Below are 288,358 nucleotides of genomic sequence, written 5' to 3'. Positions count from 1 at the left end.
AATGGCTTAACAGCACTCGAGGTTTGTTCAATATATCCTATTAGTTGCATGACACTGTGATTTTTGCAATAAAATATGTGTCTTATGATCCTGCTCCACAGCTACCTGATGAAGGAGCAGCGCTCCGAAAGTTAGTGCTTCCAAAGAAACCAGTTGGACTATAACCTGGTGTTGTGTGATTTATAACTTTATCCCCCCCAGTCCAATGCTGGCATCTCCACATCATATCTCGCGAACACAGCCCACACCTTGGTGCTGCCAGTAAACTTTACAATGACGATGAAACGAAGCACTCTACACTCCTGAAAGATTTACAATTTCTAACGATACTCATTCACTGCTCCATCTGATACACGACATTGGAAACTTAGTGCAGGAGGCTGAAAGAAATGAGCAACTTTAAAACAAAAACCTGTTGGAGCTCAAAGCTTTCAAAGTCTGAGCCCAGCAGTAAGTTCAGGTTACCTTTATTGTGACACAACTTTGTTACAGCTCCAGATTCCCCCAGGTGTTGAAAAAGTAGCTACTTTTTAAACAGCTCAAGATCAAAGCACACCCCCCCCCCTAACCACTTTCTTTACTATTGGTCACCACTGACTTGTCCCTTTGTAATTGGATCCTTGGCACAGCCTTAACCCGGAGGAAGTATTGACACACTCAGCGATTTCAACCCATACCCTGTCTCCAAGTAAGTTTCTCCCCGCCCAACTGCCGGGAGGGAAAGAAGTCGGGGGAAGCAGGTGGAGTCAACCACACTGCTGTCGGTCTGCAGCCACGTGTAGGCCAGACCAGGTAAAGGATGCAGCCGGGACGACGGAGTGAATCCTTTGCCACAACAGCAGTTTCCTTCCCTAAAAAGGACGTGACTGAATCAGAATGGGGCTTTCCCCCCCACCCCGCCCGATGGTTTCATTGTTAGATTCTGACCGAATTCCAAATCCACTATCTGCTGCGGTGGGATTCAAACCTGGGAGTTCCAGAACTGGGTTGATAGCCCAGTCCATAATGGCACTCAGTCGCTCCTTCAATCCCCCTGCGATGGCACGTGATCTCCTTGGTGCCTCCGCGGGGTGGCTGCCCGGGTAAAGCCCTTCCCACATTCGGGACAGCTGAAGGGCCTCTCCCCCGTGTGGACCCGCCGATGCTTCACCAGAGCGGAGGAATCGCTGAAGGCCTTCCCACACTCGGGGCAGGGGAATGGCCTCTCCCCCGTGTGGACCCGCTGGTGCTTCAGCAGGTCAGAGGAATTGCTAAAGGCCTTCCCGCACTCGGGGCAGGGGAATGGCCTCTTCCCCGTGTGGACTCGCTGGTGTTTCAGCAGGGTGGAGGAATCGCTGAAGGCATTCCCGCACTTGGGACAGATGAAGGGCTTCTCCCCCGTGTGGACCCGCTGGTGCGTGCGCAAGTTGCCCATCTGAGTGAATCCCTTCCCACACTCAGGGCAGCAGAAAGGCTTCTCACCTGTGTGGATCCGCTGGTGGATCAGCAGGACCGACGCCTGGGTAAAGCCCTTCCCACACTCGAGGTAGCTGAAGGGCCTCTCTCCTGTGTGGACCCGCTGGTGCTTCAGCAGGGAGGAGGAATTGCTGAAGATCTTGCCGCACTCTGTGCAGGGGAAAGGCCTCTCCTGTGTGTGGACCCACTTGTGGGTCTGAAGGGCAGAGGAATCGTTGAAGGCCTTCCCACACTCGGGGCAGCTGAAAGGCTTCTCCCCAGTGTGGACCCGCTGGTGCGTCCGCAACTTGCCCTCCTGAGTGAATCCCTTCCTGCACTCGGAACAAGGGAATGGCCTCTCCCCAGTGTGGACCCGCCAATGGGTCAGTAGGATGGAGGAGGTGCTGAAGGCCTTCCCACACACAGTGCAGGAGAACGGCCTCTCCCCCGTGTGGACCCGTCGGTGGGTCTGCAGGTCAGAAGAATAGCTGAAGTCCTTTCCGGAATCGGGGCAGCTGAAGGGCCTCTCCCCGGTGTGGACCCATCGGTGCCTCAGTAGGGCGGAGGAATTGCTGAAGGCCTTCCCACACCTGGGGCAGATGAATGGCCTTTCTCCGGTGTGACTGCGCCAATGAATCTCCAGGGCAGATGGAGCACGGAAGCCTTTCCCGCAGTCGCCACACTTCCACGATTCCTCCACGGGGTGGGATTCCTCAGGTTTCTCCATGGCCGAAGCTTCAGCTGTACACAATTGCGTGTAGAGCCCCTCCTCACCGTGAATTCCTCTTTCCAGGCTGTACAACTGTTTCTGGCTCCACACTCAGTGCGCTGCCAACAGTAGGGACACTCACCCAGACCCACCGATGCTGAAAATGTACTCAAACAAGAACCAAAAAGCTTTGCTCCTTCTCACAGAATCACAGTCAAACATTGTTGCAGTCAGACATTGACAACAAAGTGAGGACTGTAGTTACTGGACAGTCAGTGCTGGAAAAGCACAGCTGGTCAGACAGCATCTGAGGAGCAGGAGCGTCGACGTTTCAGGCATAAGCCCTTCATCTGTTAATTTTGAAACTTCCGTCCTCAGATCGCCAAATACTCTGTAAAAAGAGATTACAAAAGTCATCAGTGTCAGTCCAGGGTAGAAATTCAGAATAAGCATTTCTACTTTCTTTTCTTTAGTTATTCCACAAAATTGAAAGCACCATCTCACTCTCTCTCTCTCGGTTCTCACATTAACGTCTCTGGGAAGTGGGGGGAAAGGAGACATCAAAGCATTAACACCGACACCAGAGAGAAACTGTACATATATTAGTAGAAAGCCAGAGTCATAGAGATACACAGCACAGAAACAGACCCTTCGGTCAATCTCTTCCGTGCCAACCTGATACCCAAAATCAATCTAGTCCCATTTGTCAGTACTTGGCCCATATCCCTCTGAACCCTTCCTATTCAAACACCCATCCAGATGCCAGCATCCACCATTTCCTCTGGCAGCTCATTCCTTACACACATGACATTCTGCATGAAAACGTTGCCCCTTAGGTCCCTTTTAAATCTTCCCCCCACCTTAAACCTATTATCTTCTGGTTCTGGACTCCCCCATCCCAAGGTAAAGACCTTGTATATTTACACTATCTATGCCCCTCATGCGTTTATAAAAAGTCTATAAGGTCACCCCTAAGTCTCTGGCGCGGGAGGGAAAACAGCCCCATCCCATCCCTCCTCACCCGGGTAATTAAGACACATTCCTGAGTTTGCAGAGTCTGCCCCCTCCCTGGAATCACTCCAGTTGCTCGAACTGAACAGATTTTACCCCCACTCCCTCCCAGGAAGAAGAGTTGCCCAGAGGGAGGGAGTTTCACTCTGAAACGGACAGGGCCACTTCCGCGTTATGACGTCATAGATGATGCGAGGAAGCGGGGAAAGGCCGACAACAGGCGACTGACTGTGTGGAGTTTGCACATTCTCCCCGTGTCTGCGTGGGTTTCCTCCGGGTGCTCCGGTTTCCTCCCACAGTCCAAAGATGTGCAGGTCAGGTGAATTGGCCACGCTAAATTGCCCGTAGTGTTAGGTAAGGGGTAAATGTAGGGGTATGGGTGGGTTGCGCTTCGGCGGGTCGGTGTGGACTTGTTGGGCCGAAGGGCCTGTTTCCACACTGTAATGTAATCTAATCTAATCTAAAAACAGCTCCGCCCACTGCGCCTGCGCTGCCCTGCAGTTTGCAATTGGGTAATCCCTTCCTTTCAGAGAATTCCCAGAGTGTGGAAGTAGGCCACTCGGCCCAAGGAGTCCATACCGACCCTCCGAAGGGTAACCCACCTACACCCATTCCCCTAGTGCTCTGACTAATGCACATCCCTGAGCACTATGAGTAATTTAGCTTGGCCAATCCAACCTAACCTGGACAAAGTTAAAAATCAAACACCCGACAGGTTGATTTGGAAGGACTGGTGTTAACAGCGCTGCTCCTTCATCAGGTGGTTGTGGAGAATAAGATCATAAGGCACAGAATTCATGGAAAAACATTACAGTGTCCTGCCACTGAAATGATATATTGAACAGACCTGGATTAAGTCTTTCAGCGTTTAGAATGGGTTGCAGGTATCAATAATATGTAAATCCTAGAACTTCCTGTCAGTTATGTGTGTGCATGCATGAGGGAGAGAAAAAGTCTCTTTCCGTGCTGTATATCTCTATGTCTGTACGATAACAAATGCTTTATTTACGTTGGTGTAAATATTGTTGTAAATCATAGCTGGGTACTAATAGTTAGATGTAAGGGAGAGAGTATTCCTCAAGTAGGGCAGTATAAGAATCCTGGGAAATCTCTATTTCTGGTTTAGTTCCTAATGAACAAACATTTGGGGGTAGCATGGTGGCTCAGTGGTTAGGACTGCTACCTCACAGCACTAGGGACCTGGGTTTGATTCTGTGTGGAGTTTGCACATTCTCCCCGGGTCTGAGTGGGTTTCCACCAAGTGCTCCTGTTTCCTCCCACAGTCCAAAGTTGCGCAGGTCAGGTGAATTCGTCATGCTAAATTGCCCATAATGTTAGGTGCATTAGATAAGGGTAAATATAGGGGAATGGGTCTGGGTGGGTTACTCTTCGGAGGGTCAGTGTGGACTTTTTGGGTGGAAGGGCTTGTTTCCATACTATAGGAATCTAATCTAATTAAGCACGAGCACCTATATATTTAACTTTGTTTCATTTTTCTTGTTTGATTCCATGCTATGACTACACTCTTGTGTCTGATTGGTTTGAGAGACTGGGAGATTGTGGGTTGGGTCTCAATTCACTGAATGTTTTATTGTTCCAGAAGGTGTAAAGGGGTGGGGGTGGGGTCAAAGCTTCAGCAGAAATCCAGCAGAGCTGAAAGCAGACCCACATTTTACTCTGTTGGAACAGGAAAATCAACAGAGGACAGAGAAACCAGGACCTGAAATCCGAGCTGACACCAGATTACCCTGTGATCAGAGCTTTCATTAGCACCTCTCCCATTGTCTTGCTTTCCATTTGACGACCCCCCTCAATTTTCAGGATCCAATCCTTGTCATTCTGAAGCCATGTCTCCATTAGGAGTCACAGATCATAATTATTCTCTTCAATGTGTGCAGTCAATTCATTCGCTTTTGTTACAATGCAGCACACATTCAGACACACCGTTTTTAGTTTCCATTTTTGTGATCTTTAGAATCCAGTTTTGATTGCTGGTATATTTACTCTCCTTGTCCCTTTCTCGCATTCTCTGATGTTCATTTCCACATCACGACATTGCTCACCAGCCTTGATTTGGATTGGCCAGGCTAAATTGCCCAAAGTGTCCAGGGATGTGCAGGTTCGGTGGGTTAGCCATGAGAAATGCAGGGTTATAGTTCCATAGTAATAGAAGCAGGAGTAGGCCATTGGCTCATCGAGCCTCCTCAGCCATTCATTAAGCTCATGACTGACCTATCCATCGTCTCAGCTACTCCTACCTCCATTGTCCCAACTACCCTTAATTCCCCTACCATTACAAAAACCCATCCAACTGTGTCTTGAATATACTTAATGAAGCTGCCTCTCCTGATTCCTTGGCAGAAAATTCCATAGATTCACTACTCTCCAGGTAAAGCAGTTCCTCCTCATCACTGTCCTAAATCTATTCCCCCTATTGAGTCTGAGTCTCATCTACCAGCAGAAATGACTGGATAGGGTAGGGCTTCATCCCCACAGTTCAATGAATTCTCACTTTCCAAGATGTATTCACTCATTCAGTTGCTGTCTCACAAATAAAAGATTTAATTGCAACTTCTTCTGTTCCCAGACACGGCAAAACATCTTTGAAAGCTGCTCTGAAAGTCCAGTCTTCACAACCACACGTCTGCTTTCACCGAAGATGATTAGAGTCATAAGCACAGAAACAGACCCTTCAACCCAACTCATCTGTGCCAACAAGAAATCCTAAATTAATCTAAATCATTTGCCAGCATTTGGCCCATATCCCCCTAAACTCTTCCACTTCATATTCCCATCCAGATGCCTTTGAAATTTTGTAGTAATTGTATCAGACTCCATCACCCTCTTTGAAAACGTTGCTCCTCTGGTCCCTTTTAAATCATTCCCTCTCACCTCAAACATATGCCGTCTAGTTTTGGACTCCCCTACCCTGGGTACTCATCCTATCCTGCCCCTTATAAACATCTATAAGGTCACCCCTCAACCTCCAGTGCTCCACGGAAAATTTTCACCGGCCTATTTAACCTCTTTCTGTGTCTTAAACTCTCCAACTCTGGCAACAGCCTTGAAAACCTTTCTGAACCTTTCAAGGTTTCACAACATCTTTCCTGTAGCAGGAAGCCCAGAACTGAATACAGTATTCTAAAAGTGGCCTAACCAATGTCCTGTACAGCCACTCCATGACCTCCTAAGACTCACTTTCAAGGAACCATGAACCTCCACTCCAAGATCTCTTTTTTGTGACACTCCCCTTCACTGTGCCAGTCCTGCCTGGATTGCTTGACCAAAATGCAACACCTCATATTTCTCTAAATTAAACTCCATCTGCCACTCCTCGGTCCATTGGCCCATCCGATCAATTCTAATTTACAGCAAACTCTTTTTCCTCTCTTATTCCCTGGAAGCTGAAAATCTCCATCTCACACACTCTCCCTCCAATCTCACTTTGCTGACCCTAATCCCTGCTGTACCTCATCCTGAAGGGTCTGGTTCATGCTGATTAACAGGTGTCACAAAGCTAGTTCCTTTTTTGACTAAAAGCTTTTCCCTGGCTCAAGGAGATTCTGTCCATGACTTTTTCAGAGAGGTAATAAACCGGCCGAGTTCTGATCAGTCTGGTTTGAATGTGGATGAAACGGATTTTGAAAGGCCTTTTGTTTTTATGTAAACAGGTGTGACTTCAGGCCAAATTGGTCATGTTTTAGAAGTGACCTGTATAAAGAAAGGGGAGTGAGCTGAGCAGTTTTAGTTCAGTGTTGAACTGGTTGGCAGTTCAACAGGGAGCTATGTGGAAACTCTCTCTCTTTTCCGCCTCTCAACTTCAACCTATAAGCATGTGTTCCATTTATACTGGTTTTCAAAGGGAGTTGGCTTATTGGGACTGTTGTGCATATTCAGAACAGCATAACTGAGTCTAGTTGGATAGGCTGAGTTCTGTAGGGGTTATTTATTCTGATCTTTGTGTTTCATTGTGTAATTTTGTGAATAAATTTTTGTCTGTTTTAAAATCTAGTAGTCAACCGAGCCAACTTACTCCAGGTAATTTTCACTGTGCACTTACCAAATCAAATTGCAAAGTTAAGGTCTGGGGCTGCCTGCTTAAGAATGTTTTGAGTGGTCTGGCTTAGTCTATAACACAGGCCCACACTCTCACTCAGGGGAGATATAATTGAAACATACAGAACATTGAAAGGCCTAAACAAAGTGGGCATTGGGAAGATGTTTCCATTGGTGGGAGAGACCAGAGACTAGAAAAGGGAAGACCTTTTAGAAGGGAGATAAAGGATAAACTTTTCAGCCAGAGAGTGGTGAATCTGTGGAATTTATTGCAACATGAGGCTGTGGAGGCTAGGTCACTGAGGGTATTTTAAACTGAGATAGATAGGTTCTTGAGTATCAAGGGGATCAAGGGTTACGGGGAGGAAGTGGGAGAATGAGGTTGAGAAACCTATCAACCACGGTTGTGTGGTATGAGCAGACTTGATGGGCTGAATGGCCTAATTTCTGCTCCTATGTTTTATGGTCTCTTGCTGTCTTGGACACAGTGTGAGAGAATTGGGAGCAGGAGTAGGCCATTTGGTCTTTTGAGCATGCACCAGCACTGAACAGATCATAACTGGAAATGAATATACCTACATCTAAGTATAGGCTGGGACTTTTTTCACAGGAGCACAGGAAGTTGAGAAGTTTATAAAACCAAGAGGGTTGTCAATGAGGTGAGTGGCTGGTGCTGTTTCCTTCAGATCGGGGTTTCAAGATTAGGGAGCAAACTTTTAAGGAGAGAGGAGAAAGATTTTAAAAAGACATGAGGAACACCTTTTTTTGAAAGAGAGTAGTTTGTGTGTGAAATCAATGTCCTAAGGAAGTGGTGGATATAGGTACAGTAACAACATTTAAAATACATTTGGATAAGTACATGAGTAGGAAAGGTTCAGAGGGATATGGGCCAAACTACATGAGACTAGTTTAGTTTGTGAATATATTCAGCATGGACTAGTTGGACTGAAGTGTCTGTTTCTGTGCTGTATGACTCTGTAACTGTTCTGTACTGGTCTTAAAACCATTATTTTTGCCTTCCCCCATCACCATCCACTTTTTTCTTGTTCAGAAATCAGATGAACGCAGGCTTGAATATATTCAATGGCTGCCTGATCACAGAAAGCAATCCCAACTTCTGAACTCTTGCTAATAAACCACTTGCCTTGCTGATTGCCAGTCTGACAACTGGCAGTGACTGGTGTGGAAGGATGTTGACGCCCCTTTGTACATCCACACATCATTCCTGACGAAGGGCTCGTGTCCAAATCACCAACAATCCTGGTCCTCAGATACTGCTTGACCTGCTGTGCTTTTCCAGCACCACACTTTTCGACTCTAATCTCCAGCATGTGCAGTCCTCACTTTGTCCACATCCCACTATATCACCATTTAAACAATGCACCTTTTTTCTGCATTTTCTTCCACAGCAAAGGCAAAAATCATCACATTGTGGTAATGCGTTTGCCAATGAGGACACAGACCTGAACCAACACTTGCAGAGTCTGTTCCCCCAACCCCCGATTCACCCCATTTCCTTTCAGTTGCTGCAAGTCAATAACTGAAGCTCAGAATTTAGAAAAGAGAGTGCCGTACTCACAGATGTTGGACAGAGGAAGGAGGTTGCAATCGAGGGTGAAGTTCAATCTTTATTCAGAGAGAGAGGAGCAACAACAGCAACTTCCTAAACTCATGCTCCAACTTCCGCATTCAGACAATAGGGGCGCTCTGATTGGCAGGAGGACCAGTCTCTTTCCGTTCCTCCAGTGCTTCCTATTGGTCCATCAAAAGAAGGGCGCGAGCCCCGTGCGCGGATACCGAGCAGCTGGCGCAGTTTTCTTGCTGACTCCGAGGAGCATGCGCAGTGCTTGCTGCCACAGAGACACTGGAGACCCTGGGAGGTGGTATTAGTGACAGATTTGAAGTGTCCAATTGCCAATAGGAGAAAAAAGGCTGGAGCCACTTTCTTTTCCCCATCTGTGGCTCGACTTCTTAGTCCTTTTGCATTTGTTTGGCTGCTCAACTTTTGTATATCTTTTCCCCGGGGTCGGGGTCCTAAACGAGAGGGCATAGGTTTAGGGTAAGTGGGGAAAGATTTGAGAGAAAAAGAGTGTGAAAGTTAATTGGCCTTAAGAATTGCCCTCTCTTACACCCCAACAAAAATACATTGTTCACAGCCTATTGGATCACTCAGTGGGAAGAATGTTGTGAAACTTGAAAGGGTTGAGAAACGACTTGTAAGGATGTTGTTAGGTTTGGAGCTACAGGGAGAGGCTGAAAAGGCTGGGACTGTTTTCCCTGGAGGCTGAGGGGGTAACCTTATAGAGGTTTATAAAATCATGAGGGGCATAGATAATGTAAATACACAAGGTATTTCCCCTGGGGTGGGGAGGTCCAGAAGTAGAAGTAGTTTAGGGTGAGGGGGAGAAAACTTAAAAGTGTCCTATGGGGCAACTTGTTTCACGCAGAGAGTGGTGCGTAAATTGAATGAGCTGCCAGAGGAAGTGATACAATTACAACATTTATAAGGTATCTGGATAGGGACATGAATAGGAAGGTTTACAGGGATATGGGCAAAGTGCTGGCAAAAGAGACTAGGTTAATTTAGGATATCTGGTCGGTCGGAACCGAAGGCTTTGTTTCTGTGCTCTACAATTCTATGATTCTTTTTTGACATAGTCTGAGCCAATTTCACAAGACTAGGAATAGGCCATTCACCCATTATAGCCTGTCCTCACCTGTGGCCTAACTGCTCATATTTCAATGTGAGTTTCAAAAGATGTCTGCAGCTTTTTTTATGAAATTGAACATGCTTTAATAATGTTTCTGAATATATCATTTTAGCTATTCTTAATTTTAAAAATAAGCCATTTCCCAGGTAGAGTCACCACCATCCATTCTCTCTCCCTCTTCTTATCGGTTCCTGAATCCTGGCACCAGGCAGACACCAATGTAATCTGGCCTCCAGCTGACAACTGCAGAGAACGGAGACAATCCCTGACCCAATCAGAAGGCTGTCCTGAGGGGAATGACTGTCTCCCAGAATAAAGTGTCCGGTTAAGATCCCCCCCACCCACCACCACCACGTCTGCAGCTTGGCTTCCAGCTGAATCGATCTGAGCCGAAGGTCCTCCAGCGTGTGTTTACCCTGGATGATAGCATCCAGAGCCTCCCACCTTCTGTGAGACAAGTGCCACTCTATCCTCTCCAATGTGTGTTATGTCACTGCTTAACTGTTTCCAGTGGCTGAGCAGAGGTTGATGGCCAAGTTCATAACCCATGAGGATAACCTTGGGTGACCCCACTCCACCCTACACTCTCTCACCCTCACACAGACCCTCTCTCATACACATGGTCTCTCTCAGACACACACAAATCCACCAATGCACACACCCTCTCACAGGCTCATACTCCATCATACAAAAACACACACACACTCACACTACTCTCATGCACGCAGATACATACATGTCCATGGGATGAATTTGCGTTTGCAGTATTATATTTGCAGATAGATTCAACGTGTGCTTTTTGTGGAAAAATCGGCAGGCAGTTAATGAAAGCAATCAATCCATGTAATATTTTATCAACTCATACTTTGGAAATAGAACCAGTCTGATTCAAGTTTGGGATACAGACAGACTGAACCTCTCACCTTTCATGCATTGTCTGAGCTGAGGTGTTACCTATTTTTATAAAACCTTAAGTCATCTTGAGAACATGAATTAAAAGTGGTTCTGGGATTTACATATTAATGAACAGAAACCTGCAAACCATTCTAAAAGATGGAAGACTTAACAGCAATCAAGGTTTGTTCAATATATCCTATCAGTTGCATGACACTGTGATCTTTTGCTATAAAATCTGTGTCTTCTGATCCTGCTCCACAGCTACCTGATGAAAGAGCAATGCTCTGAAAGCTAGTGCTTCCAAATAAACCTGTTGGACTATAACCAGGTGTTGTGAGATTTTAACTTTGTGCACACCAGTCCAACACTGACACCTCCACAACATTTCTGGTGAACACAGCCCACACTTCCGCCAGGAAACTTTACACTGCTGATAAAACATTGCAGTGCCTGCATTCCTAAAAAATTTACAATTTCTAATGATACTAGCTACTCATTCACTGCTCCATCTGATACATGACATTGGAAATTTAGCGCAGGAAGCTGAAAGAAATGAGCAGCTTTTAAACAAAAACCTCTTGGAGCTCAAAGCTTTCAATGAGAGTCTGAGCCCGGCAGTAAGTTCAGGTAACCTTTATTGCGTCCCAACCTTGTTACAGCTTCGGATCCCCCCAGCAAAAAGGTGTAGAAAAAGTATCTTTTTTTTAAAAACAGCTCAAGGTCAAAGCGCACACACTTCTCCCCCTGCCCCCTCACCCCCACTTTCTTTACTATTTGTCAGCACAGAGTTGCCCTTTTGTAATTGAAGAAGGGCATGTGCCCGAAACGTTGAATCTTCTGTTCCCTAGATGCTGCCTGACCTGCTGTGCTGTTCCAGCAATAAAGTTTCAGCTTTGATCTCCAGCGTCTGCAGACCTCACTTTCTCCTTTTGTAATTGGATCCTTGGTATAGCCATAAACTAGAAGAAGTATTACCTCATACACCAATTTAAACCCATACCTTGTCTCCAAGTAGATTTCTCCCCCCTCATCGGCTGGAGTTGGGGGGGGGGGGGGGAAAAGGAGTGCAGAATAGTCAACCAGACTGCTGTGGGTCTGAAGTCACGTGTAAGCCAGTCCAGGTAAAGGATGCACTGGGACGAGTGAGTGAATCCGTTCCCACATCAGCAGTTTCCTTCCCTTAAAAGGTTGTGAGTGAATCAGATGGGGGTTCCCCCTCCCCTCCCTGACAATTGTTTCGTTGTTAGATTCTGAACTCGATTTCTAACCAAATTCCAATTCCGCCATCTGCCTTGGCAGCTCCCGGAACTGGGTTGATAGTCCAGTCAATAAAGGCACTCAGCCGTCGCTGTTTTAAACCCCCTGCGATGGCATGTGAACTCTCTGGTGTCTCTGCAGGTGGGAGGAGCGGCTAAAGCTCTTCCCGCACTGATAGCAGGTGAACGGCCTCTCCCCTGTGTGGACCCGCTGGTGCCTCAGCAGGTCAGAGGCCTGGGTAAAGCCCTTCTCGCACTCTGGGCAGCTGAAGGGCCTCTCCCCCGTGTGGACCCGCTGGTGCTTCAGCCTGTCGGAGGAACTGTTGAAGGCCTTTCTGCACTCTGTGCAAGGGGAATGGCCTCTCCCCAGTGTGGACCCGCTGGTGGGTCAGCAGGGCGAAGGAATTGCTGAAGCCCTTCCCGCACTCGGTGCAGAGGAACAGCCTCTCCCCAGTGTGGACCTGACGGTGGGCCAACAGGGTGGAGGTCTGGGTAAAGCCCTTCCCGCATGTGGAGCACCTGCAGGGCCGCTCCCCTATGTGGACCCGCCGGTGCCTCAACAGGTCAGAGCAATTGCTGAAGGCCTTCCCACACTTGGAGCAGCTGAAGAGCCTCTCCCTGGTGTGGACCCGCCGGTGCCTCACCAGGTCGGAGGAATTGCTGAAGGCCTTCCCGTGACTGAGACGATGAATCGCCAGAGTAGATGGGAAATGGAAGCCTTTCCCACAGTCGCCACACTTCCACGGTTTCTCCATGGGGCAGGATTCCTCAGGTTTCTCCATGGCCAAAGTTTCAGCTGCACACAACACATGTCGAGCTCCTCCCCTCCGTGAATTCCTCTTCCCAGGCCTTATAACTGTTTCAGGCTCCACACTCAGTGCACTCCAACAGTAGGGTCTCTCATCCAGTCCCACTAATGCTGAGAACGGACTGAAACAGGAACCAAAACGTTTTGCTCCTTCTCACAGAATCAGTCAAAAATGGTTGTGGTCCCGATGGATTGAGTGACTGTCAGACATTGACGTCAAAGTGAGGACTGCAGATACTGGAGAGTCAGTATCGAAAAGTGCGGCACTGGAAAAGCACAGCAAGTCAGGCAGCACCTGAGGAGCAGGAGCATCGACATTTTGGGCATAAGTCCTTCATCTGTTGAATTTGAAACTTCCGTCTTCAGATCTTCAAATACTCTGTCAAAAGAGATTACAAAATTCATTACTGTCAGTCCAGAATAAAAATTCAGAACAAGCATTTTGTTTGTGTTGTTATTCCACAAAATTGAAAGCATTATCCCACTCTCTCACCCCCCCCCCCCCCCCCCCACCCTCCGCTCTAACTCATTCTCCTGAAGGTGTTGATTCAGGATCTTATAGGGGCAGAAAAGCAAAAACGTCAAGACTGACATCTCTGAGTTTTGGATAACTCCACCTGAAATTTAATATCTTTCACAACACTGGGATATTGCTGAGAGTGTGCAGGTCGGATTTTGGGAAGCAAAAAAATGTCAATTCAGGGTGAACCTGCAATGCAGGTTCTTGAAGAACAACCAGACAAAATGGTTAACATTCCCAGGAATTGGGGAGGAAAGCAAAATGAGACATCAAGGCATTGACACCGCCACCAGAGAGAAACTGAACATACAGACATGACAAACATTTGTGGAAAGCCACAGTCATCGAGATGTACAACACAGAAACAGACACTTCGGTCAAATTCTTCTGTGCCCAACCAGATATCCAAAATTAATCTCGTCTCATTTGCCTGCGCTTTGTCCATATCTCTTTGAACCCTTCCTTTTCATACACTCATGCTGATGACTTTTAAATATTGTCATTGTACCAGCCTTCACCACTTCCTTTGGCAGCTCATTCCATACATGCACCATCCTCTGCGTGAAAATGTTGCCCCTTAGGTCTCTTTGCAGTCTCCCTCCCCCTGCCCTCACCTTAAATCTATTACCCTCAAGTTCTGGACTCCCCATCCCAAGGAAAAGACCTTGTCTATTTACCCATGCCCCTCATGATTTTAAAAAAGTCTTATCAGGTTACCCCTCACACTCTGACGCACTAGAGAAAACAGCAACACCCTATCCTTCCAACCCTCCTTACCCGGGTAATTAAGACACATATCTGAGTTTGCAGAGTCTGCTCCCTCCCTGGGTTCACTCCAGTTGCTACAAGTGAACAAATTTCCTACCCCGCACTCCACCCACCGCTTCCCAACTCCCCCCCGCCCCGAACAGTTAACAAAAATCCCTTCTCTTCACAGAACCCTCACTGTTCCAACAAGTCCACACCAACCTCCAAATGGCAACCTCACCACACTCATTCCCCTACTACTATTGCTCTACATTTACCCCTTGACTAATACATCTAACCTGCACATCCCTGGGCACTATGGGTAATTTGGCCTGGCCAATCAAACCTTACCTGGACAAAGTTAAAAATCGCACAACACCAGGTTATCGTCCAATGGGTTTATTTGGAAGCACTAGCTTTTTGAGCGCTGCTCCTTCATCAGGTGGTTGTGGAGTGTAAGATCATAAGACACAGAATTTCTGGAAAAGCATTACAGTGTCCTGGCATTGAAATGATATATTGAACAAATCTGGATCGTTAAGTCTTTCATCTTTTACAATGGATTGCAGATATCATTAATATGTAAATCCCAGAACTTCCTGTAAGGCACCTTCCCAGGATAACTTTAAGGCTTTGTAACAAAAGGAGACACTTCAGCTCAAACAATGCATTAAAGATGTGAGGTCAGAATTTGTCTGTATCCCAGTCTAGTGTCAGACTGGTTCTATTTCCAATGTGAAATTTACAAAATATTACATATATTAACTGCCTGCAGATTGTGCATTTTTTGAGGAAAATAGAATGCATATGCAAATATCATTCTGCAAACACAAATTCACCCCCATGGACTTGTGCATGTGAGAGAGAAAAAGTCTGTTTCCATGCTGTATATCTCTATATCAATTTGACAACAGATACTTTTTTTTCTATTGGTATAAATATTGTTGTAAATCATAGTGGGTACTAATAGCTCGATGTAAGGGTGAGAGAATTCCTCAAATAAGGCACTGTAGGAATCCAGGGAGAATAGTATTTCTGGTTTACTTCCTATTGAACAATATAAAGCACAAGCACCGACTTATTTCTAATTTTGGTTCACATTTCTTGTTTTATTCCCTGCTAATGATTACACTCGATGTCTGGATGGTTAACAGGCTGGGAGATTGTGGGTCTGGATTGACTTATTGTTCCGGAAGGTGTTAAAAAAAGGGGGGTGAAATCATCAGCAGAAATCCAGGAGAGGTGAGAAATCAGGACCTGAAATCTGAGCTGACACCAGGTTACCCTGTGATCAGTCCTTTGATTACCTGTGCACCCTCTACCTTTATCTTGCTTTCCATTTGATCACCTCCTCAATATTGAGGATCCAATCCTTGTCATCCTGGAGCCATATCTCTGTAAGGAGTCCCATATTTTAATTGAAGGAGTTCCCTTCAACGTGTGCAGTCAATTCATTTGCTTTTGCTGCAATGCAGCACACATTCAGACATACCATTTTTAGTTTCAGTTTTTGTGATCTTTAGAATCCAGTTTTGATTGCTGGGACATTTACTCTCCATGTCTTTCTGTCGTTCTCGGATGTTCATTTTTCACATCACTGTATTGCTCACTGGCCTGGATTTGGATTGGCCATGCTAAATTGTCCATAGTGCCCAGAGATGTGCAGGTTAGGTGGGTTAGCCATGGGAAATGCAGGGTTAGAGTTTCATAGTAATAGAAGCAGGAGTAGGTCATTTGGCCCATCGAGCCTGCTTCACCATTCATTTAGATCATGATTGATCTCTCCATTGTCTCAGCTTCTCCTCCCTGCATTGTCCCAACTACCTTTAATACCTTTACCATGCAAAAACCCATCTAACTGTGTCCTGAATATACTTAATTAAGCTGCCTCTACTGCTTCCCTGGGCAGAGAATTACATAGATTCACGATTCTCTGGGAAAAGCAGTTCCTCATCTCTGTCCTAAATCTACTCCAACTAATCTTGAGGTCTGGTCTCACCCACCAGCAGAAATGACTGGATAGGGTAGGGTTTCATCCCCACAGTGCAATGAAATCCCACTTTCCACCAAAATCTCAGATGTACTCACTCACTCAGGTGCAGTCTCATAAATGAAAGATTTTATTGTAACTTCTTCTACTCCCAGTAAGGACAAAACATCTTTGAAGGCTGCTCTGAAAGTCCAGTCTTCACAATGACTTTTCTGGTTTCACCAAAGACCCAGAGAGTCATACAGCACAGAAACAGACCCTTCAGTCCAACTCATATGTGCCGCCCAGATATCCTAACTTAATCTCGTCCCATTTACCAGCATTTGGCCCATATCCCTCTAAATGCTTCCTATTCTTGTACCCATCCAGATGCCTTTTAAATGCTGTAATTGTATCAGGCTCCACCCCTTCCTATGACAGCTCATTCAATACATGCACCACCTTCTGCGTGAAACAAGTTGCCCTTCATGTCCCTTTTAAATCATTCCCCTCTCCCCTCAAACATATGCTCTCTAGTTTTGCATTCACACTATCCATGCCCCTTATAAATATTTATAAGGTCACCCCTGAATGTCCAATGCTCCAGGAAAATATCCCTGACCGATTCAGCCTCTCTCTGTAGATCAAACCCTCAACTCTGGCAACAGCTTTTCAAGTCTTTTCTGACCCCTTTCCAAGTTTCACACCATCCTTCCTGTAGCAGGGAGACCAGAACTGAATGCAGTATTTTAAAACTGGCCTAACCAATGTCCTGTACAGCCACAACATGACCTCCCAACTCCGATACTCAGTGCTCTGACTAATAAAGGAAAGCATACAAAATGCCTTCTTCACTGCTCTGGCTACCCGAGACTGCACTTTCAAGGAACAATGAACTTGCACACCAAGGTCTCTTTGTTCTGAAACACTCCCTTAACTGTGCTGCCTGGATTGCCTTACCAAAATGCAAACATCACATTTCCCTAAATTAATCTCCATCTGCCACTCCCTGGCCCATTGCCCCATCCAATCAATTCTAATTTATAGCAAACTTTCTGTAATTCTTATTCCCTGGAAGTACAAAATCACTATCCCACACACTCCCTCCATTCTCACTTTATTGAACCTAATCCCTGCTATACCGCATCCTGAAGGGTCTGGTTCATGCTGATTAACAGGGTCACACTCAGGGGAATCTAACTGAAACAAACAGAATACTCAATGGCCTGGACGAGTTGATGTTGGGAAGATGTTTCCATTGGAAGGAGAGACTAGCAGCCGAGGGCACAGCCTTAGAGTAGGGGAAGACCTTTCAGAACTGGGATTAGGAGAAATTTCTTTAACCAGAGAGTGGTGAACTGATGGAATTCATTGCCACAGAAGGCTGTGGAGGCCAGGTAACTGAGGATAGTTAACACTGAGACAGAAACAGTTCTTGAGTATCAAGGGGATCGAGGGTTACAGGGAGAAAACAGGAGAATGGGGCTGAGACACTTATCAGCCGCGATTGAATGGTATGGGCAGACCCAGTGGGGTGAATGGCTTAATTTCTGCTCTTATGAATAGGAAAGGTTCAGAGATATATAGGCCAAACAAGGTAGGACTAGTTTAGTTTGTGAATATAGTCAGCATGAAAGCAAGTATCTGTTTCTGTGCTGTATGATTCTGTAACTGTTCTTAAAACCATTTTTTCTGTTCCCTCATAACCATCCACTTCATTGTTGTTCAAAAATCAGATGAACTCAGCCTTGAATATATTCAATGTCCCCCTAACTGCAGGAAGGCCCCACCCCACTTCTGAACTCAATTCCTGAAGAAGGTCTTATGCCCGAAACTTCGATTCTCCTGTTCCTTGGATGCTGCCTGACCTGCTGCGCTTTTCCAGCAACACATTTTCGCTCCTCTTGCTAATACACCACTTGCCCTGCTGACTGCTTAGTGCACCTGTCTGACAACGGGTATTGAGTGGTGTAGAAAGACACTGAAACCTCTTTGTACATCCACATAACATTCCTGATGAACGGTTCTCCTGGTCCTCGGATGCTGTCTGATCCGCTGTTCTTTTCCAGGGCAACACTTGTCAACTCTGATCTCCAGCATCTGCACTCCTCACTTTCTCCATATCCCAACATGTCACCATTAAAACAATGCACCTCCTTTCTGCTTTCCACAGCAAAAGCTATATTATCACATTGTGGTAATGCATTTGCCATATATTTGCCAATTGAGACACAGATCTGGACCAACATTTCTAGACAAAAAAGTGAGTACTGCAGATGCCGGAGATTAGAGTCGAGAGTTTGGTGCTGGAAAAGCACGCAGGTCAGGCAGCATCTGAGGAGCAGGAAAATTCCTGATGAAGGACTTTTGCCCGAAACGTCGATTTTCCTGCTCCTCGGATGCTGCCTGACCTGCTATGCTTTTCCAGCACCACACTGTCGATCAATATTTCTACACTCTGTCCCCTCCCTGAATTCACTCCCTTTCCTTTCAGTTGTTGCAAGTCAACAATTGAACGCCAGAATGAAAAAAAAGTGGAACAGATGTCGAGAAAAGAGAGTGCTGTACTCACAGTTGTTGGACAGAGGAAGAAAGTTGCAGTTTGGGGTAAAGCTCAATCTTCATTCAGAGAGACAGGAGCAGCAGCAGGGTCTTCAGAAGCTCATTATCCAACTTCCGCATTCAGACAATAGCGGTGTTCTGATTGGCAGGAGGACAAGACAACTTCCGGTCCTCCCGAGTTCTCTATTGGTACATCAAAAGTAGGTCATGAGTCGTTTGTGTGTACAACCAGAAGCATGCACAGTCTTTTGCTGACACCAGCGGACATGCGCAGTGCTTGCTGACACCGAGGGGCATGCGCATTATGCTCTTCACAGATTTGAAGTGTCCAAATGCCAATCAGAGGAAAAAAAAGTTGAACCACAATTTTTTCCCCCCTGTGGCTCGACATTTGTATATCTTTTGTATATATTTTGTATATCTTTTCCCTCGGTCAGGGGAGTCACAAACTGGAGGGCATAGGTTTAGGGACCAAAGGATGAGAAAAAAACGTGAGACATTTAATTTGCCTCAAGAAATGCCAGAACTAGAGGACATTAGTTTTGGGTGATCGGGGAAAGGTTTAAAAGGGACCTAAGGGGTAACTTGTTTCACACAGAGGATGGTAAATGTATTGAATGAGCTGCCAGAGTGGAGGCTGGTACAATTACAACTTTTAAAAGGCATCTGGATGGGTGTACGAATAGGAAAGTTTAAAGGGGTTTGAGCCAAGTGTTGGCAAATAGGAGTAGATTAATTTAGGATATCTGGTCGGCACAGACCAAACTGTTTCATTCCATGCTCCATGACTCTATTTCTTCATCGTCTGAACCAATTTGACAATATTAGAATGGGCAACTCACCCCTTACAGCCTGTCCTCAACTGTGGCCAGACTACACATTTTTCAACGCAAGTTTCAGAAAGATGCCTGCAGCTTTTTTAAAAATAGAATTGAATATGCCGTAATGTTGTTTCTGAGTAGCTATTCTCAATGTTAAAGATCAGCCATTTCTTGTGCACCCCCATCTCCCAGGTAGAGTTATCACCATCTGTCTCTCTCTCCTTAGAAGGGCTTGATACAGCGAACAAAGAGGGATGGAGGCATGAGAAATAATAGGTGGTGGGAAAGAGAATAGTTGGGGGGGGGGGGGAGGAGCTGAGGGTGGGTGTCAAGAGAGAGAAAATGGACAGGGGGACAGAAAGAGAATGGACAGAGGACAGTGACACTACAAATCCCACCTTTCCCAGGACCACAGTAATCATTTTTCAATATACAAATGGCTAAAGCAGTAGAATCACATAATCCCTGCAGGCCATTCAGCCCATTCACCTCACACTGACCTTCCAAACAGCATCCCACCAGACCAACCCACTTACCATACAACCCTGCAGTTCCCCATGGCTTACACACCCGAAAATGCATATCCCTGGACACTTCAGCACAGATGATCCACCCTAAACTGCAGATCTTTGGACTGTGGGAGGAAACTGGAGCACCTGGAGGAAACCCACGCAGACACAAGGGGGACAATGTGCTGAAGTCGCCTGAGGCTGGAATCAAACCCAGCACTGTGAGGCAGCAGTACTAACCACTGAGCCACCATGCCACCCAGAGCTTTGATGTTCTGCTTTGTTTTCAAAGCTTCTGACTTCTCATGCGCCCTCAGCAGAAGCTCTGCCCTCCTGAGATTTGTGGACCACACCCACTGCAGCCTCCCATTCCCACTTCTCCTGTCCTGAGCACGTCGGTTCCTGAACCAGGTGCCAGACAGACACTGATGCCATCTGGCCTCCTGCTGCTAACTGCAGAGAAAGACGACAATCACCTGTCAATATTCTGCCCCTTACCCCCAACGCCCCCTCCCCTCCCACCACTCAGCCAGGTAGCTCCTCCCCGCTGCCCAATCTCAGATCCCCTTTACCTCTGTGATTCACACTCTCACCCTTCTGACCCTGTCCAATGACCTAATCAGAAGGCTCTGTCCAGAGGAGAATGACCATCTCCTGGAATAAAGTGTCCGGTTAACTTTCCCCGTGACATGTCTGCAGCCTGGCTTCCAACTCCATCTCTCTGAGCCAAAGGTCTTCCAGCGTGTTTATACCCTGAATCACAGCATCCAGAACCTCCCACCTTCTGCAAAGTGAAAGACAAGTCTCACTCTGCCCTCTCCAATGTGTGAGTGTGTAGATTAGATTTGATTCCCTACAGTATGGAAACAGGCCGTTTGGCCCAAAATGTCCACACTGACCCTCCAAAGAGTAACCCACCCAGACCCATTCCCCTCCCTATATTTACCCCTGAGTAATGCACCTAACACTGTGGAATTTAGCATGGCCAATTCACCTGACCTGCATATATTTTGGATTGTGAGAGGAAACTGGAGCACCCGGAGGAAACCCATGCAGACATGGGGAGAATGTGCCAACTCCACATAGACAGTTGCCCAAGGTAGGAATCGAATCTGGATCCCTGATGCTGCGAGGCAGCACTGCTAACCACTGAGCCAGCATGCCACCCAGTAACTGATTAATTGTTTCTACTGGCCAAGCAGAGGCCGATAGGCAAGTTTGGAACCCATGAGGACGGTCTCAACCGGGATTTTCACGACACTTAACACTGTCTCTCACTCCCACACGCACACATACACACCCAGTCACGCAGACCCTCTCTCACACACATACACCTCCCACACAAATCCATGCACACACCTTCTCACAGACTTATACTCCATTGCATCGACACACTTTATCAAGCATGCACATGCAAACACACACACTGTCTCTCTCATGCGCACACACACACACAAACCTATGCAGTGAATTTGCATTTGCAGATACATTGTGCTATTTGAGCAAAACACAATCTGCAGGCAGTCAATCTATGTAATATTTTATAAATTCCTACTTGGGAAATAGAACATGTGTGACTCAGGACTGGGATACAGACAGACTTGAACCTCACACCTTTCTTGCATTGTTTGAGCTGAGATGTCACCTGATTTAAGTCATCGGGAGAATGTGACTTAAAAGTAGTTCTGGGATATACATGTTAATGAACCGAAACCTACAACCCATTCTAAAAGATGAAAGACTGAATTGCAACTGGACTGGTTCAGGAAATCTTATCAACTGCATGACACAGTAATGTTTTGCCAATAAATTCTATGTCTTATGATCCTGCTCAACAGCTACCCGATGAAGGAGCAGCGCTCCAAAAGCTAGCACTTCCAAATAAATCTGTTGGGTCTATAACCTGGAGTTGTGTAGATTTTAACTTTATCCACCTCAGTCCAACACCAGCAACTCCACATCATTTCTAATTAACAGCCCACACCTCCTTGTGCTGCCAGTAAACTTTACAATGCCGATAAAACGACACAGTACCTGCACTCCTGAAATATTTGCAATTTCCAACGATACTAGCTACTCATTCACTGCTCCATCTGATACACGACATTGGAAACTTAGTGCAGGAGGCTGAAAGAAATCAACAGGTTTAAAACAAAAACCATTTGAAGCTCAAAGCCTTCAATGAGAGTCTGAGCCTGGCGGTAAGTTCAGGTAACCCTTTATTGTGACCCAACTTTGTTACAGCTTCAGATTCCCCCCAGCAAAAAGGCGTGGAAAAAGTAGCTTTTTATTTAAAAACAGCTCAAAGTCAAAGCGCACACACTCCCTTTCTTAACCTGTAGGAAGTATTGCCTCATTCAGCAATTTCAACGTATACTCTGTATCCAAGTAGGTTTCTCCCTGTTCATTTGCTGGGGAGAGGGAGGGGCCCAATGGGGAAGAGAACGGAGTGGGGGTGGGGGGGGAGGCAGTGTAGAGTCAACCATAGGCCAGACAGGGTAAAGGGTGCAGCTGGGACGACTGAGTGAATTCTTTCCCACAACGGCAGTTTCCTTCCCGGAAAATGACGTGAGTGAATCAGATGGGGGTTTTCTTCCCCCTCCCCCCCAAAAGTGGCTTCACTATTAGACTTGGAACTCCAGATTACTGACTGAATTCCAATTTCACCATCGAACCCGGGAGGCCCCGGAACTGGGTTAATACTCCAGTCGATAATGGCACTCAGCCGTCACTCCTTCAATGCCCCTGCTACGGCACGTGAACTTGCTGGTGCCTCTGCAGGTGGGAGGAGCAGGTGAACACCTTACTGCACCTGGGGCAACTGAAGGGCCTCTCCCCTATGTGGACCTGCTGGTGTTTCTGAAGTGTGATGCCCTGGGTAAAGCACTTTCCGCACTCGGGACAACTAAAGGGCCTCTCCCCCGTGTGGATCCGCTGGTGTGGGACTGCTGGTGTCTCAGCCGGGCAGAGGCCTGGGTAAAGCACTTCCCGCATTCACAGCAACTGAAGGGCCTCTCCCCTGTGTGGACCCGCTGGTGGGTCTGCAGGGTGGAGGAATCGCTGAAGCCTTTACCGCACTCTGGGCAGCTGAAGGGCCGCTCCCCTGTGTGGAGCCGCTGGTGGATCAGCAGGGCAGAGGCCTGGGTAAAGGCCTTCCTGCACTCGGAGCAGCTGAAGGGCCTCTCCCCTGTGTGGACCCGCCGGTGGGTCAGCAGGTGGGAGGAATCACTGAAGGCCTTCCCGCACTCGGGGCAGGAGAGTGGCCTCTCCCCCTTGTGGATTCGCTGGTGCCTCAGCAGGGTGAAGGAATTGCTGAAGACCTTCCCACACTCGTGGCAGCTGAAAGGCCTCTCCCCCGTGTGGACTCGCCTGTGGGTCAGCAGGACAGATGCCTGGGTAAAGCCCTTCCTGCACTCGGGACAGCTGAAGGGCCTCTCACCGGTGTGACTGCGCCGATGAGTCTCCAGAGCAGACGGGGCACAGAAGCCTTTCCCACAGTCGCCACACTTCCACGGTTTCTTCACAAGGCGGGATTCCTCGGGTTTCTCCATGGCCAAAAAGCTTCAGCCGCACACAAATGTGGGTACAGCCCCACCCTGCCGTGAATTCCTCTTTCCAGGCCGTATAACTGTTTCAGGCTCCATACTAACTGCGCTGCAACGTAGGGTCTCTCATCCAGTCCCACTGATTCTGAAAATGTATTCAAGCCGGAAGCAAACGCTTTGCTCCTTCTCACAGAATCACAGTCAAAAATCGTTGCAGTCCCGATGTCCCAGTGTCACTGTCAGACATTGATGTGAAAGTGAGGACTGCAGATGCTGGAGAGTCAAGAGTTCAAAAGTACGACGCTGGAAAAGCACTGTAGGTCAGGCAGCATCCAAGGAGCAGAAGAGTCAATGCTTCGGGCATAAGGCGATTTTGAAATTTCCGTCCTCAGATCTTCAAATACTCTGTAAAAAGAGATTACAAAAGTCATTACAATTAGTGCAGTGTAACAATTCTGAACAAGCAATTCTACTTTCTGCAGATTATACTTTTCTTTTGTTATTCCACAAAATTGAACGCACCATCCCACTCTCTCTCCCCCTCTGTTCTCACTCCGCTCTAATTCTCAAGGTGCTGATTCAGGATCTTACAGATGCAACCAACATAGAGTCATAGAGATGTACAGCATGGAAACAGACCTGAACCCAGGGAAAAGACTGTCTATTTATCCTATACATGCCCCTCATAAATTTGTAAATCTCTATAAGGTTACCTCTCAGACTCCAAAACTCCAGGGAAAACAGCTTCAGTCTGTTCAGCCTCTCCCTATAGCTCAAATCCTCCAACCCTGGCGACATCCTTGTAAATCGTTTCTGAACCCTTTCAAGTTTCACAACATCTTTTCATTGGAAGGAAACCAGAATTGCACGCAATATTCTAACAGTGTCCTAACCAATGTTCTGTACAGCCACAACATGACCTCCCAAGAGTTCAAAATTTACATGAAAGAAGTCTTCGATAAGCATTTGGTACTTAAAGTTTGACAAGGCACTGATGAAATGCATCCAACAATCTTGAAGGAAGGGACTTGGAGGAGGTGCCAGAAGACTGGAGAATTGCAAACATTGCAGCCTGGTTTAAGAAAGGTTGTAAAGTTAATCTCAGCAATTATAGAGTCATAGAGATGTACAGCATGGAAACAGACCCTTCCGTCCAACCCGTCCATGCCGACCAGATATCCCAACCCAATCTAGTCCCACCTGCCAGTTTAAATTTGGTGGAGAAGCTTCCAGTAATACTTATTCTGGTCAAAATTAGTAGTCACATGGAGAAAGGTGGATTGAGTAGGAAGAGTCTGCATGGGATTTCTGACGGGGACACTGCATTTAACTAACTTGTTAGAGATTTGTGAAGACATTACAGGCTTGATAAGGATAACACTTCAGCTCTCCTGTATGTTATCCATCCTGGCTATCTTGGGGAGCCTGGTACCCCTATAGCCTTGACATTATTCTGAATGGCATGCGTTTGAGGCGATTAAAGCACCAAAGTGTGACTTCAGATTACTTGGCTACATTGGTGTCTCGGTTTTGCAATCCTATTTTTCCCATAAAGGCTGACAGAACAGGCTGTGTGCAGGAGTCTGCTGGGCACCACCTTCATTAATCAAAAGAGAAAGAGCTATTGATTCAGCACCTCAGTAAATCCTGAGGCAGTCTTGGCTCCTATGCACATGTTGGGAGGCATGTAAGGAGATGTTTATATTTTGCTTCTGTACTTAGAATTCACAAATTGAAGCCAGTGTACATTTTTAAAATATTCAAGATTAAAAGTACAGAGGAGATCAATATTATACAACAATCTAACAACCCCGTCCCAAGACAACAGGCGCCTGACCCTCACAAAGCTGGCGGCCGGTTGCCCGGGCAACCCGAGAGCTCCTTCGCCGGTGAAGTAAACACTGAGCCTGTGGGGCTTCTATTGGAGGCCTGAGGCCTCCCCCTAGGAGTTTATAAACTCCCCAGTCTCCCTCCTCCCGCGGGTCCCAATCCTACCCTGTCTCACTGTCTCCTCTCCCCGGGGGCAGGAGCCAGGTCATGGCGCTCGGGCCTGGCGACCTCCCCGGGATGTTCCTGAAACCTGGTCCTGTTCTGAAGGAGGATCCCCGGACCCGAAACACCTCCTCACCTTCCTCCCGACACGAGCTGCCGGACCTGCTCAGCTTTTCCAGCGGCTCCTGTTCTTGTTCCTTCAGCCGCCGGCGCCATTCCTCTCCCACACTCAGTAACACTGTCTTTGTCCCATTGCACATGCGCCAACTTACAGGGGGCGTGGTCCAGACGGCGTCGTCACCATCTGAGGGGGCGTGGCTGGGGGAGCCCTCCAACCAATAGGGGACAATGGGGGTTGGTTTTCCCCGCCCCCAGCCTGTTCAGGAATGTTACTCCAGACCTTTGGAAAGCTGAAACATCGGGAAACTTCCAGACACAAACAAAGGGATTTTCGAAGATGAATAGAAATAGGTCAGGTAAATTACGAAAGAAACATAGCATAAAATATCAAAAGCTTCTATCGGTCTGCCAAAGGGAACAGTGTCGCTAAAGTAAATGTTGGTTCCTTGGAAGGTGAAACAGGTGAGTTAATAAGGGGAACACTGAAATGACAGAGCTGCTAAATCAATACTTTTCCTCAGTTTTCACGTTGGAGGACAGCAGTACGATTCGTATTGAAACGAGCAATTCAAAGGCTATACAAAAGGTAGAACTTAAACAATCAACGTTAGGTACACTGTTAGGATTGAGGGCAAACAACTCCCCTGGGCCTGATGGCCTACATCCTAGGGTACTAAAGGAAGTGGCAGTGGAGATTGTGGATTCATCAGTTACAATATTCCAAAATTCCCTGGACATGAGAAAGATTCATTGAGTTTATTTAATACAGAGATAGGTAGGTTCTTGATTGTCAAGGTGATCAAAGAAAGCGGGAGAATGGATTTGAGAAACGTTTCAGCCATGATTGAATGGCTTAGTTTCTGCTCCTATATCTTAGGATCTTATGGTTCCAGTGGATTGGAAAAATGCTAATGTAATGCCTGTATTCAGAAAGGGAGGCAGGCAATATGTGGGAAATTGCAGACCAGTTAGTTTAACATCTGTTGTTGGGAAGGTGTTAGGGTCAATTATCAAGGAAGCAATATCAGGACGTTTGAAAAGTCAAAACTCTATCCATCAGAGTCAGCATGGTTTTATGATGGGCAAATCAGATTTGACTAAGTTCTTCATAGATGTAACAAGTGGATAATAGGGGTCCTGTAGATGTAATATATCTGGCTTTTCAGAAGGCATTTGCTAAAGTGCCAAGAAAGCGTTAACTCGCAAGGTTAGATCATATGCGATATGAGCTGATTTATCAGCTTGGATAGGTGGCTGGCTGATGGGCAGAAGACAGACAGTCCAAATTGATGGCTTTTTTTTCTGGATGGCAAGAAGTAACTAGTCAGGTGCCACAGGGTTGGGTCCTTGGACCCCAGCTATTTACAATCTACATTAGTGACTTGGATATATGTATAAAAGGCTCATTTGCCAAATTTGTGGATGACACATAAATAGGCGTGATGGTAGATTGCAATGAGGATATATGAACCTTACAAATGGATCTGGATAGGTTAGGAGAGTGGGCCAAAATGTGGCAGATGGAGTTTAAGGTGGATAAATGTGAGGTCATGCATTTTGATCAAAAACAAAACCAGCAAAGCAACCTATTATCTAAGAGAGGGTTTGGGGTGATCTGGTGCAGAGGGATCTGGGTATCCTCATTAATGAGTCACAGAAAACTAGCATGCAGGTACAGTAGATAAGTAAGAAAGTGAATGCAGCATTCGCTTTTATCGCTAAAGGAATAGAACATAAAGGGAAGGAAGTGTTGCTGCAACCAAACATAGCATTGCTGAAACTGCACCTGGAGGATTGTGCCCAGTTTTAAACTCATTTCCCCTTATATGGTTATGGTAGGGGATTTAACTTTCCAACCATAGACCAGGACTGCCATAGGTTTAAGGGTTTAAATGGAGAGGAATTTATTGAGCGTGTTCAAGAAAGATTTCTGACTTAGTATGTGGATATATCTATGGAGAAGGTGCAAAACTTGACCTACTCTTGGGAAATAAGGCAGGACAGCTGACTGAGGTGTCAGTGGGGGTGCACTTTGGGGCCAGCGACCATAATTCTCTTAATTTTAAAATAGTGATGGAAAAGGATAGACCAGATCTAAAAGTTGAAATTCTAAATTGGAGAATGTCTCATTTTGACAGTAATAGGCAAGAACTTTCAAAAGCTGTTTGGGGGCAGATGTTTGCAGGTAAAGAGACAGCTGGAAAATGGGAAGCCTTCAGAAATGAGATAACGTGAATCCAGAGACAGTATATTCCTGTTAGGGTGAAAGGAATGTCTGGTAGGTGTAGGGAATGTTGGATGACTGGAGAAATTGATTGTTTGGTTCAGAAAAAGAAGGAAGCATATGTCAGGTATAGACAGGATAGATTGAGTGAATCCTTAGAGTATAAAGGTAGTAGGAGTATACTTAAAAGGGAAACCAGGAGGGCAAAAACTGGACATGAGATAACTTTGGATTCTCCTTAACCCTATTTGCCAAAGTGTTTTTACAAATACATTAAGGACAAAAGGGTCACTGGGGAGAAAATAGGGCACATCAAAGATGAGCAAGGTAGCCAATGTGTGGAACTACAGGAGGTGGGGGAGATACTAAACAAGTATTTTGCATCAATGTTTACTCTGGAGAAGGACATGAAAAATATTGATTGTAGGGAAATAGATTATAACATCTTTAAAAATGTCCATATTACAGAGGTGGTGGTGCTGGATGTCTTGAAACACGAAGGTGGATAAATCTCCAGGACCTGGTCAGGTGTACCAGAGAACTCTGTGGGAGGCTTCGGGAAGTGATTGTTGGGCCCCTTGCTGAAATATTTGTATCATTGATAGTCACAGGAGAGGTGCCAGAAAACTGGAGGTTGGTTAACGTGGTACCACTAGTTAAGAAAGGTGATAAGGAAAAGCCAGAGAACCTGAAATCGGTGGTGGGCAGGTTGTCGGAGTGAAACCTGAGAGACAGGGTTTATACATAATTGGAAAAGCAAGGACTGATTAGGGATCGTCGGCATGGCTTTGTGCATGGGAAATCAGGTCTCACAAATTTGATTGAGTGCTTTGAAGAAGTAACAAAGAAGATTGATGAGGGCAGAGCAATGGACACGATCTATATGGACTTCAGTAAGGTGTTTGACAAGGTTCCCCAAGGGAGACTGGTTAGCAAGGTTAGATCTTTTGGAATACAGAGAGAACTAGCCCTTTGTATACAGAACTGGCTCAAAGGTAGAAGGTGGTGGTGGAGAGTTGCTTTTCAGACTGGAGGCTTGTGACCACTGAAGTGCCACAAGGATCGGTGCTAGGTCCACTCCTTTCTGTGTTTTTTATGCAAATGACTTGGATGTGAACATAGATGTATAGTTAGTAGGTTTACTGATGACACCAAAATTGGAGGTGTAGTGAACAATGAGGAATGTTACCTCAGATTACAATGGGATCTTGATCAGATGTGCCAATGGGCTGAAGAGTGGCAGATGGAGTTTAATTTAGATGAATGCGAGGTGCTGCATTTTGGAAAAACAAATCAGAGCAGCACATCTACACTTAATGGGAAGGTTCTAGGGAGTGTTGTTGAACAAAGAGACTTTGGAGTGCAAGTTCACAGTTCCTTGAAAGTGGAGTTGCAGGTAGATAGGATAGTGAAGGTGGTGTTTGGTATACTTTCCTTTATTGGTCAGAGTATTGAGTATAGGATTTGAGAGGTCATGTTGTGGCTGTACAGGAGAATGTTTAGGCCCCTTTTGGAATAAGTGTACAATTCCAGCATCCTTCCTCTTGGAAGGATGTTGTGAAACTTGAAAGGGTTCAGAAAAGATTGACAAGGATGTTGCCAGGGTTGGAGGATTTGAGCTATAGGGAGAAGTTGACTAGGCTGAGGCTGTTCTCCCTGGAGTGGAGGCGGCTGAGGGGTGACCTTAGAAGTTTTATAAAATCATGAAAATCATGGATAGGGCGAATAGCCAAGGTCTTTTCCCCCAAGATGGAGGAGTCCAAAACTAGAAGGTATAAGTTTAAGATGAGAGGGGGAAAGATTTAAAAAGGAACTAAGGGGCAATGTTTTCATGCAGAAGGTAGAGTGTTATGGAATGAGCAGCCAGAGGTAGTGGTGGGTACAATTACAACATTTAAAAAGGTGTCTAGATGAATAGTTCATATTTAGAGGAATATGGAGCAAATGCTGGAACTTGGAACTGGGCCAGATTGGAACATCTCGTCGGCATGGATGAGTTGAATGAAGTGTCTGTTTCTGTCCATGTGACTCTATAAGTCTTTAACTGCTATGACTGAAACTAGACCTTTTTTACTGATAATCTTCCTGCTGGATTTTTTTAGTGCACCCAGTTTCAGTCGATTTCTGGTGGGGAAAATTGGCATATGTCCTGTATCCTGGAAATTCTGAAAAATAAAAATAAATAATTCTCTCTGTGAATGGTACAATCCACACCCAATGATGTGAATGGTACAATCCTCTCCTCCACAACCCTCCACCTTTGAATGATGCAATCGTTCCCCTCTGAATGGTATAATCCTTTACTCCCCCACAGCCATTAAGGGTACAATCCTCCCAAATCTCAATGGTACGATCCTTTCCACACCACCCCGAATGAATGGTACCATCCTCCCCGAGCTGGGATTCCCCAATCCCTTTCTGTTTCACATTTCCGAAGCCTTTCCCATTTTGAGAACAGTCTCTGTTTCTGGTCTTCCCACCAAAGTGCATAACCTCAGACTTTACCACATTGTATTCCATCTGCCCCTTCTCTGACCATTCTCCTGGGCTGTCCAAGCATTCTCAGCATGGACCCCTTTGGAACTCCAAAGACCCCTTTATGCCAACTCCCTGCCTTCTGCCAGTCAGCCAATCCTCTATCCGTGCCAGTACCTTGCTCCTACACCAGGGACTCTTATCTTACTTAGCAGCCTCCTGCACGGCACCTTGTCAAAGGCCTTCTGGAAATCCAAATCGCTCACATCCACTGGCTCTCCCTTTGTCTAACTTACTCACTACCTGCACAAAGAATCCGAATAGATTTGTCAGACATGACCTCCTGTTGTCAAAGCCATGCAGACTCTGTCCTGTTTTAACATGCACCTCCACATACTTCCCACTCTCACCCTTCATAAAACCTGTTAAGTTTACCCATTTTTACCATAAATACGTTGTTCTGCTCTTTAAAATGAATTCAAGTTTAAAGATTTCATATTATGTATGTACACTACCTTTGCCCTTCATAATATTTAGCACAAGGTATGAAACTGACTGACTGCATCAAGTAAAGGAGTTAGTAATAGTGAGAAAGGAGTGGCTAAATATCTAAACGTACCCATGCAACGGTCAAGAAGGCACAACAACGCCTTTTCTTCCTCAGGATGCTCAAGAAATTCGGCATGTCCATAATGACACTCACCAACATTTACAGATGCACCACAGAAAGCATTGAATCTGGGTGCATCACGTCCTGCTACGGCAACTGTTCTGCCGAGGACCGGAAGAAACTACAGAAGGTGGTGTGCACAGCACAGTCCATCACGGAAGCCAACCTCCCACTCATGTCATCCATCTACACTTCTCGTTGTCGTGGAAAGGCTACCAACCTCAAAGACCCCTCCCACCCCGGGATTGATCTCCTGCACCATCTTCTGTCAGGCAGAAGATACAGAAGCTTGAACACATGTACCAACAGGTTCAAGAATAGCTTCTTCCCTGCCATTATTAGACTGCTGAATGGTGCTCTCCAATTTGAAATCTAATGTTGCTTCTGCGCACCTCTTGTGCAGCTGTAACCCTGTATGCCTCACTCTGTCTAAGCGCAGTATGACCTGCATGTCCTTGGTTTGCTCGGATCTGACTGTACTGCTGATAAAACAAAACTTTTAACTCTACTTAGGTACATAGCACAGTACAGGCCCTTCGGCACTCAATGCAGTACCGGCCCTTTATCCTACTCTAAGATCAGACTGACCTACATACCATTTATTGTACTAACTTTCATGTACCTATCCAAGAGTCGATTAAATGTCCCTAATGTATCTGACTCCACTACCACTGTTGACAGTGCATTTCACACAGCCACCACTATCTGAGTAGAGAAACTACTCTGACATCTCCCCGAAACCTTCCTCCAATTACCTTAAAATTATGCCGGGAGTGTGGTGCTGGAAAACCATAGCAGGTCAGGCAGCAGCCAAGGAGCAGGAGAATTGATGTTTTGGGCATAAGCCCTTCATCAGGAACGAGGCTTGTGGGCCGGGGGTGCTGAGAGATAAATGGGAAGAGGGTGGGGTTGGGGACAAGGTAGCTGAGAATGCCATAGGTAGATGAAGGTAGGTGTATGGATGTGTGTGTGTGTGTGTGTGTGTGTGTGTGTGTGTGAGAGAGAGAGAGGTGGGGGTTGGGGTGGCAAGATGATAGTTCGGAGGGGGTTATGGTGCAGATAGATAGGAAAAAATGATGGACAGGTCAGAAGGGGCAGCGCCAAGTTGGAGGCTTGGGACTGGGATAAAGTGGGGGAGGTGAGGAAACTGTTGAAATCCACATTTGTCCTGTGGGGTTGCAGGGTTGCAAGGCAGAGTATGAGGTGTTCCTCCTCCAGGCATCAGGTAGTAACGGTTTGGCGATGGATAGGTTGGAGAAGTGGGTGGAGCTGATAGATTGAAAAGTTGATGGACAGGTCAAGAGGGCGTGCTGAGTTGAAGGCACGGGACTGGCATAAAGTGGGGGGGGGGGGGGGGGAGGGTGGAAAATGATGTCTAGCATCTGCAGTCCTCATTTTCTCCTCCTTAAAATTATAGACATTTGTAAGGGGCATGGATAGGGTGAATACCCAAGGTCTTTCCCCAGGTAGGGGAGTCCAGTACTAAAGGGGCAGAGGTTGAAGGTGAGTGGGGAAAGGGATCGGAGGGGCAACATTTTCACGCAGAGGGTGGTGCGTGTATGGAATGAACTGCCAGAAGTGGTGGAGGCTGGTACAATTACAACATTTTGTGGGCGGCACGGTGGCACAGTGGTTAGCACTGCTGCCTCACAGCGCCAGAGACCCGAGTTCAATTCCCGCCTCAGGCGACCGACTGTGTGGAGTTTGCACATTCTCCCCGTGTCTGCGTGGGTTTCCTCCGGGTGCTCCGGTTTCCTCCCACACTCCAAAAATGTGCAGGTTAGGTGAATTGGCCACGCTAAATTGCCTGTAGTGTTAGGTGCAGGGGTAAATGTCGGGGAATGGGTCTGGGTGGGTGCGCTTCGGCGGGTCGGTGTGGACTTGTTGGGCCGAAGGGCCTGTTTCCACACTGTAAGTAATCTAATCTAATCTAAAAAAAAAATCTAATTTAAAAGGCATCTGGATGGGGATATGAATAGGAGGGGTACAGATGAACATAGACCAAATGCTGGCAAATGGGTCACTAGATTCATTTAAGATATGGACTGAAGGGTTTGTTTCAGGCTCTACAACTCTATAACTATGTCTACATAGTTGAAACCAATTTCACAAAATGAGGAATAGGTCATTCACCCCTTACAGCCTGTCCTGAGCTGTGGCCTAACTGCACATATTCCAGTGCAAGTTTCAGAAAGATTTCAGCAGCTCTTTTAAAAAATTGAAATGCGTTTAGACTTCAATGATGTTTCTGAATATATCATTTTAGCTATTCTCAATTTTAAAGATAAGAGTTTCGAGTGAACACAGCCCACACCTCCCAGTGCAGCCAGTAACCTTTACAATGCTGATGAAACGATGCAGTACCTGTACTCCTTAAACATTTACAATTTCTAACGATACTAGCTACTCATTCACTGCTCCACCTGATACACGACATTAGAAACTTGGTGCAGGAGGCTGGAAGAAATGAGCAGCTTTAAAACAAAAAACCATCTGGAGCTCAAAGCTTTCAATGAGAGTCTGAGCCCAGCACTAAGTTCAGGTAACCTTTATTGTGACCCAACTTTGTTACAGCTTCAGATCTCCCCCAGCAAAAAGATGTAGAGAAAGTAGCTGCTTTTTAAATAGCTCAAGGTCAAAGCGCACACACTCCCCCGCCCCCCCACCCCACCTCACTTTCTTTACTATCGGTCAGCACAGAGTTGTCCCTTTTTAATTGGATCCTTGGTACAGCCTTAACCCGTGGGGCCGGGAACGGGGGCAGTGTGGAGTGAAACAGACTGCTGTGGGTCTGGAGTCACGTGTAGGCCAAACCAGATAAAGGATGCAGCTGGGACGACTGAGTTAATCCTTTCCCACAACGGCAGTGCCCTTCCCTAAAAAGGGCGTGAATCAGATTGGGGTTTTCTCTCCCCTTCCCCCCCACCCACAGAAAATGGTTTCATCGTTAGATTCTGACCGTATTCCAATTCCGCCATCTGCTGCAGTGGTATTCAAACCCAACAGATCCCAGAACTGGGTTAATAGTCCAGTCGATAACGGCACTCGGCAGTCGCTTTGTCAGTCCCCCTGCGATGGCACGTGAAGTCGCTGGTGGCTCCGGAGGTGGGAGGAGCGGGTGAAAGCCTTCCCACACTCAGGGAAGCTGAAGGGCCTCTCCCCTGTGTGGACTCGCCGGTGGGTCAGCAGGGAGGAGGAATCGCTGAAGGCCTTCCCGCACTCGGGACAGCAGAAGGGCCTTTCCCCCGTATGGACTCGCCGGTGGGTCAGCAGGGAGGAGGAATAGCTGAAGGCCTTCCCACACTCGGAACATTTGAAGGGCTTCTCCCCCGTGTGGACCCGCTGGTGCCTCAGCAGGGAGTAGGAATAGCTGAAGACCTTCCCGCAATCAGGACAGCTGAAGGGCCTCTCCCCTGTGTGGACCTGCTGGTGGGTCAACAAATTGGAGGAACGGCTGAAGGCCTTCCCGCACTCGGGGCAGCTGAAGGGGGGTCTCCCCCGTGTGGACCCGCTGGTGCCTCAGCAGGGTGGAGGAATCGCTGAAGGCCTTCCCACACTCGGGACAGCTGAAGGGCCTCTCCCCCGTATGGACTCGCCGGTGGGTCAGTAGGGAGGATGAATCGCTGAAGGCCTTCCCACACTCGGGACAGCTGAAAGGCCTCTCCCCCGTGTGGATCCGCTGGTGCCGAAGCAGGGTAGAGACCTGGGTAAAGCCCTTCCCGCACTTGGGACAGGAAAACGGCCTCTCCCCGGTGTGGATGCGCCAATGAATCTCCAGGTCAGACGGAGTACGGAAGCCTTTCCCACAGTTACCACACTTCCACGGTTTCTCCATGTCCAAAGCTTCAGCCACAAGCAAACGCATGTCCTGCCCCTCACTGCTGTGAGTTCCTCTTTCCAGGGCGTATAACTGTTTCAGGCTCCACTCTAGTACGCAGCAACAGTAGGGTCTCTCATCCAGTCCCACTGATAATGAAAATGTACTGAAATAGGAACTAAAAAGCTTTGCTCCTTCTCACAGAATTGTAATCAAAAATCGTGGCTGTCCCAGTCGATTGAGTGACTGTCAGATATTGATGTGAAAGTGAGGACCGCAGATGGGGGAGAGTCAGTGTTGAACAGTGCGGCGCTGGAAAAGCACAGCAGGTCAGGCAGCATCCGAGGAGCAGAAGAGTCAACATTTCAGGCATAAGGCCTTCATCTGTTCATTTTGAAACTTTTGTCTTCAGATCTTCAAATACTCTGGAAAAAGAGATTACAAAAGTCATCACTGTCAGTGCAGGGTAGAAATTCAGAACAAGCTATTCTACTTTCTGTGGAGCATTCTTTTTTGTTATTCCACAAAATTGAAAGCAACATCCTTCTCTCCCTCTCCCCCTCTCTGTTCTCACTCCGCTCTAAGTAATTCTCCTGAAGGTGCTGATTCAGGATCAGAACAGCAAAAACGTCAAGATTTACATATTGGATAACTCCACCTGAAAGTTAATATCTTTCACAACATTGGGATACTGCCGAGAGTGAGCAGGTCTGATGTTGGGAAGCAAAACAAAATGTGTCAATTCAGGATGAATCGGGAATGCAGCTTGAGGAATAACCAGACACGTCAAGGTATTAACACAGACACCAGAGAGAAACTGAACAGAAGAGACGTGGCAAACGTTAGCAGAAAGCCAGAGTCATTAAGATATACCGCACAGTAACAGACCTTTTGGTCCAATTCGACGATGCTGACCAGATATTGTAAATCAATTTAGTCCCATTTGCCAGCACTTGGCCCATACCCCTTGGCCAATCCACCCTACGTTGCACATCCCTGGACACTATGTGTAAGTTAGCATGGCTAACCCACACAAACCTGCACCTCCTTGGGCATGATGGGTACTTTAACATGTGCAATCCACCCTCACCTGCACATCCCTGGGCACTATGCATAATTTAGCATGGTCAATCCACCCTAACCTGGGTAAAGGTTAAAAATCACACAAACCCGGGTTATAGTCCAACAGGTTTATTTGGAAGGACCCGTTCAGAGCACTGCTCCTTCATCAGGTGGTTGTGGAGAATAAGACCATAAGGCACAGAATTTATGGAAAGACATTTGTGGCCTGCCACTGAAATGATATATCGGTCAAATCTGGATTGTTAAGTCTTTCATCTTTTAGAATGGATTGCAGGTATCATTAATATGTAAATCCCAGAACTTCCTGTAAGGCACCCTCTCAAGATAACATAAGGCTTTACAACAAACGGTGGCAGCTCAGCTCAGACAATGCATTAAAGGTATGAGGTCAGAGTTTGCCTGTATCTCAGTCATGAGTCAGACTGGTTTTATTTTCAAAGCCGGAATTTATAAAATATTATCTGGATTGACTGCCTGCATGAACTGCCGAGTCTCATCCACCAGCTGAAATGACTGGATAGGGAGGGTTTGATCCCCACAGGGCAATGAATTCCCACTTTCCACCAAAATCCCAAATGTCCACACTCACTCAGTTGCTCTCTCACAAATCAAATATTTCATTGTAATTTCTTCTGCTCCCAGTAAGGGCAAAAAATCTTTGAAAGTTGCTCTGAAAGTCCAGTCTTCACAACCAGACTCCTGCTTTCACCGAAGCCAATTAGTCATACAGCACGGAAACAGACCCTTTGGTCAAACTCGTCTGTGCCAAACAGATATCCAAAATTAATCTGGTCCCATTTGCCAGCATGTGGCTCTTATGGTTCTATACCATTCCTATTCATGTACCCAGCCAGATGCATTTAAAAGATAATTGTACCAGCCTCACCACTTCCTCTGGCAGCTCGTTCCATACATCCACAACCCTCTGCGTGAAAAAGTTGCCCCTCAGGGCCCTTTTAAATCATTCCCCTCTCACCTCAAAACCCTCTAGTTTTGGACTCTCCTACCTTGGGGAAAAGACCTTGGATATTCACCCTATCCATGCTCGTTATAAACCTCTATAAGGCTGCCCCTCAGCCTCCGATGCTCCAGCGAAAATATCCTGGATCTACTCAGCCTTTCCGTGTGGTCCAAACCCTCCAAGTCTAGCAACATCCTCGCAAATCTTTTCCGACCCCTCTCAAAGTTTCACAAGTTCTTTCCGAAAGCAGGGAGACCAGAACTGGACGCACTATTCCAAAAGTCACCTTACCAATGTACAGCCACAACATGATCTCCCAATGCCTCTACTCAATATGCTGACCAATAAAGGAAAGCATACCAAACACATTCTTCACTATCCTGTCTACCTGCGACTCCACTTTCAAGGAGCTATGACCCTGCACTCCAAGGTCTCTTTGTTCAGCAACACTCCCCTTCACTGTGCCAGTCCTGCCTGGATTGCTTGACCAAAATGCAAAACCTCATTTCTCTAAATTAAACTCCATCTGCCACTCCTTGGCCCATTGGTCCATCCGATCAATTCTAATTTATAGTGAATTCTGCTTCCTCTCATTCTCGAGAAGCTGAAAATCTCCATCCCACACACTGTCCCTCCCTTCTCACTTTGTAGAACCTAATCCCTGCTGTATCTCATCCTGAAGGGTCTGGTTCATGCTGTTTAACAGGCCCACACTCAGGGGAGATCTAATTGAAACATTCAGAATACTGAACGGCCTGGACAGAGTGGACGTTGGAAAGATCTTTCCATTGGGAGGAGAGACTCGGGCTCGAGGCACAGTCTTAGAGTAAAGGGAAGACCCTTTACATTGGAGGTAAGGAGAAACGTCTTCAGCCAGAGAGTAATGAATCTATGGAATTAACTGCCACAGAAGGCTGTGGAGGCCAGGTCACTGAGGATATGTAAGACTGAGATAGATAGGTTCTTGAGTATCAAGGGGATCGAGGGTTACGGGGAAAAAGCAGGAGAACGCGGATAAGAAACTTAACAGCCACAATTGAATGGTATGAGCAAACCCAATGGGCTGAATGGCCTAATTGCTGTTCCTATATCTGATGGTCTCTTGCTGTCCTGGACACAAACTGTATGAATCCAAGTAAGATTCTGTTAATCCATTTTTTAAGATTAGAATCAGTCTAACCGTTGTGGTACAGACAGCCTCACACAGGGAAACTCACACCTTCAATACGTTATCTGGGACAACATGATACCAATTGGGAATGTAACTTTTAAAAAAGGTTTTGCTATTTACATATGAAAGAACTAAAACCAACATGGTTATTCTAAAAGAGGAGAGACTTAACAACAATCCAGGTCTTTTTCAATATATAATTTCAGTTACATCCCACTGTAAACTTTTGCTATAAATTCAGTGTCTTACAATGGTATTCTTCACAACCACCCGATGAAGGAGCAGCAATCTGAAAGCTAGTGCTTCCAAATAAACCTGTTGGACCATAATCCTGTGTTTTTGATTTTTAACTTTGGACACAGAGCGTGAGAATTGGGAGCAGGAGTTGGTCATTTGGTCTTTGGAGCCTGAACCAGCATTGAACAGACCATAACTGGATATGAATCTTCCTACATCTCGGTGGATAGGCTGGGACTTTCTTCACTGGAGCACAGGAGGTTGAGAAGTGACCTTATAGAGGTTTATAAAATCATGAGAAGTATACATGAGGTGAATGGCAGGTGTCATTTCCCTCAGGTGGGGGTTGAAAAGACTTGAGGCAGCTTTTTTTTTTTAAATACAGTAGTTCACGTGTGGAATGAATGTCCAGAGGAAGTGATGTTACTTTCAAAAGACATTTGGTTAATTACATGAATAGGAAAGGTTCGGAGGGATATGGGCCAAACACAGGTAGGTGGGACTAGATTAGTTTGTGAATATATTCAACGTGGTCTAGTTGGACTGAATGGTCTGTTTTTTTTGCTGTATGACTGTAACTGTTCTGTACTTGTCTTAAAAACATTTTCTTGCTTTCTCCCATAAACATCCACTTTATTGTTGCTCAAAACTCAGATGAACTCAGCCTTGAATATATTCAATGACCACTAACTGCAGGAAGGCATCCACAATTCTGAACACAATTCCTCTTGTTAATATACCACTTGCTTTGCTGATTGCTTGCTGCACCTGTCTGACAACTGGCAGTGACTGGTGTAGAAAGACACTGAGCCCCCTTTCTATATCCACATATCATTCCCTATTCCCTTGTGCCTGAAACATCGACTGTCCTGCCCCTCAGATGCTGTCTGACCTGCTGTGCTTTTCCAGCGCCACACTTACTGACTCTAATCACCAGTATCTGCAGATCTCACTTTCTCCACATCTCAGTATATCACCATTTAAATAATACACTTCCTTTCTGCTCTTTTTCACAACTTCACATTGTTGTACTCTTTTTCTCATGTTTTCCAATTGTGGTCTTCTCTACATTGGGGAGACTGAGCATAAACTTGGGAACGGTTTGCTGAGCATCGCAGGCAGGTCCACAGAGGTTGACTGGACCTCCCAGTCACTACCCACTTTAATTCCCCTTCCCCCTCCCTTTCTGAAAAGATTATCTTAGGCCTTCTCCATTACCACAATGAACCAAACAGCAAATTGGAGGAACAACACCTCATCTTCCGCCTGGGCAGCCTATAGCCTAGAGGACTCAACATTGAGTTCTCCAGTCTCAAATAACCTCACTTCCCATTCTCCCCCCCCCCCCAAACGACTCCCTTCTCAGCTCCTCCCCCTCATCACTCATGAACCAGATTTATTCCTCCCATTCACCAACCAGGTCAGACCTTTCACCTATCCCCAATTCACCACCCTGCCCCAAGGACACTCTTTATCTGCACCTATCCCCAATCCTGAAGAAGGGTTACACCTGAAACATCGACTTCTCCACCTCCTGATGCGACCTGGCTTGTTCTTCCAGCCTCCTGCATGTCTATTTTGCCAATTGCGACACAGACGTGGAGCAACGTTTCTAGAGTCTGTCCACTCCGATTCACTACCTTTCCTTTCAGTTGCTGCAAGTCAACAACTGAAGCCCTGAATGAAAAAAAAAGAAATGGAAAAGGTGGTGAGAGAAGAGAGTGCCGTACTCACAGATGTTGGACAGAGGAAGGAGATTGCAGTCTGGGGTGAAGCTCAATCTTCATTCAGAGAAACAGGAGCAGGAGAAGCAGCTTCAGAAACTCAGGGTCCAACTTCCGCATTCAGACAATGGGGTGGCTCTGATTGGCAGGAGGACTAGACTCCTTCTGGTCCTCCTGTACTCCCTATTGGTCAATCAAAAGAAGATCGCGCGCCTTTTTGTGCGGACTGCGATGATCATACCCAGTGTTTTTGCTGACACCCGGCGAGCATGCGCACGGCTTGCTGACACCGGCAAACACGCGCTGTATGCTCTATCGGATGCTGGTGTTCCTGACAGATTTTAAGTGTTCAAATGCCAATAGGAAAAAAAGGGGTCGAGCCACAATACGTTTTCCCCGTGGCTCGACATTTTATTGCTTTTGCATTTTGTCTCGCTGCTCAACCTTTGTACGTCTTTTACCCTTGTTGAGAGAGTCTCCCCGTGAGCTGACTGTGGGCAGCGCTTTAACCAGTTACACAGACTGAAGAAACATTACACTATTCGCAGGAGGGAGTGACTGTACACGTTTCCTGAGTGTGATCACACTTTCAATTGTTCATCGGAAACACAGAGCCAAAAAGTCACCAGAACTGCGGAGAAGTTGTGGAAATGTGGGGACTGAGGGAAGGGATTCCATTCCCTGTGGGCACTGGAGATTCATCAGCTCAGTTGCAGTACGGAGAGGCCGTTCTTCAAAAAATTATTACAACATTATTTCCCATTGACAAAAACACATTCACGCTGCCTGATTACCTTGAACTTATACAAGCGCCCTGTCATAATATCTTTTATAATAGCTTTGAACATTTTCCCCATTACATATGTTAAGTTAAATGGTCTGCAGTTTCCTGTTCTCGGTCTCCCTTTTTGAAGAAAGGATTTTTCCAATCTAAAGAAACCATCCCTGAAACTAATGAGGTTTGGAAAATTAAAACCAATACATTAACTATTACGGGGAGAATGCGGGTAAGTAGAGTTGAAATGCCCATCAGCCATGATTGAATGGCAGAGTGGACTCGATGGGCTGAATGGCCTTACTTCCACTCCTATGTCTTATGGTCTTATTTCACTCGCTAATTTCTCTTTAAGAGTCTAGGATGAATTCCTTCAAATACCCGGGACTTATCAGCTCGTAGTTCCAACAGTTTACTCAGTACTAATTCTTGGTGATTGTAATTTTCTTCAGTTCCTCCCTCCCTTTCAATTCCTGATTTACAGCTAGTTCCAGGGTGTTACTTGTATCCTCTCTAGTGAAGTCAGATTCAAACTCTTTTCAATTCATGTGCCATCTCTTTATCCTCCGTTACTGAATCCCCAGACTCATTTTTGTTAACTTTTTTTTTAAGAAAAGCTGACAAAACTTTCCACCTGTTTTTATAATTTTTTTAGCTAACTTTCTAACCTTAATTGCCGTGCTACTGCCTGCATTATTTCTGATATTTTGCCACAGCTCCCAACTCTAGCATCAACTTGTCTGCATATTTTATTGAACTGACCTTGATTACGTAATGCAAAACACACATGGGCAAATCTTTCCTCTCCAGAAAGTCTTAGTACTTAACATGATAAAATTCACTTTGAAATATTGTTCATCCAAATTTTACCAAGCACATACTACAGATTCAACATCCCACAATGACACCCAGTTTTGTTATGATCTTTAATTCTGAAGAGAAATTTGAATACCCAATGATTAACTGGGAGAACTCTTCATTAAGTTTTCACATTTTTAAACAAATAAAAATTACCAATTAATTGGAGTCTTGATAGTTTATTCACTTTCTGGGAATAGTCCAAGGGATGCAACATCTCTCTAGGATTCACTTGAATCCTTCTCAGGATTCCAAGTATTCCTGGTAATTGTATGTGGGAAAAGATCTGCCACCCTGGCAACCCACAATAGGCCCACAAAAGCAAAATTGGCCAAACTGTACCAAAACACCCAGAATGTCTTAGCAGGGACCAAGCAGGCTGACAAGTGAAACTAGACAGCACTTGCAGACAAGGGAATACCTGTACAGCTCAAGTACCCACTAACAATGACAGAGTACCACAGCTATCACAAGGCCCTGAGGGCAGTTTCACAACACAGCAATACCAAAGCCACACAAAGGACAGGTCAGACAGAGAGGCACCAGCAAGAGCATTGCTCCCAGGACAGGACAATGGAAGCACCTCACCGCTTCAGAGGAGACATTAGCACCTACCTGCGAAGACGAATGGAAGCTCCTGATCCATCGATACTGTCAGAATGTTGCTTTGTGTAGAGAATTAGGACATTCCTCTGATAACTGTTTTGCGATTCGCATCATTGTAACTAGATTACTCCATTTCCAGCAGCAACATTTCACTGCCACCCAGAGAATTGGCTATGAGGTTGCTTTACTATCCAAAGCCATCATGTCCCTACAATGTGCCCCTGCCCTAAACCCCACCACCCTGCTTCCACTCACTCTGACCACTATTACGGATGAACACAACTGTTTAGACCTTGTCCAGCAGGTCGTTGCCCCATGCCCTGACCTCTCTGAAACACCTCTAGACAACTCTGACCTCATATTCTACACATATGGCTCATCCTTCAGGCCCTCAGACCACTGCACACTGGCAGGATGTGCCCTCTGCACTCCTTTCACAGTTCTAGAGTCAGCTGCACTGCCAAATGGCACATCTGCACAAGCTGCAGAGCTGTTTGCACTCACTAGGGCTTGTGTCATTGCTAAAGGACACACAGCAAACATTTATCCTGACTCCAGATATGCCTTCGGAGTCATCCACGATTTTGGCACATTCTGGAAACAGAGAGGCTTCATCACGTCAGCAGGGAGGCCACTACAACACGCTACGCTGATTTCTAATCTCCTGGAAGCAGCCCTGTTACCCTCAGCCCCAGCAATTATCAAATCCCGTACCCATACCTCAGCCACTGACCCGGTCACCCTCGAGAATGCCTCAGCTGACACAGCAGCCCGGAAGTTGCACTGCACCCCACCATCTACATCCTGCAGGCTTCCATATTCCCTGACCCCATGGAGGCTGTGCAAGCTACCCAAGAAACTGCTCCACAGCAGGAAAAGGACAGTTGGGCCTGCACTGGGGCCACACAATCTCCTTCCCTCAACCTGCTAATACACCCTGATGGCCACATCATTTGCCCAAGTGCCCACCTACACACACTGGCCCTAGCAGCCCACAGCATTGGCCATACAGGCAAGAGGGGCATGATACACACTGTAACGCAGTCCTGGTATGGACCAGGATTCACTGCCGCTGCCCAAGTCCTGCTGTCACAGTGCCTCATCTGCCTGCAGAACAATGCAGGGAAGCCAGTTGTCAAGTACCTGCCAGTTCCTGAGGGGCCTTTCAGCCTCTTACAGATTGACTTCACACACAAATACAGGGTTACAAGTACATCCTGGTCATCAGAGACATGTTCTCCGAATGGATGGAAGCATTTCCCACAAGAAAGGATGATGCATGTATGGTAGTAAAATGCTCCTCAAGGATGTCATCCCCAGATTTGGAGTTCCCAGTAGCATAACGACGGAGAGGGGGACTCACTCACGGCTTAGCTCGTGACCGGCATTAGCGAGGCACAAGGGATACCACAGCGACACCCCATCCCCAACCAACCCGTTGTCAGGCATGGTTGAGCGGATGAATGGCATCCTGAAGACCACACTGACTGAAACCACCCAGAAAACAGGACTGACCTGGTCAGACACCTTGCCACTTGCCCTCTATGCTACACATACGCAGCCAAACTGAACAGCTGTGCTCACCGCTTTTCAAGTACTTATGGGGCAGCCTATGCCCACTGCCACCAGACCCCTGACACTCACCACAGACACAGCCCTGCTTCTGACACAAGAGGCCCCACTAGAGTATGTCCAGGCCCGAAGCAGGAGCATTAGTGCTCACACAACTAGGTCAGGGCTGCATTGCCCACACCCCAATCATTGCCCATTCATCTGTTCTGACCTGGGGACTATGTCATGATCAAATCACTAGAAAAAGATTCTCTCTCCCCTCTCGGTGGAAAGGTCTGTACCTGATCCTGATGACAATCCGGACTTCTGTGAAACCGGAAGGATGGCCCGAATGGACACATACCACCCGCTGCAAGAGGGCTCCACAACCTCTGAACAGGGACCACACAGAGGAAGGCACCACTCCGAACACAGAGGATGAATCCAGCTGCTCGCGGCAGCCATCACCATCTGATCTGTCTGACCATCACACTGTGGCTTGCTGGTAAACAGGCCCAAGGGGCAGCACATTTCATAATCCACTGTGATTTGCAGGCCAACACCTTCCTCAAAATGGCTCATGGGTATGCGATTTAATCAAACCCGCTGCTGGGTCTGCACTAGGTCCCTGTCCACTCTCACGGGGGGTATTTCCTTAGCCTCAATCCCCTTAAATATCTCTGACATGGTGGAATGGTGCCTGGAGCCAGACAGGTCCCCTGAAGTTACCACACTCAAAATACCACCATCAATGACCAAATATGGGGACAACAGCCCAGCCCGCTGGAGGTCTGCAGGTTACCACGTGGAAAAATATAAAGGGTGCTTTTACCCGGCCTACAACCTCTCCCATGAGCCCCCAGCCCTGACCATTGCTGACACTAACACACACGGGCCACCTGCAGGTTCCATCTGTTTGAAACACACACAGCCATCTGGATGGGAGGCTGACTAGAGCCGGTGCACTGACTCCCTGCTCCTAACTCCTGCAGCACGCCGATCCACTGCAGAAGGCAGCATTTTAAACCGACAGGTCCTCAACAAGATCACCCAGAATACCACCTTCCTCACCAGCTGGACAGGGACCCAGACACTCCATCTCCAGACCGACAATGGCACCTATTTTATCTGTGGCCACAAAGCCTACTGCTGTCCTGGACTGGGAGCTACAATGTTGGGTATGCGGTACCATTAATTTATCACTCCCAGTCCCCTCCCTTCCCAAAGCCCATGCCAGGCAGCAGACGACCCCTCGCTGCCATTGAAGCAGCTCTCTACCTGATGTCACCCCACTCTGCAACCTTACAGTTACAGGTAGAAGCCCACAAACTCGCTGTCACAGTACAGGAGGTGGCAAACTCCACAGCAGACGTATTCGCCCAGCTGAATGTGGAGGCTGTTGCCATCTGTACTGTGACTCTGCAGAACACGATAGCCCTGGACTACCTACTCGCTGTGAAAGAGGGCACGCGCAGAGCCTGACTGCAGGGACTGATAGCCCTCATCACTATCATTGCCAGGCTTAGAGTGCTAGCCATGGCTATCCGACTGTGCTGTTCATGCCTACGTACAATTCTGTTACCCTCTGTCCCCCTCACCACTCAGCTAGCACAGATCCACTGGGAGAACATCCCTGCCCCTAAAATAGCCTCTCCTGGACCAGACTCGGACACAGAGAGCTATCTGTCTGATACCGAGACCCCCACCCGACAATCCCCCTGGCTCCGGCTTCATTGCCCCTTCTCGTCCCTCCCCTGAGCAAAACAAAAAGAAAAGGGGGGGAAATTGTGGAAAAAGATCTGCCACTCTGCCAACCCACAATAGGCCCACAAAAGCAAAATTGGCCAAACTGTACCTAAAACACCCAGAATGCCCATACAGGCTCGCAAGCCAAACCTGACAGCACACACGGACAAAGGAATACACTTCAACCTCACTACAATGACAGAGCACCACAGGTATCTCAAAGCCCCAAGGACAGTTTCACAACCCAACAATACCAAAGCCACACAAAGAGCAGGTCAGACAGAGAGGCACCAGCAAGGACTTGCTTCCAGAACAAGAAATGGAAGCACCTCACCACTTCAGAGGAGAAGTTAACACCTACCTGTGAAGAGGAATGGAACCATCGATAGTCAGGATGTTACGCTGTGTGAAGGAACAGGACATTCATCCGATAACTGTTTCCAATTAGCATCCTTGTAACTAGATTACTCCATTTCCAGATACATTGTATATTCCCCATTTCTTAATCAGCCTTATCGTACAGCATTATTATAAAAACTGGTCTCATCCTCAGCTCTTAGAAGAGAAATTCTGATCTACCTGTACAGACTGTCAATTCTGTGTCAGTCTAGTCAGTTTCTCTTCCAGTGACATTGCTTGTAATAAAGTGTTTGTCAATTTCACTTTGTGATCTCTAACTTATTGGGCAAATTTCTCCGACATGCTATAACAGGGCAAAAAAAACTGTACTCAGTACTCTGAAAGTGGTCTTACCAACATGATGTCCCAACTCCTATACACAACGTTGTGAACAATGAAGGCAAGTGTAATGAACGCCTCTTAACCACCCTGTCTACCAATGATGCAACTTTCATAGAACAATGTACCTGAAACCCACCATGTCTCTGTTCTACAACGCAACCCAGGGCCCTATCATTAACTATACAAACCCTGCCCTTCCTTGTTTTAGCAAAATGAAACCCCTCGCTTTTATTCATACCTCTCTCATACACATGCTCTCTCTGAGACACTCACACCCTCTCACAGGCTTCTCCTCCATCACACTCACGCTTCAAGCATGCACACACGCAAACAGACACACGCACTCTCATGCACACACACTCTCTCATGCATGCACAGGTCTATGGGGTGAATTTGCATTTGCAGATATATTCAATTTTGATCAAAAAGCACACAACCTGCAGGCAGTTGATACATGTAATATTTGTAAATTCCTACTTTGGAAATAGAACCAGTCTGATTCAAGATTGGGATACAGACAGACTCAAACCTCACACATTTCATTATTGTCTGAACTGAGATGAAACCTATTTATATAAAACCTTAAGTCATCTCGAGAATCTGACTTCAAAGACTTTCTGGGATTTACACATTAATGAACTAAAACTTGCAATCTATTCTAAAAGACAAAAGACTTCACAACAATCTAGGTTTGTTCAATATATCCGATCAGTTGCACTATACTGTGATCTTTTGCTATAAATTCTGTCTTATGATCCTGCTCCACAGCTTCCTAATGAAGGAGCAACGCTCCGAAAGCTAGTGGTTCCAAATAAACCACTATAACCTGATGTGTGATTTTTTAACTTGATCCAACCCAGTCCATCTCTGGCTCCTCCACATCATTTCTCGTGAAGGCAGCCCACCCCTCCCGGTGCTGCCAGTAAACTTTACAATGCTGATGAAACGATGCAGTACCTGTACTCCTTAAAAATTTACAATTTCTAATGATACTAGCTACTCATTCACTGCTCCATCTGATACACGACATTAGAAACTTAGTGCAGGAGGCTGGAAGAAATGAGCAGCTTTAAAACAAAAAACCTCTTGGACCTCAAAGCTTTCAATGAGAGTCTGAGCCCAGCAGTAAGTTCAGGTAACCTTTATCAAGACCCAACTTTACTACAGCTTCAGATTCCCCCAGCAAAAAGGTGTAGAAAAAGTAGCTTTTTTTTAAAAAACAGTTCATGGTCAAAGAGTACACAGTCTCCCCACCCCCCACTTTCTTTACTATTAGTCAGCACCAAGTTGTCCCTTTGTAATTGGATCCTTGGTACAGCCTTAACCCGTAGGAAGTATTGCCTCACTCAGCAATTTCAACCCAGACCCTGTATCCAAGTGAGTTTCTCCCTGTTCATTTCTGCAGGTGGGGGAGTCAACCACACTGCTCTGGGTCTGGAGTCACATGTAGACCACCCGGGTAAAGGATGCAGCTGGGACAACTGAGTGAATCCTTTCCTGCAAAGGCAGTTTCCTTTCCTAAAAAGGACATGAGTGATTCAGATGGGGGATCTCACGCCCCCGCCCCCAAAAATGGTTTCATCGTTAGATTCCGAACTCCAGACTTCTGACCGAATTCCAATTCCGCCATCTGCCACGACGGGATCCAAACCCAGGGGTCCAGTCGATAATGGGACTCTGCCATTGCTCCTTCAATCCCCCTGCCATGGCACGTGAACTGGCTGGTGCCTCTGCAGGTGGGAAGAGCGGGTGAATCCCTTCCCACACTGAGAGCAGGTGAATGGCCACTCCCCAGTGTGGACCCGCTGGTGGGCCAGCAGGGTGGAGGCCTGTGTAAAGCCCTTCCCACACTCAGGGCAGCTGAAGGGTCTCTCCCCAGTGTGGACCCGCTGGTGCTTCAGTCTGTCAGATGAATTGCTGAAGGCTTTCCCGCACTCGGGGCAAGTGAAGGGCCTCTCCCCGGTGTGGACCCGCCGGTGGGTCAGCAAGGTGGAGGCATGGGTAAAGCCCTTCCCGCATTTGGGGCAGCTGAAGGGTCTCTCCCCTGTGTGGACCCGCTGGTGCTTCAGTCTGTCGGAGGAATTACTGAAGGCCTTCCCGCACTCGGGGCAGCTATAGGGCCTCTCCCCCGTGTGGACCCGCTGGTGCCTCAGCAGGGCGGAGGAATTGCTAAATACCTTCCCACACTCAGGGCAGCTGAAGGGCCTCTCCCCAGTGTGGCCCCGCTGATGCCTCAGCAGGGCTGAGGAATTGCTGAAGGCCTTCCTGCACTCGGTGCAAAGGAACGGCCTCTCCCCGGTGTGGACCTGCCGGTGGGTCAGCAGACTGGAGGCCTGGGTAAAGCCCTTCCTGCATTCGGGACAGCTGAAAGGTCTCTCCCCCGTGTGGACTCGTTGGTGCTTCAGCAGGTCAGAGGAATTGCTGAAGGCCTTCCCACACTCTGTGCAGGGGAACGGCCTCTCCCCGGTGTGAGTGCGCCAATGAGTCTCCAGGGCAGATGGGAAATGGAAACTTTTCCCACAGTCACCACACTTACATGGTTTCTCTACGGGGTGGGATCCCTCAGGTTTTTCCATGGCCAAAACTACGCACAAAAATGTGTAGAGCCCCTCCCTGCCATGAATCCCTCTTTCCAGGCTGTATAACTATTTCTGGCTCCACACTCAGTGCACTGCAACAGTACGGTCTCTCATCCAGTCCCACTGATTCTGAAAACATACAGAAACAGGAACCAAAAAGCTTTGCTCCTTCTCACAGAATCACAGTTGAAAATTGTTGCGTTCCCAATGGATTGAGTGACTGTCCGACATTGACATCAAAGTGAGGACTGCAGACACTGGACACTCAGTGTCGAAAAGTGCGGCGCTGGAAAAGCGCAGCAGGTCAGGCAGCATCCGAGGAGCAGGAGAGTCGATGTTTCAAGCATAAGCCCTTCATCTGTTGATTTTGAAACTTCCAAATTCAGATCTTCAAATAATCTGTAAAAAGAGATTACAAAAATCATCACTGTCAGTGCAGAGTAGAAATTCAGAACAAGCAACTCTACTTTCTGCAAAACGTTTTTTTCTTTTGTTACTCCACAAAATTGAAAGCATCATCCCACTCTCTCTCTCTCTCTCCCCCTCTGTTCTCACTCTGCGCTAATTCTCCTGAAGGTGCTGATTCAGGATCTTACAGGGGCAGAAAAGCAAAAATGTCAAGTCTGACATCTCTCTGAATTTTGGATAACTCCACCTGAAAGTTGATATCTTTCCCAATATTGGAATACTGCTGAGACTGAACAGGTCTGATTTTGGGAAACAAATACTGTGTCAATTCAGGGTGAACCTGCAATGCAGCTTCTTGACGAATAATGAGACATGAAATGGTTAACATCCCCAGGAAGGGGGAGAAAAGGAGACATCAAGGTATTGACACCGACACCAGAGAGAAAGTTAACATGCCGATCAGGTATCCAGAAACAATCTAGGCCCGTTTGCCAGCACTTGGCCCATTTTCCTTTAACCCCTTCCTATTCATATACCCATCCGGATACCTTTTCAATGTTGTGATTGCACCAGCCTCCACCATTTCCTCTGGCAGCTCATTCCTTACACACACCGCCTTCTGAATGAAAACGTTGCCCCTTACGTCCCTTTTAAACCTTCCCTTCCCCACCCCACCTGCCCACCATGAACCTATTACCCTTACATTCTGGAGTATCCCATCTCAAGGAAAAGACCTTGACTGTTTACCCCATCCATGCCCCTCATGATTTTATCAACTTCAGCCTCCAGCGCGCAAGGGGAAACAGCCCCAGTCTGTTTGGCCTCTCCCTATCACTCAAACCCTCCAACCCTGGCAACATCCTTGTAAATCTTTTCTGAACCCTTTCAAGTTTCACAACATCCTTCTGATAGGAGGGAGACCAGAACTGCACACAACCTTCCAAAAGTGGCTATGGTTCTGCTGAACAATGGCAATTTAATTCCAAAATATTAATTTCTTCATGAGAAGGGAATAATTGGCAATGTAGCTGTAAGAGGCCTCTTGCGGAAGAGTGAAGAACTGAGTGAGAGAACTTTCCATTAAAATGGAGAGGAACAGAGTGATTCTGAGACTGGGGACTTAAATCTAAAGCAAGGAAATTACAATGGCAGCGGCACAAACAGGCCACAACAAATGAAGGAACATTTTTGAAAGAAATGACAAACATTTAAAGAGCACCTGGAGGAACTGCAACAGTTGTCCATTCCTGTCTGAAAAAATAAAACACAGAAGGTGACACAGCCACGGCTAACAAGGGACATGATGGATAGGACTAGATCCAAAGGAGTGGCGTACAAATTGGCTCAAAATAAAGTAGCAGATCTGAAGACTGGGAGCAGTTCAGGTTTCAACAAAAGGATTGGTCAAAAGGGGAAAATGGGGTATGTGAAGAGGAAAATAAAATTAGAGAAAACAATAACAATGAGAACAGGCAAAGTTCTCATGTGGAACAAAGAGATGGCAGACCAATTAACCACATATGTTGCTTCTATCAAAACACAGGTAACATCCCATGTTGGGGAACACATGGTCCAATGAGAGCAGAACTGAAGGAAATGAGCAGTTGTGGGGAAGTGGTGTTGGGGAAACTGATGGGATTAAAAGTTTACAAATCCCTGTGCTGGTAACCCACACCCCAAACTATGGTCTGAGGTCATGCAATTGGAAAATCTTGGGCTGATCTTAGCAGAACTGTTTAATGGTAAGGTCCTATGGAGTGTTACTGAACAAAGTGACCTTGGAGTGCAGGTTCATCGCTCCTTGAAAGTAGAGTCATAGATAGATAGGATAGTGAAGAAGGTGTTTGGTATGCTTTCCTTCATCGGTCAGAGTATTGAGTACAGGAGTTGGGAGGTCATGTTGCAGCTGTACAGGACATTGGTTAGGTCACTTTTGGAATACTGTATGCAATTCTGGTCTCCTTCCTATCAGAAGGATGTATGAACCTTGAAAGGATTCAGAAAAGATTTACAAAGATGATGCCAGGGTTGAGAGATTTGAGCTATAGGGAGAAGTTAAACATGCTGGCGGTTTTCCGTGGAGAGTCGGACGCTGAGGGGTGACCTTATAAAGGTTTATAAAATGATGAGATGCACGGATAGAATAAATAGACAAAGTCTTCTTGCTGGATTGGGGTAGTTGATAACTCTAGAACATAGGTTTAGGGTGAGAGGGGAAAGATTTAAAGGAGATGTAAGCAGCAATTTTTCATGCAGAGAGTGGTAAGTGTATGGAAAGAGCTGCTGGAGGAAGTGGAGGAGGCTAGTGCAATTGCAACATTTAAAAGGCATCTGGATGGGTATGTGAACAGGAAGGGTTCAGAGGGATATGGGCTGGGTGCTGGCTCAAGTTATCCCTCCTCCTGCATTGAATTTCAAATCCATCTTCATCATGTCTTTCCTCCACTCCTGGCGTTCTCTTTTCTCCTGTCTACAAACTGAAAACAACATCAACACATCAATGCTCTCCTGGTCACTGCGATCTTGGAAGTACCCAGTTTCTGTTCCAGCTCCACAAATGATCAGATTCATTCACCTCAAATTCACAGTCCGCCTTCGTGTCATTCTAGATCTCTCTCTCTCTCCCTCCCACTCCCTTTTCCTGTTTTAAGGCCACACAAACCAAGCTCAGGGCCAGGTCTCTCAGAGTGAAATGAGGAAATTCTAGTTGAATGACACCAACTGTCACTTCTCTCCCGGAAATGACAGTTGATGGTGCCCTCACCAAGATGGCCGCCCGCGCTCCCCGCCCCAAGTCAACATGCGCCTTATCCTTACAATGATGGCGCCCTGTTACCCGGGCAACACGAGAGCTCCTTCGGTGGTGAAGTGGGCCTGGGGAGGTTTTATTCACGGCCTCAGGCCTCCCCCTAGGAGTTTATAAACTCCCCAGTCTCCCTCCTCCCGCGGTTCCCAATCCTACCCTGTCTCACTGTCTCCTCTCCCCGGGATGTTCCTGAAACCTGGTCCTGTTCTGAAGGAGGATCCCCGGACCTGAAACACCTCCTCACATTCCTCCCGACACGAGCTGCCGGACCTGCTCAGCTTTTCCAGCGGCTCCTGTTCTTGCTCCTTCAGCCGCCGGCGCCATTCCTCTCCCACACTCAGTAACTTTGCCTCACCGCACGCATGCGCACAGCGAGGGCCCTATAGAGAGGTTTCTCGATCGCATGGGATCGTGGGAACTGAAGGCGCCATTAATGTCATGAAATCCAGTATCCCATATGCCTTCTTAACTGTCCTATTCACGTGTTAATGAAGTTAATGAAGAAGGGCTCATACCCGAAACGTCGATTCTCCTGCTCCTTCGATGCTGCCTGACCTGCTGCGCTTTTCCAGCAACACATTTTCAGCTCTGATCTCCAGCATCTGCAGTCCTCATTTTCTCCTCCTTAATGAAGTACACGTCAGGGGTAAATCATTCATCGATTTTAGATTTATACATTGAGTGGAACACTACAGGTGTTTAACTCTAAACTCTAGTTCCAATTCAGTGTCAGTATAATCGCTTTTTATCTGCTCTAAAATAAGCATCGAATCAATGCTCTCCATCTGACCCTTCTTAACGTTGATTTTCTTTAGTTTGCAGATTCCAACACTGCTTCAATAATTTATTAAAATCTACTTCTGGTACATGGGCGTCATTGGTTGGCCAGCATTTGGTTCTCCTTGAGAATGTGGTGGTGAGCTGCCTTCTTGAACCGTTGCAGTCCAAACCCTGTACGGTGACCCACAGCATCTTGAGGGAAGGAATTCCAGGATTTGGACCAGTGACACTGAAGAAACATTTCCAAGTGAAGATGGTGAGTGGCTTGGAGGGGTACTTGCAAGAGGTTGTGTTCCCAGGTATCTGTTTTCCTGGTCCTTCCAGATGGAAGTGGTTGTTAGTTTGAAAGGCAATTTGTAAGGTGCTTTGGTAAATCTTTGCAGTGCATCTTGTAGGTACTACACACTACTGCTTCTGAACAGTGGATATGGTACCAATCAAGCAGGCAACATTGACCTGGATGGTATGAAGCGTTTCAAATACAGTTGAAGCTGCAACCCCATCCAAGCTAGTGGGGAGTATTCCATTACACTGCTGACTTGTGGCATGTAGAAGTTGGAACAGGTTTTGGAGAGTCAGGAGGTGAGTTACTCACTACAGTATTTCTGGCCTCTGACCTGCTTTTGTAGCCACTGTGTATATATGGTTCATCTAGTTGAGTTTCTGTTCAATGGTAAACCCCAAGGATGTTGATCGTGGGGTATTTAGTGACAGTAACATTGTTGATATCACAGGTCAGTGGTCAGATTATCTCTTTTGGGGATGAGTCATTCTGTGACATTTGCATGGCATTCATGTTACTTGCCACTCATCAGCCCATTGGATATGGTTAAGATCTTGAAGCATTTCAAACTGAACTGCTTCAGTTTGTGGGGAGTTGTTTATAGTGCTGAACAGCTGCAATTATTGCGACATCTCCACTTCTGAACTTATGATGGAGGAAGGTCATTGATGAAGATGGTTCGGCCTATGAACTCCTGCAGAGTTGTCCTGAAGTCGAGATGACTGACCTCCACAATTCATAGCCATCTTTCCATGTGCTAGGTATGACTTAACAATTAAGACTTATAAACTAATTGAAGGAATAGGTATGAGACAACCCTCTTCAGGGTGTCTCCAGTGCAGGTTTTTCTGTTCTCGAAACAATCTGATAAATGTTGACATTCATCAGCCTTTTGATCTTGGTAGTTTCCTTTCTCTCCAACATTTGTTTCACGTTAGCAAGTTGAATTCTTCTGCATTTTTCAGGAAAATGTTTTACAGAAGGTAACATTCTTAATATCTGTGTAATATTCCGTGGGAAAACTGTCTATAGTCCACCAGTTGGAGAAAATTTCTCTGAAAAGGTTTGTCAAATGCCCTGCTTCCACAAGACCCAGTGTTCCCAAAGTTGAAGTACTTTTAACAGCCCCTTTATATTTTCCAGAATTCCCATGATAGGAGACATGTGCCACTTGTACCCACCACAAATCTCCTGAAACTGGGTGCGCTACAAAAGTCAAGCAGGAAGATTATCAGTAAAAAGGTCTGGTTTCAATCACAGAGTTATAGACATCTGGAGACACACTGCACGGAAACTGATCCTTTGGTTCAACTCATCCATGCTGACCAGATGTCCCAAGCTGATCCAGTCCCAAGTTCCAGCCTTTGGCCCATATCCCTCCCAGATGCCTTTTAAATATTGTAATTGTACCCATCTCCACCACTTCCCTGGCAGCTTGTTCCACACACACACACACACACCACCCTCTGCATAAAAAAAATTGTCCTTGAGGTCACTTATTCCTTTCTTGCTACCCACAGCACCTCTTCTCTGTTCCCCACCACCCTCAGCATCCCCTGTCCATCCACAGCGCCTCCTGTCCATTCCCACCTTGCCACCCACAGTGCCCCATGTCCATTTCCCTCTCCCCACCCTCTGCCCACCCATCCATCCTCCCTCTCTCCCCCCACCCTCCACTCTCCATCTCTCTGTTCCCTGTCTATTCTCTCTCTCCACCAATTCTCTGCTGCCCATTCTTCCACTGCCCCCACCCTCTCCTTGCCACTCATTCTCTCTCTCCACCCACCCTCTGTCCCCGTCCATTCTCTGTCTCCCCTCACATTCTGCACCCCACACCATTCTCTCTTCTGCCCCCCCCCCCCAACACTCTACTCCCACATTCTCCCTCTCAGACCCTTCCCCCCCATTCTCTGGGTCCCCCACGCTCAGCCCCGCAGGCCTTTCTCTCCCCCCCAAGTCCTTCTCCTCTCCCTCACCCTCTGCTACCCTGTCCATTCTCTCTCTCTCTCTGTTCTCCACAGCTCCACCCAGCCCCCGTCCATTCTCTCTCTATTCTCCCCAGCCTCCGTCCATTCTCTTTCTGTTCTTCCAAGCCCCACCCTAGAGCCCCCATCAATGAGAGGAAGGTGGCAGGGAGGAGGAGGAGCTAGAAAGATTGGGAGCTTATTTGAAATTGAGTTCCCCAATGTTGAGTCCTCCCAACTCTACGCAGCCCGGGCGGAAGATGGGATGTTGTTCCTCCAATTTGCAGTTTGATTCATTGTGGAAAGGGAGGAGGCCAAAGATAGTTATGTCAAAAAGGGAGTGGGAAGGGGAATTAAAATGGTTGGTGACTGGGAGGTCCGGTCAGCCTCTGCGGGCCCAGGTACGATGCTCGGTGAACTGTTCCCCAAGTCTCCCCGATGTAGAGAAGTTCACAATTGGCAAATGCAGTACCACAATGTAAAATTATAGCTTCTGCTGTGAAAACAAAAGCAGAAAGGAGGTGTATTGTTTAAATGGTGATGTATTGGGATGTGGAGCAAGTGAGGACTGCAGATGCTGGAGATCAGAGTCGAAAAGTGTGGCACTGGAAAAGCACAGCAGGTCAGACAGCATCCAAGGAGTAGGAGAGTTGACGTTTTGGGCATGAGCCCTTCATCAGGAATGATGTGTGAATGTACAAAGGGGGCTCAGCATCATTCCACACCAGTCAGTACCAGTTGTCAGACAGGTGCAGCAAGCAATCAGCAAGGCAAGTGGTTTGTTAACAAGAGGAATTGAGTTCAGAAGTGGGGATTTCTTCCTGCAGTTAGGGTGTCATTGAATGTATTCAAGGCTGAGTTCGTCTGATTTTTGAACAACAAAGAAGTGGATGTTTATGGGGGAAGGCAAGGAAATGGTTTTAGAACAGTTTCAGTCCAACTAGTCCATGCTGACTATGTTCTCAAACTAAATTAGTCCCAGCTGCCTGTGTTTGGCCCATATCCCTCCAAACATTTCCTATTCATGTACTTGTCCAAATTTCTTTCAAACGTTGTTACGTTTCCTGCATCCTTCCTCTGGACATCTATTCCACACACAAACCACACTCTGTGTTTTTTTTAAAAAACTGGTGCCCCTCATGTCTTTTTAAAATCTTTCTCCACTCACCGTCAAATTTTGCTCCCAATCTTGAAACCACCCCAGAGAAAGAAGACCCGCCGTTCACTTCATCTATATCTTTCATGATTTTATAAACCTCTATATGGTCACCTCGCAACCTGCTGTGCTCCAGTGAAAAAGTCCCAGCCTATCCACTTAGATGTAGTTAGATTCATATCCAGTTATGATCTGTTCAATGCTGGTGCAGGCTCCAAAGACCAAATGGCTGACTTCTGTTCCCAGTTCTCTTACTGTGTCCAGGACAGCAAAAGACTATAAGACATAGGAGCAGAAAGTAGGCCATTCAGCCCATCAAGTCTGCTCATACCATTCAATTGTGACTCATAGGTTTCTCAATCCCATTGTCTTGCTTTCTCTCCATAACCCTCGATCCCCTTGGTACTCAAGAACATGTGTCTCAGTCTTAAATATACTCAGTGACCTAGGCTCTGCAACCTTCTGTGGCAATGAATTCCATAGATTCATCACTATCTGGCTGAAGAGGTTGATGTTTATCTATGTTCTAAAAGGCCTTCTCTTTACTCTGAGGCTGTGTCCTCGGGTCGGAGTCTCTCCTACCAACGGAAACATCTTCCCAACGTCCGCTGTGTCCAGGCCATTCAGTATTCTGTGTGTTTCAATTAGATCTCTCCTGAGTGTGGGCCTGTTAGTCAGCATGAAGCAGAACCTTCAGGATGAGGTACAACAGGGATTAGGTTTGGCAAATGGAAAGAGAGTATGTGGGATGGAGATTTTCAGCTTCTAGGGAATAAGAGAGGAAAGAGAGTTCATTATAAATTAGAATTGTTCAGGTGGGCCAATGGGCCAAGGAGTGGCAGATGGAGATAATTTAGAGAAATGAGAGGTGTTGCATTTTGCAACTGTATAAGACATTGTTTAGGCCACTTTTGGAATACTGTGTTCAGTTCTGGTCTCCCTGCTATAGCAAAGAGGTTGTGAAACTTTGGAAGTGGTTGGAGAAGATTTACAAGGCTGTTGCCATGCTTGTGACCTACAGTGAGAGGCTGAAGTGGCCAGGGATATTTTCCCTGGAGAATTGGAGGCTATGGCGTGATCTTATAGATGTTTATGAGGGGCATGGATAGGGTAAATACCCAAGCACTTTTTGCCAGGGTAGGGGAGTCCAAAACTAGAGGGCATATGTTTGAGGTGAGAGGGGAATGATTTAAAAGGGACGTGACCGGCAAGGTTTTCATGCAGAGGATGGTGCATGTGTGTAACAAACTACCAGATAATGACATTTAACATTTAAAAGGCATCTGGATAGGTACATGAATAGGAAGGATTTAGAGGGATATGGGCCAAATGCGACTAGGTTAATTTAGGATATTTGGTTGGCATGACAAGCTAGGCCGAAGGGTCTGTTTCCATGCTTTATAACTCTAATCAGCTTTGTTGAAAGCAGAAGAGTCAGAGCACTTTCAGAGCAGCTTTCAAAGATGTTTTGCCCTTACTGGGAGCAATAGGCAATAGGTGCAGGAGTAGGCCATTCTGCCCTTCGAGCCTGCACCACCATTCAATATGATCATGGCTGATCATCTTTAATCAGTATCCTGTTCCTGCCTTATCTCCATAACCCTTGATTCCACTATCCTTGAGAGCTCTATCCAACTCTTTCTTAAATGAATCCAGAGACTGGGCCTCCACTGCCCTCTGGGGCAGAGCATTCCACACAGCCACCACTCTCTGGGTGAAGAAGTTTCTCCTCATCTCTGTCCTAAATGGTCTACCCCGTATTTTTAAGCTGTGTCCTCTGGTTCGGCACTCACCCATCAGCGGAAACATGTTTCCTGCCTCCAGAGTGTCCAATCCTTTAATAATCTTATATGTCTCAATCAGGTCCCCTCTCAGTCTTCTAAACTCAAGGGTATACAAACCCAGTCGCTCCAGTCTTTCAGCGTAAGGTAGTCCCGCCATTCCAGGAATTGACCTCGTGAACCTACGCAGCACTCCCTCAATAGCCCGAATGTCTGTCCTCAAATTTGGAGACCAGAACTGCACACAATACTCCAGGTATGGTCTCACCAGGGCCCTGTACAGCTGCAGAAGAACCTCTTTGCTTCTATACTCAATCCCTCTTGTTATGAAGTCCTGCATGCTATTAGCCTTCTTCACTACCTGCTGTACCTGCATGCTTACCTTCATTGACTGGTGTACAAGAACACCCAGATCTCTTTATACTGTCCCTTTACCTAAATTGATTCCATTTAAGTAGTAATATGCCTTCCTGTTCTTGCCACCAAAGTGGATAACCATATATTTATCCACATTAAACTGCATCTGCCATGCATCTGACCACTCACCTCACCTGTTCAGGTCACCTGTAATCTCCTAACATCCTCCTCACATTTCACCCTGCCACCCAGCTTAGTATCATCAACAAATTTGCTAATGTTATTACTAATACCATCTTCTATATCATTAATATATATTGTAAAAAGCTGCGGTCCCAGCACTGATCCCTGCGGTACCCCACTGGTCACTGCCTGCCATTCCAAAATAGAGCCGTTTATCACTACTCTTTGTTTCCTATCAGCCAACCAACTTTCAATCCAAGTTAGTACTTTGCCCCCAATACCATGCGCCCTAATTTTGCTCATTAACCTCCTATGTAGGACTTTATCAAAAGCTTTTTGAAAGTCCAGGTACACTACATCTACTGGATCTCCCTCGTCCATCTTCAGAGTTACATCCTCAAAAAATTCCAGAAGATTAGTCAAGCATGATTTCCCCTTCATAAATCCATGCTGACTCTGACCTATCCTGTTACTACTATCCAGATGTGTCGTAATTTCATCCTTTATAATAGACACCGTGGGCGGCACGGTGGCACAGTGGTTAGCACTGCTGCCTCACAGCGCTAGAGACCCGGGTTCAATTCCCGCCTCAGGCGACTGACTGTGTGGAGTTTGCACGTTCTCCCCGTGTCTGCGTGGGTTTCCTTCGGGTGCTCCGGTTTCCTCCCACAGTCCAAAGATGTGCAGGTCAGGTGAATTGGCCATGCTGAATTGTCCGTAGTGTTAGGTCGGGGGTGAATGTGGGGGTGTGGGTGGGTTGCGCTTCGGCGGGTCGGTGTGGACTTGTGGGGCCGAGGGGCCTGTTTCCACACTGTAAGTAATCTAATCTAATCTAATCTAATCTTTTCCACCACTGAGGTCAGACTAACTGGTCTATAATTTACTGCTTTCTCTCTCCCACCTTTCTTAAAAAGTGGTACAACATTAGCCACCCTCCAATCTGCAGGAACTGATCCCGAATCTATCGAACTCTGGAAAATAATCACCAACGCATCCACGATTTCTCGAGCCACCTCCTTCAGTACCCTGGGATGTAGACCATCAGGCCCCGGGGACTTATCAATCTTCAGACCTAACAGTCTCTCCAACACCAAATTATGGCAAATATAAATTCCCTTAAGTTCAGGTCCTTCAGCCACTGTTACCTCAGGGAGACTGCTTGTGTCTTCCCCAGTGAACACAGATCTGAAGTACCAATTCAATTCTTCTGCCATTTTTTTGTTCCCCATAATATATTCCCCTGTTTCTGTCTTCAAGGGCCCAATTTTAATCTTAACCATATTTTTGCCTTTCACTTATCTAAAAAAGCTTTTAGATCCTCCTTTATGTTTTTGGCAAGTTTACCTTCGTACCTCATTTTTTCTCTGTGTATTTCCTTCTTAGTTATCCTCTGTTGTTCTTTAAAAGCTTCCCAGTCCTCCATTTTCCCACTTATCTTTGCTATGTTATACTTTTTCTCTTTTAACTTTATATGTTTTTTTTAGATTAGATTACATTAGATTAGATTACATTAGATTACATTACAGTGTGGAAACAGGCCCTTCGGCCCAACAAGTCCACACCGACCCGCCGAAGCGCAACCCACCCATACCCCTACATTTACCCCTTACCTAACACTACGGGCAATTTATCATGGCCAATTCACCTGACCTGCACATCTTTGGACTGTGGGAGGAAACCGGAGCACCCGGAGGAAACCCACGCAGACACGGGGAGAACGTGCAAACTCCACACAGTCAGTCGCTTGAGGCGGGAATTGAACCCGGGTCTCCAGCGCTGTGAGGCAGCAGTGCTAACCACTGTGCCACCGTGCCGCCCACAAGTTAAGTTTCTTAACTTCCCTCGTCAGCCATGACCACCTATGCCTCCTCCTCGGATCTGTCTTCCTTTTTGGAATGAACTGATCCTGCATCTTCTGCATTATACACAGAAATATCTGCCATTGTTCCTCCACTGTCATCCCTGCTAAGGTATTGCACCATTGAACTTTGGCCAGCTCCTCCCTTATAGCTCCATAGTTCCCTTTATTCAACAGAAATATTGTCACTTCCGATTGTACCCTCTCCTTCTCAAATTGCAGATTGAAGCTTATTGTATTATGGTCACTACTTCCCAATGGCTCCTTCACTTCGAGGTCCCTGATCAATTCTGGTTCATTGCACAGAACAAGTTACAGTGAAATCTGTAATTTGTGGGACAGCAACTGAGTGAATGAGTATATCCAGAATTTTAGTGGAAAGTGGGAATTCATTGCACTGTGGGGATGAAGTGCTTTAAGGTTTACCGCAGTAAGTACAGTGTGCTGAGTGGGGAGCTGAGTGAAGGGTTAGGTGGGTTCTTGTTTTAAACTGCTCATTTCTTTCAGCCTCCAGCATTGTATTTCCACTGCTGTCCATCAGAAGGAGTGAATCAGTCACTGTTATCATTAGAAACCTTACGGTTTCAATACCTCATTGTTTCCTGAGCATTTTAAAGTTTACTGACAGCAGCGGGGTTTAGGCCGTGTTCACTGTAAACGATTAAGCAGACAAATAACACACATACGAGAGGGCAGGGTGGAACTTGTCTTTTGATTTGGTGGAAGGTGGGAGGTTCTGCGCGCTGTGATCCGGAGCAAACACGACTGCAGTAAATCATTCAATCTCTACAGTGTGTAAGTAGGCCATTCAACCCCTCTGAAGAGCATGCCATCCCGACCCACGCCCACCAGCTCCCTGCCCTGTCCAGTAGTTCTTGCTGGGGGATGAGACTCGGCCATAAAATTAGGGGGAGTAGATTCAAGGTAGAGATGAGGAGGAGCTGTTTTTCCCGGAGAGTAGTTAATCTGTGAAGGGTGAGGGTGGATTGGCCATGCTACATTGCCCCACATGGTCCAGGGATGTGCAGATTAGGGTGGATTCGCCATGTTAAATTACCCATAGTGCCCAGGTATGTGCAGGTGAGGTCTATTCGGGGGGTAAATATCGGGCAGGAGGGGAAGGGGAATGGATGTGGGTGGGTTACCCTTCGGAGGGTCGGGGTGGTCTCATTGGGCCGGGTGACCTGCTTCTACATTGTGCGGATTCTCTGAAGGGAAAGGATTTTTGCAAACTGTGCAGGGCAGTGCGGGCCATCAATCCGGAGCAGGCGCACTGCGGAGCCGCCGTTCGCCCCGCCCCTTCGTCTCGTCACGCCCCGTCTCGCACGCCGTCACTCGACACTTGCTCCTCCCACTGTCCCGGCCGCACTCCGCCTCTGTACCCGCCTCTCGCTCCACCCAGTCGCTCCGCCCCTGACCCCGATCGTCGCCCCGCCCCTCTCCGCTGCTCGCTCCTCCCCTTCCTGTGTCTCCCTCCGCCGCCTCGACCCATCGATGACGTCACAACGCGGAAGTGGCTCTGCTCGGTTCAGAGTAAAACCCTTTCGCTGGGCAACTCTTCAATCTGAGAGGGAGAAAATCTGTTCACTGGCAGCAACTGGAGTGAATCCAGGGAGGGAGCAGACTCTGCAAACTCAGGTATGTGTCTTAATTGCCCGGGTGAGGAGGGACAGAAGGATAGGGTGGGGCTGTTTCCCCAGCCCGCGCCAGAATCTTAGGGGTAACCTTATAGACTTTTATAAAATCAAAAGGAGCATGGATATATTAAATAGACATGGTCTTTTCCTTGGGGTGGGGGAGTCCAGAACTAGAGGGTTTAGGGTGAGGGCGGCGGGGGAGGGGCCGTGGAGATTTAAAAGAGATCGAATGAGACAACTATTTCACGAGGTTTGGGCGGGTGTGAATGTGTGTACGGAATGACCTGCCAGAGAAAGTAGTGGAGGCTGGGACAATTACAGCATTTAAAAGGCATTTGGACGGGTGTATCAATACGGACGGTTCAGAGGGCCAGGGAACACGTGCTGGCCAATGTGACTAGATTAATTTAGGATATCTGGACAGCACAGAAGAGTTTGACTGAAGTGCCTGTGCCTGTTTCTGTGTGTATATGACTCTGGCTTTCCACTAACGTTTGCCACGTCTGTATGTTCAGTTTCTCTCTCTGGTGTCGGTGTTAATACCTTGGTGTCTCATTATGCTCCCCTTCCCGGGGACATTAACCATTTCTTGAGGTTGTTCCTCAAGAAGCTGCATTGCAGGTTCATCTTGAATTGGCACACTTTATTTTGCTTTCCAAATCAGACCTGCTCACTCTCAGCATTATGCCAATGACGTGAAAGATAGTAACTTTCAGGTGGAGTTTCAGAGAGATAAGATTAGATTAGATTAGATTGCTTACAGTGTGGAAACAGGCCCTTCGGCCCAACAAGTCCACACCGCCCCGCCGAAGCGCAACCTACCCATACCCCTACATTTACCCCTTACCTAACACTACGGGCAATTTAGCATAGCCAATTCACCTGACCCTGCACATCTTTGGACTGTGGGAGTAAACCGGAGCACCCGGAGGAAACCCACGCAGACACGGGGAGAACGTGCAAACTCCACACAGTCAGTCGCCTGAGGCGGGAATTGAACCCGGGTCTCTGGCGCTGTGAGGCAGCAGTGCTAACCACTGTGCCACCATGCCGCCCATAAGTCTTGACGTTTTTGCTTTTCTGCTCCTGTAAGATCCTGAATCGGCACCTTCAGGAGAATTAGTTAAAGTGGAGTGAGAACAGAGGGGGAGAGAGAGAATGGGATGGCGCTTTCAATTTTGTGGAATAATAAAAGAAAAGAATGTTCTCCAGAAAGTAGAATCGCTTGTTCTGAATTTCTACCCTGGACTGACAGTGATGGCTTTTATTTCTCTTTTTACAGCGTTTGAAGATCTGAAGTCAGAAGTTTCAAAATCAACTGTAACATCAACTCTCCTGCTCCTCGGATGCTACTTGATGTGCTGTGAATTTTCAAGTGCCGTGCTTTTTGACAGTGAGTCAGCAGTCCTCACTTTGCTGTCAATGTCTCACGGTCACTCAATCCATCAGGACCACAACGATGTTTGACTGCGATTCTGTGAGAAGGAACAAAGCTTTTTGGTTCCTGTTCGAGTACATTTCCAGTATCAGTGGGACTGGATGAGAGACCTACTGTTGCAGTGCACTGAGTGTGGAGCGTGTAACAGCTATACCGCCTGTTAAGAGGAAATCACGGTGCGAAGGGGCTCTACATGCGTTTGTGTGCGGCTGAAGCTTCGGCCATGGAAAAACCTGAGGAATCCTGCCCTGTGGAGAAACCATGGAAGTGTGGTGACTGTGGGAAAGGCTTCTATGTCCCATCTGCCCTGGAAACTCATCGGCGCAGTCACACCAGAGAGAGGCCCTTCAGCTGCCCTGAGTGTGGGAAGGGCTTTACCCAGGCCTCTGCCCTGCGGACTCACCAGCGGGTCCACACAGGGGAGAGGCCGTTCCCATGTCCCGAGTGCGGGAAAGCCTTCAGCAATTCCTTCAACCTCCAGACACACAGGCGACTCCACACTGGTGAGAGGCCGTTTTCTTGCTCCGAGTGCAAGAAGGCATTCAGACATTCCTCTGACCTGCTGACCCACTGGCGGGTCCACACGGGGGAAAAGCCCTACAGCTGCCCCGAGTGTGGGAAGGCCTTCAGCAATTCCTCCCACCTGCTGACTCACCAGCGGGTCCACACAGGGGAGAGGCCGTTCACCTGCCCCAACTGCGGGAAGAGATTTAATCAGGTGAGCAACTTGTGGAAGCACCAGCGTCTCCACACTGGGGAGAAGCCCTTCAGCTGCCCCGAGTGCAGGAAGGCCTTCAGCAGTTCCACCACTCTGCTGACCCACCGGCGGATCCATATGGGGGAGAGGCCATTCCCCTGCACAGAGTGCGGGAAGGCCTTCAGCAATTCCTCCATCCTGCTGAGACACCAGAGGGTTCACACAGGGGAGTGGCCCTTCAGCTGCCCTGAGTGCAGGAAGGGGTTCAGCGATTCCTCCAATCTCCAGACCCACCAGCGGATCCACACTGGGGAGAAGCCCTTCGGCTGCACAGAGTGTGGGAAGGCCTTCATCCGCTCCTCCCACCTGCGGAGGCACCAACGAGTTCACGTGCCAACGCAGGATGATTGAAGGAGCAACAACCGAGTGCCATTAGGGACTGGACTATCAACCCAGTTCCTGGGACTCCTGAGTTTGAATCCAGCCGCAGCAGATCACGGAATTGGAATTCGGTCAGAAATCTGGAGTTCAGAATCTGATGATGAAACCGTTTTTAGGGTGGGGTGAAATTGCTGAGTGAGGCAATACTTCCTCCAGGTTACGGCTGTACCAAGGATCCAATTACAAAGGACAACTTGGTGATGACCAACAGTAAAGAAAGTGAGGTAGGATAGCGGGTGTGAGAAGTATGCACGCTTTGACCTTGAGCTGTTTAAAAAGCAGCTACTTTTTCTACACCTTTTTGCTGGGGGGATCTGAAGCTTTAACAAAGTTGGGTCACAATAAAGATTACCTGAACTTACCGCGGGCTCAGACTCTCATTGAAAGCTTTGAGCTCCAAGAGGTTTTTGTTTTAAAGCTGCTTATTTCTTTCAGCCTCCTGCACTAAGTTTTCAATGTTGTGTATCGGGTGGAGCAGTGAATGGGTAGCTAGTATCATTAGATATTGTAAATTTTTCAGGAGTGCAGGTACTGTGTTGTTTCATTGGCATTGTAAAGTTTACTGGCAGCACTGGGAGGTATGGGCTGTGTTCACTGGAAACGATGGGGAGGTGCCAGTATTGGACTGGGGTGGATAAAGTTAAAAATTACACAAGACGAGGTTATAGTCCAACAGATTTATTCGGAAGCACAAGCTTTCGGAGTGCCGGTCCTTCCACAGGTAGCTGTGGAGCAGGATCGTAAGACACAAATCTTATAGCAAAATTCATAGTGTCATGCAACTGATGCCTTTTAGAATGGGTTGCAGGTTTCGGTTCATTAATATGTAAATCCAAGAACAACATCTAAGTCATGTTCTTGAGATGACTTATGGTTTTATATTTTTTTTAAAAAGTGACATCTCAGCTCACACAATACATTAAAGTTGTGAGGTTCGAGTCTATCAGTATCCCAATCTTGAATCAGACTAGTTCTGTTTTTAAAGTAGGAATATATAAAATATTACATGGATTGACTGCCTGTAGATTGTGTGCTTTGTGAGGAAAATTGAAAGTATCTGCAAATATAATTCTGCCAATACAAATTTACTCCATAGAGTTGTGTGTGTGTGCATGTGAGTTTGTGTGTGAGTGTGCATGTAAGAGTGTGTGCATGCTTGGTAAAGTGTGAGTGTGATGGAGTATAAGTCTGTGAGTGTGTGAGCATGTTAGAGCTGAAAATGTGCTGCTGGAAAAGTGCAGCAGGTCAGGCAGCATCCAGGGAACAGGAGAATCGACGTTTCGGGCATAAGCCCTTCTTCAGGAATGAGGAAAGTTTGTCCAGTAGGCTAAGATAAAAGGTAGGGAGGAGGGACTTGGGGGAGGGGCGTCGGAAATGCGATAGGTGGAAAGAGGTCAAGGTGAGGGTGATAGGTTAGACTGGGGTGGGGGTGGAGAGGTCAGGAAGAAGATTACCGGTTAGGAAGGCGGTGCTGAGTTTGATGGATTTGACTGAGACAAGGTGGGGGGAGGGGAAATGAGGAAACTGGTGAAATCCGAGTTCATCCCTTGTGGTTGGAGGGTTCCTAGGCGGAAGATGAGGCGCTCTTCCTCCAACCGTCGTGTTGTTGTGGTCTGGCAATGGAGGAGTCCAAAGACCTGCATATCCTTGGTGGAGTGGGAGAGGGAGTTGAAGTGTTGAGCCACAGGGTGGTTGGGTTGGTTGGTCCGGGTGTCCCAGAGGTGTTCTCTGAAACGCTCCGCAAGTAGGCTGCCTGTCTCCCCAATATAGAGGAGGCCACATCGGGTGCAGAGGATGCAATAGATGATGTGTGTGGAGGTGCAGGTGAATCTGTGGCGAATATGGAAGTTTCCTTTGGGGCCTTGGAGGGAGGTGAGGGCGCAAGTCTTGCACCTCCTGCGGTTGCAGGGGAAGGTGCCAGGAGTGGAGGTTGGGTTGGTGGGGGTGTGTGGATCTGACGAGGGAGTCACGGAGGGAGTGATCTTTACGGAATGCTGATAGGGGAGCGGAGGGAAATATATTCTTGGTGGTGGGGTCCGTTTGGAGGTGGCAGAAATGACGGCGGATGCGCTGTACATGGAGATTGGTGGGGTGGTAGGTGAGGACCAGTGAGGTTCTGTCCTGGTGGCGGTTGGAGGGGCGGGGCTCAAGGGCGGAGGAGCGGGAAGTGGAAGAGATGTGGTGGAGGGCATCGTCGACCACGTCGGGGAGGGGGGGGGGGGGGGAATTGCGGTTCTTGAAGAAGGAGGCCATCTGGGTTGTACGTTTCTGGAACTGGTCCTCCTGGGAGCAGATGCGGCGGAGACGAAGGAATTGGGAGAATGGGATGGTGTTTTACAGGGGGCAGGGTGGGAGGTGGTGTAGTCCAGGTAGCTGTGGGAGTCGGTCGGTTTGTAGTAGATGTCCGTGTTGATTCGGTCGCCTGAGATAGAAATAGAAAGGTCGAGGAAGGGGAGGGAGGAATCTGAGACTGTCCAGGTGAATTTGAGGTCGGGGTGGAAGGTGTTGGTGAAGTGGATGAACTGTTCAACCTCCTCGTGGGAGCATGAGGCGGCGCCGATACAGTCATCGATGTAGCGGAGGAAAAGGTGGGGGGTGGGGCCAGTGTAGTTGCGGAAGATGGATTGTTCCACATATCCTATGAAGAGGCAGGCATAGCTGGGGCCCATGCGGGTGCCCATGGCTACTCCTTTTGTTTGGAGGAAGTGGGAGGATTGGAAAGTGAAGTTGTTCAGGGTGAAGACCAGTTCAGTCAGTCGAAGGAGGGTGTCAGTGGAAGGGTACTGGTTGGTACAGCGGGAAAGGAAGAAGCGAGGGCTTTGAATCCTTCATGAAGGGAGATGGAGGTGTACAGGGACTGGATGTCCATGGTGAAGATAAGGCCTTGTGGACCGGGGAAGCGCAAATCATGGAGGAGGTGGAGGGCATGGGTGGTGTCCCGAACGTAGGTGGGGAGTTCTTGGACTAAGGGGGACAGGACCGTGTCAAGGTATGCGGAGATGAGTTCGGAGGGGCAGGAGCAGGCAGACACAATGGGTCGGTCGGGGCAGTCAGGTTTGTGGATTTTGGGCAGGAGGTAGAAGCGGGCGGTGCGGGGTTGTGGGACTATGAGGTTGGAGGCGGTGGATGGGAGATCCCCCGAGGTGATGAGGTTATGGATGGTCTGGGAGATGATGGTTTGGTGGTGGGGGGTGGGGTCATGGTCAAGGGGGCAGTAGGAGGAGGTGTCTGCGAGCTGGCATTGGGCCTCAGCGGTGTAAAGGTCGGTGCGCCAAACTACTACCGCGCCTCCCTTGTCTGCTGGTTTGATAGTGAGGTTGGGGTTGCAACGGAGGGAGTGGAGGGCTGCGCGTTCCGAGGGTGAGAGGGGTGGGGGAGTTCAGGTGGCGGTTAATATCGCGGCGGCAGTTGGCTATGAAGAGGTCGAGGGCAGGTAGGAGGCCAGCACGGGGTGTCCAGGTGGATGGGGTGTGTTGGAGGCGTGAGAAGGGGTCGTCAGAGGGTGGGCGAGAGTCTTGGTTGAAGAAGTAGGCGCGGAGGCGAAGGCGGCGGAAGAATTGTTCGATGTCACGCCGTGTGTTGAACTCATTAATCCGAGAGCGTCGGGGAATGAAGGTGAGGCCACTGCTGAGGACTGATCCTGTGAGCATGTTCGGGTGTGCGTATATGAGAGAGGTATGAATAAAAGCAAGGGATTGTATTTTACTAAAACGAGGAAGGACAGGACTTGTATAGTTAAAACAGAGACCTGGGAGGGTTCAGATACATAGTTATGCAACCTGCAAAGAACTGGTAGACTGGATGGTTAAGAAGGCATTTAGCACCATTGCTACCCAGACCCACCCCCTTACTTCATATTTCTCATAGCTAATCCACCCTACCTTGCATATCCTGAACAATAAGGGTAAATTAGCATGGCCAATCCAGCCTAACCGGCACTCTAATCTAAAAACAATACCTTCTCAAGAATGTAATTTAAATGCACAACATTTCTAAGAAAAATGTCCACCTGACTCAACACTGGGACCCAGACAGAATTCACACCTATTGTTAGAAAAGCTGTGCATTTGAATGATTTTCTTGAGAAGGTAATTAAAAACAAGTTCTGGAATTAACATGCCAAAGAGCAGAAACCTATTCTAAAAGATGAAAGATTTAATCTAAAATTGTTTAATATATCACATCTCCATGACACTGGACTCCTTTGGCTATAAATGCCATGATCATGATCTCATTCTCCACAACCAACCTGATAAAAGAGCGGTGCTCCAAACGTTAAAGTTTCAATAAATCTGTTGGTTTATAACCTGGTGTTGTGAGATTTTTAACTTTGATAAGGAAACACATGTTGTGGGATTGGTAACAGTTGTTATTTTGTGATCTGTTCCTCCTGAAATTTCTCCTCTGCGCAGGCACGGGTGAACAGTCTGTTTTTGTGCTTTGTGCGAGATCAGGCTGGCAGCTTTTAAATCCTTATGTTTAGCAGCAAAAGAAAACTGTAGGTCAGCAATCGTATTTCGAGAATGGTACTTCCAGCTCTGGTAGTCCTGTTGGGTCACCAGAGAGGGAGGGAGAGAAGATGTCACATCTAAAAAGCAAACCGAAAAGTTGTTTTGTTTGTTCCGTCAGTTGAGTTGGTTCTGCACTCCGATGAGACTGGAAACTGATTTTAATGGATCAGAATTGAACACTACAATGGAACACCTTAAATTTCAAGAATGGTGAAAGGGCAAATCAAACTGTAACCTTGAAGAGAGATGCTTCCATTTCTAACCTTGGGTGATCCAAATGAGACATTGTTACTGATCACTCCATTTCAGAGTGCTGCTCTTTCATCAGCTGGTCGTGGACAGTAAGGTCATGATCACAGAATTTATAGCCAAAGGAGTCCACGGTCATGGAGATGTCCTTCACTAAACAATTTTAGATTAAATCTTTCATATTTTAGAATGGGCTTCTGTTCTTTGGTACGTTAATCCCAGAATTTGTTTCAAATTACCTTCAAGAATGTCATTTAAATGCAGAGCTTTTCGAATAACAATGTCAGTCTGACTCGATATTGGGACACAGACAGAATTCACACCTATTGTTAGAAAAGCTCTACGTTTAAATGACATTCTGAAATGGCTGATCTTTAACATTGAGAATAGTTACATTGATATATTCAGAAACTTTGTTAAAGTCTGAAAGCATGTTCACTTTTTGAAAAGAGCTGCTGAAATCTTTCTGAAACTTGCATTGAAACGTGCGTAGTTAGGCCACAGCCCAAGACAGGCTGTAAAGGATGAATGGCCTAATCCTAGTTTTGAGAAATTGATTCTGACGATGTAGAAATAGAGTCGTAGAGTTGTAGAGCACAGAAGCAAACCCTTCAGTCCAGACAACCAAATATCCTAAATTAATCTAGTGACCCATTTGCCAGCATTTGGTGCATAGCCCTCTGATTCTTTTCTATTCATGTCTCCAACCAGATGCATTTTTTTCTTCTTCAGCTAATTGAAGCTGGAGAAGCCTGAAATCTTTAAAGGATTTCCTGAAAAAAGCTTTTATTCAAGATTTGGCTCAGTGGAGGATTTTCTAAAGCTTTGCTATTGTAGTTTTCAATTTGTCAAAACAACTTTTCAGTTGTTGTTGTCCAAGGCAGAGTAAATATTCATTTAAGATATAATTGAGATATATACATTCTTTACAATATTTTTCCATCATTACCAGTGATTGTCCATCATTTAGTACATTGAGCATCATCTTTTTGTGATTCAAATCATATCTGTTGAAGTGAATTCTGCAAGATACTTTTGTATTTTATCTAACTTTGCTTTGTGTTAAAGATTTCCTTTGTGACATTTTAATTAAAATATCTCAATGAATAATAATGAAACAGCTAATTTATTCTGAAATTATTTCAATTAGTTGGTCGATTGCCAAATAATAGCTGCATAACTGTTGTAAATATTGACACCCAGGAAAGCTATTTTGTTTAATATATTTCCTTTGTAAAGATTTTATAAAATGAATGTATTTTCATATGAAATAAAATTTGCAGTGTTTTATTAAATGGTTGAAAGTAACTTTGCACTTAATTGCTCCATTTGGGATTAAACAGATTATTTTTATCAAAATCATATTCACAATTTATGGTGAGTGTATTAACAAACAAATGTTGCCATTTGCCATTGAATTGCCTCAAACACAATTTGAAATTCTTGAATGAGTTGAATAAGGGGTACACTGTGAATATTTATTGCGCATTTCTGAAATTCTCTGCACTGCCATTGCATTTGGTTAAACAAGATATGTAACCCTCCTCATAACTTTTGTATTTCTTTGATATTTCATTTGCTATTGCTATTGCCCAAATAACTTCATCAAATGCCAAAACGTTTTTAAGCTCTGAATTTTCGGTCTGGTAATGTCATTCAGTTGTGAACAATCTGAAGATTAATTTCAATACATATGAGAATGTCAAAGAGATTGTGATAATAGAAAGTCAACATGTAGAATTGCCAATGAAACGTAAACCAAGGCTGCTTTTAATTTGGTACAGACTAAATCGCAGTCAAAATAATAAGAATAAGTAGAAATAACGGCATTGTGCACAAACTGTTTGTAGTGAGTTCAGAATTTTTCTGATCATTTAATTCTGACACCTGCAGTGGTGGCAGCACCATGATCTGTTTTATTTGTTCATGAAATGTGAGCAGCACTGGCAGAGCCAGTATTTTCCATCATCCCTTCTTTCCCTTGAAAGCTTGACGACTAAGCACACAGATGTGAATATTGGGTGAAGACACAATGAGGTTGAGTTGCAAGGCCTACTGTGGCATAACAAATTGTACTGGCTTACACTGCATCCTGACAAGACAGATTTTTGGGAGGAGAACAAAAATTGGAATTCCTACTTAAATATTGATGCTCCCATTTATATCTCTCAAAAAGATATTGTTTGCTCCATAAATTTGTAATGGCTCTTTTGTTGAATTATTTTCCTGCATCCGCATATATCTGGAATCATTTTCTTTTCAAGAATTTTGTATTAACGTTTGCCACTTACTGCTGCCATCATCCCTTCAAGATCATTCCAAATCGTAATAACTTGCTTATTTTCTTAAAAATTAAATCTTATCCCCCCGCCCCTTCTCCCCCGCGCCCCAGCCCAAATCCCTTTTCTTATAAAGTGGCTGCACTATTTCGAACATGGTCACGCTTTCTAAATATTACCATGTACTTTTAATTATGAGAATTCAATGTGTCTTTTTAAATATAAAAATGCCCCTTCAAATATAGTTATGCCCTTTAAATGTGTTATGTTCCTCTAAGCGCAATCTTGTCCCTCGATAATGTATCTTTACCCCTTTAGATATGACTGTCTCTTAAAGCATCATTTCTACTTATAAATAGGGCAACGTCTCTTCGAAATGTAGATTAATTTAGATATGACTGCGTCATTTTGCATATTAAGATATCCCTTTGAATGTGCCTACATCCCTTTGAATGTAATTTTGTCCATTTCGATTTATTTGCAGAAATAGTCCATTAAATGTCCATGTCCCTTTTAAAATGCAGATTTCCTGCTTCAGGTAGCAGTTGTAGCGCGAGGTGGCTGTGGCTTGGTGACGGTGAGGCTCCCCCGGCCCCGCCCATCCCCCGGCCCGGCCCCGCCCATATGCAAGCAGACGTCACGCGGGGGCGAAGGCGGTTGGGAGGAGAAGGCGCTCGAGCGGGGAAGCGGCGGGAGGGCGGCCGTTAGGAAAATGGCGCCGTGCGGCCCGGGGCAGACACCCGTCACTGGGCACCGCCGCCTTCCTGGCGCAGCTGCTGTGTCACGGCCACACCGGCCGGCTGTACAGCAGGCAGGAGCCGGTGAGCATTCTGGAGGCGGATGTTCCTCCGTCATTGAAGGGGCAGGACCTGTTGAGAATGGTTAGTGAAGTGTGTGGTGTACCGAGCCTCATTAACATGGATATAGTTTATAATTTGTCAAAGTATACATTTTTATTATTTAGAATGGTAGAGATGTACAGCACGGAAACAGACCCTTCGGTCCAACCCGTCCATGCCAACCAGATATCCTAAATTAATCCAGTCCCACTTGCCAGCACTTGGCTCATGCCTCTAAGCCCTTCCTATACGTATACCCATCCAGAGACCTTTTAAGTGCTTTAATTGTAGCAGCCTCCACCACTTCCTCTGGCAGCTCATTCCATTCACGCACCACCCTCTGCATGGAAACGTTGCCCCTTAAATACCTTTTATATCTTTCTGCTCTCACCCTGAACCTAGGCCCTCTAGTGCAGACCTTCACCCCCTACACTAGGGAAAAGACATAAGAAAGTTGAGCAGCCAGACAAGACGGAAAAGCCACAAAATATCGAGCCAGATGGGGAAAAAAGTTGTGGTTCTACCTTTTTTTTCCTCCTATTGGCATTTGGACACTTCACAATCTGTCAATAATGCCAGCATCACCACTGAGCATATTGCATACGTTCCTCTGTGTCAACAAGCATTGCGCATGTTCCTTGCTTTGGGTGTCACCCTTGTTCAGGACTGGGGGTGGGTGTTGGAAGAGCTGCAGAACAAGGGTGTGCTGGGAGCAGGGTGGTGAATTGGGGATAGGTGGAGACAAGTAGAGGCTACAAACTGATTGGTCACTGGGAGGAAGGAATCTGGTTGGGGGCAGGGAGGGATGGGGAGGACCCTGGGAAGGGATTTGAGGAGTGGGAAAGGAGGTTATTTGAAATTGGAGAACTCAATGTTGAGTCCTCCAGGCTGTAGGCTGCCCAGGTGGAAGATGTTGTGGTGTTCCTCCAATTTGTAGTTTGGTTTGTTGTGGCAATGGAGGCGGCCTAAGATGGTCATGTCAGAAATGGAGTGGGAAGGGGAATTAAAATGGGTGGTGATTGGGAGGTCCGGTCGGCCTATGCAGACCCAGCTGTGATGCTCGGCGAACCGTTCCCCACGTTTACCCTCTGTCTCCCGAAGACCACAATTGGCAAACACATGGCAAATACAGTACCCCAATGTGAAGTTAGAGCCTTTGCTGTGTTTAAAAAAAAAAGCAGAAAAGAGATGCATTGTTTAAATGGTGACATATTGGGATATGGAGAAAGTGAGGACAGCAGATGCTGGAGATCAGAGTCAAAGTGTGGTGCTGGAAATGCTCAGTCAACATTCGATGAGCAGGAGAGTTGACACTTCAGGCACGGGCCCTTCATCAGGAATGACGTGTGGATGTACAAAGGGGCCTCAGCGTCCTTCTACAACAGTCAATGCCAGTTGTCAGGTGCAGCGAGCAATGCAAGTGGCATATTAGCAAGTGGAAATGAGTTCAGAAGTGGGGATGCCTGTCTGCAGTTAGGGGATCATTGAATATATTCAAGGCGGAGTTCATTTGATTTTTGAACAAGAGGAGGATGTTTATGGGAGAAGATGAGAAAATGGCTTTTAAGTCCAGTACAGAACAGTTAGAGTCATACAGCATAGAAACAGACCCTTCAGTCCGACTAATCCATGCTGACTGTGTTCTCAAACTGAACTAGTCACACCTGCCTGTGTTTGGCCCATATCCCTCTGAACCTTTCCTATTCATGTACTTATCCAAATGTCTTTTAAATGTTGTTACTGTACCTGCATCCACCACTGTGTTGGGATGTTCATTCCACACACAAACCAATCTTTTTAAAAAAAAATGCTGCCCCTGAAGTCTTTTTAAAATCTTTCTCCTCTCACCTTCAAAGTTTGCTCTCGAATCTTAAAATCCCCGCCCGTGGGGAATGACACCTACCATTCAACTCATCTACCCCCCTCATGATTTTATAAATCTCTAAGGTTACCTCTCAACCTCCTGTGCTCCAGTGAGAAAAGTCCCAGCCTATCCACCTAGATGTAGGTAGATTAATATTCAGTTATGTATGGGACTTTGGTGGAAAGTGGGAATTCACTGCACTGTAGGGATGAAACCCTACCCTATCCAGATATTTCTGCTGGTGGATGAGACTAAGCCACATAATTTGGAGGACTGGATTTCGGACAGAGATGAGGAGGAACTATTTTTCCTGGATAGTAGTCAATCTATGGAATTCTCTGCCCAAGGAAGCAGTAGCGACAGCCTCATTAAGTATATTGAAGACACAGTTGGTTAGGTTTTTGCAGGTAGGTTAATTAAGGATAGTTTGGATAATGCAGGGAGGAGGATCTGAGACGATAGACAGTTTTACCATTATTTTAATGAATGGCGGAGCAGGCTGGATGGACCAAATGGCCTATTCCTGCTTCTATTACTATGAAACAATAACCCTGCATTTCCCATGGCTATCCCACCTAACCTGCACATCCCTGGACATGATGAGCAATTTTGCCTGGTCAATCCAAATCAAGGCTGGTGAGCAATGTAGTGATGTGGGAAATGAACATCAGAGAATGATAGAAAGGGAAAAGGAGAGTAAATATACCAGCAATCAAAACTGGATTCTGAAGATCACAAAAATGGAAACAAAAAGTGGTGTTTCTGCATGTGTGCTGCACTGTAACAAAAGTAAATGAATTGTCTGCACACATTGACGAGAATAATTATGATCTGAGACTCCTTACAGAAACATGGCTTCAGGATGACAAGGATTGGATCCTGAATATCGAGGGGGTAGTCAAATGGGAAGCTAGGTAAAGGTAGAGGGTTGCCACTGCTAATCAAAGCACTGACCACAGGGTAGTCTGGTATCTGCTCTGATTTCAGGTCCTCATTTCTCTGTCCTCTGATCTCCCTGTTCCCAGAGAATAAGATGTCAGTCTGTTCTTAGCTCTACTGGATTTCTGCTGAAGCTTTGATGCCCACCCCCTCTTTTTACACCTTCTGGAACAATAAAATATTCAGTCAGTCAATCAAAGCCCAATGCACAATCTCCCAGTCTCCCAACCAACCAGACACAAAAGTGGAATCATAGCAGAGAATCAAACAAGAAAAATGAAACAACATGAGAAATAAATAGGTGCTCGTGCTTAATGTCTGTTCATTCGGAAGCAAACCAGAAGTAGGACTCTCCCAGGATTCTGATTGTGCCCAACTTGAGGATCCTCTCACCCTTACATCGAACTGTTAGTACCCAGCTATGATTTACAATATTTACACCAGAAATGAAGCATCTTATCAAATAGAGATAGACACGTACAGCACGGAAGTAGACTTTCTCTCTCTCACGCGCGCGTACACACAAGTCCATGGGGGTGAATTTTTATTTGCAGATACATTCTATTTTGCTTAAAGATGCACAATCTGCAGACAGTCAATACATATAATATTTTGTAAATTTGACTTTGGAAATAGAACAAGGTTTGGACTCTGACCTCATACATTTAATGCTTTGTCTGAGCTGAGATGTCATCTTTGTTACAAAACCTTAAGTTATGTTGAGAAGTGCCTTACAGGAAGTTGGAGATTTACATTTACATATTAATGATGCCTGCAACCCATTTGAAAAGATGGAAGACTTAACAATCCAGGTTTATTCAAACAATAATTTCAGTGGCAGGACACTGCAATGTTTTTCCATAAATTCTGTCCCTTATGATCTTATTCTCCACAACCACCTGATGAAAGAGTTTCGTGCCGAAAGCCAGTGCTTCCAAATAGTTTGGTGTTATGTGATTTTTTTTTTACTCCTGTTTATTTTTTCTTACTCCGTTTTTTTTAAACCCCCCCACTGCCGCCTAACCGCGGTAGTGCTTTTTTTTTCCCTACCACCCATGGTGTGTGTGTGCAGGTGTGAGACACAGTGAGAGACACAAAGTGAATGAATCTTTATTCAATTTCCACCACCAGGAAGATAGGAAAACACCCAAGTGGCCAGTGACAAGCACTGCCCTTCACATCAAAGGGCAGCGCTGTGTGATCAAAACAGTGAAGGGGAGGGTAGGGACTAAATCAAAACAGAGTTAGAGGGGGAAATAATGCGCCCACCTCTCCCTGAACAACTCCAGGGTGTTGGTGGACACCGCGTGCTCCTTTTCCAAGAACAACCGGGCTCTAACGTAACCGCGGAAGAGGGGCAGGCAGTCGGCCCTAACGACCCCCACCACGGCCCGCTGCCTGGACCTGTTGATGGCCAGTTTGGCCAGGCCCAGGAGCAGACCCACGAGGAGGTCTTCAGACCTGCCCTCCCTCCTCCGTACCGGGTGCCCGAAGATCAGGAGCGTGGGACTGAAGTGCCACCAAAAGCAGAGGAGGAGGTTTTTAAGAAAATCAAAAAGGGAGTGCAAACGCCCACACCCAATATATTATGTGATTTTTAACTTTGTCCAGGTTAGGATGGATTGGCCATACTCAAATTACCCATAGTGCCCAGGGATGTCCAGGTTAGGTGCATCAGTCAGGGGTGAATGTAGAGAAATGGAGGTAGGTGGGTTACTTTCTGGAGGGTCAGGTGGACTTGTTGGGTCGAGTAACCTGCTTCCACACTGTGGGGATTCTCTGGAGAGAAGAGATTTCTGCAAACTATGCAGGGCAGCACAGGTGTCTCCATGTGAGTTTGTGCGTGAGTGTGTTTTTGCATGCGTGCTTGCTTGGTGAAGTGAGTGTTATGGAGTATCAGCCTGTGCGAGGGTGAGTATTGGGGATGTGTGCATGTGTCAGAGAATATGTGTATGTGTCAGAGAGTATGTGCATAAGAGAGGTGTGGATAAAAGCCAGAGGTTGCATTTTGCTAAAACAAGGAAGGGCAAGAGGGTCTGCAGAGGCTGACCAGATGTCCCAGTCACCACCTATTTTAATTCCTGTTCCCTCTCCCTTTCTGACATGACCAGCTTTGGCCTCCTTCATTACCACAACGATCCAATCCACAAATTGGAGAAACAACACCTCATCTTCCACCTGGAGTTGTCTAATTTCTCCCCTCCCATCCCCAACTCCCTTCACGGCCTCTGCCCCTCCCATTCATTCTTCCCTGCCACCAACCAGATTCCTTTCTCCCATCGACCATCAGGTTGTACCCTCTGTTCACCAATCCCCACTTCAACACCTTGACCCCAGCACTCCTTTATCTGCATCTTGTTCTACACCCATCCCGCATCCGGAAGAAGGATTACACCTGAAACGTCGACCTCTCCACCACCTGATGCTGCCTGGCTTGCTGTGTTCTTCCAGCCTCCTGAATGTCTATATTGTCAATAGAGACACAGACCTGGACCAACTGTTCCAGAGTCTGTTCCCTCCCTGGATTCACTCCCTTTCCATTCAGTTGCTGCAAGTCAACAATTGAACCCCAGAATGAAAAAATAAATTGAAAAAGTGGGTGAGAAAAGAGAGTATTGTACTCACAGATGTTGGACAGAGGAAGAAAGTTGCAGTCTGGGGTGAAGCTCAATCTTCATTCAGAGAGAGGAGCAGCATCTGTAATCAAATAGACAGAGTCATAGATGTACAGCATAGAAACAGACCCTTCACTCGAACCTGTCCATGTGGAGCAGATATCCTAACCCAATCTAGTCCCACTTGCCAGCACCTGACCCATATCCCTCCAAACCCTTCCTATTCATAAACCCATCCAGATGCCTTTTAAATGTTGCAATTGTACGAGTGTCCACCACTTTCTCTGGCAGCTTACTCCTTAAATGCACCACACTCTGCGTGGAAAAAATGCCCCTCAGAACTCATATCTTTCCCCTCTCACTGAAAACCTATGTCTCTAGTCCCCCCTCCCCCCGCCACTGACTCCAGGGAAACGACCTTGTCTATTTATCCTCAGCCTCTGACCCTCCAGAGAAAATATCCCTGGCTTACTCAGCCTCTCCTTGTAGCTGAAACCCTCCAACTCTGGCAACAGCCTTGTAAATCTTTTCTGATCCTTTTCAAAGTTTCACAACATCTTTCCGATAGAAAGGAGACAAGAAATGGATGTAGCATTCCAAATGTGGCTTAACCAATGTCCAGCACAGCCACAACGTGACCTCCCATACTCAATGCTGTGACCAATAACAGAAAGCATACCAAACACTGCCTTCACTATTCTGTCAACCCGAGACTCCATTTTCAATGAAGTATGAACCTGCTCTCCAAGGTCTCTTTATTCTGCAACACTCCCCAGTCAGTCCTGCCTGGATTGCTTGACCAAAATGTATTTCTCTAAATTAAACTCCATCTCCCATTGGCCTATCTGATCAATTCTAATTTATAGTGAACTCTTTTTCTCTCATTCTGCAGAACCTGAAAGTCTCCATTCCTTCATACCCTCCCTTGATGCTGCCTGACCTGTTGTGCTTTTCCAACACCACACTCTCTACTCTGATCTTCAGCATCTGCAGGAGTCATTTCAGCAACATTTCCAGAGTCTGCCCCTCGCCCCCCCCCCCCACCCGATTCACTCTCTTCCATTTCAGTTGGTGCAAGTCAACAACTGAAGCCCCGAATGAAAAATAAATGGAAAAAGAGGGTGAAAAAAGAGTGCCATACTCTCAGATGTTGGACAAAGGAAGGAAGTTAGTCTGGGGTGAAGCTCAATCTTCATTTAGAGAGAGAGGAACAGCAGCAGCTTCAGAAGGACATGGCCCACCTTCCACATTCAGACAGTAGAGGGGTTCTGATTGGCAGAAGGATAAGTTTCCTTCCAGTCCGCCAATGCTCTCCATTGGTCCATGAAGGTCGCGAGCCGTTTCTGGGGACAGAGATGAGCATGCAGTTTTTGCTGACACCAGCTAACCCGCACAGACCTTGCTGACACCGAGGAGCATGTGCAGTATGCTCTGGAGATGCTGCTGTTACTGACAGATTTTAATTGGTCAAATGCTAATAGGGAAAAAAGAGTAGAGCCACAATTGTGTTCTCCTGTAGCTTGACATAACCGTACACGCTCGTCGCTATTTTTGCTATTTGTCTTACCAACACCACTCATGATTTTCTGAGTCTCAATAAGGTCACCCCTCAACCTCCTGCACTCCACTGAAAAAAGTCCCAGTCTCTCCTTATAACTCAATCCCTCCAGTCCTGGCAACATCCTGGAAAATGTTTTCCAAACCCCCTCCAATAGTATTCTTCCTATTACAGGGCGACCCGAACTGTACTCAGTACTCAAAGTGGCTTCACCAATATCCTGGACATCCTCAACATGATGTCCCAAATCCTATCTCAACGGTGTGAACAATGAAGGCAATGCTGCTCAATGCCTTCTTAACCATCCTGTGTCCCAGCAATGCACCTTTCAAGAACAATGTACCTGAAAGCCACCATGTCTCTCTGTTCTACAACACCAGTGCCCTACCATTACCTGTACAAGTCCTGCCCTTGTTTTAGCAAAATGCAACCCCTCGCTTTTATCCACAACTCTGTCATAAACATGCTGTCTCTCAAACACACACACATATGCACCACTCACCCCAACCAAAATACTCACCCTCTTACAGACTTAAACTCCAATCACACTCACACTTTACCAAGCATGCACACACGCAAACACAAGCACTCACACACAGATAATAGTCTATGGGGTGAATTTGCATTTGCAGATACATTCAATTTTGCTCAAAAAGTGCACAATCTGCAGGCAGTTAATCCATATAATATTTTATAAATTCCTACTTTGGAAATAGAACCAGTCTGATTCAGGCAAGAGTGGGATACAGACAGACTTGAACCTCACACCTTTTATGCATTATATGAGCTGAGATGTCACCTATTTTTATAAAACCTTTATAAAACATTTGAGAATGGGGACTTAAAAGTAGTCCTGGGGTTTATATATGAATGAACTGAAACCTGCAACCCATTCTAAAAGATGAAAGACTTACTATCATTCTAGGTTTGTTCAATTTCTCCCATCAGTCCCATCACTGTGATCTTTTGCTATAAATTGTGTCTTATGATCCTGTTCTACAGCTACCCGATGAAGAGCAGCGGTATGAAAGCTAGTGCTTCCAACTAAATCTATTGGACTATAATTGGTGTTGTGTTTTTAACTTTGTCTACCCCAATCCAACACTGGCTCCTCCACATAATTTCTAGTGGAGATAGCACCGGGAGGTATGGGCTGTCTGTGAACATTACGATGCCGATGAAATGACGCAGTAACCGCACTCCTGAAAAATTGACAATTTCAAATGATATGAGCTAGTCATTCACTGCTCTATCTGATACATGACATTGGAAACTTAGTGCAGGAGGCTGAAAGAAATGAGCAGCTTTAGCACAAAAACCTCTTGGAGGTCAAAGCTTTCAACTGTACCATTCAAAATCAGAGACAATTACACAGTGGTGAACTTAGCCCAGACAATCACAAAGGTCAACCTCCCATCTATATAATCCATCTATCAGGCCCACTGTCAAGGAAAGGCCGCCAGCATTCTCAAAGACCCATCACAGCCTGGCAATGTTTTTCTTCAACCTCTACCATCGGGGTGGATAGTACAGAAACCTGAACACATGCACCAGCCGGTTTTGAAACAGTTCCTACCACACTGTCGTTAGAATACTGAATGGACTCTCAAACTCTTAACATTCACCTGGACCTGTGTTTTTGTTTTTGCAGCTGTTTATTTATTATTTACATATCTTTGCTGCTTAACTCTGATCTGCCTGTACTGCTCACAAGACAAAGCTTTTCACTGTATCACGGCGCACGTGACAATAAATCAATTCAATGAGAGTCTGAACCCTTCAGTAAATTCAGGTAACCTTTACTGCGACCCAACTTTGTTACAACTGCAGATCCCCCCAGCAAAAAGGTGTTGATAATGTAGCTTTTTCTTTTAAACAGCTCAAGGCCCAAGTGCTCACACTCCTCCCACCCCCCACTTTCTTTACTATTGGTCAGCACCAAGCTGTCCCTTTGTAATTGGATCCTTGGTACAGCCTTAACCTGTATTGCCTCACTCAGCAATTTCAACCCACACTCTGTATCCAAGTACATTTCTCCCCACTCATTTGCTGGGGGTGGCAGTGTAGAGTCAACCACACTTCTGTGGGTCTGGAGTCACACAAAGGCCAGACCGGGTAAAGGATGCAGCTGGTTTTCAGTATCAGTGGGACTGGATGAGAGACCCTACTGTTGCAGCACACTGAGTGTGGAGCCTGAAACAGATATACGGGCCTGGAAAGAGGAATTCACAGCAGGGAGGGCCTGGACTCAATTTTGTGTGCAGCTGAAGCTTTAGCCATGAAGAAACCCGAGGAATCCCGCCCTGTGGTGAAACCGTGGAAGTGTGGCAACTGCGGGAAAGGCTTCTGTTTGCCGCCTGTGTTGGAGACTCATCGGCGCAGTCACACCGGGGAGAGGCCGTTCTCCTGCCCTGACGGAGTGAATCCTTTCCCACAACGGCAGTTTCCTTCCCTAAAAAGGACATGAGTGAATCAGATGGGGGTTTTCTCCAGCTCCCCCCACCCATGAAAACAGTTTCGTCATTAGATTCTGAACCCAGATTTCTGACCAAATTCCAATTCCGCCATCTGACTCAGCGGGATTCGAACCCGGGAGTCTCAAGAACTGAGTTGATAATCCAGTCAATAACGGTACTCTGTCATCACTCCTTCAATCCCCTTGCGATGGCACATGAACTCTCTGGTGCCTCTGCAGGTGGGAGGAGCGGAAGAAGCACTTCCCAAAGTGAGAGCAGTTGAACGGCCTCTCCCCGGTGTAGACCCACCGGTGTCTCAGCAGGTTGAAGGAATCACTGAAGGCCTTCCCACACTCTGAAGGTGTGGGTTCTCTCCCCAGTGTGGACTCGCTTGTGTTTTAGCCTGTCTGAGGAATGGCTGAAGACCTTCCCGCACTTGGTGCAGGGGAAGGGCCTCTCCCCTGTGTGGACCCGCTGGTGGGTCAGTAGGTTGGAAGCCCAGATAAAGCCCTTCCTACACATGGGGCAACTGAAGGGCCTCTCCCGTGTGGACCCACTGGTGCCTCAGCAGGGCAGAGGCCTGGGTAAAGCCCTTTCTGCACTCGGGGCAGGTGAACGGCCTCTCCCCCGTGTGGACCCGCTGGTGGGTCAGTAGGTTGGAGGAATTGACGAAGCCCTTCTCACACTCAGGGCAGGAGAACGGCCTCTCCCCGGTGTGACTGCGCCGATGAGTCTCCAACACAGACAGGAAACAAAAGCCTTTTCCGCAGTTGCCACACTTCCACGGTTTCTCCACAGGGCAGGATTCCTCGGGTTTCTTCATGGCTAAAGCTTCAGCTGCACACAAAGTTGTGTACAGGCCCTTCCTGCTGTGAATTCCATTTTCCAGGCCCGTATATCTGTTTCAGGCTGTACACTCAGTGCGCTGCAACAGTAGGGTCTCTCATCCAGTCCCACTGATACTGAAAACGCACTCAAGCAGGAACCAAAAGCTTTGCTCATTCTCATAGATCCATAGTTGAAAATAGTTGCGGTCTCAATGGATTGAATGACTGTCAGACATTGACATCAAAGTGATGATTGAAGACACTGGATGGTCAGAGTCGGAAAGTGCGGCACTGGCAAAACACAGCAGGTCAGGCAGCATCTGAGGAGCAGCAAAGTCTGTTTCAGGCATAAGCCCTTCATCTGCTGATGTTGAAACTTCTGTCTTCAGATCTTCAAATACTCTGTTAAAAGAGATTACAAAAGTCGTCACTGTCAGTCCAGGGTAGAAATTCAGAACAAGGAATTTTACTTGCCGTTGAACATTCTTTTCTTTTGTTATTTCATAAATTTGAAAGCACCATCCCACTCTCTCTCTCCCCTTCTGTTCTCACTCTGCTCTAACTAATTCCCCTGAAGGTGCTGATTCAGCATCTTACAGGGGCAGAAAAGCAAAAACGTCAGGACTGACATCACTGAATTTTGGATAACTCCACCTGAAAGTTAATATCTTTCACAACAACACTGGGATATTGCCGAGAGTGAGCAGGTCTGATTCTGGGGAGTAAAACAAGTGTAAATTCAGGTTGAACTTGCAATACAGCTTCTTGAGAAAAAAAACAGACACAAAATGGTTAACATCCCTGGGAAGTGGGAGTGGAATGAGATATTAAGGCTTTGACACCGACACCAGAGAAAGACTGAACATACAGATGTGGCAAGTGTCTAGTGGAAAGCCAGAGTCAGAGATATACAGGACAGAAACTCTCAGTCCAACTTGTCCATGCCGACCAGATATCCCAAATTAATATCGCCCTGTTTGCTGGCACCTGGCTTCTATTCCTCTGTACCCTTCCAATTCATATACCCATCTAGATGCCTTTTAAATGCTGTAATTGTACCAGCCTCCACCACTTTCTCTGGTAGCTCATTCGTTGCAAGCACCACCCTCTGAATGAAAAAGATGCCCGAGGTCCCTTTTAAATCTGCACCCCCATCCCACAGCCCTCACCCTGAACCTGTTACCCTCTAGCTCTAGACTCTCCCATCCCAAGGAAAAGGCCTTATCTATTTACCCTATCCATGCCTCTCATGATTTTATAAACGTCTATAAGGTCACCTCTCAGCCTCTGGTGCGCAAGGGGAAATAGCCCCAGTCTGTTTGGCCTCTCGCTATCACTCACACCCCCTGGCTACATCATTGTAAATCTTTTCTGAACCCTTTTCAGCTTCACAACATCTTTCCAATAGGAGGGAGACCCGAATTGCACACAATCTCCCAATAATTGCAATGGTTCTGTTGGCCAATGGCAATTTAATTCCAAAATGTTAATTCCTTCATGAGAAGGGAATAATTAGCAATGTAGCTGTGAGAGGTCCCTTGCGGAAGAGTGAAGAACTGAGTGAGAACTTTCCATTACGATGGAGAGCAACAGAGTTGATACTGAGACTGGGGACTTAAATCTAAAGCAAGGAAATTACAGGCACAAAAAGGCAGCAAAAAATGAGGGAACATTATTGAAAGAAATGGCAAACATTTAGATAGCACCTGGAGTAACTGCAATAGTTGTTCCATCCTGTCTGAAAAATAAAACACAAAAGGTGGCCCAGCCACAGCGAACAAGGGATATTATGGGCAGGACTGGATCCAAAGAAGTGGCATACAAATTAGCTAAAAAAAAGCAGCTAATCTGAAGACTGGGAGCAGTTCAGGTTTCAACAAAAGGATTGATTAAAAAGGGGAAAATGGGGTATGTGAAGAGGGAAAATAAAAGGATTGGTGAAAACAATTACAATTAGAAACCGGCAAAGTTCTCATGTGGAACAAAGATGGCAGACCAATTAACCACATATGTTGCTGATATAATCACAAAAGGAGGGCACAAGTAACGTCCCCAAAATGTTGGGGAACACATGGTCCATTGAGAGCAGAACTGAGTAGTCGTAGGGAAATGGTGTTGGAGAAGTTGATGGGATTAAAAGTTTACAAATCCCCAGCACCTGGTAATCCACACCCCAGACTATGGCCCGAGATGCATCATGCAGTTGTCGAATTTAGGCTAATCTTAGCAGGACTTCAACACATAATGATAAGGTCTTTGGGAGTATTGCTTAACAAAAAGACCTTGGAGTCTAGGTTCATAGCTTCTTAAAAATACATTAGGAAGTGTGGTGGAGATGGTGGATTCATTAGTTATAACATTCCAAAGTTTTCTCGACGTGAGAAAGATTCATTGAGTTTATTTAAGACTGAGATAGGTAGGTTGTTGATTGTCAAGGTGATCAAAGGTTATGGGGAGAAAGTGGGAGAATGGGGTTGAGAAACCAGTCAACCATGGTGGAGCAGACTCGATGGGCTGAATGGCCTCATTTCTACTCCTATATCTTATGGTCTTATGATTCCAATGGATTTAAAAAATGCTAATGTAACACCTGTATTCAAAAAGGGAGGGAGGCCGTATGTGGGAAATTGCAGACCAGTTAGTTTAACACCTGTTGTTAGAATCAATTATCAAGGAAGCAATATCAGAACGTTTTGAAAGTCAAAACTCCATCCATCAGAGTCAGCATGGTTTTATGAAGGGCAAATCAGATTTGACTAAGTTCTTCAAAGATGTAACAAGCAAAGTGGATAATGGTGATCCTGTAGATGTAATATATCTGGCCTTTCAGAAGGCATTTGCTGAAGTGCCACACAAAAGGTTAATTCACAGGTGGGATCATATGGGATTAGGGGTAATTTATCAGCTTCAATAGGTGACTGGCTGATCGGCAGAAGACAGTCAGTCTGAATCTATGGCTTTTTTTCTGGATGGCAAGATGTAACTAGTGAGGTGCCACAGGGTTGGGTCCTTGGACCTCAGCTATTTACAATCCACATTAGTGACTTGGATACAGGGATAAAAGGCTCTTTTGCCAGATTTGTGAATGACACAAAAATAGGTGGGACGGTAAATTGCAATGAGGAAATAAGAACCTTACAAATGGATATAGATAGGTTAGGAGAGTGGGCCCAAATGTGGCAGATGGAGTTTAAGGTGGATAAGTGTGAGGTCATGCATTTTGGTCAAAAAAAAAGGAGGTGACCTACTGTCTAAATGGGGAAAGACTTTGGGGTGCTCTGGTGCAGAGGGATCTGGGTATCCTCATGAATGAGTCACAGAAAACTAGCATGCAGGTACAGGAGATCAGAAAGAAAGTGAATGCAATGTTTGCTTTGATAGCTAAAGGAATAGAATACAAAAGGTAAGGCAATGTTGCTGCAACTATAAATGGCATTGCTGAGGCCGGACCTGGAGTATTGTGCCCAGTTTTAGACCCTAATTTCCCCTTATATGGTTATGGTAGGGGATTTAACTGTCCAAACATAGACCAGGACTGCCATAGGTTTAAGGATTTCGTTGGAGAGGAATTTAAGTGTGTACAAGAAAATTTCTGATTCAGTATGTGGATGTACCTACTAGAAAACTTGACTTACTCTTGGGAAATAAGGCAGGCAGGTGACAGAGGTATCAGTGGGGGAGCACTTTGGGTCAGCAACCATAATTCTGTAGGTTTTAAAATAGTGATGGAAAAGGATACTCTTAGAAGAGTATAAAGGTACAAAGTATAAACAAGTATACTTAAGAGGGAAATCAGGAGGGCAAAAGGATAGACCAGATCTAAAAGTTGAAGTTCTAAATTGGAGGAAGCCTAATTCTGACAGTATTAGGCAAGAACTTTCAAAAGCTAATTGGGGCAGATGTTAGCAGGTAAAGGGACGGCTGGAAAATGGGAAGCCTTCAGAAATGAGATAATGAGGAGACCAGAGATGGTATATTCCTGTTGGGGTGAAAGCAAAGTCTGATAGGTGTAGGGAATGCTGGATGACTAGAGAAATTGAGGGTTTGATTCAAAAAATGAAGGAAGCATATGTCAGGTATAGACAGGATAGATCGAGTGAATTCTTAGAAGAGTATAAAGGTACAAAGTATAAACAAGTATACTTAAGAGGGAAATCAGGAGGGCAAAAATGGGACATGAGATAACTTTGGAAAATAGGGTGAAGGAGAATCAAAAGGGTTTTTACAAATACATTAAGGACAAGAGGATAACTAGGGAGAGAATGGGGCACCTCAAAGATCAGCAAGGCGGATTGTGTGTGGAACCGCAGAAAATGGGGGAGATACTAAATGAGTATTTTGCATCAGTATTTACTGTGGAAAAGGTTATGGAAGATATAGACTGTAGGTGGTGACATCTTGAAAAATGTCCATATTACAGAGGTGGTGGTGCTGGATGTCTCGAAACACAAAGGTGGATAAATACCTAGGACCTTATCAGGTGCCCCTAAACTCTGTGGGAATCTAGGGAAGTGATTGCTGGGCCCCTTGCTGAGATATCTGTAAATCAATCACAGGAGAGGTGCCAGAGGTCCAGAGGTTGGTTAACTTCTGAACTCAATTTTTCTTGCTAATGTCCCATTGCCTTGCTGATTGCTTGTTGCTCCTGTCTGACAACTGGCAGTGATTGGTGTAGAAGGACGCTGAGGCCCCTTTGTACGTCCATTTCTGATGAAAGACCCATGCCCAAAAACGGTGACTCTCCTGCTCCTCCATTGCTGTCTGACCTGCTGTGTTTTTCCAGCACCACATTTTTCGACTCTGATCTCCAGGTCTCACTTTATCCACATCCCAATATATCACCTTTTAAATAATGCACCTCCTTTCTGCTTTTTTTTGGCAGCAAATGCTATAACTTCACATTGTGGTACTGTATTTGCCATGTGTTTGTCAACTGTGGACTTCTCTACATCGGGGAGACCAAGAGTAAACTTGAGGAACGGTTCGCCGAGCATCGCAGGCGGGTAAGCAGAGACTGACCGGTCCTCCCAGTCACCACCCATTTTAATGCCCCATCTACAGTTCCCCCTACACTCTCTCCCACCGCCCACTCCGCCACGAAGAAGGTTTACACCCAAAACATCGACTTGTCCACCCCCTTAAGCTGCCTGGCTTAGTGTGTTCTTGCAGTCTCCTGCCGATGTATTTTGCCAATTGAGACACAGACCTGGACCAATTTTTCCAGTGTATGTCTCTGCCTGGATTCACTCCTTTTCCTTTCAGTTGCCGCAAGCCAACAACCGAACCCCAAATTGAAAAAAAGTGAAATGGAAAAAGTGGGTGAGAAAAGAGACTACCATACTCACAGATGTTGGACGGAGAAAGGAGGTTGGAGTCTGGGGTGAAGCTCAATCTACATTCCAAAGAGAGGAGCACGAGCAGCATCTTCAGAAGCTCGTGGTCCAACTTCCGCATTCAGACAATGCGGTGGCTCTGATTGGCAGGAAGACCAATCTCCTTCTGGTCCTCCAGGGCTTCCGATTGGTCCATCAAAAACAGGGTCGCGCGCCTTTCGTTTGGGCAGCGATGAGCATGCGCACTGCGTTGCTGACACCGGCAAATATCAGCAAGAAACTCTTGTATGGATGCTAGTTTTACGGACAGATTTTAAGTGTCCAAATGCAAATAGGAAAACAAAGGTAGAGCAACAATTTTGTTCCCCCGTGGCTCGACATTTTATTGCTTTTGCATTTTGTCTGGCTGATCAACTTTTGTATGTCTTTTCCGCATGTTTGGGGGGGGGGAGGGGAGCCCAGAACTGGATGGCATAGGTTGAGGATGAGAGGGGAAAGATTTCTGAGGATCTTAAGGGCCAACCTTTTTGCACAAAGGGTGGTATGTGTATGCAATGAAGTGGTGGATGCTGGTACAGTTACAATATTTAAAATGCATTCTCATAGGGCTATGAATAGGAAGGATTCAGAGGGAAATGGGCCAAATGCTGGCAAATGGGTCACGAGATTAATTTAGTTTGTTTCTGTGCTATACAAATCTATAACTCTATTTTGACATAGGCAGAACCAATTTCATGAGACTAAGAATAGGCCATTCACCCCTTACAGCCTGTCCTGAGCTGTGGCCTAACTGCGCTTATTTCAATGCAAGTTTCAGAAGATTTTAGCAGCTCTTAAAAATTGAACATGCTTTCAGACTTTAATGATGTTTCTGAATGTATCATTTTAGCTATTCTCAGTTTTAAAGATCAGCCATTTGTCACCCGTCCTGACTCCCAGTTGAGTCATCACCATCTATTCTCTCTCTCTTCTGAAAAGGCCTTGATACAGTGATCAAAGAGGGCTTGAGGCATGAGAAAGGATGGGGAGAAAAGAGAGAGAATGGATGAGAGGGCAGAGGGTGGTGTGTAGAGAAACAGAAAATGGACAGGAACAGAGGGTGGGGTCTAGGGAAAGATTGGGGGGCAGAGGTTAGTGGGTGGGGGTGTGGGGGGGAGAGAAAGACCTGCAGGGCAAAGAGTAGGGGGCAAGGTGAGAGAATGGGGCAGCAATAAATGGTGGAGGGGGACAAGAGAGAATGGGGTACAGAGCATTGTGGGAGAGAGAAAGAGTGGAGTGCAGAGTGTGAGGGGAGAGAGAATAGATGGGAGTCAGTGGATGGCAGGAGAATGGACAGAGGGCAGAACGTGGGTGGAGAAAGAGAATATATGGGGGAACAGAGGGATGGAGAGCAGAGGATTTGGGGGAGAGAGAAAAGGCATGGGGAGTCAGAAGATGGGAAGGGGGACTGGACAGGTGTGCAGAGGGTGGGGGTGAGAGAAAGAAAGAGAGAGAGAATGGACGGTGTGCCGGGAGTGGCGAGGGAATAGACAGGGGTGCCGTGGGTGGCACGGGGGAATGGAGAGGGGGGAGCCATGAATGGCGGGGGAGAATGGATGGGGGTGCTGTGGGTGCCACAGGGGAGAATGGGCAGGTCGTGCCATAGTTGCTGGGGGAGAATGGACAGGGTGCTGTGGGTGGCAGGGAGAATGGACAGTGGCACTGTGGTTGGCAGGGGGTAAGGCCGGAGGCACTGTGGTGGTGGAGGAATGGACAGGTGGTGCTGTGGGGATGTTTGGGTCTTGGAGGGAGATGGTGGTGGTGAAAGCATCCCACTCACTCCTCTTCTCTGCACACATGCGGTGCACATTTTTGTTAGTCTGGATGGGATGCTGTTTGGAGGGTCAGTGTTGACTCGATGGGCCAAATGGCCTGCTCCCAACTGTAGGGATTCTATGATTAGGAGAGCTGTCAAACCAACAACTTCTAATTGGTGAAGTAAAAGACCAGGAACCAATCTTTAAGCAGTTTTCCATTTATTCACTCAAACTGCCCTTTCAATTGAATTCCTTGAATTTAATGTGTTCCGTTGTAGTTTAATTATGATCCATGAAAAGCAACATCCAGTCACATCTGTGGGCAGAACCAACTCAACTGACTGAACAAGTGTAACAACTCTTCTGTATGCACTTTAGATGTGACATCCTCTCCCTCTCTCTCTGTTGACCCAACGGGATTACCAGAGCTAGAATTACCACTCTCAAAATACAATTGCTGTTTGCTTCTGCTGCTTAACATAAGGATTTAAAAGCTGCTAGCCTGATCTCGCAGAAAGCACAAAAACAGACTGTTCACTTGTGCCTGCGCAGAGATAAAATTTCATTTGGAATAGATCACAAAATAACAACAGGTGCCAATCCCACAACTCTGTGTTACACATGGAGGGAGGGGAGGGGAAGTAAAGTGTTTTACTCTCAGACGTTAGAGGGGAGGACAAAGTTTCCCCTGTGCTGTTTTCTGTTATAAAAACTCAAATCACATGGATTTGGGGGTAATAAAGAACGAAGGAAAGGGAGCTTGCAAAGTTTCCAAGCCCCCACAACACACACACACAATTCCCACTGCTCAGCCGGAGACAGTGCTGCTCCTCCCCCCCCCTCTGTTTAGGAGTAAACTCTGGAAAGGTGGTGGTATTGATAGTGAGGAGGATGGTCTCCGGCTACACTTTGATACCAATCAGCTTGTAAATGGGGCAGAGAGATGGAATTTAATCTCCAGGCATTCTGGGAAATGTAATAATGGAAGAAAGTAATCAATAAATAGAAGGTCCCTACAGAGTGCTGAGGAACAAAGGAACCTTGCTGTCCATGTCCAGAGATCCCGAAGGTATCAGTACAGATAAAACGAGGGAGTGAGGAAGGCATAGATTTGTATTTTTTTCATACAGAGGGTGGTACGTCTGTGGAATGGGCTGCCAGAGGAAGTTTTGGAAGCTGGTACCATTATAACATTTAAAAGGCATCTGGTTGGATATATGTATTGGAAGGGTTGAGAGAGATATGGGTCAAATACTGGCAAATGGGTCACGAGATTAATTTAGGATATCCAGTCAGCATGGGTGAGCTGGACTGCAGAGTCTGTTTCTGTGCTTTATGACTCTACCCGCCGAGTTCAATGCAAGTTTCAGAAACATGTCTGCAGCTTTATGCCTTTAGACATTAACAATGTTTCTGAATATATAATTTCAGCTGTTCTCAATTTTAAAGATCAGCCATTTCTTGTGCACCCCTGTCTTCCAGGTTGAGACATCACCATTCATTCTCTCTCTTTCCCGAGAAGGGCTTGATACAGCAATCAAAGAGGGCTTGACGTACGAGAAAAGATGGGGGGAAGGTAGAAGGGAGAGAGAATGGACAGGGGTGCAGAGGGTGGGGGGGAAGAGGGGGAGAGAGAGAGAGAGAGAGAGAGAGAATGGATAGGGGAGCAGAGGGTAGGGGGAGAGAGCAAGAAAATGGACAGGAGACAGAGGGTGGAGGGGAGGAGAAAGACTTGGGGACTGAGAATGGGGGGCAGAAAATGAGGGGAAGAGAGAGAGAGAATGGCTGGGCACAGAGATTTGGTGAGTGCAGACTGTAAGGAGAGAGAGAATGCATGGGGACAGTGGGCTGGGGAAGTAACAGCTCAAATCCCACCTTACCCAGGAATGGTGTCAGTGTTCCATGAACTGGAACCCACTCCATCCACAGCAGACTTGGGAGCAGTCGTTTCTCAATAGACACATGGCTAAGACGGTAGATTTATATAATCCCTACGGGCCATTCGGCCCGTAAAATTCAGACCGACCTTCCAAACAGCATCCCCACCCATTTTCCCTGCAGTTCCCCATAGTTAACCCACCCTAGGTTGCAGATCCCTGGACACTTCAGCATAGCTAATCCACCCTAAACTTCAGATGGTTAGACTGTCGGAGGAAACTGGAGCACCCAGAGTTCACCCACGCAGACACAAAGGTGAGAACATGCCAAAGTCCACACAGAGAGCTACATGAGAGTGGAATTGAACCCAAGTCCGTGGTACTGTGAGGCAGTGGTGCTAACCACTGAGCCACCGTGCCACCCAGAGCTTTGAAGTTCTGCTTTGTCTTTGTAGCTTCTGACTTCTCATGAGCCTTCAGCAGCGGCTCTCTCCTCCTGACATTGTTAGACCACGCCCGCTGCAACTTCCCTTTTCCATTTCTCCAGCCCTGAGCACACCGGTTCCCAAATCCTGGCGCCAGGCAGACACTGATGCAATCTGGTCTTCTGCTGCCAACTGCAGAGAATGGTGACAATCCCTGCCACTATTCTCTCCCTGACCACCACTGCCCCCTCCTCAACATTGTTCGTACTCCAACCACACAGCCAGTTAGCTCCTCGTTCGTGCAGACCTCTCTCAGATCCCCTTTATGAGATTAGATTACTTACAGTGTGTAAACAGGCCCTTCGGCCCAACAAGTCCACACCGCCCCGCCGAAGCGCAACCCACCCATACATCTACCCCTTACCTAACACTACGGGCAATTTAGCATGGCTAATACACCTGACCTGCACATCTTTAGACTGTGGGAGGAAACCAGAGCACCCGGAGGAAACCCACACAGACACGGGGAGAATGTGCAAACTCCATACAGTCAGTCGCCTGAGGTGGGAATTGAACCCGGGTCTCTGGTGCTGTGAGGCAGCAGTGCTAACCACTGTGCCACGTGCTGCCCGTTCTGTCTGACTTGTGCCACGTGCTGCCCGTTCTGTCTGACCCTGTCCACTGACCCAGTCAGAAGGCTTTGTCCGTAGAGGAAAGACCATCTCCCAGAACTTTCCCTTTTTCCCCCAACGTGTCTGCAGCCCGGCTTCCAGATGCATCTTTCTGAGCCGAAGGTCCACCAGCCTGTGTTTGCCCTGGATCACAGTATCCAGAGCGTCTCAACTTCCGCAAATCGAAAGACAAGGCCCACCCTGCCCTCTCCAATGTGTGTTGTGTAACTGCTTAATCGTTTCTGGTGGCCGAGCAGAGGCTGATAGCCAAATTTGGAACCCCATGAGGGTGGTCTCAACTGGGATTTTGGGTTCATGTCACACTACAGGTGACCCCACTACACTATACACTCTCTCTCTCTCACTCTCACACTCATGCTCGCACTCAGACACACACACATGCACACACCCTCTCACAGGCTTATACTCCATTACTCACACACTTTACCAAGCACGCACATACACAGACACACACTCTCTCATGCAGACACACACATCAGTCTATGGTGTGAATTTGCAATTGCAGGATTTTAATTTGCAAGTACATTCTATTTTGCTCAAAAAACGCACAATCTTCAGACAGTCTATCCATGTAATATGTTATAAATTCTACGATGGAAATAGAACCAGTCTGACTCAAAATTGGGATACAGATAGACTCTGACATCAGTGAATCTCATGGGATATTTTTTCCCCAGAAAATGGTTTCATCATTAGATTCTGAACTCCAGATTTCTGACTGAATTCGAATTCTGCCATCTGCCACAGTGTGATTCGAACCCAGGAGTCCCCAAAGCTGGGTTGATAGTTCAGTCGATAATGGCACTCGGCTGTCATTCCTTCAATCACCCTGCAATGGCCTCCACAGGTGGGAGGAGGGGGTAAAGCCCTTCCCACACTGACAGCAGGTGAGCAGGCTGTCTCCAGTGTGGACCCGCTGGTGCGTCTGCAGGCTGGAAGAATCAATGAATTTCTTCCTGCATTCGGAGCAGGTGATTGGCCGCTCCCTGTTGTGGACCCGCTGGTGAGCTTCTAAAATCTCAAAACAAATAATCAAGAAAGAACCCACTCTATTCACTACCGCAGACTTACAGCAAGGTTACACATTAAAAACTATGCACTTATCTGTTCCTGTGCTGTGAGCTCTCCCACACAGATTCCACCAAGGCCAGTTGTGAATTTTGTGTTTGTTAATTTTTCCTAGACGCACTCCAATGTTCAGAGATACATGATTTCAAACAACAAAGGCAGTAACTACATAGATTCACTGCTGTGTCAGCTAGCAGTGTAGGATTTTCTCTATCTCTCTCTCTTTCAGACCATGTGCTCGCTGCCTTTAGCTGTCTTTCTCTCTTTTAAAAGTGCTGTTGACTTGATTTTTTTACTCCAAAGTTCCAAAACAATGCAACAGTATATAAAACAGTAAGTGCTGCTCCTGGAATTCAAGGAAATCGCGTCCAACACTGAAAATATCTTTAAAAAAGAGCAGCTCTTACAGCCACAAATTTTCCGGTCCTCCATCTTGGATTAGTACTTGGTGAACATTCCCATCTCCCAGGTTACAGTTATTGAAATAATCTGCTTTTCTATTTTTGCTACCAAAGTGGATAACCTCACATTTATCCACACTAAACTGCACCTGCCATACATTTACCCACTCACTCAGCCTGTGCAAATAACGCTGCATCCTCCTCACAGCTCACCCTTCCACCCAGCTTTGTGTCATCTGTAATTTGTGATACATTCCAATTAGTTTTCTCATCTAAATCACTGACATATACTGTGAATACCTGGGGTCCTAGTCCCAATCCCTGCAGTTCCCCAATCATGAATCATTATACAACATCAATCTGACGGATCCTCCCTGACTGACCGTACAAAATAGCAGATGTTAGCCTGATGTTCATAACTGACGGAGACCTGATAAGCAATTATGATCCACTGAAATACTAAATCACAGAAGCAGGCCATTCAGCCCATTGTGTCCATGCAATTCTCTAAATGAGCTTTCTGACCTTGTGCCATTTTCCTGACATTTCCTTGGAAACTGGTACATTGCTTGTCATCAAATAATTGTCCAATGCCCTTAATTGAACCTGCTTCAACCACTTCTCCATGCAATGTCTTCCAGATCTATTTACTTACTGTGTGAAATTTCTTTCTCACATCACATTTTCTTTCTTGTCATCAACTTCAAATTTGCGTTCTTATTCTCAATGCTTTTATCATGGTGAACAGTTTTTCACTATCTTTTCTGGGTATGATTTTCGTCATGATTTTCAAAACTTCTTTTAAATCTGGCTTCATAGAACAGTCCATGAGGCCAAGCCCATCAACAATTCCAGCCTCGGGCGACTGTCTGTGTGGAGTTTGCACATTCTCCCCGTGTCTGCGAGGGTTTCCTCCAGGTGCTCCGGTTTCCTCCCACAGTCCAAAGATGTGCAGGTCAGGTGAATTGGCCATGTTAAAATGCCCATTGTGCTAGGTGGCTTAGTCAGAGGGCAATGGGTCTGGATGGGTTACTCTTCAGAGAGTCAGTGTGGACTTGTTGGGCTGAAGGGCCTGTTTCTACACTGTAGGGAATCTAATCTAATAAAACAATACAGAAACAACCGAGCATCTAAAAGGACGGCTCCTCAGTCATCACTGTGAGCCCCACAGCAACCATTGTTACCTGGTCGGTAATATTGGCCCACAGTTTGGAAAACTGATTTTCGCTACGTCTGCAAAGATTGAATTTTTTTTTAAGGCAGTTGTTGCTGAGAAGTTTAATCCTTTCTGTCCAGTAGGAAGTCAATGATGTATTTGGGTTTGAATGACATGTGGAGCAAGTGGATCACCGCTCCCTGGTATGCATGAGAGCATTACATTCCAGATTAAGCAGGGAATTGGATCTCTTCCTACAGCCCGTACATACCTCTGGTAACTTCCCAGGGGACTGTGCTTGTGTGGCACAGGTCAGATCATTGGCTGGCTTAGAATGTTTTAGAATGTTACAATACATAAGGAGGCCATTCAGACTATGATGTCAATAATAGTTCCTGAAACACCCACCCACTCTCCATCTCTATCTCCACCATCTTGCAACTGTCCAGCATCCTCGGTAGTATAGTGGTTATTATCCCCACCTGTGACTCAGGAGACTGGAGGATTTGATATTTTTATGGATGTCTTGTAGCGCAGAGGTAGTGACCCTAACTCTAGATCGGGTTCAAGTCCTGGCTGCTCCAGAGTTCAAAAGTTCACAAATATAAGAGCAGAATTAGGTCATTTAGCCCATCAAGTCTGCTCCGCCATTCAATCAAGACTGCTCATCACCCCCTTTTCCTGCTTTTTCCGCAAACCCTTGAAAGGGTTCAGAAAAGATTTACATGGATGTTTCCAGGGTTGGAGAATTTGGGAGAGGCTTAATGGTCCAGGACTGTTTTCCCTGGAACTTCAGAGGGTAAGGGGTGACTGTATGAAGGTTTATAAAAAAATGAGGGGCATGGATAGGATAAACACAAAAGGTGTTCAAAGTCTGTGAGAAGATTTGTAGCTCAGGTGCTCGTTGTTGTGATTCTGTTCGCCGAGCTGGGAATTTGTGTTGCAGATGTTTCGTCCCCTGTCTAGGTGACATCCTCAGTGCTTGGGAGCCTCCTGTGAAGCGCTTCTGTGATCTTTCCTCCAGCATTTGTAGTGGTTTGAATCTGCCGCTTCCGGTTGTCAGTTCCAGCTGTCCGTTGCAGTGGTCAGTATATTGGGTCCAGGTTGATGTGTTTATTGATTGAATCTGTGGATGAGTGCCATGCCTTTAGGAATTCCCTGGCTGTTCTCTGTTTTGGCTTGTCCTATAATAGTAGTAACAGTCTTAAATAAACTCAGTGAATCTTTTCCATGTTCAGAGATCTTCAGAATATTGTAACTAATGAATTCACTATCTCTGCTGCCACTTCCTTCAGGACCCGAGGATGTAGGCCATCAGGCCCAGGGGACCTGTCTGTCCTCAATCCTAATAGTTTGCTGTGTACCTTTTCCCGATCTATGTTGGTTGTTTAAGTTCTCCCCTTTCTATAGCCTCTGACTTGTCCATTTCAATAGGAATTGTTCTGTTGTCCTCCAACATGAAAACTGAGGACAAGTATTAATTTAGCATCTCTGCCATTTCAGTGTTCCACCCATTAACTCACCGTTTTCATTTTCCAAGGTATCAATACTTACCTTAGCGACTCTGTTCCCTTTACCGTACCAACAGAAGCTTTTGCTGTTCTCTTTGATTTTTAGTGCAAGGTTTCTTTTGTAATTTATCTCATCTATTTTAATTAATTTTTTTTAGTATCCCTTTGTTTATGTTTGAAAGTTCAATGTTTCACCCATCCAGAGGTCTGGAATACTACTTCTGAGCAGGCTGAAACGATTTTTAAAATGTCAAAACGTTTTTCAAACCCCTTCATGTGGCTGGGGGCCGGCAAAACGATCGCCCCGCCCCCATCGTCTCCTCCAACCACGCCCCCTCCGGTGAAGACGTCATGCACCGGAACTCCGCCCCTTGAGAGCTGGCGCATGTGCAGTGTAGGTCCTACAGCGGGACAAAGGCAGTGTTACTGTTTGTGGGAGAGGAATGGCGCTGGCGGCTGAAGGAACAAGAACAGGAGCCGCTGGAAAAGCTGAGCATCCCTGGCTGCATGTGTGGGGAGAAATCCGAGGAGCCGTTTCGGGTCCGGTGATCCTCCTCCAGAACAGGACCGGGTTTCAGGAACATCCCGGGGAGGTCGCCAGGCCCGAGCGCCATGACCTGGCTCCTGCCCCCGGGGAGAGGAGACAGTGAGACAGGGTAGGATTGGGAACCGCGGGAGGAGGGAGACTGGGGCGTTTATAAACTCCTAGGGGGAGGCCTGAGGCCTCGAATAAAATCCTCACAGGCCCAGTGTTTACTTCACTAGGGAAGGACCTCGCGGGTTGCCGGGGCAACGGCCGCCATCTTTGTGAGGGTCAGACATGTTTTGGGGCGGGGAGCGCGGGCGGCCATCTTGGTGAGGGCACCATCAACTGTTATTTCTGGGAAAGACTTCCACCGTTGTGGCAGCCCCGGCCTTGGCTGAGCTTAATTCCCCACACTGTCCAGCGATGTGCAGGTTAGGGTGGATCGGCCGTGCTAAATTACTGCTAATGCCCAAGGAAGTTCTGGTTAGTGTTTATCGGCCATACTAACCTACCCTGATGAAGGGCTCCTGCCCGAAACGTCGATTCTCCTGCTCCTCGGATGCTGCCTAACCTGCTGCGCTTTTCCAGCAACACTTTTTCAGTTCTTTCCATCTGTTGTAGGGTTCCGCTGTCGGACTAGCTCCGCCCATTATGACATCACAACACGGAAGTGGCCCTATCAGTTTCAATGTGAAACACCCTCCTCTGGGCAACTCCTCATCCTGGGAGGGAGAGAGGGAAGGGGGAATCAACTGGAGTGAATCTAGGGAGGGAGCAGCCTCTGCAAACTCGGGTATCTGGCTTAAATACCCGGGCGAGGAGGGACGGATGATAGCGATTCCCGCAAATAAATGCATCGGGTACAAGTACAGCGCATGCAATAATCCACATTGCAGCTTCAAGCCAGCTGCAATAGTTTTACATCCTCTGTTCTTCCTCTGTCTTGGCTCCTGCATTTCGGCTTCCTTCCCCCATTCCCACCCTGGACCCGAGACATTGGTGCTTCCAAGCTGACACTCATAAGTTCGGGTTGTCCCTCCATTCTTTCTCAATTTTCAAAACCCACAAAAGACAACTTTCCCAATCTTCTGAGCATTGGAGATGGGAGGTTACATTGAGACTGGTTAGGCCGCTTTTGGAATATTGTGTGCAGTTCTGGTCACCCTCCTATCGGAAGGATGTTGTGAAAAAAGATGAAAGGATGCTGCCAGAATTGGAGCGTTTGAGCTTAATTGGTTGGTGCTGTTTTCACGAGTGTGCCGAAGGCATTTGTACACATTTATAAAATCATGTAAGGCATGGATTGGTTAAATAGACAAGGTCTTTTCCCTGGGTTAGCGGGAGTCCAGAACTAAAGGGTAATAGCTTAGGGTGAGGTGAATAATCCAAATCATTACAAATACCAAAGGAATTCACTCCTCTTAATCCTTTATTTCCAAAAGCAATTAGGAGTCTAACTGCTTCCTCCCCCACCTCCCCCTAAGCCTTTGCCCTCTAGTTCTGGACTCTCCCAACCCAGGGAAAAGACCTTGTCTCTTTATCCTTTCAACGTCCCACATGATTTGATAAACCTCTATAAGGTCACCCCTCAGTCTCCAATGTTCCAGGAAAAACAGCCCCAGCCTATTCAGACCCTCCCTGTAGCTCAAACCCTGGCAACCTCCTTGTGAATCTTGAAACAGTTCAGAAAAGATCTACAACATCCCTTCTAGAGCAAGGAGATTGGTTAGACCACTTTTGGAATACTGTGTGTATAATGTCCTGTACAGTTGCAACATGACCTCCTAAGTCCAATACTCGATGCTCTGACCAATAAAGGAGAGCGTGCCAAACACCTTCTTCACTATTCTACCTACAACTCCATTTTCAAAGAACTATGAACCTGCGCCCCAAGATCTTTGTTCAGCAATACTCCCCAGGATCTTACCATTAAGTGTATAAGTCCTGCCCTGATTTGGCTTTCCCAAAATGCAACACTTAAGTAAACTACATCTGCAGAAAAAAACACATGGTCTTTTAAAGGGATCACGCAATGCTTTCCCCATTTTGCAATTTTACACATACCACCAAATTCGAAATTCTTGCCACCCAACCTACAATTACAGAGGAACCGCGATTATCCAAACGAGATGGGCGGGCACTATTTCATTCAGATAACTGATTGTTTAGTTAATTGATTCAATGCCTGTCCTGTGGGGCTCAGTTTTCTGAAGTTTCCTTCTTCCTCGCTCTGCCTGCCTTGCTCCCTCTGTCTGTCTCAGGGTTTGTTTCTGAGCAGACACACACTTTTATGTGTAAGGGACTTGCAGCATTTCTGAAGCCCCAGGCGCCCCCCCATTCTCCCGCCCCCATCAGCTCCCATGAGTATCCCGCCGGCCCCCTATCCCCTCTCTGGAGCAGCCGGACTGGACACCAACAGTAAGAATGCTGCTGCCGTTGGTGGTGGGGTGGGGTTAATTCTCAAATAGTGCACACACTACTTTTATTCGCAACAGGTTCCACCTTTGCCCTGTACAGGATAATGCAAGCGGGCATCAGAGCCGCCCTGCTTTTGCCACGGGACTATGCCTACATCAGGAAACTATAAGAATTCATTTTGTGTTTTAAACAGCAGTCGCAGCTTTAAACCCACAGAACTCAGCAGCTGCCGGTCCACCCACGTGACCGGGAGTTGGGAGACAGATGACAGATAAAATCCACACTATACCAACACTACCCATGACTCATAGACCAAAACTCCGGAATTAATTAATATGGAAACCCATCTCCTAATCACATCAAGAGACTGACTGAAACACACCCATACCCATTGATACGGACCCACCCTGACACAAAGGACAGGCATCCACCACACAGGAACGGACAGACCAATACACACCAACACCCCAAGGGAACAAAGGGGGCTGCTAGCCCCTGCCCTCACAGAGAGAGACAAGCAGATAATACCCAGACCCGTTTTACATAAACCAATTAGCACCATATTGTGCGTGCCCTGCAACTCTCCTGGGATGGCAGGAAACATTCTATTTACACCTACTCCAGTGATGATGGGGAACTATCATCCCATTCATCCTCAAATTCCACACATCCTGACAACTAAAAGTATATAATATGTAGCAGCGTGCAGGAACAGGAGAGCGGCTGAGATTCGGACCTCGGTTGGTCTCCGCCGGCGTTACTGTAGCAATAAACGTTACCGATTGTTGAACTGCACTCTGGGCTCGGACTAATATCATTTCATTCGCGCTAACAATAATATTGGAGAGATTATCTGGGAAAGGGAAGTTGAGGGTACTCGCCTGTATAGAACTTCAGGGAAGTGTGGGAGAGAGAGAAGCCAAGCAGTCAGTCATTGGGAGATGGTGCCTGGGCTCCCATAGATATCCAGGATTGTTGACAGCATTTCAGTAAGCTGAGTGCATTTTTAATCATTATAAACAAAAGGCGCAATCAATGTTGAAACACCTCTTTGATGTAATGTTTCTATCGGGACCTTGAGATCTTCTTCGGATAATCCAATATTCAGATAATTAAGTTTCCTCTGTACTCTATCCAACTTCACAACACATCACTTCTGGAAGATGACATTTCAAATCTGCTATTAAATTAAGAAAGAGAGGGTTTAGGGTCCTTTCTCAAAATCTTTAGAAGGGGCTGGGCATGGGTCTGGTCTGGTCCATAACAGCTGTCACTAACTTGTTACCCACCAGCATTGCCATCAGCTTATAGTACCCAATAGCTGCCAATTATGGCCACATTGATGTGGTTTCTTGGCTCAAACACCACAGAGTAGGATATGGTCTGAATACTTCCCTGCAACACAGACCTTTACGGATCAGACAAGAACCCCTCAAAAAATGTGAAGAATGTAGGCCACACCCTAACTTGTTAATTTATTTTTTTAGGCAATTTCACAAAATTTATTTAGTGAAGTGGATATTCCAGGACTGATGCAGCTGGTCAAACCTCTCAGTTTCAGACAAAACAATTTATTTGCACACTACAGATGAAACACAAACAAAAGAAAATAGAATTGAGAATAACTTATATGAAAACTCAACTGACTATTGCAACTTAACAAAGCTGTTCCAATTTCGCAACATCCTGTGAACACACCTCTTGGCAAAAGGTAAATTTGAACACAGGTTCTTACAGGTAGGAGAGATTTCAGAGAGTGGAGTCAGGCAAAATAATGTCTATTAAAGCAAGTTTCATTGTAGCTGCTTGTCTAGGTCCCCAGTAATTTTCTGACTCTGCTAAAACCAAACCAAACTGGGAAAAAAAAAACTGAGCTGGGAGAACTGGCCACTCCCCTTTCATTGTGCAACTGTGTTTAAAAAATCTCTAAAGGCTTCCTCTGGTTGTTGATTCAGGCAGTGTCTGTTAGCCTTTTCCACACCACTGCTTTTACAACCCTTCTTGAACAAAACCAAGGACAGTATAACCTTGTTTAAGGGGCAGAATCGTCCCATCACCATGTAATATGGGTTCTTGTGGAGGCAGATGTCTTGAAGTTTATTAAAAACACTCATTATTTGCACCATTACAAGATCTCAAGCTGAGACACAGACTGGGTCCTGGGCTCATTGATGCACCACATGACTAGAACACGACTTGTGGCGACTGAGTGACCACATATTGCATTGTGACTACTGAGGTGAGGGAACAGACTTTGTTGTGGAATGCCACATTGTGAGGTGATCTAACTGCGTGTAATGTACATGGTCTTTCTGCAATCCATGCAAAGCTACACGAGACGTCATCCTCTCATCTTCAAAAAGGAAGATGCCGGAACTTCAGTTTTAATCCTAGGTTCTAAAATGGCCACTGCAGACTGCAGGATATTTCTCTCTTCGTGGAAGCAGGGATAAAAAATCCCCAGGACCTAATCAGGTGTACCCGAGAACTCTGTGGGAAGCTAAAGAAGTGATTGCTGGGTCTCTTGCTGTGATATTTGTATCATTGAGAGTCACAGGTGAGGTGCTGGATACTGGAGGTTGGCAAACGTGGTGCCACTGTTTAGGAAGGGTGGCAAGGACAAGCCAGGGAGCCATAGACCAGTGAGCCTGACCTCGGTGGTGGGTAAGTTGTCGGAGGGAATCCTGAAAGACAGGATATATGTGTATTTGGAAAGATAAGGACTGATTAGGGATAGTCAACGTGGCTTTGTGCTTGGGAAATCATGTCTCACAAACTTGAGTTTTTTACAGAAGTAACAAAGGATTGATGAGGGCGGAGCGGTAGATGCGATCTACATGGACTTCAGTAAGGTATTCGACAAGGTTCCCCATGGGAGACTGATTAGCAAGGTTAGGTCTCAAGGAATACAGCGAGAACTAGCCATTTGGATATAGAACTGGCTCAAAGGTAGAAGACAGAGGGTGGTGGTGGAGGGTTGTTTTTCAGACTGGAGGCCTATGACCAGTGGAGTGCCACAAGGATTGGTGCTGGGTCCTCTACTTTTTGTCTTTTACATAAATGAAATGGATGTGAACATAAGAGGTACAGTTAGTAAGTTTGCAGATGACACCAAAATTGGAGGTGTAGTGGACAGCAAAGAGGGTTTGATTTTAGCAGAGTCAGAAAACTACTAGGGACCTAAACAATAGGATCTTGACTAGATGGGCCAATGGGCTGAGAAGTGGCAGATGGAGTTTAATTTAGATAAATGTGAGGTGCTGCATTTTGGGAAAACAAATCTTAGCATGACTTATACACTTAATGGTAAGGTCCTAGAGAGTGCTGCTGAACAAAGAGACCTTGGAGTGCAGGTTCATAGCTCCTTGAAAGTTGAGTCGCAGGTAGATAGGATAGTGAAAAAGGCGTTTGGTATGCTTTCCTTTATTGCGACTGTACAGGACATTGGTTAGACCACTGTTGGAATATTGCGTGCAATTCTGGTCTCCTTCCTATCGGAATGATGTTGTGAAACTTGAAAGGGTTCAGAAAAGATTTACAAGGATGTTGTAAGGGTTGGAGGATTTGAGATATAGGGTAAGGCTGAGCAGGCTGGGACTGTTTTCCCTGGAATGTTGGAGGCTGAGAGGTGACCTTATAGAGGTTTACAAAATTATGAGGGGCATGGTTAGGGTAAATAGGCAAAGTCTTTTCCCTGGGGTTGGGAGTCCAGAACTAGAGGGCATAGGTTTAGAGTGAGAGGAGAAAGATATAAAAGAGACCGAACGGGCAACTTTTTCACACAGAGGGTGGTACGGGTATGGAATGAGTTGCCAGAGGAAGTGGTGGAGGCTGGTACAATTGCAATATTTAAGAGGCATTTGGATGGGTATATGAATAGGTAGAGTTTGGAGGGATATGGGCCGGGTGTTGGCAGGTGGGACTAGATTGGGTTGGGATATCTGGTCGGCATGGGCGGGTTGGACCGAAGGGTCTGTTTCCATGCTGTACATCTCTGTGACTCTATGAATGTAGAGGCTGCTTGGTTTAACATAAGTCACAGGGAGAAATGCTGCAATCAGTTAATAAGGAAAATAAATTGTGACATTTATAATCTTGTTGCAATCAGGCAGAGTTAACAAAGGATTGTGAAAGGGACTCACTCATTGGGAAATCTATTTTAAGAAAGTAACAAGCAATGTGGATCATTCAATTTGATTTGCATTGCTTTATTATTGTCGCATGTACCTAAGTACAGTGAAAGGTTTTGTTTTGTGTGCAGATTATACCACACAAGGTGCATCAGAGTAATAGAACAAAGCAAGGAATGCAATGCAACGGCTACAGAGAAGGTGCACAAAGAGTGACATCAACATTAAATTTGAAATTTGAAGTGTCCAGTCAAAGGTCTAATCCAGGGTCGGAGGGGTCTTTGATGTTGGCTGAGTTCCTGAGGCAGCAGGAAGTACACATGGAGTCAATGGTTGGAAGGTTGTCTTGTGTGATGGACTGGGCTATGTTTGCAACTGTATGTAGTTTCTTTCGGTCGTAGGCACAGCAGTTGCCGTACCAAGCCGCAATGCATCCAGAAAGAATGCTTTCAATGGTGCAGCCATAAACATCGCTAAGAGTCTTTACAGATATGCTGAATTGCCTTAGCTTCCTGATATAGAAGAATACAGCGCAGTACAGGCCCTTTGGCCCTCGATGTTGCGCCGATCCAAGCCCACCTAACCTATACTAACCCACTATCCTCCATATACCTATCCAATGCCCTCCTAGTTCTTATGAAGTAGAGGAACCCATGGATGTACTGATATATGTTAAGTGAGTGCACAAAAGTTTGGCAATTGGAGTAAAATGTTAATAAATGTGAAGTCATCCATTTTGGTTGGCATAACAGTAAAAAGGATTATTACTTGAATGCTTAAAATAATTGCAATATGCTGCTGGGCAGAGGGACCTGGACGTCCTTGTGCATGAATTACAGAAGGTTGGTCTGCAGGTACAGTAGGTATTTAAGAAGGCAAATGGAATTTTGTCTTTCATCACTAAAGGGATCGAATTTAAAAGCAGGAAGGTTATGTTGCAGCTGTTTCGGGTGCTGGTGAGGCTACACCTGGAGTACTGTGTGCAGTAATATGCTCCTCATTTAAGAAAGGATGTACTGGCACTGGAGTGTGTGCACAGGAGATTCACTAGGTTAATTCCAGAGGTAAGGATATTGGCTTATGAGGAAAAACTGAGTAAGCTGGGATTATGTTATTGGAATTTAGACAAATAAGGTGGAATTTTATAGAAACACGTAAAATTATGAAAGGAATAGATAAGACAGACTTAGAGAGGATGTTTCCACTGGCAGGTGAAACCAGGATAAGAAGGCAGAGCCGCAGAATTAGGGGGGAGCCGATTTAGGACTGAGTTGAGCAGCACTTTCTTCACACAGAAGTGGCTGTGAACTTGTGGAATTCCCTGCCCAGTGAAGTAGTTGAGGCTACTTCAGTAAATGTTTTTAAAGCTAAGATAAATAATGTTTTGAGCAGTGAAGGAATTAAGGGATACGGTGAGAGGGTGGGTACTTGGAGCTGAGGCCACGAAAAGATCAGCCATGATGTTACTGAATGTTGAAGTGGACTCGAAGGGCCAGTTGGCCGACTCCTGCTCCTAGTTCTTATGAAGTAGAGGAACCCATGGATGTACTGATATTCCAGAAGTCTTTTGGTATGGTGCCACATCGAAAGTCATTATTCAAAATAAGAGCTCATCTTGTCCAGGTCATTTAACAGCGTGGATAGAGCATTGGTGAGTGAACAGGCAACAGTCATCAAAATGTTTCGGGTTGTCAAGGGGTGATGAGTGGAACACAGTGCAAGGGCTTCCATTTTTTTCACAGTCTTTTCACAGCTTTGATGATGGAAGTATCTGCAAAGGTGTTCAGTTTGGTGATGGACCAAACCTAGGTAGCAAACTCATGTACAAACAGGGAATAAGACAACTGTAAAGTGTGGTTGACAGGTTGGGACCAGGCAAGATTGGCGTTTAATGCAGGAAAACCTGTCCAACTTAAATGAAATGTTCTCATTTCTGGTAAGGGGGTAGAATATAAAGTCAGGGTGTTTTGCTCCATTTGTCGGTGGGTATTGGGAAGACCACCATATTTGGTTTCTTTACTTAGTAAATACATTCAAAGCAGTTCATAACTGAATTTACTCAACTTATAATCAGAGTCAAGGGGTTGTCGGGTTGCGATGTTATCAGTTAGAGCTTATAAAAATCAGATGATCTGATGGAGATGTATAACATCCTGTGAGGACTTAACAATGTGAATGGATGAATGCCATTGTGCCAGAGACTAGAAATGAGTGGACCAGTTAACAAATAGGTGGCCACTCATTTAAGAGAGGAGAGTTATGTTTTTCTCTGAAGGCTTCCTGAGTCTTTAAAATTCACTTCTTTAGAGAGCAGAATGAGATAGAACAGAGGTTAGCACCGCTACCTCACAGCATCAGGGAACTGAGTTTGATTCCACCCTTGGACGACTGTCTGGGCTGAGTTTGCACATTCTCCCCCGGTGTCTGTTTGGATCTCCTCTGGGTGCTTCAGCTTCCTTCTTCCAGGAGGGAGAACAGCATGGGATTACAATCGGAATAAAGCTTCCTCTACTCTTAAATTGAAAGTGAAGCTACCGCGACACTGTCCCAAACAAATACTGCCATGACAGGCACAGCATTGGCTTGGATACAGAGTAAAACTCCCTCTACGCTTTCCTATTTAAACACTCCCAGGACAATGACAGCAGAGGATTAAATAAACAGTAGAACGTCTTCCATTCTGACTGACACTTGGTATGTTCTACACCAATCCTCAAGGATAATTCAGAAGTGAGACTATTATCTGGCACTGAATTCACACTTCCTAATGGGAAATGACCAGGTCCAGAAAATCACCTAGTGAAACATAGATAAAGCACACACAATGCACAACAGAACCAGAATTTTATTGGGATCAAAGACTTTGAAATGAGAGGAGACACGGTCCTTGCAACAATCCAAATGTGAGCTGGACAATTTTCTCACTCTCATCAGTTTCTCTGGGGATGCAGAGTCCACCTCACTGCTGTCTGGTCAGTTCATCTGTTCTCATTCAGAGTGAGTTGTGGCTGACCACATGGTGGCCTGGGGTCAAGAGGTTAGAGGGTAAAGGTCAACTTGGATAGAGGGGATCTTGTGTCATGCTAGTGAGGTTGCGTGTTGCTGATTTACTCAACTTATAATAATCAGGGACAAGGGAATGTCAGACTGGGCTTGTATCAGTTCAAGCTTAGAAGAACCAGATGATCTGATGGAGGTGTATGACATCTGAAGAGGACTTTACATTCACATTGTTATGTCCACTCATTTCTAGCCAGACACTAGCCTCTCATTTAAGATAAGAGAGTTTTGTTTTTCTCTCAAAGATTCCCGAATCTTTGAAATTCACTTTTTTAGGGAAACATGGAGTGGTGGTACAGTGGTTAGCACTGCTGCCTCACGGCATCAGTGACCCTAGTGTGGTTCTACCCTCGGACCAACTGTCTGCGTGGAGTTTGCACATTCTGCCCCTGTGTCTGCCTGGGTTTCCTCTGGTGCTCTGGCCTCCTCCCACAAGATGTGAAAGTGAGGGTGGATTGGCCATGGGAAATGCACAGTTCCGGGGATAGGATAGCAGAGTGGGTCTGGGTGCGATAGTTAGTGCTGATTCGATGGGATGAATGGCCTGCTTGCACACTAAGGATTCTAGAACCGCCTGGAGCCTGTAACTGACCAGATGACACGTGGACACTTTTCTTACACTGCTTTTATTCAAGCCTGCAGAGCCATTTCCACAAGATGGCAACAAACTCCCCAAATACTAAAATACATCCATTTTATATACTGTTGTGTTATTTTAAGAGTAGTTTACATATACCAAATCAATAGTATACAGTTGTTTTATGGTTATCGTTATCCAGTTACAATTAGTGGTTCTGGTTATTTCATCTGCCTTACCTTATTGTATTCAACCAACTACAGCATCTTGGCACTTGCCGAATTACAAAATCCAATGTTCGCACAGTATTTTTCTTTTTGTCTTTTGACTTGTGACCTCCTTATTGCTCTCAAAGTTCCTCATTTGTCCATACATTGTCAAGGTTTTACTTTAGTCGAATGTGTTCCTGGCTTTTTGCAGTTAGCACCCGATCTTCTGCTCTGGTCAACGTTTTCCCTTTCCAGGTCTATACTGAGGATTTCATGAGAAACCTCAGAATGTGGTGAGACTGTGGAACTCACTACCATCGCAACAGGTTGGCATGAAAAGCATTACAACCAAGGGTAAGCCAGCCAATACAAATGAGTGTCACTGTCACCAGATTCACAACACAATGAAATTAAGACATGCAAAGTCCCTCAAAATTTCTCAACTGTTCCTAACCAGACTTGATGAACAGATCTTGCACACCAAAATTATAATTTAAACACAAACCAACAATTATAAATACTGAAACTTTGCTAGGGCAAAGTTAAACACGATAATCTAATTAATAGCAATGATCATTTCCCCACCATCTCAGAAACAGAGACTGAAGAAAGAAAATTTTAAAATTACCAATTCAAAAATGGATTGCCAAGCATTTGTGCAATCCTTAGACAATGGATTGTTCACAGGCACGTAACTGTAAATCTAAATTCAAAGTCACTGCTGAATACGAATGGACACCCCAAAGTATTTAGCTATTTATTGTAGACTCGTTCCCAGAAAGAGCCAACAACTCTTTATGTGGGCAGAAAAAACTAGAAAGAACACTCCCGGGCACAATGAGCAGCAATGCCCACTGGAAGCAAAGTTGGGGGTGGGTGGGGGGGGGGGGGGCATGCTGACTCTCCCACTGCACTCACTGTCAGAATGGGAAGGGTTCAGTCCTGGGAGTGACCCACAGCAGTGTCACCGGCAGAATCAGATTGTTGAGAGCACTGGTGCTTCCGCAAGTTGCAGGATGATGAGAACCTCTGCCCACACTAGGGACAGGACAACAGCCTGTCCCCAGTGTGGATCCGCTGGTGCCTCAGCAGGTTGGAGGAATTGCTGAAGGCTTTCCCGCACTTGGGGCAGGGGAAGGGCCTCTCCCCCGTGTGGACCCGCTGATGGGCCAGTAGGTGGGATGTCTGGGTAAAGCCCTTCCCACACTCGGCGCAGGAAAATGCCCTCTCCCCGGTGTGGACCTGCTGGTGCCTCAGCCAGGCAGAGGTATCCTTGAAGGTCTTCCTGCACTTGGGGCAAGTGAAGGGCTTCTCCCCTGTGTGGACCCCCTGGTGCCTCTTCAGGTGGGAGGAACTGCTGAAAGTCTTCCCGCACTCTGGGCAGGCAAACGGCTTATCTCCAGTGTGGACTCGCTGGTGCCTCTGCAGGTGGGAGCTATTACTGAAGGTATTCCCGCACTCGGGGCAGCTGAAAGGCCTCTCCCCGGTGTGGATCCGCTGGTGCATCAGCCGGGCAGAGGAATTGCTGAAGCCCTTCCCGCACTCGGGGCAGCTGAAGGGCCTCTCCCCTGTGTGGACCCGGTGGTGCCTCAGCCGGGCGGAGGAATTGCTGAATGTCTTCCCGCATTCAGGGCAGCTGAAGGGTTTCTCCCCCGTGTGGACCCGCAGGTGCCTCAGCTGGTTGGAGGAATTGCTGAATGTCTTCCCACATTCAGGGCAGCTGAAGGGTTTCTCCCCCGTGTGGACCCGGTGGTGGGTCAGGAGGGCAGAGGAATAGCTGAAGGCCTTCCTGCACTCAGGGCAAGTGAATGGCTTATCAGCTGTGTGGACCAGCTGGTGCCTTTGCAGGTGGGAGGAACTGCTAAAGGTCTTCCCACAGTCGGGGCAGCTGTAGGGTCTCTCCCCTGTGTGGACCTGCCGGTGCCTCAGCAGGTGGGAGGAATTGCTAAAGCCTTTTCCACACTCATGACAGGAGAACGGCCTCTCCCCGGTGTGACTGCGCCGATGAGTGTCTAGGTCAGACGGGAAATGGAAGCCTTTCCCACAGTTGTCACACTTGCACCGTTTCTCCACAGGGTGGGATTCCTTGGGTTTCTCCATGACCGAAGCTTCATCCGCACACAAAAGCACGTACAGCTCTTCCTCGGCGTGAATTCCTCTTCCAAGGCCGTATAACTTTTTCAGGCTCCACACTCAGAGCGATGCAATAATAGGGTCTCTCATCTAGTCCCACTGATGCTGAAAACGTATTGAAACAGGAACGAAAAAGCTTGGTTCCTTCTCACAGAATCATAGTCGAAAGTTGTTGCAGTCCTGATGAATTGAGTGACTGTCAGTCATTGACATGAAAGTGAGGACTGCAAATGCTGAAGAGTCAGAGTTGAAAAGTGCGATGCTGAAAAAGCACAGCAGGTCAGGCAGCATCCGAGGAGCAGTAGAGTTGATGTTTCAGGCATAAGCCCGAACTGTTGATTTTGAAACTTCTGTCTTCAGATCTTCAAATACTCTTAAAAAAAATTACAAAAATCATCACTGTCAGTCCAGGGTAGAAATTCAGAACAAGCAACTCTACTCTCTGCAGAACATTCTTTTCTTTTTCCACAAAATTGAAAGCACCATCTCTCTCTCTCTCTTTTTTTCTTGAGTTTTGGATACCTCCATCTGAAAGTTATTATCTTTCACGATGTTGGGATACTGCTGAGAGTGAGCAGGTCTGATTTGGGAAGCAAAAAAGTGTCAATTCAGGATGAACCTACAGCTTCTGGAGAAATAACCAGACACAAAATGGTTAATGTCCGGGGAGGTGGTGAGGAAGAAATGAGACATCAAGGCATTGGCACCAACACCAGAGAAAAACTGAACATACAGACGTAGTAAATATTAGTGGCAAGCCAGAGTCATAGAGATATACAGCACAGAAACAGGTCCTTTGGTCCAACTCGTCCATGCTGACCAGATATCCTAAATTAATCTAGTCCCATTTGATAGCACTTGACTCATATCCCTCTAAACCCGTCCTATTCATATAACCATCCAGATGCCTTTTAAAATGTAATCATACCAGCCTCCACCACTTCCTCTGGCAGCTCATTCCTTGCACGCACCACCTTCTGCATGAAAAAGTTGCACGATAGGTCCCCTTTAAATCTCCCCCCTCCTCACTCTAACCCTATTATCCTCTAATTCTGGACTCCCCCAATTCCCTACCTTGTCATCTATCATACCCTATCTATGCCCCTCATGATTTTATAAATGTGTATAAGGTCACACCTCAGCCTCCCTTGGGTAAACCTTACCCTTGGGTAAACAACCCCAGCCGATTCAGCTCAAACCCTGGCAACATTCTTGTAAATATTTTCTGAACCCTTTCAGGTTTCACAACATCCTTCCGATAGGAGGGAGACCAGAATTGCACACAATATTCCAAAAGTGGCCTAACCAATGTCCTATACATCCACAACATAACTGCCCAACTCCTTTGCTCAGAGGATTGGGAATATTTTCAAAATGCACAAAAACACGACCAGGAAAGAATGCAGGGACAAACTGAACTTTTGATGGTCAGCTTGGAAGCACCAATGCCTCAGGGCAAAGATCCTTTTGTTACACAATGATTGTTCAATTTTGTGACCAAAATAATTGGATTTGTAATTACTTATATCAGATATTGTCATCATCTCAGGCAAGAATACAACCAATTTTTTTCAGACAGTACATTTACATGATTCGATACAATTCCCTATTCCTTACTTTACCAGAACATTATCAGGAATGGAGGGTTTGAATTATAAGGAGAGGCGGGATAGGCTAGGATGTTTTTCCGCTGGAGCCTAGAAAGTTGAGAGGTGACGTTGTAGAGGTTTAGAAAATCGTAAGAGTATAGATAAGGTGTCTTTTCCCTAGGATTAGCAGAAAAGAAGCTCATAAAGTCAGTACCGTATGGAAACAGGCCCTGCAGCCCAACAAGTCCACACCAAGTCCGGAAGAGTAACTCACCTAGACATATTACCCAACATTTACCCCCTGACCAATGCACCTAACCTGCACATACACCCTCACCCCCACGCTGTATTCCATACCAGGCGCCACCTCCATGTTGCCTCCTCCTCCAGGCCCCGTCCCCACGCTGTATTCCATACCAGGTGCCGTTGCCACCTCCTCCAGGCCCCGTCCCCACGCTGTATTCCATACCAGGTGCCGTCGCCACCTCCTCCAGGCCCCGCCCCCACGCTGTATTCCATACCAGGTGCCACCTCCATGTCTTCTTCAAAGACCATCAGGGATATATTTCCCTCCCCTTTCAGCATTCCGAAAAGACTACTCCCTCCGTGACTCACTCGTCAGGTCCACACACCCCACCAACCCAACCTCCACTCCCGACACCTTCCCCTGAAACCGCAAGAAATGCAAAACTTGCACCCACACCTCCCCCCTTACTTCCCTCCAAGGCATCCTTCCATATCCGCCACAAATTCACCTGCACTTCCACACACATCATTTATTGCATCCGCTGCACCCAATGTGGCCTCCTCTATATTGGGGAGACAGGCCGCCTACTTGCGGAGCGTTTCAGAGAACACCTCTGGGACACCCGGACCAACCACCCCGTGGCTCAACACTTCAACTCCCCCTCCCACTCCACCAAGGACATGCAGATCCTTGGACTCCTCCATCGCCAGACCATAGCAACATGACGGTTGGAGGAAGAGTGCCTCATCTTCCGCCTAGGAACCCTCCAACCACAAGGGATGAACTCAGATTTCTCCAGTTTCCTCATTTCCCGTCCACCCACCTTGACTCAGTCAAATCCATCGAACTCAGCACCGCCTTCCTAACCTGCAATCTTCTTCCTGACCTCTCCGCCCCCACCCCCACTCCGGCCTATCACCCTCACCTTGACCGCCTTCCACCTATCGCATTTCCAACCCCCCTCCCCCAAGTCCCTACGTTTTATCTTAGCCTGCTGGACACACTTTCCTCATTGCTGAAAAAGGGCGCATGCCCAAAGGGTTGGTTCTCCTGCTCCTTGGATGCTGCCTGACCTGCTGCGCTTTTCCAGGAACACATTTTCAGCCACCTTCATGTTGCCGCCTCCTCCTCCAGGCCCCGCCCCCACGCTGCCTTCTATATCAGGCGCCGCCCCCACGCTGCCACCGTCTCCCAGGCCCCGCCCACACTGCCGTGTCGCCCACGTGGAGACTTGAGCTGAAAATGTGGCTTCTTCAGGGCTCATCCCCGAAACGTCGATTCTCCTGTTCCCTGGATGCTGCCCGACCTGCTGCGCTTTTCCAGCAACACATTTTCAGCTCTGATCTCCAGCATCTGCAGCCCTCACTTTCTCCCCGTGGAGACTCTATCCAGCACCGGGCCTCTCCAGTCCAATGTGAGTTCCGGGTCGGTATCCAGGCCATCGCGACCGCCCCAGTACTCACCCGCAACCTCGGTCTCCGACAACGCTGCCCCGGAATCTGCCGATAACAAAACTCGGACCGACCTCGACTTCATTCCAGCTTCTGACTCAAAGTAGACCGACAGGAGGCTGAAAGAACACAGCGAGCCAGGCAGCAGCAGGAGGGGAAGAAGTCGACGTTTCTGGTGTAACTCTTCCTCAGGTTTGGGGGTGGGTGTCGGGGGAGCTACAGATAAAGGGGGTTGTGGGGGCAGGGTGGCGGAGTGGGGATTGGTGTAGACAGGTGAGGGTTTGACGTGGTTGGCCAATTGGAGAAACGAATCCGGTTGGGGGTCGGAGGGAGGGGAGGAGAGGGACGGTATTTGAAATTGGAGAACTCAATGGTGAGTCCTCCAGGCTGAAGGCTGCCCAAGCGGAAGTTGAGGTGTGGTTTGTCATGGCAATAGAGGAGGCCGAGGATGGTCATGTCGGAAAGGGAATTAAAATTGGCGGATCTAGGATGTCCTGTCGGCCCGGCTGAGATGGTTGGTGAACTTTCCCTCAGTTTATGTTTTGTCTCCCCGATGTAAAAAGGACCACATCAGGCGCATCTGATATTGTAAATTAGGTTGGAAAATGTGCAGGTTAACCTCTGTCTCAGCTGGAAGGACTACTTGGGACTCTGGATTGAGGTGAGGGGGTGGTGCCTGCTTGGAGCATTTCTATCTATACACAATATCACCTTTCATAGAACAAACAATCCTAAGGAGCACCATAAAACATAAGATCACTATCTTGGTCATAGAATCATACAGCATGGAAACAGACCCTTCGGTCCAACTAGTCCATGCTGACCCTGTTCCCAAACTAAACTAGTCCCCCTGCCTGTGTTTGGCTCATATCCCTTCAAACCTTTCCTATTCATGTACCTATCCAAATGGAGATTTGGCCAAGCAGGGGAGTGTAGCTACATCATATACCCTAGACCGGCGGAGCAATTCTCTTCTAGGGGGGCATCCTCCACGACCGAGCGTTGAGCTTCAGGAGGGACGCACATGGAACTGAGAGAGAAGAGGGACAACCACCTACCCAGCCAGATCAGCCAAATCAACCCTGAAAATCAATGGGGTAACAGATGTCGTACCCAGATCGCACCATGGGTTGGGGGAGTCCAGAACTATAGGGCATATGTTTAGGGTTAAGGGGGGGTGGGGGGTGATATTTAGAGGAGACCGAAGGGGCAACTTTTTCACATAGAGGGTGGTACGTGTTGAGTTGCCAGAGGGAGTGGTGGAGGATAGTACAATTGCAACCATTAAAAGCCATCTGGGTGGGTACATGAATAGGAAGAGTTTGGAGGGATATGAGCTGGGTGCTGGCAGGTGGAACTAGATTGGGTTGGGATATCTGGTCAGCATGGAGAGTTGGGTCTGTTTCTGTGCTGTTCAGCGCTTTGGCTCTATGACTTTTAAACATTCAGCACTTCCTCTAACAGTTCACTTCACACACAAACCTCCCTGTGTAAAAACAGTTGCCCCTCTAGTCCTTTTTCAGTCTTTTTCCTCTCACTTTAAAAATATATGCCCTAGTTTTGAACTCCCCTACCCTTAGAGAAAAGACATTTGCTATTCACCTTATCTTTGCCCCTCATGACTTTATAAACCTCCATAAGGTGGCCCCTCTATCTCCTACACTCCAGTGAAAAGACATCCCAGCCTATCCAGTCTATAAATCATTCCAGCAACATCCTGGTCAAAAAGGGTGAGTTTTAACAATTGACCATAAGGGCAATGAAGACTCAACCAGCTTACAGTGGGTTTGGAATCACATGTAGGCCAGACCAGGTTCAGACAGCGGAAAACCAGATGAGTTTTTTTTAAAAAAGATTAGATTAGATTCCTTACAGATTCTCTACAGTGTGGAAACCGGGCCTTCGGCCCAACCAGTCCACACCAACCCTCCGAAAAGTAACCCACCAAACCCAATTCCCTCTGAGTTGAAACTTTATTGCTGGAACAGCACAGCAGGTCAGGCAGCATCCAGGGAACAGGAGATTCGACGTTTCGGGCATAGGCCCTTCTTCAGGAATGAGCAGAGAGTGTTCAGCAGGAGAAGATAAAAGGTAGGGAGGAGGGACTTGGAGGAGGGGCGTTGGAAATGTGATAGGTGGAAAGAGGTCAAGGTGAGGGTGATAGGTCGGTGTAGGATGGAGGCGGAGAGGTCAAGAAGACGACTGCAGGTCAGGAAGGCGGTGCCGGGCTGGAGGGATTCGGCTGAGACAAGGTGGGGGGAGGGGGGATGAAGAAACTAGTGAAGTCCAAGTTCATCCCCTGTGGTTGGAGAGTTCCGAGTCGGAAGATAAGACGCTCCTCCTCCGACCGTCGCGTTGTTGTGGTTTGGCGGTGGATGAGTCCAATGACCTGCATATCCTCGGTGGAGTGGGAGGGGGAGTTGAAATGCTGTGCTACAGGGTGGTTGGGTTGGTTCGTCCGGGTGGCCCAGAGGTGCTCTCTGAATCGCTCCGCAAGTAGGCGGCCTGTCTCCCCAATATAGAGGAGGCCACACCGGCTGCAGCGGATGCAGTAGATGATGTGGGTGGAGGTGCAGGTGAATCTGTGGCGGATATGGAAGTTTCCTTTGGGGCCTTGGAGAGAAGTGAGGGGGGAGGTGTGGGCGCAAGTGTTGCACCTCCTGCGGTTGCAAGGGAAGGTGCCGGGAGTGGAGGTTGGGTCGGTGGGGGGTGTGGATCTGACAAGGGAGTCGCGGAGGGAGTGGTCTCTACGGAAAGCTGATAGGGGAGGGGAGGGAAATATATCCTTGGTGCTGGGGTCTGTTTGGAGGTGGCGGAAGTGACGGCGGATGATGCGCTGTACATGGAGATTGGTGGGGTGGTAGGTGAGGACCAGTGGGGTTCTGTCCTGGTGGCGGTTGGAGGGGCGGGGCTCAAGGGCGGAGGAGCGGGAAGTGGAGGAGATGCGGTGGAGGGCACCGTCGACCACGTCGGGGGGGAAATTGCGGTCCTTGAAGAAGGAGGCCATCTGTGTTGTACGTATTTTGAACTGGTCCTCCTGGGAGCAGATGCGGCGGAGACGAAGGAATTGGGAGAATGGGATGGCGTTTTTACAGGGGGCAGGATGGGAGGTGTAGTCCAGGTAGCTGTGGGAGGCGGTTGGTTTGTAGTAGATGTCCGTGTTGATTCGGTCGCCTGAGATAGAAACAGAAAGGTCTGGGAAGGGGAGGGAGGAGTCCGAGACTGTCCAGGTGAATTTGAGGTCTTCTCCTGCTGAAATCCCTACCTTTTATCTTCTCCTGCTGAAAATGAACTTGGACTTCACCAGTTTCTTCATCCCCCCTCCCCCCACCTTGTCTCAGCCGAATCCCTCCAGCCCGGCACCGCCTTCCTGACCTGCAGTCTTCTTCTTGACCTCTCCGCCTCCATCCTACTCCGACCTATCACCCTCACCTTGACCTCTTTCCACCGATCACATTTCCAACGCCCTCCTCCAAGTCCCTCCTCCCTACCTTTTATCTTCTCCTGCTGAACACTCTCTGCTCATTCCTGAAGAAGGGCCTGTGCCCGAAACGTCGAATCTCCTGTTCCCTGGATGTTGCCTGACCTGCTGTGCTGTTCCAGCAATAAAGTTTCAACTTTGATCTTCAGCATCTGCAGACCTCACTTTCTCCTCCAATTCCCTCTGACTAATGCACCTAACATTATGGGCAATTTACCATGGCTAATTCACCTAACCTGCACATCTTTGGACTGTGGGAGGAAACCGAAGCACCTGGAGGTAACCCACGCAGACACAGGGAGAATGTGCAAACTCCACACAGTCGCCCAAGGTTAAACACTGAGCCACCGTGCCGCCCATTTTTACAACAATACACAACAGTTTTGTAATTAGACTCTTCATTCCAGATTTATATTGAATTTACATTCCACCATCTGTCTTAGTAGGTTTTGAACCCAGGGAATGTTTACCTCTGTCACCATTGCAAAGAATGTCAAACATGACCTTGACAAGAACTGTTTCAGGGGCAGAAACCAGACTCGAGGGCTTTAAATGTGGAAGTCTGGAAAAGATGGGAATGGCTATTTCAACGTTACATCCAAACCAACACTTCCCTTGATGCGATAGTAACAGGAACTTTTATTTTAGTTAGAAGATTTTCAGCAACACTGAGCGAGAAGGAACAAAATTGATATAAGAAACACAGCAATTAACTGTCTACAAGAGGCAATATTGGAAAGGAAGGACCCAGTTCAAGGATATAAGAGGGGAGACACAGACAGACAAAGGGACAGGAGTAGGCCACTCGGCCCTTCGAGCCTGCTGCAACATTCAATATGATCATGGCTGATCTGAATACAACCTCAGCTCTACATTCCTCCACATCCCCGACAATCTGTCACCCACTTGGTTAGCAAGAACCTATCTATCTCTGCCTTAAAGATACTGAATCCACTGCCTTTTGTGGAAGACACACAACCCTCAGAGAGAAAAGAAATCTCATTTCTGTCTTAAATGTGCAACCTCACACTTTTAACATATGACTCCCTAGTTCCAGATGTTAAGATAGGGATACAAGCTGCATTCAAATAACATCTGTGGTATAGTCAACTGCCTCAAAGTGCTTCATGTGAAAATAAGAAGAATTATTTTCTAAAATTACAATACCGGAGCACAGATAACGACAGGTGACGAAAGACTTGGTCAAAGGGGCAGGTTCAGGGCAGCTCTTTAAACAGGTTCATTTCCCAAATATCAGAGGCCAAAGACAGAAACAGTAAACGCAAAATAGTAAAGTACAGGAAACAACAGCGTAGTCGTAATGTCACTGGGTGAGTAATCCAGGGACATCGGATCAAATCCCATCACAGCAAGTGGTGAAATTTGAATAAACCAACTAATAAATGTGGAACACAAAGTTAGTCTCAGCATGGTGTCGATGGCACTGATGTCAATCGTCATAAAAAACCATGTCCTTTCAGGAAGGAAACTGCCATCTTTACCTGGTCTGGCTTACATGTGATTGCAGACCCACAGCAATGTGGATGACTCTTAAACTGCTCTCTGAAATGGCACAAGCAAGACACCTTGCAATTAAGGATGGGCAACAAACATCAACGTTGTGAAAGAGTCAAAAACAGAAATTGCTGGAGAAACTCAGCCAGCCAGTCAGGCAACACTGGTGGAGAGTGAGAAAGAAACTGAGTCAATATCCTGTCCTAAGTCCAGAACAGCTGTGAAGAAGGGTCAAAATGCACTCAAAATGCTAACTCTGATTCTTTCTCAATATGTGCTACTAATCCTGCTGAGTTTCTCCAGCAATTTCTGCCTTTGTGTATTTCAGATCTCCAGTATCTGCAGTTCTTCATTACACTGACTTAGGGAAGCTCAAATCCCATAAAAGGGTAAAGCAGAAGGGCTGGAATTACTCAGCAAGTCTGGCAGCAGCTATGGAGATAGAAACAGTTAGCTCTTCAAGTCATTGAATGATCTTACATCAGGGACATATTTTTGGGGAAGTTGTAACTGCAACATCTGGGTGAACTCTCTCAGCCATGGGTCAGGCTGACTCAGCATTCTGGTCCAAATTACCATCCTGCTCATTACCTGTGACCTGCTCAATTTGTTGCTCGTTATATTTCTACGGTTGCCACATTCCTATGTTTTAAAATGATATTGCAATCAAATATGAATTTTCAGATGTAAGTAATCAGAGGGTTTGGAATATAAGTGTAACTTTTAAACAAAAAGTATTTATTCGTTCTTGGGGTGTAGGCACCGCTGGCAATGCCAGCATTTTTACCCATCCTTAACCATCCTGTGGTTGGTTGGAAAAGAGAATGAAGGTGTCTGAGATGGTCTTGATCAGCAGAGCAAAGCCCAAGACGGGTGTGTTCAAGTAAAAGTACCCTCCACTCCCACAGCCAAGTCTGCATTCGCTGCAATTACAGAGGTCTTCATGACAGATAGGACAGCTCTCTCCATCAGCACTCTGTCCCATCTAAAACTCCCAGGACAGGGACAGCATGGGAATACAATCAGAATACAGCCTCCTCTACTCTTTTCAGTTGAAAGTGAAGCTACCATGACACTGTCCCAAACAAACAGTGCCAAGAAAGACACATCATTGGGTTAGATACAGAGTAAAACTCCCTCTAACGTTCCCATTCAAACAATCCCAGGACAGAGACAGCAGAGGGTTAAATAAAGAGTACAGCTCCTTCCATTCTGACTGACACTTGGTATGTTGTACACCAATTCTCAATGATAATTCAGAAGTGAGACTATTACCTGGTACTGAATTCACAGTTCCTAATGGGAATGGCAGGAACAGAAAATCGAGTGAAACACAGATTGATAAAACACACAACGTGCAACAGAACCAGAACTTTATTGGGATCAAAGACTTTTAAATGACAGGAGATATTGTCCCTGCAACAATCCGAATGGGAGCTGAACAACTTTCACACTCGAATAGGTTTCTCTGGGGATGTAGTGTCCACCTTACCGCTGTCTGATCAGTTCATCTGTTCCCGTCAGAACTGAGTTGTAGCTGACCACATGCTGGCCTGGGGTCAAGATGTTAGAGGGTAAAGGTCAACTTAGATTGAAGGCATCCTGTGTCATGTCAGTGAGGTCAAGGGTCGCTGCATTACTTAGCTTATCGGGGTCAAGGGGATATTGGGCTCGGCTTGTATCAGTTTGAGCTTCGAAGAATTAGATGATCTGATGGAGATGTATAACATCCTGAGAGGACTTAATGTGAATGTATGAATCCCTTTGTGGCAGAGACTAGAAATGAGTGGACACAGTTAACAAATAAGTGGCCTCTCATTTAAGATGGAAAAGTTTTGCTTTTCTCTCAAAGGTTACGAGTCTTTGAAATTCACTCCCTCAGAGCTGCACAGGGTGGTGGCTCAATGGTTAGCACTGCTGCCTCACAGCATCAGGGCCCCAGGTTTGATTCCACCCTCAGCCAACTGTTTGTGTGGTGTTTGCACATTCTCCCTGTGTCTGTGTGGGCTTCCTCCCACAGTCCAAATGATATCCGGATTAGGGTGGATTGGCCATGGGAAATGAAGGGTTACCAGAATAGGGTAGTTGGAATGGATGGTCAGTGTCAACTTGATGGGCTGAATGACCTATTGCACGCTGGTCGGGATTCTAGAACTGCCTGGAGCCTGTAACTTACCAGATGATACGTGGACACTTTTCGTACACTGCTTTTATTCAAGCCTGCAGAGCCACTTCCATAAGTTGGCAACAAACCCCCCAGATGATCAAGTACATCTGTTTGATATACTGTTCAATTATTTTTAAGAGCAGCTTACCTATACCAAATCAACAGTATACACTTGTCTTAGGGAAATCCACAGTCGATAAATGTCGTGCTGGAAAAACACAGCAGGCCAGGCAGCATCCAAGGAGCAGGAGAATCGACGTTTCAGGCATAAGCCCTTCTTCAGGAAGGGCTTAAGCCCTTCTCCTGCTCCTCGGATGCTGCCTGGTCTGCTGTGTTTTTCCAGCATGACATTTTTCAACTCTGGTACTCCAGCATCTGCAGTCCTCACTTTCTCCGTAGGGAAATCCACATCCAATTACGATTAGTAGTTCTGGTTATTTTATTTGTCTTACCTTATTGGATTTAACCAACGACAGCATCTCGACATTTGCCTAATTACAATATCCAATGTCTATAGAGTACATTTTTTTGTCATGACTGTTACCTTGAACACTGACTTGTGATCTCTGCATTGTTGTCAAAGTTCCTTATTTGTTTCTTCATTGTCAAAGTTTTACTTTGCCGAATTCTTCCTGGCTTTTTGCAGATAGCACCTTATATTCTGCTCGTCTACATTTTCCTTTCCAAGTCTGTACTGAGGATTTCATGAGAAACTTCAAGATTGTGGTGAGACTGTGGAACTCACTACTACAGTGAGTAGTTAGGGTGAAGGCAAGGGTAAGCAAGCCAATACAAACGATTGTCATTATCACCAGATTCACAGCACAATTAAATTAAAACACACAATGTCCCTCAGAATTTCTCAGCTCTTCCTAGTCAGACTTGAAGAACAGATTTTGCACACCAAAACTATAATTTAAATAAAAATTAACAATTATAAATACTGCAACTTTACTCAGGCAAAGTTAAACAAGATAATTTAATTAATAGCAATGATCATGCCCCCACCATCTCAGACAGAGACTTAAGGGGTAAATTAAAAAAGAAAATAAAGAAATTACCAATTCAACCAGTTTCCAACAATTGATTTCCAAGCTTTTGTGCAATTTTTGGATGATGAGTAGTTCACACACACATAACCGTATATCTAATTTCAAAGTCACTGCTGAATGTGAATGGTTGTCCCGATGCATTCAACTACTTCTTACAGACTGCGACTCATTCCCAGAAAAAGCCAACAATTCTTTAACTGGACAGAAAAAAAAAAAGAGTAGCTTCTGGGCTCAACATGCTGCAGCTCCCACTGGAAGCAAAGTTGGACGGAGGGAAGTCCAGCAGGAAACAAAAATAGCTCACTGACTCTCCACTGCCAGAACAGGCGGGAGTTTCAGTCCTGGGGGTGACCCACAACAGCTTCACCGGTGTAATCCGATTGTTGGGAGCACTGGTGCCCCCACAAGTTGCAGGTCAACAAAAACCTCCACCCACACTAGGGGCTGGCAAATGGCCTCTCAACATTGTGGATCCGCCAGTGCCTCAGCAGATGGGAAGAATTGCTGAAGGCCTTCCTGCACTCGGGGCAGGGGAAGGGCCTCTCCCCAAGTGGACCCACCAGTGTGTCAGATTGGAGGAATGGCTGAAGCCCTTCCCACACTCAGGACAGCTAAAGGGCCTCTCCCCCGTGTGGACTTGTTGGTGGATCTGAAGGGTGGAGGCCTGTGTGGATGCACCGATGGGTCTCCAAGGCAGAGGGGACACAGAAACCTTTCCCGCAGTCGCCACACCTCCACAGTTTCTCCACAGGGCAGGATTCCCCGGGTTTCTCCATGGCCGAAGCTTCAGCCGCACACAAATGTGTGTAGAGCTTCTACCCGCCGTGATATCCTCTTTCCAAGCCGTATTATTGTTTCAGGCTCCACAGTCCACTGCAACAGTACAGTGGCTCATCCAGTCCCACTGCTGCTGAAAACGTACTGAAACAACAATGAAAATACTTTGCTCCTTTTCACAGAATCATAGTTGAAAATCATTGTGGTCCAGATGGATTGAGTGACTGTCAGACATTGACGTCAAAGTGAGGACTGCAGAAACTGGAGAGTCAGAGTCGAAAAGTGCAGCGCTGGAAAAGCACAGGTCAGGCAGCATCTGAGGAGCAGGAGAGTCAATATTTCAGGCACGAGCCCTTCATCTGTTGATTTTGAAACTTCCGTCTTCAGATCTCCAATATTCTAAAAAGAGATCACAAACATCAATGTCAGTCCAGGGTAGAATTGAGTGTTCTGAATTTCTACTCTGTGGAATATTCTTTTCTGTTGTTATTCCACAAAATTGAAAGCACTATCCCACTCTCTCTCCCCCTCTGTTCTCACTCCACTCTAATTCTCCTGAAGGTGCTGATTCAGGATCTCACAGGGCAGAAAAGCAAAAACGTCAGGACTGACATCCCTCTGAATTTTGGATACCTCCACCTGAGTTAATATCTATCACAATATTGGGATAGTGCCGAGAGTGAGCAGGTCTGATTTTGGGAAGAATTTTTTTTAAAAAGTGCCTCAATTCAGGGTGAACCTGCAAAGCAGCTTCTTGAGGAACAGCCAGACACAAAATGGTTAACGTACCCAGGAACGGGGGAGAAAGTGAGGCATCAAGGTATTAAGACCAACACCAGAGAGAAACCAAACAAAGACGTGGCAAATGTTTGTGGAAAGTCAGATTCACAGAGATATATAGCACAGAAACAGATACTTAGAGCAAACTCTTCCGTGCTGATCAGACATTCTAAATTAAGGTAGTCACATTTGCCAGCACTTGGCCCATATCCATCTGAACCCTTCCTATTCATATACCATCCAAATGCCTTTTCAATGTTACAATTGTACCAGCCTGCGTCACTTCCTCTGGCACCTCATTCCATACACGCACCACCCTCTGCGTGAAAACAATACCCCTTAGGTCTCTTAAATCTTCACCACTCCCATCCCCGTCCTCAGCCTAAACTTATTAACCTCCAGTTCTGGACTCCCCCATCCCAAGGAAACCACCTTGTCTATTTACTCTATCCCCGCCCCTCGATTTTATAAGTAATCTTTCTGGTTGACCCGCCCCCCAGTCTCTGGCACGCTGGGGAAAACAGCACCTCCCACCCTCCATCCGGCTCTCCTCACCTTGAATTTGCAGTATCTGCTCCCTCCCTGGGTTCACTCCAGTTGCTACAAGTGAACAGATCCCCCCAGGATGAAGAGTTGCTTAGAGGGAGGAAGTGAGTTTCACTCTGAAACGGACATGGCCACTTCCGTGTTGTGACGTCACCAGTGCCGCACTGCGCTTGCTCCGGTGGCGGCCGCCTGGACCGCACTGCCCTACGCAGTTTGCAAAATTCCTTCCTTTCAGAGAATACCCAGAGTGTGGAAGCAGGTCATTCGGCCCAAGGAGTCCACACCGACCCTGCGAATGGTAACCCACCCACACCCATTTCCCAAACCCTATTGCTTTACATTTAACCCTTATTAATGCACTTAACCTGCCCATCCCTAAACACCATGGCTAATCCACCCTAACCTGCACATCCCTGAACCTGACGGAACAATTTAATATGGCTAATCCACCCTAACCTAGACAGATGCCGGCCAGAGATCCTAAATTAATGTAGTTCCACTTGCCAGCATTTGGCCCATATCCCTCTAAACCCATGCTATTCATGTACCCAGATGTCTTTTAAATTGTGTCATTTTTCCTCTGACAGCAGGTTCCAAACATCCGCCAACCTCTTCGTGAAAAAGTTTCACCTCACGTCCCTTTCTCCATTCACCTTAAACCTAAGCTCCTCTAGTTCTAGACCCCCCCCCCCCCCCCCCACCATGGGGAAAAGACCTTGGGTATTCACCCTATCCTTATAAACTTCTATGAAGTCAGCCTTCAGCCTCTGATACTCCAGGGAAAATATACCGGAGGTATTCAGCCTCTCCCTGTAGCTCAAACCCTCCAACTCTGACATCAGCCTTATAAATCTTTTCCACCCCTTTCAAAGTTTCACAACATCTTTCCTACAGCAGGGAAACCAGAACTGAATGCAGTATTCCAAAAGTGGCCAAACCAAATGAACTGCACAGCTGCAAAAGGACCTCCCAACTGCTATACTCAATGATCTGATCAATAAAGGAAAGCATACCATGGTCTCTTTGTTCTGCAACACTCCCCTTAACTGTGCCAGTCCTGCATCGATTGCTTGACCAAAATGCAAGCCACACATTTCTCGAAATTAAACACCATCTGCCATTCCTCAGCACATCTGATCAATTCTAGTTTATATTTATTTCCTCTTATTCCAGACAAGCTGAAAATCTCCAATCCACACACTCTCCCTCCATTCCCACTTTGCTGAATCTAATCCCTGCTATATCTCATCCTAAAGGGTCTGATTCATGCTGATTAACAGGCCCACACTCAGAGGGGATCCAATTGAAACATACAGAATACTGAACGGCCTCGACAGAGTGGATGTTGGGAAGCTGTTTCCAATGGCAGGAGAGACTGGGTCCAGAGGGCACAGTCTTAAAGAAAAGAGAAGACCTTTTAGAACGGATTCAAGGAGAAACATCTTCAGCCAGAGAGCAGTGAATCTATGGAATTCCTTGACACACAAGGCTGTGGAGGCCAAGTCAATGAGGATATTTAAGACTGAGACAAATAGATTCTGGAGTATCGAGGGGTCCTGGGAGAAAGTGGGAGAATAGGGTTAACAAACTTATCAGACACATTTGAATGGTAACAGCAGACCTGATGGGCTGACTGACCTAATTTCTGCTCCTGTCTTCCGGTTTCTTACTGTCCTGGACACAGAATTGGGGGCAGGAGTATGCCATTTGGTCTTTCAAACCTGCACCAGCATCGAACAGATCATAACTGGATATGGATCTACCTACATCTCGGTGGATAAGTTGGGAATTTTTCACTGGAGCACAGGAGGTTGAGAGGTGACCTTTTTAAAGGATTATAAAATCATGAGGGGTATAGCAATCATGAGTTGAATGGCAAGTGTCGTTTCAAAATGAGGAGCAAATTAAGGTGAGTGGAGAAAGATTTTAAAAAGACATGAGGAAAACCTTTTTCTTTTAAGAGAGTGGTTTGTGTGTGGAATGAAGAAATGGTGGATGCAGGTAGAGTAACAACATTTAAAAGACATTTTGATAAGTACATGAATAGGAAAAGTTTGGAGGAATATGGATGAAACCAGGTGGGACTAGTTTAGTTTGTGAATATAGTCAGCATGGACTCATTGGCTCAAGGGTCTGTTTCTGTGCTGTTTGACTCTAACTGTTCTGTACTGGTCTTAAACCATTTTATTTCCTTCCCCCACAACCATCCACTTCTTTGTTGTTCAAAAGTCAGATAAACTCAGCTTTGAATATATTTAATGACCTCCTATCTGCACAAAGACATCCCCACTTCTGAACTCAATTCCTCTTGCTGATATACCACTTGCCTTGCTGATTGCTTACTACACCTGTCTGACAACTGGCATTGACTGGCATAGAAGGATGCTGATGCCCCTTTGTACATCCACACATCATTCCTGACGAAAGTCTCGTACCCATAAAATCGACTCTCCTGCTCCTTGGAAGCTGCCTGGCCTGCTGTGCTTTTCCAGTGTCACACTTTTTGACTCTGATCTTCAACACCTGCAGTCCTCACCTTCATCCACATCCCAATATCACCATTTAAACAATGCCCCTTCTTTGTTTTTTTTCTTCCCCCACAGCAAAGGATATAACTTCACATTGAAGTATTGGATTTGCCATGTGTTTGCCAATTCAGACAGTCCTGGACCAACATTTCCTGAGTCTGCTCCTTCCTGGATTCAATCCGTTTCCTTTCATTTGCTACAAGTCAGCAATTTAAGCCCACAATGAAGAAAAGGGCATGAGAAAAGTGGACAGAGGAAGGAAGTTGCAGTCTGGGGTGAAACTTAATCTTCATTCAGAGAGAGAGGTGCAGGACAACTTCCACATTCAGACAATAGGGGATGTTCTGATTGGCAGGATGACTACCAAACTTCTGGTGCTCCAGGAATGCCCCAATGGCTAAAGGTCGCGCCCCATTTCAGCGGAAACTAGGAGCATGAGCATTTTTTAGCTGACAAAAATAACAAGCGCCGTTCTTGCTGACACCGAGGAGCCTGTGCAGTATGCTCTGTGGAAATGCTGCTATTACTGACAAATTTTAAGGGTCCAAATGCCAATAGATAAAAAAAAAGGGTAGACCCACAATTTATTTTCCTCCGTGGCTCCTCACTATTTTTGCTAGTTACCGTACCTATACCCCTCATGATTTTACAAGTTTCAATAAGGTCACCCCTCAACCTCCTATGCTCCAGTGAAAAACGTCCCTGGCTCTCCTAACTCAAACCATCCAGTCCTGACAACGTCCTGGTACATCTTTTCCAAACCCTATCTAACAGTGTTCTTCCTATAACAGGGCGAACAGAACTGGACTCAGCATTCTAAAAGTTGCCTCACCAATATCCTATACAACCTCAACGTGATATCCCAACTCCAATATTCAATGGTGTGAACAGTGAAGGCAAGTGTGCTAAATGCCTTAACCACCCTGTCTACCAGTGATGCAACTTTCAAAGAACTATGTACTTAAACCACGCCCCATGTCTCTGTTCTACAACATGATCCAGGGCCCTACCAGTAACTGTACAAGTCCTGCCCTTTGTTTTTGTAGCAAAATGCACTCCTCGCTTTTATCTCTACCTCTCTCATACGCATGATCTCACTCAGAGACACACTCCCACCACCCAATATTCACACCTTCACAAGCTTATACTCCATCACACTCTTGCATTACCAAACATGCACACAGGCAAACGCTCTTATGCAAACTCTCAGACACACACACACACTCGTCTATGGGATAAATTTGCATTTGCTGATACATTCAATTTTGATCAAAAAGCACAATCTGTAGGTAGTCAATATTTTAATAATTTTTAAAATTGTAATATTTTAAAACTTCCTACTTTGGAAATGGAACCAGTCTGATTGGGATACAGACAATCTTCAGACTCTAACCTCACACCGTTCATGTACTGAGCTGTGATGTCACCGATTTTTATAAAACCTTAAGTCATCTCGAGAACCTGACTTCAAAGTACTTCTGGGCTTTACATATTAATGAACCAAAACCCATTCTAAAAGATTAAAGACTAAACCGCAATCTAAGGTTGTTCAATATAGCCCGGTTGTACGACACTGATCTTTTCTATAAAATCTGTGTCTTATGATCCTGCTCCACAGCTACCTGAAGGAGCAGCACTCCAAAAGCTAGTGCTTCCCAATAAACCTGTTAGACTATAACCTGGTTTTGTGTGATTTTTAACTGTATCCACCCCAGTCCAACATCGACTCCTCCACATTGTTTCCAGTGAACACAGCCCACACCTGGTGCGGTCTATAAACCTTACAATGCTGACGACATAACGCAGTACCTGCACTCCTGGAAAATTTCTAACCATACTGGCTACTCATTCACTGCTGCAACTGATACACAACATTGGAAACTTAGTGCAGGAGGCTGAAAGAAATGAGCAGTTTTAAAACAAAAAACCTGTTGCAGCTCAAAGCTTCCATGAGTCTGAGACTGGTGGTAAGTTCAGGTAATCTTTATTGCAACCCAACTTTACTACAGCTTCAGATCCTCCCAGCAAAAAGGCATAGAAAACGTAGCTGCTTTTTATACAGCACAAGGTCAGAGCATTGTCAGTCCAGGGTAGAAATTCAGAATATGCAATTCTACTTTGAGGAACATTTTTTGCTTTTGTTATTCCACAAAATTGAAAGCACGATCCCACTCTCCCACTCCCTGTGTTCTCACTCTGCTTGAACTAATTCTCCTGAAGATGCTGATTCAGGATCTCACAGACAGAAAAAGCAAAAAACGTCAAAACTGGCATCTCTGAATTTGGATAACCCCATCCAACAGTTAATATATTTCACAACACCATGGTACTGCTGAGAATGATCAGGTCTGATTTTGGGAAGCAAACACAAAAGGGTGTGTCAATTCGGGGTGAACCAGCAATGCAGCTTCTTGATGAAGAACCAGACATTAAATTGTTAACATCCCCAGTAAAAAAAAAGGGTGGGTGTGGAGGAGGTGAGACATCAAGGCAATAACACCAACACTCGAGAGAAACTAAACATACAGACATGACGAGCATTGTTGGAAAGCCAGGGTCATGGAGATATACAGCACAGAAACAGACCCTTCAGACCAACTCATCCGTACAGAAAATATATCCTAAATCAATTAGTCCCATTTGCCAGCACCTTAGCCGATAACCCTTTAAGCCCTTCTTATTCGTTTTCCTCATTCAGATGCCTTTTCAATATTGTAATTGTACCAGCCTGCATCACTTCCTCTGACAGCTCATTCCTTTCATGCACCACCCTCTGAATGAAAAAGTTGCCCTTCTGCTCCCTTTTAATCTCGCTACCCCCCCCCCCCCCCCCCACCCACCATCCCCCTCCACATCCCCCAATGGTGAACCGATGACCCTCTCACTTCGGACTCCCCTATCCCCAGGAAAAGAGATGGTCTATTTACCTTATCCATGCCCCTCATGATTTTGTAAACATCTATAAGGCCACCCCTCAGCCTCTCACACTCCAAGGAAAACAGCCCTAACCTATTCAACCTCTCCCTATAGCTCAAATCTCTCAACCCTGGCAATATTCTTGTAAATCTTTTCTGAACCCTTTCAAGTTTCACAACATCTTTCCAATAGGAGGGAGACCAGAATTGCATGCAACATTCCAAAAGTGGCTGTTGGGCAATGGTAATTTAGTTCCAAAATGCTAATTCCTTCACCGAGAAGGAAATAATTTGCAACGTAGCTGAGAGAGGCCCCTTACGGAAGAGTGAAAAACAGAGAGAGAACTTTCCATTAAGGTGGAGAGGAACAGAGTTGATTCTGTGATTGGGGACTTAAATCTAAAGCGAGAAAATTACAATGGCAAAGGCACAAACAGGCCACAACAAATGAGGGAACATTATTAAAAAAAAATGACAAACATTTAAATAGCTCCTGGAGGAACTGCAATAGTTGTCCCTTCCTGTCTGGCAAAATAAAATACAAAAGGTGGTCCAGCCACGGCTAACAAGGGACATCATGGATCGTACTGGATCCAAAGAAATGGCGTACAAATTGGCCAAGGAAAAGCAGATCTGAAGACTGGGAGCACTTCTGCTTTCAGCAAAAAGATTGATTAAAAAGGGGAAAATGGGGTATGTAAAGACAAACAAAAAAGGATTAGTGAAAATAATTACAAATGAGAACAGGCAAAGTTCTCATGTGGATCAAAGAGATGGCAGACCAATTAACCACACATGTTGCTTGTATCATCAAAGCAGGACACAAGTAACATCCCCAAACTTTTGGCGAACACATGGTCCATCGAGAGCAGAACTGAGTAGATGTTGGGGAAATTGATGGGATTAAAAGTTTACAAAGCCCCAGCACCTGATAATCCAAACTCCAGGGTATGGACTGAGATAAGTCATCCAATTGTCAAACCTTGGGCTGATCTTAGCAGGGCTTACACACTTAACAGGAAGGTCCTGGGGAGTGTTACTGAACAACCAGACCATGGAGTGCAGGTTCATAGCTCCTTGGAAGTAAAGTCGCAGGTATTTAGGATAGTGAAGGTGGCATTTGGTATTGTTTCCTTTATTGGTCAGAGCATTGAGTACAGGAGTTGGGAAGTCATTTTGCAGCTGTTCAGGACATTGGTTAGGCCACTTTTGGAATATTGCATGCAATTCTAGTCTCTTTCCTATCAGAAGGATGTTGCTAGGGTTGGAGGATTTAAGCCACAGGGAGAAGTCAAACAGACTGGTGCTGTTTTCTTGGAGAGTCGGAGTCTGAGCAGTGACCTTATAGAAGTTTATAAAATCATGAGAGTCATGGATAGGATAAATAGATAAAGTCTTTTCCCTGAGGTGAAGGCATACGTTTAGAGTAAGCGGGAAAAGATATAAAAGAGTCCCAAGGGGTAGCTTTTTCACACAGAGGGTGTTGCATGTATGGAATGAGCTTCCAGAGGAAATAGTGGTGGCTGGTGAAATTGCAACACTTAAAAGGCATCTGGATAGGTATATGAATACGAAGGGTTTGGAGATATATGGGCTGGGTGCTGGCAAGTGGGACAAGATTAGGTTGGAATATCTGGTTGGCATGGACTGGTTGGATTGAATGGTCTGTTTCTGTGCTGTACATCTCTATGACTCTATGATGTTTGTCTTGAGTTTCCCATCTGAAACTTGTGACATCCACTAAACTAAATCTACAAAAGATGTCACTGAGTACAAGATTAAAAGCTCAGGGGACAGTTCTACTTTCCACAGAACACTTTTCTTCTCTACTAGCTGGAAGTATTAAAAATTTCAATCCTACACATTGTCTCTCCTCCTGCATTGAAATTCACATCCACTTCCTCATGTCTTTCTTCCACTCCTGGTGTATTCTCTTTTCTCCAGTCTACAAACTGAAAACATCAACACGTCAATACTCTCCAGGTCACTGCGATCACCACTTTCTTGTCCAGCGCCACAAATTATCACATTCAACTCAAATTCAGGATCTCTCTCTCACTCCCTTTTCCTGTGTTAAGGGCAGATATACCCTCAGCGCCAGGTCTCTCAAAGTGAAATGAGGAAATTCTAGTTGACACAAAGGCTGTCACGAGGTTGGAGTTCTCTCCCGGAAATGACCGTGGATGGTGCCTTCACCAAGATGGCCGCCCACCCCAAGACAACATGCGCCTTACCCTCACAAAGATGGCGGCCGGTTACCCGGGCAACCCGAGATCTCCTTCTCCAATAAATACTTGACCTGTGGGGCTTTTATTCGCGGCCTGAGACCTCCCCCTCGGAGTTTATAAACTCCCCAGTCTCCCTCCTCCCGCGGTTCCCAATCCTACCCTGTCTCACTGTCTCCCCTCCCCGGGGGCAGGAGCCAGGTCTTGGCGCTCGGGCCTGGCGACCTCCCCGGGATGTTCCTGAAACCTGGTCCTGTTCTGAAGGAGGATCACCGGACACGAGACGCGTTTGGGCGGGGGGTTGAGAATAAGGGTGATGTCATCACCAGCTGAAGGGACGTGATTGGACGAGTCTTCCAAGAATTTGAAAACAATGGGAGCGGGGCGATAGGTTTGCCCGCCCCCAGCCACCTGATAGATGGGTTTATTTTCAGTTTGAACAAAAGTATGTTTTCAATTTTCAGCCTGTACAGAAATGGTATTCCAGACGTCTGGAAAGCTGAAACATTGGGAAACTTTCAGACATAAACAATGGGATACTAATAAAATGAATAAAAGTAGGTAAAGTAACCAAAGAAACCTAGCACAAAATATCAAAAAGAAAAGCAAACGCTTCTAGTCGTATGCTAAAGGGAACAGAGTAAATGTTGGTCCCTTGGAAGATGAAACCGGTGAGTTAATCGGGGGAATACTGAAATGGTAGAGCTTCTAAATTAATACTTTTCCTCAGTTTTCATCTTGGATGACAGCAGTACTTATTGGAACAGCCAAGGCAGAAGCCATAGAAAGCGTAGCACTTAAACAATCAACGTCGATAGGTGCACTATGAGGATTAAGGGTAGACAAGTTCACTGGGCCTGATGGCCTACATTTTAGGGTACTAAAGGAAGTAATGGCGGAAATAGTGGAAACAGTAGTTACAATATTCCAAAATTCTGGACAGGAGAAAGACTAATTGAGTGTATTTAAGACTGAGATAGGTCGATTCTTGGTTGACAATGTGAACAAAGGTTACGGAGAGAAAGCGGGAGAATGGAGTTGAGAAACTTATCAGCCATGGCTGAATGGTGGAGCAGACTCGATAGGCTGAATGGCCTGATTTCTGCTCCTATATCTTATGATGTTATGTTTCCAGTTGATTGGAAAAATGTTAATGAAACATCGGTATTTAAAAAGGGAGGGAGGCAATATATAGGAAATTGCAGACCAGTTAGTATAGTATCTGATGTTGGGAAGGTATTCGTATCAATTATAAAGGAAGCAATATCAGGACGTTTGGAAATTCAAAACTCCATCCAGCAGAGTCAGCATGGTTTAATGAAGGGCAAATCAGGTTTGACTAAGTTCTTTGAAGATATAACAAGCGAATTGGATAATGGGGATCCTGTAGATGTAATATATCTGGCCTTCCAGAAGGCATTTGTGAAAGTGCCACTCAAAAGGTCAATTCACAGGTGGGATCATATGAGATTAGGGGTGATTTATCTGCTTGAATAGGTGACAAGCTGATGGGGAGGAGACAGACAGTCTGAATCGATGGCGTTTTTATTCTGGATGGCAAGATGTAACTGTTGACGTGCCACAGGGTTGGGTCCTTGGAGCCCAACTATTTACAATCTATATACAGGGATGAAAGGCATTATAGCCTAATTTGCAGATGACACAAAATAGGCATGATGGTAAATTGCATTGAGGAAATAAGAACCTTACAACTAGATATAGATAGGTTAGGTGAGTGAGCCAAAATTTGGCAGATGGAGTTCGGTAGATAAGTGCAAGGTCATGCATTTTGGTCACAAAAACAGGAAAGAGACCTATTATCTAAGTGGTGAGAGGCTTTGGCGTGATCTGATGCACAGGGATCTGGGTATCCTCGTTCATGTGTCACAGAAAACTAGCATGCAGGTACAGCAGATAATAAAGATAGCGAATGGAATGTTGGGTTTTACAGGTAAAGGAATAGGATATAAGGTTAAGGAAGTGTTGCTGCAACTGTACATGGTATTGCTGAAACCACACCTGAAGGATTTGGCTAGTTCTAAAACCCTTATTTCAGAAAAGATGCAGTTCACAGGAGGTCCACTAGATTGATCCCACAGATTTTTTAAATATAGATTAGATTACATTACAGTGTGGAAATAGGCCCTTCGGCCCAACAAGTCCACACCGACCCGCCGAAGCGTAACCCACCCATACCCCTAACCTAACACTACGGGCAATTTATTATGGCCAATTCACCTGACCTGCACATCTTTGGACTGTGGGAGGAAACCGGAGCACCCGGAGGAAACCCACGCAGACACGGGGAGAACATGCAAACTCCACACAGTCAGTCGCCTGAGGCGGGAATTGAACCCAGGTCTCTGGCGCACCGTGCCACCCACAAAGGTTGTCCAATGAAGAGAAATTGAAAAGTTTAGACCGATACTTTTGAGAATTTAGAAGAATGAGAGAAGATCAAATTGAGGTACTCAAGATGATAAAAGGTATGGATAAAGTAGACATGGAATGGACGCACCCTCTTATGGGGCATTCTAGGAGAGGTCACAGACTAGGACAAGAGGGAGCAAATTTAAAACAGAGTTGCATGAAACTACTTCTCCCAAAGGGTTGTGAATCTGTGGAATTCGCTCCCCCAAAGTGGTCGAAGCTGGGACAGTGAATAAATTTGAAGAGGTGTGAAATAGGTTTTTAATTGGTGATGGGTTGAAGAGTTATGGGGAGAATGCAGGAAAATGGGGGTGAGGAGCGTACCGGCCATTATTGAATGGTGAAGCAGTAAGATTTACAGGGATGTTGCTGGGACTGGTGGTTTTGAGTTGTAGGGAGAGGCTGGGGCTTTTTAAAACCTGGAGCGTCATAGTCTGAGTAGTAACATTATTAAAGGTTTCTAAAATCATGAGCGTCACAGATAGGACGAATAGCCAAGGTCTTATTTCCCAGGATGAGGGAGTCAAAAACTAGAAGGCATAGGTTGAAGGTGAGAGGGCGAAAGATTAAAAAAGGACCGAAAGGGCAATGTTTGGACACAGAGGGTGGTGCTTGTTTGGGATGAGCTGCCAGACGAAGTGATGGTGGTTGGTCCAATTACAATATTTAAAAGGCGAATGGATGAATAGTTTGGGTGTAGAGCGATTTTGGCCAAATGCAGTAACTTGGGACTGGGTCAGTTTGGGACATCTGGTCAGCATGAATGAGTTGATCCAAAGGGTCTGTTTCTGTGCAGTGTGACTCTATGTCTCTCACTCTATGACTGAAAGCAGGCCTTTTTGCTGATAATCTTCCTGTTGGATTTTTTTAGTGCACTCAGTTTCAGGAGATTTGTGGTGAGTGAAGTAGGCACATGTCCTGTATCCTAGAAATTCTGGAAAATAAAAATAAATAATTCTCTGTGAACGGTACAATCCACATCCCCCGACGAGAATGGTACAATCCTCTCCTTCCCCTCTGCACCTCACCCCCCCCCCCACCCCGAATGGTACAATCATCCTATCCTTTCTACCCCTCCCCATGAATGATGCAATCCTTCCCTCTCAATGGTACAATCCTTTCCTCCCTCACCCATGTAGGGTGCAATTCTCCCGTCTCCGAATGGTACAATCCTTCCAACTGTCAATGGTAAAGTTCTCCCCTACCCACATCCGCCATGAATGAAACAACCCTCCCCGTCTGAACTGTACAATTCTCCTTTTCCCATGTCCATGGGATGATTCTTCCTCACCTCCACCCCCACCCCCATGAGTGACAGCATCCTTTTCATCCCCATTCGCCGCCCCGCACCACCACCCCGACCAGGAATGGAACAATCCTCCGGCGGGGAGTCCAAAACTAGAGGGCATAGGCTTAGGGTGAGAGGGGAAAGATATAAAAGAGACCTAAGGGGCAACCTTTTCACACAGAGGGTGGTACGTGTATGGAATGAGCTGCCAGAGGAAGTGGTGGAAGCTGGTACAATTGCAACATTTAAGCGCCTTTTGGATGGCTATATGAATAGAAAGGGTTTGGAGGGATATGGGCCTGGTGCTAGCAGGTGGTGCTAGATTGGGTTGGGATATTTGGTCGGCATAGATGGGTTGGACCGAAGGGTCTGTTTCCATGCTATACATCTCTATGACTCTATAAGTTTAAAGACTTCATATTATGTATGTACACTATCTTTGCCGCTTGTAATATTTCATCCTCCTGAAGAAATCCTTCAAAAAATATTAGCACCAGGTATGAAACTGACTGTGTGACTACTTCAAGTGAAGGAGTTAATAAGAATGAGAAAGGAGCGGCTGAATATCCAAACCTACCCATGTAACATTCAAGAAGGCACAACAATGCATTTTCTTCCACATGAGGCTTAAAAATTCAGCATGTCCATAAGGATCCTCACCAACATTTACAGATACACCATAGAAAGCATTGTGTTTGGGTGCATCACGGCCTGCAACAGCAACTGCTCTGCCCAGGACCAGAAGAAACTACAGAAGGTTGTGTGCACAGTACAGTCCATCCTGGAAGCTAACCTTCCATCCATGGAATTCATCTTCACTTCTCATTGTCGTGGAAAGGCTGCCAACATTATTCCCGCAGCCACCCCCGCCCTGGCACCCAGGAATGATCTCCTACACCCTCTTCTGTCAGGCAGAAGATACAGAAGCTTGAACATACGAACCAAAAGTTTGAGAATAACTTCTTCCCTGCCATTATTAGACTGTTGAATGTAACTCATGAATTTGAAATCTGATGTTGACCTTGCTTTTGTGCACCTTCTGTGCAGCCATAATCCTACACGCCTCGCTCTGTCTAAGCACAGTATGACCTGCATGTCCTTGTTTGCTAGGATCTGACTGTACTGCTCACAAATCAAAACTTTTGACTGCACTTAGGTACATAGAACAATACAACACAGTATAGGCCCTTTGGCCCTCGACGTAGTGCCGACCCTTTATCCTACTCTTAGATCAAACTAACCTACATATCCTTCATTGTACTAACTTCCACGTGCCTATACAAGAGTTGGTTAAATGTCCCTAATGTATCTGATTGTACTATAACCGCTGGCAGTGTATTCCATGCATCCACCATTCTCTAACATCTCCCCTGAACCTTCCTCCAATAACCTGAAACTTATTCCCTCTTGTAAGGGCATTTCTGCCAAGGCTATCCACTCTATCTATGCCTCTCAACATCTTGTACACCTCTATCAAGTCACCTCCATCCTTTTTCGCTCCAATGAGAAAAGCGTTAGCTCCCTCAACCTTTTTTCATAAGACATGTCCTCCAGTGCAGTCAGCATCCTGGTAAATCTCCTCTGCATCCTCTCTAAACATCCACATCTTTCCGACAATGAGCCAACCAGAACTGAACACAATATTGCAAGTGTGGTCTACGGAGCTGCAAGATTCTACGGAGCTGCAGAATAGCCTCATAGCATTTACACGAAGTCCTCCTGCTAATGAAAGCCAACATAAAATACGCCTTCATAACAGCCCTATCAATCTGCATGGCAACTTTGAGGGATCAGTGGACATGGACCCCAAGATCTCTCTGTTCCTCTACACTGCCAAGAATCTTGCCTTTAACCCTGTATTCTGCATTCAAATACGACCTTCCAAAGTGAATAACTTCACATTTTCCCACGTTGAACTCCATCTGCCATTTATCAGCCCAGTTCTGCATCTTGTCAATGTCTAATTGCAAACTAGATCAGCCCTCCACACTACCCACAACTCCACCAACTCAATGTGGGACATATGGCAATAAATCAAGTCAAAAAGCTCTCACAAAGAACTCTCAGAGGGAATCTCACCCCTGACCAGTGCCGTTTCTCATGTAGATCCAATATTCTTGTATCTATGTTAGAGTGGTGCCGGAAAAGCAAAGCAGGTCAGGCAGCATCCGAGGAGCAGGTAAATCGACGTTTTGGGCAAAAGCTCTTGATCAGGAATAACGTTGATTTTCCTGCTCCTCGGATGCTGCCTGACCTGCTGTGCTTTTCCAGCACCACTCTAATCTGGACTCTGGTTTCCAGCATCTGCAGTCATAGTTTTTACCTACATTCTTGTATCTTTTCTGACTGCAGATCAAGAGGCCATCCTTTTTACGAGACAAATAAATGTGTCAAGTTGAGGAAACAAAGCCTCTCAATGTCTTTAATAGACACAGATCGAGACCAACATTTTCCAGAGACTGTCCCCTCCCCTGGATTGACTTGCTTTCCCTCCAGCTGCAACAAACCAACAGTTGAACTCGAGGATGACAAATAGAAAAGGAGGGGAGGGTGAGAAAAGAGGGTGTTGTGCTCACAGATAAAACAAAGAAATTTTATAGTCCAGGAATATGCCCTTCAGCTGTCCAAGCCTGAGCAAATCCAAATCTTCTGTCTGTCTAAACCTGTTGCCCAATTCCTAAGCATCTGTATTACTCTGTTCCCCACCTACTCATGCATCTGTCCAGGTGCATTTTAAATGAATTTACCGTGCCTGCCTCTACTACCTCTGCTGGCAATGCATTCCAGACACCCACCACCCTTAAAAACTTTTCACCTCTCGTTATTGAATCTTTCATCCTGGGAAAGAAAGTTCATCTCTATCTACCCTGTCTATATCCTTCATCATTTTGTAAACCTCAATCAGGTCCCCCCTCAATCTCCTTTTTTCTAATGAAAATAAACCTAACCTACTCAACCTTTCTTCATAGCTAGCACCTTCCATACAAGGCAACATCCTCATAAACCTTCTCTGCACCCTCTCCAAATTGTCCACATCATTTTGATAATGTGGCGACCAGAACTGTACACAATATTCTCAAAGCAGTCGAACCAACATCATTTAAACTTTTAACATGACCTGCCAGCTCTTATATTCAACACCCTGTCTGATGAAGGCAAGCATATCATATGCCTTCTTGACCACTCTATCCACCTGTGCAGCAACCTTCAGGGGACAATGGACCTGCACTCCCAGATCTCTCTGCTCATCAACTTTTCCCTAGGCTCTTCTGTTCACTGTATAATTTGCTCAAGAATTAGACTAGCCAAAATGCATCACCTCATATTTGCCTGGATTGAACTCCATCTGTCACTTCTCTGCCTAACTCTCTAGTCTATCTATATTCTCCTGTATTCTTTGACAATCCCTTATGCTTTCCGCTACTCCACCAATCGTTGTGTCATCTGCAAATGTGCTAATCATACCAGCAGTGCTCTCTTCCAGAGCCCTGATCCCTGTGGAACTGGTCACCTTTCTCCATTTCAAGAAACTCCCTTCAACTACTACTGTCTGTCTCTTGTTGCTCAACCAGTTCTTTATCCTCCTAGCTAGAACACTCTTTGATTGGCAGGAGGACCAGACTCTGATTGGCAGGAGGACCAGACTCTGATTGGCAGGAGGACCAGACTCTTTCCGGTCCTCCAGGGTTTCCCAAAGGTTGGCGAAGGCGAAAGTGAGGACAGTAGATGCTGGAGATCAGAGTCTAGATTAGAATGGTGCTTGAAAAGCACAGCAGATCAGGCAGCTTCCGAGGAGGAGGAAAATCGACATTTTGAGCAGAAGCCCTTCATCAGGATCAAAGGTTGGTCTGCCGTCCATCAGAACAATGTGGGCGGGCCCCATTCCGATTTCACACATGCGCACTGCCTGCGACCGACAGAGCGGGTTCTATAGCGCATGGGATTGTGGGAGATATAGCCGCCAGTAACGAGGTGAAATGAAGTGTCCCACATGCCGTCTTAATCATACTATTCACGTGATATTGAAGTACACGTTAGGAGCCAACATTTAATCGATTTTAAATGATACACTGAATGAAATACTCTAAACTCTATTTCCAATTCAGTGCCAGTATATTGTTCCTTATCTGTCCTCAAATAAGGACCGAATCAATGCCCTCCATCTGTCCCTCCTTAACGTTAATTTTTCTTTAGTTTGCACAATTCAACGCTCTGTTTCAACGATTTATTAAAAGTTACTCGTGGTAAATGGGCGTTGCTGGCTGGCCAGCATTTTATTCCCCTTGTGGTGGTGGTGGGCTGCCTTCTTCAACTGCTGAGGTCTATATGTTGTATGATGACCCACAATGCCCTTAGGGAGGGAATTCCAGGATTTACACCTAGCAACACTGAAAGAATAGCGGTACGTTTCCAAGTCAAGATGGTGAGTGGCTTGGAGGGGTATTTGCAAGAGGTTGTGTTCCCAAGTATCTGTTGTCCTAGTCCTTCTAGATGGAAGTAGTTGTTGGTTTGGAAGCTATTTTCGAAGGACCTTTGGTGAATTTCTGCAGTGCATCTTGTAGATAGTACACACTACTGCTTCTGAACAGTGGGGCAGAGGAAATGAATGTAAGTGGACATCGCGCCAATCGAGCAGGTTATTTTGTCCTGGATGGTATCAAGTCTTTGCTTGAAAACTGTTGAAGCTGCAGCCATCCAAGTTGATGGGAGAGTATTCCATTACATTGCTGACTTGTGCCTTGTAGAAGATGGACAGATGAAAATATTTGACAAATAGACTATTTCCACAAGACCTAGTATTCCCAAAGTTAAACTATTTTTAATAACCATTTATATTTTCCAGAATTTCCAGGATTGGGGACTTGCACCACTTTTACCCACCACAAATCTCCTGAAACTTGGTGCACTAAAAAAAAATCCAGCAGGACGATTTTCAGTAAAACAAAAAAGGTCTGGTTTTGATCATAAAAAGAATCAATTCATAGAGTGACACTGCATGGAAACAGACCCTTCAGTTCAACACATCCACGCTGACCAATTGTCCAAGATCTGACCCAATCCGAATTTCCAATATTTGGCCCAGATCCTTTTCAACCCAAATTATTCATCCAGGCACCTTTTAAATGTTGTAATTGTACCCAACTCCACAACTTCCCCTGGCAGCTTGTTCTACACCTACACAACCGTCTGCATGAAAAGCTTGCCCTTTAAGTCCCTCAATCCACATCCCTGCCACTCTGTGACAGCACCACCTGTCTATTCAAGACTGTCACCCGCAGTGCCGCCTGTCTCTTCCCCCCCGCCACACACAGCGTCCCCTGTCCATTCCACAACGCCACCCACAACACCTCCTGTCCCTTCCATCCCGCCACACACAGCGCCGCCGGCCATTCCCTCTGGCACCCACTGCAGCCCTGTCCATTCCCCATGCCACCTACAGCGCCCCCATCCATTCCCTATGCCACCCAAAGCACCCTCTGTCTAGTTCCCCCCGTCAATCACCCACGGCACCCAAAGTTCTCCCGGTCCATTGCACCCCATGCCACCTACAGCACCTCCTATCTATTCTGCTCTGCCACAAACAGCATCCCCTGTCCTTTCTGCCACGTCACCTCAGTGCCCCCTGTCTATTTCCCCAACAACCACCAGCGCTCTCTGTCCATTGACCCCCACAATCCACAGCATCCCCTGTCCAGTCCCACCTGCCACCCAATGCACTCCAAGTCCATTCTGTCTCTATCCCCAGCTTCTTGTCCATTATCCCTCTCTACTCCGAACACCCGGTCCATTCTATCTCCCCATCTTCTGCCCCTGTCCTTTCTCTCCCCACTCAGTGCACCCCATCCATTCTCTCTCTCCCCACGCTCTGCACCCCCAACCATTCGCTCTCTCCTCACACTCTGCACCCCACACTATTCTCTCTCATTCCTTCCCAACACTCTGCCTCCCCCATTCTCCCTCTGTGGCCCCTCTCACATTCTCTGTTCTGCCATCCTCTGTCCCACCCCCTCACCGTATTTCTCTACCCCCACCCTCTGCTCCCCTGTACATTCTGCCTCTTTTCTCCCCAGCCCACAAACCCACCCCCCGTCCTTTCTCGTGCCTTGAGCCCTCTTTGGTCGCTGTATCAAGCCCTTCTAAGAAGAGAGTGAGAGAGAGAGACAAAATATATGTGATGACTCTACCTGGGAGACCGGAGGGACGAGAAATGGTTAATCTTTAAAAGTGAGAATAGCTAAAATGTTATAGTTAGAAACATCGTTAAAGTCTGAAAGCACGTACATTTTTTAAAAAAGAGCTCCTGAAATCGTTCTGAAACTTGCAGTGAAATATGCGCAGTTAAGCTACAGCTCAGGACAGGCTGTAAGGGGTGAATGGCCTACACCTAGTCACGTGAAATTGGTCCCCCTTGTGAATTAGAGTTGTAAAGCACGGAAACAAAACCTTCAGTGCAGGCCGACCAGATATCCTAATTTGGCCGATATCCCTCTAAACCCTTCCATCCAGATGCCTTTTGAATGTTGTAATTGTACCAGCTACCACGACTTCCTCCGGCAGCTCATTCCAAACACACACCACCCTCTGTGAAAAGTCGCCCCTTCGGTCCCTCATAAATCTTCCACCCCTCACCCTAAACCTATGCTTCTAATTCTGGATTCGCCCCTTCTACTACCCTGAGGAAAAGGCATAATAATGTTGAGCAGCCAGACAGAATGCAAAAGGAAAAAAATTGTGGATCGACCCTCTTTTTCTCCTATTGACATTTGGACACAACTGTCAGTAACAGCAGCATCTCTACGGAGCATACTGCGCATGCTTTACGGTGTCAGTAAGGCACTACGCATGTTTATCAGTGTCAACAAATCACTGCGCATGTTCCTTGCTGTCCGCGGAAAAGGCGCGCGACCTACTTTTGATGAACCAATAGGAAACCAAGAGGACCGGAAGATGACTGGTCCTCCCGTCAATCAGAGCCCCCATTGTCTAAATGCGAAAGTTGGACCATGAGCTTCTGAAGTTGCTGCTGCTCCTCTCAATGAAGATTGTGCTTCACTCTGGACTGCAACTTCCTTCCTCTGTCCAACTTCTGTGAGCACATAATTCTCTTTTCCGACTCCGTTTTTCCATTTATTTTTATTTCTTAAATTAAGGGGCGTGGGTTTCCTCCAAGTGCTCCGTAGTCATCCCACAATCCAAAGACGGAGAGATTAGGTGAATTGGCCATGCTAAATTGCCCATAGTAATCAGGGATGTGTCGGTTAGGTGCATTAGTCAGGGTAAATTGAGAGTAATAGAGTAAGGCAATGGATCTGGATGGGTTGCTCTTTGGAGGTTTGGTGTGGACTTGTTGGGCTGAAAGGCCTCTTTCCACACCTGCAGGGATTCTATAAATTGTTGACTTGTAGCAACTGAAAGGTAAGGAGGGGGCAGACTCGGGAAATATTGGTCCAGATCAATGTCTGAATTGGCAAAATACACAGGCAGGATGCTGGAAGAACACAGCAAGCCAGGCAGCGTCAGGAGGTGGACAAGTTGATGTTTTGGGTGTAAACCTTCTTCAGGACTGAGCGTGGGAGCTGCAGAACAAGTGGGTGCTGGGGGCAGGGTGGGGAAATGGGGACAGGTGAACACCTGGTTGGTCAATGGGAGGAAGGAATCTGGTTGGTGGCAGGGTGGGAGAGGGGATCGGGATGGGAAAGGAGGTTACTTGAAATTGGAGAACTCAATGTTGAGGTGTTGTTCCTCCATTTTGCAGTTTTGTTTGTTGTGGCAATGGAGGAGGCCAAAGATGATCATGTCAGAAAGGAAATGGGAAGGGGAATTAAAATGGGAGGTCCGGCCGGCCTCTGCGGACCCAGCTGCGATGCACTGTGAAGTGTTCCCCAAGTTTACACTTGGTCTCCCCGATTGTAGAGAAGGCCACAATTGGCAAACACATGGCAAATACAGTACCACAATGTGAAGTTATAGCCTTTGCTGTGAAAAAAGTAGAAAGGAGGTGTATTGTTTAAGTGGTGATCTATTGGGATGTGGTGAAAGTGAGAACTGCAGATGCTGGAGATCATCGTCGGAAAGTGTGGCACTGGAAAAGCACAGCAGGTCAGGTAGAATCCGAGGAACAAGAGCCCTTCATCAGGAATGATGTGTGGATTTACAAAAGGGCCTCAGCATCCTTCTACACCAGTCACTGCCAGTTGTCAATCAGGTGCAGCAAACCATCAGCAAGGCAAGTGGTATATTACCAAGAGGAATTGAGTTCAGAAGTGGGGATGTCTTCCTGCAGTTGGGGTGTCATTGAATATATTCAAGGCTGAGTTAATCTGATTTTTGAACAAGAAAGAAGGGATGTTTATCGGGGAAGGCAAGAAAATCCTTTTAAGACCAGTACAGACCAGTACAGAACAGTTACAGAGTCATACAGCATAGAAACAGATCCTTCAGTCCAAATAGACCATGCTGACTGTGTTCTCAAACTAAAGGAATCCCACCTGCCTGTGTTTGCCCCATATCTCTCTGAACCTTTCCTATTCATGTACCTATCCAAATGTCTTTTAAACATTGTAACTGTACCTGCATCCACCACTTCCTCTGGACATTCATTCCACACACATATCTCTCTCTTAAAAGAAAAAAGGTGCAACTCAAGTCTTTTTAACATTTTTCTTGTCTCACCTTCATAATTTGCTCATGAATCTTGAAGCCCCACCTGTCGGAAAGGATACCTGCTGTTCACCTCCTCTATCACCCTCATGATTTTAAAAACCTCTCCTGTGCTCCAGTGAAAAAGTCCCAGCCTATTAAACTAAATGTAGGGATATTCATATCCAGTTATGATCTGTTCAATGCTGGTGCAGGCTTCAAAGACCAAATGGCCGACAACTGCTCCCAATTCTGTGTCCAGGACAGAAATAGACCATAAGACTTAGGAGCAGAAATTAGGCTATTCAGCCCATCAGGTCTGCACATACCATTCAACCATGACTGATGGGGTTTCTCAACCCCATTCTCCCACTTTCTCCCCGTAACCCTCAGTCCCCTTGATACTCAAGAACCTATCTATCCCCGTCTTAAATATCCTCAGTGACGTGGCCTCCACAGCCTTCTGTGGCAAAGAATTCCATAGATTCACCGGTCTCTGGCTGAAGGAGTTTCTTCTTATCTCCATTCTAAAAGGTCTTCCCTTTACTCTAAAGCTGTGCCCTCAGGTCCTAGTCTGTCCTCCCAATGGAAACATTTTCCCAACATCCACTCTGTCCAGGCCATTCAGTATTCTTTATCTTTCAATTAGATCGCCCCTGAGTGTAGGCCTGTTAATCAGCATGAACCAGGCCCTTCAAGATGAGGTGCAGCAGGGATTAGATTTCGCGAAGTGAGAATGGAGGGAGAGTGGGTGGGATGGACATTTTCAGCTTTGAGGGAATAAGAGAGGAAAAAGAGTTCCCTATGAATTATAATTGATCGATGGATCATGGATTGGCAGATGGAGTTTAATTTGGAGAAATTAGTCAATCCAGGCAGGACAGACACAGTTAAGGGGAGTGTTGTAGAACAAAGAAACCGTAGAGTGCAGGTTCATATTTCCTTGAAAGTGGAGTCTCAGGCAGACAGGATAGTGAAGAGGGCATTTCATGTGCTTTCCTTTATTGGTCAGAGCATTGAGTATAGGAGTTGGGAGGTCATATTGCAGCTGTACAGGACATTGGTTAGGCCACTTTTGGAATACTGCATTCTCTTCTGGTCTCCCTGCTACAGGAAAGATGTTGCGAAACTTTAATGGCGTCAGAAAAGATTTACAAGGCTTTTGCTAGATTTGGAGAGTTTGAACTACTGGGAGAGGCTGAATAGGCCAGGGATATTTTCCCTGGAGCATCGGAGGCTGAGGGGTGATCTTACAGATGTTTGTCAGGGGCATGAATAAGGTGAATATCCAAGGTGTTTTCCCCAGGGTAGAGAAGCCCAAAACTAGAAGGCATACGTTTGAGGTAAGAGGACAATGATTTAAAAGGGACCTGAGGGGCAACCTTTTCACTCAGAGGGTGTTGCATGTATGGAACGAACTGGCAGAGGAAGTGTGGAGACTGGTACAATTACAACATTTAAAGGCATCTGGATGTCTATCTGTTCTCAGCTTTGCTAGATTTCTGCTCAAGCTTTGACCCCCCTTTTACACCTTTTGGAACAGTAAAACAAGACCCAACCCACAATCTCCCAGCCTGTCAACCATCCAGACACAGAGTGTAGTCATAGCAGGGAATAAAACAAGAAAAATGAAACAAAATTACAAATTAATAGGTGATCATGCTTAATGCTTTGTTCATGAGGAAGTAAACCAGAAATAGGGCTCTCTCAGGATTCTTCTGGTGCCCGACTTAAGGAATTCTGTCTCCCTTACATCTAACTATTAGTACCCAGCTGTGATTTACAATATTGACACCAACAGAAATAAGGCATCTGTTATCAGACAGACATAGAAATATACAGCACAGAAATAGACCTTTTTTCTCTATCATGTGCGTACACATGTATAAGTCCATGGGGGAGAATTTGTACTTGCAGAATGGTATTTGCAGATCCATTCTATTTTGCTCAAAAAAAATGTACAGCCTGCAGGCAGTTGATCCATGTACTATTTCGTAAATTCCACTTTTAAAATAGAATCAGTCTGACTCAAGATTGAGATACAGGCCGATTCTGACCTCACACCTTAAATACATTGTCTGAGCTGAGATGTCACCTTTTGCTATAAAACCTTAAGTGCTCTTGAGAAGGTGACACACAAGAAGTTATGGGATTTACATAGTAATGATACCTGCAACCCATTCTAAAAGTTGAAAGACTTAACAATTCAGGTTTGTTCAATATATCATTTCAGTGGCAGGACACTGTAATGATTTTCCATAAATTCTTTCTTATGATCTTATTCTCCACAACCACCTGATGAAGGAGCAGCGCTCCAAATGCTAGTCCTTCCAAAAAATCCTATTGGACTCTAACCTGGTGTTGTGTGATTTTTAACTTTGTCCAAGTTAGGGTGGATTGGCCATGCTAAATTAGCTATAGTGCCCAGAGATGTGCAGGTTAGGTGCTTGAGTCAGGGGTAAATATAGAGCAACTGTGGGGAGGAGAATGGGTGTGAGTGGGTTACCCTTCGCAGGGCCAGTGAGAACTCATGGGGGTTCTCTGAAGGGAAGGGATTTTGACAAACTCATTTTTTTGCTTCCCAAAATCAGACCTGCTCACTCAGCAGTATCCCAATGTTGTGGAAGACATTAACCTTCAGGTGGAGTTATCCAAAATTCAGAGAGATGTCCGTCTTGATGTTTTTGCTTTTCTGTAAGATCCTGGATCAGTACCCTCAGGAGAATTAGTTAGAGTGGAGTGAGAACAGCAGGGGGGAAGAGAGAGAGAGAGAGAGAGAGATTTTTGTAGAATAACAAATCTGAATTTCTACCCTGTACTGACAGTGATGACTTTTGTAATCTCTCTTTACAAAGCATCTGAAGAGCTGAAGATGCAATATTCAAAATCAGCAGTGAAGGGCTTATGCCTGAAGCATTGACTGCCCTGCTGCTCGGATGTTGCCTGACCTGCTGTGCTTTTCCAGAGCCACACGTTTGACTCTCCAGTGTCTGCAGTCCTCACTTTGACATCAAAGTCTGACATTCATTCAATCCATCAGGACTGCAATGATTTTTGACTGTGATTTTGTGAGGAGCAAAACGTTTTGGTTCCTGTGGAGTATGTTTTCAGCATCACTAGGACTGGATGAGACCCTACTGTTGCAGCACATTGTGTGGAGTCTGAAACAGTCAAACGGCCTAGATAGAGGAATTCACGGTGGGGAGAGGCTCCACACATGTTTGTGTGCGGTAGGAGCTTTGGCTATGGAGAATCCTGAGGAATCCTGCCCATTGGAGAAACAATGGAAGTGTGGTGACTGTGCGAAAGGTTTCCGTTTCCCATCTTGCCCTGGAGACGCATCGGCGCAGTGACACAGGGGAGAGGCCGTTCCCCGGCAGTGAGTGCAGGAAAGCCTTCAGCCATTACTCCGACCTGCTGAGACACCAGCTGGACCACCCTGGGGGAGAGGCCCTTCAGCTGCCCCGAGTATGGGAAGGCCTTTAACAATACCTCCCACTTGCTGACCCGCTGGCGGGTCCAAACAGGGGAGAGGCCCTTCAGCTGTCCTGTATGTCGGAAAGCCTTCAGTAATTCTTCCTCCCTGCTGAGGCACAGGCGGGTCCACTCGGGGGAGAGACCCTTAAGCTGCCCCGAGTGCGGGAAGGCCTTCAGCAATTCCTCTGACGAGCTGAAGCAAAAGTGGGTCCACGAGGAGGAGAGGCCCTTCTGCTGCCCTGAGTGCGGGAAGGAATTCATTCAGGTGGGCAATGTGCAGAGGCACCAGCAGGTCCATACCAGGGAGACGCCCTTCAGTTGCCCTGAGTGCAGGAAGGGCTTCACCCGTTCCTCCCACCTGCGGAGGCACCAGCGAGTTCACATGCTGTCGCAGGGTGATTGAAGGAGCGACGGCTGAGTGTCATTAACCAAGTTCCGGGGATTCCCAGGTTCAAATCCTGCCGCTGCAGATGGCGGAATTAGAATTCGGTTAGAAATCTGGAGTTCCGAATCTAACAATGAAACAATTTTCAGGGGGATGGGCCTAGAGAAACTCCTATCTGATTCACTTACATCATTTTTGGGGAAGGATGCTGCCGTTGTGGGAATGGATTCACTCAGTTGTCCCAGCTGCATCCTTTACTCATCTGGCCTACACGTGACTCCAACCCAAAGTTATGTGGTTGACTCTACACTGCCCCAACCTGGCAAATGAGCAGGGAGAAACTTACTTGGATACAGGATATGGGTTAAAATTGCTGTGTGAGGAAATACTTCCTATAGGTTGAGGCTGTACTAAGGATCCAATTACAAAGGGACAACTCAGTGGTGAGCAATATTAAAGAAAGGTGCGGTGAGTACGTAGTGGAGTGTGTGTGCTTTGACCTTGAGCTGATTTTTTTAATATAAGTACTTTTTGTACACGATTTTCCTGGGGGGGATCTGAAGCTGTAACAAAGTTGGGTCACAATAGAGGTCACCTGAACTTACAGCTGGGTTCAGGTTCTCATTGAAAGCTTTGAGCTCCAAGAGGTTTTTGTTTTAAAGCTGCTCATTTCTTTCAGCCTCCTGCACTAAGTTTCCAATGTCGTGTATCAGAAGGAGCAGTGAATGAGTAGCTAGTATCGTTAGAAATGGTAAATTTTTCAAGAGCGCAGGCACTGCATCATGCCATTGTAACGTTTACTGGCAGCACCAGGAAGTCTGGGCTGGGTTCACTAGAAATGATGTGGAGGAGCTGGTGTTGGACTGGGGTGGATAAAGTTAAAAATCACACAACACCAGGTTAAAGTCCAACAGGTTTATTTGGAAGCACTACTTTTGAAGCGCTGCTCCTTCATCAGGTAGCTGCGGAGCAGGATCATCAGGCACAGATTTTATAGCAAAAAGATCACAGTGTCATGCAACTGATACGGCGTATTGATCAAAACTAGATTGCGGATTAGTCTTATAAATTAATCTTATGTAAGTCTACAAGGTCACCCCTCAGACGCTATTCTTCCGTCTCTCCTCACCCAGGTAATTAAGAGACATACCAGAGTTTGGTCCCTTCCTGAATTCAATCCAGTTGCGACAAGTGAACAGATCTCTTCTCTCCCCCCTCCCCCCCCCCCACCCCCCGGATTCAGTCCAGTTGCTACAACTGAACAAATTTCCCTCCGCCGCCCCCCCCATCCCCCGCTGGATTCAATCCAGTTGCTACAAGTGAACAGATTTTCCCCCTTCTCTTCTCGCAGGATGAAGAGTTAGCTAGAGGGAGGGTCTGGGTTTGGAAGCTATTTTCTAAGGATCTTTGGTGAATTTCTGCAGTGCATCTTATAGATAATACACACTACTGCTTCTGAACAGTGGAGCAGAGGAAGTGAATGTATGTGGACATCGCGCCAATCGAGCAGGTTATTTTGTCCTGGATGGTATCAAGTCTTTGCTTGAAAACTATTGAAGCTGCAGCCATCCAAGCTGATGGGAGAGTATTCCATTACATTGCTGACTTGTGCCTTGTAGAAGATGGACAGATGAAAATATTTGACAATAGACTATTTCCACAAGACCTAGTATTCCCAAAGTTAAAGTATTTTTAATAACCCCTTTATATTTTCCAGAATTTCCAGGATTGGGGACTTGCACCACTTTTACCCACCACAAATCTCCTGAAACTTGATGCACTAAAAAAAATCCAGCAGGACGATTTTCAGTAAAAAAAAGGTCTGGTTTTGATCATAAAAATAATCAATTTATAGAGTGACACTGCATGGAAACAGACCCTTCAGTTCAACACATCCACGCTGACCAATTGTCCAAGATCTGACCCAATCCGAATTTCCAGTATTTGGCCCAGATCCTTCTCAACCCAATTTATTCATCCAGGCACCTTTTAAATGTTGTAATTGTACCCTATTCCACAACTTCCCCTGGCAGCCTGTTCTACACCTACACAACCGTCTGCATGAAAAGCTTGCCCTTTAAGTCCCTTAATCCACATCCCTGCCACTCTGTGACAGCACCACCTGTCCATTGAAGACTGTCACCCGCAGTGCCGCCTGTCTCTTCCCCCCCGCCACACACAGCATCCCCTGTCCATTCCCTAACGCCACACACAGCGCTGCCGGCCATTCCCTCTGGCACCCACTGCAGCCCCGTCCATTCCTCTTGCCACCTAGAGCGCCCCCATCCATTCCCTATGCCACCCAAAGCACCTTCTGTCTAGATCCCCCCCGTCAATCGCCCACGGCACCCAAAGCTCTCCCGGTCCATTGCCCCTCACACCACCTGCAGCGCCTCCTATCTATTCTGCTCCGCCACAAATAGCATCCCCTGTCCTTTCTGCCCCGCCACCCACAGTGCCCCGTCCATTCATCCACGTGACCTATAGCAGCACCTGTCAATTTCCCGTCACCTCAGTGCCCCCTGTCTGTTTCCCCAACAACACCCAGCGCTCTCCGTCCATTGACCCCCACATTCCACAGCATCCCCTGTGCAGTCCCACCTGCCACCCAATGCATATTGCAGCTGTACAGGACATTGGGTAGGCCACTTTTGGAATACTGCGTTCTCTTCTGGTCTCCCTGCTACAGGAAAGATGTTGTGAAACTTTGAATGGCGTCAGAAAAGATTTACAAGGCTTTTGCTAGATTTGGAGAGTTTGAACTACTGGGAGAGACTGAATAGGCCAGGGATATTTTCCCTGGAGCATCGGAGGCTGAGGGGTGATCTTACAGATGTTTGTCAGGGGCATGAATAAGGTGAATATCCAAGGTGTTTTCCCCAGGGTAGAGAAGCCCAAAACTAGAAGGCATACGTTTGAGATAAGAGGACAATGATTTAAAAGGGACCTGAGGGGCAACCTTTTCACTCAGAGGGTGTTGCATGTATGGAACGAACTGGCAGAGGAAGTGTGGAGACTGGTACAATTACAACATTTAAAGGCATCTGGATGTCTATCTGTTCTCAGCTTTGCTAGATTTCTGCTCAAGCTTTGACCCCCCTTTTACACCTTTTGGAACAGTAAAACAAGACCCAACCCACAATCTCCCAGCCTGTCAACCATCCAGACACAGAGTGTAGTCATAGCAGGGAATAAAACAAGAAAAATGAAACAAAATTACAAATTAATAGGTGATCATGCTTAATGCTTTGTTCATGAGGAAGTAAACCTGAAATAGGGCTCTCTCAGGATTCTTCTGGTGCCCGACTTAAGGAATTCTGTCTCCCTTACATCTAACTATTAGTACCCAGCTGTGATTTACAATATTGACACCAACAGAAATAAGGCATCTGTTATCAAACAGACATAGAACTATACAGCACAGAAATAGACCTTTTTTCTCTATCATGTGCGTACACATGTATAAGTCCATGGGGGAGAATTTGTACTTGCAGAATGGTATTTGCAGATCCATTCTATTTTGCGCAATAAAAATGTACAGCCTGCAGGCAGTTGATCCATGTACTATTTCGTAAATTCCACTTTTAAAATAGAATCAGTCTGACTCAAGATTGAGATACAGGCCGATTCTGACCTCACACCTTAAATACATTGTCTGAGCTGAGATGTCACCTTTTGCTATAAAACCTTAAGTGCTCTTGAGAAGGTGACACACAAGAAGTTATGGGATTTAATGATACCTGCAACCCATTCTAAAAGTTGAAAGACTTAACAATTCAGATTTGTTCAATATATCATTTCAGTGGCAGGTCACTGTAATGATTTTCCATAAATTCTGTCTTCTGATCTTATTCTCCGCAACCACCTGATGAAGGAGCAGCGCTCCAAATGCTAGTCCTTCCAAAAAAATCCTATTGGACTCTAACCTGGTGTTGTGTGATTTTTAACTTTGTCCAAGTTAGGGTGGATTGGCCATGCTAAATTAGCTATAGTGCCCAGAGATGTGCAGGTTAGGTGCTTGAGTCAGAGGTAAATATAGAGCAACTGTGGGGAGGAGAATGGGTGTGAGTGGGTTACCCTTCGCAGGGCCAGTGAGAACTCATGGGGGTTCTCTGAAGGGAAGGGATTTTGACAAACTCATTTTTTTGCTTCCCAAAATCAGACCTGCTCACTCTCAGCAGTATCCCAATGTTGTGGAAGATATTAACTTTCAGGTGGAGTTATCCAAAATTCAGAGAGATGTCCGTCTTGATGTTTTTGCTTTTCTGTAAGATCCTGGATCAGTACCCTCAGGAGAATTAGTTAGAGTGGAGTGAGAACAGCAGGGGGGAAGAGAGAGAGAGAGAGAGAGAGAGAGAGAGAGATTTTTGTAGAATAACAAATCTGAATTTCTACCCTGTACTGACAGTGATGACTTTTGTAATCTCTCTTTACAAAGCATCTGAAGAGTTGAAGATGCAATATTCAAAATCAGCAGTGAAGGGCTTATGCCTGAAGCGTTGACTGCCCTGCTGCTCGGATGTTGCCTGACCTGCTGTGCTTTTCCAGAGCCACACGTTTTGACTCTCCAGTGTCTGCAGTCCTCACTTTGACATCAAAGTCTGACATTCATTCAATCCATCAGGACTGCAATGATTTTTGACTGTAATTTTGTGAGGTGTAAAGCTTCCTGCTTCCTGTGGAGTATGTTTTCAGCATCACTAGGACTGGATGAGACCCTATTGTTGCAGCACATTGTGTGGAGTCTGAAACAGTCAAACGGCCTAGATAGAGGAATTCACGGTGGGGAGAGGCTCCACACATGTTTGTGTGCGGTAGGAGCTTTGGCTATGGAGAATCCCGAGGAATCCTGCCCATTGGAGAAACGATGGAAGTGTGGTGATTGTGCGAAAGGTTTCTGTTTCCCATCTTGCCCTGGAGACGCATCGGCGCAGTGACACAGGGGAGAGGCCGTTCCCCGGCAGTGAGTGCAGGAAAGCCTTCAGCCATTACTCCGACCTGCTGAGACACTAGCTGGACCACCCTTGGGGGAGAGGCCCTTCAGCTGCCCCGAGTGTGGGAAGGCCTTTAACAATACCTCCCACTTGCTGACCCGCTGGCGGGTCCAAACAGGGGAAAGGCCCTTCAGCTGCCCTGTATGTCGGAAAGCCTTCAGTAATTCTTCCTCCCTACTGAGGCACAGGCGGGTCCACTCGGGGGAGAGACCCTTAAGCTGCCCCGAGTGCGGGAAGGCCTTCAGCAATTCCTCTGACGAGCTGAAGCAAAAGTGGGTCCACGAGGAGGAGAGGCCCTTCTGCTGCCCTGAGTGCGGGAAGGAATTCATTCAGGTGGGCAATGTGCAGAGGCACCAGCAGGTCCATACCAGGGAGACGCCCTTCAGTTGCCCTGAGTGCAGGAAGGGCTTCACCCGTTCCTCCCACCTGCGGAGGCACCAGCGAGTTCACATGCTGTCGCAGGGTGATTGAAGGAGCGACGGCTGAGTGTCATTAACCAAGTTCTGGGGATTCCAAGGATCAAATCCTGCCGCTGCAGATGGCGGAATTAGAATTCGGTTAGAAATCTGGAGTTCCGAATCTAACGATGAAACAATTTTCAGGGGGATGGGCCTAGAGAAACTCCTATCTGATTCACTTACATCATTTTTGGGGAAGGATGCTGCCGTTGTGGGAATGGATTCACTCAGTTGTCCCAGCTGCATCCTTTACTCATCTGGTCTACACGTGACTCCAACCCAAAGTATTGTGGTTGACTCTACACTGCCCCAACCTGGCAAATGAGCAGGGAGAAACTTACTTGGATACAGGATATGGGTTGAAATTGCTGTGTGAGGAAATACTTCCTATAGGTTGAGGCTGTACTAAGGATCCAATTACAAAGGGACAACTCAGTGGTGAGCAATATTAAAGAAAGGTGGGGTGAGTACGTAGTGGAGTGTGTGCGCTTTGACCTTGAGCTTTTTTTTTAAATAACTATTTTTTGTACGCGATTTTCCTGGAGGGGATCTGAAGCTGTAACAAAGTTGGGTCACAATAGAGGTCACCTGAACTTACAGCTGGGTTCAGGTTCTCATTGAAAGCTTTGAGCTCCAAGAGGTTTTTGTTTTAAAGCTGCTCATTTCTTTCAGCCTCCTGCACTAAGTTTCCAATGTCGTGTATCAGAAGGAGCAGTGAATGAGTAGCTGGTATCGTTAGAAATGGTAAATTTTTCAAGAGCGCAGGCATTGCATCATGCCATTGTAACGTTTACTGGCAGCACCAGGAAGTCTGGGCTGGGTTCACTAGAAATGATGTGGAGGAGCTGGTGTTGGACTGGGGTGGATAAAGTTAAAAATCACACAACACCATGTTAAAGTCCAACAGGTTTATTTGGAAGCACTAGCTTTTGAAGCGCTGCTCCTTCATCAGGTAGCTGCGGAGCAGAATCATCAGACACAGATTTTATAGCAAATTATCACAGTGTCATGCAACTGATACGGCGTATTGATCAAAACTAGATTGCGGATTAGTCTTATAAATTAATCTTATGTAAGTCTACAAGGTCACCCCTCAGACACTATTCTTCCGTCTCTCCTCACCCAGGTAATTAAGAGACGTACCAGAGTTTGGTCCCTTCCTGAATTCAATCCAGTTGCGACAAGTGAACAGATCTCTTCTCTCCCCCCCCCACCCCCCCCATCCCCGGATTCAGTCCTGTTGCTGCAACTGAACAAATTTCCCTCCGCCCCCCCATCCCCCGCTGGATTAAATCCAGTTGCTACAAGTGAACAGATTTTCCCCCGTCTCTTTTCGCAGGATGAAGAGTTAGCTAGAGGGAGGGTCTGCGTTGTGATGTCATCAATGGATCGGCAGGCAGAGGCAGGCCGAAGGTTTGGGAGATGGAGCGAGACAAAGGGTTTGGGCCTAGACAGTGGGCGGGGCGAGGCAGGCAACAGAAACCCCCACCGCACCTGCTACGGACGGCTGGCCTGCACTTCCCTGCACAGTTTGCAAAATTACCAACCTATCAGAGAATACCCACAGTGTGGAATAGGCCACTCAGCCCAAAGACTCCACATCAACTCTCCCAAGGGTAATCCACCCACACTCATTTCCCTATTGCTCTACATTTACCCCTGACTAATGCACCTAACCTGCACATCCCTGGACACTATTGTGTCTGAATTACCCGAATGAGGAGTGACGGTAGGATAGATTGGGATGGGGCAGTGGTTGAAATCGTTTCTGTTTTTATTTTTAAAATGCTCCTGAGTCCCACAAATAAATGCAACCAGTACAAGTACAGCACATGCAATACTCCTCATTGTAGCTCCAACCCAGATTTGCATCTTCTGTTCCTCCTCCACCTTGGCTCCAGCACACTCTTCTTCCTTCCCTCACCTCATGGATGGTAAAGAAGGCATTTAGCACCATTGCCTTCACTGCTCACATCATTGAGTGTAGGAGTTCGGATATCATGTTGAGGTTGTACAGGATGTTGGTGAGGCCACTTTCTGGGTACTGAGTACAGTTCTGGTGGCTCTGTAATTGGAAGAATACTATTAGAGACGGTTCCGTAAAGATTTACCAGGATTTTGCCAGGACTGGAGGGTTTGAGGTATAAGGAAAGGTTGGGGTTCATTGGAGTGTAGGGGGTTGAGGGGTGACCTTACTAAGATCTATAAAATCATTAGGAGTGGCGGGAAGGTGAATAGCAAAGAGCTCTTCCTTAAGACCATAAGACACAGGAGTGGAAGTAAGGCCATAAGTCCACTCCGCCATTTAATCATGCCTGACGGGCATTTCAACTCCACTTACCATACTCTCCCCATAGAGATACCAAGATTCCTTGCGATACCAAGAATTTATCAATCTCTGCCTTGAAGACATTTAATGTCCTGGTCTCCACTGCACTCCACGGCAATGAATTCCACAGGCCCACCACTCAGTCTGAAGAAATGTTCATCACTTGCATTCTAAATTGACCCCCTCTAATTATCAGGCTGTGTCCATGGGTGCAAGTCTCCCCACCTAATGGAAAAAACTTACCAGCATCCACTCTTTCTAAGCCATGCACTATCTTGTAAGTTTCTAATAGATCTCCCCTTGACCTTCTAAACTCTAATGAATATAATTCCAGGATCCTCAGCTGTTCATTGTATGTTAGGCCTACGATATCAGGGATCATCGTGTGAATCTCTGCTGGACATGCTCCAGTGCCACTGTGTCCTTCCTCAGGTGTGGAGCCCAAAATTGGACACAGTATTCGAAATGGGGCCGAACCAGAGCTTTATAAAGTCTCAGTAGCACATCGCTGCTTTTACATTCCAACCCTCTTGAGATAAATGACAACATTACATTGCTTTCTTAACCACTGACTCAATCTGCAAGTCAACCTTTAGACTAACAGTCCCAGATCCCTTTGTACTTTGGCTTTATGAATTTTCTCACTGTTTAGAAAATAGTCCATGCCTGTTTCTTTTTTTCAAAGTGCAAGACCTCACATTTGCATACATTGAATTTCATCAGCCATTTCCTGGACCACTCTCCTAAACTGTCCAAATCTTTCTGCAGCCTCCCAACCTCCTCAGAACTACATGCCTGTCTGCCTAACTTTGTATCATCAGCGAACTTCGTGGGAATGCCCCCAGTCCCTTTATCCAGATCATTAATATATAAAGTGAACAGCTTCAGCCCCAACACTGAGCCCTGCGGGACACCACTTGTCACCGGCTGCCATTCTGTAAAAGAACCTTTTATCCCAACTCTCTGCCTTCTGTCAGGCAGCCAATGCTCAATCCATGCCAGTAGCTCACCTCTAACACCATGGGCCCTCACCTTACTCAGCAGCTTCCCATGAGGCACCTTATCAAAGGCCTTTTGGAAATCTAGGTAGGTGACATCCACTGGGTTTTCCAAGTCTAACCTACTTGTTAACTCTTTGAGTGCGAGCAGCAGCTAAGGTAAGACAGTTTGTTTTAAAATTACTTACCGGTAGCGGGCAGCAGTGTTTTTTTCTCTCTTTACAGAAAGAACGGGAGCAGCAGGGGGAAGTGACGAAGATCGGAGGGGCAGCCGGGAAGGAAAGCAGTGAGTATAAATACTCACCCTTCGACGCCAACGGTCACTTTGAGTGCGAGCAGCAGCTAAGGTAAGACAGTTTGTTTTAAAATTACTTACCGGTAGCGGGCAGCGGTGTTTTTTTCTCTCTTTACAGAAAGAGCGGGAGCAGCAGGGGGAAGTGACGAAGACCGGAGGGGCAGCCGGGTAGGTTTTTTTCCCTTTAAAAGCGCGCAGGAGCTAGGTTGGAAGGTCAGAGTTAGAACGAATAGAGTTGTTGTCTTTGGTTTGTTACCCGTGCCACGTGATAGAGAGTTGAGGAATAGGGAGAGAGAACAGTTAAATGCGTGGCTACAGGGATGGTGCAGGAGGGAGGGATTCCGGTATTTGGATAACTGGGGTTCTTTCAGGGGAAGGTGGGTCCTCTATAAACAGGATGGTCTGCACCTGAACCTGAGGGGCACCAGTATCCTTGGTGGGAGGTTTGCTAGTGCTCTTGGGGGGGTTTAAACTAACTCTGCAGGGGCATGGGAACCCAGACTGTAGCTTTAGGGTGCAGGACCTGGAGTGTAGGGAGGTTAGGAACATGGCATCAATTTCAAAGGAGGGTGCCTGTAAACAGGAAAGTGGATTGAAGTGTGTATACTTCAATGCAAGAAGTATACGAAATAAGGTAGGTGAACTTGCAGCGTGGGTTGGTACCTGGGACTTCGATGTTGTGGCTATTACGGAGACATGGGTAGAACAGGGACAGGATTGGCTGTTGCAGGTTCCAGGGTTTAAATGTTTTAGTAGGGTCAGAGGTGGGGGTAAAAGAGGGGGAGGTGTGGCATTGCTTGTCAAAGATAGTATTACAGCTGTGGAAAGGACGATGGATGAAGACTCGCCATCTGAGGTAGTTTGGGCTGAGGTTAGGAATTGGAAAGGTGAGCTCACCCTGTTAGGAGTTTTTTACAGGCCTCCTAATAGTCCTAGAAACGTAGAAGAAAGGATTGCGAGGATGATTCAAGAGAAGAGTGAAAGTAATAGGGTGGTTGTTATGGGGGACTTTAACTTTCCTGATATTGATTGGGAAAGCTATAGCTCAAGTTCGTTAGATGGGTCAGTGTTTGTCCAATGTGTGCAGGAGGGTTTCCTGACACAATATGTAGATAGGCCAACAAGAGGTGAGGCCATACTGTATTTGGTTCTGGGTAATGAACCAGGCCAGGTGTTAGAATTATAGGTAGGTGAGCACTTTGGGGACAGTGACCACAATTCGGTGACTTTTACTCTAGTGATGGAGAGGGATAAGTGTGCACTACAGGGCAAGAGTTATAGCTGGGGGCAGGGAAATTATGATGCTGTGAGGCATGACTTAGGATGTGTGGCCTGGAAAAGTAAGCTTCAAGGCAAGGGTGTAATTGATATGTGGAGCTTGTTCAAGGAGCAACTATTGAGTGTCCTTGATAAGTATGTACCCGTCAGGCAGGGAGGAAAGGGTCGTGTGAGGGAGCCGTGGTTTAATAAGGAATTGGAATCCCTTGTTAAATGGAAGAGGGCGGCCTATGTAAAGATGAGGCGTGAAGGTTCAATTGGGGCGATTGAGAGTTATAAGGTAGCCAGGAAGGACCTGAAGAGAGAGCCAAGAGCAGCAAGGAGGGGACATGAAAGGTCCTTAGTTGGTAGGATTAGGGAAAACCCTAAGGCTTTCTATAGGTATGTCAGGAATAAAAGAATGACTAGGGTAGGAATAGGTCCAGTCAAGGATAGTAGTGGGAAGTTGCGTGTGGAGGCTGAAGAGATTTGGGAGACACTGAATGAATACTTTTCGTCAGTATTCAATCAGGAACAGGACATTGTTGTCAATGTGAGTACTGAGTCACAATTAAGTAGAATGGATGGCTTTGAGGTATGTAGAGAAGAGGTGTTGGAAATTCTGGAAAGAGTGAAAATAGATAAGTCCCCTGGGCCTGATGGCATTTATCCTAGGATTCTCTGGGAAGCAAGGGAGGAGATTGCAGAGCCATTGGCCTTGATTTTTATGTCCTCGTTGTCTACAGGAGTAGTGCCAGAAGATTGGAGGCTAGCAAATGTGGTTCCCTTGTTCAAGAAGGGGAGTAGGGATAACCCTAGTAACTATAGGCCGGTGAGTCTCACTTCTGTTGTGGGCAAAATCTTAGAGAGAATTGTAAGGGATAGGATTTATGAACATCTGGATAGGAATAATGTGATCAAGGATAGTCAGCATGGTTTTGTGAAGGGCAGGTCGTGCCTCACAAACCTTATTGAATTCTTTGAGAAGGTGACTAAGGAGGTGGACGAGGGGAAAGCAGTAGATGTGGTGTATATGGATTTTAGTAAGGCGTTTGATAAGGTTCCCCATGGTAGACTACTGCAAAAAATACGGAGGTATGGCATTGAGGGTGAGTTGGAGGTTTGGATTAGGAGTTGGCTGGCTGGAAGAAGACAGAGGGTAGTAGTTGAAGGCAAAGGTTCATCTTGGAGTGCCGTCACTAGCGGTGTTCCGCAAGGATCTGTTTTGGGACCATTGCTGTTTGTCATTTTTATAAATGACCTGGAGGAGGGGTTAGAAGGTTGGGTGAGCAAGTTTGCGGATGATACGAAAGTCGGAGGAGTTGTAGACAGTGAGGAAGGATGTGGCAGGTTACAGCGGGATATAGATAAGCTGCAGAACTGGGCAGAAAGGTGGCAAATGGAGTTCAATGTAGCTAAGTGTGAGGTGATTCACTTTGGTAAGAGTAATAAAAAGATGGAGTACTGGGCTAACGGTCGGATACTTGGTAGTGTGGATGAGCAGAGGGATCTTGGTGTCCATGTACACAAATCTTTGAAAGTTGCCACCCAGGTAAATAGTGCGGTGAAGAAGGCATATGGCGTACTGGCTTTTATTGGTAGAGGAATTGAGTTCTGGAGTCCTGAGGTCATGTTGCAGTTGTATAAGACTCTGGTGCGGCTGCATCTGGAGTATCGTGTGCAGTTTTGGTCGCCATACTATAGGAAGGATGTGGAGGCACTGGAACAGGTGCAGAGGAGGTTTACCAGGATGTTGCCTGGTATGGTAGAAAGATCGTATGAGGAAAGGCTGAGGCACTTGGGGTTGTTTTCATTGGAGAAAAGAAGGTTTAGGGGTGACTTGATAGAGGTGTACAAGATGATTAGGGGTTTAGATAGGGTCGACAGTGAGAATCCTTTTCCACGTATGGAGTCAGCTATTACAAGGGGGCATAGCTTTAAATTAAGGGGTGGTAGGTATAGGACAGATGTTAGGGGTAGGTTCTTTACTCAGCGAGTCGTGAGTTCATGGCATGCCCTGCCAGTAGCAGTGGTGGACTCCCTCATTATGGGCATTTAAGCGGGCATTGGATAGGCATATGGAGGATAGTGGGCTCGTGTAGGTTAGGTGGGCTTGGATCGGCGCAACATCGAGGGACGAAGGGCCTGTACTGCGCTGTATTCTTCTATGTTCTATGTTCTTCAAAGAATTCTAACAGGTTTGTCAGGCACGACCTCCACTGACTAAATCCATGCTGACTTATTTTAATCCAACCATGCAATTCCAAGAATTTAGAAATTTCATCCTTTACGATGGATTCTAGAATTTTATCTACAACTGAGGTTAGGCTAATCGGTGTATCATTTTCCATCTTTTGTCTTGATCCTTTCTTGAACAAAGGACTTACAACTGTGATTTTTCAATTGCCTGGGACTTTCCCTGACTCCAGTGACTTTTGAAAGATTACAACCAACGCCTCTGCGAATTCTTCAGCCACCTCCCGCAGAACGCCAGGATGTAGCCATCAGAACCAGGAGATTTCTCAATCTTTAGACCTTTTAGCTTTTCTAGCACTTTCTCTTTTGAAATGGCTACCATACTCAACTCTGCCCTTAACTCTCCTTAATTGTTAGGATATTACTCATGTCTTCCACTGTGAAAACTGATACAAAGTATTTATTAAGTTCTTCAGCTATTTCCTTATTGCCCATCACTATCTTCCTGCATCAATTTGGAGCAGCCCAATTTCTACTTTTGCCTCTGGTTTGTTTCTTATGTATTGCAAAAAAACTTTTACTATCATTTCTAACATTACTGGTCCGCTTACCTTCACATTTGATCCTCTCATTCCTTATTTCTCTCTGTTATCTTCTGTTTGTTTTTGTAGTCTTCCCAGGCATCTGATTTCCCAGTGGTCTTGGCCACTTTGTAGGTTCTCTTTTTTTCATTGATACATTTCCTGACTTCCTTTGTCAGCCATAGCTATCTTCTTCACTGCCCTCCCCCCGATAATCTTTCTTTTTTGGGGAGGATGAACCTCTGTACTGTGTCCTCAATTACACCCAGAAATTCCTGCCATTGTTACTCTACTGTCTTCCCCACTAGGCTCTACTTCCAATAAATTTTTGTCCGTTCCTCTCTCATTGCCCTTGTAATTACCTTTATTGAAGTGTAACATCCAATTTTGCCTTCTCTCTTTCAAACTGCACACTGAACTCTACCACATTATAACTCCTAAGTGTTCCTTTGCTTTAAGATATTTTTATAAAGTCTGGCTCATTACATAGCACTACGAATTGAAATATGCTCAGTTAGGCCACAGTTGAGGACAGTGTGTAAGGGGCGAATGGTCTATTCCTAGTCTTGTGAAATTGGTTCTGGCTCTGTAGAAATAGAACCATTGAGTTGTACAGCACAAAAACAATCCTTCAGTATGTGCTGACCAGATAGCCAAATTAATCTAGTCCTGTTTGCTAGGACTTTGTCCATATCCCTCTAAAACTTCCTATTCATATACTTATCCAGATTTCTTTTAAATGTTGTATTTGTACCAGTCTTCACCATTTTCTCTGGCAGCTCATTCAGTTCACACACCAACCTATATGTGAAAAAGTTGCCCCTTGGGGCCCTTTTAAATCTTTCCCCTCTGACCCAAAAACTAATGCCCACTTGTACTGGACTCCTCCACCCCAGGAAAAAAACCTTATCTTTTTGACCTATCCATGCCTATCGTGATCTTATAATCCTCCATAAGATCACCCCTCAGCTTCCGGTGCTCCAGTGAAAACGGCCCCAGCCAATTCAGCCTCTCCCTGTAGCTCAAACCCTACAACCCGAGCAACATTCTTATAAATAATTTCTGAACTCTTTTAAGTTTCACAACATCCTTCTTGTTTAGTGAGTAATAGGCTGTGAACAATCTAATTTGTTTAGGTCGTAAGAGGGGGCTTTTCTTGAGGTGAACTAACTTTCACACTTTTTTTTCTAATCCATGGGACCCTTTTAAATTTTTCCCCTCTCACCCGAAACCTGTGCCCTCTAGTTTGGGATTCCCCTCCCCTGGGGAGGAGAAAAGCAAGGAGAATGAGAAGTGCAACCACAGGGAAAAGAAATTGTGACTCCCGTCTTTTTATCCCAAATTGGCAATTGGACACAAACTCTGTCAATAACAACCAGCGCCGACCGCCATTGGTCAGGTGGAGTAAGGTGCGCTCTGATTGGGCGGAGCGTGGATTATGCGCGTCACTGAAGGAGGAGACGGAAAGAAGAAAAACAAAGATGGCGGCGCGAGGCTGCGGTTTTCTCACCGACTCAGCGGGCGGTTTCTGACGGAGGGAGGGGGCAGACAGGCACCGTTTACCTCAGAAAATACCTTTAAAATACATTTCGAATTAAAGCCGGAACTTTTCAAACAAAAGTTGTGAAGAAAAGGAGACAGTCCCCGGTGGGGTTTATTGTTTATTTGTGTATAATTCCTGGGGCCCGGGAAGGGGGAGGTGACGGTTACCGGGTGAACGAGAAAACAAATTAAAAATGTCAGCGGTGGAGGAGAGAGAGCCGGCGCCCGCGGCTTCTTCGGCGGCGGGAGGTGGAGGAGCGGCGGCGGGGGGTAAAGTCCGGCGGAACACAAGCTGGAGGAGAGGCTGCACTCGGTGCTGTGCTGGACCGTGAGCCTGGAGCTACCCGCGGCTTCACTCTACCAGGTACCGGGCTGGGCTGAGGGGGAACCCGGGGGATAAGGCGGATCGCCATTAGCCTGGAGCCACAATCACTCCCATTCCTAAAACAAACATAATTTCTATTCGAATCACTATCTAATCCTCCATACACCTATAATCCATGTAGGAGGGCAGGCTGTAACATCTGACTGAACTGTTCCGATGTTAAATTGTGTATAATGTATAGATATCTTTTTTTATAAAATATACAATGTTATTTAACACATTGGATATGAAATACTGTCATCATGGGATTTGCAGCACTTTACAGCGCTGTAGAAGGTCACAGGCAATATTGTGTACGAGAGCCTGTGTAAACCTCTATGGTTATGTTTTATAAATGTGATTTGAGGTAATTGCACGTAAAATGGGTAGGATTGTGTGTGTGTGTGTATGTAGGTATGTTATTTAGATCCTGGGGTTTTGTCTTGCCCAGTGATGATTTGGCTGTGGAGGGAGGGGAGTGAGGGTACTAATTAATCTTTCTACCAAATCCAGCATTTTGTTGAAGAGCTTCATTTCTTTGCGATTGTCATCTTCCAAAGAATCAACCTACCCAAATTTTAAATGGACATGTGCACATGTATAGTTGTGTATGAATGCTGGAAATCTCTTTTTTTAAAAAAAATCTTTACTTTATTTCCTGTTCTCCATGCATGGCGAATTGGACGTGTTTGATTTCTTTTTCTTGCAAGTGTTGTGAAAAGTAGTCTGATCATGTAAAAGTCGACCCTAGATCTTCATAGACAACAGACCCATGTTTGTGAGTCAGTATGATGGCCGTCATGTTCCACTCCAGCTCTGCAGTCTGTCGGTTGTTCGGCTCTGTTCCTGTCTTCCAGTCCGTTGTCTGTATGTTCCACTCAGTTTTCAGAATTACCATAATTTTTTTTGCATTATTCATCAGTTGAGCTTCTGCTTATGATACGGTATGAATCTTGACAGGCATGAATTTCAGCCCCTCAAGTAGTATCCAAGTAACAGTCGACCCCCTAAATTTAACCTTAAAAAGTAGTCAAAAATTTGACTATTACTTGAGTATATACGATATAAATGAATTAATGTTCATTGCTTCTTCGCTTTATGCTATTTTGCCTTATGAAAGGTTTCATAGGAACGCTCCACTTTTGAATAGTGGGGAAAACCTGTATCAGTACAACACAGTCACAAGCCATTCTTATTTGGTTTAGGCACCCCCGTCAAGCCTGTGCCAATTCTTAATCCTCACTTGGACCTGCTATTTATTGCCCATGTGCGGTTTCTATCCTTCTGTTCATCTCGCGTTCATGTGTCTATCAAGATACACCTTAAACGTTGCTAAGGTGCCTCCTTCCACCACCCATCACCCCTCTATGTGAAAAACCTTCCCCTCCACTTCTCCCGTAGACTGCCCTCCTCTTGCCTTGAACCTGTGCCCTTTTGTTGTTCTTTTCACCCTGGGGAATAAAAAAACCTCTGAGTAACATAGAATCCCTAGTGTGGAAAAGACCATTCGGCGCAACATGTGCACACTGACCCTCTGAAGAGTAACTGACACAGACTTATTCATCTACTCCTATTATGCAACATTAGCCCTTGACTAAAGCACCCTCTCCCAGAGCATCCACGTCCTTCTGATAGCGTGGTGACCAGAACTGCATACAATATTCCGAATGTGGTTGAAATAAATAGCTGTAATGTAACTTGCCAACTCTCACACCCAGGAAAGGCAAGCGTCCTATGTGCCTTCTTGACCACCATACCCACCTCTGTTTCCACTTCCAGATCCCTCTGCATGCCAGTGCTCCTAAGAGTTCTGTCATTTATTGTACAGTTCTTGTATTTCTTTCTCCCTTGTGGCTGTATCCAGCTTCCCCTTAATTCTACTCCCCCTTCATCTCTTTGCCCACTCATCACCCCTCCACACATCAGCATTTCATAAGACCATAGGAGCTGAAATTAGGCCATTCATCCCATTGAGTCGACTCCACCATTCAGTCGTGGCTGTTAACCTTCTCAAGCCCATTTGTCCCGGAACCCTTGATCCCCTTGATACTCAAGAACATTTCTGTCTTCATCTTAAATCTGCTCAATGACCTGGCCTCCACAGCCTTATGTGGCTGTGAATTCCATAGATACACCACTCTCTGGCTGAAGAAGGTTTTCCTTATCTCCCAACTAAAGGGTCTTCCTTTTCTTCTTAAGGCTGTACTCTCGGGTCCTACTTTGTCCTAACAATGGAAACATCTTCCCAACATCCACTCTGTCCAGGCCATTCAATATCCTGTAGGTTTCAATTGTAACCCCCCTCATCCTTCTAAACTTCATATAGTCCCAGAGTCCTCAAAAGTTCCTCATATGTTAAATGTTTCATTCCTGGGACCATTCTCGTGAACCTCCTCTGAACACCCTCCTGGGCCAATACATCCTTGCTAATAGGAGGCCCAAAACTGCTCACAATGCTGCAAATGTGGCCTGACCAGAGCCGTTTAGAGTCTCAGAAGTACATCCCTGCTTTTGTATTCAAGTCCTGTCAAAATAAATGTGATTATTGCATTTGCCTTCCTAACTCCTGACTCAACCTGCAAGTTTACTTTGAGAAAATCCTGGACTTGAACTCCCAAGTCTCTTTGCCCTTCGGATTTCTGTATTTTCTTCCCATAATCCTTCTGTTCCAACAGTGACTGTCTGGTGTCAGGGCAGCACCAGTGATTTCCTGACATGTGGATTGTATTTGGGGATACCAAGGAATGTCAGGAATTGCGAGTATCTCAGGAACAGTCGTTATTCCTGGAAGAGGCAGACAGGAATGTGGTGTGGTCCTGTAAATTCCAGAACTTTGATAACTTCATGAGTCAGCAATAACGCTTTCTGGACCAAGAAACGAAAGGGCCAATGAGAAACTGCTACAAGGGAGTTAACAAATAACATACATTAACTATCGCTGGGAAGGAGGAGGCAAAACAATGAGCTGTTTCTTTGGACAGATGAGATAATGGTGTTTAATAACTGTGACAAAAGGACAATTAATTCTGCTTGTAGAAGGAAGGCCTTGGTGTAAAGGGCATACAAGAAGCAGGAAAATCAACATTTCGGGCAAAAGCCCTTCATCAGGAATCCTGTATTCCTGATGAAGGGCTTTTGCCTGAAACGTCAATTTTTCCTGCTCCTTGAATGCTGTCTGAACTGCTGTGCTTTACCAGCACCACTCTAATCTCGACTCTGGTTTCCAGCATCTGCAGTCATTGTTTTTACCTTGGCGTAAAGGGGTTAATTGTAGGACAGGCTGTTTCAAACAGGTGGAAAACCCTCAAGGATAAGAAGGTAAGCTACAGACCTGAGGTCTCCAGAAGTGTGGGGAGATGGTGTTAGAATCTAAAGAAACGTTACACCACAAATCTGAAAGTGACGGAACTCCACCAGAATTCAACTCCAGAACGTTTCACCTGCAGTGCTTGGAAGAACAACACTGCATCAGACCCCTGTAAACTTCCAGAGATGGGCACTGTTGGTAGAAACAATGTTAAATTCCGCCATCATTTGGGTGATAGCCAAGATTTGGGGGGTGAGGGTGAACTTGCTTACTTGAGGGGTTTTATATTTTGGTTGCTACCTACAATAAAGTGTAAATTATGATTCAACAGTTGGTTGTCTGTGCAGTTTCTGAGTCAGTATTCAAATTAAAGCGATTCACCCACAATCAGAGTGAGAGGCTAGGATTAATAATGACTCCTTTGCATTCAGCAGGACGGCACGTCAATACTGTTATAAAGCGAATGCTGAATCCCCTCCCCTCTCTGAGATCTCAAACCGAAACACCAAAAGAGGAGTGCATTGCCCTATAATCGGAAAATTAGTGTGAAAAGTAGTGTCATCTGCTCTAGTCTTAAACAAAAATAAATCCCTGACACTTTAAAAATCAACAAAAAGCAATTTACATATCCAACTTGAATGGTGAACAACTGAACTAAACTATTAACAAACCTAATAAATCCCTTCGAACTACTGACGATTCTAGCATGAAACAGGATTTTTGTCATATGCTGTTCCAATAAATACAAGACCCACTAAAACAACAAGAAATAGAATTTAGTCTCTCAGATTACATCTTCCAGAATATTCTAAGCATCCTTCTATTGAATCTTTTGTCAGGAATGCCTCCTGCAATTCCTGCTCTTCTGGTTTTTTTGTAAATGATGCTGTCTCATTCACAGCTGACTGTCAGAGCTGATGTCTCTCTCTAGTGCTGAGGACTCTTAGCTCTAGCAATGGGGGGTTAGCTCTGGGGTTCTGTCCAACTGTCCCCTTCTTTTATACCCTTGATGCCATATTGAGTTTTTACAATAGGATTGGTCCTCTGTTGTCAAAACCATCACATTTAAATTTAATAGATATTGGTCGCCAAAGGACCGGATTTAAATTGATTGGCTAAATTGAAAAGTCGTTATCTTGGCCTGTTAACTGTACAACCTTGTGATAGAAATGTTTCTGTTTGTGTGCTCTCTGTTGTGATGATGTTACTCCTTTAAGAAGATGTCATCTTGATTTTTTTTCCCAAGAGGGGTTGTAAAAAGCAGAGGGTCCGATTCGACTGGGCTAAGGGACTTCACTCATGGCCAGATGTTGGCAAAGGCAACAATCGGAAAAAGGTTTGAGATTTTTTTTTCTGAAACACTTCTACAGCGAAACAGTCTGTAAGGTCACCCCCCAGCCTCTGACACTCCAGGGAAAATAGCCCCCGTCTATTTCAGCCTCTTGCAACAGCTCAAACCCTCCAACCCTGGCAGTATCTTTGTAAATCTTTTCAGAACCCTTTCATGTTTCACAACTTGTTACAAACATGTCAACTAATTCAGAGAAGCCTCTCAATTACAGCTGTAAATAGAGAAAGTGTGTTTAATCATGAGTCATGAATAAAGGCTGTATTAATCTTTTATTGTGAAGTTTTACTCCTACATCTCCAAACAGATAATACAAACCTGGTCAGAGGGGAGTGATTGAAAAAATATGTGGGGCAAAAATTTTAGTGTGGCTTGTGTATGGAATGAGCTGCCCGTGGAAGTGGTTGAGGTAGGTACATTAACAACATTTAAAAGACATTTGGTCAAACACATGGAGAGGCAAGGCTGAGAAGGATAGTGGCCAAGTGCAGGGAAATGGGGTTACTGTTGATGGACATTTTGGTCGGCATGGACCAGTTTGGGCCGATGGGCCTGTCTCCGTGCTGTAGCACTGACTCGTGTCTCTTTGTCTCTCCAACAGTTTTGAGTTTTCAGATGAGCATCTCACTTAATCACACTGAATAAAATCCGATCTCACGAGTCAACTGTGATGTGGAAGTGCTGGTGTTGGATTGGGCTGGACAAGGTCAGAAGTCAAATGGCACCAGGTTAGAGTCCAACAGGTTTATTTGAACTCAAGATTTCAGAGCACTGCTCCTTTGTCGGTGAAGTGATGAAGCAGCAGCATTGAAGAAGGAGCAATGCTCCTAAAGCTTGTAATTTCAAATAAACCTGTTGGTCTCTAAGCTGGTGTTGTGTGATTTCTGATATCTTCAGCTGTGGGTTTGTGTCGAACTTAATGGGATATTTTGTCCAACTCGGCATTTTTAAACAGTATCACTTGGAGGGATTCACTTGAAACCTTTCAAGAAGTGAGTTCAACAAGACTGAACTATTCAAAGTTACTTGGACTCAATTTTAAAACTTACATCAGGACCGGTAGACATAGATGTACAGCACGGAAACAGACCCTTCAGTCCAACTCATCAACGCTGACAAGACATCCTAAATTAATTTGATTCCATTTGTCAGTATTTGGCCCATTATCTTTCTGAACCCTTCCTGTTCATGTCCGAAACCAGATGCCCTCTCAGTGGTATAATTGTACCAGCCTCCACTTTCTCTGGAAACTCATTCCATACATGCACTACCCTCTGCGTGAAAACATTGCCCCTTACGTCCCTTTTAAATCTCTCACCCAGCCAAATAGCCTCTCCCTGCAGCTCAAACCCTCCAACCCCCGGCAACATCCTGGTAAATTGTTTCTGATACAGAAGTCAATGTTTTCGGAAGAACCCTTCTTCAGTCCTGAAGGAGGGTTAATACCCGAAATGCTAACTTCACCTCCTAATGCTACCTGGCTTGCTGCGTTCTCCCAGCCTCCTGCTTGCCAACTTTGGATTCCAGCAACCGCAATTAATTTTTGTTTCTAACAAATGGTGGAGCAGACTCAATGGGCTGAATGGCCTCATGTCTGCTCCAGTGCTCTTGTGGTCTAAGGTTTCTGCGGATTCTTAGCAACGTGCAGTCCCAGACTCCGAGTAATGTCGCCCACTGGAAGCAAAGTTTATGGAATCACAGAATCCCTACAGAATGTAAACAGACCTTTGGGACCAAAAAGGCAACACCAACCCTCCGTACAGTTACCCACCCAGACCTATTCTCTTAACCCTGTTACTTTACATTTACTTGGAGAAAGTGAGGACTGCAGATGCTGGAGATCAGAGTCAAGAATGTGGTGCTGGAAAAGCACAGCAGATCAGGCAGCATCCGAAGACCAGGAGAATCCTGATGAAGGACTTATGCCCAAAACGTCGATCCTCCTGCGCCTCAGATGCTGCCTGACAGGCTATGCTTTTCCAGCACCACACTTTTCACCAGTCTACATTTACCCCAGACTACTGCACCACACTTACACATCCCTGAACACTATGGACAATTTAGCTCGGCTAACTCACCCTAACTTGTACATCATTGTATTGTGGGAGCAAAAGCGGAACATCCGGAGGAAACCCATGCAGACACGGAAGAATCAAACAGTAGATTCATACGCGAATCCATGGCTCTGTGAGGCAGTTGTGCTAACCACTGAGCCACCATGTCGCCCCGAGCCACTTTAGAGTTGCACTTGGGGGTGTGAGGCAGTGTGCAGTCCAGACATTTTTTTAAAAGCCCACCAACTTTCCCACTGCACCCATTGTCAGAGTGGGGCACAAGGTTTAATCCACAGTAGCGTCACTTGCAGTATCCGATTGTTGGGAGCACTGGTGCCCCCGCTGGTGTCTTCGCAAGTTCCTGGAAAATGTGAACCTCTTGCCACACTCAGGGCAGCTGAATGGCCTCTCCCCTCTATGGATCCGCTGGTGGGTCAGCAGAGCAGAAGAATTGCTGAAGCCCTTCCTGCACTCAGGACAGTAGAACGGCCACTCTCCCATGTGGACCCGCTGGTGGGTCAGAAGGTGGGAGGAGTGGTTAAAGCGTTTCTCGCACTCTGGGCAGGAGAACGGCTTCTCCCCTGTGTGGACCCGCTGATGCCTCAGCAGGTGGGAGGAATTGCTGAAAGCCTTCCCGCACTCGCGACAGCTGAAGGGCCTTTCCCCCGTGTGGAACTGCTGGTGGGCCACGACGTTGGAGGAGACCGCAAAGCCCTTCCCGCACACTGAGCAGGAGAATGGCTTCTCCCCGGTATGGACCCGCCGGTGGGTCAGCAGTTGGGAGGGCTGGGGAAAATTCTTCCCACACTCAGGGCAGGCAAATGGCCTCTCCCCAGTGTGGACCCGCTGGTGTGTCAGCAGGGAGGAGGAACTGCTGAAGCCCTTCCCACATTCAGGGCAGGTAAACGGCTTCTTGCCTGTGTGGACCACTGGTGCCTCAGCAGGGCAGAGGAATCGCTAAAGGCCTTCCCGCACTCGGGGCAACTGAATGGCCTCTCCCCCATGTGGACCCGCTGGTGCTTCAGCAGGTCAGAGGATTTGCTGAAGGCCTTCCCACAATCAGAGCAGGGGAAGGGCCTCTCCCTGGTGTGGACAAGCTGGTGCGCCAGCAAGTGGGAGGAGTGGGTGAAGCTGTTCCCGCACTCAGAGCAGGTGAATGGTCTCTCCCCAGTGTGGACTCGGCAGTGGTCCAGCAGGTGGCAAGAGCGGATAAATCCCTTCCCACACTCTGGGCAGGAGAACGGCCTCTCCCTGGTGTGACTGCGCTGATGAATTTCCAGGGCAGATGGGACACTGAAGCCTTTCCCGCAGCCACCACACTTCCACGGTTTCTCCATGGGGCGAGATCCCTCTGGTTTCTCCATGGCCAAAGCTTCAGCTGCACACAAACGCATGTACAAACCCTCCCTGCCGTGAATTCCTCTTTCCAGGCTGTATAATTGTTACTGGCTGCACATTCAATGCGCTGCCACAGTAGCGTCTCTCATCCAGCTCCACTGATGCTGAAAGCGTACTGAAACAGAAACCAAAGAATTTTGCTCCTTCTCGCAGAATCATAGTCAAAAATCGTTACAGTCCCAATGGATTGATCGACTGTCTGTCATTGACATGAAAATGACGACTGCAGATGCTGGAGAGTCAGTCAAAATGTGTGGTGCTGGAAATACACAGCAGGTCAGGCAGCATCCAGGGAGCAGGAAAGTTGCTGTTTCGGGCATAAGCCCTTCAACTACTGAATTTGAAACTTCAGTCTTCAAATCTTCAAATGCACTGGAAAAAACAGATTATGAAATTCATCACTGTCAGTCATGGTAGAAATTCAGAACAAGCAATTCTCCTTTATGCGGAACATTCTTTTCTTTTGTAATTCCATGAAATTGAAAGCACCATAACCCTACTCTGATTGCTCTACATTTACACCTGATTAATGCATCTAACCTACACATCCTGGACATTATGGACAATTTAACATGGCTAATTCACCCAAACCTGCACATCTTTGGATAGTGGGAAGAAACAGGTGCACTGGAAGAAATCCGCCGCAAACACCAGACGGAGAATGTGCAATATCCACACAGACAACGGCCCCGAGGCTGGAATTGTATCTGGCTCTCTGGTGCCGCGAGACAGCATCACTAACCACAGACACTGTACCTTCCTTTTCCAGTCCCGCCACCAAGTCACTCAGCTTGAGCTCAAGCAAAGCACTACGTTTAATTTTCACTTCACACACACTGAACTTTCGGCCCGTCCCCACTTCCCCTACAGGAAATGCAAACAGCTGGGGGGTTGCCACATCGAATCCCTACAGTGCGGAATGAGGCCATTTGGCCCAACAACTCTCCATTTACCTCCAACTAATATACCTAACCCACACATCCCTGAACTCTATGGGGCAATTTAGCATAGCCAATTCATCCTAACCTGTACATCTTTGGACTGTGGGAGGAAACCGGAGCATCTCGATGAAACCCACACAGCTACGGGGGGGGGGGGAGAGACAATGTGCAAACTCCACACAGACAGACAGTCACCTGAAGCTGGAGTCAAATCCTTGTCCCTGGTGCTGTGAGGCAGCAATGTAACCACTGAGCCACGTGCTGAAAGAGATACAATGTGGAACTTTATTGACTGTACCGCACAGTGGATTCTTGAGTAAGGTTGAGTCTCGAAGGATCTGGAAAGAGGTAGCTAACATTTAGGAGAGCATTGCGACAGATGCTGGAATCCGTCCTGAAAACAACAAATGCTGTAGATCACAGCTGGTCAGACAGTGTCCACATAGAGAGCAAGCTAACATTTCAGGTCTTCTTTGAGATTTATAAAATCTTGCTGGATACAGAGAAGATGAATGCCAGGAGTCATTTCCCTGGAATGAGGGATTTCAAGACGAGCAGACATATTTTTAAGGTGAGAACAGAAAGATATAAACACAAAATAAGGGGCAACATTTTTACACAGAGTGCTTCACGTGTGGAATGAATTTCCAGAGAAAGTGATGGATGCGCTTACAGTCACAACATTTAAATGGCATTTGGATAAGTACATGAATAAAAAATATTCAGAGGGATATTGGGCCAAGCACATGTAGGTGGGACTAGTTTAGTTTGGGATTATAGTCAACATGGACTGGTTGGACCGAAGGATCTGTTTCCGTGCTGCGTGACTCTGACTGGATACAGTGGATGTGGGGAAGATGTTTCCACCAGTAGGAGAAACGAGGACCAGAGGATACAGGCTCATGGTGAAGGAATGCCCTTCAGAACTGAGATGAGGAGGAAATTCTGCAGCCAGAGGATGGTGAATCTGTGGATCTCATTGCTGCAGAGCACTGTGGAGGCCAAGTCATTGAGGGCATTTAAGACAGGGATAGATAGGTCTTTGATAAGTAAGGGGATCAAGGGTTACGAGGAGAAGGCAACAGAATGGGGTTGAGAAACATATCGGCCATGATCGACTGGTGGAGCAGACTCAATGGGCCAAATGGCCTCATTCTGCTCCTGTATATTGTAGTCTTAAAACTGGGCAGATTACTGAAGTGGTTTTCATGAACAATTTCAGAGTCCTGAATTAAAGTCGTAGAGGTGTACAGCACAGAAACAGACCTTTTAGTCCAACTCATCCATGCCGACCAGTTATCCCAACCTAATCTCGTCCCATTTGCCAGGACTTGGCCACTATCGCTCTAAACCTTTCCTATTCATATACCCATCCAGATGCCTTTTAAATGCCGTAATTGTACCATCCTCCATCACTTACTCTAACACTCATTCTATACATGCACCACCCTCTGCATGAAACACTTGTCCCTGAGGTCCCTTTTAAAATCTTTCCCCTCTCACTCTAAACCTATGCCCTCTAGTTCTGGACTCCACAACCCAGGGAAAAGACCTTGTCTGTTTATAAAATCATGAGGATTATGGATAGAATAAACGTGTCGAAGGTCACCCCCACCCCCCACCCTCCCCCACAAAAGCTTCTGACGCTCCAGGAAAACAGCCCGAGTCTATTCTGCCTCTCCAGATAGCTAAAATCCTCCAAACCTGGCAACATTCTTGTAAATCTTTTCTGAACCCTTTCAAGTTTCACAGCATCCTCCTGTTAGGAAGGAGACCAGAATTGCACACAATATTCCGAAAAGGCCTAACCAGTGTCCTATACAGCTGCAACGTGACCTCTCAACTTTCCTACCCAATGTTCTGACCGATAAAGGAAGGCATACCAAATGCCTTCCTCACTGTTCTATCTACCTGCGACTCTACTGTCAAGAAGCTATGAATCTGCACTCCAAGGTTTCTTTGATCAGCAACACTCCCTCGGACCTTTCCTGATTTGCTTTACCAAATGTAGTACCTCACATTTATCTAAATTAAACTCCATCTGCCATTCCTTAGCCCATTGGCCCATCGGATCAAGATCCCATTGTCATCTGAGGTAACCTTATTTGCTGTCCACTACATCTCCAATTTTGGTGTCATCTGCAAACTTACTAACTATACCTCTTATGCTCACATCCAAATCATTCATATGAATGATGAAAAGTAGTGGGACCAGCACCAATCCATGTGGCACAACACTGGTCACAGGCCTCCAGGCTGAAAATCAACCCTTCACCACCACTCTCCGTCTACTACCTTCAAGCCAGATCTGTATCCAAATGGCTAATTCTCCCTGTATTTCTCGAGATCTAACCTTGCTAACCAGTCTCTTATGAGGAACCTTGTTGAATGCCTTTCTGAAGTCCATGGAGATCATGTCGACTGCTCTGCTCTCGTCAATCCCTTGTTGCTTCTTCAAAAAATTCGATCAAGTTCGTGAGGCATGATTTCTCACGCACAAAGCCATGCTGACTATCCCTAATCAATCCTTGCCTTTCCAATGACATGTAAATCCTGTCCCTCAGGATTACCTCCAACCACTTGCCCTCCGGCAATGTCAGGCTCACTGGTTGATAGTTCCCTGGCTTTTCCTTGCAATCTTTCTTAAATATTGGTACCACGTTAGACAACCTCCAGTCTTTCATCACCTCACTTGTGACTATCGATGGTACAAATACCTCAGCAAGGGACCCAGCAATCACTTCTCTAGCTTCCCACAGAGTTCTAGGGTACAACTGTTCAGGTTCTGGGGATTTATCCACTTGCATGCATTTCAAGACATCCAGCACCACCTCCTTTGTAGTATGGACATTTTTACATTTTTCAAGATATCATCATCTGTTTCCACACATTCTATTTCTTCCATGTCCTTCCCTACAGTAAACACTGATGTAAAATACTTGTTTATTATCTCCCCCAACTCCTGCAGCTCCACACATAGGCCGTCTTGCTGATCTTTGAGGAGCCCTGTTCTCTCCCTAGTTACCCTTTTCTCCTTAATATATTTATAAAAATCCTTTGGATTCTCCTTAACTCTACTTGTCGAAGCTATCTCATGTTCCCTTTTTGCCCTCCTGAGTTTACTCTTAAGTATACTCCAACTGCCTTTGTACTGTCAGGATTCACTCGATCTCTCCTGTCTATACTTGTCATATGCTTCCTTCTTTTTCTGAACCAAAAGCTCAATTCCTCTAGTCATTCAGCATTCAGTACACCTACCAACCTCCCCTTTCACCCTGGGTTCTAGATGAGAGTGGTGCTGGAAAAACACAGCAGTTCAGGCAGCATCCGAGGAGCAGGAAAATCGATGTTTTGGGCAAAAGCCCTTCATCTAATCTAGAATCTGGTTTCCAGCATCTGCAGTCCTTGTTTTTACCTAGTTTTTCCCCTTTCACCCTAACAGGAATATACTGTCTCTGGACTCTCAGTTTCTTATTTTTGAAGGCTTCCCATTTTCTAGCCATCCCTTTACCTGCGAAAATCTGCTCCCAGTTAGCTTTTGAAACATCTTGCCTAATACCAAGTTAGCCATCCTACAATTTAGATCTGGTCTATACTTTATCTTCACTCTTTTATAGCTCATAGAATTATGGTCACTAGCCCCAAAGTGCTCCTCCACTGACAGCTCAGTCACCTGCCCTGCCTTATTTCCCAAGAGTAGGTCACGGTTTGCACCTTCACTAGTCAGAACATCCACTTACTGAATCAGAAAATTTTCTTGTACACATTTAAATTCCTCCTTAACTCTACTTGTCGAAGCTATCTCATGTTCCCTTTTTGCCCTCCTGAGTTTACTCTTAAGTATACTCCAACTGCCTTTGTACTGCCTTTAAACACTATGGCAATCCCAGTCTATGTTTGGAAAGTTAAAATCCCTGACCATAACCACCCTATTAATATTAAAGATAACTGAAATCTCCTTATAATTTTTTTCTCAATTTCCCTCTGACTATTAGGGAGTCTGTAATAAAATCCCAATAAGGTGATCATCCCTTTTCTTATTTCTCAGTTCCACCCAAATAAGCTTCCTGCATGTATTCCCAGGAATATCCTCCCTAAGCACAGTAATATATCCCTTATCAAAAAAGCCACTCTCCCTCCTCTCCTGCCCCTCTTTCTATCCTTCCAATACCATGTGTGTTCTTGAACATTAAGCTGCCAGTGCTGTCCATGTTTCTGTAACTGCCATGATATCTCAGTCCCAAGTTCCTAACCATCACCTGCCTTCCCTGTTCGGCCTCTTGCAATTGAAATAAATGCAGTTTAATTTACCAGTCCTACCTTGTTCTCTGCTTTGTTACTTCCTGCTCTGATTGTTTAACTCAGTCCCTTTCCCAACTGGACCAGTCACAGACTGATCTCTTTCCTCACTATTTATCTGGGTCCCAGCAATCCCTGCCCCCCACCCACCCCTACCTTACTAGTTAAATCCTCCTGAGCAGCTCTCGCAAATCTCCCAGCAATATATTAGTCCCCTTCCAATTCGGGTGCGATCCATCCTTCTTGTCCAGGTCTTTTCTACCCCAGAAGAGATTCCAATATTCACATTTTGGATCCTTTCTCCCATGCACCAGTTCCTCAGCCACTGATTCATCTGCCCTGTCCACTTATTCTCACCCTCACTAGCAACATTCCCCATTAACTGGTTAAGTCCTGGATTGCTTTCCGAAAATGCAACACCTCACGTTCGTCTAAATTAAACTCCATCTGCCAATCCTCGGTCCATTATTCCATCCGATCGATTATAATTTATAGCAAACTCTCTTTCCTCCCTTATTCCCTAAAAGCTGAAAATCTCCATCCCACACACTCTCCTTTCATTCTCATTTTACTGAACGTATTCCCTGCTATGCCTCATCCTGAAAAGTCTGGTTCATGCTGATTAACAGGCCTACACTCAGGGGGGATTTAATTGAAACATAAGAATGCTGAATGGCTTGGACAGAGTGCATGTTGGGGGAGATGTTTCCAGTGGTAGGAGAGATGGGGACTCGAGGGCACAGCTTTCGAGTAAACGGAAGATCTTTTCGAACAGAGATAAGGAGAAACTTCATCAGCCAGACAGTGGCGAATCTATGAAATTTACTGCCACAGAAAGCTGCCGTAGCCAAGTCACTGAGTATATTTAAGACTGAAACAGATGATAGGTTCTTGAGTATCAAGGGGAGGAAGCTGGAGAATGGGGTTGAGAAACTTATCAGCCATGATTGAATGGTGGAGCAGACCCAGTGGGCTGATTGGCCAAATTCCCGCTCCTGTGTCTTATGGTCTCTTGCTGTTCTGGACACAGTGAGAGAAACTTGGGAACAGGAATAGGCCATTTGGTCTTTCAAGCCTGCACCAGCATTCAACAGATCATGACTGGATATTAATCTACCTACATCTAGGTGGATACACTGGGATTTTTTTTCACTGGAGCACAGAGGTGACCTCACAGAGGATTATAAAATCACGAAGGATAGCGATGTCCTTTCGCTCAGATGTGAGCATCAAGATTAGGGAGCACATTTTTAAGGCGAGAGGAGAAAGATTTTAAAAAGACATCAGAAGCACCCTTTTTTAAGAGAGTAGTTTGTGTGTGGAATGAATGTCCAGAGAAAGCCCAGAGGTCAGATCAGTTTTCCTTCATGTGAATCCAAGGAAAGCGATGGGATCAGACGTAGGACCAGGCCGTGCACTCAAAGCATGGGCAGATCAACTGACAGAGGTCTTCTCGCACATCTTCAACCTCTTCCTGCAGCAGGCCATTCTCCCTGCCTGTTTCACGAGGGCCAACATCATCCCTGTGCCTCAGAAGACTCATGCAGCACGTGTCGATGACTACCACCCAGTTGCCCTAACTTTGGTGGTCATGAATTGCTTTGAAAATCTGGTCATGGCATTAATCAACTCCAGCCTTCCCACTACTCTTGCCCCACTCCAATTTGCCTATCGGCAAATTGGGATCCACGTCAGATGCCATATCATTTGCCCTTCCCTCCTCCCTAGAACATCTTGACACCAAAAACAGGTACGTAAGAATCCTACTTGACTGCAGTTCAGCCTTCAACACTGTTATCCCCTCGAGACTGATTACTAAACTTAGTGATCTCGGACTAAGCCCCACTCTCTGTAACTGGATCCTCAGTTTCCTGACCCACAGGCCACAATCAGTGAAGACTGGGGACAACATTTGATCCTCACAAACACTCAACACTGGAGCCCTCCAGGGGTGCATACTCAGCCCCCAACTGTACTCACTGTATACCCATGACTGCGTCACCAAATACAAGACTAATGCCATTTACAAGTTCACTGGCACCACTATAGTCAGTCAAATCTCAGATGGCAACAAAACAGACTGCAGACGGGAGATGGAAGACATGGAAAAATGATGCACTGAAAACAAACCAGATCTCAATGCTAGCAAAACCAAGAAACTCGTTATTGACTTTTGGCGGGATGTTACTCATGCCCCCATACACATTAACAGCACAGTGGTGGAATGAGAGGAGGGTGTCAAGCTCCTGGGAGTGGTCATCCACAACAAGCTGTCTTGGATGTATCACTACCTGGTATGGCAACTGTACCATTCAAGATTGGAGACGGTTACAGAGAGTGGTGAACTCAGCCCGGACAATCACAAAGGCCTACCTCCCATCTATAAAATCCATCTACCAGGCCTGCTGTCAAGGGAAACTGCCAGCATTCTTAAAGATCCATCCCACTCTGGCAATGTTTGTCTACAACCTCTACCATCGGGGACAAGGTACAGAAGCCTGAACAAACGCACCAGCCAGTTTTGTAACAGTTTCTACCCTACTATTGTTAGAACACTGAATGGACTCTCAAACTCTCAGGATTTGCCTGAACCTTTATTTTTGTCTTTGCCGCTGTTTACCTATTATTTACTATGCGACTTAACTATGTGATCACAAGACAACGATTTTCACTGTGCCTCAGTACATGTGACAATAAATAAATTCAATTCAGTTCAAGTGGTGGATGTAGTCCAGTTAAAAGGGTTAAAAAGCATTTGGATCAGCACATGAATAGGAAATGTTCAGAGGGATATGGGCCAAACACTGGTAGGTGCAACTAGTTTAGTTTGAGAACATAGTCAGCATGGACTAGTTGGACAGAACAGTCTGTTTCTGCACTGTCTGACTGTCTAACTGTTCTATACTGGTCTTAAACCCATTTTCTTGCCTCCCCCCCATAACCATCCACTTCCTTGTTGTCGAACATTCAAATGAACTCAGCCTTGAATATATTCAATGAACCCCACCCCCAACTGCAGGAAGACATCACCACCTAGGAACTCAATTCCTCTTGCTAATGTACCATTTGCCTTGCTCATTGCTTGCTGATATAGAAGGACGCTGAGGCCTGTTTGTACATCAACACATCATTCCTGATGAAGGGCTCGTGCCTGAAATGTCGAATCTCCTGCTTCTCAGATGCTGCCTGAACCTGCTATGCTTTACCAGCCCTACACTTTTCGACTCTGATCTCCAGCATATGCAGTCCTCACTTTCTTCACATCCCAATATATCACTATTTAAGGAATGCGTCTCCTTTCTGCATTTTTTTAAAACAGCAAATGCGATAACTTCACATTGTGCTACTACATTTGCCGTATGTTTGCTAACTAAGACACAATCTTGGACCAACTTTTCCAGACTCTCTCCCCTCGCCGGGATTCACTCCTTTTCCTTTCAATTGCTGCAAAACAAAAATTGAACCCCAGAATGAAAACAAATGGAAAAGGGGGTGAGAAAAGAAAGTGCCGTACTCACAGATGTTGGACAGAGGAAGGAAGTTGCAGTCTGGGGTGAAGCTCAATCTTCATTCAGAGAGGAACAACAGCAGTACCAGCTTCAGAAGCTCATGGTCAAACTTCCGTATTCAGACAAAAGCAAGGCTCTGATTGACAAAGGAACCAGGCTCCTTCCGGTCATCCCGAGCTCCCCATTGGTCCATCAAAGAAAGTCGCGTCCGTAATTGCGGACAGCGTGGGGCATGCGCAGTTCTTGTTAACGCCGCTGAACATGCGCAGTACTTACTGACACCGAGGAGTATGCGCAGTGTGGTCTGTGGCGATGCTGGTGTTGCTGACAAGATTTTGTACCCAAATGTCAAATGTCAACAGGAGTTTAAAAAAAAGCTGAAGCCACATTTTTTTAAAATCTGTAGCTCGACATTTTATTGCGTTTGCATTTTGTGTGACTCCTCAACTTTTGAATGTCTTTTCCTCAGGGTAGGGGAGTCCCAAACTAGAGGGATTGAGAGGGAAAAGATTTAAAGGGACCTCAGGGTCAGAAAAAAACAGTTTGAAAGTTAATTCCCCTCAACAAATGCCCCCTCTTATGCCCTGAACAAGATAGATTGTTCACAGCCTATTAATCATGAGTAGCAATGATGTTGTGAAACTTAGAAGGGTTCAAAAACGATTTACAAATATGTTGCAAAGGTTGGAGAGGTTCAGCTGCAGGGAGAAGCTGAATAGACTGGGGCTGATTTTCATACAGCGTTGGATGCTGAGGGTTTATAAAACCTTATAGAGATTTATAAAATCATGAGGGGCATTGATAGGTTAAATAAACAAGGTCTTTTCGCTGGGGTGGGAGAGTCCAGAACTAGAGGGCATTCATTTTGGGTGAGAGGGGAAAGATATAAAAATGACCTTAGGGGCACATTTTTCACGCAAAGGGCGGTGCATGTATTGAATTAGCTGCCAGAAGAAGTGGTGGAGGCTGGTACAATTACAAAATTTAAAAGACATTTGGATGGGTATAAGGGCCAAGATTAATTTAGGATACCTGGTCAGCATGGACCGACGGGTTTGTACAACTCTATGGTTCTATTTCTGCATAGTCAGAATCAATTTCACAAGACTAGGAATGGGCCATCCACAAATTACACCCTGTCCTCAACTGTGGACTAACTGGACATATTTGAATGCAAGTTTCAGAAAGATGTCTGCAGCTTTTCTATAAAGTTGAACATGCTTTCATGATATTTCTGAATATATCATTTTAGCTATTCTCAATTTTAAAGATCAGTCATTTCTCGTGAAGCCGTGTCTACCAGGTATAGTCATCAACATCCATTCTCTTTCTCTCTTCCTAGAAGGGTTTGATACAGCGATCGAAGAGGGTTTGAGGCATCTGCAAGGAGAGGGAGTGGGTGGAAGAGAAGGAGAGAGAATGGACGGATGGGCAGAGTGTCAGGGGGTGAGAGAGATAATTGACAGGGGGACAGAGGGTGGGAGGATGAGAACACTGGGGGGAACAGAGGGTGATGGGAATGGAGAAGATTGTGGGTACCGATGGTTAGGGAAAGAGAAAGACTGGTGGGCAGAAGTGGGGAGGAAGAGAATGCAGGGCAGAGTGTGGGGGTTGAGAGAGAATGGACGGGGACAGTGGGTGGGGAGAGATTGGACAGGGGGGCAGAGGGTGGGGGTGAGAGACTGCCCAAATCCCACCTTCCCCAGGACTGGTGTTGATATCTCACGAACTGGAACCCACTCCTCCCACAGCAGACTTGTGTCAATCATTTCTCAATATATACGTGGCAAAAGCAGTAGAATCATAATTCTGACAGGCCATTCGGCCCATCGAATTCACACTGACATTCCAAATAGCATCCCATCCAGACCCATCTGCTGACCCTACAGCCCTGCAGTTCCTCATGGATAACCCACTCTAATCTGCACGCTTCAGCATGGCCAATCCACCTTAAACTGCAGATCTTTGGACTGTGGGAGAAAACCAGAGCACTCGCAGGTAACCTACACAGATACAAAGAGGAGGACGTGCCAAGGTCCACACAGACAGTTGCCCAAGGATGGAATCAAACATGGACCCCTGGCACTGTGAGGCTGTGGTACTAACCACTGAGCCACTGTGCCGTCCAAAGTTATCTTCTAACTTTTCACGTACCCTCAGCAGAGGCTCTCTCCCGACATTTGTGGACCACACCTGCTGTAACCTCCCTTTCCCACATCTTCAGCCCTGAGCACAATGGTTCCCGAATCCTGGCACCAGATAGACACCGATGTCATCTGGCCTCCTGCTTACAATTGCGGAGACCGGAGACAATCCGTCACTATTCTGTCTCTTACCACCACCTCCCCAATGTTGTTCGTATTCCCAGCACCCAGCCAGTTCGCTCCTCCACTCCCTTGCAGCCCTCTCTCAGATTCCCTTTACCTGCCTGATCCACGCTCACACCTCCTGACCCTGTCCACTGACTCAATCAGAAGGGTCTGTCCGGAGAGGAATGACTAACTCCTGGAATAAAATGTCTGGTTATCTTTTACATCAAAGGTCTGCAGCCTGGCTTTCAGCTCCATCTCTCTGAGCTGAATGTCCACCAGCATGTGTTTGCCCTGGATCACAGCATCCAGAGCCTCCCACCTTCTGCAAATCAGAAGACAAGTCCCACCCTACACTCTCCAATGTGTGTTGTGTAACTGCTTAATCATTTCTGGTGGCCGAGCAGAGGCTAAGTTCAACTTGGATTCCAAACGTGGGTATCAATAGCCATGAGAATGGCTTCAAATGGACCTTGGGTTGATGTCACACTACATGTGACTCCACTACACTATACAGTCTCTCTCTCTCTCTCACACATACACAGACACACACACTCTCATACACACACACATGCATGTAAGTCAATAGGGTGAATTTGCGGAATTATATTTCCAAATACATTGTATTTTGCTCAAAAAGTTCGCAATCTGCAGGCAGTCAATGCATGTAATAATTTTATAAATTCCTACTTTGGAAATAGAACCAGTCTGACTCAAGATTGGGATACTGACAGACTTGAACCTCACACCTTCCATGCATTGTCTGAGCTGTCACTTCTTTTTATAAAATAGAGTCATAGAGTCAAAGAGATGTACAGCATGGAAACAGACCCTTCGGTCCAATCCGTCTACACCGACCAGACATCCCAACCCAATCTAATCCCACCTGCCAGCACCCAGCCCATATCCCTCCAAACCCTTCCTATTCATATACCCATCCAAATGCCTCTTAAATGTTACAATTGTACCAGCCTCCACGACATCCTCTGGCAGCTCATTCCATACACGTACCACCCTCTGCGTGAAAAACTTGCCCCTTAGGTCTCTTTTATATCTTTCCCCTCTCACCAAAAGGAATGCCGTCTAGTTATAGACTCCCCGATCCCAGGGAAAATACTTTGTCTATTTATCGTATCCATGCCCCTCATAATTTTGTAAACCTCTATAAGGTCATCCCTCAGCCTCCGACGCTCCAGGGAAAACAGCCCCAGCCTGTTCAGCCTCTCCCTATAACTCAAATCCTCCAGCCCTGGCAACATCCTTGTAAATCTTTTCTGAACCCTTTCAAGTTTCGCAACATCTGATGGGTGGCGCAGTGGTAAGCACTGCTGCCTCACAGCGCTAGAGACCTGGGTTCAATTCCCGCCTCCGGCGACTGACTGTGTGGAGTTTGCACGTTCTCCCCGTGTCTGCGTGGGTTTCCTCCGGGTGCTCCGGTTTCCTCCCACAGTCACAAAGATGTGCAGGTCAGGTGAATTGGTCATGCTAAATTGCCCCTAGTGTTAGGTAAGGGGTAAATGTAGGGGTATGGGTGGGTTGTGCTTCAGCGGGTCGGTGTGAATTTGTTGGGCCGAAGGGCCTGTTTCCACACTGTAATGTAATCTGTAATCTTTCCGATAGGAAGGAGACCACAATTGCATGCAATATTCCAACAGTGGCGTAACCAATGTTTTGAACAGCTGCAGCATGATCTCCCAATTCCTGTACTCAATGCTCTGACCAATAAAGGAAAGCATACCAAATGCCTTCTTCACTATCCTATCTACCTTAAGTTATCTCGAGCATATGACTTAAAAGAAGTTCTAGGATTTGCATATTAATGAACTGAAACCTGCAACCCATTCTAAAAGATGAAAGACTTAACAGCAATCTTGGTTTGTTCAATATATCATTTCAGTTGCATGACACTGATCTTTTGCTATAAATTCTGTGTCTTATGATCCTGCTCCACAGCTACCTGATGAAGGAGCAGCGCGCCGAAAGCTAGTGCTCCCAAATAAACCTGTTGGACTATATCCTGGTGTTATGTGATTTTTAACGTTGTTTCTCATGAACACAGCCACAACACTTCCTGCTGCTGCCAGGAAACATTACAATGCTGATGAAACGATGCAGTACCTGCAGAGATGAAAATCTTAACAGTTTCTAAGGATACTTGCTACTGATTCACTGCTTCTTCTGATACACGACTTTGGTAACATAGTGCTGGAAGCTGAGTGAGCAGCTTTAAAACAGAAACTTGTTGGATTTTAAATCTTTCAATGTCTGAGTCTGAATTTAGGTAACCTTTATTGCGACCCAACTTTGTTACAGCTTCATGATCTCCCCAGCAAAAAAATTACAAAAAGTAGCTTTCTTTTTCTTCAACAGCTGAAGCTCAAAGCATGCACATACACCCCTGACCTCCCCTGCCACCCCAGTTGCTTTATTATTGGTAAGCACTGAGGTGTCCCTTTGTAACTGAATCCTTGATACAGTCTTAACCCGGAGGAAGTAATGCCTCACTCAGCAATTTCAGCCCATATACTGTATCCAAGTAAGTTTCTCCCCACTCATTTTCCGGGGGCAGGGGTGGGGACAGGGGCTTAAAGTCGACCATATTGCTGAGAGTCTGGAGTCATGTGTAGGCCAGACCGGGTAAAGGATGCATCTGGGACGACTGAGTGAATCCTTTCCCACAACAGCAGTTTCCTTCCCTAAAAAAATCATGAGTGAATTAGATGAGGATGTTTTCCCCCTGAAAATGGTTTCACCATTAGATTCTGAACTCCAGATTTCTGACCAAATTCCAATCTGCCATGGCGGGATTCAAACCCGGGGGAGTTCCCAGAGTTGATGTAGTAATGCAGTTGATAATACCACTCGGCCATTGCTTCTTCGATCCCAGTGATGGCACATGAACTCACTCGTGCCTCCGGAAGTTGTCCACCCAACCAAATCCCTTCCTGCACTCAGCAGGAGAACAGCCTCTCCCAGTGTGGACCCACTGGTATGTCTGCAGGGTGGATGAACTCATGAACCCCTTCCTGCAGTGACAGTAGGTGAACGGCCTCTACCCAGTGCGGACCCAAGGATGTTTCAGCAGGCCAGGAGAATTGACGAATGTATTCCTGTACTTGGAGCAAGTGAATGGCTTCTCCCCGGTGTGAACATGCCAGTGCATCAGCTGGTTGCACAGCCAACTGAATCCCTTCCCACACACAGAGCAGGAGAATGGCCTCTCCCCTGTGTGAATGCTTCTATGAGTCTCCAGCACTGACGGGGAAGGGAACCCTTTCCCACAGTCCCCACATTTCCACAGTTTCCCCATGGGGAGAGCTTTCCTTGTGTCGCTCTGGGTTTGAAATTACCAACAGAATGGGTACACAGTCTCTCTCCACCGTGAGGGATGAAACTTTGATTCCCCAAACTGAGTAACTGGTTTCAAGCACTTTTCACAGTCAGTGCACTGAATCTCCCTCACTTGGATGTCTCTGTATTCTTCCTGCCAAAGTGTCCAAAATCTCTCAAGCAGACAAAAGCAAACATTTCTTCTCAATTGGAATGGTTGCTGATATTCAAGTCCCAATGAATCAAGTGGCTCTGTCAGAAGTTGATGTATCATTTGCTTTCAGATTTCTTTCTACATGTCTTCCTGCAAAATTAAATTCACAAAATACGTGATCACAGTCAATACTGTTAAATGAACACAACATAGGTGACAATTCCTGTAGTTTGTCAGATGCCTGATCACATCTTATCCAGGACACAGAAACCTGAAAACCCTCATGCAACCAGATAGCCTTAAGTGTGTATGGAGGAAATCTTCATTTCGGTGACAATAACCTAGAACAAGCTGCCGACAAAGGCACTGGAAATGGAGCTGAATCAAGGACAATGAAAATGAAATGTCAAGGCTACTTGAGAAAAACAAACCAGTAAAGTTGCTGAATGACTTTCTGCTGTCCTATTCAATAAAAAAGATGACAAGAAATACAGAATATAACTTCAGTGCTAGATTAGAATGTGAAAAATAATAGCCACAAGGCTTTTATAACAGCGAATAATATCAGATATACACCATATGAAGCAACATATGTCTACATTTTATATCAACGTGCCAATCCCTTAGATTCTGCTCCGTCCCATGAGTACCTACCATTTTAATTCTGAACATGAGGAAAGAAGCGATCTTTTTCCGCAATGCAAATTGTATTTAAATAAACGTTTCAAACTGAGGGGAAAAATTTAGTATACCGTTAAGAAGGACAGAGAGCATCTGATACCTTTGCAGAGTCTGCTCCCTCCCTGGATTCACTTCAGTTGCTACATGTGAATAGTGTTTCCTCCCTCTCTTTCTCCCTCCAAGGATGAGAAATGGAAAGGGCGAAGATATTGCTTTGCTTCCACAATTTCTCCATGATGTGGGAATCCTTGTCTCTCTCCAGCTTTGACAATCGGTTGAAAGACCACTCATGTATGGAACGTGTTCCATCTATTGCTGCTGCGAATGGGGTGTTGCTATTTTAGGCTGTGTACCCGCTTAAAGCTCTTCCCACGGTCAGTTAATTGGAACACTCTCACTCAGGTATGCATACCTCAGTCTCACTGATGTTTGAAACCTTGTGAAGCAGACAGGACAGGAGGGAAATTAAAAAATTCTACTAGATTCAAAGGCCGATGATATTCCCGTGCCAATGAATTGATTGTCTCTATCAGATCTTGTTTTGAGATTTCTGGCTGTAAATCCTCCCTTTCTCGTATACTGTAAAAGGAGATTACAGAAGACATTGCTGTCTACACTGTATAGAAATTCAATACAGACAATTCTGGTTTCTGAGGAACATTCTTTCTTTTCTCCTTCCCTCAAAAATGTGAATCGTAATGCTACAGTCTCCCTCCATTCTTACTCTACTGTGGCTATTATCACCCTCATTTCCGTTCTCCTAAAAATGCTGAAAAATGTTGACTGACAGATCTTGTGGAACCCTAGGTCTGAATATCATGCAGAAGTTGAAGCATTTTATCCTGTCAAGGTCCCACAGGATGTTTATAAGCCCTTCGACCAAAATAATCCATTCACCCCATCAAATCTGCTCCACCATTTATTACCATAATGATTAATATTATAATTCAAAAATCCACATTCATGCCTTATTATTGATTCCCCTATTGATTAAAATTCTGCCCAACATCTTCCTTGACTGTACTTAGTGATTGAACTTCAATAGCCCTGTCATTCATTACCCTCTGAGAGAAGATATCCACCTCATCTCCATCATAAATATGCAAACATTTAAGATTAGAGGCAATTCCTTCTGGTCTGAAACTCTCCCACAAATGAACACTACCTTTTTGGCAACTAACCTATCAGGCCCACTAAAATTCTGATACTTATTCATTCAGATCTCCTCTCATTCTTCCAAACTCGAACGAATGCTCAGCTAAGCTACTCAACATTTCCTCATTAGCAAACACGTCAATTCCCGGGATTAATTTTGTGAACGCTCTCTCACCAGCTTCCAATATTTCTGTCATCTCCTCTACTTCGAGGGACCAGAGTGCAAAACACGCAAGTTACAGCATAATAAAGAATGCTGAATAATAGACATTTTTCCAGCAGAAAATCGAAAATGTGCAAAAATAGTCAGATGGAAAAGAGTCCAATCATGTCGTGGTAAGGAGCCTGATGGCTTGGGGGAAGAAACTGTTGCCTAATCTGGTCGTGATAGATTGAATTGGGAGGTGGGTGTGAGGATCTAAAGTTGGAATTTAGGCAACAAAATATGTACATTTTTATTTCAACAAAATGGCTTCTCGATTTAAAAGAATACTACAAAATGGCCTGTGAACCATACTGCTGAACAAACTGCTGATTTGCAGAATTAACTTGCAGTTCAAAGATAAGAGGACAATAGAATTTTCATAAGATGAATACTGACACATTATTTGACCATTTGAACTAACCTTGAACTAATACATGGCATGACAATTTATGTAAATTAGATATCCTTCTTAAAGAAAATATCATTGGATTAACTTGCTGTAAATCATGTCACCTTATTATATGTGATTGGTCTTTCTCGTAATTAAGACTACTATTTCTTAAAAAACATGTAAATAATGTATAATTTTTAAGTGTAATTGCGCAACTTCATCACGGAACACAGAAGCTTCAATCTCTGTGTTGCTGGATAGAATTGTGTTAAGATACCTTAATTCAATAAACTAATGAACCTTGCTTTTCGAATAGATCGCATTTGTCGATTCCTTTGACCGATCTCGAACCAAGAGGCCCCTCTTGAGGAGACGCAGATCTTCATTTTGGTGCCCTGGCACGTTTCGGCTCGGACAGATTGTGAACAGCAGTGTACGAGTTAAATGTCCTTCACGATTGAGTGTTGAGGAATTCGGCCTGCCAGACGTGATTATTTAGAGAACGTTTGGTTTCCTGTCAGTCAAGTGGTGTCTGACGTGACCAGTCCAGCCCGAAAGGATCGGTCTCAGCAATGGTTGAGGTAAAAACAATGACTGCAGATGCTGGAAACCAGATTCTGGATCAGTGGTGCTGGAAGAGCACAGCAATTCAGGCAGCATCCGAGGACAGGCAAAATCGACGTTTCGGGCAAAAGCCCTTCATCAGGAATAAAGGCAGAGAGCCTGAAGCGTGGAGAGATAAGCTAGAGGAGGGTGGGGGTGGGGAGAGAGTGGCATAGAGTACAATAGGTCAGTGGGGAAGGAGATGAAGGTGATAGGTCAGGGAGGAGAGGGTGGAGTGGATCGGTGGAAAAGGAGCTGGGCAGGTCGGACAAGTCCGGACAGGTCAGGGGATCGAGTTGCTGGAGGTGAGAAGCGAGGATGAAGTGGGGGAAGGGGAAATGAGGAAACTGTTGAAATCCACATTGATGCCCTGGGGTTGAAGTGTTCCGAGGCGGAAGATGAGGCGTTCTTCCTCCAGGCGTCTGGTGGTGAGGGAGCGGCGGTGGAGGAGGCCCAGCACCTCCATATCCTCTTAGCAATGGTTGAGTCTGGGGGACTTGTTAAATGTTTAAAAAGGGGAGAGATTAATTGAAGTTGAGGGTGCTTTGGTACTTGCGGACAGTGGTCTTCGAAAATTGCTGAACTCTGAGGGGAGGGTTGAATTCTGAATTCCCAAGCTTTATTAACTTTTGTTTTTTAAAAAAAATTCTTTCTCCCGAGCTTCGTTGCTTTCAAAAATAAAACAATATCAATCTCCAGAGATTGGTTATTTTCTGGTGTTATCTTTTTAATAGAAAAAAATTCGATCGCTCAAAATTCATTTATTTTCGGTTTGGGTTGTGTTAACTTCGTTACTTTTCGGTTTAAAAAAAACTCCGATTGCCTTAAATTCGTTTATTTTCGGGTTCGCTTAATTTGAAATTCGTTATTTTTCGGGTTTATGTTTCATGCTAAATTGGGAAAACGACGCTGCAGTGGACTAGGTTGTGGCAAAAGTGCTGCTTCACCTGGCAGGTATGTTAGAGCCCTTGGATATTCAGGAGGGGGCAGGTAAATGGGCAGGTGTTACACATTCGGCGGTTGCAGGGGAAAGTGCCTTGGCACTATGGGAGGTGGGTGTGGGGTGTTGCGAGTGAAGGAAGAGTGGAACCGAGGTGGAACCCCTGGCACAACGGGTGCGTGTTGGGACCATAACCCAGCTGAGAAAGCATTCTCTCCTATTCACTCAATTTCGTCTTTAGCAGCTTTCCGGTATAACAGCGCTCTGTTCTGCACCTCGCCTTCTCATCTGCTGCCGAAAAAAGCTTGGACATAAATATTTCCCAGTGATATACTGGCCCAATGTGCACAGTCGCGTTGATACACTCGTGGAGGTCTGCGTGGACTTCTCCTGTTCTCTGTATCCTATGTTGAGGAGGGCAATGCTTGTCACTGGCCACTCGGGCGTCAGAGAAAAGTTTCGAAACAAAATGGTTGAATTATCTGCCAGTGGAGAGAGCCCGGTTCCCGGGGACGGGACAAACAGCAGCAGGGAGAGTGAATGAGAAGCAGCTGTTCGGGAAACTCTTTGCCGTTTGCAATTCTCAGAGCAATCTCAAATGTATTTCATACTGAGCAAGTCTCAGGTCGCGCAAGCGGTGTGGGGGGTTAGTAGCATTCCGGCCCTCTGGCTCGTTGGTCTAGGCGTATGATTCTCGCTTTGGGTCCTTTACTGTACCGAGTTGCGAGAGGTCCCGGGTTCAAATCCCGGACGAGCCCACGTTTTTTAACTTGACTTGTGCAAAACTGCCTGATTAATTTTCTCAAAAAACGCCTTCGTGAAACGAGGTTGGGCCGTTTGGAGTACGAATGAGGCAGAAAACAGGGAAGTGAAATGGTTGGAGATAGTGTTCAACAGGTTGACGTGAGTGGTGCTGTGTTTGAGGAATGTCAACAATCAAGGGAGATTGGAAAATTGGAACAGCTCTCCTCGGAGAACCGAACTTTTCCAAGTCATGAGGGACCTAGAAACAGGAAATAATGTTGTGAAAATGCTCCCACACCTGAAAGGATCCTCAACGATTCGGCAGAATTTTAAAGTCACGAGGAAAAGAAGTAAAAGTGACATTAGGAAGAACGTTTACGTACAGGGAGTGGTTAGGGTTAGTAAGTCCCTGTCTGACACTGACAAAGAGGAAGATTCAATGGACACAAAAGGGAATTCGGTGGTCACGTTCAGATGTGCAGATTTACGCTGAGAAGGCGAGAGAATGAAACGAATAGAGACACACGTTTACTTAAGTGTAGAACCAGCAGAGCGAAGGTGGGCCGCATGGCCACCGTCTGCGCTGTGACACATGTTGTGATTCAGTGTGAAATCACAGTTCGACCAACAGAATGTGGGAATTTAGAAATAAGTTTATATTTACACAGCCTCCATACGTCTGCGAAACAGCATATTACACGACAGCAGTGGAGGTCTTTGACATCAGGCTCGAACGTGCCTGCCGCGTGCCAGACGGAAACCTGAAGTGTTCTGTGGAAGGGGTGCCGCGTGTGGCAGCAGAGTGGCGCAGCGGGAGCGTGCTGGGCCCATAACCCAGAGATCGATGGATCGAAACCATCCTCTGCTATTGCTCTACGTCACGTCGAGCTGCTTTCCTAAAAATCGGTGCTCTCTTCTGCAAGCTGTCTTTGCATCGATTTACCAAAATGTCGGATATCGATGCACTCGCCAAATCAGGTGGCATGGTTTTAGAGGTCTCAGTGGTGTTCTGGTCTTCGCCGGTTTCCTCTTGAACCGAATCGCAAACCCAGTTCTCTGCGATGCCAATCTGCTGGTAAAGTTGAAACACATGCCTTGTGGTTTCGTCCATTCCTTGCAGTAATTCGCCACCCTGGTTCAGACGAGAATGACAAGCATGTCAGAAACCGCATCACGACTCAGACATCGTCCCCTCCTATTAGGACGGATACCACCGATTGTGAATAACCTCAGAGAGAGAGAGAGAGAGAGACAAGTGACAGACAGTCGCCGTGGACGCGATGGGCTGAACGGCTTCTGTCTGCGCGAGAATGATGCTACGTGTTTATGCCGTCCCACTGCCTGTCTCTGGGACAGAGAGGCTGAGGGGGCAAAACTGGTTCATTTTTAACCGTCCCTTCCGTGTTGGACTGCCTGCAGTCCCTCAGCTCAGGGCCGTGGGGATGACTCTCAGTGAGTGAAGGTTTCACTCGGATTCTCTTCATCTGGGACACTTGGGGCTCAGATGTTAACTGCTGCGCGGTCGCAGCAAAGAAAGCAATGCCCACTTTGCAATAGACTTTCCGTAAGATTGCTGCGTGAAGACGATTTCTGAACACCAAGAAGGCTGCACAACAATGTGAATTTACCTGAGCGAAGAGTCCTCGGTGTCCATTTCTTTCTGTCCTGCCAGCACAGCATCTTTCTATCTCTCCGATAACAGACCCTTGGAGAAAGTTCACAATCAAAGTTGTTCATGTTCCCCGCATTAATGTAACTGACACCTCTCACCCCAAGGGTTTCAGAGAGAGAGAGAGAGAGAGCAGAAGAGCGAATGGACTCTACCCGCACCCCACCCTACACCCCGTCCCACCCCCCAGAACAACGTGCAAGTAGAAATGAAATGGTTTAATTATCCACTAGTGGAGGTAGTCCAGTTCCTGGGGATGAGACAAATATCAGCGCCCCGGGGACAGAATGACAAGCAGATGTTCTGGAAACGCTTTGCTGCTTGCAATTGTTGGAGCAATGTGGAATATACTTCACACTGAGCAAGTTTCAGCTGGCTCAGAGTCTCCGATGTACATTGCTGTGTTTGCCGCCAGCTCAGAGAGAGAACAATAGGAAGGACGTAGGAGTGAATAACGATCCGCGTGAGAGGGCGAATAACTGTTAATGGAGACTGTTAGCGGCTAACAATACGTAGTGTGTCATAGCAGACGAGGTGATAACAAGGAGTCGTTTGTGTGGTAGGGGTCAAGGACATGGGGGAGTTCAGGCCCTAAAGTTATGGAACTCGATATTGAAGACCGGAGGGCTGTAAGGTCTCCAAGTGGAAAATGAGGTGTTGTTCTTTCATCTGGAGCGAGAACACTGCTGCAAGCCTGAGACAGAGATGTTGGCCAGGGAACAGGGTGATGTGTTAAAGTGGCAGGCAACCGCAAGGTCAGGGCCTTTTTTTCCGCGGGCAGAACCGGGATGTTCTGCGAAGCAGTCACCCAGTTTATGCTTCATTCTACATTGGGGAAATGAGACTGTGAGCAGCGAATGCAGTGGACTAGGTTGTGGCAAAAGTGCTGCTTCACCTGGCAGGTATGTTAGAGCCCTTGGATATTCAGGAGGGAGCAGGTAAATGGGCAGGTGTTACACATTCGGCGGTTGCAGGGGAAAGTGCCTTGGCACTTTGGGAGGTGGGTGTGGGGTGTTGCGAGTGAAGGAAGAGTGGAACCGAGGTGGAACCCCTGGCACAACGGGTGCGTGTTGGGACCATAACCCAGCTGAGAAAGCATTCTCTCCTATTCACTCAATGTCGTCTTTAGCAGCTTTCCGGTATAACAGCGCTCTGTTCTGCACCTCGCCTTCTCATCTGGTGCCGAAAAAAGCTTGGACATAAATATTTCCCAGTGATATACTGGCCCAATGTGCACAGTCGCGTTGATACACTCGTAGAGGTCTGCGTGGACTTCTCCTGTTCTCTGTATCCTATGTTGATGAGGGCAATGCTTGTCACTGGCCACTCGGGCGTCAGAGAAAAGTTTCGAAACAAAATGGTTGAATTATCTGCCAGTGGAGAGAGCCCGGTTCCCGGGGACGGGACAAACAGCAGCAGGGAGACTGAATGAGAAGCAGCTGTTCGGGAAACTCTTTGCCGTTTGCAATTCTCAGAGCAATCTCAAATGTATTTCATACTGAGCAAGTCTCAGGTCGCGCAAGCGGTGTGGGGGGTTAGTAGCATTCCGGCCCTCTGGCTCGTTGGTCTCGGCGTATGATTCTCGCTTTGGGTCCTTTACTGTACCGAGTTGCGAGAGGTCCCGGGTTCAAATCCCGGACGAGCCCGCGTTTTTTAACTTGACTTGTGCAAAACTGCCTGATTAATTTTCTCAAAAAACGCCTTCGTGAAACGAGGTTGGGCTGTTTGGAGTACGAATGAGGCAGAAAACAGGGAAGTGAAATGGTTGGAGATAGTGTTCAACAGGTTGACGTGAGTGGTGCTGTGTTTGAGGAATGTCAACAATCAAGGGAGATTGGAAAATTGGAACAGCTCTCCTCGGAGAACCGAACTTTTCCAAGTCATGAGGGACCTAGAAACAGGAAATAATGTTGTGAAAATGCTCCCACACCTGAAAGGATCCTCAACGATTCGGCAGAATTTTAAAGTCACGAGGAAAAGAAGTAAAAGTGACATTAGGAAGAACGTTTACGTACAGGGAGTGGTTAGGGTTAGTAAGTCCCTGTCTGACACTGACAAAGAGGAAGATTCAATGGACACAAAAGGGAATTCGGTGGTCACGTTCAGATGTGCAGATTTACGCTGAGAAGGCGAGAGAATGAAACGAATAGAGACACACGTTTACTTAAGTGTAGAACCAGCAGAGCGAAGGTGGGCCGCATGGCCACCGTCTGCGCTGTGACACATGTTGTGATTCAGTGTGAAATCACAGTTCGACCAACAGAATGTGGGAATTTAGAAATAAGTTTATATTTACACAGCCTCCATACGTCCGCGAAACAGCATATTACACGACAGCAGTGGAGGTCTTTGACATCAGGCTCGAACGTGCCTGCCGCGTGCCAGACGGAAACCTGAAGTGTTCTGTGGAAGGGGTGCCGCGTGTGGCAGCAGAGTGGCGCAGCGGGAGCGTGCTGGGCCCATAACCCAGAGATCGATGGATCGAAACCATCCTCTGCTATTGCTCTACGTCACGTCGAGCTGCTTTCCTAAAAATCGGTGCTCTCTTCTGCAAGCTGTCTTTGCATCGATTTACCAAAATGTCGGATATCGATGCACTCGCCAAATCAGGTGGCATGGTTTTAGAGGTCTCAGTGGTGTTCTGGTCTTCGCCGGTTTCCTCTTGAACCGAATCGCAAACCCAGTTCTCTGCGATGCCAATCTGCTGGTAAAGTTGAAACACATGCCTTGTGGTTTCGTCCATTCCTTGCAGTAATTCGCCACCCTGGTTCAGACGAGAATGACAAGCATGTCAGAAACCGCATCACGACTCAGACATCGTCCCCTCCTATTAGGACGGATACCACCGATTGTGAATAACCTCAGAGAGAGAGAGAGAGAGAGACAAGTGACAGACAGTCGCCGTGGACGCGATGGGCTGAACGGCTTCTGTCTGCGCGAGAATGATGCTACGTGTTTATGCCGTCCCACTGCCTGTCTCTGGGACAGAGAGGCTGAGGGGGCAAAACTGGTTCATTTTTAACCGTCCCTTCCGTGTTGGACTGCCTGCAGTCCCTCAGCTCAGGGCCGTGGGGATGACTCTCAGTGAGTGAAGGTTTCACTCGGATTCTCTTCATCTGGGACACTTGGGGCTCAGATGTTAACTGCTGCGCGGTCGCAGCAAAGAAAGCAATGCCCACTTTGCAATAGACTTTCCGTAAGATTGCTGCGTGAAGACGATTTCTGAACACCAAGAAGGCTGCACAACAATGTGAATTTACCTGAGCGAAGAGTCCTCGGTGTCCATTTCTTTCTGTCCTGCCAGCACAGCATCTTTCTATCTCTCCGATAACAGACCCTTGGAGAAAGTTCACAATCAAAGTTGTTCATGTTCCCCGCATTAATGTAACTGACACCTCTCACCCCAAGGGTTTCAGAGAGAGAGAGAGAGAGAGAGCAGAAGAGCGAATGGACTCTACCCGCACCCCATCCTACACCCCGTCCCACCCCGCAGAACAACGTGCAAGTAGAAATGAAATGGTTTAATTATCCACCAGTGGAGGTAGTCCAGTTCCTGGGGATGAGACAAATAGCAGCGCCCCGGGGACAGAATGACAAGCAGATGTTCTGGAAACGCTTTGCTGCTTGCAATTGTTGGAGCAATGTGGAATGTACTTCACACTGAGCAAGTTTCAGCTGGCTCAGAGTCTCCGATGTACATTGCTGTGTTTGCCGCCAGCTCAGAGAGAGAACAATAGGAAGGACGTAGGAGTGAATAACGATCCGCGTGAGAGGGCGAATAACTGTTAATGGAGACTGTTAGCGGCTAACAATACGTAGTGTGTCATAGCAGACGAGGTGATAACAAGGAGTCGTTTGTGTGGTAGGGGTCAAGGACATGGGGGAGTTCAGGCCCTAAAGTTATGGAACTCGATATTGAAGACCGGAGGGCTGTCAGGTCTCCAAGTGGAAAATGAGGTGTTTTTCTTTCATCTGGAGCGAGAACACTGCTGCAAGCCTGAGACAGAGATGTTGGCCAGGGCACAGGGTGATGTGTTAAAGTGGCAGGCAACCGCAAGGTCAGGGCCTTTTTTTCCGCGGGCAGAACCGGGATGTTCTGCGAAGCAGTCACCCAGTTTATGCTTCATTCTACATTGGGGAAATGACACTGTGAGCAGCGAATGCAGTGGACTAGGTTGTGGCAAAAGTGCTGCTTCACCTGGCAGGTATGTTTGAGCCCTTGGATATTCAGGAGGGAGCAGGTAAATGGGCAGGTGTTACACATTCGGCGGTTGCAGGGGAAAGTGCCTTGGCACTATGGGAGGTGGGTGTGGGGTGTTGCGAGTGAAGGAAGAGTGGAACCGAGGTGGAACCCCTGGCACAACGGGTGCGTGTTGGGACCATAACCCAGCTGAGAAAGCATTCTCTCCTATTCACTCAATGTCGTCTTTAGCAGCTTTCCGGTATAACAGCGCTCTGTTCTGCACCTCGCCTTCTCATCTGCTGCCGAAAAAAGCTTGGACATAAATATTTCCCAGTGATATACTGGCCCAATGTGCACAGTCGCGTTGATACACTCGTGGAGGTCTGCGTGGACTTCTCCTGTTCTCTGTATCCTATGTTGAGGAGGGCAATGCTTGTCACTGGCCACTCGGGTGTCAGAGAAAAGTTTCGAAACAAAATGGTTGAATTATCTGCCAGTGGAGAGAGCCCGGTTCCCGGGGACGGGACAAACAGCTGCAGGGAGACTGAATGAGAAGCAGCTGTTCGGGAAACTCTTTGCCGCTTGCAATTCTCAGAGCAATCTCAAATGTATTTCATACTGAGCAAGTCTCAGGTCGCGCAAGCGATGTGGGGGGTTGGTAGCGCGCCGGCTCTCTGGCTCGTTGGTCGAGACGTATGATTTCTCGCTTAGGGTCCTTTACTATACCGAGTTGCGAGAGGTCCCGGGTTCAAATCCCGGACAAGCCCGCGTTTTTTAACTTGACTTGTGCAAAACTGCCTGTTTAATTTTCTCAAAAAACGCCTTCGTGAAACGAGGTTGGGCTGTCTGGAGTACGAATGAGGCAGAAAACAGGGAAGTAAAATGGTTGGAGATAGTGTTCAACAGGTTGACGTGAGTGGTGCGGTGTTTGAGGAATGTCAACAATCAAGGGAGATTGGAAAATTGGGACAGCTCTCCTCGGAGAACCGAACTTTTCCAAGTCATGAGGGATCTAGAAACAGGAAATAATGTTGTGAAAATGCTCCCACACCTGAAAGGATCCACAACGATTCGGCAAGTGGAAGATGAGGTGTTGTTCTTTCATCTGGAGCTGGAACACTGCTGCAAGCCTGAGACAGAGATGTTGGTCAGGGAACAGGGTGATGTGTTAAAGTGGCAGGCAACCGCAAGGTCAGGGCCTTTCTCAGTGAAACTGACACCTCTCACCCAAGGGATTCAGAGAGATGGAGACAGCAGAAGAGCAAAAGTGCTAGATCACTTTTCCACAAAAGCATCTTCTTTAAACGAGGTCGGACTGCCAGAAGTAGGGGATGGGGCTGAGCTACCATTGCAGCGAACACAGCGAAGGGAAACACTTGTTCAAAGTTAGAACAAGTATTGCAGATTGTTCGCCCACACAATCCGAGTCTGAATGAATCCTCCAGCTGCGTTATTGCTCAAATCTGAGAGTGAAATTTCAGGAAGCGGGGAATTGCTGTGAATGGAGACAGCGCTGAACAGGTTGTCGTGAATTGTGCCGTGTATGAGGAATGTCAATAATGAAGGCAGATTGGAAAGTTGGGACAGCTCTCCTTGGAGAACAGAAGTTTGAAATCTGGCCCAGTTGACGTTTTCCAAGACACGAGGGGTCTGGACAGAGAAAATAATATAGTGAAAATGGTACCACGCCTGAAAGGATCGCTCACAATTAGGCAGAGTCTTGAGGAAAGGAAGGAAAAATAACATTATGAAGAACGTTTTCGTGCAGAGAGTGGTTAGGATCAGATTTACACAGTTGCGCCGGCACCATTGTGGAGCTCTGAGTTGTCTCGTCCTGTTCTGTCGCTGTGTTCTGATCTCAAGTGTGAAACCTCTTCCCTCAGATGGTAATGAACTGGTGAAGTTGAAACACATGACTTGCTGTTTTTTGTCCATTTCCTGCGGTAAAGACACAGACGCCCGTGTAACAAAAGACTTTCTGCAGGATTGCTGTGTCAAGGCAAATTCTGAACACCAAGCAGGCTGCACAAGCAGGCACTCATATCAATTTACCTGAGGGAAGAGTCACCGGTGTCCATTTCTGTCTGTCCCGATAGCACATCACCTTGCCATTTCTCCGATAACAGACCTTTGGAACAAGTTCAAAGTTGCCATTTGATGTATTCGTGTTAATGACGTCTCCTACCCCAAGTGATAGTGAGAGAGAGCAGAAGAGCGAATGGGCTCTGCCTTCCACCAGCACAGCTTGCAAGTAGAAACAAAATGGTTCAATTATCCGCTAGTGGAGCGAGCCCGGTCCCTGGGGACGGGACAAACAGCAGTGTTCTGGGAGCAGGAGACAGACTGAGAAGCATTTGTTCTTGAAACTCGTTGCGGCTTGAAATTCTGGGAGCAATGTACAATGTATTTCATACTGAGCAAGTCTCAGCTGTTTCTGGAGCTGGCTGCGTCCATGGTATGTGGCTCGTTGGTCTCAGGGTATGAACAGGTTGACGTGAATGGTGCCGTGCCTGAGGAGTGTCAGTTCTGAAGGTCGATTGGAAAGTTGGGACAGTTCTCCTTGGACCTGTAGTTGCTGTGGAGGAGGATCATAAGACACAGAATATAGAATAAAAGATCATAGTGTCATGTAACATAAATGATATATTGAAGAAACCTAGATTGCTGTTGAGTCTTTCATCTTTTAAAACGGATTGTAGATTTCGGTTCATTAATCTGTAAATCCCAGAACTTTGTAAAAGTCACATTCTCCAGGTAACTTAAAGGTCTATAAAAGGAGGTGACACCTGAGGTCAGCCAATGCATGAAAGCTGTGAGGGTAGGGTCTATCTGTATCCTAATCTTGAGTGAGACTGGTTCTATTTCCAAATATATAATCCTGCAAACGCAGGTTCACCCCAAAGACTTCTATATGTGAGTGCATGCATGAGAGAGAGCGTGTGTGTGTGTGTGCATGCTGGATACTGTGTGTGTGTGATGGAGTATAAGCATGTGAGATGGTGTGTGCGTAGGTTTGAGTGTGGGGATGTATTACTGTGTGTCTGAAAGAGAGCATGTCTATCAGAGAGGGTCTGCACGAGCGTGTGAGTATGTAAGAGAGTGTGCTTGTGTGTGAGAGAGTGTATTGTGTAGCTGGGTCTCCTGTAGTGTGACATGAACCCAGGGTCTCGGCTGAGGTCATCCTCATGTGTTCTAAACCTGGCTATCAGCCTCTGCTCAGCCACTAGAACAAAGAGGACTGAGGCACGAGAAAGGACGGGCGAGGGCACTGGTGGTGGTGGAGAAGGGAGAGAAATGGAGAGGGGACAGAGGTTGGGGAGTAGAGAATGACTGGGGTTTAGAGGGTTGGGGGGAGAATCGGGGTGCAGTGTGAAAATGGGAGAAAGGGCAGGGGGCAGTGGATGGGGAGAAAATGGACAAGGGGCAGCATGTGAAGCGAGAGACAGCACGAATCCCACCTTCCCCGGACTGATATCAGTGTCCCACGAACTGGAACCCACTCATCCCACAGCAGATTTGGGGCAATCATTTCTCAATATAAGCATGGCTAAGGCAGATCATCCCTGCAGGCCATTCACACCGACCTTCCCAACAGCATCCCACCCAGACCCACTCGATTACGCTACAGCCTTGAGTACAATAGGTGAGGGGATGAAGGTGATAGGTCAGGGAGGAGAGGATGGAGTGGTAGGTGGAAAAGAAGATAGGCAGGTAGGACAAGTCCGGACAAGTCATGGGTACAGTGCTGAGCTGGAAGTTTGGAACTAGGGTCCCATGGCTATTTCCTGATGAAGGATTTTGCCGAAAACGTTGATTCTCCTGCTCCTCAGATGCTGCCTGACCTGCTGTGCTTTTCCAGCTCCACACTCTCGACCCTAATTTCCAGCATCTGCAGTCCTCACTTTTGCCCTGTAAGGGGTGAATGCTATATTCCTAGTCTTTTAAATCCTTTAAAATCTTTTCCCCTCACCCTAAACCTATACCCTGTAGTTTTGGAATACCTCTACCCTGGGGAAACGACAGAAACGTTGAGCAGCCAGACCAAATGCCAAAGGAATAACATGTCTAGGCACAGGGAAAAAACATTTCGACAAAAAAATTGCTTTGGTATTTTTCTCCCCTATTTGAACACTTAAAATTTGTCATGATGTGGAGGTGCCCGTGTTGGACTGGGGTGTACGAAGTTAAAAATCACACGACACCAGGTTACAGTCCAATCGGCTTGTTTAGAAACACTTAGCTTTCGGAGCGCCGCTCCTTCATCAGGCGGTTGTGGAGTATAAGATCATAAATTCTGTGTCTTACGATCTTATACTCCACAACCACCTGATGGAGGAGCAGCGCTGTGAAAGCTAGTGCTTCTAAATAAGTCTGTTGGACTATAACCAGGTGTTTTGTGATTTTTAACTTTAAAATTTGTAACAAATTCCTGCACACTGAGCATGCTCCGCGGTGTCAGCAAGCACTGCGCATGACCGCCAGTGTCAGCAAAGCACTGTGCATATTCCTTGGTGCCCGCAGAAACTGCGCGTCAGCTCCTTTCCATGGACCAATGGAGAACCTTGGAGGACCGGAAGGAGACTGGTCCTCCTGCCAACCAGAGCCGGCCATTGTCGAAATGTGGAGGTTGGACCGTGAGCTCTGAAGCTGCTGCTGCTCCTTTCTCTGTGAACTTCACCCCAGATTGTAACTTCCTTCCTCTGTCTAACTTTTGTGAGTACAACAGTCTGTTTCTCACCACTTTTTCCATTTTTTGTTTCATTCTGGGGTTCACTTGTTAACTTGCAGCAACTGAAAGGAAAGAGTGAATCGGGGGAATAAATTCTGGAAAAGTTGATCCAGGTCTGTGTCTCAGTTTGCAAACACATGGCAAATGCAGTGACACAATCTATAGTCTTTGATGTTTAAAAAAAACGCAGAGAGGAGGCGCATTGTTTAAATAGTGATATGTTGAGATGTGATGAAAGTGAGATGATGGAGATCAGAGTTGAATATTGTGGCGCTGAAAAAGCACAGCAGGTTAGGCAGCAACTGAGGAGGAGGAGAGTCAATGTTTTGGGCACGAGCCCTTCATCAGGAATGATGTGTGGATGGACAAAGGGGCCTCAGCGTCCTTCTACACCAGTCACTGCCAGTTGTCAGAGAGAATCAGCAAGGCAAGTGGTATATTAGCAAGAGAAGCTTCGAAATCCTCATTTCCCCTTCCTCCACCTTATGCTAGTTTCTAACCTCCAGCAATACTGTCCCCTTGACTTGTCCGACCTGCCTAGCTCCTTTTCCACCTATCCACTCCACCCTCTCCTCCCTGACCTATCCCCTTCATCTCCTCCCCCACTGACCTATTGTACTCTATGCTACTCTATCCCCACCCCCACCCTCCCCTCGCTTATCTCTCCACGCTTCAGGCTCTCTGCCTTTATTCCTGATGAAGGGCTTTTGCCCGAAATGTCGATTTCGAAGCTCCTCGGGTGCTGCCTGAATTGCTGTGCTCTTCCAGCACCACTGATCCAGAATCTGGTTTCCAGCATCTGCAGTCATTGTTTTTATCCTACTAGCAAGAGAAGTTGAGTTCAGAAGTGGGGATGTCTTCCTGCAGTTAGGTCAATCACTGAATGTATTCAAGGCTGAGTTCATTTGACTTTGAAGAACAACGAAGTGGGGGAAGATAAGAAAATGGTTTTAAGACCAGTATAGAACAGTTACAGTCATACAGCACAGAAACAGACCGTTAAATCCAACTAGTCCATGCTGACTGTGTTCTGAAACTAAACTAGTCCCACCTGCCAGTGTTTAGCCCAGACTCTCTGAACCTTTCCTATTACAATTGCAACATATAAGAGGCATTTGGATGGGTATATGAATAGGAAGGGTTTGGAGGGATATGCTGGCAGGTGGGACGAGATTGGTTTGGGATATCTGGTCAGCATGGACGGGTTGGACCGAAGGGTCTGTTTCCATGCTGTACATCTCTATGTACTTATCCAAATGTCTTTTAAACACTGTAACTGTACCTGCATCCATCACCTCCTCTGGACATTAATACCACATGAGAACTATTCTCTGTCTTAAAATAAAAAGGTGCCCCTCATGTCTTTTTAAAATATTTCTCCTCTCATCTTCAAAGTTTGCTCCCTAACCTTGAAACACCCATCCCAGGGAAAGAATACCTTCTGTTCCCATCTTTGATACCCCTGAAGATTTTATAATCCTCTCTAAGGTCATCTCTCAACCTCCGATGCTGCAGTGAAAAAAATCCCACCCTGACCACCTAGATGCCAGTATATTTATATCCAGAAATGAACTGTTCAATGCTGGTGCCGACTGAAAGACCAAATGACCTATTCCTGATCCAAATTCTCTCACCCTGTGTCCAGGACAGCAAGAGACCATATGACAAAGGTGCAGAAATTAGGCCATTCAGCCCATCAGATCTACTCCACCATTCAATGACAACTGATACGTTTCTCAACCCCATTTTGAAATTTTGATTTTGGAAAGGCAGATCAGGGCAGGATCTGCGAAGTTAATGGGGAGTGTTGTTGACCAAAGATACCTTGGAGTGCCGGTTCATAGTTTCTTGAAAGTGGAGTCACAGGTAGACAGGATTGGGAAGGAGCTGTTTGGTATGCTTGCCTTTATAGGTCAGTGTCTTTCAATACAGATTTTGGGAGGTCATGTTGCCCCTGTACTGGACATTGATTCAGCCACTTTTGGAATACTGCGTTCAGTTCTGGTTACCCTGCTACAGGAAAAGTGTTGTGAACCTTTGACAGGGTTTGGCAAAGATTTACAAGGTTGGAGGTTTGAGCTATAGGGAGAGGCTGAATAGGCCGGGGCTGTTTTCCCTGGAGCATTGAAGGCTGAGGGGTGACTTTATAGAAGTTCATATGGAACATGGATAGGGTGAATAGCCAAAAACATTTCCACATAGTAGGGAAGTCCAAAACTAGAGGGCATAGATTTGAGGTGAGAGGGGAAAGATTTAAATGGAACCATATGGACAACTTTCTCACACAGAGAGTGATGCAAGCATGGAATGAGATGCCAGAGGACGTGGTGGAGGCTGGTATAATTACAGCATTTTAAATGGCATCTGGTAACAGGGTGAATTGAGAGGGATATAGGCTAAGTGCTGACAAATGTGACTATGTTAATTTGGGATATCTGGTCAGCACAGACAATTTGGACTGAAGGAAAGCAGAAGTATTGTTGTGAAGACTGGACTTTCAGAGCAGCTTCCAAAGATATTTTGTCCTTACTGGGAGTAGAGCTACAATGAAATCTTTCATTTGAGAGACGGCAACTGAGTAAGTGAGGATATCCAGGATTTTGACGGAATGTGGGAATTTGTTGCAATGTGGGGTTGAAGTGTTTGAAGTAAAGTGTCCTGAGTGGGAAGCCTAGTGAAGGGTTTCGGTGGGTTTTTGTTTTAAACTGCTCATTTCTTTCAGCCCCCAACAATGTATTCCAATGTTGTGCAGCAGAAGGAGCGGTGAATCAGTAACTGGTATCATCAGAAGCCTTACGGTTTTCAGTACTGCAGGTATTGCATTGTTGCATCAGCATTGTAAAGGTTACTGGCAGCAGTGGGAGGTGTGGGCTGTATTCACTGGAAGCGATGAAGCAGTTTGATAACACACATATGAGAGGGCAGGGTGGGACTTGTCTTTCAATTTGCAAAAGTTGGGAGGTTCTGGGCAAACACAACTGCAGTAAATCATAGAAGCCCTACAGTGTGGAAGGAGGCCATTCAACCCATCAAGTCCACACTGACCCATCGAACAGCTTCCCACCCAGACTCACCCTATCTCGTTGTTTCTGCTGGTGGGTTCGACTAGATAACAAGATTAGGGGTAGGTTTCAGGCAGAGGAGGAGGGACTACGTTTCCTGGAGAGTGGTGAATCTATGGAATTCTTTGCCCAAGGAAGCAATAGAAACAAGCATATTCAAGACACAGTTCGATGGGATTTTGGATGGTAGGTGAATTTAGGGTAGTCAGGATAATGCAGGTAAGAGGAGCTGAGATGATGGATAGATCAGCCATGATCTTAAAGAATGCCGGAGTAGGCTCGATGGGCAAAATGGCCTCTTTCTGCACTGCAGGGATTTTATGATTGCTTCATATGGTGTATATCTGATATTCACTGTTGTACAAGCTGCATGGCTATGATTTTTCACCTTCTAATATACTAATGGAATTACATCCTGTATTTCTTGTATTCATTTTTATTTAACAGGTCAGCAGGAAATCTTTCAGCAACTTTACTGGCTTTCTTTCCTAAAGCAGCCTTGACATTTCATTTTCATATCCTTGATTCAGCTCCATTTCCAGCACCTTTGTGGGAAGGTTGTTCCAGGTCATTGTCACCTAAATGAAGTTTTCCTCTTTATATACTTAATGCTATCTGGCTGAATGAGGGTTTTCAGGTTTCTGTGTCATGGATAATATATGATCAGCAGGTATCTGGCAATCTAAGGAATTGTCACCGATGTTATGTTCATTTGACTGTACTGACCGTGACTTATTTCGTGATTTTATTTGCAGGGAGACATGGGGAAAGAAATCTGAAACCAAAAGATACATCACCTTCTGACAGAGCCACTTGATTCATTGGGACTTGAATATCAGCAGCCATTCCAGTCGAGAAGAAATGTTTGCTTCTGTCTGCTTGGACACTGGTGTGGCAGGAAGAATACTGATACACCTGAATGAGGGAGATTCAGTGCGGTGACTGTGAAAAGTACAGGACTTCACACCATTTACTCAGCTTGGAGGATCAAAGAGACCGTTCACTTGCTCTCTGTGCGGGAAGGGCTTCACCCGCTCCTCCCACCTGCAGAGACATCAGTGAGTTCACCTCCCATCACAGGGGGATTGAAGGAGCTTCGGCCGAGTGCCATTATCGACTGCATTAATAACCCAGTTCTGGGGACTCCCGGGTTTGAATCTCACCATAGCAGATGGCGGATTTGGAGTTCATTCAGAAATCTGGAGTTCAGAATCTCATTATGAAACCATTTTCGGGGAACAAACACCCCAATCTGATTCACTCATGCTTTAGGGGAGGAACCTGCCATTGTGGGAAAGGATTCGCTCAGTCGTCCCAGCTGCATCCTTTCCCTGGTCTGGCCTATATGTGACTCTAGACCACAGCAGTGTGGTTGATTCTTGACAGTCCATCTGCAAATGCGCGGGGGGAATCTTACTTGCATACAGGCTATGGGTTACAATTGCTGAGTGAAGCAATACTTCCTCCAGGCTAAGACTGCACCAAGGTTCGAATTACAAAGAGACAACTCAGCTGACCAATAGAGAAGAAAGTGGGATGCAGGAGAGAGTGTGTGTGTGTGTGTGTGTGTTTCAATAAAAAGCTACTTTTTGTGCACCTTTTTGCTGGGACGATCTGAAGCTGCAACAAAGTTGGGTCCCAACAAAAGTTACCTGAACTTACCGTCGGACTCAGACGTTGAAGGCTATGAGATCCAACAGGTTTTTCTTTTAAAACTGCTAATTTCTTTCAATCTCCGGCGCGAGGTTTCCAATGTCTTATATCAGAAGGAGCAGTCAATGTGTAGCTCGTATTATTAGAATTGTACATTTTTCAGGACTGATGGTTCATTGTTTTCTCAGCATTGTAAAGTTTACTGGCAGCAATGGGAGGGGTGGGCTGTTTTCACTGGAAACAAAGTTAAAATCCAGTTACAGTCCAACAGGTTTATTTAGCTTTCGGAGTGTTGCTCTTTCGTCAGGTAACTGTACAGCAGGATCATAAGACACAGAATTTGTAGCAAAATGATATATTGAACAAACTTCGACTGTTTTTAAGTGTTTCATCTTTAGAATGGGTTGCAGGTTTCAGTACATTAGTTTGTAAATCCCAAAACTTCTTTTAAGTCACAGTCTCGAGATAAATTAAGGTTTTACAAAGAGGTGCCATCTCAGCTCAGACAATGCATGAAAGATGTGAGGTTCGAGTCTGTCTTGAGTCAGACTGATTCTGTTTCCAAAGTAGGAATTTATAAAATATTACATGGATTGACTGTCTGCAGATTGTGCACTTTTTGAGCAAAATAGAAGGTATCTACAAACATAATTCTGCAAATGCAAATTCAGCCCGTGGTCTTATCTATGTGTGAATGCATGAGAGTGAGTGAGTGTGTGCATATGCGTGAGTCTGGCTGAGAGAGTGTGTGTTTTCGTGTGTGCATGCTTGGTAAAGTGAGAGTGTGCAGGAGTATAAGTCTGTGAGAGGATGTGTGTGTGGGTGAGAGTGTGGGTGGGTACATGTGTGTGCATTGGAGAGAGCGCGTATATCTGAGAGAGTGTCTGCCTTAGTATGTGAGAATGTATGGCTGTGTGTGAGAGTCAGAGAGGCAGAATGTGTACAGTGTAGTGGGGTCACCTGTAATGTAACATGAACCGAAGGTCCTGGTGGAGGCCATCCTCATGGGTTCCAAACTTGGCTATCAGTCTCTGCTCGGCCACGAGAAATGATTGAGCAGTTACACAATAGACACGGGAGAGGGCAGGGTGAGACTTGTCTTTCGATTTGCAAAAGGTGGAAGGTTCTGGATGATGTGATCGAGGGCAAACACAACTTGGAGGACCTTCGGCTCAGAGGTGGAGCTGGAGGCCGGGCTGCAAACACACTGGGAAGGCAAGGCGGAAAGTTAATCAGATGTTTTTTTATTCTGGGAGATGGTCTTTCCCTCCGTAGAGAGACTTCCGATGGATTCATTGGACAGGGTCAGGAGGGTGTGAGCCCGGGTCAGGCAGGTAAAGGGGATCTGAGAGAGGGCTGCAGGGGGGAGGAGCTAACTGTGGGGTGGTGGGAGTAAGAACAACGTTACGGAGTAGGAGGTAAGAGACAGAATAGTGATGGGGATTGCCTTCGTTCTCTGCAGTTGGCAGCAGGAGCACAGATGGCATCAGAATCTGGTGCCAGGATTCAGGAACCGATGCGTTCAGGGCTGGAGAAGTGGGAAAGGGAGGTGCAATGGGTGTGGCCCAACGATGTCAGCAGGAGACAGCCTCTGCTGAGGGCGCATGAGAAGTTAAAAGCTGCAAACACAAAGCAGAACCTCAAAGCACTGGGTGGGATGGTGGCTCAGTGGTTTGCAATGCTGCTTAATAACGCCAGGAGTCTGGGTTTGATTCCACCCTTGGGTGACTGTCTGTGTGAAGTTTGGCATGTTCTCCCCCTTGTGTCTGTGTTGGTTATCTCTGGGTGTTCTGGCTTCCTCCCACAGTCCAAAGATCTGCACTTTAGGGTGGATCAGCTGTGCTAAAGTGTGCAGGTGAGCTTGCATCTTTTAGGATGACCATGCTAGTTTCGCGTCCTTCATTTGTAAATCCCAGAACTTTTTAAAATTTACATTCTCAAGATAGCTTTTAACAATAGGTGTCATCTCAGCTCAGATAATGCATTGAAGGTGAGACATTAAAGTCTGCCTGTGTCCCAATGTTAGGTCAGACTGATTCTATTTCTAAAGTGGGAGCTACAGAATCTTACATGGATTTATGCAGTTTTTGAGTAATTCGGAATAGAATGGGCTTCTGCAAGGAAGTGCACAAACAACTGACCAGGAACACGACAGGCAACTACCAGCTGATCTGACCAAAGAGCACAAACGTGAACTGACAGCATTCATCAAGACTTCTGATCCAATCCTTCCAGAAGCTCAGCACCCACAGACTAGTTGAATCCGTGGACATGTCAGTACTCTACACCAGCATTCCTCATGATGATGGCATCACGGTAACAGCCTCAGTACTCAATACCAACAGCTGCCAATCTCTGAGCACTGTCCTACAACTCATCCACTTCATCCTTGACCACAACATTTTCACCTTTGTCAACCAGTTCTTCATCCAGACACATGGAACAGCCATGGGGACCACATGTGCACCCCAGTATGCCAACATTTTCACGCAGAGGTTCGAACAAGGCTTCTTTTCTGCACAGGACCTCCAACCAACACTATACATCAGATATATTGATGACATTTCTTCCTGTGGACCCATGGTGAGGAGTCACTGAAACAACGATACTGTGATATTAACAAGTTTCATCCCACTATCACATTCACCACACTCTTTAGTATCTGTCTCATTTTTGAACACATGCAGCTCTATCAAGGATGGATATCTCAGCACTTCTCTGTACCGCAAACCCATGGATAACCTGACAGTGCTATACTTCTCTCGTGTAACATATTAAAACATCCACCCCCTCTGGACAAGCCCTTCGCATACATAGGATCTGTTCAGGTGAGGAGGAACATGACAGACACTTGGAAGTATACAAGCATGCTCTCATAAGAACGGGGTACAATGTTCAACTCATCAACTGCCAGTTCCAATGTGTCACAGCAAGAAACTGTAATGACTTCCTTTGGGAGACAGACACGAGCTGCAACCAAAACTGTATCCTTTGTTGTCCAGTACTTCTCAGGAGCCGAAACACTACGCCATGTTCTTCACAGACTGCAACACATTATTGATGAGGATGAGCACCTCACCAAGACCTTCTCCACGCCTCCACTTCCCGCCTTCAAACAACCGCCAAACTTTAAACAGATAATTGTTCTCAGAAAACTGCCTGGCCTTCAGGACAACACGATACAACTCTGTCACGGCAGATGATGAAAGACGTATCATGATGTTGACACGATTACCACCATTACACGTGGGGACACCACCCACCATGAGTGCAGCAGGTACTCATGTGACTCAGCCAACATTGTTTATCTCATACGCTGCAGGCAATGATGCCCTGAGTCTTGGTATATTGGTGAGACCGAGCAGAGGCTACAGCAATAGATGAATGGACACTGTACAACAATCAGCAGCCAGGAGTGTTCCCTCCCAGTCGGGGAACAGTACAGCGGTCTGGGACATTCAGCCTTGGACCTTCGGGTGACTATCCTTCAAGGTAGACTTCAGGATAGGCAACAACGGAAAGTGGCTGGGCAGAGGCTGATAGCCAAGTTCAATACCCTTTGAGACGGCCTCAACTGGGACCTTGGGTTCATGTCACGCTACACTATACATTCTCTCTCTCTCTCATACACACACACACGCGCGCGCGCACGCATTCACACACACCCTCTCGCAGACTTATACTCCATTACACTCTCTCACACACACATGATCACTTGGTTTCTCCTGCACACACACACACATATAAAAGTTTGTGGGTTGAATTTGTACTTGCAGAATCGCATTTTATTTTGCTCACAAACTCATACACGTAAGATTCTGTAATACAACGATAGAAATAGAATCCGTCTGACCTAACATTGGGACACAGACAAACTTTAACTTAACACCTTCAATGCATTATCTGATTGAGATGACACGTATTGTTAAAAGCTAGCTTGACAACGTAACTTTTGAAAAGTTCTGGGATTTCCACGTGAAGGAATCAAAACTAACATGGTCATTTTAAAAAATGGTAGAGGTAAGCTAAAGTTGTTTAATATTCCATCCCATGCCACTGCAATCCTGTTGCTATGAAGACTGTGTGTTATGATTCTGCTCCACAACCAACCGAAGAAGGAGCAGCGCTTCGAAAACAAGTGATTCCAAATAAACCTGTTGGGCTATAACCTGGCATTGTGTGATTTTTAACTTTGAAAATCTGTCAGTAACGCCAACACCTCCATACTGCGCATGCTACTCGGTGTCAGCAACGCATTGCGCATGTTCCAAGGTGTCAACAAAATATTACGCATGCTCACGCATCAAGCGGAAACACTCTGTGACTTTGTTTTGATGGACCAATGAGAAGCAAGGAAGGACCGGATGTAGATTGGTCCTCCTGCCAATCACAGCAAACCCATCGTCTGGATGCGGAAGTAGGACCATGTGCTTCTGAAGTTGCTGCTGCTGCTCCTCTCTGAATGAAGATTGAGCTTCACCCCAACTGCAACTTCCTTCCTCTCTCCAACATCTGTGAGTACAGCACACTTTTTTCTCACCCCCTTTTCCGTTCCGGGGTTGAACTGTTGACTTGCAGGAACTGAAGGGAAACGGAGTGAATCCAGGGAGGGGACAGACTCTGGGAAAGTTAGTCCAGATCTTTTTTTTAATGGCAAATACAGGAGAATTGACATTTCAGGCTCGAGCCTTTCATTAGCAATGATGTGTGGATGAACAAAGGGGCCTCTGCGTCCTTCTAATCCAGTCAATGCAAGTTGTCAGACAGGTGCAGCAAGTAGTGAGCAAGGCAAGTGGTATATTAGCAAGAGGAATTGAGTTCAGAAGTGGGGATGCCTTCCTGCAGTTTGGGCGTAATTGAATACATCCAAGGCTGAGGTCATCTGATTTTTGAACAACAAAGAAGTGATGGTTATGGGGGAGGCAAGACCAGTACAGGTCAGTTACAGAAACAGACCCTTCAGTCCAACTAGTCCATGCTGACTATGTTCTCAAACTAAACTGGACCCACCTGCGTGTGTTTAACCTATATCCCTCTGAACCTTTTATATTGGAGTCGTAGAGATGTACAGCACAGAAACAGACCATTCGGTCCAATTTTTCCATGCCTATCAGTTATCCTAATCTAGTCTGTTTGCCAGCCCTGGGCCCATATCCCTTGAACCCCTTCTATTATAGACCAATCCAAATGCCTTTTAAATTCTGTAATTATACCAGTCTCCACCACTTCCTCTGGCTGGTCACTTCATATACCCACTACTCTGTGAAAAGGCTCCCCTTAGAGCTCTTTTATGTCTTTCCCCGTTCGCCCAAAACCTTTAGTTCTGCACTCCCCCACCCCAGGGAGAAGACTTTGTCTATTTACCCTATCCATGCCTCTCATGACTTTATAAACCTCTAAGGTCATCCCTCAGCCTCCGACGCTCCAGGGAAAACAGCCGCAGCCTATTCAGCCTTTCCCGAGAGCTAATTTTTTCAAATTTGGCAACATGCTGGTAAATCTTTTCTGAACCCTTTCAAGTTTCACACCATCCTTCTGATGGGCAGGAGACCAGAGTTGCACCCAAATTCCAAATGTGGTCTCACCAATGTCCTGTAGAGCTGCACATCACCTACCTCCCAACTCCTTTACTCAGTGCTGTAACCGATAAAGGAAAGCATACCAAATGCTGCCTTCACTATCATATCTACCTGGGACTTGACCTTCAAGGAGCTATGAACCTGCACTCCAAGGTCTCTTTATTCAGCAACACTCCCCAGGACCTTATACACTTTTTATGCTCAGTCCTGCTTTGATTTGCTTTTCCAAAATCCAGCGCTTCACATTTATTTAAGTTAAACTTCATCATTCATATACTAATCCAAATGTCTTTTAAATGTTCTAAATGTATCTGCATCCACCCCTTTGTCTGGAAATTCATTCCACACACAAACCACTCTCTGGGGGGAAGAAAATGGCAACCCTCATATCCTTTTAAAATCTTTCTCCTCTCTCTCTTTCAAAATTTGCTCCGTAATCTTGAACCCCCAGCTTAGAGAGAGGATTTTGGCCGTTCACCTCATCTAAACCCCTCACGATGTTATAATCTTCCTCTGCTCCAGTGAAAAAATTTCCAGCTTATTAACCTGAATGTAGGTATATTCATGGCAGATCAGGCAGCATCCGAGGAGTTACCTGACCTGCTGTGCTTTTCCAGCACCACTCTAGTCTAGACTCTGGTTTCCAGCATCTGCAGTCCTTGTTTTTACCTTTTACGTCGGTATACTCAGATCTACTTATGATCTGTTCAATGCTGGTGCAAGTTCGACAGGCTAAATGGCCTATTCCTGCTCCCAATTTGCACACTCCTAGTCCAGAACAACAAGAGACCATAAAACACAGGAGCAGAAATTAGGCCCCTCAACCCATCAGGGCTGCTGTACTCTTAAGTTCTGGCTGATAAGTTTCTCAATCCCATTCTCCCACTTTCTCCCTGTAATCCTCCATCCCATTGATACTCAAGAACCTATCTATCTCCATCTTAAATCTACTCAGTGATCTGGCCTCCACAGCCTTCTGTAGCAATGAATTCCACATATTCACCACTCACCGGCTGAAAATGTTTCGCCTTATCTTTGTTCTAAAAGATATTCCTTTTACTCTGATACTGTGCTCTCGGGTCCTAGACTCTCCTACCATTAGGAACATCTTCCCCATGTGCACTTTGTCCAGGCCATTCAGAATTCTGTCTGTTTCAATTAGATCTCCACCTCCCCCGAGTGTGGGCCTGTTAATCAGCATGAACCACACCCTTCAGGATGAGTTACAGCAGGAATTAGGTTCAGCAAAGTCAGAACGGGGGGAGTGTGTGTGGGATGGAGATTCTCAGCTTTTAGGGGATGAGAGAGGAAATAAAGTTCAATACAAATTAGAATTGATCTGATGGGCGGAGGAATGGCAACATGAGTTTAATTTAGATAAATGTGAGGTGTTACATTTTGTAAGGCAAATCAGGGCATGACTTACATAGTTAATGGGGAGTGTTGCTAAACAGTGTCCTTGCAGGTTCATAATTCCTTGAAAGTGGAATTGCAGGGAGACAGGATAGTGAAGAAGGCATTTGGTACGCTTTCCTTTATTGGTCAGAGCATTGAGTACAGGGGTTGGGAGGTCATGTTAGGCCACTTTTGGAAAACTGTGTGCAATTCCCGTTGCCCTCATCTGGAAGAACGTTGTGAAACTTAAAAGGGTTCAGAAAAGATTTACAAAGATGTAGACAGAGTTGGAGGGTTTGAGCGATAGGAAGATGCTGAATACGCCAGGGATAATTTCCCTGTAGCATTAGAGGCTGATGGGTGACCTTACAGAAGTTTATAAGGGGTATGGAGAGGTTGGACAGCCAAAATCCTTTCCCCATGGTAGGCAACTTCAAACCTAGAGGGCATAGGATTCGCGTGTTGGACATAAAGAGTAAAGTTGTTAATTCTTACTTTAAATATTTACCTCAAACTTTTACATATTACTGCATGGGGTGAATCATTTCTGTGATTCTGGTTTAATTTATCAGAGGGGGTTACTCTGTGTCGTAATAGCACTGCAACGTAACAAAAGTGAATGAATTGACTGCACACATTGAAGAGAATAATTATGATCTGAGACTCCTTACAGAGACATAGCTTCAGGATGACAAGGATTGGATCCTAAATATTGAGGGGAGATGAGGCATTCAAGTCGAATGGGAAGCTAGGTAAAGGTAGCGGGTTGACGCTGCTAATCAAAGCACTGATCACAGGGTAGTCTGGTGTCAGCTCGGATTTCAGGTCCTGGTTTCTTTGTCCTCTATTGATCTCCCTGTTCCCACACAGTTGTTGTCCGTTCACAGCTCTGCTTCATTTCTGCTGAAGCTTTAACCTCCTTTGACACCTTCCGGAACAATAAAAGTCAATCAAAGTCCAACCCACAATCTCCCAGCCTGTCAACCATCCAGACACAGAGTATCATACCAGAAAATATAACAAAACAGGCGAAAAGTTAGAATTAAATAGGTGCTTGTGTCTGTTCATTGGCAAGTAAACTAGAATTAGGGGTCTGCCAGGATTCTTATAGTGCCCTAATTGAAGAATTGTCTCTCCCTTACATCTAAGTATTAGTACCCAGCTATGTTTTATAACAATTTTTACATCAACAGAAATAAAGCATCTGTTATGCAATAGACAGAGATATACAGTATGGAACTAGACTTTTACTCTCTCTCTCGTGTGTGCGCACGTGCACACACACACACCGAGGTCTATGGGGTGAATTTGTATTTGCAGATACCATCTATTTTGCTCAAAAAATGCAGTCTGCAGGCAGACAATACATGGAATATTTTGTAAATTCCACTTTGGAAATAGAACCAGTCTGACTCAAAAACTGGGATACAGACAGACTCTGGCCTCACACCTTTAAAGCATTGTCTGAGCTGAGTTGTCATCTTTTCTTATAAAACCTTAAGTTATCTCGAGTAGGTGTCTTATAAGAAGTTCTGGGGTTTACATATTAATGACACCAGCAACTCATTCTAAAGATGAAAGACTTTACAATCCAGGTTTCTTCAATGTATCATTTCAGTGGCATGACTCTGTAATGTTTTGCTGTAAACTCAGTGTCTTATGATCTTATACTCCACAACCACCTGATGAAGGAGCAGTGCTCTGAAAGCTACTGCTTCCAAATAAACCTGTTGGACTGGCGTCATGTGATTTTTATCTTTGCCCAGGTTAGGGTGGATTGGCCCTGCTAAATTACCCATGGTGCTCAGGGTTTTACAGGTGTGGGAGAATTGTTAAAAGCGATTTGATTCCACCTTCTCATGACTGGCAGTGTGAACTTTGGGATGTTCTCCCCCTTCTGTCTGCGCGGGTTACTTCTGGGTGCTCTGGTTTCCTTCCATAGTCCAAGGATCTGCAGTTTCGGATGGATCGGCTATGCTAAAGTGTCCAGGAATGTGCAGGTTAGAGTGGGTTAGCCATGGGGAACTGCAGAGCTGTAGGGTAAGTGGATGAGTCTAGGTGGGATGCTGTGCAGAAGGTCAGTGTGAATTTGATAGGTGAAATGGCCTGCAGGGATTATATAATTCTTCTCCTTTAGCCATATGTGGATTGAGAAATGACTGCTGTGGGAGGAGTAGGTTCCAGTTCATGGGACACTGCCCCAGTCCTGGGGAAGGTCTGAATTGTGCTGTCTCTCTCCCCACCCACCGCCCCCATCCATTCTCTCTCACCCTGCAAGTCTCTGCCCCCCATTTTCTCTCTCTCCCCCTCATTCTCTTCCTCCACCCTTTGACCCCCGAGTCTTTCCTTTCAGCCCCCACCACCCTCTGTTCCCCCCAGTCTCTCAATGGCCCCCACACTCTGTCACCCTGTCCATTCTGTCTCTCTTCCAACTCCCACTGAACGTTCTCATGCCTCAAGCTCTCTTTGATCGCTGTATCAAGCTCTTAGAAGAGAGAGAGAGAGAGAGAATGGTTGGTGATGAAACTGCCTGGGAGATCGGGGTGCACAAGAAATGGCTGATCTTTCAAACTGAGAATAGCTAAAATAATATATTCTGAAACAGCATTAAAGTTTGAACGCATGTTCAATTTTATATGAAGACAAAGCTGCAGCCATCTTTCTAAAACTTGCTTTGAACTATGTGCAGTTGAGGACAGGCCGTTCGGGGTGAATGAGGCTTTTGCTCGAAATGTCAGTTTTCCCGAAATGTCAATTTTCCTGCTCCTCGGATGTTGCCTGATCTGCTGTGCTTTTCCAGCACCACATTCTTGACTCTAATCTCCAGCATCTGCAGTACTCACTTTCTCCTGTTAGGGGTGAATGGCCGAACCCTAGTCTTGAAAAATTGGTTCTGTTAGAAGGTGTAGAGGTGTATTCTACCTTCAAGAGAGTTGAAAAGCGAGCAGAACCACCTGACATAGCACCAAACGTTCTGAACAAGGTAACAATTTAACATTTGGTCGAACAGCTCAGTAGCTGGGTTGCCTGGAGACAAAAACATACTCAATTTTGGCCAATCGATTTAAATCTTGCCCCAAAATACTGAATTCCAATCAAGTTTGAATTTAGTATTTTGAGAATATTGGTTAGCACTGCTGCCTCACACCACCAGGGTCGATTCCAGCCTTGGGTGACTGACTGTGTGGAGTTTGCACATTCTCCCCGTGTCTGCGTGGGTTTGCTCTGGGTGCTCCAGTTTCCTCCCACAGTCCAAAGATGTGCAGGTCAGGTGAAGTGGCTATGCTATATTGCCCGTAGTGTTAGGTGCATTCGTCAGAGGGAAATGGATCTGGGTGGGTTACTGTTTGGAGTGTCAGTGTGGACTAGTTGGACCGAAGGGCCTGGTTCCGCACTGTAGGGAATTTAATCCAATCTAATATTAACACCAATGAAACGATTTGATGCTTTGGAGTACAAAATCAAAACAAAAAGTTGAACAGTTACAGGAGAACTGCCAAAAGACCAACAAATGTAGGCTGCTAGTGAGAACTCCTGAGAGGTACCTGTCCAGAGGAGTCTGCACAGAGAAAAAACATCGACACCGACCTGGAGAGCAAATCTACAGAGGAAGCTACAAAGAGAAGATTTAACAGCTGGCTGGTTTTGAAGTTTGAATCTTTCGGTAAATCTTAATTAGGGGTTTTTATTGGACTGGTATCGTATAGGGGAAGGTAGAAGATAGGTTAGAGACAGGATTTGTAAATAGTTGTTAATTAATTATTCTCCGTTAGACTTTAATAAATAAAGTTGTTAATTTTTACTTTAAATACTGACCTTTGGGAATAGTTTCTTGGTTCTTGAATTTTCACAGATTACTGCATGGGTTAAACCTTCTCTATGTTGCTGGTTTAAATTAGGTGGGGGAGGTTGCACACAATGTTTTAAAATTTGAGGGCTTTTGTCCGAGATTTGAACTGGTTTAGACAGATTTGAATAGATTTGGCGGTACGAAAAATCCCAGCAGATTTAAACACTTGCAAGTTAGTGTCCTAGATCATTAAATAAAACTTTAAATAGTGACTTTTAGAAACAGTTCCTTACCTCTTGAATTTTCACATTACCACATGGGGTAAATCTTTTTTGGGTTTAAATTAGTTGGGGGGGGGGGGGGCGGGATGCAGTCCGTGTCATAACAATTCTGACTATATAGAAACAGTAGTGGAGTGTGGAAACAAACTGTTTGTTCCGTGCCAATCGGATATCCTAAATTAATCTAGGCCCATTTGCCAGCTCCTGGCCCATATCCCTCCAAACCTTCCTGTTCATATACCCATCCAGATGCCTTTTGAATATTGTAATTGTACCAGCCTCCACCACTTCCTCTGGGAGCTCATTCAATCCATGCACCACCCGCTGTGTAAAATAGTTGCCCTTTAGGTCCCTTTTAGTCCTTTCCCCCCCTCACCCTCATATAAATCAATTGCTGCTTTTTCTGAACAGGCTCAGTGGTTAGCACTGCTGCCTTATAGCGCTGGGGACCCAGGTTTGATCCCAGTCTCGGGCAACTGTCTGAGTGGAGTTTGCACCTTCTCCCCATGTCTGCATGGGATTCCTTTGGTGCTCCGGTTTCTCCCCACAATCCAAAGATGTGCAGGTTTGGAGAGGGCACTTGTGGGGAATTAACTTTCACACTTTTTTTCTACTCCTTAGGTCCCTTTTAAATCTTTCCCCTCTCACCCTCAACCTATGCCCTCCAGTTTGGGAGTCCCCTACCCTGAGGAAAAGATGAGTCGTCAAATAAAATGTGGAGCCGCAGGATAAATATAAAATGTCGCTCCAGCCTTTCTTGTCTCCGAGTGTCATTTGGGCACAAAACCTGTCGGTAACACCAGCAACGTCACAGAGCATCTTGCGCATGCTCCTCGGTGACAACACACTACGCATGTTCGCCGGTGTCAGCAAAACCTGCGCGTGCTCCTGGTTGTCCGCGGAAACTGCGCGTGATCTTCTTTTGTTGGGCCAATAGGAAGCCCTGGAGGACCGGAAGGAGCGTGGTCCTCCTAATCAGAGACACCCCTATTGTGTGTGTCTCTCTCTCTCAATCTCAATTTATGGAGGGGAGAGATTCTGGAAAGGTTGGGCCAGGTCTGTGTCTCAGTTGGCAAACTCATGGAAAATGCAGTACCACGATGTGAAGTGATAGCATTCCCTGTGGGCTGGGAAGCAGAAAGGAGATGCATTGTTTAAATGGTGATATATTAGGATGTGGAGAAAGTGAGGACTGCAAATGTTGGAGATCAGAGTCAAAAAGTGTGGTGCTCGAAAAGCACAGCAGATGAGGCAGCATCCGAGGAGCAGGAGAGTCAGCGTTACAGGCACGAGCTCTTCATCAGGAATGTGTATAAAGGGGCCTCAGCGTCCTTCCATACCAGTCAATGCCAGTTGTGAGGTAGGTGCAGCAAGCAATGAGCAAAGCAGGTGTTATCTTAGCAAGAGGAATTGAGTCCAGAAGTGGGGATGTCTTCCTGCAGTTATGGGATCATTGAATATATTCAAGGCTGAGTTCATCTGATTTTGGAACAACAAAGAAGTGGATGTTTATGGGGGAAGGCAAGGAAATGGTTTTCAGACCATTGCAGAACAATTACCGAGTCAAACAGCACAGAAACAGTCCCTTCAGTCCAACTACTCCATGCTATGTTCTCAAACTAATCTAATCCCATCTGCCAGTGTTTGGCCTATATCCCTCAGTCACAAAGCTGGTCCTTTTTACTAAAAGCTGGTCCTTTTACTAAAAGTTGGTCATTCTTCTCAAGGATGCTGTGTCCTTGGTTTTTTTTCAGAGGGGTGGTAAAATAACCTGGGCTCCGAAGTGACTGGTTTAGTACCGAGATGAAAAACAGTATTGGGAGGCATTTTTGGTTATATGTGAACAGATGAGACTTGAGGCCAAAGCTTTTATGTTTTAGAAGTGACCTGTACAATGAAAGGGGAGTGGTCAGTCCTGAAAGCTGAAGTCTCGTTTGGGTGAGTTAAGCAGTGGGCTGTCTGGAGAAAGGCTGCTAATACTGTCTCCTTCTGCCCTTCTAACTTCAACTGTAAGCCTCTGTTTCAGTTTTACTTTGTTTAAGGGTTTTTTTTTGGTACTGTTGTGTACCAGCATTGCGAAGAGTGTGAAGAGTTTCTCCACAACTTGTACTGTACTTAATAAAGTTTGGTTGTTCACAGAAGTTGGCGTATTGCAGTGTAAGAAGCTCAAGCAAAATAACTTAACAAAGGAACCTAAAGGATAATTCTTTCATGCAGAAAGTGGCGTGTTTAAGGAAAGAGCTGTCAGAGGAAGTGGTGGGTGCTGGTACAATTATGACATTAAAAGGCATCTGGATGGGTATACGATTAGGAAGGATTTAGACGATATGGGCCAGATGCTGGCAAATCAGCCGAGATTAGGTCAGGTTATCTAGTTGGCACGGATGAATTAGACCAAAGGGTCTGTTTCTGTGCTACATATCTTTATCAGTCTGGCTTGCCACTAACATTTGCCACATCTATATGTACAGTTTCTCTCTGGTGTCAGTGTCAATGCCTTGATGTCTCATTCTTAACCGGACTGGCAGTGATGATTTTTGTAATCTTTTCTTACAGACTATCTGAAGACAGAAGTTTCAAAGTCAACAGATAAAGGGCTCAAGTCCAAAATGTTGATTTTCCTGCTTATCTGATGCTGCTTGCTGTGCTGCGCTTTTCCAGCGACGCATTTTTTGACTCTGAATCTCCAGCGTCTCCATTCCTCACTTTCACGTCAATGTCTGACAGTCACTCAATCCATCAGGACCGCAACAATTTTCAACTATGATTCTGTGAGAAGGAGCAAAGCTTTCTTTTTGCTTCCTGTTTGAGTACAGGGAGACTGGTTGAAAGACCCTACTGTTGCAGCGCACTAAGTGTGGAGCCTGAAACAACTCTACTGCCTGGAAAGAAGAATTCACGGCGGGGTTGTACACGTGTGTGTGTGTCTGTGTGTGTGCGCAGCTGAAGCTTCGGCCATGGAGAAACCCGAGGCAACACTCCCCGTTGAGAAACCATGGAAGTGTGGCAACTGCGGGAAGGGGTTCCGTGTCCCATCTGTGGTGGCGGCTCATCAGTGCAATCACACTGGGAAGAGGCCGTTCTCCTGCCCCGAGCGGGCGAAGGGCTTTACTTGCTCCTGTGTCCTGCTGGCCCACCAGCATATACAGACTGGTGAGAGGACGTTTTACTGCTCCGTGTGCGGGAAAGGGTTCACTTGTGTGGACAACCTCCAGACCCACCAGCGAATCCATGCAGGGGAGAGGCTTTTCAGTTGCCACGAGTGCGGGAAAGCCTTTAGCAATTCCTCCGACCTGCTGAAGCACCAGCGAGTCCACACGGGGGAGAGGCCATTCAGCTGCCCAGAGTGCGGGAAGGCCTTCAGCGACTCCTCCAACCTGCTGAGGCACCAACGGGTCCACACGGGGGAGAGGCCCTTCAGCTGTCCAGAGTGTGGGAAGGCCTTCAGCAATTCCTCCAACCTGCTGGCCCATCAGCGGGTCCACATGGGGGAGAGGCCCTTCAGCTGCCCAGAGTGCGGGAAGGCCTTCAGTAAATCCTCCAACCTGCTGGCCCATCAGCGGGTCCACACGGGGGAGAGGCCCTTCAGCTGCCCAGAGTGCGGGAAGGCCTTCAGCAATTCCTCCGACCTGCTGAGACACCGGCGAATCCACACGGGGGAGAGGCCTTTCGCCTGCTCTGAGTGTGGTAAGGCCTTCAGCAATTCCTCTGACCTGTTGTCCCACCAGCGGGTCCACACCAGGGAAAGGCCATTCAACTGCCCCGAGTGTGGAAAGGGGTTCACCCGCTCCTCCAAACTGCTGGCCCACCAATGGGTCCACACCGGGGAGAGGCCGTTTGCCTGCCCCGACTGCGGGCGGAGGTTCACATTGTCCTGCAACTTGCGGAGGCACCAGCGGGGGCACCAGTGCACCCAACAATCAGATTCCACCAGTGACGCTGCAGTGGGTCACCCCCAGGGCTGAACCTCTTGCCCATTCTGACAGTGGGTGCAGTGGGCTTTTTTTGTTTTGTGCTGGACTCACCATCCCCTACCCCCCCCCCCCCCCCCCCACCCCCCCCCACCCAAGCCCACCACCTGGGTGGTATGGTGACTCAGTGGTTAGTACCACTGCCTCACGATGCTGACCTGGGTTCAATTCCACCCTCGGTGACTGTCTGTGTGTAGCTTTCACGATGCCCCCCCCCCCCACGTCTCTATGGGTTACTTCTGAGTGCTCCGGTTTCCTTCCCCTGGTCTAAAGGTGTGCAGGTTAGGATGGATTGGCCCATATAAATTGTCCCAAAGTGTTCAGGGATATGTAGGTGTGGTGCATTAGTCAGGGGTAAATGTAGAGGAATAGGAATAGGGGAATGGGTCTGGCTGGGTTACTCTGCGGAGGGCCAGTGTGGACTTGTTGGGCTAAAGGACCTGTTTCCATACTATTGGGAATCTATTTGTGGGCGGCACGGTGGCAGGCACAGTGGTTAGCACTGCTGCCTCACAGCGCCTGAGACCCGGGTTCAATTCCCGCCTCAGGCGACTGACTGTGTGGAGTTTGCACGTTCTCCCCGTGTCTGCGTGGGTTTCCTCCGGGTGCTCCGGTTTCCTCCCACAGTCCAAAGATGTGCAGGGGCAGGTGAATTGGCCATGCTAAATTGCCCGTAGTGTTAGGTCAGGGGTAAATGTAGGGGTATGGGTGGGTTTCGCTTCGGCGGGTCGGTGTGGACTTGTTGGGCCGAAGGGCCTGTTTCCACACTGTAATGTAATCTAATCTAATCTTAAAAAAAGAATTCCTCCAAGCAATACTGATAAAATATGCCGAGTTGGACAAAGTATCCCATCAAGTTTGAGACAAACCCAGAGTTGAAGAAGTCCGTAGTCACACAACACCATGTTACAGTGCAACAAGTTTATTTGAAATCACAAACTTTAGGAGCATTGCTCTTTCATGAGTGCTGCTCCTTCATCATTTCATTTGGTGCCATGTGACTTCTGACCTTGTCCACCCCAATTCAACACCAGCACCTCCACATCAGAGTTGATGAATGAGATTGGAGTTTATTCGGCCTGATTTAGTGAGATGTTCATTTGGAAACTCAAAACTGTCGGACCGACAAAGAGACACGAATCATAGAGTCCCACAGCAGGAGACAGGCCCTTTGGTCCAACATGGTCCATGCCGACCAAACTGTCCATCAACACTAAGCCCATTTCCCTGCACTTGGCCCATTTCCTTCCATACCTTTCCTATCCACTTATTTGTCCAAATGCCTTTTAAATATTGTTAATGTACCCACCTCAACCACTTCCGCTGGCATTTCATTCCATATGTGTACCACCGTCTGCATAAAAAAAAAGTTGCCCTTCACATTCCCTTTTATTCTTTTTCCTCTAACCTTAAACTGATGCCCTCTAGCTCTCACTTCCCCAACCCCGGGGTAAACGTCTGAGTGCATTCACCCTCTCCATGCCTCTCACGATCACTTCACTTCTCTAAGGGCCCCTCTCCGTCTCTAATGCTCTAAATAAAAATATCTTAGCTTGTCCAACCTCTCCCTTTTACACAGACCCTTTAGTCCTGGCAACATCCTTGTATATGTCTTCAGCACTCTTCCAAGTTTAATAACATATTTGTTATAGACACTGCCCTGTCTACCTGTTTTGTTGGAAATATAGGACCTAATCCAAACTGGATAATCTGGCTGATGGGACAGGAAACCACTTCCTTTCTTAAGAGAGAAGTCTCCTGGAGAGAACTGGCTGGCTGACTGATCTACTGACCCTCACAGTGCCCCACTGCCCTCAGTTATCTGGAGGGAGTCCACACATTTGCCTAAGGTGGTGCTTGAAACCTTTATCATCTTTGGGATGGATCCCCATTCATTCCGTGCTATGGAGTCATGCAGCCTGGAAACAGACCCTTCAGACCAACCAGTCCATGATCCCCAACTAAACTAGTGCCACCCATCTACTCCTGGCCTGTATCCAGTATGTTAATACTTTTGTTCATTTGTTCACCGTGAGAGTTGGATAAATAAATTGCTGATTGTTGATTTTAAAGTGTTGGGGATTTATTCTTCTCACTAGAGCAGGTTACACCACTTTTCATGCTAATTTTACAGATTATTGGGCGACACTCTCCTCTGTTTGAGAAAGGTGGTGCTGTCAGCCTTCGCTTTATAAGAGTATTGACGTGATGTACTGCTGAATGCAATGGAGTCAACATGAATCCCAGCCTCTCTCTGTGGTTGTGGGTGAATCGCCATAATTTGGCTCTTAACTCAGAAACTGCACACAATTAACTGCTGAAACAATGATTTACACTTTATTGTATGTAGCAACCAAAAATAAAACTCCTCAAGTAACCAAGTTCCAACTCACTCACAACTTGGCTATCACCCAATTGATGGCAGAATTTAACTGAGTTTCCACCAACAGTTTGTCTCTGGAAGTGTCCAGGGATTCAGTGCAGCATTCTTCTTCCAAGTACTGCTGCTGCATCTTTCTGGAGTTGCATTCTGGTGGAGATTCCTCGCTTTCAAATCTGTGATGCGATGCTTCTTTAGATTCTAACACCACCTCCCCACACTTCTGGAGATCTCCGGTCTGTAGCTTACCTTCTTATCCTCGAGGGTTAGTGGTTTGTTTGATACAGCCTTTCCTGCAAAAAAACCCTTTACGTCAGTGCCTTCCTTCCACAGACAAACTTAATTGTCCTTTTGTCATGAGGTTATTAAGCACTTAGCTCATCGGTCTCAGGAAACAACTTGTTGTTTTGCGTCCTTCTTCCCAGGGATGGGTAACTACCAGAAATTAGGCCATTCAGCCCATTGAGTCTGCTCCACTATTCAATCATGGCTGATATGTTTCTCAACTCAATTCTCCCCGTAACCCTTGATACGTAAGAATGATTGAGTCTGCTCCACCATTCAATGAGCTGAATGGCCTCATTTCTGCTTCTGAGGTCTTCTGATGTAGCAGTTTCTCAGTGGCCCTTTTGTTTCTTGGTCCAGAAAGAGTTACTGCTGACTCAGGGAGTTTGGAAAGTTCTGGAGTTTACAGGACCACACCACATTCCTCTCTGCCTCCTCCCGAGATACTGGCAATTCCCAAGATCCCTTGGTATCCCTGAAAACAATCGAGGTATCTGTAAATCTCTGCTGCTACTCAGGAACAGAAAGATTATGGGGAGAGACTATGGAGTTCTACTCCAGGATTCTCTCAAGGTAAACTTACAGGTTGAGTCAGTGGTTAGGAAGGCAAATGCAATGAAGGCATTTATTTTGATCAGACTTGAATATAAAAGCAGGGATGTACTTCTGAGGCTCTGTGAGGCTCCAGTCAGGCCACAATTGGAGTATGTAGATTTGGGCTTCATATCTCAGGAAGGATGTCTGGCCCTGGAACATGTTCAGAGGAGGTTCACAAGAATGGTCCAGGAATGAAAAATTTAACATATGAAGAACATTAGAGGACTCTAGGTTTATACTTCATGGAGTTCAGAAGGATGAGAGGGGACCGAATTGAAACCTACAGAATAATGAACGGCGTGGATGTTGGGAATATGTTTCCATTGGTAGGAAAGACTAGAAACTGAGGGCTCAGCTTTCGCGTCAAGGGAAGACCCTTTAGAACAGAGGGGAGAGAAACTTCTTAAACCAGAGTGTGGTGAATCTATGGAATTCACCGCCAAAGAAGGCTGCGGAGGCCAAGTTACTGAGTATATTTAAGACTGAGATAGATAGGTTCTTGAGTATCAAGGGGATTAAGGGTTACGGGGAGAATGGGGTTGAGAAACGTATCAGCCATGATTGAATGGCGAAGCAGATTCAATGGGCTGAATGGCCTAATTTCTGCTCCACTTGTCTTATGATATGCTGATGTGTGGAGGGGTGAGGAGGGGGGAAAAAAGAGATGAAGAGAGAAAGACAGTTAAAGTGAAGCTCGATAGAGATGAAGGAAATATAAGAATTGTATGATAAATGGCAGAACACATAGGAGCACTGGCATACAGAGGGATCTGGGCATATAGATCCGTGGAAGTGGTAATGCAGGTGGGCATGGTGGTCAAGAAGGCACACAGCATGCTTCCTTGAGTGTAAGAGTTACGTTACAGCTCTTTATTCTGACCACATTCGGAATATTGTGTGCAGTTCTGGTCACGGTGCTACTGGAAGGATGTGGGTGGTCTGGTAGAGGGTACAGACAAGGTTCACCAGGACATTGTCTAGTCTGGAGGGCTCTCGTTATGAGCAGAGGAGGCATAAACCTGGATTGTTTTCTTTGGAAAAACAGAGGCTGAGAGGAGACCTCGACAAAATGATGAGACACACAGATTGGCTGGACAGGGGTGGCAGGGTAGCTCAGTGGTTCGCACTGACGCCTCACAGTGCCAGAGCCCTGCGTTCGATTTTAGTCTCAGGCAACTATCTGTGTGGAGTTGGCACATTGTCCCTGCACCCCACCTCCCGTGTCTGTGTGGGCTTCCTCCGGGTGCTCGGGCTTCCTCCTACAATCCATAGGTTAGGGTGGATTAGCGAAGCTAAATTACCCATAGCGTCCAGGGAGAGGCAGGTTAAGTTGGATTGTCTGTGTGTAAATTGCCCCAATGTTCAGGGATGTGTATGTTCGGTGCATTAGTCAGGAGTAAATGTAGATAATAGGGGTAAGGGAACGGGTCTCTATGTGTTAATCTTTGGAGGGCCGGTGTTGACTTGTTGGGCTGAATGGTCTGTTTCCACGCTGGAGGGATTCTGTGATAGTCAGAGGCGTTTTTTCCCTCCAGGGTGGAAAGGTCAACTAAAAGAGGGTACAGGTTCAAGGTGAAAGGGGGACTGTTTGGGGGAGAAGTGGTGGGGGTGAGGAATTTATACAGAGGGGTGGTGGGGTTCTGGAACGCACTGCCAGTGGAGGTAGTGGAAGCAGGCACCTTAACAATGTTTAAGGTGTATCTTGATAGACACATGAAGGGGAGGTGAACAGAGGAACAGAAACCACACATGGGCAATAAATAGCAGGTCTAAGTAAGGATTAAGAATTAGCACAGGCTTGAGGGTGTGTGTGTGCCTAAACCAAGTGAGAAGAGCCTGTGACTGTGCTGTATTGTATTGATACAGCTTTCCCCCACTATTTGAAAGTAGAGTGTTCCTTTCATAAGCCGAAATGGGCCTAAAGCGAAGAAGCAATTACCATGAATTAATTTATATTATGCCTTTCTTTGTAAAAGTGACAATCCTCTTCGGATTTCTTTCGGTTTGTGAGAACAGGTATTAATGTAGGTCTTTTGTAAAAGTGAAGTAGTGTAAAGTGACTTTCGAAAAGTGGGGGATACCCTTATGCAGATGGAGGGGAGATGGGGGAAGCAATGAAGAGGGGTGGATGGAGGCTCAGGTGGAGAATAAACACAGAGACCAATTGAGCCTGGCCCTGTGCTGGAGACTCAATGGGACAGAGACAAATGTATCTATTTCAGGTATACCTGCAGTATGCTCCATCCAGGATAAAAACAAAAATGTCCTTCATCTGCTTCAGCAGACAGGGCAGATGAGCAGTTTCTCCACAATGTGGACTAGGAGGTGATGCGACTGAGTGAAGCCTTTCCTGTGCTGAATGCAGGTGATTGGCCGCTGCCCAGTATATAAATGCTGATGAATATCGGGCAGGCGGGGAAGGGAAACCGTTCCTACACTCCCTGCATTTTCATGATTTCTCCGAGTGCAGGTATACTCGTATTTCTCCAGGTTCAACAATCAGTTGAAACTTGCTCACACTTACAGCACAGGTGTGGTGTTACTGGTGAACTGGTAATTGGAGGACTCTCATTCAGTCTGTAAAGCATGTTCCAGTCACTACTCTGGTGTGTAGGTATGTGAGACTCTGAGTTTCCAGTCACACTTACGTTTAAAACCTAACTAAGCAGACAGACCTTCTCCCCTTTGATTTCAAGGCCATCAATATCCAAGTCCTGGTGAATCAAGCGACTGTCAGACTTCGATGTGATGTTTGGTCTGAGATTTCTGCCTCTTGTAATATTCCTGTGGAAAGAGATTGCAAAGGTCATCGCTGTCAGTCCACAATAGAAAATCAAAACACACAATTCTAGTTTCTGTGGAACATTCTTTTCTCTCTTAATACCCAAGATCTTTGTGCTGATCTTTATGTAAATGTATACAGCAGGGTAATGTGGTGGATTGCATACTCCATGAAGAGTCCACTCAAGTTGCTAAAATGGACATCTATCATGCGGTATTGACGTTCTTACTGAAGATACACAATATTCTGCTGTACAATATTACGAGCCCAGCAACAACTGCAAATCAGGCTTTGAGAGCTATAAACATTCCATCAAATATGTAACATATACCCCAGACTTATCTGTCTTATATTAACGCACGGTTGTCTTAAATCTGAGTCTTCTGGAAATGTAAGTTTTAAGTGTGACTTTTTGTAAAAGAAGCTGTCATTTTGGACTCCTTCCATGCCATACTGACTCTATTACTGGAAATACATCCATACTACACCAGGATTCATGGATCAATGACGTGAGGCTAATCTTTACCCTCTTATAATTTTCTGTTACATAAATGTTTCGACGAATGCCAACGCTTTTCACCAGTCATAGAGTCAGAGACATAAAGCACAGAAACAATCCTTCAATCTAACTTGTCCATGCCAATCGGATATCCAAAATTAGTCTCGTTCCATTTGTCATCACTTGGTCCATATCCCTCGAAACCCTTCCTTTTCATATATCCATCCAGCTGCCTCCACCACTTCCTCTGGCAGCTCATTCCATACACGCATCACCCTCTGCAAAAAATGGTTGACTGCAAGGTCCCTTTTAAATTTTTCCCCTCTCGCCCGAAACCTATGCCCTCTAGTTCTGCACTCCCCCTATCCCAGGGAAAAGACCTTGTCTATCCACCCTATCCACACCCCTCAAGTTTTTATGAACCTCTTTAAAAAACACACACTCAGCCTGAGATGCTCTTGGGAAAACAGCCCCATCCTATTCAGCCTCTCCTTGTGGTTCAAACCCTCCTACCCTGGCAACAGCCTTGTGAATCTTTTCTGAATCCTTTCAAGTATCACAACATTGTTCCTAGAGAAGGGAGACCAGAATTGCACACAATATTCCAGAAGAAGCCGACTGAAACTGACTTTTGCAGAGTTTGCTCCCTGCTTGGATTCATACTCTCTGCCTCCCGTTGCTGCAAGTGAACAGTGCTTCTCCCCTTCTCTCTCCCTCCCAGGATAAGGAATGGAAAGGGGGAGACATTGCTTCATTCCCAGATTTTACCCAGAAGAGTCCCCCTACTGTCTGAATGCGCAAGTTGGACCATGAGCTTCTGAAGCTACTGCTGCTCCTCTCTTTCTCTGAATGAAGATTGAGCTTCACCCCAGACTGCAACTCCCTTCCTCTGTCCAAACATCTGTGAGCACAGCACATTTTTGTTGAAGTAAGGCATCTTTCCTGAATGTTACAATTAAAGGGGTGTCTTTCCCCTGATATTCAAAGGGATGGTAAGTCAGAGACGGGCCACGCCTTGTGTTGTGTGGCATGTGTGACAGTTGCAACAGGATGTCCCAACTCCTATGCTCAATTCAAAATTTGTGAGAAGGTTTGTAGCTCGGGTGCTCGTTGTGGTTCTGTTCGCCGAGCTGGGAATTTTTGTTGCAGACGTTTCATCCCCTGTCTAGGTGACATCCTTAGTGCTAGGGATCCTCTTGTGAAGCGCTTCTGTGATGTTTCCTCCAGCATTTATAGTGGTTTGTCTCTGCCGCTTCCGGTTGTCAGTTCCAACTGTCCGCTGCATTTGCCGGTGTATTGGGTCCAGGTCAATGTGTTTGTTGATAGAATCTGTGGATGAGTGCCATGCCAGAGAACAGCCAGGGAATTCCTAAAGGCATGGCCTCTAGGCATTTTTACGGCACCACATTTTTCAACTCTGGATCTGGGACAAGGTGTGTGGTGTGGGGGTGGGTGGGGTGGGGGGAGGGGAAATAAAGAAACTGGTGAAATCTACATTGATCCTATGTAGTTAGTGGGTCCCAAAGCAGAAGATGAGGTGTTCTTCCTACAAGCTTCAGGTAGCTAGAGCTTGGAGGGAGAGGCAGCCGAGGACTTGCATGTCCTTGACGGATTGGGAGGGGGGAGTTAAAGTGTTCAGCCACAAGGCGGTGGGGTCGTTTAGTTTTGGCGTCTCAGAGCTGTTCCCTGAAATGTTCTGCAAGTTGGCGTCCAGTCTCCCCAATGTGGCAGAGACCACATCGAGAGCAAGGGACATATAAATAAATCTTATAAACAAATTGTACAAATCTTAGCCTGCTAGAGTTATTTTCTTTAATTAAGTTAAAGAAAATTTTAATTAAATTGGGTGACTACATGAAACGGTTTGTTGGTCAGACTCAAATGAGACAATGCCATTAATATCAGTGAACTGCTTTTTTTGTTAGAAGCACAAGTTCTTGATTTATTTTCATAACTTATTGGTATTCACATCTGCACATTCAATGTCAAACTCTGACATCAGAAATGACATGACACCATTAATTTTTTCTTACAATAATTCAACAAACAAATTAATAACACAGTGAATACCAAGTCTCATTAACATGAAATTAAATTTGACCAAATAAAATGTAAAATCAAATGGGAGATAACAAATGGGGGAAGGGCAGAAGGCAAGAAATGCAGCATCATAGAAGGTGCTCCTCCAGGGAGTGTATTTTACCAACTACAACTGCTCAATATAAACAAACACTCTGACATGATCCTCCGGTTTTAATGTAAACCATAGCCCCATACAGTAGGTACCATTTAAATAAGTTAATAGATACAAGCCTTGAGCAAATCCAGCCTCCAGCCGGACTCCCCGCTTCTTGGAGCTCGGACCTTCCTCCAGCTCCGGGGGGTTGTTGAGCTCCTGGGCTCCGGCCGCCGCCGAAGAAGCCGCGGGCGCCGGCTCTCTCTCCTCCACCGCCGACATTTTTAATTTGTTTTCTCGTTCACCCGGTAACCGTCACCTCCCCCTTCCCGGGCCCCGGGAATTATACACAAATAAACAATAAACCCCACCGGGGACTGTCTCCTTTTCTTCACAACTTTTGTTTGAAAAGTTCCGACTTTAATGTGAAATGTATTTTAAAGGTATTTTCTGAGGTAAACGATGCCTGTCTGCCCCCTCCCTCCGTCAGAAACCGCCCGCTGAGTCGATGAGAAAACCGCAGCCTCGCGCCGCCATCTTTGTTTTTCTTCTTCTTTCCGTCTCCTCCTTCAGTGACGCGTGTCATCCGCGTCCCCTCCAATCAGAGCGCACCTTACTCCACCTGACCAATGGCAGCTGGCATTCCGTGTCGTGTTGGTCCCACCCTCTGTAAACTCTCTCTCCGATTAGTCGGTACCGACCACAAGCTTTGGGATTGGTGGAGAATTTCACAATCATGTCAGTGTATCCGCCCTTTTCATTCCCGTTCATTCATTCAACAGCAGATGACCCAATTTACTGCAACGGGCTCTGGGGCGATAGCGGTAGTGTCACATATTCAGGGGGAAGATGTGATTTTTAACGTTATCAACCAATTCAACTCTGGCACCTCCGCATCCTAAGAGGGCTCAATTTAGTGTAATGGGCTCTGAGGGTATAATATTTGTATCCCATGTTAAGAAGAAACCTCTCCCCATTCATTCAATAGAAGAAGGCCTATTTGCTGCAGAGGTTTTTTTTTATGGCGCAGTGGTAGTGTCCCTATCTTCTTCACTATGAGGATGCGTAATAATAAGTTTTTGGTCATAAGTCACATGACACCAGGTTATAGTCCAGCAGGTTTGTTTGGAAGGGATCTTACAGAAATATATTAAATTATGAAAGAAATAAAAGTAGGATGTTGCATTGGTAGCTGAGACCTCAAGATTAGACGAAGCAGGTTGAAAACTGAACGGAGAAGAAACTTCTTCACCCAGAGGGTTGTTAATCTATGGAATTCCTTGCCCAGGAAGTATTTAACATTACTTCAGCAATTACTCGAAGCAGTAGATAATTCTTTTATTTTTCAAAAACGTAAGGGATATGGTGAAAACGCAGGTAAGTGCAGCATAGTCCACGAAAAGATTCGTCATGATCTTATTGAGTGGTGGAGCGGGCCGGAAGGCCGACTCTTGCTCCTAGTTCTTATGCTCTTATGTTGAAATCACAAGCTTTTGGAGTGCAGTCACTTCAGTAGATGAAGTCATGAAAAAACAAGTGCAGGAAAGAGAATTTAGATAAATGAAAGACAGAGCATCTCAACGGTCAATTACTTACTCTCATTCCTATTTCTGATTATCTTACTACACAGCAAGTTGTGTGTTTTCCAAACATTAATTTTATTTCCATTGTTTAAAGTCAAATATTTAAGATGAACAGTTTGTTTTTCCTCACTTGGACACACTGTGAATATCATAAACCCTCTCATGAGATATCATAGGAACAATTCATAAACTAGATTTGTCACTGAGTCACTCAAGTAGATACTAGAAAGGAGAAAAAATCCCAACATGTGCAGGATGCTAACGAAAAGTTAGCAACCTGAAATGGTAACAGGAGCAAGTGAACAGTCCCAATCAGGAAACTCATATTCTGACATCCACTACAGTACCTTGCTTTCCTTTTCAGTTTAATGATCCATAATTGAATCTGACTCCAACACACTCTCTGGCAGACAGTTCCAGAGGTCAAAGTATTAACGAAGTAAGTTTTGGATCCATCCCAAAGACAATTCCGATGGACTTTTGCTTCCAAACATTTACACTAAGTTCTTGGTATGGACACATTTCCAACTTAGTAGGTTTATTCAAATTTTATAACATTTTGGGGTGGCACACTGCTTAGCATTGCTACCTCACAGCATAAGGGACCCAGGTTCAATTCCAGCCTCAGGTAACTGTCTGTGTGGAGTTTGCACGTTTTCCCTGTCTGCACAGTTTCCTTCTACTGTCCAAAGAGGGGCTTCGGTACATCTGTGTGGACCTCCTCCTGTTAACTGAGGGCAATGGGGCACTGTGAGGATCAACAGATCAGACAATCAGTCTGCAACTTCTCTCCGGGAGACTTGTCTCAAGAAAGGCAGCTGTTTCTTATCTCATCCATTGTCCTACCCTCCACAAACTCCACACCGACAGTCGCCCCAAGGGTGGAATTGATCCTTGGTTCCTGGTGCCATGAGGCAGTGCTAATCACTGAGCCACCATGCCACCCCTGAGCCGTGAGGTTACAGTCCATTGCACCCACTGTCAGGAGAATCAGTCCTGGGGGGGACTCACAGCAGTGTCAGCGTTGGAATCTGATTGTTGTGAGCGCTGGTGCCCCCGCTGGTGCTTCCGCAAGTTGCGGGAAAATGTAAACCTCTTCCCGCACTCAGGGCAGCTGAAGGGCCTCTCCCCGGTGTGGACTCGCTGGTGCTTCAGCAGGGCAGAGGAATCACTGAAGGCCTTCCTGCACTCGGGGCAGCTGAATGGCCTCTCCCCCGTGTGGACCCGCCAGTGGGTCAGCAGTGTGGAGGAGCGGGTAAAGCCCTTCCCGCACTCGGGGCAGGAGAACGGCTTCTCTCCGGTGTGGACGCGCTGGTGCCGAAGCAGGGCAGAGGAATTGCTGAAGGCCTTCCCGCACTCGGGACAACTGAATGGCCTCTCCCCTGTGTGGACCCGCCGGTGGGCCACGAGGTGAGAGGAAACAGCAAAACCCTTCCCGCACTCAAGGCAGGAGAACGGTCTCTCGGAGGTGTGGATCCGCTGGTGGGTCAGCAGGTTGGAGGGCTGGGTAAAGCACTTTCCGCACTGGAGGCAGGAGAAGGGTCTCTCCCCAGTGTGGACCCGCTGGTGCCTCAGCAGGTGGGAAGACCTGCTGAAGGCCATCCTGCATTCTGGGCAGCTGAAGGGCTTCTCACCCGTGTGGACCCCCAGATGGGTCAGCAGAGCAGAAGAGCGGGTGAAGCCCTTCCTGCACTCAGGGCACGAGTACGGTCTTTTCCCCGTGTGGACCCACTGGTGCCTCAGCAGGGTAGAGGAATCACTGAAGGCCTTCCCGCACTCAGGGCAGCTGAATGGCCTCTCCCCTCTGTGGACCCGCTGGTGATTAGATTAGATTACAGTGTGGAAACAGGCCCTTCGGCCCAACAAGTCCACACCGACCCGCCGAAGCGCAACCCACCCATACCCCTACATTTACCCCTTACCTAACACTACAGGCAATTTAGCATGGCCAATTCACCTGAGCTGCACATCTTTGGATTGTGGGAGGAAACCGGAGCACCCGGAGGAAACCCACGCAGACACGGGGAGAATGTGCAAACTCCACACAGTCAGTCGCCTGAGGCGGGAATTGAACCCGGGTCTCCGGCGCTGTGAGGCAGCAGTGCTAACCACTGTGCCACCGTGCCGCCCACCGTGCAGGTCCAAGGATTTGCTGAAGGCCTTCCCACATTCAGAGCAAAGGAAGGGCCTCTCCCCAGCGTGGACGCGCTGGTGGGCCAGCAGGTGGGAGGAGTAGGTGAAGCCCTTCCCACACTCAGGGCAGGAGAATGGCTTCTCCCCAGTGTGGACTCGGCGGTGGTCCAGCAGGTGGGAGGAGCAAGTAAAGCCTTTCCCGCACTCGGGGCAGGAGAATGGCCTTTCTCCGGTGTGACTTCGCTGATGAATCTCCAGGACAGATGGGGCATGGAAGCCTCTCCCACAGTCGCAACACTTTCACGGTTTCTCCACGGTGTGGGATTCCTCTGGTTTCACCATGGCTGCAGCTACAGCCCTGTGTACGGCCCCTGCCCACAGTAAGTTCATCTTTCCTGGCTGTATAACTGTTTCAGGCTTTACACACAGTGCGCTGTAACAGTAGAGACTCTCATTCAGTCCCACTAATGCTGAAAATGGTCTGAAACAGGAACCAAAATGTTTTGCTCCTTCTCACAGAATCATAGTTCAAAATCGTTGAGGTCCCGATGGATTAAGTGACTGTCAGACATTGATGTGAAAGTGGGGACTGTAGACGCTGGAGAGGAGTTGAAAAGTGCGGTGCTGGAACAGCACAGCAGGTCAGGCAGCATCCAAACAGCAGGAGAATCGACGATTCAGGCATAGGCCCTTCATCTGTTGATTTTTAAACTTCAGTCTTCACATCTTCAAATACTCTGGAAAAAGAGATTCCAAAAGTCATCACGGTCAGTCCAAGGTAGAAATTCAGAACAAGCTACTCCACTTTCTGCAGAACATTTTTTTCTTTTGCGGTTCCACAAAATTGAAAGCATCCCTCACTCTCTCTCTTCCTCTATTCTCACTCCGCTCAAATTAATTCTCCTGAAGGTGCTGATTCAGGATCTTACAGGGACAGAAAAAGCAAAAGCATCAGGACTGACATCTTCAAATTTTGGATAACACCATGTGAAAGTTAATATCTTTCAGGATATTGGGATATTGCTGAGAGTGAGCAAGTCTGATTTTGGGAAGCAAAACAAGTGTAAATTCAGGTTGAACCTGCAATACAGCTTCTTGATAAAGAACCAGACATGAATTGGTTATCGTCCCTGTGGTGGTGGTGGTATGTGGTGGGTGGAATGAGACATCAAGGCATTGACACAGACAACCCCGAGAGAAACTAAACATACAGACATGGCAAATGTTAGTGGCAAGCCAGAGTCAGATCTACAGCACAGAAACAGCCCCTTCAGGCCAACCAGATATCCTAGCCTAATCTAGTCCCACTTGGCCCATATCCCTCTAAACCTTTCCTATTCATATCCCTATCCAGATGCCTTTTAAATGTCATAGCTGTATCAACATCCACCACTTCCTCTGGCAGCTCATTCCTTACACACACCACCCTCTGCATGAAAAGGTTACTCCTTAGGACCCTTTTAAATCTTGCCCTCCTCCACCCTAAACCTTTTACCCTCTAGTTTTGGACTCTCTCACCCAGGGAAATGTCCTTGTCTATTTACCCTATCCGTGCCTCTCATGATTTTATTAATGACTCTCAGTAACCCCTCAGCCTCTGATGCACGAGGAAATACAGCCCAGCCCATTCAGCTCAAACCCTGGCAACATCCTTTTAAATGTGTTCTGTACCCTTTCAAGTTTCACAACATCATTCGGATAGGAGCAAGACCAGAATTGCACACAATATTCCAAACGTGGTCTACCCAATGTCCTATCAGCCACAACACAACCTCCCAACTCCTATCCTCAGTCAGAGGATTGGGAAAGTTTTCAAAACCCACAAAAGACAGCCAGGAAAGAATGCAGGGACAAACCAAATTTGAGGGTCAGCTTGGAAGCATTAATGAGAAATCGGCGGACTGGTTTTATTGGGTATCCGTTCCTCTTGAATACGTATACGTATTTCTCTTCTGCTCTTCGCAGTTCCTCTGGGCTGCAATGTGTGGTGGCTCATTGAAATAATCACCTGATGCAGCTTCGTTTGTGGGTGTTGGGATGATTGTTTCTGTAGTTAGGTATTTGGTCCGTGTGTATTGTTTCTTGTGGACACTAGTGTGAAGTTCCCCATTGATTGTTCGCTCTACTGTGACTTCTAGGAATGGCACTTTGTTGTTGTTCTCCTCTTCAAACCAGGAGCCCCCCCTCAGGCCCATAGTCTCACTACCTGGAACACCAATATACAGACTAGTCAAAGACCTCCAGTGAAGACTAAAACACTGAGTAGAAGATTCATACCACTCCATTCACTCCACCCAAAAATTCCTGAACACCAAAGACACCAAGATAGAAGAGGATGAAATAATGCTGTCCTTTGACATAACAGCCCCGTTTACATCCATTAACATCAACGTGGCCAAAGAAACACTGACTACACCAAAGACACAAACACCAAACAGCACCAATTTCATCAGCAAAGATAACATTGTCAAGCTTGTGGACCCGTATCTTATCACCTACTTCACATTCAATAACAAGCCCTACAAATAAATCAACAGAACACCCATGAGACCACCAATATGAAGGTTCCTAGCAGAAGCAATAATGCAGAGACTCGAACAAACAGCCCTCCCTCCGCTCCAACCCAAATTTTGGGTCCGCCACAGTGATGACACCTTTGTCATCACAAAATGAAACAAATTAGAAGAAACCTACAACACCATCAACAATATCCTTACTGGCATAAAATTCACAAAAGAGGAGAACAACAACAAAGTGGCATTGCGAGATGTCAGCAGAGCGAACAGTCAATAGGGAACTTCAGACTAATGTCTACAGGAAAACAACATACACAGACCCAAGTACCTAATGCAGAAGCAAATCATCCCAAACAGATCTGCATCAGGACATTATTTCAACGAGCCACTACACACTGCACCACCCAGGAACTACGAAGAGCAGAAGATAAATACTTATCCAACATATTCAAGAAGAAAGGGTACCCAATAAACCCTGTCCGCTGATTTCTCAACAACAAACTCAAAGCAGACACATGCGCAGAAACCCGAGCCACATTATCTTAAATCAAAGACATCTGTGAAATGATGTCCAGACAACTCAAACCTCTCCACATCATGGTAGCCCACAAGCCTACCAACACACTTAAGCAGCAGCTAATGAACCTGAAAAAACAAATGTTATTTACAAATTACCATGCAAGGAAATATAGACATGGACTCTGCTCCCATAGTTCTCTGTGGCAAGAAATGCTGGGATGAGATAAGGAAGATTTTTTTCAGTCAGAAAGAGCTGACTCTGTGGAACTCATTGCCACTGAAACGAGGCAAGTAACTGAGTGCTTTTAAAACAGATACAGATAGGCTCTTGATTAGTAAGGAAATCAAGGGTTACAGGGGAGAGGAAGGAAAATGGGATCGAGAAACATTGGCCATGATCGAATGGTGGAGCAGATCCAACGAGTCGAATGGACTGATTCTGCTTCTGTATCTTATGGATCAGTAACCACAAAGATCTGACTTAATTTTCACTACTTTTACTGTGCTCCTGTCGTATTTATGGCAAGCGTGTGGCAATACGTTGTAGATTTCTCAAGCTAGATCTTCTAATTTCATATCAAATATTGATAATTGGAGCTAATATTAGAGAGAGTAAAGGTGCTTATTTCTTGGATAAATAAACCTGTCATGCATTTTAAGCTTAAACCTTGCATACGTGCAAAATTAGAGTTGCCATTTTGCCCGCTGTCATCAAATCTCCAATAATACTTCCCTTTTACTTGATAACCCATTTTGGGAAATTATAAACATAACTGAGGTTTCGTGTTTTATGCAAGCGCTTTAAGCTTTTAATATAATGATTTTAAGCCATCTACACAGAGTGTGATTGAATTTCTAAACTTAAGTAACAGCCTTAAAGTATTGTTATTTGTATCACTCACATAACTTTAGTGTAAATATTGAATTAAACTTATTGAAAAGAACATACTTGCTGAATTAGAGTCAGCATTGTTTTCATTGCTTTGTCCATTATTCCCTTTCACCTCATTACCTATTTTAGAGAAAGAAAAAGATTGCATATGTTTGAACATTTACTTTTTTTTGGCAATATTATAAAATGGAGAAAGCAGTTCAGTCAACTTCAATCTTCATCCGGCCACTTTTTAGAAAAGGTTTTGAGCACAGTTATAAAATAATAATGCAAGATTACCCAATTTGCAGCATTGCTTGAGACAGATTTAATAGTACAAGAAGTTATGATCTCCATTCAGTAATGTCTTGATTTGAACATAGTTTAAGTTAAGCTAAGGGTGTTGGAGGAATTGAAGTCATTGTGAAAATGTTACCAGGAAAACATTGGATTAAAAAAAATTTCTGGTTTGAGTTTCTTCTTTGGGTATAAACAGATACCGGATCCAAGTAACCTCCCAATCTTCTTAAAATATCCCACAAAATAAACACATAGCAACCTAAATAAATCAGGCCCAAAACAAATTCAGAACCCACACTAATATATGGCAAGGAGGAAAGTTTTAGACTACAGGGCAATAAAGATGGGTTGGTCAAACTGATGCAGGAAGCCTAGTGATGGGAGATAAGGAAATAGCAGGAGAACTTAACAAGTACTTTGCGTCAGTCTTCACAGTGGAAGACATGAGTAATATCCCAAAAATTAAAGGGTGTCACGGGGCTGAGTTGAGTATGGTTGACATTACGAAAGAGATAGTGCTAGAAAAGTTAAAAAGTCTTAAAATTGATAAATCTCCTGGCCCCGATGGGATACACCCTAGAGTTCTGAGAGAGGTGGCTGAGGAAATAGCAGAGGCATTGGTTGAGATCTTTCAAGAGTCACTGGAGTCAGGAAAGGTCCCGGATGATTGGAAGATGGCTGTTGTAACCCCCCTGTTCAAGAAAGGATCAAGGCAAAAGATGGAAAATTATAGGCCAATCAGCTTAACCTCGGTTGTTGGTAAAATTCTAGAATCCATCATTAAGGATGAGGTTTCTAAATTCTTGGAAGAGCAGAGTCTGATTAGAACAAGTCAACATGGATTTAGTAAAGGGAGGTCATGCCTGACAAACCTGTTGGAATTTTTTGAAGAGGTAACAAGTAGGTTAGACCAGGGAAACCCAATGGATGTGGTCTATCTAGACTTTCAAAAGGCCTTTGATAAGGTGCCACACGGGAGGCTGCTGAGCAAGGTGAGGGCCCATGGTGTTCGAGGTGAGCTGCTGGGATGGATTGAGGATTGGCTGTCTAACAGAAGGCAGAGAGTTGGGATAAAAGGTTCTTTTTCAGAATGGCAGCCGGTGACGAGCGGTGTCCCGCAGGGTTCGGTGCTAGGGCCACAGCTGTTCGCATTATATATTAATGATTTGGATGAGGGAACCGGGGGCATTCTAGCGAAGTTTGCCGATGATACGAAGTTAGGTGGACAGGCAGGTAGTACTGAGGAAGTTGGGAGGCTACAGAAGGATCTAGACAGGTTGGGAGAGTGGTCCAGGAAATGGCTGATGGAATTTAACGTGAGCAAGTGCGAGGTCTTGCACTTTGGCAAAAAGAATAAAAGCAAAGACTACTTTCTAAATGGTGAGAAAATTAATAAAGCCAAAGCACAAACGGATCTGGGAGTGCTAGTCGAGGATTCTCTAAAGGTAAACATGCAGGTTGAGTCCGTGATTAAGAAAGCGAATGCAATGTTGTCTCTTATCTCAAGAGGGTTGGAATATAAAAGCAGAGATGTACTACTAAGACTTTATAAAGCTCTGGTTAGGCCCCATTTGGAGTACTGTGTCCAGTTTTGGTCCCCACACCTCAGGAAGGACATACTGGCACTGGAACGTGTCCAGCGGAGATTCACACGGATGATCCCTGGAATGACAGGTCTCACATATGAGGAACGGCTGAGGATACTGGGATTGTATTCGTTGGAGTTTAGAAGATTAAGGGGAGACTTAATAGAGACATACAAAATAATACATGGCTTGGAAAAGGTGGATGCTAGGAAATTGTTTCAGTTAAACGAGGAGACTAGGACCCGTGGACACAGCCTTAGAATTAGAGGGGGTCATTTCAGAACAGAAATGCGGAGACATTTCTTCAGCCAGAGAGTGGTGGGCCTGTGGAATTCATTGCCACGGAGTGCAGTGGAAGCCGGGACGCTAAATGTCTTCAAGGCCGAGATTGATAGATTCTTGTTGTCTCGAGGAATTAAGGGCTACGGGGAGAACGCTGGTAAGTGGAGCTGAAATGCGCATCAGCCATGATTGAATGGCGGAGTGGACTCGATGGGCCGAATGGCCTTACTTCCACTCCTATGTCTTATGGTCTTATGGTCAGATGGGCAGAACAATGACAGATGGAGTTCAATCCTGAAAAGATTGATATGATACATTTCAGGAGGATCAACAGGCAAGGGAGCACATGATGAATCACAAGAATTTAGAATATACTGAAAATCAGAGAAAGGTATATGTGTTCATAGATTCTTGAAGGCAATAGGACATGTGGATGAAATGGTTAAGATGGCATATGAAATACTTGCCCTAAATAGTTAAGGCATTGAACATGAGAGCCAGGAGATCATGATGGAACCGTACAAGACATTAGTTAGGCCACAGCTGGAGTACTGGATCTGGTCGTCACATTATTAGAAGGATGTGATGTCAGAGATATTGGCTCATGAGAAGAACAGAAGAGGGTTGTTTGAGCTTATTGAGCAGTTTGTAGACTCAAACAAGGATCCAGAAAACAATTTTCTGTGGCACAGAAGCAAGGACAATTAACAAGGATTGATGTTGGTACTGTGTGTCCAAGTGTCTCAGTCTTCAAAGTTCTAGATAAGATAAGCTTCTGAAAAATTGAAGGTGTCACAGGAAGATCAGTGGGGAATCAAGGGTTTTGGGGAAAAGGCAGGAAATTGGAATTGAGGGTTATCAGATCAGACATGATCTCACTGAATGGTGGAGCAGAATGGCCAATACTGCTATTTCTTGCGGTAAATCGATCTGGGTGTTGATAAATGCTTTTGTATGATTTTTCTTTGTAGTCAGCAACATTTTGTATTTGGAAGAAGTTGGCTTTTGTGTTGGATGTCAAATAACGCTGGAGGCTCCACTGAGGTTGTTTAGCAACTGAGGTTACATATCATCATCAAGTTAAATCAAAATAAGCAGCAAAATATATGGTAAAACTGTAGGTGTGACTGCTGAAGGCCAAATAAAACATTTTCAGTCGCAAAAATGTCTTTACTCCATAATGTTTCCTTTTACATGCAGTCAGCGACAACCAATCAAGGTGTCGCAGAGTAAAGTTAGGTCTCACCAAGACAGCTGACATGTCCGTACAATACTGTTGTAGCGCTCTTTAACCACAGGGTATATACCAGTGATTCATTTATTTTGCACTTTCCCCAACATCCCAAATTGGGTTGAGGTTTGTGACAGCATCCTGATGGGAAGCCCGATGTAACGTGCTCAGATACTGCTGCAGTAGTGGGATGTGTTAAATTCCCAATGATTTTCAGAAAAAAGAGTGAAAGGCAGTGGTTGCTTGTGTTGACACCACAGGTATTATTTATATTGGCTTTGAGATAGGGAACAACCATCACCTCCCAAATTGTGTTTTGTTTGCACAGCAACTTTGAGTATGAAAAGCATTCTATTTTTAGACGGCCTAAATGCATACATCGTTTCTTATCAGTGTACCTTAAAATCAACATTAAAAAGCACAAACAATTCATTTTCACTGTAAATTACATATTTTAAAAACAAATATTGCAAGACGTACAAACACATCAAGAAGTCAAAATTTGTGAAGAAAGCACATCTTTCTGACAGTTCAGACAGGGAAAAACTTTGTTCTTGTGGTGGTCACTGGAGACTTACTCGATCAAATATTAACTACCAGTGTATCTCACATAGATGCTGTATCAATCAAGATCTTATTGATCACTGTTGACAAAATTAAACCTATTGACCTGACTCTTTACAAAATAAGAACAGATTTTAGTACATAACATTTTCCCATAATACAGACATTTGCGGTAGTGCAGTTATGTGAAAAGAAACCTGCGTTGTTAATTTAGTTTGTTGCTCCAATTCATAAATGTTGTTTTTATATATTTTGAAAAATCAACCCTTCCACTCTTTCTAAAGGTACATGACACTTTAATTTTCTTTTCTTTGCCAATTTTCTTTCACAATAAAAGCATTCACTTTTTTGGCATTGGGTGGGGGAGCTCTGCCAGCTGCCAATTTCTTCCTGAAATTGTTTCACTTGACATGAGTCTTGCCAATAAATGACAGCAACAGCAGCAGCTAATACTGATGATAACATTTCAACAAAAGTATACCAAGGTGCTTCACATTATGTATCACCCAAGTTGGAGAAATGTGAGGATCTCCTTCTCGGCCTTTCCCCTCAGCTGAGGTGTGGTGACCCTCAAGATAAACCACCACCAGCCATCTCTAATGAGAGAGAACAGTCTAATCCTCTGGGAAGACTGTGATGAATGTGTTTAAAGTTGAAAGACTGTTGAAATATAAGTGGTTAGCACTGCTGCCTCACAGCACCAGGGACCCGGGTTCAATCCCATCCTGGGGCGACTGTCTGAGTGGAGTGTGCACAATCTCCCAGTGTCTGTGGTTTCCTCCGGATGCTCCAGTTTCCTCCCACAATCCAAAGATATGCAGGCTAAGTGAATTGGACATGCTAAAATTGCCCATAGTGGTACATAAGTCAGGGGTAATTGTAGAGGAATGGGCTTGGCTGGCATACTCTCTACAGGGTCGGTATGGAGCTGTTGGGCCGAAGGGCATATTCCCACACATAGGGATTCTATGACTGTAACAAACATGACATCTGACAAACAGGAATAAAACTAGCCACCAGGATATATGAACATCAACTAGCCACAAAAACACATGATCCACTATCACTAGTATCTTTACATACAGACAAAGGAGGACACCATGTTGACTGGGACCACACATCCATCCTATGACAAGCTACCATCCAATATGCCAACCAGAAACACACGCAAGACTTCCTTGGAACATGTCATTCCAACTGGAAATCTATTGATTTGGACCCCATCTACCATGCTCTGAGAAAAAAGAACGGAAATTATATCACCCATCCTAAAACCAAAAGACATAAATAGAAAGCAGGACATAATACCAGCGCTTCACTCGACTCACTGATGTTGTTACCCAGTATGGTGATGAAACATCTGAAAATGACCTTCCAGCTCAGCGAGCAAACTTACATCCAGAATGATAAAATTCTGGTTGACACAAAGGCTGCCACAAAGTTGGAATTCTCTCCCAGAAATGACAGTTGATGGTGCCCTCAACAAGATGGATGCTCGCGCTCCCCGCCCCAAGACAACATGCATCTTACCCTCACGAATATGGCGACCGGTTGCCCCCAGAGGTCCTTCCCCAAACAAAGTAAACACTGGGCCTGTAGAGCTTTTGTTCACGGCCTCAGGCCTCCCCTAGGAGTTTATAAACACCCCAGTCTCTCTCCTCCTGCGGTTTCCAATCCTCTCCTGTCTCACTGTCTCCTCTCGGTAAAAACAATGACTGCAGATGCTGGAAATCAGAGTCTAGATTAGAATGGTGCTGGAAAAGTACAGCAGTTCAGGCTGCATCCGAGGAGCAGTAAAATCAACATTTCGGGCAAAAGCCCTTCATCAGGATTACAGGCAGAGATCCTGAAGGGTGGAGAGATAAATGAGAGTAGGGTGGGGGTGGGGAGAAAGTAACAGAGTACAATAGGTGAGTGGGGGTGGGAAGAAGGTGATAGGTATGGGGGGAGGGGGTGGTGGAGTGGATAGGTGGAAAAGAAGATAGGCAGGTAGGACAAGTCATGGGGACAGTGCTGAGCTGGAAGTTTGGAAGTGGGGTGAGGTGGAGGAAGGGGAAATGAGGAAATTGTTGAAGTCCACATTGATGCCCTGGGGTTGAAGTGTTCCAAGGCGGAAGATGAGGCGTTCTTCCTCCAGGCATCTGGTGGTGAAGGAGCAGTGGTAAAGGAGGCCCAGGACCTCCATGTCCTCGGCAGAGTGGGAGGGGGAGTTGAAATGTTGGGCCACGGGGCGGTGTGGTTGATTGGTGCAGGTGTCCCAGAGGTGTTCCCTAAAGCGCTCTGCTCGGAGGGGTCCAGTCTCCACATCTGGAGCAACGGATACAATGATATTGGTGAATGTGCAGGTAAAACTTTGACGGATGCGGAAGGCTCTTTTAGGGCCTTGGATGGAGGTGAGGGAGGAGGTATGGGCGCAGGTTTTGCAATTCCTGCAGTGGCAGGGGAAAGTGCCAGGATGGGAGGGTGGATCGTAGGGGGGCATGGACCTGACCAGGTAGTCAGAGGGAACGGTCTTTGAGGAAGGTGGAAAGGGATGGGGAGGGAAATATATCCTTGGTGGTGGGGTTTGTTTGGAGGTGGCAGAAATGTCGGAGGATGATTTGGTTTATGCGAAGGTTGGTAGGGTGGAAGGTGAGCACCAGGGGCGTTCTATCCTTGTTACGGTTGGAGGGGTGGGGTCTGAGGGCGGAGATGCGGGATGTGGACAAGATGCGTTGGAGGGCACTTTAACCATGTGGGATTGTAAATTGCAGTATCTTAAGGAGGAGGCCATCTGGTGTGTTCTGTGGTGGAACTGGTCCTCCTGGGAGCAGATACGGTGGAGGCAAAGGAATAGGAAATACGGGATGGCATTTTTGTAGGAGGTTGGGTGGGAAGAGGTGTAATCCAGGTAGCTGTGGGAGTCGGTGGGTTTATAAAACGCCGGTGTCGAGTCGGTCGTTATTAATGGAGATGGAGAGGTCCAGGAAGGGGAGTGAGGTGTCAGATGGTGCAGGTAAATTTAAGGTCAGGGTGGAATGTGTCAGTGAAGTTTGCTCAACCTCCTCGCGGGTGCACGAGATGGCGCAAATGCAGTCAGGAATGTAGCAGAGAAAGAGGTGGGGAGTGGTGCCGGTTTAATTACGGAAAATGGACTGTTCTACGTAGCTAACAAAGAGACAGGCATAGCTGGGGCTCATACGGGTGCTCATGGCTGTCCCTTTGGTCTGGAGGAAGTGGGAGGATTCGAAGGAGAAATTGTTAAGGGTGAGGACCAGTTCAGCCAGATGAATGAGAGTGTCGGTGGAAGGGTACTGTTGGGGACGTCGGGAGAGGCAGAAACGGAGGGATTGGAGGCCCTGGTCATGGCGGATGGAGGTGTAGAGGGATTGGGTATCCATGGTGAAGATGAGGCGTTGGGGGCTGGGGAAACGGAAGTCTTGGAGGAGGTGGAGGGCGTGGGTGGTGTCTCGAACGTATGTGGGGAGTTCCTGGACTCGGGGGGAATAGGACAGTGTCGAGGGAGGTACTCACTGTCCCCTCTCCCCGGGCGCTCAGGCCTGGCGACCTCTCCGGGATGTTTCCGAAACCTGTTTCTGTTCTGAAGGAGGATCACTGGACCCGTGACGTTTCCTCGGATTCTCTTGACACATGCAGCCAGGGCTGCTCAGTTTTCCCAGCGGGTCCTGTTCTTGTTCCTTAAGCCACCGGCGCCATTCCTCTCCCACTCAGTAACACTGCCTTTGTCTCGCTACATGACCTACACTGCACATGCGCCAACTCACCAGGGGCTGGGTGACCAGACCGTGACGTCACCCCGCGTGTAGTGGGCGCGGTTCGACGAGGCATCCAACCAATCGGAGACAATGGGGGCGGGGCGAATGTGTTCCCTGCTCTCCTCGCCAGCCACCTGAAAGGTGGGTTTGTCTTTAAGTTTTAACGTTTTTTAAAAAAATTTTCAGTCTTTTCCGTAATGTTATTCAAGACCTCGAAGGCTGAAACATTGGAAAACTTGCAAACATAAAACGAAGGGATACTAAAAAAAAATAAAGATAAATTACGAAAGAAACCTTGCGAAAAATATCAAAAAGAATAGCAAAAGCTTCTATTGGCATGCTAAAGGGAACAGAGTCGCTATGGTCCCTTGGAAAATGAAACCAGTGAGTTAATAGGAGGAACACTGAAATGGCAGAGATGCTAAGTCAATCCTTTTCCTCAGTTTTCAAGCTGGAGGACAATAGTACCATGCCTATTGGAACGGGCAAGTCAGAGGTGATAGAAAGGATAGAACTTAAACAATCAACGTTGAGAGGGAAAAGGTACACAGCAAACTATTAGGATTGAGGGCAGACAAGTCCCCTGGGCCTGACGGCTTACATGCCAGGGTACTAGATAGACTTTAGTAAGGCGTTTGACAAGATTCCCCAAGGGAGACAGATCCACAAGGTTAGATATCATGGAATACAGGGAGAACTAGCCATTTGGATACAGAACCAGCTCACACGTAGGAAGACAGAGGGTGGTGGTGGAGAGTTGCTTTTCAGACTGGAGGCCTGTGACCAGTAGTATACCACAAGGATGGGTGCTGGGTCCACTACTTTTCATCATTTATATAAATGCTGTGGATGTCAATATACGAGGTATTGTTACTAAGTTTGCAGATGACACCAAAATTAGAGGTGTAGTGGACAGTGAAGATGCTTAGCTCAGAGGATAACAGGATGGAGTTTAATTTAGATACATATACGGCACTGCATTTTGGAAAAGCATATCAGAGGAGGACTTATACACTTAATGGTAAGATCCAAGGGAGTGTTGCTGAACAAAGAGACCTTGAAGTGCAGGTTCATAGCTCCTTGAAAGTGGAGTCACAGGTAGATCGGATAACGAAGGCGGGGTTTGGAATGCTTTCCTTTATTGGTCAGAGTATCATGTATTGATGTTGGGAGGTGATGTTGCAGCTGTACAGGGCATTGGTTCGACCACTTTTGGAATATTGTGTGCAGTTCTGGTCTCCTTCCTGTCAGAAGTTTGTTGTGAAACTTGAACGGGTTCAGAAAAGATTTAGAAGGACGTTGCCAGGGTTGGAGGATTTGAGCTATTGGGAGAAGCTGAATAGGTTGGTGCTGTTTTCCCTGGAGTGTCGGAGGCTGAGAGGCGACCTTTTAGAGGTTTATAAAATCATGAGGGACATTGATAGGATAAACAGACAAGGTCTTTTCCCTGAGTTGGGAGGAGTCTAGAACTTGATGGCATACATTTAGGGTGAGAGGGCAAAGAAATAAAAGGGACTTAAGGGACAACCTTTTAACGCAAAGGGTGGTGTGGGTATGGAATTAGCTGTTTGAGGAAGTCGTGAAAGCTTGTATAATTACAACATTTGAATGGAATCTGGATGGAAGGGTTTAGAGGGATATGGGCCGAGTGCTAGCAAATGGGACTAGACTGTTTAGGCTAACTGGTCAACATGGATCAGTTGGAATGTTAAAGTAGGGATTTGAGACGGCTCAGGGAATCCCAAGTTTCGTTTCGGGGTCAGAATCAAACACTGTCATTAATTTCACAAGAGAACAGCCATGAATGTTATCACTCTGTGTCCTATTTACACAGATTCACTGTTAAGGCAAATGTACTTAATTGCCTTAGTACTGTTATCACTTGGTTATCTTCTGCATACCTTGAGTTCTCCCCTTTTACCAAGCCTCCCTGCCTGTCTATTTTCTAGTGTGCAGCAAATGTGCTCTATAATTCAACGTTATATTTTAGTTTAAATGTTTAAAGACAGGTTTTATGGCTATAGACTTTCTTATTTCCTCCTTTTGTTATTTCATGACAACGACTTAGCTTGTAACTATAATTAGTCCATTCAGTCAATTTGTATTTTCAAATAAGTCAACTGCCTCCTCTGCCAGGTCATCGTCCAGAGGAGCAGAGTCTGAAAGATACTGGATTTCAGCATGGAAGTTCAGGCATGGAGGGAGAGGGGTAGACAAGGGTCAATTAACCAAACTCCTTTTCGGCTGAGGTGAAAAACAATGTACAGTCCATTTCATGCATAAGCGGATGACAGTGTATATCCCTAGGATGAGACCAAGGACTGTCAGTACAATCCACACGATCCATCCACACAGCGATCATAGCCAGCAAGTGAACTTCCATCCATATGAATCAGACGACAGTTGGGCAGGAATCTTCCCTGCATCTTGACCCGCTAGGTGGAAGGAGGTTAAGGTGAGGGTGATAGGCCGGAGTGGGGATGGGGGCGGAGAGGTCAGGCGGCCTACTTGCGGAGTGTTTCAGCGAACACCTCTGGGACTTCTGGACCAACCAACCCAATCACCACGTGGCTCAACACTTCAACTCCACCTCCCACTCCACCAAGGACATGCAGGTCCTTGGACTCCTCCATCGCCAGACCATAGCAACACGACGGTTGGAGGAAGAGCGCCTCATCTTCCTCCTAGGAACCCTCCAACCAGGAGGGATGAACTCAGATTTCTCCAGTTTCCTCATTTCCCCTCCCCCCACCTTGTCTCAGTCCCAACCCTCGAACTCAGCACCGCCTTCCTAATCTGCAATCTTCTTCCTGACCTCTCCGCCCCCACCCCTACTCTGGCCTATCACCCTCACCTTAACCTCCTTCCACCTATCGCATTTCCAACGCCCCTCCCCCAAGTCCCTCCTCCCTACCTTTTATCTTAGCCTGCTGGGGACACTTTCCTCATTCTTGAAGAAGGGCTCGTGCCCGAAACGTCAATTCTCCTGCTCCTTGGATGCTGCCTGTCCTGCTGCGCTTTTCCAGCAACACATTTTCAGCTCTGATCTCCAGCATCTGCAGTCCTCATTTTCTCCTCTATGTTTAGAAATCAGCAAGAATACTGCAGAATGCGAGGTACAGACTTCTACATTTTGATGTAAAGTTATATTAGAGGTAGCCACTACCATAGTATGGATGGCAGAGAGAATCTGGGTGCAGGAAGGCATACCTTGAGCAATGGGGTCAAGCTTAGTAGAAAAATAGGCAATAGGGCGCCAAGAAGAGCCATGCTGCTGGGTGAGAACAGCTGAAGCACAGGTATCAAGGATGGCAACATAAAGATGAAAGTGGCAGTCATACAAACGTCGGCCGAGCGTAGGTGCTGAAGAGAGGGTAGTTTTAAGCTCCGTAAAGACTTGTAGTTGTTATGAGGTGAGTTCATACCATTAAGGCACATTAGTCGAGGACAGGGAGATAATTTTTGATCAGAAGGGCACAATTAGGAATCCATTGTCGGCAATAATTGATGAGGTCGAGAAACTACCGTATCTGTTTAGGAGTGGTTGGAGGGGCAATACAAAGAATAGGATCAATACGTTCAGGTGTCAAGCACCGATCGAATTCAGAAATGAGAGTACCTAGGAACTTAACTTCTTTCTGATTAGTCTTAACTTTGCTGGGGGGTACAATATAGCCACATTGATGTGGATAGTTGAGAAAGGTAGTGGAGTCAGTGTGATTGGACACTTTGTCAGGGCTAGCGAGGAGGTCATCGATGTATTGAACTAGGGTAACGTCTCCAGGAAATTCAAATAATTCAAGCTGGGCGTGAAGAGTCTCTGAAAAGGGTGTCGGCGACTGAATAAACCCTTGAGGTAGGCAAGTCCATATATATTGGTGGCCCTTAAAAGAAGGCAAAAATGTATTGGGCTATCTGGACGCAAAGGAAGACAAAAGAATGTATGTTGGAGGTCAACGATAGTGAAGAGCTTGGCATCAACTGGAACTTGGCTGAGGATAGTAGCAGGAATAGCAACTGGAGGATTATGAGCCTCAATGATTTTATTTACTTCACGAAGGTCGTGAACGACATTCAGGACATCCCGGTGTAGGGATCGGAAAAATAGGTGTATTGACAGAAGAATGGCATGGGACTAGAAGGCCTTGCTGTAGAAATGACTCAATGACAGGTTGAATGCCAGCTTCACCTTCTGGTTTCAGGGGGTATTGAGATATAGACAGGAAGACAGAATTAGGTTTGATCAGAACAATGATGGGTGGGACCTTAGCAAGGCCCACTTGTGTTTTAGATCCACCCAGACTCCAGGGTATACTGCGTCCTGCGGGTGATGGTGGGCATAATGATGATGAAGGCTGCCTTGAATTGACGAAGGCTGTGCATAAAATAGGATTGGTCCTTGAGTGAGCAGCTGAATTTCACGGCAAGTTTGATCAGCATGGTCAAAAAGAGTCTTAGCGTCAAAACCTACTTCTTGGGCTTTGTGTTTTGGGTTCAAGTGAGTGGTGACACAGGGGAAAATGAGAGGGCCAGTTTTCCAGCTATGAAGAGGAACTGACACGAAAAGAATGCCACCAGCTGGTGACCTGATCTCACCAATCACTCTCAAGTGTGCTGAGTAGTGCCAAGTAAGGGATTATAGTGTGTTCAAGCCTGAGATCATAAGCTAAAGTAATGTGGGGGTGAGGGACGTTATGTAAAATAGGATCAAAAGCATAAGGATCCAAATCAAATGACCACCATCGAGGAGGCTTTGGTTTGGTATTGATGCATTGAACAAAATGAGGTGGATCCTGAATCAGGATACCATCATCATGACATTCAATAGTAATATTTAGAGGAGAGAGGAGATCTCTAGCGAGTAGAGGGATACGTAATCCATTAGTAATAACAAAGCAAAAAGGGAGCGTGACACAATTTTTCCACACCACTGTCAGAGGGACAGCGTATGCATGTTTATTCGAGGAACTATCAAAACACTGCAGGATTTCATCATCGTCCAAGATTTGAAAGTCAAAAGCATTAGCAAGATGGACGGGAAGTGATGAAACAGTGGCTCCTGTGTCAAACATAAATTCAATATCATGGCCAATACGGTTAAGAATTAGCATAGGTCCATCCTCTGGGCTAGCGGTAATTATGGGAAAATTCAAAGCAGGAAGCTGCCCTATATCCGGGAGTCAGTTTTGAAAAGGGTTTTGTGCAGTAAAAGGGGCAACCTGCTGAGGTCACTGGGGAGGGAGACCAGGAGATTGTCTGTTGTTTTTACTGCGGTGATGAACCAGGGACTGCTATGGAAAGGACAGTTCTTGGACCAATGTCCTGGTTCACTGCAATTGAAACAAAGGTGTAGCTGTTGGGGGACTCTAGGGGGTGGGGGAAGCAGTGAAGAGTAATGAGAGGATGTATAGGGGCATCATGGACTGTTGGGGAAGGATACATAGGAGGACCGCAAGGTCCATTGGGATGTTGTGAATACACAGTACCATTTCTACTGTCCTGCCATACTGGACTATAGTATGAGGGTTTCATTTGTTAGCTTGACTGACCTTGCAGACGAAAAGGTCTACTTTGAATCCTGGGTTTAAGTTTAGCCACTGTAGTTTGGGCAAGTTCTGTCTTACTCTTGGGATCCTTTCATTCTCAGAAGTAACAAACCTCTCGGCTGAATTGTGCAACCTCAGCATCTTGCCAGTGGATATTGTGGGTTTTAATAGCTTTCTGTACCTAATCAGGTAAGAGAAGCATACATAGGGCATTAAATTGGGATGATCACCCTTGTAGGTAGTTAGCGTCACCAGAGGAAGCACCATAGCATTCCTTAAAACTGGTAAGGAACTCCTCAGCCTCTTCGTCTGAGCTAGGTTTACATGTTAAGACTTTACCCACATCAACTACACGATGCACTGCTTGGTGGAGACAGGTAATAATCCAATCTGATAGTTTCTGCCGGGTGCCGGACTACAGGCTGGGTATGATTATTACCTTGTAAAATTTCTCAGAACTCGCCCATTTTTCAGGCAAAAGGCTGCATTCTGAGGTGAAGTAGGTCTTGGGAGGCAGCATTATAAATGGTCTTAGTCCTGTTAATTACATGTATAAGGCTAACATCTGTTATTTTGTATGGTCAGTCAGGGAGGATCAGTCAGATCGATGTTGTATAATGATTCATGATTGGGGAACTGCAGGGATTGGGACTAGGACCCCAGGCATTCACAGTATATGTCAGTGATTTAGATGAGAAACTAATTGGAATATATCACAAATTGCAGATGCCACAAAGCTGGGTTGAAGGGTGAGCTGTGAGGAGGATGCAATGTTATTTGGACAGGCTGAGTGAGTGGGTAAATGTATGGCAGGTGCAGTTTAGTGTGGATAAATGTGAGGTTATCCACTTTGGTAGTAAAAATAGAAAAGCAGATTATTTCAATAACTGTAACCTGGGAGATGGGAATGTTCACCAAGAACTAATCCAAGATGGAGGCTGAGAAAATTTGTGGCTGTAAGAGCTGCTCTTTTTTAAAGATATTTTCAGTGTTGGAGGCGATTTCCTTGAATTCCAGGAGCAGCACTTACTGTTTTATATGCTGTTGCATTGTTTTGAAACTTTGGAGTAAAAAAATCAAGTCAACAGCACTTTTAAAAGAGAGAAAGACAGCTAATGGCAGCGAGCACATGGTCTGAAAGAGAGAGAGAGAGAGAAAATCCTACACTGCTAGCTGACACAGCAGTGAATCTATGTAGTTACTGCCTTTGTTGTTTGAAATCATGTATCTCTGGACATTGGAGTGCATCTAGGAAAAATTAACAAACAGCAAAATTCACAACTGGTCTTGGTGGAATCTGTGTGGGAGAGCTCACAGCACAGAAACAGATAAGTGCATAGTTTTTAATGTGTAACCTTGCTGTAAGTCTGCGGTAGTGAATAGAGTGGGTTCTTTCTTGATTATTTGTTTTGAGATTTTAGAAGCTCACCAGCGGGTCCACAACAGGGAACGGCCAATCACCTGCTCCGAATGCAGGAAGAAATTCATTGATTCTTCCAGCCTGCAGACACACCAGCGGGTCCACACCAGAGACAGCCTGCTCACCTGCTGTCAGTGTGGGAAGGGCTTTACCCCCTCCTCCCACCTGTGGAGGCCATTGCAGGGTGATTGAAGGAATGACAGCCGAGTGCCATTATCGACTGGACAATCAACCCAGCTCTGGGGACTCCTGGGTTCGAATCACACTGTGGCAGATGGCAGAATTGGAATTCAGAATCTAATGATGAAACCATTTTCTGGGGAAACAATATCCCATCAGATTCACTCATGTCAGAGTCTGTCTGTATCCCAATTTTGAGTCAGACAGGTTCTATTTCCATCGTAGAATTTATAACATATTACATGGATAGACTGTCTGAAGATTGCATTTTTTGAGCAAATTAGTAGGTACTTGCAATTAAAATCCTGCAATTGCAAATTCACACCATAGACTGATGTGTGTGTCTGTGTATGTGCGTGCTTGGTAAAGTGTGAGAGTAATGGAGTATAAGCCTGTGAGAGGGTGTGTGCATGTGTGTGTGTGTGTCTGAGTGCGAGCATGAGTGTGAGAGTGAGAGAGAGAGAGTGTATAGTGTAGTGGGGTCACCTGTAGTGTGACATGAACCCAATGTCCCAGTTGAGGCCACCCTCATGGGGTTCCAAATTTGGCTATCAGCCTCTGCTCAGCCACCAGAAACGATTAAGCAGTTACACAACACACATTGGAGAGGGCAGGGTGGGCCTTGTCTTTCGATTTGCAGAAGTTGAGACGCTCTGGATGCTGTCATCCAGGGCAAACACAGGCTGGAGGACCTTCGGCTCAGAAAGATGCAGCTGGAAGCCGGGCTGCAGACATGTTGGGGGAAAAGGGGAAAGTTAACTGGACACTTTATTCTGGGAGATGGTCTTTCCTCTACGGACAAAGCCTTCTGACTGGGTCAGTGGACAGGGTCAGGAGGGCGTCAGCACAGGTCAAACAGATAAAGGGGATCTGAGAGAGGTCTGCACGAGTGAGGAGCTAACTGGCTGCGTGGTTGGAGTACGAACAATGTTGGGGAGGGGGCAGTGGTGGTCAGGGAGAGAATAGTGGCAGGGATTGTCACCATTCTCTGCAGTTGGCAGCAGAAGACCAGGTTGCATCAGTGTCTGCCTGGCGCCAGGATTTGGGAACCGGTGTGCTCAGGGCTGGAGAAATGGAAAAGGGAAGTTGCAGCGGGCGTGGTCTAACAATGTCAGGAGGAGAGAGCCGCTGCTGAGGGCGCATGAGAAGTCAGAAGCTACAAAGACAAAGCAGAACTTCAAAGCTCTGGGTGGCATAGTGGCTCAGTGGTTAGCACCACTGCCTCACAGTACCACGGACTTGGGTTCAATTCCACTCTCATGTAGCTCTGTGTGGACGTTGGCATGTTCTCACCTTTGTGTCTGCGTGGGTGAACTCTGGGTGCTCCAGTTTCCTCCGACAGTCTAAGCATCTGAAGTTTAGGGTGGATTGGCCATGCTGAAGTGTCCAGGGATCTGCAACCTAGGGTGGGTTAACTATGGGGAACTGCAGGGAAAGTCAGTGGGATGCTGTTTGGAAGGTCAGTCTGAATTTTATGGGCCGAATGGCCCGTAGGGATTATATGAATCTACCGTCTTAGCCATGTGTCTATTGAGAAACGATTGCCCCCAAGTCTGCTGTGGATGGAGTGGGTTCCAGTTCATGGAACACTGACACCATTCCTGGGTAAGGTGGGATTTGAGCTGTCACTTCCCCAACCCACTGTCCCCATGCATGCTCTCTCTCCTTACAGTCTGCACTCACCAAATCTCTCTGCCCAGCCATTCTCTCTCTCTCCCCCTCATTTTCTGCCCCCCATTCTCTGTCCCCAAGTCTTTCTCCTCCCCTCCACCCTCTGTCCCCTGTCCATTTTCTCGTTCTCTCCCCCTCCCCTCTGCTCCCCTATCCGTACTCTCTCTCTCTCCCTCTTCCCCCCCCCACCCTCTGCACCCCTGTCCATTCTCTCTCCCTTCTACCTTCCCCCCATCTTTTCTCGTACCTCGAACCCTCTTTGATGCTGTATCAAGCCCTTCTCGGGAAAGAGAGAGAATGGATGGTGATGTCTCAACCTGGAAGACAGGGGTGCACAAGAAATGGCTGATCTTTAAAATTGAGAACAGCTGAAATTATATATTCAGAAACATCGTTTGCATAAAGCTGCAAACATGTTTCTGAAACTTGCATTGAACTCGGCGGGTAGAGTCATACAGCACAGAAACAGACTCTGCAGTCCAGCTCACCCATGCTGACTGGATATCCTAAATTAATCTCATGACCCATTTGCCAGTATTTGACCCATTTCTCTCTCAACCCTTCCAATACATTTAGATTAGATTAGATTACTTACAGTGTGGAAACAGGCCCTTCGGCCCAACAAGTCCACGCCGACCCGCCGAAGCGTAACCCACCCATACCCCTACATTTACCCCTTTACCTAACACTACGGGCAATTTAGCATGGCCAATTCACCTGACTTGCACATCTTTGGACTGTGGGAGGAAACCGGAGCCCCCGGAGGAAACCCACGCAGACACGGGGAGAACGTGCAAACTCCACACAGTCAGTCGCCTGAGTCGGGAATTGAACCCGGGTCTCTGGCGCTGCGAGGCAGCAGTGCTAACCACTGTGCCACCGTGCCGCCCATACATATACCCAACCAGATGCCTTTTAAGTGTTATAATGGTACCAGCTCCCATCACTTCCTCTGGCAGCCCATTGCACACACGTACTACCCTCTGTATGAAAAAAATACAAATATATGCCTTCCTCACTCCCTCGTTTTATCTTTGGGGATCTCTGGACTTGGACAGCAAGGTTCCTTTGTTCCTCAGCACTCTGGAGGGACCTACTATTTATTGATTACTTTCTTCCATTATTACATTTCCCAGAATGCCTGGAGATTAAATTCCATCTCTCTGCCCCATTTACCAGCTGATTGGTATCAAAGTGTAGCCGGAGACCATCCTCCTCACTATCAATACCACCACCTTTCCTGAGTTTACTCCTGAACAGAGGGGGGGGGGGGTAGCACTGTCTCCAGCTGAGCAGTGGGAATTGTGTGTGTGGGGGCTTGGAAACTTTGCAAGCTCCCTTTCCTTCATTTTTTAATCCCACCAAATCCATGTGGTTTGAGTTTTTATAACAGAAAACAGCACAGGGTTTAATTTTAACTTCCCACTGGCTGAAACTTTGTCCTCCGCTCTAACATCTGAGAGTAAAACACTTTACGTCCCCTCCCCTCCCTCCATGTGTAACACAGAGTTGTGGGGTTGGCACCTGTTGTTATTTTGTGATCTATTCCAAATGAAATTTTATCTCTGCGCAGGCACAAGTGAACAGTCTGTTTTTGTGCTTTCTGCGAGATCAGGCTAGCAGCTTTTAAATCCTTATGTTAAGCAGCAGAAGCAAACAGTAGATCAGCAATTGTATTTTGAGAGTGGTAATTCTAGCTCTGGTAATCCCATTGGGTCAACAGAGAGAGAGAGGGAGAGGATGTCACATCTAAAGTGCATACAGAAGAGTTGTTACACTTGTTCAGTCAGTTGAGTTGGTTCTGCCCACAGATGTGACTGGATGTTGCTTTTCATGGATCATAATTAAACTACAACGGAACACATTAAATTCAAAGAATTCAATTGAAAGGGCAATTTGAGTGAATAAATGGAAAACTGCTTAAAGATTGGCTCCTGGTCTTTTACTTCACCAATTAGAAGTTGTTGGTTTGACAACTCCCTACAGTGTGGGAGCAGGCCATTTGGCCCATCGAGTCAACACTGACCCTCCAAACAGCATCCCATCCAGACTCACAAAAATGTGCACCGCATGTGTGCAGAGAAGGGGATGCTGGGAGTGAGTGGGAGGCTTTCACCACCACCATCTCCCTCCAAGACCCAAACATCCCCACAGCACCACCTGTCCATTCCTCCACCACCACAGTGCCTCTGGCCTTACCCCCTGCCAACCACAGTGCCACTGTCCATTCTTCCCGCCACCCACAGTGCCCCTGGCCATTCTCCCCGCCACCCACAGCATCCCCTGTCCATTCTCCCCGCCACCCACAGCGCCCCCCCCGTCCATTCTCCCCGCCACCCACAGCATCCCCTGACCATTCTCCCCATCCAACCACGGCACGATCTGCCCACTCACCCCTGTGGCACCCACAGCACCCCCATCCATTCTCCCCCGCCATTCATGGCTCCCCCCTCTCCATTCCCACGTACCACCCACGGCACCCCCATCCATTCCCTCGCCACCCCCGGCACACTGTCCATCCTCTCTTTCTTTCTCTCACCCCCACCCTCTGCATCCCTGTCCAGTCCTTCTTCCCATCTTCTGACTCCCCATGCATTTTCTCTCTCCCCCACACCCTCTGCTCTCCATCCCTCTGTTCCCCCATCTATTCTCTTTCTCCACCCACGTTCTGCCCTCTGTCCATTCTTCTGCCATCCACTGACTCCCATCTATTCTCTCTCCCCTCACACTCTGCACTCCACTCTTTCTCTTCCCCACAATGCTCTGTACTCCATTCTCTTGTGGCCCCCTCCACCATTCTCTGCTGCCCCATTCTCTCTCTTTGCCCCCCACCCTTTGCCCTGCAGGTCTTTCTCTTCCCCCCCCACCAACCTCTGCCCCCCCAATCTTTCTCTAACCCCACCCTTGGTTCTAACTATGTCAAAATAGAGTCATAGATTTGTATAGCACAGAAACAAACCCTTCGGTTCACGCCGACCAGATATCCTAAATTAATCTAGTGACCCATTTGCCAGCATTTGGCCCATTTCCCTGAATCCTTCCTATTCAAAGCCCTATCAGAATGCATTTTAAATATTGTTACTGTACCAGCCTCTACCACTTCATTGCATACACATTACCACTCTTTGTGCAAAAAGGTTGGCCCTTAAGATCCTCAGAAATCTTTCCCCTCTCATCCTCAACCTATGCCCTCCAGTTCTGGACTCCCCCAAAAACATGCGGAGAAGACATACAAAAGTTGATCAGCCAGACAAAATGCAAAAGCAATAAAATGTCGAGCCACGGGGGAACAAAATTGTTGCTCTACCTTTGTTTTCCTATTTGCATTTGGACACTTAAAATCTGTCCGTAAAACTAGAACCCCACAAGAGTATATTGCCAATATTTGCCGGTGTCAGCAACGCAGTGCGCATGCTCATCGCTGCCCAAACGATAGGCGCGCGACCTGCTTTTGATGGACCAATCGGGAGCCCTGGAGGCCCAGCAGGAGATTGGTCTTCCTGCCAATCAGAGCCACCGCATTGTCTGAATGCGGAAGTTGGACCACGAGCCTCTGAAGCTGCCGCGTGCTCCTCTCTTTGGAATGTAGATTGAGCTTCACCCCAGACTTCAACCTCCTTTCTCCGTCCAACATCTGTGAGTATGGTCGTCTCTTTTCTCACCCACTTTTTCCATTTCACTTTTTTTCATTCTGGGGTTCGGTTGTTGACTTGCAGCAACTGAAAGGAAAAGGAAAAGGAGAAGGAGTGAATCCAGGCAGAGACAATTGAGACAATTGGCAAAATACATCGGCAGGAGACTGCAAGAACACACTAAGCCAGGCAGCATAAGGAGGTGGACAAGGCGATGTTTTGGGTGTAAACCTTCTTCGTGGCGGAGTGGGCGGTGGGGGAGAGTGTAGGGGGAACTGTAGATGGGGCATTAAAATGGGTGGTGACTGGGAGGACCCGTCAGTCTCTGCGGACCCGGCTGCGATGCTCGGCGAACCGTTCCTCAAGTTTACTCTTGGTCTCCCAGATGTTGAGAAGTCCACAGTTGACAAACACATGACAAATACAGTACCACAATGTGAAGTTATAGCATTTGCTGCCAAAGAACACGCAGAAAGGAGGTGCATTATTTAAATGGTGATATATTGGGATGTGGATAAAGTGAGAACTGGAGATCAGAGTCGAAAAATGTGGTGCTGGAAAAACAGCAGGTCAGACAGCAACGGAGGAGCAGGAGAGTCGCCGTTTTGGGCATGGGTCTTTCATCAGGAATGGACGTACAAAGGGGCCTCAGCGTCCTCCTACACCAGTCAATGCCAGTTGTCAGACAGGAGCAACAAGCAATCAGCAAGGCAATGGTACATTAGCAAGAAAAATTGAGTTCAGAAGTTAACCAACCTCTGGACTTCTGGTACCTCTCCTGTGATTGATTTACAGATATCTCAGCAAGGGGTCCAGCAATCATTTCCCTAGCTTCCCACAGAGTTCTAGGGGCACCTGATAAGGTCCCAGGTATTTATCCACCTTTGTATTTCGAGACATCCAGCACCACTACCTCTGTAATGTGGATATTTTTCAAGATGTCACCATCTATTTCCCTACAGTCTATATCTTCCATAACCTTTTCCACAGGAAATACTGATGCAAAATACTCATTTAGTATCTCCCCCATTTTCTGCGGTTCCACACACAATCCACCTTGCTGATCTTTGAGGTGCCCCATTCTCTTCCTAGTTACCCTCTTGTCCTTCATGTATTTGTAAAAACCCTTTTGATTCTCCTTCACCCTATTTTCCAAAGCTATCTCATGTCCCCTTTTTGTCCTCCTGATTTCTCTCTTAAGTATACTTGTTTATACTTTGTACCTTTTTTATACTCTTCTAAGAATTCACTCGATCTATCCTGTCTATACCTGACATATGCTTCCTTCTTTTTTTGAATCAAACCCTCAATTTCTCTAGTCATCCAGCATTCCCTACACCTATCAGACTTTCCTTTCACCCCAACAGGAATATACCATCTCTGGTCTCCTCATTATCTCATTTATGCAGGCTTCCCATTTTCCAGCTGTCCCTTTATCTGCGAACATCTGCCCCCAATTAGCTTTTGAAAGGTCTTGCTGTCAGACTTAGGATTCCTCCACTTTAGAACTTCAACTTTTAGATCTGGTTTTCCATCACTATTTTAAAACTAATAGAATTATGGACGCTGACCCAATGTGCTCCCCCACTGATACCTCTGTCACCTGCCCTGCCTTATTTCCCAAGAGTAAGTCAGGTTTTGCACCTTCTCGAGTAGGTACATCCACATACTGAATCAGAAATTTTCTTGTACACACTTAAATTCCTCTTCAACGAAATCCTTAAACCTATGGCAGTCCCGGTCTATGTTTGGACAGTTAAATCCCCTACCATAACCATATAATTGGAAATAAGGGTCTAAAACTGGGCACAATCCTCCAGGTCCGGCCTTAGCAATGCCATATATAGTTGCAGCAACATTTTCTTACCTTTTGTATTCTATTCCTTTAGCTATCAAAGCCAACATTGCATTCACTTTCTTTCTGATCTACTGTACCTGCATGCTAGTTTTCTGTGACTCATTAATGAGGATACCCAGATCCCTCTGCACCAGAGCACCCCAAAGTCTCTCCCTGTTTAGACAGTAGGTCACCTTCCTTCTTTTTTTGACCAAAATGCATGACCTCACACTTATCCACCTTAACCCCATCTGCCACATTTGGGCCCACTCTCCTAACCTATCTATATCTATTTGTAAGGTTCTTATTTCCTATTGCAATTTACTGTCCCACCTATTTTTGTGTCATTCACAAATTTGGCAAAAGAGCCTTTTATCCCTGTATCCAAGTCGCTTATGTGGATTGTAAATAGCTGGGGTCCAAGGACCCAACCCTGTGGCACCTCACTAGTTACATCTTGCCGTCCAGAAAAAAAGCCATAGATTCGGACTGTGTGTCTTCTGCCGATCAGCCAGTCACCTATTGAAGCTGATAAATTACCCCTAATCCCATATGATCCCACCTGTGAATTAACTTTTTGTGTGGCACTTCAGCAAATGCCTTCTGAAAGGCCAGATATATTACATCTACAGGATCACCATTATCCACTTTGCTTGTTACATCTTTGAAGAACTTAGTCAAATCTGATTTGCCCTTCATAAAACCATGCTGACTCTGATGGATGGAGTTTTGACTTTCAGACATTCTGATATTGCTTCCTTGATAATTGATTCTACCAGCAGGTGTTAAACTAACTGGTCTGCAATTTCCCACATATTGCCTCCCTCCCTTTTTGAATACAGGTGTTACATTAGTATTTTTCAAATCCACTGGAACCATAAGACCATAAGATATAGGAGTAGAAATGAGGCCATTCAGCCGATCGAGTCTGCTCCACCATGGTTGACTGGTTTCTCAACCCCATTCTCCCACTTTCTCCCCATAACCTTTGATCACCTTGACAATCAACAACCTACCTATCTCAGTCTTAAATAAACTCAATGAATCTTTCTCACGTCTAGAGAACTTTGGAATATTATAACTAATGAATCCACCATCTCCACTGCACTTCCTAATGTATTTTTAAGAAGCTATGAACCTAGACTCCACGGTCTCTTTGTTAAGCAATACTCCCAAAGACCTTATCATTATGTGTTGCTGCTAAGATTAGCCTAAATTTGACAACTGCATGATGCATCTCGGCACATCGTCTGGGGTGTGGATTACCAGGTGTTGGGGATTTGTAAACTTTTAATCCCATCAATTTCTCCAAAACCATTTCCCTACGACTACTCAGTTCCTTCAGTTCTGCTCTCAATGGACCATGTGTTCCCCAACATTTTGGGGACGTTACTTGTGCCCTCCTTTTGTGATTATATCAGCAACATATGTGGTTAATTGGTCTGCCATCTTTGTTCCACATGAGAACTTTGCCTGTTTCTAATTGTAATTGTTTTCACCAATCCTTTTTTCCCTCTTCACATACCCCATTTTCCCCTTTTAATCAATCCTTTTGTTGAAACCTGAACTGCTCCCAGTCTTCAGATTAGCTGCTTTTTTTTAGCTATTTTGTATGCCACTTCTTTGGATCCAGTCCTGTCCATAATATCCCTTGTTAGCGGTGGCTGGGCCACCTTTTGTGTTTTATTTTTCAGACAGGATGGAACAACTATTGCAGTTGCTCCAGGTGCTATCTAAATGTTTGTCATTTCTTTCAATAATGTGCCCTCGTTTGTTGCAGCCTTTTTGTGCCTGTAATTTCCTTGCTTTAGATTTAAGTCCCCAGTCTCAGTATCAATTCTGTTGCTCTCCATCGTAATGGAAAGTTCTCACTCAGTTCTTCACTCTTCCGCAAGGGACCTCTCACAGCTACATTGCCAATTATTCCCTTCTCATGAAGGAATTAACATTTTGGAATTAAATTGCCATTGGCCAATAGAACCATTGCAATTTTTGGGAGATTGTGTGCAATTCGGGTCTCCCTCCTATTGGAAGGATGTTAGGAAGCTGAAAAGGGTTCAGAAAAGATTTACAATGATGTAGCCAGGGGGTTTGAGTGATAGCGAGAGGCCAAACAGACTGGGGCTATTTCCCCTTGCGCGCCAGAGGCTGAGAGGTGACCTTATAGACGTTTATAAAATCATGAGAGGCATGGATAGGGTAAATAGACAAGGCCTTTTCCTTGGGATGGGAGAGTCCAGAGCTAGAGGGTAACAGGTTCAGGGTGAGGGCTGTGGGATGGGGGCGCAGATTTAAAAGGGACCTCGGGCATCTTTTTCATTCAGAGGGTGGTGCTTGCAACGAATGAGCTCCCAGAGAAAGTGGTGGAGGCTGGTACAATGACAGCATTTAAAAGGCATCTGGATGGGTATATGAATTGGAAGGGTACAGAGGAATAGAAGCCAGGTGCCAGCAAACGGGGCGATATTAATTTGGGATATCTGGTCGGCATGGACAAGTTGGACTGAGAGTTTCTGTGCTGTATATCTCTGACTCTGGCTTTCCACTAGATATTTGCCATGTCTGTATGTTTAGTCTCTTTCTGGTGTCCGTGTCAATGCCCTAATATCTCATTCCACTCCCACTTCCTGGGATGTTAACCATTTCGTGTCTGTTTTTTTCTCCAGAAGTTGTATTGCAAGTTCAACCTGAATTTACACTTGTTTTACTCCCCAGAATCAGACCTGCTCACTCTCAGCAATATCCCAATGTTGTTGTGAAAGATATTAACTTTCAGGTGGAGTTATCCAAAATTCAGTGATGTCAGTCCTGACGTTTTTGCTTTTCTGCCCCTGTAAGATGCTGAATCAGCCCCTTCAGGAGAATTAGTTAGAGCAGAGGGAGAACAGAGGGGGCGAGAGTGTGGGATGGTGCTTTCAAATTTATGAAATAACAAAAGAAAAGAATGTTCAACAGCAAGTAAAATTCCTTGTTCTGAATTTCTACCCTGGACTGATAGTGACGACTTTTGTAATCTCTTTTAACAGAGTATTTGAAGATCTGAAGACGGAAGTTTCAAAATCAGCAGATGAAGGGCTTATGCCCGAAACAGACTTTGCTGCTCCTCAGATGCTGCCTGACCTGCTGTGTTTTGCCAGTGCCGCACTTTTCAACTCTGAGTCTCCAGCGTCTGCAGTCCTTATTTTGACGTCAATGCCTGACAGTCATTCAATCCATTGAGACCGCAACAATTTTCAACTATGGATCTATGAGAAGGAGCAAAGCTTTTGGTTCCTGCTTGAGTGCGTTTTCAGTATCAGTGGGACTGGATGAGAGACCCTACTGTTGCAGCGCACTGAGTGTGCAGCCTGAAACAGATATACGGGCCTGGAAAGTGGAATTCACAGCAGGGAGGGCCTGTACACAACTTTATGTGCAGCTGAAGCTTTAGCCATGAAGAAACCCGAAGAATCCTGCCCTGTGGAGAAACCGTGGAAGTGTGGCAACTGCGGAAAAGGCTTCTGTTTCCCATCTGTTGGAGACTCATCGGCGCATTCACACCGGGGAGAGGCTGCACTAATTTTCCAATGTCATGTATCAGATGGAGCAATGAATGACGAGCTAATATCATTTGAAATTGTAAATTTTTCAGGAGTGCGGTTACTGCGTCATTTCATCGGCATCGTAATGTTTACAGACAGCACCGGGAGGTATGGGCTGTCTCCACTAGAAATGATGTGGAGGAGCCAGTGTTGGACTGGGGTAAACAAAGTTAAAAACACAACACCAGTTATAGTCCACTAGGTTTATTTGGAAGCACTAGCTTTCAGAGCGATGCTCCTTCATCGGGTCGCTGTAGAACAGGATCATAAGACACAATTTATAGCAAAAGATCACAGTGTCATGCAACTGATGGGATATATTGAACAAACCTAGAACGATAGTAAGTCTTTCATCTTTTAGAATGGGTTGCAGGTTTCAGTTCATTCATATGTAAACCCCAGAACTACTTTTAAGTCCCCATTCTCAAATGTTTTATAAAGGTTTTATAAAAATAGGTGACATCTTAGCTCATATAATGCATGAAAGGTGTGAGGTTCGAGTCTGTCTGTATCCCACTCTTGCTTGAATCAGACTGGTTCTATTTCCAAAATAGGAATTTATAAAATATTACATGGATTAACTGCCTGCAGATTGTGCACTTTTTGAGCAAAATTGAATGTATCTGCAAATGTAAATTCACCCCATAGACTAATATCTGTGTGTGAGTGTGTGTGTGTTTGCGTGTGTGCATGCTTGGTAAAGTGAGAGTGTGATTGGAGTAGAAGTCTGTAAGAGGGTGAGTATTTTGGTTGGGGTGGGTGGTGCATATGTGTGTGTGTCTGAGAGACAGCATGTTTATGACAGAGTTGTGGATAAAAGGGAGGGGTTGCATTTTGCTAAAATAAGGGCAGGACTTGTACAGGTAATGGTAGGGCACTGGGTCGTGTTGTAGAACAGAGAGACATGGTGGCTTTCAGGTACATTGTTCTTGAAAGGTGCGTTGCTGGGACACAGGATGGTTAAGGCGGCATTTAGCAGCATTGCCTTCATTGTTCACACCGTTGAGATAGGAGTTGGGACATCATGTTGAGGATGTCCAGGATGTTGGTGAAGCCACTTTGAGTACTGAGTACAGTTCTGGTCACTCTGTAATAGGAAGAATACTATTGGAGGGGGTTTGGAAAACATTTTCCAGGATGTTGCCAGGACTGGAGGGATTGAGTTATGAGGAGAGACTGGGACTTTTTTCAGTGGAGTGCAGGAGGTTGAGGGGTGACCTTATTGAGACTTAGAAAATCATGAGTGGTGTCGGTAAGACAAATAGCAAAAATAGCGACAAGCATGGACGGTTACATCAAGCTACAGGAGAACACAATTGTGGCTCTACTCTTTTTTTTTCCCCCTGTTAGCATTTGACCACTTAAAATCTGTCAGTAACAGCAGCATCTGCAGAGCATACTGCACATGCTCCTCGGTGTCAGCAAGGTCTGTGCGGGTTAGCCGGTGTCAGCAAAAACTGCATGCTTATCGCTGTCCCCGGAAACGGTTCGCAACCTTCATTGACCAATGGAGAGCATTTGGCGGACTGGAAGGAAACTTATCCTCCTGGCAATCAGAGCACCCCTACTGTCTGAATGTGGAAGGTGGACCATGTCCTTCTGAAGCTGCTGCTGTTCCTCTCTCTCTAAATGAAGATTGAGCTTCACCCCAGACTAACTTCCTTCCTTTGTCCAACATCTGTGAGTATGGCACTCTTTTCTCACCCTCTTTTTCCATTTATTTTTCATTCGGGGCTTCAGTTGTTCACTTGCACCAACTGAAATGGAAGAGAGTGAATCGGGGCGGGGGCGGGGGCGGGGGCAGACTAGAGACATAGGTTTTCAGTGAGAGGGGAAAGATATGAGTTCTGAGGGGCATTTTTTCCACGCAGAGTGTGGTGCATTTAAGGAGTTAGCTGCCAGAGGAAGTGGTGGACACTCGTACAATTGCAACATTTAAAGGCATCTGGATGGGTTTATGAATAGGAAGGGTTTGGAGGGATATGGGCCAGGTGCTGGCAAGTGGGACTAGATTGGGTTAGGATATCTGCTCCGCATGGACAGGTTCGAGTGAAGGGTCTGTTTCTATGCTGCACATCTATGACTCTGTCTATTTGATTACAGATGCTGCTCCTCTCTCTGAATTAAGATTGAGCTTCACCCCAGACTGCAACTTTCATCCTCTGTCCAACATCTGTGAGTACAATACTCTCTTTTCTCACCCACTTTTTCAATTTATTTTTTTCATTCTGGCGTTCAATTGTTGACTTGCAGCAACTGAATGGAAAGGGAGTGAATCCAGGTAGGGAACAGACTCTGGAACAGTTGGTCCAGGTCTGTGTCTCGATTGACAATATAGACATTCAGGAGGCTGGAAGAACACAGCAAGCCAGGCAGCATCAGGTGGAGAAGTCGACGTTTCAGGTGTAATCCTTCTTCCGGATGGGGGATGGGTGTAGAACAAGACGCAGATAAAGGGGTGCTGGGGTCAAGGTGTTGAAGTGGGGATTGGTGAAGACAGAGGGTACAACCTGATGGTCGATGGGAGAAAGGAATCTGGTTGGTGGCAGGGAAGAGTGAATGGGAGGGGCAGAGGCCGTGAAGGGAATTGGGGATGGGAGGGGAGAAATTAGACAACTCCAGGTGGAAGATGAGGTGTTGTTCCTCCAATTTGTGGATTTGATCGTTGTGGCAATGAAGGAGGCCAAAGCTGGTCATGTCAGAAAGGGAGAGGGAACAGGAATTAAAATAGGTGGTGACTGGGACATCTGGTCAGCCTCTGAAGACCCTCTTGCCCTTCCTTGTTTTAGCAAAATGCAACCCCTGGCTTTTATCCACACCTCTCTTATGCACATACTCTCTGACACATGCACATACTCTCTGACACACACACACATCCCCAATACTCACCCTCGCACAGGCTGATACTCCATAACACTCACTTCACCAAGCAAGCACGCATGCAAAAACACACTCACGCACAAACTCACATGGAGACACCTGTGCTGCCCTGCATAGTTTGCAGAAATCTCTTCTCTCCAGAGAATCCCCAGTGTGGAAGCAGGTTACTCGACCCAACAAGTCCACCTGACCCTCCAGAAAGTAACCCCCCTACCTCCATTTCTCTACATTCACCCCTGACTAATGCACCTAACCTGGACATCCCTGGGCACTATGGGTAATTTGAGTATGGCCAATCCATCCTAACCTGGACAAAGTTAAAAATCACATAATATATTGGGTGTGGGCGTTTGCACTCCCTTTTTGATTTTCTTAAAAACCTCCACCTCTGCTTTTGGTTGCACTTCAGTCCCACGCTCCTGATCTTCGGGCACCCGGTACGGAGGAGGGAGGGCAGGTCTGAAGACCTCCTCGTGGGTCTGCTCCTGGGCCTGGCCAAACTGGCCATCAACAGGTCCAGGCAGCGGGCTGTGGAGAGGGTCGTTAGGGCCGACTGCCTGCCCCTCTTCCGCGGTTACGTTAGAGCCCGGTTGTTCTTGGAAAAGGAGCACGCGGTGTCCACCAACACCCTGGAGTTGTTCAGGGAGAGGTGGGCGCATTATTTCCCCCTCTAACTCTATTTTGATTTAGTCCCTACCCTCCCCTTCACTGTTTTGATCACACAGCGCTGCCCTTTGATGTGAAGGGCACTGCCTGTCACTGGCCACTCGGGTGTTTTCCTATCTTCCTGGTGGTGGAAATTGAATAAAGATTCATTCACTTTGTGTCTCTCACTGTGTCTCACACCTGCACACACACACCATGGGTGCTAGGGGAAAAAAAAAGCACTACCGCGGTTAGGCGGTAGTGTGGGGGTTTAAAAAAAACGGAGTAAGAAAAAATAAACAGGAGTAAAAAAAAAATCACATAACACCAAGCTATTTGGAAGCACTGGCTTTCGGCACGAAACTCTTTCATCAGGTGGTTGTGGAGAATAAGATCATAAGGGACAGAATTTATGGAAAAACATTGCAGTGTCCTGCCACTGAAATTATATATTGAATAAACCTGGATTGTTAAGTCTTTCATCTTTTCAAATGGGTTGCAGACATCATTAATATGTAAATCTCCAACTTCCTGTAAGGCACTTCTCAACATAACTTAAGGTTTTGTAACAAAGATGACATCTCAGCTCAGACAAAGCATTAAATGTGTGAGGTCAGAGTCCAAACCTTGTTCTATTTCCAATCCTTGTCATCCTGAAGCCATGTTTCTGTAAGGAGTCTCAGATCATAATTATTCTCTTCAATGTGTGCAGACAATTCATTTACTTTTGTTACAGTGCAGCACACATGCAGAAACACCACTTTTTGTTTCCATTTTTTGTGATCTTCAGAATCCAGTTTTGATTGCTGGTATATTTACTCTCCTTGTCCCTTTCTATCATTCTCTGATGTTCATTTCTCACATCACTACATTGCTCACCAGCCTTGATTTGGATTTGGATTGACCAGGCAAAATTGCTCATCATGTCCAGGGATATGCAGGTTAGGTGGGTTAGCCATGGGAAATGCAGGGTTATTGTTTCATAGTAATAGAAGCAGGAGTAGGCCATTTGGCCCATCCAGCCTGCTCCACCATTCATTAAAATAATGGTAAAACTGTCTATCGTCTCAGCTCCTCCTCCCTGCATTATCCAACTATCCTTAATTAACCTACCATGCAAAAACCTAACCAACTGTGTCTTCAATATACTTAATGAGGCTGTCTCTACTGCTTCCTTGGGCAGAAAATTCCATAGATTGACTACTATCCAGGAAAAATAGTTCCTCCTCATCTCTGTCCGAAATCCAGTCCTCCAAATTATGTGGCCTAGTCTCATCCACCAGCAGAAATGTCTGGATAGGGTAGGGTTTCATCCCTACAGTGCAGTGAATTCCCACTTTCCACCAAAGTCCCATACATAACTGGATATTAATCTACCTACATCTAGGTGGATAGGCTGGGACTTTTCTCACTGGAGCACAGGAGGTTGAGAGGTATCCTTAGAGATTTATAAAATCATGAGGGGGGGGGGGGGGGGGGGGGAGATGAGGTGAATGGTGGGTGTCATTCCCCACGGGCGGGGATTTTAAGATTAGAGAGCAAACTTTGAAGGTGAGAGGAGAAAGATTTTAAAAAGACTTGAGGGGCAGCATTTTTTTTAAAAAAGATTGGTTTGTGTGTGGAATGAACATCCCGACACAGTGGTGGATGCAGGTATAGTAACAACATTTAAAAGACATTTGGATAAGTCCATGAAGAGGAAGGGTTCAGAGGGATATGGGCCAAACACAGGCAGGTGTGACTAGTTCAGTTTGAGAACAGTCAGCATGGATTAGTTGGACTGAAGGGTCTGTTTCTATGCTGTATGACTCTGTAACTGTTCTGTACTGGTCTTAAAAGCCATTTTCTCACCTTCCCCCATAAACATCCTCCTCTTGTTCAAAAATCAAATGAACTCAGCCTTGAATATATTCAATGATCCCCTAACTGCAGGCAGGCATCCCCACTTCTGAACTCATTTCCACTTGCTAATATACCACTTGCATTGCTCGCTGCACCTGACAACTGGCATTGACTGTTGTAGAAGGACGCTGAGGCCCCTTTGTACATCCACACGTCATTCCTGATGAAGGGGCCGTGCCTGAAGTGTCAACTCTCCTGCTCATCAAATGTTGACTGAGCATTTCCAGCACCACACTTTGACTCTGATCTCCAGCATCTGCTGTCCTCACTTTCTCCATATCCCAATATGTTACCATTTAAACAATGCATCTCTTTTCTGCTTTGTTTTTTAAACACAGCAAAGGCTCTAACTTCACATTGGGGTACTGTCTTTGCCATGTGTTTGCCAATTGTGGTCTTCGGGAGACAGAGGGTAAACGTGGGGAACGGTTCGCCGAGCGTCACAGCTGGGTCTGCATAGGCCGACCGGACCTCCCAATCACCACCCATTTTAATTCCCCTTCCCACTCCCTTTCTGACATGACCATCTTAGGCCGCCTCCATTGCCACAACAAACCAAACCACAAATTGGAGGAACACCACAACATCTTCCACCTGGGCAGCCTACAGCCTGGAGGACTCAACACTGAGTTCTCCAATTTCAAATAACCTCCTTCCCCACTCCTCGAATCCCTTCCCAGGCTCTTCCCCACCCCTCCCTGCCCCCAACCAGATTCCTTCCTCCCAGTGACCAACCAGTTTGTACCCTCTACTTGTCTCCACCTATCCCCAATTCACCACCCTGCTCCCAGCACACCCTTGTTCTGCAGCTCTTCCAACACCCACCCCCAGTCCTGAACAAGGGTGACACCCAAAGCAAGGAACATGTGCAATGCTTGTTGACACAGAGGAATGTATGCAATATGCTCAGTGGTGATGCTGGCATTATTGACAGATTTTGAAGTGTCCAAATGCCAATAGGAAAAAAAAGGTAGCACCACAACTTTTTTCCCCATCTGGTTCGATATTTTGTGGCTTTTCCGTCTTGTCTGGCTGCTCAACTTTCTTATGTCTTTTCCCTAGTGTAGGGGGTGAAGGTCTGCACTAGAGGGCCTAGGTTCAGGGTGAGAGCAGAAAGATATAAAAGGTATCTAAGGGGCAACGTTTCCATGCAGAGGGTGGTGTGTGAATGGAATGAGCTGCCAGAAGAAGTGGTGGAGGCTGCTACAAATAAAGCACTTAAAAGGTCTCTGGATGGGTATACGTATAGGAAGGGCTTAGAGGCATGAGCCAAGTGCTGGCAAGTGGGACCGGATTAATTTAGGATATCTGGTTGGCATGGATGGGTTGGACCGAAGGGTCTGCTTCCGTGCTGTACATCTCTACCATTCTAAATAATAAAATGTATACTGTGACAAATTACAAACTATATCCATGTTAATAAGGCTCGGTGCACCACACACTTCACTAACCATTCTCAACAGGTCCTACCCCTTCAATGACTGAGGAACATCCGCCTCCAGAATGGTCACCGGCTCCTGCCTGCTGTACAGCCGGCCGGTGTGGCCGTGACACAGCAGCTGCGCCAGGAAGGCGGCGGTGCCCAGTGACGGGTGTCTGCCCCGGCCGCACGGCGCCATTTTCCTAACGGCCGCTCGAGCGCCTTCTCCTCCCAACCGCCTTCGCGTGACGTCAACTCAGGGGGGGTAGGCAGGGCCGGGGATCCTCACCGTCACCAAGCAACAGCCACCTCGCGCTACAACTGCTGCTACCTGAAGCGGGAAATCTGCATTTTAAAAGGGACGTGGAGATTTAATGGGCTATTTCTGCAAATAGATTGAAATGGACAAAATTACATTCAAAGGGATATCTTAATATGCAAAATGACGCAGTCATATCTAATTGAATCTACATTTCGAAGAGACTTTGCCCTATTTATAAATAGAAATGACCCTTTAAGAGACAGTCATATGTAAAGGGGTAAGTATACATTATCGAGGGGCAAGATTGCGCTTAGAGGAACACAACACATTTAAAGGGCATAACTACATTTGAAGGGGCATTTTTATATTTAAAAAGACACATTGAAATCTCATAATTTAAAGTACATGGTAATATTTAGAACGCGTGACCATGTTCGAAATAGTGCAGCCACTTTATCAGAAAAGGGATTTGGGCTGGGGCGCGGGCGGGGGGGGGGGGGGGGGAGTAAGATTTAATTTTTAAGAAAATAAGCAAGTTATTATGATTTGGAATGATCTTGAAGGGATGATGGCAGCAGTAAGTGGCAAACGTTAATACAAAATTCTTGAAAAGAAAATGATTCCAGATATATGCGGATGCAGGAAAATAATTCAACAAAAGAGCCATTACAAATTTATGGAGCAAACAATATCTTTTTGAGAGATATAAATGGGAGCATCAATATTTAAGTAGGAATTCCAATTTTTGTTCTCTTCCCAAAAATCTGTCTTGTCAGGGTGCAGTGTAAGCCAGTACAATTTGTTATGCCACAGTAGGCCTTGCAACTCAACCTCATTGTGTCCTCACCTAATATTCATATGGGTGCTTAGCAGTCAAGTTTTCAAGGGAAAGAGGGGATGATGAAAAATACTAGCTCTGCCAGTGATGCTCACATTCGATGAACAAATAAGTGCTGCACACTACATGTGTCAGAATTAAATGATCAGAAAAATTCTGAACTCACTACAAACAGTTTGTGCACAATGCTGTTATTTCTACTTATTCTTATCATTTTGATTGCGATTTAGTCTGTACCAAATTAAGAGCAGCCTTGGTTTACGTTTCATTGGCAATTCTACATGTTGACTTTCTATTATCACAATCTCTTTGACATTCTTATATGTATTTAAATTAATCTTCAGATTGTTCACAACTGAATGACATTACCAGACCGAAAATTCACAGCTTAAAAAACGTTTTGGCATTTGATGAAGTTATTTGGGCAATAGCAATAGCAAATGAAATATCAAAGAAATACAAAGTTATGAGGAGGGTTAAATATCTTGTTTAACCAAATGCAATGGCAGTGCAGAGAATTTCAGAAATGTGCAATAAATATTCACTGTGTACCCCTTAATCAACTCATTCAAGAATTTCAAATTGTGTTTGAGGCAATTCAATGGCAAATGGCAACATTTGTTTGTTAATACACTCACCATAAATTGTGAATATGATTTTGATAAAAATAATCTGTTTAATCCCAAATGGAGCAATTAAGTGCAAAGTTACTTTCAACCATTTAATAAAACACTATTTTCATATGAAATAAAATTTGCAATCATTTTATAAAATCTTTACAAAGGAAATATATTAAACAAAATAGCTTTCCTGGGTGTCAATATTTACAACAGTTATGCAGCTATTATTTGGCAATCGACCAACTAATTGAAATAATTTCAGAATAAGTAAGCTGTTTCATTATTATACATTGAGATATTTTAATTAAAATGTCACAAAGGAAATCTTTAATACAAAGCAAAGTTAGATAAATTACAAAAGTATCTTGCAGAATTCACTTCAAATCATATCTGTTGAATCACAAAAAGATGATGCTCAATGTACCAAATGATGGACAATCACTGGTAATGATGGAAAAACATTGTAAAGAATGTATATATCTCAATTATATCTTAAATGAATATTTACTCTGCCTTGGACAACAACAACTGAAAAGTTGTTTTGACAAATTGAAAACTACAATAGCAAAGCTTTAGGAAATCCTCCACTGAGCCAAATCTTGAATAAAAGTTTTTTTCAGGAAATCCTTTAAAGATTTCAGGCTTCTCCAGCTTCAATTAGCTGAAGAAGAAAAAAATGCATCTGGTTGTAGACATGCATAGAAAAGAATCAGAGGGCTATGCACCAAATGGGTCACTAGATTAATTTAGGATATTTGATTGTCTGGACTGAAGGGTTTGATTCTGTGCTCTACAACTCTATGACTCTATTTCTACATAGTCAGAATCAATTTCACAAAACTAGGATTAGGCCATTCATCCTTTACAGCCTGTCTTGGGCTGTGACCTAACTACGCACGTTTCAATGCAAGTTTCAGAAAGATTTCAGCAGCTCTTTTCAAAAAGTGAACATGCTTTCAGACTTTGACAATGTTTCTGAATATATCAATGTAACGATTCTCAATGTTAAAGATCAGCCATTTCAGAATGTCATTTAAACGTAGAGCTTTTCTAACAATAGGTGTGAATTCTGTGTGTCCCAATATCGAGTCAGACTGACATTGTTGTTCGAAAAGCTCTGCATTTAAATGACATTCTGGAAGGTAATTTGAAACAAGTTCTGGGATTAACGTACCAAAGAACAGAAGCCCATTCTAAAATATGAAAGATTTAATCTAAAATTGTTTAGTGAAGGACATCTCCATGACCGTGGACTCCTTTGGCTATAAATTCTGTGATGATGACCTTACTGTCCACGACCACCTGATGAAAGAGCAGCACTCTGAAATGGAGTGATCAGGAACAATGTCTCATTTGGATCACCCAAGGTTAGAAATGGAAGCATATCTCTTCAAGGTTACAGTTTGATTTGCCCTTTCAACGTTCGTGAAATTTAAGGGGTTCCATTGTAGTGTTCAATTCTGATCCATTAAAATCAGTATCCAGTCTCATCGGAGTGCAGAACCAACTCAACTGACGGAACAAACAAAACAACTTTTCGGTTTGCTTTTTAGATGTGACATCTTCTCTCCGTCCCTCTCTGGTGACCCAACAGGACTACCAGAGCTGGAAGTACCACTCTCAAAATACGATTGCTGACCTACAGTTTTCTTTTAAGGATTTCAAAGCTGCTAGCCTGATCTCGCACAAAGCACAAAAACAGACTGTTCACCCGTGCCTGCGCAGAGGAGAAATTTCAGGAGGAACAGATCACAAAATAACAACTGTTACCAGTCCCACAACACGTGTTTCCTTGGACAAAGTTAAAATTCTCACAACACCAGGTTATAAATCAACAGATTTATTTGGAAACACTAACGTTTGGAGCACCGCTCTTTTATCAGGTTGGTTGTGGAGAATGAGATAATGATCATGGCATTTATAGCCAAAGGAGTCCAGTGTCATGGAGATGTGATATATTAAACAATTTTAGATTAAATCTTTCATCTTTTAGAATGGGTTTCTGCTCTTTGGCATGTTAATTCCAGAACTTGTTTTTATTTACCTTCTCAAGAAAGTCATTCAAATGCACAGCTTTTCTAACAATAGGTGTGAATTCTGTCTGGGTCCCAGTGTTGAGTCAGACGGACATTTTTCTTAGAAATGTTGTGCATTTAAATTACATTCTTGAGAAGGTAGTTTTTAGATTAGGGTGTAGGTTAGGCTGGATTGGCCATGCTAAATTACCCTTATTGTTCAGGATATGCAAGGTAGGGTGGATTAGCTATGAGAAATATGAAGTAAGGGGGTGGGTCTGGGTGGCAATGGTGCTAAATGCCTTCTTAACCATCCAGTCTACCAGTTCTTTGCAGGTTGCATAACTATGTATCTGAACCCTCCCAGGTCTCTGTTTTAAATATACAAGTCCTGTCCTTCCTTGTTTTAGTAAAATGCAATCCCTTGCTTTTATTCATACCTCTCTCATATACGCACACCCGAACATGCTCACACACTCTCAGACTTATACTCCATCACACTCACACTTTACCAAGCATGCACACACTCTTACATGCACTCTCACACACAAACTCACATGCACACACACACAACTCTATGGAGTGAATTTGTATTGGCAGAATTATATTTGCAGATACTTTCAATTTTGCTCACAAAGCACACAATCAACAGGCAGTCGATCCATGTAATATTTTATATATTCCTACTTTAAAAACAGAACTAGTCTGATTCAAGATTGGGATACTGACAGACTCGAACCTCACAACTTTAATGTATTGTGTGAGCTGAGATGTCACTTTTTAAAAATAAAATAAAACCATAAGTCATCTCAAGAACATGACTTAGATGTTGTCCTTGGATTTACATATTAATGAACCGAAACCTGCAACCCATTCTAAAAGGCATCAGTTGCATGACACTATGAATTTTGCTATAAGATGTGTTTCTTATGATCCTGCTCCACAGCTACCCGTGGAAGGACCGGTGCTCCGAAAGCTCGTGCTTCCAAATAAATCTGTTGGACTATAACCTGGTCTTGTGTGATTTTTAACTTTATCCACCCCAGTTCAATACTGGTACCGCCACATCGTTTCTAGTGAACACAGTCCATACCTCCCAGTGCTGCCAGTAAACTTTACAATGCCAATGAAACACAGTACCTGCACTCCTGAAAAATTTACAATTTCTAATGATACTAGCTACCCATTCACTGCTCCACCCGATACACAACATTGAAAACTTAGTGCAGGAGGCTGAAAGAAATGAACAGCTTTAAAACAAAAAATCTCTTGGAGCTCAAAGCTTTCAATGAGAGTCTGAGCCCACGGTAAGTTCAGGTAATCTTTATTGTGACCCAACTTTGTTAAAGCTTCAGATCCCCCCAGCAAAAAGGTGTAGAAAAAGTAGCTGCTTTTTAAACAGCTCAAGGTCAAAGCGCACATACTTCTCACCCCTCCCCCACCCCACCCCACAATCCTACCTCACTTTCTTTACTGTTGGTCATCACCAAGTTGTCCTTTGTAATTGGATCCTTGGTACGGCCGTAACCTGGAGGAAGTATTGCCTCACTCAGCAATTTCACCCCACCCTAAAAACGGTTTCATCATCAGATTCTGAAATCCAGATTTCTGACCGAATTCCAATTCCGTGATCTGCTGCGGCTGGATTCAAACTCAGGAGTCCCCGGAACCGGGTTGATAGTCCAGTCCCTAATGGCACTCGGTTGTTACTCCTTCAATCATCCTGCGATGGCACATGAACTCGTTGGTGCCTCCGCAGGTGGGAGGATCGGATGAAGGCCTTCCCACACTCTTTGCAGCCGAAGGGCTTCTCCCCAGTGTGGATCCGCTGGTGGGTCTGGAGATTGGAGGAATCGCTGAACCCCTTCCTGCACTCAGGGCAGCTGAAGGGCCACTCTCCTGTGTGAACCCTCTGGTGTCTCAGCAGGATGGAGGAATTACTGAAGGCCTTCCCGCACTCTGTGCAGGGGAATGGCCTCTCCCCCATATCGATCCGCTGGTGGGTCAGCAGAGTGGTGGAACTGCTGAAGGCCTTCCTGCACTCGGGGCAGCTGAACAGCTTCTCCCCAGTGTGGAGACGCTGGTGCTTCCACAAGTTGCTCACCTGACTAAATCTCTTCCCGCACTTGGGGCAGGTGAATGGCCTCTCCCCCGTGTGGACCCGCTGGTGAGTCAGCAGATGGGAGGAATTCCTGAAGGCCTTCCCACACTCGGGGCAGCTGTAGGCCCTCTCCCCCGTGTGGACCCGCCAGTGGGTCAGCAGGTCAGAGGAATGTCTGAATGCCTTCTTGCACTCGGAGCAAGAAAACGGCCTCTCACCAGTGTGGAGTCGCCTGTGTGTCTGGAGGTTGAAGGAATTGCTGAAGGCTTTCCCGCACTCGGGACACGGGAACAGCCTCTCCCCTGTGTGGACCCGCTGGTGAGTCCGCAGGGCAGAGGCCTGGGTAAAGCCCTTCCCACACTCAGGGCAGCTGAAGGGCCTCTCTCTGGTGTGACTGCGCAGATGAGTTTCCAGGGCAGATGGGACATAGAAGCCTTTCCCTCAGTCACCACACTTCCATGGTTTCTCCGCAGGGCGGGATTCCTCAGGTTTTTCCATGGCCGAAGCTTCAGCCGCACACAAACGCATGTAGAGCCCCTTCGCACCGTGATTTCCTCTTAACAGGCGATATAGCTGTTACACGCTCCACACTCAGTGCACTGCAACAGTAGGTCTCTCATCCAGTCCCACTGATACTGGAAATGTACTCGAACAGGAACCAAAAAGCTTTGCTCCTTCTCACAGAATTGCAGTCAAAAATCGTTGTGGTCCTGATGGATTGAGTGACCGTCAGACATTGACATCAAAGTGAGGACTGCTGACTCTGGACAGTCACTGTCAAAAAGCACGGCACTTGAAAATTCACAGCACATCAAGTAGCATCGAGGAGCAGGAGAGTTGACGTTACAGTTGATTTTGAAACTTCTGTCTTCAGATCTTCAAACGCTGTAAAAAGAGAGAATGTAAAAGTCATCACTGTCAGTCCAGGGGAGAAATTCAGAACAAGCAATTCTGCTTTCTGGAGAACACTCTTTTCTTTTATTATTCCACAAAATTGAAAGTGCCATCCCATTCTCTCTCTCCCCTTCTGTTCTCATTCCACTTTAACTAATTCTCCTGAAGGTGCTGATTCAGGATCTTAAAGGAGCAGAAAAGCAAAAACGTCAAGACTTATCTCTCTGAAACTCCACCTGAAAGTTAATATCTTTCACGTCATTGGCATAATGCTGAGAGTGAGCAGGTCTGATTTGGAAAACAAAATAAACTGTGCCAATTCAGGATGAACCTGCAATGCACCTTCTTGAGGAACAACCTCAAGAAATGGTTAATGTCCCCGGGAAGGGGAGCATAATGTGACACCAAGGTATTAACACTGACACCAGAGAGAGAAACTGAACATACAGACGTGGCAAACGTTAGTGGAAAGCCAGAGTCATATACACACAGAAACAGGCACAGGCACTTCAGTCAAACTCTTGTACTGACCAGATAGCCTAAATTAATCCAGTCACATTTGCCAGCACGTGTTCCCTGGCCCTCTGAACCGTTCGTATTGATACACCCGTCCAAATGCCTTTTAAATGCTGTGATTGTACCAGCCTCCACTACTTTCTCTGGCAGGTCATTCCGTACACACATTCACACCCGTCCAAACCTCGTGAAATAGTTGCCTCCTTAGGTCTCTTTTAAATCTCCACGCCCCCTCCCCCGCCGCCCTCACCCTAAACCAATCACCCTCTCGTTCTGGACTCCCCCACCCCAAGGAAAAGACCATGTCTATTTACCCTATCCATGCTCCTTATGATTTTATAAAAGTCTATAAGGTTACCCCTAAGATTCTGGCGCGGGCTGGGGAAACAGCCCCACCCTATCCTTCCGTCCCTCATCACCCGGGCAATTAAGACACATACCTGAGTTTGCAGAGTCTGCGCCCTCCCTGGAGTCACTCCAGTTGCTACCAGTGAACAGATTTTCTCCCTCTCAGATTGAAGAGTTGCCCAGCGAAAGGGTTTTACTCTGAACCGAGCAGAGCCACTTCCGCGTTGTGACGTCATCGATGGGTCGAGGCGGCGGAGGGTGAGACAGGAAGGGGAGGAGCCAGCAGCGGGGAGGGGCGGAGCGACGATCGGGGTCAGGGGCGGGGCCACTGGGTGGAGCGAGAGGCGGGTACAGAGACGGAGCGCGGCCGGGACAGTGGGAGGAGCAAGTGTCGAGCGACGGCCTACGAGACGGGGCGTGACGAGCGGAAGGGGCGGGGCGGACGGCGGCTCCGCACTGCGCCTGCTCCGGATTGACGGCCAGCACTGCCCTGCGCAGTTTGCAAAAATCTTTTCCCTTCAGAGAATCCGCACAATGTAGAAGCAGGTCACCGGCCCAATGAGACCACACCGACCCTCCGAAGGGTAACCCACCCACATCCATTCCCCTTCCCCTCCTGCCCGATATTTACCCCCCGAATAGACCTCACCTGCCCATACCTGGGCACTATGGGTAATTTAACATGGCGAATCCACCCTAATCTGTAAATCCCTGGACCATGTGGGGCAATTTAGCATGGCCAATCCACCCTCACCCTTCACAGATTAACTACTCTCCGGGAAAAACAGCTCCTCCTCATCTCTACCTTAAATCTACTCCCCCTAATTTTATGGCCGAGTCTCATCCCCCAGCAGGAACTACTAGACAGGGCAGGGAGCTGGTGGGCGTGGGTCGGGATGGCATGCTCTTCAGAGGGGTTGAATGGCCTACTTCCACACTGTAGAGATTGAATGATTTACTGCAGTCGTGTTTGCCCCGGATCACAGCGCGCAGAACCTCCCACCTTCCACCAAATCAAAAGACAAGTCCCACCCTGCCCTCTCGTATGTGTGTTGTCTGTTTGCTTAATCGTTTCCAGTGAATACGACCCAAACCCCGCTGCTGTCAGTAAACTTTAAAATGCTCAGGAAACAATGAGGTATTGAAAACCGTAAGGTTTCTAATGATAACAGTGACTGATTCACTTCTTCTGATGTACAGCAGTGGAAATACAATGCTGGAGGCTGAAAGAAATGAGCAGTTTAAAACAAGAACCCACCTAACCATTCACTCAGCACACCTGTACTTACTGCCGGTAAACCTTAAAGCACTTCATCCCCACAGTGCAATGAATTCCCACTTTCCACTAAAATTCTGGATATACTCATTCACTCAGTTGCTGTCCCACAAATTAAAGATTTCACTGTAACTTGTTCTGTGCAATGAACCAGAATTGATCAGGGACCTCGAAGTGAAGGAGCCATTGGGAAGTAGTGACCATAATACAATAAGCTTCAATCTGCAATTTGAGAAGGAGAGGGTACAATCGGAAGTGACAATATTTCTGTTGAATAAAGGGAACTATGGAGCTATGAGGGAGGAGCTGGCCAAAGTTCAATGGTGCAATACCTTAGCAGGGATGACAGTGGAGGAACAATGGCAGATATTCCTGTGTATAATGCAGAAGATGCAGGATCAGTTCATTCCAAAAAGGAAGACAGATCCTAGGAGGAGGCATGGGTGGCCATGGCTGACGAGGGAAGTTAAGAAACATATAAAGTTAAAAGAGAAAAAGTATAACATAGCAAAGATAAGTGGGAAAATGGAGGACTGGGAAGCTTTTAAAGAACAACAGAGGATAACTAAGAAGGAAATACACAGAGAAAAAATGAGGTACGAAGGTAAACTGGCCAAAAACATAAAGGAGGATAGTAAAAGCTTTTTTAGATATGTGAAAGGCAAAAAAATGGTTAAGACTAAAATTGGGCCCTTGAAGACAGAAACAGGGGAATATATTACGGGGAACAAAAAAATGGCAGAAGAATTGAATTGGTACTTCAGATCTGTGTTCACTGGGGAAGACACAAACTGTCTCCCTGAGGTAAGAGTGGCTGAAGGACCTGAACTTAAGGGAATTTATATTTGCCATAATTTGGTGTTGGAGAGACTGTTAGGTCTGAAGGTCGATAAGTTCCCAGGGCCTGATGGTCTACATCCCAGGGTACTGAAGGAGGTGGCTCGAGAAATCGTGGATGCTTTGGTGATTATTTTCCAGAGTTCGATAGACTCGGGATCAGTTCCTGCGGATTGGAGGGTGGATAATGTTGTACCAGTTTTTAAGAAAGGTGGGAGAGAGAAAGCAGGAAATTATAGACCAGTTAGTCTGACCTCAGTGGTGGAAAAGATGCTGGAATCTATTATAAAGGATGAAATTATGACACATCTGGATAGTAGTAACAGGATAGGTCAGAGTCAGCATGGATTTATGAAGGGGAAATCATGCTTGACTAATAATCTGGAATTTTTTTGAGGATGTACCTCTGAAGATGGACGAGGGACATCCAGTAGATGAAGTGTACCTGGACTTTCATAAAGCTTTTGATAAAGTCCTACATAGGAGGTTAGTGAGCAAAATTAGGGCGCATGGTATTGGGGGCAAAGTACTAACTTGGATTGAAAGTTGGTTGGCTGATAGGAAACAAAGAGTAGTGATAGACAGCTCCATTTTGGAATGGCAGGCAGTGACCAGTGGGGTACCGCAGGGATCAGTGCTGGGACCGCAGCTTTTTACAATATATATTAATGATATAGAAGATGGTATTAGTAATAACATTAGCAAGTTTGCTGATGATACTAAGCTGGGTGGCAGGGTGAAATGTGAGGAGGATGTTAGGAGATTACTGGTGACCTGAACAGGTGAGGTGAGTGGTCAGATGCATGGCAGATGCAGTTTAATGTGGATAAATGTATGGTTATCCACTTTGGTGGCAAGAACAGGAAGGCATATTACTACTTAAATGGAATCAATTTAGGTAAAGGGGCAGTACAAATAGATCTGGGTGTTCTTGTACACGAGTCAATGAAGGTAAGCATGCAGGTACAGCAGATAGTGAAGAAGGCTAATAGCATGCTGGCCTTCATAACAAGAGGGATTGAGTATAGAAGCAAAGAGGTTCTTCTGCAGCTGTACAGGGCCCTGGTGAGACCATACCGGAGTATTGTGTGCAGTTCTGGTCTCCAAATTTGAGGAAAGACATTCTGGCTATTGAGGGAGTGCTGCGTATATTCACGAGGTCAATTCCTGGAATGGCGGGACGACCTTACGTTGAAAGACTGGAGCGACTGGGCTTGTATACCCTTGAGTTTAGAAGACTGAGAGGGGATCTGATTGAGACATATAAGATTCTTAAAGGATTGGACACTCTGGAGGCAGGAAACATGTTTCCGCTGATGGGTGAGTGCCGAACCAGAGGACACAGCTTAAAAATACGGGTTAGACCATTTAGGACAGAGATGAGGAGAAACTTCTTCACCCAGAGAGTGGTGGCTGTGTGGAATGCTCTGCCCCAGAGGGCAGTGGAGGCCCAGTCTCTGGATTCATTTAAGAAAGAGTTGGATAGAGCTCTCAAGGATAGTGGAATCAAGGGTTATGGAGCTAAGGCAGGAACAGGATACTGATTAAGGATGATCAGCCATGATCATATTGAATGGTGGTGCAGGCTTGAAGGGCAGAATGGCCTACTCCTGCACCTATTGTCTATTGCTCCCAGTAAGGGCAAAACATCTTTGAAAGCTGCTCTGAAAGTGCTCTGACTCTTCTGCTTTCAGCAAAGCTGATTAGAGTTATAAAGCATGGAAACAGACCCTTCGGCCCAGCTTGTCATGCCAACCAAATATCCTAAATTAACCTAGTCGCATTTGGCCCATATCCCTCTAAATCCTTCCTATTCATGTACCTATCCAGATGCCTTTTAAATGTCATTATCTGGTAGTTTGTTACACACATGCACCATCCTCTGCATGAAAACCTTGCCGGTCACGTCCCTTTTAAATCATTCCCCTCTCACCTCAAACATATGCCCTCTAGTTTTGGACTCCCCTACCCTGGGAAAAAGTGCTTGGGTATTTACCCGATCCATGCCCCTCATAAACATCTATAAGATCACCCCCATAGCCTCCAATTCTCCAGGGAAAATGTCCCTGGCCTCTTGAGCCTCTCACTGTAGGTCACAAGCATGGCAACAGCCTTGTAAATCTTCTCCAACCACTTCCAAAGTTTCACAACCTCTTTGCTATAGCAGGGAGACCAGAACTGAACACAGTATTCCAAAAGTGGCCGAAACAATGTCTTATACAGCTGCAAAATGCAACACCTCTCATTTCTCCAAATAAAACTCTGCTTGAAATGCTTCAAGATCTTAACCATATCCAATGGGCTGATGAGTGGCAAGTAACATGAATGCCATGCAAATGTCACAGAATGACTCATCCCCAAAAGAGATAATCTGACCACTGACCTGTGATATCAACAATGTTACTGTCACTAAATACCCCACGATCAACATCCTTGGGGTTAACCATTGAATAGAAACTCAACTAGATGAACTATACATACACAGTGGCTACAAGAGCAGGTCAGAGGCCAGAAATACTGTAGTGAGTAACTCACATCCTGACTCTCCAAAACCTGTTCCAACTTCCACAAGCCACAAGTCAGCAGTGTAATGGAATACTCCCCACTAGCTTGGATGGGGTTGCAGCTTCAACTGTATTTGAAACGCTTCATACCATCCAGGTCAATGTTGCCTGCTTGATTGGTACCATATCCACTGTTCAGAAGCAGTAGTGTGTAGTATCTACAAGATGCACTGCAAAAATTTACCAAAGCACCTTACAAATTGCCTTTCAAACTAACAGCCACTTCCATCTAGAAGGACCAGGAAACAGATACATGGGAACACAACCTCTTGCAAGTACCACTCCAAGCCACTCACCATCTTCACTTGGAGATGTTCCTTCAGTGTCACTGGTCCAAATCCTGGAATTTCTTCCCTCAAAACGTTGTGGGTCACCGTACAAGATGTGTACTGCAATAGTTCAAGAAGGCAGCTCACCACCACATTCTCAAGGAGAACCAAATGCTGGCCAGCCAGTGACACCCATGTACCAGAAGTAGATTTTAATAAATTATTTAAACAGGGTGTTGGAATCTGCAAACTAAAGAAAATCAACGTTAAGAAGGGTCAGATGGAGTGCATTGATTCGATGCTTATTTTAGAGCAGATAAAAAGCGATTATACTGACACTGAATTGGAACTAGAGTTTAGAGTCAAACACCTGTAGTGTTCCACTCAATGTATAAATCTAAAATCGATGAATGATTTACTCCTGACGTGTACTTCATTAAGGAGGAGAAAGTGAGGACTGCAGATGCTGTAGATCAGAGCTGAAAATGTGTTGCTGGAAAAGCGCAGCAGGTCAGGCAGCATTGAAGGAGCAGGAGAATCGACGTTTCGGGCATGAGCCCTTCTTCATTAACTTCATTAACACGTGAATAGGACAGTTAAGAAGGCATATGGGATACTGGATTTCATGACATTAATGGCGCCTTCAATTCCCACGATCCCATGCGATCGAGAAACCTCTCTATGGGCCCCTGGCAGTGCGCATGCGTGCGGTGAGGTAAAGTTACTGAGTTCGGGAGAGGAATGGCGCCGGCGGCTGAAGGAACAAGAACAGGAGCCGCTGGGAAAGCTGAGCAGGTCAGGCAGCGCGTTTCGGGTCCGGTGATCCTCTTTCAGAACAGGACCAGGTTTCAGAAACATCCCGGGGACAGGAGACAGTGAGACAGGGTAGGATTGGGAACCGCGGGAGGAGGGAGACTGGGGAGTTTATAAACTCCGAGGGGGAGGCCTGAGGCCGTGAATAAAACCTCCCCAGGCCCACTTCACCACCGAAGGAGCTCTCGTGTTGCCCGGGTAACAGGACGCCATCTTTGTAAGGATAAGGCGCATGTTGACTTGGGGCGGGGAGCGCGGGCGGCCATCTTGGTGAGGGCACCATTAGCTGTCATTTCCGGGAGAGAAGTGACAGTTGGTGTCATTCAACTAGAATTTCCTCATTTCACTCTGAGAGACCTGGCCCTGAGCTTGGTCTGTGTGGCCTTAAAACAGGAAAAAGGGAGTGGGAGAGAGAGAGAGAGAGAGATCTAGAATGACACGAAGGTGGACTGTGAATTTGAGGTGAATGAATCTGATCATTTGTGGAGCTGGAACAGAAACTGGATACTTCCAAGATCGCAGTGACCAGGAGAGCATTGATGTGTTGATGTTATTTTCAGTTTGTAGACAGGAGAAAAGAGAACGCCAAGAGTGGAGGAAAGACGTGATGAAGATGGATTTGAAATTCAATGCAGGAGGAGGGAGAACTTGAGCCTGCACCCAGCCCATATCCCTCCGAACCCTTCCTATTCATATACCCATCCAGATGCCTTTTAAATGTTGCAATTGCACTAGCCTCCTCCACTTCCTCCAGCAGCTCATTCCATACACTTACCACTCTCTGCATGAAAAAATTGCCGCTTACATCTCCTTTAAATCTTTCCCCTCTCACCCTAAACCTATGTTCTAGAGTTATCAACCACCCCACCCCAGGGAGAAGACTTTATCTATTTATTCTATCCGTGCACCTCATCATTTTATAAACCTTTATAAGGTCATCCCTCAGCGTCCGACTCTCCACGGAAAACCGCCAGCATGTTTAACTTCTCCTGATAGCTCAAATCCCTCAACCCGAGCATGGGATGTTACCTGTGTTTTATGATAGAAGCAACATATGTGGTTAATTGGTCTTCCATCTCTTTGTTCCACATGAGAACTTTGCCTGTTCTAGTTGTTATTGTTTTTTCTAATTTTTTTCCTCTTCACATTCCCCATTTTCCCCTTTTGACCAATCCTTTTGTTGAAACCTGAACTGCTCCCAGTCTTCAGATCTGCTACTTTATTTTGAGCCAATTTGTACGCCACTCCTTTGGATCTAGTCCTATCCATCATGTCCCTTGTTAGCCGTGGCTGTGCCACCTTCTGTGTTTTATTTTTTCAGACAGGAATGGACTGTTGCAGTTCCTCCAGGTGCTCTTTAAATGTTTGTCATTTCTTTCAATAATGTTCCTTCATTTGTTGTGGCCTGTTTGTGACTGTAATTTCCTTGCTTTAGATTTAAGTCCCCAGTCTCAGAATCACCTCTGTTCCTCTCATTTTAATGGAAAGTTCTCTCACTCAGTTCTTCACTCTTCCGCAAGAGGCCTCTTACAGCTACATTGCCAATTATTCCCTTCTCATGAAGAAATTAATATTTTGTAATTAAATTGCCATTGTTCAGCAGAACCATAGCCACTTTTGGAATGTTGTGTGCAGTTCTGGTCTCCCTCCTATCAGAAGGATGTTGTGAAACTTGAAAGGGTTCAGAAAAGATTTACAAGGATGTTGCCAGGGTTGGGGGGTTTGAGTGATAGGGAGAGGTGAAGCAGACTGAGGCTGTTTCCCCTTGCGTGCTGGAGGCTGAAGTTGATAAAATCATGAGAGGCATGGATGGGGTAAATAGTCAAGGTCTTTTCCTTGAGATGGGATACTCCAGAATGTAAGGGTAATAGGTTCAGGGTGGGCAGGTGGGGTGGGGAAGGGAAGGTTTAAAAGGGACGTAAGGGGCAACTTTTTCATTCAGAGGGCGGTGTGTGTAAGGAATGAGCTGCCAGAGGAAGTGGTGGAGGCTGGTGCAATCACAACATTTAAATTGCCCGTAGTGTTAGGTCAGGGGTAAATGTAGGGGTATGGGTGGGTTTCCCTTCGGCGGGTCGGTGTGGACTTGTTGGGCCGAAGGGCCTGTTTCTACACTGTAATCTAATCTAATCTAATCTAATCTAATCTAATCTAATCTAATCTAAGCTAAAAAGGTATCTGGATGGATATATGAATAGGAAGGTGTTAAAGGAAAATGGGCCAAGTGCTGGCAAACGGGCCTAGATTATTTATGGATACCTGATCGGCATGTTAACTTTCTCTCTGGTGTCGGTGTCAATACCTTGATGTCTCCTTTTCTCCCCCTTCCTGGGGATGTTAACCATTTCGTGCCTCATTGTTTGTAAAGAAGCTGCATTGCAGGTTCACCCTGAATTGACACAGTATTTGTTTCCCAAAATCAGACCTGTTCAGTCTCAGCAGTATTCCAGTGTTGGGAAAGATATTAACTTTCAGGTGGAGTTATCCAAAATTCAGAGAGATGTCAGTCTTGACATTTTTGCTTTTCTGCCCCTGTAAGATCCTGAATCAGCATCTTCAGGAGAATTAGCGCGGAGTGAGAACAGAGGGGGAGAGAAGAGAGAGAGAGGGATGGTGCTTTCAATTTTGTGGAGTAACAAAAGAAAAGAACGTTCTGCAGAAAGTAGAGTTGCTTGTTCTGAATTTCTCCCCTGCACTGACAGTGATGATTTTTGTAATCTCTTTTTACAGATTATTTGAAGATCTGAATTTGGAAGTTTCAAAATCAACAGATGAAGGGCTTATGCCTGAAACATCGACTCTCCTGCTCCTTGGATGCTGCCTGACCTGCTGCGCTTTTCCAGCGCCGCACTTTTCAACACTGAGTGTCCAGTGTCTGCAATCCTCACTTTGATGTCAATGTCGGACAGTCACTCAATCCATTGGGAACGCAACAATTTTCAACTGTGATTCTGTGAGAAGGAGCAAAGCGTTTTGGTTCCTGTTTCTGTATGTTTTCAGAATCATTGGGACTGGATGAGAGACCGTACTGTTGCAGTGCACTGAGTGTGGAGCCAGAAATAGTTATACAGGCTGGAAAGAGGGATTCACGGCAGGGAGGGGCTCTACACATTTTTGTGCGTAGTTTTGGCCATGGAAAAACCTGAGCGATCCCGCTCCGCAGAGAAACCATGTAAGTGTGGTGACTGTGGGAAAAGTTTCCATTTCCCGTCTGCCCTGGAGACTCATCGGCGCACTCACACCGGGGAGAGGCCGTTCCCCTGCACAGAGTGCGGTAAGGCCTTCAGCAATTCCTCTGACCTGCTGAAGCACCAACGGGTCCACACGGGGGAGAGACCCTTCAGCTGTCACGAATGCAGGAAGGGCTTTACCCAGGCCTCCAGTCTGCTGACCCACCGGCAGGTCCACACCGGGGAGAGGCCGTTCCTTTGCACCAAGTGCAGGAAGGCCTTCAGCAATTCCTCAGCCCTGCTGAGGCATCAGCGGGGACACACTGGGGAGAGGCCCTTCAGCTGCCCCGAGTGCGGGAAAGCCTTCAGCAATTCATCCGACAGACTGAAGCACCAGTGGGTCCATACTGGGGAGAGACCCTTCAGCTGCCCTGAGTGTGGGAAGGGCTTTACACAGGCCTCCACCCTGCTGGCCCACCAGCGGGTCCACACTGGGGAGTGGCCATTCACCTGCGCTCAGTGTGGGAAGGGATTCACCCGCTCTTCCCACCTGCAGAGGCACCAGCGAGTTCACATGCCATGGCAGGGGGATTGAATGAGCAATGGCAGAGTCCCATTATCGACTGGACCCCTGGGTTTGAATCCCGTCGTGGCAGATGGCGGAATTGGAATTCGGTCAGAAGTCTGGAGTTCGGAATCTAACGATGAAACCATTTTTGGGGGAGGGGGCGTGAGATTCCCCCATCTGAATCACTCATGCCCTTTTTAGGAAAGGAAACTGCCGTTGCAGGAAAGGATTCACTCAGTTGTCCCTTTACCCGGGTGGCCTACATGTGACTCCAGACCTAGAGCAGTGTGGTTGACTCCCCCACCTGCAGAAATGAACAGGGAGAAACTCACTTGGATACAGGGTCTGGGTTGAAATTGCTGAGTGAGGCAATACTTCCTACGGGTTACGGCTGTACCAAGGATCCAATTACAAAGGGACAACTTGGTGCTGACTAATAGTAAAGAAAGTGGGGGGTGGGGAGACTGTGTACTCTTTGACCTTGAGCTGTTTTTAAAAAAATAAGCTACTTTTTCTACACCTTTTTGCTGGGGGGATCTGAAGCTGTAATAAAGTTGGGTCTTGATAAAGATTACCTGAACTTACTGCCGGGCTCAGACTTTCATTGAAAGCTTTGAGCTCCAAGAGGTTTTTGTTTTAAAGCTGCTCATTTCTTTCAGCCTCCTGCGCTAAGTTTCCAATGTCATGTATCAGGTGGAGCAGTGAATGAGTAGCTAGTATCATTAAAAATTGTTAATTTTTTGTGAGTGCAGGTACTGTGTCATTTCGTCAGCATTGTAAAGTTTACTGGCAGCACCGGGAGGGGTTGGCTGCCTTCACTAGAAATGATGTGGAGGAGCCAGAGATGGACTGGGTTGGATCAAGTTAAAAAATCACACATCAGGTTATAGTGGTTTATTTGGAACCACTAGCTTTCGGAGCGTTGCTCCTTCATCAGGAAGCTGTGGAACAGGATCATAAGACAGAATTTATAGCAAAAGGTCACAGTATAGTGCAACTGATCGGATATATTGAACAAACCTAGATTGTTGTGAAGTCTTTTGTCTTTTAGAATAGGTTGCAAGTTTTAGTTCATTAATGTGTAAATCCCAGAAAGTCTTTGAAGTCAGATTCTCGAGATGACTTAAGGTTTTATATAAATAGGTTTCATCTCAGTTCAGACAATAATGAAATGTGTGAGGTTTGAGTCTGTCTGTATCCCAATCTTGAATCAGACTGGTTCTATTTCCAAAGTAGAAATTTACAAATATTACAGATTGTGTGCTTTTTGATCAAAATTGAATATATCTGCAAATGCAAATTCACCCCATAGACCTGTGTGTGCATGAGAGCGTGTGTGTTTGTTTGCGTGTGTGCATGCTTGAAGCGTGAGTGTGATGGAGGAGAAGCCTGTGAGAGGGTGTGAGTGTCTCAGAGAGAGCATGTGTATGAGAGAGGTATGGATAAAAGCGAGGGGTTGCATTTTGCTAAAACAAGGAAGGGCAGGATTTGTGTAGTTAATGATAGGGCCCTGGGTTGCGTTGTAGAACAGAGACATGGTGGGTTTCAGGTACATTGTTCTATGAAAGTTGCATCATTGGTAGACAGGGTGGTTAAGAGGCGTTCAGTACACTTGCCTTCATTGTTCACAGCGTTGTGTATAGGAGTTGGAACATCATGTTGGTATGACCACTGTCAGAGTATTGAGTACAGTTCTGGTCGCCCTGTTATCGCATGTCGGAGAAATTTGCCGAATAAGTTAGAGATCACAAAGCGCGGTTCAAAGTGAAATTGACAAACACTTTATTACAAGCAATGTCACTGGAAGAGAAACTGACTAGACTGACACAGAACTGACAGTCTGTACAGGTAGATCAGAATTTCTCTTCTAAGAGCTGAGGATGAGACCAGTTTTTATAATAATGCTGTACAATAAGGCTGATTAAGAAATGGGGAATGTACAATGTATCTGGAAATGGAGTAATCTAGTTACAAGGATGCTAATTGGAAAACAGTTATCAGATGAATGTCCTGTTCCTTCACAGTGTAACATCCTGACTATTGATGGTTCCATTCCTCTTCACAGGTAGGTGTTAACTTCTCCTCTGAAGTGGTGAGGTGCTTCCATTTCTTGTTCCGGAAGCAAGTCCTTGCTGGTGCCTCTCTGTCTGACCTGCTCTTTGTGTGGCTTTGGTATTGTTGGGTTGT

At 46.0% G+C, this 288,358-nt stretch overlaps 8 protein-coding genes and 2 pseudogenes across 17 annotated transcripts; 3 read left to right on the top strand and 7 right to left on the bottom strand.

The window, feature by feature from the left end:
• Nucleotides 1–669: 669 nt before the first annotated feature.
• Nucleotides 670–18,761, bottom strand: LOC148143037 (uncharacterized). Its single transcript, XM_087973934.1, has 2 exons — nucleotides 18,691–18,761; nucleotides 670–2,534 (listed from the first exon to the last, which is right to left on the bottom strand). The coding sequence occupies exon 2, from the start codon at nucleotides 2,159–2,161 to the stop codon at nucleotides 1,025–1,027; it is 1,137 nt and encodes a 378-aa protein (XP_087830060.1). The 5' UTR covers nucleotides 2,162–2,534; nucleotides 18,691–18,761; the 3' UTR covers nucleotides 670–1,024.
• Nucleotides 10,766–18,797, bottom strand: LOC148143036 (uncharacterized; annotated as a pseudogene). Its single transcript, XR_015751083.1, has 2 exons — nucleotides 18,691–18,797; nucleotides 10,766–13,261 (listed from the first exon to the last, which is right to left on the bottom strand). The product of XR_015751083.1 is annotated as an uncharacterized LOC148143036 (transcript).
• A 3,414-nt stretch (nucleotides 18,798–22,211) lies between these two features.
• On the bottom strand, nucleotides 22,212–52,363 carry LOC148143034 (uncharacterized). Of its 5 annotated transcripts, none has more exons than XM_087973978.1 (2): nucleotides 52,344–52,363; nucleotides 22,212–23,960 (listed from the first exon to the last, which is right to left on the bottom strand). In XM_087973978.1, exon 2 carries the CDS (start codon nucleotides 23,559–23,561, stop codon nucleotides 22,848–22,850), a length of 714 nt encoding a protein of 237 aa, XP_087830104.1. In that variant the 5' UTR covers nucleotides 23,562–23,960; nucleotides 52,344–52,363; the 3' UTR covers nucleotides 22,212–22,847. The 5 variants fall into 5 exon arrangements, with proteins under 5 accessions (XP_087830104.1, XP_087830102.1, XP_087830101.1 ...); XM_087973976.1 differs by lacking the exon at nucleotides 52,344–52,363 and adding an exon at nucleotides 25,710–25,791; XM_087973975.1 differs by lacking the exon at nucleotides 52,344–52,363 and adding an exon at nucleotides 25,684–25,768.
• Nucleotides 34,029–39,907, bottom strand: LOC148143035 (uncharacterized; annotated as a pseudogene). Its single transcript, XR_015751081.1, has 2 exons — nucleotides 39,816–39,907; nucleotides 34,029–35,278 (listed from the first exon to the last, which is right to left on the bottom strand). The product of XR_015751081.1 is annotated as an uncharacterized LOC148143035 (transcript).
• LOC148143033 (uncharacterized) lies at nucleotides 46,749–52,367 on the bottom strand. 3 transcript variants are annotated; one of them, XM_087973961.1, is made up of 2 exons: nucleotides 52,256–52,367; nucleotides 46,749–49,284 (listed from the first exon to the last, which is right to left on the bottom strand). In XM_087973961.1, the coding sequence occupies exon 2, from the start codon at nucleotides 48,880–48,882 to the stop codon at nucleotides 47,998–48,000; it is 885 nt and encodes a 294-aa protein (XP_087830087.1). In that variant the 5' UTR covers nucleotides 48,883–49,284; nucleotides 52,256–52,367; the 3' UTR covers nucleotides 46,749–47,997. The 3 variants fall into 3 exon arrangements, with proteins under 3 accessions (XP_087830087.1, XP_087830088.1, XP_087830089.1); XM_087973962.1 differs by lacking the exon at nucleotides 52,256–52,367 and adding an exon at nucleotides 52,111–52,240; XM_087973963.1 differs by lacking the exon at nucleotides 52,256–52,367 and adding an exon at nucleotides 50,513–50,529.
• A 109-nt stretch (nucleotides 52,368–52,476) lies between these two features.
• On the top strand, nucleotides 52,477–66,027 carry LOC148143032 (uncharacterized). Of its 2 annotated transcripts, XM_087973960.1 has the most exons (3): nucleotides 52,477–52,745; nucleotides 52,915–53,135; nucleotides 63,381–66,027. In XM_087973960.1, exon 3 carries the CDS (start codon nucleotides 63,730–63,732, stop codon nucleotides 64,642–64,644), a length of 915 nt encoding a protein of 304 aa, XP_087830086.1. In that variant the 5' UTR covers nucleotides 52,477–52,745; nucleotides 52,915–53,135; nucleotides 63,381–63,729; the 3' UTR covers nucleotides 64,645–66,027. The 2 variants fall into 2 exon arrangements, with proteins under 2 accessions (XP_087830086.1, XP_087830085.1); XM_087973959.1 differs by lacking the exons at nucleotides 52,477–52,745; nucleotides 52,915–53,135 and adding an exon at nucleotides 61,983–62,099.
• A 26,888-nt stretch (nucleotides 66,028–92,915) lies between these two features.
• LOC148143030 (uncharacterized) lies at nucleotides 92,916–236,771 on the bottom strand. The gene is given in 8 exon segments (XM_087975775.1): nucleotides 92,916–93,920; nucleotides 109,045–110,182; nucleotides 147,084–147,470; nucleotides 169,645–170,271; nucleotides 170,274–170,567; nucleotides 231,620–232,435; nucleotides 232,745–233,042; nucleotides 236,730–236,771. Coding segments are annotated over 8 exon segments (3,768 nt in total). The 3' UTR covers nucleotides 92,916–93,754.
• Nucleotides 209,759–220,382, top strand: LOC148143031 (uncharacterized). Its single transcript, XM_087973939.1, has 2 exons — nucleotides 209,759–209,808; nucleotides 218,896–220,382. The coding sequence occupies exon 2, from the start codon at nucleotides 219,297–219,299 to the stop codon at nucleotides 220,302–220,304; it is 1,008 nt and encodes a 335-aa protein (XP_087830065.1). The 5' UTR covers nucleotides 209,759–209,808; nucleotides 218,896–219,296; the 3' UTR covers nucleotides 220,305–220,382.
• Nucleotides 236,772–256,173: 19,402 nt separating the features above from the next.
• Nucleotides 256,174–284,778, bottom strand: LOC148143029 (uncharacterized). Its single transcript, XM_087975774.1, has 4 exons — nucleotides 284,693–284,778; nucleotides 276,875–277,167; nucleotides 274,279–275,353; nucleotides 256,174–256,905 (listed from the first exon to the last, which is right to left on the bottom strand). The coding sequence occupies exons 1-3, from the start codon at nucleotides 284,776–284,778 to the stop codon at nucleotides 274,533–274,535; spliced, it is 1,200 nt and encodes a 399-aa protein (XP_087831900.1). The 3' UTR covers nucleotides 256,174–256,905; nucleotides 274,279–274,532.
• Nucleotides 282,423–286,729, top strand: LOC148143028 (uncharacterized). Its single transcript, XM_087973987.1, has 2 exons — nucleotides 282,423–282,508; nucleotides 285,164–286,729. The coding sequence occupies exon 2, from the start codon at nucleotides 285,566–285,568 to the stop codon at nucleotides 286,196–286,198; it is 633 nt and encodes a 210-aa protein (XP_087830113.1). The 5' UTR covers nucleotides 282,423–282,508; nucleotides 285,164–285,565; the 3' UTR covers nucleotides 286,199–286,729.
• The last annotated feature ends 1,629 nt before the right edge of the window (nucleotides 286,730–288,358 follow it).

The sequence above is a fragment of the Chiloscyllium plagiosum genome, unplaced genomic scaffold, assembly GCF_037043375.1.
Source record: "Chiloscyllium plagiosum isolate Xiang-an unplaced genomic scaffold, Cpla_swu_hap1 HiC_scaffold_27, whole genome shotgun sequence".
NCBI lineage: Eukaryota > Metazoa > Chordata > Chondrichthyes > Orectolobiformes > Hemiscylliidae > Chiloscyllium > Chiloscyllium plagiosum.
The sequence above is the reverse complement of the archived record's forward strand: the minus strand, read 5'-3'. Positions and strand labels throughout refer to the sequence as shown.

Bases quoted from the DNA above. Each gene is read 5' to 3' on its own strand.
- LOC148143034 (XM_087973978.1), bottom strand. From the start codon at position 23,561: ATGGAGAAACCCGAGGAATCCCGCCTTGTGAAGAAACCGTGGAAGTGT.
- LOC148143037 (XM_087973934.1), bottom strand. From the start codon at position 2,161: ATGGAGAAACCTGAGGAATCCCACCCCGTGGAGGAATCGTGGAAGTGT.
- LOC148143031 (XM_087973939.1), top strand. From the start codon at position 219,297: ATGGAGAAACCCGAGGCAACACTCCCCGTTGAGAAACCATGGAAGTGT.
- LOC148143033 (XM_087973961.1), bottom strand. From the start codon at position 48,882: ATGGAAAAACCTGAGGGATCCCACCCCGTAGAGAAACCATGTAAGTGT.
- LOC148143028 (XM_087973987.1), top strand. From the start codon at position 285,566: ATGGAAAAACCTGAGCGATCCCGCTCCGCAGAGAAACCATGTAAGTGT.
- LOC148143029 (XM_087975774.1), bottom strand. From the start codon at position 284,778: ATGGTTAACATCCCCAGGAAGGGGGAGAAAAGGAGACATCAAGGTATT. The intron at 277,168-284,692 runs GTATCCATAAAT...CAAACTGCGCAG, and splicing joins AAAGTTAACATGCCGATCAG to GGCAGTGCTGGCCGTCAATC. The intron at 275,354-276,874 runs GTAAAACCCTTT...ACTGAGGGAAAG, and splicing joins GTGGCTCTGCTCGGTTCAGA to GCTTCTATGTCCCATCTGCC.
- LOC148143032 (XM_087973960.1), top strand. From the start codon at position 63,730: ATGCGTTTGTGTGCGGCTGAAGCTTCGGCCATGGAAAAACCTGAGGAA.